The sequence below is a fragment of the Apus apus genome, chromosome 16 (genome assembly GCF_020740795.1).
Source record: "Apus apus isolate bApuApu2 chromosome 16, bApuApu2.pri.cur, whole genome shotgun sequence".
Lineage (NCBI taxonomy): Eukaryota > Metazoa > Chordata > Aves > Apodiformes > Apodidae > Apus > Apus apus.
Window position 1 is genome coordinate 8,359,557 of NC_067297.1, and position 243,793 is coordinate 8,603,349.

Below are 243,793 nucleotides of genomic sequence, written 5' to 3' on the forward strand. Positions count from 1 at the left end.
AGCACAATCTGGGTATGCTGGAACTCATGTCAGACTTCTGAAGTGCCACTGGTATAATGGCTCTGGCATTAAAACAAAATTACTCACATCTGTTTGTGGCTATCTGTGGTCTTTTCATTATCTGGCTAATATATTCTATGTGAAAGAGCTGGTCTGCCTGGAGCAAGGGTAAAAAATGCTCAGTGTTTTCTCTTGAAACAGCAGATCCTAAAAAGGAGAAAGAACATAAATGTACTGTTATGACCTTAGCTTCTCAGATCATATCCTGAATACATTGTATTTGCACTGGTAGTGCCCTGGTCTAACTCAGCATGCATTTAATTAAATGCCATATGAATTATTTAAGGTTGCTTTTAATTAAAGCCAGACCTCTGACAAGGCAAAGGTTGAATGTATTGTGTTAGCTAGGTGGAAGCTGCTTCTGGATTTTTGCTGGTTTTTTTGTGCAATACTTCTTCATCCAACTCAGCCCCAATATGCATCATCTTGGGAGGAGAAAATGTGATAAAGTTCATGTTAAATTTTCTCCTAAGCTCTGCTGTATTCTTTCCACAGACAACAGGAGCTCTGTCCCTGCTTTCAGCATCCAGGTGTTGGTAGCTTTCTGGCTTCCCTGTGCTGTAATGACTGCTGTTTGCTGGCTGGAGCAGGGCAGGCTTGTTGCTCTCCCTCTGCAATTCCTACTCCATGAATTTTTACTTGATCATTCTCCTTATTTCCCTAGTAATGTTTCTGTACTCCTCTGGATAGAAATCCTCAGTTTCTGTAAGAGCAGACAGACCTATTTCATTCTGAGTGGAAATGCTTGGAGGAAGGGTTACTTCTAGCTCACTGCTGATGGCATCTCTATTTGCAACAGCACTGATTGTGGATCAGGTTCTCTGCATATCAACACCTGTGTCTCCACCAGAGGATAATTTTGGAGTTTGTTTCTAAATACTTTGCTTTGGCACACTTCATTCAGAGGTCGGTGTTGGTTACCAGAAAATCAAGACTTTGTTAGTAGTGGTAACAGCTCTTGGTAGTACTTTACTCCCCAGTGAATTCAGAGATGTTTAACTCCTGGGACCTGGACAAAGTTTCCAAAGCAGCTAGAGGAATGGGAAGAGGACTGGGACAATGTCTGTTGCACTGCACTGGGATACAAGCATCTTGCCCCACTACCAACATTCACTGCATGGGTTGTCCCTTTTTCATCGCAGTAGGAATCTTATTCCTAGTGTCCTGACACAGTCACTGTGTTTGAAGGAGATATATATATATTTATATAGAAAAAAAGCATTTCATTTCAAAGCTGTGCATAAATAATACATCAGGTTTCCTGCCTAAGCTGTGGCTTACCATTGTGCTGAGACACAAATGTAAGAGGAGGGGAGGTAAAAACTCTTGTAAGAGCTCAGCAGGCTTCCATCTTCCATCTTGTTACTTATACATAAACTGAGGGTAGCTTGCACCTCTATGCACATTATGAGGTGATTAGCATGTTGTTTAGCATCAATTATGCATTATCCATGCATACAGACATGTTAAATTATGCAAGTTGTAGTCTTTAGGCTTTTTATTTAATTTGTTAAGAGGGGAAAAAACCTACAATAAACAAACCTTTTAGTTCTGTGGCCTTCCCTCCTTTTCCCATCTGTGCCCTCATTTTTACAGTCTGGGCAACGTAAGTAAATAAGATGCTCCCCCATTTCTTTCTGCTGACCCCACCTCTCCAGGATGTGGCCTGGCTGCCAGCCTGGCACAGGGGTTGGTGGCACCTGAGGTGGCGGGCTGTAGCAACAGCAGAATATGTCTTGAAAACATGTCATGTAGCAAAATAAAAGCACTTTGGCTGCAAGTTCTTTCTCTACTTCTGTTTACAGTAAGTGTTGACTTAAAAAAAAAATAAAAATGAAAAGGTGTGAGTGTAGGTGGATACATAAAGGCTTCCCTGAGAACACTTGCCTTGAGCACCAGGCACAAGCTGGACCTTGCCCTTGTAGGGCAAGTAAATTCAGTGTTTTGAAGCATGGAATACTTGATCTCAAGCACTTGAACACCATGCTGTATTTAACCACCCAGCCTCAGTACTGAAGGAGGCTTTTCTACAAGTACTTGTTGGAAAGTGTCAAGATGTAGTGTGTTTGCTGACACTTCAACCTTTCTGTGCTCAGATCTGGTGAAGTGGGAACCTGCCCCCCTCTCAAAGGTCATGGACTCTTTTGAGCTTCTATGTATGTTTCTCTGATTATTGATATTTGCTGGTGATTCCGTGCAGTGTTTCATCTTCAAGGAGATGAATGCTTTCTTCCTAGAAAAATGTCAGTTTGCAAATTCCCAGAAGGAGTATTTTTGCTTTTCAGCTGTTTATTCCAACCAAGAGTCTTACAATTTCTGGAAATTCAAGTCTGGAAAGAGACTGGGGTGGGGGTAAATGCAGTGTCTGGAAGAATCCATTCCATATGGTTTCAAGTGGTCATAAAGCACAAAATACTTCCCTGCACTAATTTAAGACTTGCAGTAAAAATCACAAGCTACAGCTATGCTGTGCTGTAAGAAAAGAGCAGGAGGGCCCAAAGCATGCTGAAGATCATGGGTTTCTCCAGTAGCTGGAGCTTAGGGAGGTGAAATTCTCAGCTGACAACCTAGGAAGAGGAAAGTATCCTCTGTTACGAAAAATCACCAAAGGGCAGAAAGAGACACAAAAGCTGGTGATGAGTTTTAACCCTTAGATTATATGAAAAATGAAGCAGCTGGGACTGCAGTGCATGCACCCTGCTTTGTGTTGCTGGGGTGACTGTGCTCACTGCTTCTGGGGGAGCATTATGTATGTTGTCTTTAGGCCTTAGCCAAAGCAGAGACAAGTGCAGTGCACAATGTGACAGGTTACTGCCAGACAGCAATGCCCGCTGGGACCAGTGCTTTGAAGAGATGATATCTTGCTGCTGCTCTTTTCATCTAGCAGGAGGACACAGCCATCCCAAGAACACTAAACTAAGCTGTGGTTTTGCATCCCGTGTTTATTGCACTGAAGCAATCTTTGAAACCAGGTCTTGCTCCTGAGGCTTTATACAACTGCTGAGCTGATGTCCCTGTCTGGACAGCAGGATGTAGTAGGGCTGGTTTCAGAGCCTGACAGCCAGGGCACAGTCAGCCACTGGGGCATGGCAGTCTGAGGCTCTTTGTTAGGTTTATGGGCAGTAACGACAATTTTTTTTGAGGCGTAAGAAGGTCCATTTTATTCAGGACCAAACCCACTTAGGATTCACCTTTATTTAACTGTGTAAAATGCATCTACCCCAATATTAAGCAGGAAGATTGGGCAGTGCAATAAGATTCCTCGCTCAGCACAACTTTGATGTTACATGTTATTGGCAAACAGATAAAGAGGAATGTGATGCTAACAATCTGCTTTACTATCAGCATAAAATCCAGAATACTAATGGGACAAAAATGGAATCTTAATGCACACAAAGAGCTGGTAATCCCAAAACAATCTCTGTAACATGAGACACGTTATGTTGCAGGCTATGATTCTGTAAGGAGAAACAGGATGTCCAACGTAATTCATCATGGTCACAGATATTAAACAAGGAGCAGGATCAGCAGTGAAGCAGATTCAGAATCTCATTCTACAGCATTGTCATGGAGGCTCCTGACAGGCTGTGTGTACACACTGTGCAGTGGGCAAAAATACACCTGTCTGGCTAATAGCTAGAGAGTGACACACAGAACATGCACACACATCTCACACAAACAGATGGGGAGGCTCATAAAGTAAGTTTATGGAAAGGCAAGATTAAGCTGGAGAGGAAAAAAATTGCTCCAGGAACTTAAACGAGAAATATAGGTTGGCACTGGGACAGTGCTTAGAAAGAACAGAAAAATCAATTATTGTTTAGCTGCAGTGGAGAATATGGATCATTTAGCAAGGGCTTTTAGAAAATATCCAAAGAATAGTAACATCACTCCAAAGGACCTAAAAAAAAAAAAAGCCAGCTATCTGTGAGTTACTGTTCCCAGTGCCACATCACTCCCTGCCATATTGTACAGGGTAAGGCTGTTGAACCAAACTGGAAATGGCTTGGGTATGTCAGAGGTTATTCTGTCAACAGTGAGGCATCTCTTAGCACCTGCAGATCCAGGACCTTGAAATTTGTACTGTATCCCCCATATCTTGCTAATTAGTTAAAATATGAAACAGCTTTTGGAGGGAAAATAAATATTTAAACTGTTTCAGAACCCTGTTTTCAGTTTGGTCCCCAAGAGCATTGTGCTACTGCCTAGTCCTTTTGATTCCTTACTTCTGCCCAAGATGGCAAGTCAGCTCTCCTTCTCCAGTCTCTTTTTCATTGTTTTTGAGCACTGCAGGACTATATCCAAGTCACTCTGTTCAGTGACTTGTGAATCCTTGTATGATGTTTTGCCATTACACTTTTATCAAATAATATGTAGATGCTAATTATGTGTCCTTACAGGGCTGGGCTATTTACAATGTGCACAGTAATGTTTTCCTAGCAACAAATTTCAACATCCACCTGGAGAAGGAGCAATTCCAGGCAAAGTTTTGTCTGATCCACGTTGCAACTTAAAAAAATGGACCTATTAAAGTAGGTCTCTTCTCTGCCTTTGGCACATATTGTACCCATGAATTATCGAGTTAGCTGAAGTTGGTGGTATATGAAGCTCTCTGGGAGCTGTGGTGTTTTGTGGTTGTTTTTTATAATGATGTGAAAGATGTGCACTTTTTTCCCCAGTCTCCAGCTGGTAATAAAACTAGAATCTTACATGTACAAGTGATCTATCTGCTCAAGAGAGTAAACAAAAAACCCCCAACAAAACCAAAACAAACAAAAACCACCAAGAAACCAAAATGCAGCTAGTGACAATGCCTTTTTTAGTTTGAAAAATATATAACTTGTTGTTTCTTAAAAGGCCATGGGAATTAAGTGATAATAAGTAGTGGAAATATAGGAAGTAAAAAGTGATTTACCAGAGCCATGGGCACACTTGTAGCTCTGACAGTAAGGTGAAATCAAGAAAATTTCAAATCAATGTCTGCTTGTTTTGAAATCTTAGGCTGGCTTTCGCTTTTCTGTTCAGAAAGACAAGAAAACTACCCTCTCTTTCTGTTTTCATTAATTACTTGTGTCCTTTGCCGTGAATAGCCTCTGAGAGTATTGAAAGGAATAACAGTTCTTTAAAAAAGTCAGCAAATCATATTCCTGCAAAATATTTAGTAGTCACTTGTGTGAAATGTTGATGGGAGTTCCCTGGTGTTCCATCTCAGGAGGGTGTCATACAGCATGTACACTTAGCGTTTATCATTGCCAGTCATTAGACTGATTCCATTCAAAATCATCCTGCAATATAGTAAAGAAAACTATGCAAACTTTTATGAGGTACCCAAGCCTCAGCATTAGGTGTAAATACTGCGGATTGTGGGACAGAAGTTTTTTGATCCGATACTTAAATTCAGAGTTGCAAAGATGCTTTAGCCATATTATTAATATAGTTATTAATTAAATTTAAATCCTTAAAATTCAGATTTCACTGGTGTACAAACTTTTTCAGGTATGTAAGTGTGATGCTTTGCTCAGGAAAGGGTTTGCAAGAAGAGTGTGTGATCACTACAGTGCACATCAGCCACAGAAAACAGCTGCTGGCTCCTGTTTACCCTTACCTAACTCGGTGTAAAATGCACTTGCTACTGCTGATCAGTCTTATTTAACCTTTCCCATATATATCACACGTTGTTTCAAATTGCAAACAGTGTAATAGACTACCAAGAAGTTCTCTAGGCTAAGGATGAGCAAAGTTCCCTCTGGGGACTCATCTCTACAATTGCTTTTTGTCTTTGGCTCGGAAGATGAAGTGCTCCTGCTTTCTAAGATCTTGTATAAATGGGACTCGGAGAGGCTATTTCTGCTTATGCCTCATGAGAAATTCTGTATGGATTGCATCTTCACTGGAGCTGAGAGAGAAGCAGCTGGTTTCTGAGCCTGTGCACATTTACTGTGCAGTTTTCAGAGGCTCATGGAGAAGAGACCCTTGCTTTTTTTGGTGGTGTTGTTCAATTTACGTTGGTCACAGTGACCCTGTTGTTACACCAGTGGGACATGGAAGCAGTTTCTACCATGGGTAGGATTCAGGAAAAGCAGATCCATTTCTGCACCCAGCCCTTGAGCACCTCTCTTGATAGGCCTGCTGTGCTGGTAAGGAGCAAGACTTGTGCCTTCACTTTTTAAATGTACCCCAAGACACAGATGACTCTTTTGTAAATAAAATAAATATATATATATAAAGGTAAGTGATACAATAACAAAACTAAGCAGTAGGCCAGGTCCCAACTGCTCTTGATAAAAACACAAGAAAGCTGATATGCAAATACTGCATTTCCAGGTTTCTCCTTGGTTCCTATTTTAGAGCTTTCTCCCATTTCCTTTGTTTTGTTTTTTTTCTTGGTAATTGCCGTCTGTAGCATACAGCAATGTACTTTGCCCCCCAGTGGATTCTCCTGAGGCAAGACAAACTTTAACAGTCTTAATTTTGAGTCACATACATTGTGGTCGTGCTCCCTGCTGTAAAATGACTCCTAGCTCAGCTTTGTATGTCAGTGTTTCCTCACTGTTCTCAAATGTCCTTGGGATCTGACTCCTGAAGACAGTGTAAAAAGGAACAGCATGCCTTGCATGTGGAGTCTGTTTTGCTCTTTTTTCTTTGTGCTGCTGACACTCTCTTTTATTCTTGACAACTGCCTTGAATCTTGTAGGCACTTGATAAGCTTGTGTGAAGTGTGTCTCTTGCGATCTGATCAGATCTGCTCAGGTTTCCTTCCACACCTGTAAGAGAATCTCTCACTGAGGCACCTGCATGTCTCACTGACAGACCAGTTTTATGATGATATACAATTGTGTGAATTATGCTAAAGTAAACCAAGTTATAGCCTGTTAGTGAATCTGACCTTTGTGGTTTGATGGCCTGAGGGAACAGCAACTGAACTCACGTAGGCATCTCCATAGTCATTGCAATTTTCCATTCCCTTTTTCTTTGGGGGATGGAAAGGGGAATCTGAGGATATTTGAAAAATGAAGCCTATAGAAGAAACAAACAAACTGCTTGCTTTAGTATTAGAGTCATCAATCTTGGTCAAGCATTATTGCCAAAGGAGAACTGGGCTGGAAAAATATACATGTCAGTGTTCAATCATTATGTCCATTAGATACTGTTTGGCATTGATACATATTAAATAAAGGAGTGTGAGTTGTAGCTGCTCCAGTTTTCTCTGCGTGTAACACCCAATATAGTGGTAACAGGCTGAAAATTGTTTCAGCAGGTCATTTATTTATGTGTATGTGGAAGGGAAGGTTAGCAGCTGGGCAGACTTTAACACTGTAAAGAAGAAATTTGGTCATGTGCCAGGAGATCTATAGTCACAAACAACAACTTTTAAAGGATTCAGGTCAGGAGGAGGGAAGGAGTGGAGCTAGGGCCAGTTGAAGCATTTGCAAAGTGACATGAGCTATATATATATGTTTTTTTTTTTATTAGGGCAAGAAATAGCAGTGACTCCTGTAGCCTGGAAATCAATTGGAGGCTTAGAAACTTGTAGAAGGAAGTTAACAGCTATTGATAAAGCTCCATAGGAATTACACCTGCAGATTTGAGCTTGAAAGGAGTGGTGCTGCAGGTGTGGTGGGAGCCAGGATCAGATTGGTATAAGTAAGAAAAAAATCCTGTTAATATGCTCAGTTCTTTTGCTTTAGAATTCATGCAGTAATAGATAGGAATGGTGACAGCAGTTGCTGTCAATTGGTGGTAAAGAACAGCATGCAGGGGCCAGTGGTGACAGAAGAAAGTCTTCAAGCTGAATTGCATACAGCTAGGGTGTGACTTGCTTTGCCATCAACAAAGCAGATTTTATAATATGGTGTCTGCTCCAAACAAATGTTCTGGCATCTGCGTTGTAGCATTTTTAGGAACAGATAGGCGCAGGAGTCTGCAATTGCCAGCAGAATTGCCTTCCTTCCAGGGAACATAGCTCTCACTGGTGATGGATATAGCAAAGGTGACCTGCCTCTTTCTCAGCATGTTGCAAGGCTTAGTACAGCACTACCTTTCAAAAACTTTCCATGGTTTCCTTGATACTGCAGTTTGAGGTCAAAGGCATCCTTGGCTAGAAAAAGGCAAAGGTCTGAGCACAGCTGTTTCTCTCCATAGAGAAGACTGAAAACAATTCAGTTTAAAAGCAATCTTTTCCTTTTGAAAATAAAAGAAAGTATTCTGAAGTCCTGATCACCCTGAACAGAAACACCTCATTCCTGCAGAGCCAGGTGGAAGCTGTGCTTTGGTCTTGTGTTTCTGTCCCCCTTACAGGCTGCAGTTTTCTCATTGTGCTGTGCCTCAGCCCAATCAAGGGCTGAAGAAATCAAAGTAGGGATGGGATCCAGCACAACAAAACCAGAACATCCCCAAGCAGAGCCAAGCAGTATATGTCTTCAGGTGCAGCTTTTGTATTGACACCAGCAATGTCCCTGTCTCAGCATGACATGGTGGAGGTTTACTGGGCAACAGTTTCATTATCTGTGTCCCTCTTTCACTGTGTGGAGCTCTTTAGACATCAAGATCCCAATCTGATTTCAGCAGATTCTCCATCTAGATTGGCGTGGTCACACCATACATGAAAATGTACTGGGTGCCAGTTTTGTCAGTGAATTTGCTGAGCAGCAGCTGCACTAGGCACACTCTGTTACTCCAAACTTCAATTTACCTTTAAAGGGCTGTTTTCTCTAGCCCAGTAATGCCTGTGCTTCTACCACACTCTTTGTTGCTGGACCTTAGTATAGCTCTTTTGTCATTTATTTTCATATCCTATGGAATATTAAGCTTCCTTTGTCAAGACTTAAAATGTACATACATGTATCAGGTGACAACACTGTTACCTAACAACTCCATTTTCCCTCTGCTGTTCCCACTGACCAGCAGGAGCATCAGCTCCTCCATTAATCATATATTCTATGTAAGATTAATGTAGCTTTTCCACCTAAAACTGTGTTTTACCATTAAAAAAAAAAAATCTTTCACAAAGCAGAGTTTTCCCTCTTTAATATGGTTTTATTGTATGGCTTTTATTTGTCTGCTCTCTCCTTTCCGTGCCACAGTGCTGAAGCTTTGCAAACACATACAGAACTGGTTTACTTCAACAAAGAGGAAGTTTGGAAACGCTTCTGGAGGCCGAACTGGGGACAATTTCATTCCACACAAATGTGCTTTCTGACAGCTGGCTATCAGAGAGGTCTGATTCAAAACTAGATAGTATGACTGTATTTCCCCACTGCAAATCCATCAGGAAGATACCAGATGTGTGAAATTTTATTGCTTACAACCCTCGTGTTGGGCCAGTAGCAGAGATAGAGCCACGTATGTTGCGAACATGCCGAAATGAGTTCAGGGATGGTGCTACTTTGTTCTCATTCTTGCCCTGAGGGCCCCCACAAAGCTGGGTATGATGTGGGCTTTGATCTCTAAAACATCTTGAGATCTCAAGATGAAAATTTCTCCAGTACACTTTACCGCTATCTCCCTTATTTTCCCCAGTTTAGAAAAGTCTTAATTATCTAAAATCCCCTAGCTTCAATGACTGAGAATAAGCAATGGATTTGAATATATTCTTGTGGTGGGTGGACCTTGGCTGGCTGCCAGCGGCCCACTCAGCCGTTCTCTTGCTCCTCCTCAGCAGGGAGGGACTTTTTCCCCTCAGTCTGTGCAGGTTTTGCCCTTTCTTACACCTGCTTCCACCGAGGCGCCTGAGCCTGCCCAAGGGGCTCGGCTGCGCCCTGTGGGGCAGCGGGAACCGGCTGGAACCGGTGGGAACTGGCAGGAACCGGCTGTGTCCGGAGCAGGGCAGCCCTGGCCTCTCCTCACAGAGGCGCCCAAGCCCCCTCGGCTGCCAGAGCCCGGGCATGGGCACCCAGAGCAGCTCTCTAAGGCTTATTTTGCATCGATATGATTAATTACGGTTGGAGTTGCATCCTCTGAACACACTAATGATGGCAACTCTGCAAAGGGAAGCTGGGGCTCGCTGTGCCTCTGCTGCTAGTGAGGGGAAGGTGTGGGGTCCGTGCTGGTTGTAAAGTGCCCAGAGCTGGACCTTCTCCCAGGCTGCTTCGCTACAATCCACCGCTGTGGCAGGGAGATGAGGAAACTGCCTTGTGAGCGCCCTTCAAGGAGTTAACTGGTGACAGGAGAAGTCCTTTCAGTGACAGACCCTGAAACGGCCCCGGAGAGCCTGGCACCCAGGTGCTGTGGAAGTGATGAAAAGTGCGGATGGCAGCTGGCTTTCAGGGAGAAGGCTTTGGATCAGGCTCTTTAACAGCAACCAGGGGGTCTTCGGATACTGAAGAAATGAGTTTTATCTGCACTCAACACCAGGAACTGTTTGGAAGTGGCAGCTGGAAAAAAGTGCTAAGTCTGAGTGCATAAACTACTCAGGCCCCTGGGAACCGTTTTCATATTTACTGTCAATTCTATTTCAGGATATACAGCTTACATTTCTTATGTCGTCCTCAGGAACAGAGAAAGAGTCAGTTCACTCTAATTTGAGACAGTCCAGGCTGATTTGTCAAAGTCTCTCCCCTGCAGCGCGGGGACGTGCGCGGTTGGTTGTTATTCTCCAGCCGTCAGACGCTGCAAACTCCGACCGATGCCTGCGCAAAGCCTCGGAAGTGTCAGGCACGGAGACTTCAGCTGCCAGTACTGCTCAGCACCCCATGGCGGGTCTTCGACATGCTTGAGTTGTGGTTCTACTTGAGGTAAATCCTATTCTGCCCATGGTAGGGGCTGTAATCTGTCAAGCTTCGATCACCAGGAAGGCGAATGGTCTTCCAGTAAACACTGGGTGTGCATGTGGGCTTCTGTCTTTTGTGTATGACGAGTTTCTTCCCCTGCACTAGAGTGAGAATGGGTATTAACAAGAAATACAGGATACATGTAATGTAATTTGTCCTGACAGACTTAGTAAAATCCAAATTTCCTCTCATCCAAAACGAAGTTGGACCAAATGTTGACCAGCAAAGAAATCCTCATGATTTCTCTACTGTGTGGAAAGGCTCTTGTGCCAAAATGCAGCTGGGTGAGCACAATTCCTGAGGTGCACTGGCTGTGGTTAAAGGAACAATGCTTCTCTTGACATTACAGTACTTAAAATTACCAGTATATGGAGCTGAGACTACCTAATTACCTCTGCTAGAGGTATTTAGTACTTCATCCAGATTTTAATTATTTTCAGTGAATGATGCCTCAAGCAGTCTTGGTTAGATTCAGGCCAAGAAGCAGTTTCAAATATATGGTCTATAGAATAGTATGTAGAGGGCAGAGCCTATGAAAAACTTTCCTTGGAATAAACAAGTTCATTCATCTTGGGTGAGTGACAGTTGAAGGCAGGCTTGGACACTGTCTCCTTTTTCCTTTTTTTTTTTTTTTTTTTTTAATATATGAGCAAGTTTTGACTCATGGGAAATAGGGTTAATTGTGTTAATTCTTGCTGCCTCCTGGTTTCTGCACCTGAGCAGCTGCACGAGGGAGAGTTGGAACTCCACATCCAGGCTTTAACTGGAGCTGCTTCCCAGGGGGATGCAGAGCTGGTGTTGGGCAGGTGGAAGCTGGTTGTCCACGCATGGCTGTCTTTCTTGGAGTGTTGCTTTGCTATTTGGTCATATTGTTTTAGAGTTCTTGTACATTAAAAATAGAGAATGGTGAGAGTGATCTATGGTTAATTATTAATTTTATAATCTAATCTTACCTTTTTTTTAATTCAAGCTCATGAGCTTTATTCAGTCATTCATGTACTAAGGCCAGGACTTTAAAATGGGTTCTAGCTTTAGCTGAAAGATGCAGCTGAATTCACCACATCCCTTTTCAATTATGTTCATTAATAATTTCCTTATGATATTTGAGGATGCTTGCAGGGTACAAGAAATTCACTTTTCTGTCTGATTTTCCTGAAGAATGTTCTCTGTTTCCTGAAATATATCAGCTTGTGCTGGATGTGCACTGCCTGTCTCCTTGTCATTATATCCCTGCTGAAACATTTCCGGTGGTGAAGCAGAAGCAGAAATGTGCTACAAAACTGCATATCTTGAATTTCATGCTGCTGAAATGGACATTTTAGTGAACTGCCCAAAGTCTGGAAATGATTCATGCTGAGTATTTGGGAAATACTTTCAGATAATAAACAAATTTGCAGGAATCAGAGACAGTTCATAAAAGATTAATGACAGTAGAGACAACTCCCCTCCTTGAGATCTTGTTTCAGCATCAGCTCTCTGGTTTATACTTTGCTTTTGAATTTACTGCAGCAATGCTGATTCATTCCAGAGGAGAATTAGGCTCAGATTAATTTTAGAGAGTATATTATATTTAAGGGTGTGGAATGACGGGCAAACTCTTATTTTCTGTAGGAAAATATTACCTAACTTCTCATTTCCAATTCTTGCTTTTGTTTCAATCTACCACTGTATTTTCTTTGAAGTGGTTAATTAAGGTCATGATATTACTAGAAGTTATTTCCTTCTCCTAATCAGAATGTGATGTCCATTTTATTAGCCTGTTTTATTATGATCTATAATAATTTCAATGCTTAATCATTTCTTCTGTCTGCTTGTAAATCTGCCACTTGCTTAGAAAGACTTGTTCTGGAACTGGAGTTAGTTGGTTTTCCCCCAGTGCACAATACAATCACCTTTCCTCTGGGTTATATTTTGGCCTATCAATGGATAAATCTGATTTTTTGAACAACAAATGCTCAACACTCCTAGCTAAATTAAACAGAAATCATATCTTCTTAACACTGGCACCTGTGGGAAATGTAGCTGTGGATAAATTATGCTATGTATGAAATAAAATGCTTTATGTTTAAGGTAGGTTGAGGTGAAGCAGGTTCTGTTAAGAGTCTTCTTGTAAAGTACTTCTAAAGGAATCACAGCCAGAAGAGCTTGATGATCCCTGGAGAGATGGGAAGTCTTAAATAAAATATGGGAAAGCTGGAACTGGGGCTGAGAATTGAGCTGCAGTGACAGGATCTGGGAATCCAGTAGAAAAATCTAAAGCAGAAGGACTCCGTTGAAGGTGCCCTGATAGAGCCAGGTGCCAGGGCAGGGGCTTGGGGTGGCAACGTTCAGGGGAAAGTGTTGGGTGAATCTGACTGTTAATAAAGATGATGCCAGGGGGTGAATCCTTTCTGCGTTTGAAATGTGCTGCCTGTGGCTGTATGGCTGCACAGTCAGTAAAGAGCCTGGTTGATCACATCATGGGATTTTTAAATCAGAGAGGTAAATGCTGCTCAGCATAGTTTGTTTCATTATCCATAGTGATAGGCTGGACTGCTGTGCATTTGCAGCTATTCTTTTTTTTTACCCTGAGCCGTGTTTGAAAGGATTGGTATAGTTTGGCTGATAACTCTGGAGCAGAAAGAAAATGGTTGTTTAAAAATAACTGAGCCTCCACTAGGGAGCTCATTATTTTTGCTGTACTGAAAGACACTTCATTCACCAAGACAGGCTTCCGTCAAAGAAGCCATCAATGCTGCCTGCCATCATCTGTCAGAATACCTTGTTCTCTTCTCCATAATTAAAATAGTGTGGCCTATTTGTTACCCCGTTGGCAGCATGTTCCTCACTGCTTGGCTTATGCAGTCTTGCTGAATACAGGGCCAAATGCTAAGAGAGAATTCTCAATAAACTGCCCTGAGATTGATATGTGAGGGGATTAGAATTTCACAGAGGGGGTAAAAGTGTCTGAGCTGTTACAGGGGAACTACAAATGCATCATTTCAATTCTTGCATCATAAACCACTCATTCCTATTTTACATTGCACTGCAGAGGATAAACTGAAATGGATGTAACCTACCATTTGTTGTGTTTCTGTGCTGTTTGAGGCAGCACAGCCTATTCACTGTTCGATTTCCTTGGCTTTACTAGTCACCAAGGGATGTGACATTCTGTGAAACCAGATGGAGTGTGTGTGAGCTGCCGGGCTACCCTCCCAAACAGGTTTAACGGATGACGAATATGAAGCAGGAGTGAAACATGCTGCTCCATTGTGGTAGACAAAACCTAAACAGATCTTAAACTCCTCTGTGATCTCCTAGCTTCTGCTATCTTACTGTACAACTTAGCTTTAAACATCCTAGAGATGGAATTGTCCGCAATGCAAATTAGAGGATACTCATTACATTAAATATTCAGCACATTGTGGATCATTTATACAACACTAGCAATCAGAAAGTCAGTACCAAATGATAAAAACTTTCCCCTCTTTTTGTTCCTAAGTAGTATTCATTGGTTTGTTCCTTTTATAAGCAGATAGAGGAGCTAATAAAGATAGAAATCAAGTTTTTCTAGAAGCAACTAACTGGGTTGACTATAATTTATTAGCAGTATAGCGGCACTCCAAAATTGTGATTGCTGCAAAGTTCTTATAATTAAACTTTCAAAAGGAAGAATACATGTTTAAATGACGAATGTCTGCAGGAAGGACTGACTGGGTGTGCACTGAGAGTAAGCTTAAATTATCAGAAGACTCTTTATAGTTTGTTAAGACACAAACAGAGAAGGGAAAAAACGGACAGGAAAGGATGAAGCATATGGTTTGTATTTTGGAAACATGAAGTTCTATAGAACTTATCTTTGAGCAGAGTAGAATTGGAGGAGGACACTGACAAAAGTTAGTTAAGTTCCTTAAAGTGAGAAAACTGGCACTGATAATGAATGTGGTAAAATTTAGCTTGTGTTGATTATCATGTGGCATGTTGATTAGCTGCTCTCTGCAAATGCCATCCAAATCCAATTAACCATTCTTTTTTTCAGTGTCACTTTTTGATCCCGCTTTCTTTACATGCACTGCAGCTATATTTACGTTTCTAAAGAACTGTATTGGTGGTGCAAGAGTTACACGTTGTACTAACCTGTGAAACTCCCTTTTCTGACACTCAAGAATAGCAAGAATTTTATATGAAAGAAAGGCCTATGGTTTTTCCATTAAAATTTTCCCCAGAGACTATTTTCTGAAATGGGAATCTGCAGTCCAGCTCTCATTTTTCAACTACCTATGTAGGTACACTTACCTTTTTTTAAGCTGCAGTTTTCCAGCAGGGTGGCTCTCCCTGTTTTCATGTTGGGTAAATGGCCCAGAGATTTGTCCCAGCGACTTGCACTGGTGCAGCTATATCAAGATTTGGCCATCAATGGAAGTAGTCCCAGAGGTGGTGATCCCTCGCTTCTATCAGGAAACCTACAAGGCCAAGTTGGCAGAGGCTGAGTAAGGGATGAATCTGGCCAGGTCTGCTTTTCAGACAGTGATACTGGGAAGCTGTTTCTGGGGACATCTGTTTGGTGAAAAAGGAGATGCAAGGGCATCATAAAATTGTGAGCCTTGGGAAAGATTGTTCACATCTGTTGCAGAAATAGGCTTCCAAATGCTTGCTTTCTTAAAATGCTAATCCGTTCTGCATACTCCATGGACTCTCTGCAAAACACTAATTAGCTTAGGTATGCATGAACCCCAGGTTAATGAGATGGGATCCCAGAAACATAGGGGAGGTGTGTGTGGTTGTGATAGCAAACGGCAGAACTGGACAGAAAGAGCTGGCTTTTTTTTCTCTTTCTCTGAGGTTGTCTTCCATATCCTTGGAGAGGGGTATGGATCTTAACATGAGACCTTTGTCTCATAATGCTTTCCTCCTAGAGGTGAGTGGAAAAAAACACATTCTTTTGTAGCATAGAAGACAAAAATGCATTCTTTTTCTTTGCAGATAGTTCGAGCAGCCTTGCTTGCACCTTCCCCTCACTCTGAGTTATTACAGAAAGTGGTATCTGGTAGTGTGAATAATGCTGTGTTCCTGCCAGCAGGCACAGAACACATTGGCTATAGATCTCATAAATGTCAGAGGCATATAAGGAAGGTAATTGGGGATAGTTCAAATCCGAAAAACAAAGGGGCTGAAGTGCAAAATTTGGCTTCACTTATGTTCATCTTGAACTTTTATAGACTTATGAGAAATGGGTGTTCTTGAAAAGCAAATTGCAATTACAGTTTAGCACTGATTTATCGTAAAGCAGCTTAACGAGGAAGTTTCACTGAATGCGTTGTGGGCTGTTACTGAAATGCAGCATTAAATCTTCCAGGGGCTGTTAACACCCCCCCACTGATGCAGGCCTCTTATCAGCAGTTACTCTCTTACCCAGGAGAAAGTGCAGGCAGAAAGGAACACTAGGTACTCCTGGTACTTGAGTTGAGAGAAGAATTTTGCACAGTTAAAAATGATAAAACATTTCTGCTTTTCTCCATGTTTATAAATTAATAATTGCAGCCTGGCATTTGAGGTCTGTGAAAGGGCACAGTGAATTTCTTGCAGAGTTGGCCAAGACACATTGCTCTTTAGTATAAAGTAATTGTGATAATCCAAACCCTTCTCAATGCACAGGTGCCTCTGTGTACTTCTGATTCTTCTCTGGAGGAAAGTCCAGAGAAGCCTCCACAGAGTCCCAATCCCATAGTGAAAAGAAAATTCTGGCTTTTATTTGCTCTCCTTCCTTGTTCTGCTTCTGAAGGTTTCACACCATCTGCCTCCTACTTAACCAGTTTTCCACCTCTGGCTCTCAAGACTTTGGTTTTCTGGTTTGCATTTATCATCTTTCAGGCTGCAGTTCTCCCTTTTTCACAGAATCACAGAATCATTCTGGTTGGAAAAGACCTTTAAGATCACCAAGACCAACCATTACCTGTAACCAGTAACTTGCTGCTGAAGTTCTTTCTCAGACTTGAAATCTGTGCTGCTTTTCCCAGCTTTCCCACATGGCTGACCTTAGGCATCTCAACAGCACAGACGTGATGTACCATATCTCCTGTTCCATCTTACGTGTATGAGAGGGGTGTAGTTGACAATGGGATTATGTTACTTTGTACTGTAGTCTCTGGTTAACTATTCACTCTGAATATAAACAGGGTTTATGCTACCAGGTGCTGCCCACTCCTCCCTTCACTGTGTCAGTGACAATATCTGCCTGTCACCTTTCAAGCTATTCTTCCTCACACTATGAAGTTTTTGAACCAGGCTCATCTTCATAGCCCAGTGAACACCTGTGAAACTGGGGCTTCCTCTTGGTGTTGTTGGAGCAGATATTAATGGCAGCAGCATAACTGCGGTCTCACCGCAATGCGTTAGAGCATTACAGCAAACTGCTCATTGTTTCTCACTTAGAATTTCTTCCAATGTGATAGCTTTGGTAGCTGCTAGAAATCATGCTCTGTTCCTAATTACAGAGTGACTCATGATAACTCTACCATCCTCCAGATCACTCTGCAATTAACTTCTGTCACTGCTATAATTTGTTAAGTATGATTTAATAAGAAGAGACTAATTTTTGCAGCTCTGTTAAAAGTACATTTGGTTATTCACTCAATAGACTCAGGAAAGACACACAATCTTTGTTTTATTTTAAGCTAAATGAAATGTAGAGATCTGATGAAATGTAATGTGCTCAGTTACTCTGAGAGGAATCCCTAAAGTGTTTTTTTTTTTTTTCATAGCCTTGTGTTCTACCAGAGAATGTACTTTACCAAAGGGACTGTTCATTGCTTGGTAAAAGATTCACCAAGGTTTTTAAAAGGATGAGTGAACTGAAAAGAAAACCAACATTTTCTTTCAGGATTGTATTTTCAGGGTTAATTCTCCTCTTGGTGTCAGCAGTCTGCTCATTCTGCCTGCTGAGTTAATGAGCAGAAGAGGGGAAAACTCTGAAAGCAGCTCCCACAGCTGGGGCACTGTCTTTACTTGATATAAAACTGTCCATACTTTTTGGATAGCTACAAAACCCCCACATTTTAATTCCTAGAGTTTAATTCCTACCAGTTTTAGTAATGGGCTGTAAACTACTCGCTTAAGAGGGAATGTGGATTTGAGTCTGTTTCAGCAGAGCTCTGTTCACCCCAATTTTCTCTTATACTGACTGGCATTTTACTGGTGGGGCAGAATTCAGTGACTGACTTGTCAAATGCACAAGTGCCAGGCAAAATTTGTGATATTTTCAGACAACTCAAAACTCAAGTTTTGAGATCAAACCTGCAACAGTAGGAAGAAAGGATGAAAAAAAATAAATTTAAAAAATCCAATGACTTAATGAAGATGAGGAAGAAAATGTTTTATGTTTCCTTTGTATTCTCTTTACTTGGTGGGTGCAAGATGTCTGGAAAATGTCTCAAAAAAGTTTCCGTGAACTGCGCTGTTTTTTGCCCATTAATGGTGACATTGCAGCAAGAGTTCACTGGGGTTTTGCTTGGGGCAGTTGTTTCAGGGCTGAATAACCCTTTAGACCACTCTACAGGTGGCATTCAGGACGTAAAGATGCTGATCCTTTTTGTCTTTAGATCAAAATGAGGAGGCTGACAGATGTGCTTTTAGAATGAAATACTCAACGCTGTCTCTCTAGGTCAGGATTGAAGCAGACTGGTAAAACCAGCAAAAGGAATTTGTTCTGCCCCAGCCTGTAAGGTGCCTGCCCTGTGAAAAAGTGCTGAAATTCCTTTAAACTCATTGAAGTGGGTATCAGATTTTTACTGTTTTGTTACCTGGATGAGAAGCAGCTGCAGTCAGTGCAGCATGAGCAGATGAGGAAGCAGACTGAATCACCTACAGATAAGCTGCTTCCATTTCACCACGGCTGCAGGATTGATATTTAGGCATCTACCAACACTGCAAGTGGGTGTCTGTGTGTGTCTGTCCTCACAGAGAGGAAATGGGGCTGCTATTAACATTTCTCTGTTCATTCCAGTAAATATCTTTCCACTTGCCAGAAAAGAGGCTTTTACCTTTAGCAGTTTGCTCTTATTGCAGAAAGCATATTGAAGAATTAGAAAAGGTACAGGAGAGAGTACCAAGTAGGACAAAAGGTCTCAATGGTTTAGAGCTGTGTGGAGAGGTTACAAAAATTAGGCTTGAATTCATTAAAAGGCAGGAGATTAAGAGAGAAAATGATTGAAATTTAAGATTCTGCTTGGGGATGGTGGATGGAGATGAAGCTGTGTGGGAGCAAGTTAGAAACAAGAGCGTTAAAGCGTGACAAACAGAAACTAAAAATAAGACGTGAAAGAAGATACAAAAACTAATGCATCAAGTGGATTTTTACAAGGAAATAAAAATAATAAGTTTTAGGCAAAAGAAGAATGAACTGGAAAACCTGAGGAATTGGGGAGACCAAGGGAGAAGCATTGGAAGGATGCCACTTTAGAACCTCAAAGCCAGCCTGATTTCAACATATGTCCAGCTGTTACCTGTCTGTCTCTGTCTTAAGTGAGTGCCAGTGGTTGTTATGGGAGTTAAAGCCCGTACGTGACTATAACTCCAACAGTGGAGGAAGTTCTGGGCTTTATTTACCTTAATAAACCTTGATGTCCTTTGCCTAGTTGACCAAAATAGCACTGAGCTTGCTAAGGCCTGGTGTGTCAGCACACCTCGAAATTGAGGTACCAGTGTAACCATACATCTGTAGGGCACAGGGAATATAGGGTAGCTCCAGAAGAGTCAATGATCAAGCAACACTTTGGTTAAGAATTTCTGCAAATGGGCCATGCCATTGCAGTGTGCTTGGGCCGCTGACGGTCGGCATAAATTGATGCAGGCATAGCACCCTCCTGATTAAAACAAACCTATGACAAAGTCCTCCCATAGTAATGGTGAGTTCATTCTTCTAGATAATGGGCTTGTCCTGATTGTCTTAAAAGGTCTATGGCAGTTGGGTTCCAGACTGTGAGTCCTTTTGGACTGTGTCTCATGTAGAAACAGAAATGTCTTGTTGTGAAGCCACTTCCCTGTCCTAGTATGCTGTGTTTGACTGTTGGATTTGGGCAAACCCAGCAGTTGTGCTCCCAGTGTTTCTGGTTTTGTTCCATCTGTGCTCAGCAAACCTGTTTCATTAATCAAAACCAAACGACTGCCTTTCACAGATGCTACCAACTCTCCATGAGAAACTGCCAGAAACTAAATGAACCTTTTTCTCACCTGTACATAAGTTAGTTTAGAACCCCCAGGTGATCCTGCAGCTCATGAGATTTAAATTGCAAGCAGACCAAAATGCAAACTCTCATATGTTTATGTAACACATCGAATTTTGTCCCAGTTGTAATGGAGTTCAAAAATGTGTATTTCCGGGGGTTGATGTTTCCTGATGCCAGGAGCTGGCATTAGAAGGAAGGTAGGGATGCAGCTGCTGAGCATGTGCTGCCTGCCAATGTGGGAAGGAATGAAAATGTAAAGCCTGGAAGCTCTGGACTATGATTTGCAGAAACACTTCAGAGGGAGCCTACAAAGACTTCATTTTGACTGTCAGATTTCCTAGCCTCTGTGCTGCTTGGAACGAGGGTTGGAAATGCAGCTCCTGAGGGGCCAATGGTATTTACACAGCTGACAAGTTTCATTTGGAAGCTACAAATGGACAGTTAACTGTACAAGTAAAATGTCCTCCTGAGGTGAAAGGGCTGCTGTAAAGACATGTTAATCAGTAGTCCTTCTTGCTGCAGTCCCATTGTCACAATGCATGCTAATTGTGCTTTAAAATGGCCATGCAACAAGGAAGAGCTCACTGCAGGCTCTTCTGCAATTGATGTTGATAGAGTGGCCAGAGTGTGGCCTGATCTTTAAAAGGTGGCTTCTCTTGCCTGTCCCCTTTATAGTCTTTGTAGGGTCCTGCTACAACTCTACCAGTTTGTCCAGAAAGGAAGCATTGGAACTGTCTTCCTTAAGTGCAGTTTGTTCTGCAGAGGTGCCATGAATCCAGCTGGTGTGTTTACAGGCCTTGTTGTTCACTATAAGGGAATTCTAAGGTGCCCTCCAACTACCTGCATCTCCTAATGCTTGCTCATACTGATTCCCTTGAGAATTAGTTCCTTGTGGATTCAAGATGGTCCCTTGAGGATAATGACAATCAGTGTAAGTTGAAGTGGTTCCTGGCACAAGTCACAGCATCCAACCCCATGCCTGAACATTTTGGGTCAGGTATGTGTGTGCAAATGTAGCTAAAAGATACCTTGGTATCCCTTCTTGCCCCTGCTGGTTTCCAACTGGATCAAAAGCTCAGAGGGGGTTCCTCATAAAGCAAATGCAAAAACCGGAGTCCTTTCTGTGCCCCTTTCTTGCTCCAGAGACAGATTAATACCCAGTTAGCTCAGGGCTTTTTACTGCCAGCCTTAACAAGTTATTAAATATAATGCAGGATTGCTCCTGGTTCTCAGTTGAATAAGAAAGAGTGGAGTTTGGAAAAGGTTGAGAATCATGGTGCTATCTTGTATTCCCACAGCATCATTCCTTGGCTTGTGTTGGCTCCTGCAGTGCTGAATTGCCATTCTTCAGAGCAAGACTGTGCTCTCTCTGGGAGGGAGATGTTCAGACACATAATTGTCCATGTATGCAAGCCTGGGGGGAAAGCTGCATCTTTCTATCATCTGCCTGATGCACAAGCTGGATAAATAAATGAGCCTGCAGCCTCTCATCATAAAACATACTTGTTACTCCAGCTCTTCTGCTGAGTTATAACTGAGGAAGTCAGCATAGCCTTTGCATCTCCTGTATGAAATCTATGCAACTGAGGTTTGTGACACAGAGCTGTATCTCACACAGGTGAAAGTCCTACTAAAAATTGTGCCACGTTAACTGCTGAGTTCTTTGTTTCTAGGGTCTGTTTAACATTTGGCAGTATTGGAAGGAACAGCAACTGAAGATGAGATTGGGAACACTGTATTTTCAGGTCAGCTAAAATAATTGTGCTGCATTTTCTTCCACTGCTTCAATTCTTAATGCTAGCATACTACAAATTTGAGTCTATCTGAAAGAGGAGATGTGGCCAACACCCTCGATTAATTAGTGCAAGTGTCTCTACCATTCTCTGAATGTCATCTTTTATTAGAGAGAAACCAGTCTGTAATTTTATGTGGTCCTGTACTGCTTTTATTCTATTAATTTCATGTACATTATTGTCTAGCTTCTTTAGATGTAATGAAGCTTCCACTCAATAAAATGGATGAGCTTTTTTACATGCTATCATTAGTATCAATGAAAATACTCCACTTAAGCCTAAGATCCCTGGCAGTATTAACTCTGTCTCTCCATATGAGAAGGCATTATGAGTATCAGACTAGGAGAACAAAGAGGACACTAACAGAGTCTCAGTAGCTTTTGGCTGTCTGTGTAACCTTGGTCACATCACTTAATCTGGCCACGCTTCACTAACAAATCTGTCATTTTCATGTGTTTGTGTCTTTTGCTTTTGGAGGCAGCCTGTGTGTGCTGCAGTTGGATTCCATCTCTGTTGCACTATATGGGTGCTCTTTATCACAAATACCACATACAGCTAGGAGGGTAGGAGAGTGAGATTTTCTTCACACATGTATGCAGACCTGAGTGCAGAGTGAGAGGGTTTGTGCTCTGCTTTGTCCCTCATTAGAAACAGTCCATTGTTTCTTGGCACTAATGTTCTCTAACTCTATCTCTGCTCAGTTATTTTCCGGAATTAAACGGTAGCTGTTAATTACTTTGCACATATGCTGGGTTTTCACTGCAACGAGGGGACTGCTTGGCTCAGCACAGCTATGCACTGTTGATGAAGAGAGTGCGTTTCCTCTGGCAGTGTGTCAACTTTTCCAGTTGACCTGTGTGATCACAGTGTCCTGTTTGACAGTGCTGGGTCTTCCAGGACTGCAGCCTGCTGGAGCCCATCTCGTCTGTGCAGCAGGCAGACACTCGAGTTCTCTCCAGAAACAGAAGCACAAGACACAACTGTTTTTCTACCACATCAGAAAAGATCATCCCATGCTAGCAAAAGCATTTTACAGGCCAGCAGGCAGGAAAAATGTTCTCATCTCCTCAGGCAGAAAGTCGTCAGTCGTGTGCTGGTGGTAATTAGCAAAATTCTGATTCAGTCATTGGAGCAGTGCCAGTTTGCACCAGATGAGGGGCTGGTCCATGTGGAGTCAGTTGATATGGCATGATACAGAGTGGGCTGAGGGTGCCCTGGGGATGTGGTAGCTGCGTGCTGAAACTGAGCCCTCAGTAGCAGCAATGTAGTCCCGGTTTATTCTGGGTTTACCTTTCTGGTAATTTATTTACATCATGTATATATATAGTTATATATCTCTATTTTAAAATATTATCTTTCCATGTGAACATGATACATGCATGTACCTACCTTTCCAGCATGTGATGAGGGGTTGCTAAAGCCTTCAAGAGCAGCAGCATGTGGTTAAGCTGTCAGCTGCACACAGACCTGATGGCTGCCTTGGGGGGATCCCCTCGGGGAGGAGGAGTGTGAGCACTGTAATTCAGTCCTAAGGAAGCTGGTTAGGAAATAAGTTTATTCCCCTTTCTGCTTACCAAGCTTTGCATTTATAGAAAAACCAATCAATTAGAGCCAAAACATAGTTCTTCAATTTTTTGAAGATTTTGAAACTCTTTTCAGCTCTGTTCATAAGTATATGTTCTTAATATAGTATTTTAATGTTTCAAATTATCCATCACTTTAGTTTTCCATTTACCCCATACCCACACAGATACAATATTCCACTTGAATGTCTGATAATGTTTCTAGATTTAATGAGTGAATCATTGTCTGTAGAAAGACATGACTTAACAGTGTTACAGGTTTTTTGCATGAAATGTTTTTATATCTCGCCATTTTTCTTTCTTGATCATTACTGGTTATCTACATTTGAGAATGGTAAGCTTAGAGGGAAGAGTTCATGGGGCAATGTATTTGTCCTTGCAAGTTGGTTATGGAGTTGAACAGCTCAACAATATTATTTAAAAAAAAAATTAAATGGGATGATATTCTTAAAGCATAGAATTTTGCCCTATTTATTTTCTTCCTCATCTAGATAAGCCTACACAGTTATACACTTGATGCTCATTCAGTGAAAACAGTCAACACATTATAGGTTTGAGCTTATTAAAAAAATTGAGACTAATGTATGTTCCTATATTGTCCTAACATACTGAAGGAATCTTGCTGTCTTCAGAGAAGATGAGCCTAATAGTGGACAGGCATAGGGAGAACTAATAATATTTCTGCAGCTGGTAGATAATCTTACTTGTTATGTACTATTCAGTTGCAAAGTACTATTTTTATTAGGTACTTGCCTATCAGGACTTCTGGTTTTATTGTTGAACTAGGCTGAGTTGGGAGGTAATATTCTTTAAGCTATGGACTAAAAAGCCTCCTATATAGCTACAGTGTCAATGAAGAGATTGGCCTTTCCCAAATAAACTGTATGTGTTCCCTCTTTCTGGGGTCAGATGCACAAGCAAGGAGATTGCCCTTGCTTGAAATGCAGGTTTCTGAAGCATCATGAGCTCTGGTCTGCATGGTACCCTCAGTCTCACGCTGGTTAACTGTACTGGGTAGAGCTGGCTAAACTGGGTAAGAATCCTTTTCCTTGTCATTGAAATTGTGGAGCCTCCCGGGTGAAATGCAGATGCTGTATTAAGACTGTATAACAGTGCTGCATGGTACTTGGCTGCAAAAAAAAAAATATATATAAAAAAAAATCAGTTCCCTGGAAAGACGAACTGTCAGAAGAGAACAAAAGCCTGATCATGTGGAGTGATGGACAAACTGTGAGAGTTTGTCATCACATCTCTGGAGATTGCTCTGTTTTTCCTTCTCAAGAAAATGAGCTCTTCAGCTTCATTTACAATCTTTTGCAATTTGTGACAAAGTCAAGAGGTGTCGTTCAGTGTCGTATTGTCATGCTGGAAGAATGTTGGTGGCTTTTAGCCTGCTGCAGTCTGAGATTTGTGGTTTTTCCATACTTCTTATGATGGAACGCAACCAATTCTTTGACCCCCTGAGCAAGGTGAAGGTCCAGCAGGTATGGAAATATTCCTGAGTTTTCATGAGCAGTTTAAGAGGATCTGCTGAAGTGAGAGGGAGAGAAATAAGTTGTGCACAACAGTTGTAGAGATTTTAGAGTGCTTGCCACCATCACAGCTCTGGAAAAAACAGATTCAGTCTGGATGCACATTTATCTAGGGTTATGGGACTGTCAGCTTAGGGTTGCAAGGCTAAAAGACATGACTGGCTAGAGAGATGTAGTGGAAAGTGCTCTGGGAATGGATTCAGCAACTAAAGAGCCTTTGAATGCACCGAAGCTAAAGGCGTAGAGAGACAAGTCAGTGACCCTTTAAGGAATTGCCTTTCCAATCATCTGTGAAATCATCAAAATGACAGTTCCCACCTCATAGTCAGCTTGTGCTTGAGCATTATGGAAAGCTTTAGACATGGATTCCTTTTTTTGGTCAGCTCAGGTATAAGGATAGCTGACTGAAGTTTGTGGTGTCTGTAACATTCAAAGACAGGCCTGATGCATCACCTAAAATGAAATCAAAGGCTTTGGGTTTCCGGTAAGCAATTCAGCAGAGCAGTGTTCCATTGTAGCCTATGATACCATCTCACTTTTTGTGTTAAGGAATGATTCTCTTTGTCAGCTAGCAACTGCTTGCTCAAATATACATAATTCAGCTTCTGAGCCTTAGAGCTGCACCTTTTCTCAATGGTGTGTTGCCTAGGGAAGGGAAAATCTTAGCAGTTCAGAGGGTAGTGAGAAATCCAGCTTGCAGATGTAAATACGAAGCATCACAAGGAATATACATGGCTACCAAATCTGCAGCCAAAGGACGTGGCTTGCTCCTTTTCCTTGGGAACCAACCACAATAGTTAAGGTTTTGCTGCAGTGTATTGACAAAGCAACAGACATTCTAGGTTGTTTTTTCCCTTTTTCTCCCCTGGAAATTGCATGAAATAATTTTCTTCCACCCACATTTTTTTTTTTTATTTTTTTCATAATGAATTGGAGTTTTGCTAGGAGGAGATGCCTTTCTTTTTTGTTCTGCTCTCTGTGATGAGTGTGGTGGGAGTGTTTGTCTCCCACAGCTGCTGCCTTTGTGGCCAGCTGCAGAACAATTGGTGAGACACCATATGGCTTTCCCTAATTTTCACCAGCTGTAGGTATAATCAGCAGGATGATTGCAAAGTCCCTCTTCCTTCCATACAAAAACTCTGGAAAACAAATGCAGTGATGCATGGATGTTTAATGGAAGATTGAAAACATGCCATGGTTTCTGGAGTGGTACGAGACCTGCATTATAATTATTCTTGTACATGTTTAACAGCACCTGGTTCAATACTCATCCAGTGAATAAACTGTTGATGTTCAACTGCTGCAGCTTATCTGGAGTGTTTCTCAGAGCTAGTGCATGTGTGGGGAAAGGCCAAGGGGAACATAAGCACAATGAGGTTTCCTTTTTGTACCTCCACACAAAGATGTCCAAAAGAGTTTCCTTTCTACAAGTTTTTGCATGTTTAGATGCACTTTGATTTCAGTCTCTTCAGTCACGGGAAGTTTTCTTAAGTGAACCAGTGAGTACTTACCATGTTACCCTGTGTACAAGCCAGCAAGATAAGGGTTAACTTTTACCTGCGGTCATTAAAAGTATCAGGATTAAGCTCTGCTTGTGCTAGTTGGCAGTTAGTTCTGCTCTCTCCACCATGCTTGTTACACTAGGTGTGATATTTCAGAGGTGCTGAGCACCTGTAGCTCCCATTGCTTTCAGCTGCTAAATCATTCAGTACACCAGATCTTCCAGAACAGCTGGAGTGGGAGGATTTCTTTTACTGCTTTTTACCTTGGAGTTTACTTGGATTGTAGCTGATCTGAATGGAATGTGCTTTTTAAAAACCAGACACTGACAGCCTGATCATCTGCTCTTTCGTAAAATCAGGTAAGGTACTACATTCCCTCCCATGTGACTAAAATTAATATTGTCCTGAGAGCAATTTGAGAATGTTCCATAGGAGATAAATCTTTCCACTTTTGTTTAATTGTTCTCATAGAGGTTCTGGGAGATGCAGAAGGCCATGCAGTATCCCTTGATTGTCTCTTGTTTACCATCACAGCAGACCAGGGCTTCAAATGTGCAGGGGGGAGAAAATGGTGACTGGGAAGCTGAATGTCCATTTAGAACATGTGGGAGGGAAAGGATTTTATATAAAGTATTAGCAGTGGTCTGGTGTCCAAACTGCTGAGAATCTGCACTTTGCTGTGAATATTTCAGACTCCTGGAAACGCTATCAGCACAGTGAAAGAAACATGCACAGCCCTGAAGAAATTCTAGTTGAGCTAAATTGGAGAATACAGTTGAGATTTATATTTAATGTGAGTTTGTGGGAAAGTTGAATTCAGTTCTGGCACTGGGGAAACTGCAGAAATCTCATTCTTTATATTTGTGGCAGGATGACTCCTTGGTTAGGCCCAAGCTTTTCATAGGCTAGAGATGGAAAGATGCATAGCAAGTAACAGTTAAGGTACCATTTGCTGGTATATGAAAATATGCTGCATTTTGAGAGCAAAATGCAAGGCAGAAGGAAGGGTATGTGCTTTAGTTTGGTAAGAGCAACTTTAGTTTAAAAAAAGTACAAAAAGACAAAAAGCTGTTTAATAGAAAGTGATCAGTGCTACTCCCAGCAAGGCTATTAGTCTTGCTACCAGTTTAAATCAAAAAAAACCCAACAACTTATCAAAAAGCCAAACCCAAAAGCAAAAAATTCCTCCATTGTGCCTAGCAGAAATAGCTGCATAAAAGCTCTTGAGTGGAATTTGAATTTCAGATCAATTAGACTGCAGTGTTAATTAGTGCTAGTAGTCCTGAGACAAATCTGTTAATTAGTGAGTTGCATATCCAGTGGGGAAGACCAGCAGAACACCTGTTTTAGTGTGGCTCCTGGATGTAAAAGAAAGATTTGCTGTATTGTGGCAATGCTGTTCATTTTTCTAGTTCTGTGCCTTGTCCTGCAACCATTTGTATGTGACTTTGAGTTTGTGAGCAGTTTCTCTAAAATCATAAAATATTATTTTCTGTTAGGCTGACAATGCTGGGCCAAGTATTATCTGGCAAATATGAAGATGGTGACTATGGATCTGGAATGTATTATCCTTGATTGTTTAGACTGGAGTAATTAACAGTCAATTGGGCTTTTGCAAATGGATTAAGTGCATCTCAGGCTCTCAAGACAAATGTGTATAAACCTCAGACCCCAAAGCGACTCTGATCCACAAAAGGTTTAAATCCAAAGATAGGCATGCAAATTCTTCTCTCTAAAGACATTGATGATCACATAAGGATCCTCCTGGTCTTCACCAATGTTACTGGGTGTTACTTGCTCAGAGCAGTTCCTGCTCAGCTCTGATGAGAATAGAGCAACCACAAACCTGTAGAAGGTAGGTCCTCTCATTCCTCAGCCTCTTTGTCTACTAGGAACTTCCTGTGTGGTTTTATGTGTTTATAGCAATACTGATAAATGAAGACTTGTTTTGTAATTAAATCCCTTTGTGTTTTGACCACTTCTTTTCCTTCTGAGAAGAAATTTAGCTTTTGCTCCTCTATGTTACAAAACAGACATTACAAATTTTAGGTGTATGGGAGCTTCAGCATGAAGCAACAGCTGAGGTCTGTGGCATTAGGGAAACATGTTTGATCATAGCTCTGAGCACTAATTAGTTGCCCTTGGAGCAGAGAAATACTGTCTTCATTCCTACCAAAGGCTTTGTTTTAAGCATGGAAACTTTTGTATCCTGACGAGTGACACTGTCTGCTCAGAGATAATTGTATTTTTTAAAAAAACAACAAAAACCAGACATGTTCAGGATTAAGATTTCACTTGGCCTTAATTAAGGATGTCATTGGTTGAATAACAGATATGATACTGAAATGTTCAGGTGCACTTTGGGGCATAGTTAATCCATATTAAATGCTGTAGGTTTTATTCTGAACATGAAGCTTTGGCAGCTTAAGGGCAGACTGTAAGAAAGATGAGGTTCAGAGCAATTTACTCCATTTGAATTAGACACTAGTGTTGACACAGCTCTGATCTGCTTAAGGTCAAGAGGCAGAATCTCTGTGTTAGCATGGAGTGGTACTGAAAACCAGAGTTTTAAAAGTGTGGGATAAAAAGGGATTGTTGCTAAGGAAATGTGCTTATTTAGTAGTCTGTAGTTTGTCTACCAGCCTGTTCCCCGTCAACTTAAATATGGTCTTTCTTAACTTGATACAAACAGAGTGGCAAAATGCATCCCTTGGCCAGAAGCCAAGCAGACTCAGCAGAATCTTGAAAGAAAAATAAAGCACCAATCAAGTACGCAAATAAAAGTGAAGATTTTGTCTTTACTCTGAGGATAGTTGATGGGTTTTAGAAACTCTTGTGACCAGAAACCTTAAAATCTTCCAGTGCAGGTTGATTGGCACAGGAAGAATGTTCCACAGCAATACTTTGGACTCTGTGACTTTTTATTAGGAAAATTCAATCTAGTTTTATAGTATTTTGTACAAGCAAAACAAACAAACAAACAAAAACAACCAACCATGTAAGACACAAGTTAAAATACTGTGAAAAGCAACCATGGTATAGGCTAGTGTTTTATCCTGTCAGTGCCTTAGTCTTTTGGGGATGGAGATGCACCTAAGTAACTATATGTGAGAAAATCTTGGCAATGTGTTAGGTGGGCCTTATGTCTCTTGCTGGAGCCATGGATCTCATGATAAAAGAGAGAGAAAAATAGAGTTTGGGGCATTCAAGCACAACCTTAGTCTTGAAATGTAAGTTCTGAACCTGTGGTCTTCAATGTGAAGCTCCCTTATCTTTGTGCATGTAGTCAAATGCTCCAACAAAGGCAAAATGATAAGCCATAGCTTACAGCAGACAGTACATGGAGATTTCTCACTGGGGTTCTGCTTTCAGCTGGACTGAATTGGGCAGCTCATTGCAGCTGTTAGCTAAATGCACCTATCACAAGGTGCAGCTGTAATCACAAAATCTATAGCTTTATGGAAATCAGAGCTGGAGTGCAAGAGACCTTGTAGACTTGCAGTCTGTCATAATAACCTCTTCAGGTCGATAAAGGCTGGGAACAGCAAGCCAAATCCATCCTTTCTAACCTGCCTCAGTTTTGAGAAAGGGTGAATAAGGTTAACTGTAAAAAAAACCTTCATGATGGGCATGATGCAACTGCCACGTGCAAGGGTTTGTAAATTAAAATGATTCAAAGCCATTTATCCTTGTTAACAGTGTTGCCCTGGAGCTGATAGATGAGAAAACAGATTTTTCTGAAGGTTTCTGGATTTGCTGGAGGCTCTCAGCCTTTTGGGTGTTACCTGAGCTCCAAAGGAAGATCAGGAAAATTGTTAATGTTGTGGAAGTAGTGCCAAAGTTTTTGTTGGTGTTCCCTGCCCAAAAATATAAGTGTTTCTAAATTTCTGTGCATATCATGGCAGGTGGGCTTCAGAAAGTAATTTCCAATACTTGACATCATCTTGTGCTGTAAGTAAAATTGTAACAGATTCTTTAGCAGAGACACAGGAATAGGCATTTTCCTTTGATGTTCTTTCCAAACAGAGTTTCCACAGTAATGAAACATGATACAGTCAATGACAGCTCAGCTGAAAAAAAAATTGGCCAGTTAACAAGAGGCTCAGCGTATGTGCCCCTTTGGTGCACCATCTTAAATCACTGTGTTAAAACCTGAATTGTCTCTCCCTGATAAATCTGTTCAACATTACTGGATTTGGACTGTGCAGAATTAATGTGTACTTTTGGGATACGTTCCAGCTTAATTCAGACTTGTGTAATTCACAGCATTAGAAGTGGCCAAAGTGATGCTTCCTGCTTTGCTAGTTTTGCTTTTCTTTTTTTTTTTTCTTTAAACAAAAGGGCAGTTGTCATGCAGAGTACCTTTGAGAGCCATCAACATTTAAAATATCTCACTGTAAATAAATTTGGAGCATTCATTGCCTGCCTGGAATCATATTTCAAGGTGATCCAAGTGGAGACTTCAAATTGTTTTCCTTTATACAGAATATGAGGTGCTGATGTGTGACTAGTTCCAAGAAGGTAACTAATGAAAAGACACCCTTAATTGATTTTAAAATGGATTCCTCCAACTGTCTTGTCCTTGCTGTCTCTTTCCAGAATCATGTGAGGCTTCCTGAGCAAGTTCAGGTGTGTACTTAAGTGAAAGGAAAGTAAGACAAACTAGAGGAAGTGAAACTTTCACAACCAGTTTGAGTTCAGAACTGCCTCCATAGGAAAACAGTTGGTGAATGTGCTCTGAAACATGGTTGATAGAAGTCATCAACTCTTAGGAGGAAAGGAATATTGCAAACATTTTCTAATTAGCTACGTGCTCTGTATGATATGATATATATATATTTCTATATAACCTTGCTTTTCATCAGGGGAGAAGTGAGGGTTAAAGAGTGTCAAGGAGACTGAGACTGTACCCTGGTAATTGTCTAAGGATGGGGGTTAAACATATGATAGTGTTCAAAAGAGAAAGGGATGAGAGAGTCAGGAACCATAACATTGTGGAGAACATCCCCTGCATAACTGCTGTGACTACAGATGGAAGCTCAGGGCTGGGTAAGGACCCAACTGTGACTTTTAGGGGCAGGGACAGAAGCATGGTGATTTCATTAGAGATTTCTGCAGAATGGGGTCAGTCCTGCTTTGAAGGCTTCTCTCCAACCCCTATCAAGTTCGTTTGGATTTCATTTTACCATCATGCAGACTTCTGAGAACTGGTGCCTGAAGTATATGGCTAGTGATAAATACTTCTGAAAACACTTGAATTACTCTGGTTTCTGGATAGGTCATTTTGAAGCAAAACTCTGGGCTGCTAGGGGACTCTGATGATGAAGCAAACTTTTAGCTTATTGCTTGCAGTTTAATAAGTGTAGAGGGCTGCATTTGCTTGACTGGAGGATGCTGGAAGTGATCCAGTGCTGTCAGTCCTGGACTCGTGTACTAATTGCCCTAACTCAGGAAATAAGTGGAGATGCTCTACTGGAGTTTGTCCGCCAGGAAAAAACTCTCCATTGGGAAAAGAGGAGCTTGATTCAAGAGGACAGAATTTTTTTTATAACTGTAGTTTTGCATTGTCCTTGAGGAAAGTGCATTCTTTCCACAGAGACACTTCAGCAGAGCTGAGCCAACCAGCCTAGTGTTGGCTACAGGTTGAGCCTTTGCTGAACCTGCTCTTGCTGTTGGGCTAGGAGGGTTCTGCTGCTGGGACACAGCCTTTTGGTACCTGGGGAAGGCAATGTTTTTTCTAGAAAAAAAAAATTGCTAGAAAAGGTGATTATTCCAGTTTGGCATTTGTGCTCACAAGTTTCTTTCAGCTTTTGGTCTGATGGTCTTTATTTAAGCAGAGGCATTTATTCCTTTTATTTTGGGAAATCTTCTTGTCACTTCATTAGACCACTTACAGCTGAGTGACAGGGAATTTAATTTTCTTCCTTTCTTTGCTACCATTGAAGAATCCTTCTGCATCTCCTGTCACCCTGTCACAATGGAGTGATGTTTGTGCTACAGAGATGCTGTAGCACAGCTTCTCAGCTCAGTACTAATAATCCTTCTCATACTCTGGTTCGGTGTCACCCAGTCTTGCTTTTTGTGTTGTAAAATCCTTTATTCATCTGTTGCTTAAACAGCTTAGTGGTTTGACACATCATTTTAAATTCTCCTGGTAGGATCAAGAACAGGAGCACAATACTGAAGATGATGGAGACCTTTAGGCATGTGACAGTGAGATTTTGTCACTCTTAGCTAATAATGACTGCTAATAAGATACTTGAATGGAACAGCCATGGAATAACGTGCTTGACATGAGTATGGAGGGCAGCACTTACCCTAACAATAGATTAGTCCCTTGTTTCTGAGGAGGAAAGAAGTATTTAATTTTACAAGTTTTAATGAAATGTCAGCACTTCGGGTCCTAGTTAGAATACCAGAAGTTAAATTTACATGGGTGGGAGGGTTGTCTGTGCTTATATCTGATTGCTTAGGAAATCAAGGGCATCAGTAAATCCTTTACTGTTTGATTCACAAATGGTTTCTTAAGGACTAACAGTATTTCATCCACATCCAAAGAAAGGAGAAGCAGGAGTATAAATAACCCTGCACCATAGCTACAACTACCAGGTACTCTGAATTTTCTTAGTATGGCCCTTCAGATGACAAGGCAAAAGTTGTCTATGCCCTTGTCATTGTCAGATGCAAGAGCAAACTGAATAGAAAGAAGCAAACCAGCAATCATTACTATTTAAAGTTGTTTAACTTGAGAAAATTCACCTGTCCTTGCATCAGTGTATTTGTGATTGTATGTATATGTGTGCACATATATGTGTATGCACACACATATCTAGAAAAGATAGTAATCCTTTTTATAGGTACATAAGTGTGTGTTTACCGTGCTTCATTTTAAATATTCCATGGCAGTAGAGCTGGATGTATTCTGAAGGGAAGGGGTTTGCTGTGTTAGAAAAAGTTTCAGTTCAATTTTTTTTTTTTTCATTCTTCACCCCTTTCTTCTCACCCTAGTGAACAATTCCCTTTATCTATGAAATGAATGAACTCCCATCAGAGACTTGTCTCTTGGTATCTGCCCTTGAAATCCCAGAAACAAAAAAAGATAGTATAGCAGTGCATCTGGAAAACTTATCTTCCACAACTTTGTATCACTGCTATATTGCAATTTGCTGCCTCTGTTCTCTAGCTGACCTATACATATAATAGAAAACTTTCTCCTATATTTCTCATAGTCAAAAGTTACCTTATCTTCAAGGAACAAGAAAATAGGTTCATTACTCAAAGAAAGACAAGGAGATGTCATCCCATGCTACAATTTTCTAAGTGTTTTGTTTGCGTTTTATAAGTGACCACTTACTGAACTGGAAATCGCACTGGGGGGGAAATAAAAGGCATAGTAGCTTTTCCCATTACTCTTTTGTTTTCTAATTAATCTTATCCATTCAATCTTTATCTGCCTCGCTCATATGGCATTTGCTTTTACTGCTTGAAAAAGAGTAGAGGTGTGAATACCCTCCTCTGCTAATGCATTTTGATTGCTTTCCCCCCACTGTTTGGAATGCATTTAGAAACACCAAGGCTCTTAATTTTTCATGTGACACTGGTTTCCCACTGGTCTGGGTTATTCAACTTGGTAAACATTTTGCCTCAAGGATTACATTTACTTTGATGCACAAGATGGCTGAGCTGAAATTCAAGCCTTTGTGATTGCAATTGATGAAGACATAATTAAGACAGGCTGATGTGTATGCGTGTATGTTTAATAACTTTTGAATGGGCATCTGAGATGTAAATAGTTCCTGCTGCTAATCACTGCAGAACAGTCATATGGTAGGCAAGTGCTTGGAGAAAAGGAATTCCCTGCGACAGAGGTTACATGGCAGTGCCCTTTAGCTCAGCTGGATGGCTGAAATTAAGCTTACCCCTGTGGCAGCTATGTTTATTGAAAATTAGCATGTTCCCTACATGGCTCAGGCTTTTTTCATGCTTGCTGATTCCTGAAGTCTGGCTGAATTTTCCATTTTTCTATTAATGCAGTTGAATAGTATCTAAATGTATTTTATTTGGAAAATGAGGCACTACCTGAGTACCTGTCCATGGTCCCCATCTCTCCTGCTGCAGCAGTTTCCTTTGGACCAGCACATCCCTCTTCTAGAAAAAGGAGCTTTGTCAGACTTCAACTTGGTGATATGTATCAATTAGATGAAACTAGATTTTGGAAGAAAAATGGAGTATAAATGATTGAAAAAGATCAGCTTTTAGAGCTGCAAAGTCAGGGAACGGACTTGATATTGACATCAATTATTTTAATGTTTTGTCATTTAAAAATGAAGCAAAGTGTGTTTAAAAATGCCTGTGAAATGAAAGTTTTAGAATTATTGTTGCAGTTTGGAACAGAATCTATACTCTGTGAGCACTTCTCCTGGAACAGAAATTCCAATTTTAGCCAATACTGGTGATGCTGAAGAATATTCTCTATCTCATGGCTCTCCTGTGCACTCATAAATGAGTGCCTATAACATCTCAGAGTTGAAAAGCTCCATGTAAGTGCTATTATTGTTTATTGCTAATTAGCATTAGTGGATTTAGGTCTCTGAGGAACCCGATTAAAGCAGAAATAGTAATATTCAGGCCTTCCCATTCCTATTTGTCTTTCAGTGGGTTTTATTTCATTACCTTTGAGACTATTTAAGGAATAATTTCTTGCCCTCCTTTGGTAATTCTGTAATCCATTAATGCTGAAATATCTTGGGGAGTTCAGGTCTTGGGTTATTTTTCACCCTGTAAATATTTCTTGGAGCTGTTTAAAAAGCCCTTGGAAAGTACAACAACAAATGCCAGACAGTGTAAGTATGCGTGACTTTAAATTATGTAGACACTAATTCTATGATAGACAAATCCCACTTTGTATGCAGTATCACTTCCCCATCTGCAGCCTTCCCTGGTTAAAATGGTCAGGGTAAAGCGCATTATAAAGCTAAAATGTCTTAGTGGCTGAGCAGTGCTTGCCTGTCGTTACTCTTCAATGTTTAATGTGGCATTTAGAGGTGAGATCGAAGATTATGCAGTATACCTGCCATTGGCTCTACTCAAACAGCTGTGATCTTGAGGACAGGTATGACAGCCCAGTCTCCAAGGTGCTGAAAAGTATCTGTGGCTCCAGGTGGTCTCCAGTGGCCCATCCTAAGTGCCTTGTTGAAACTTTGCAGCTCCCAGCCTGTGCCAGCCAGATTAAAGCTGGGACGTGTGTGTGCATCCCATAGCTGCATCTTCAGCAGCACTGCAGCCGTTCACTTAGGAGTTGTGTCATCAGTGTTTCATCAGTGTGCTGCTGGGGGAAAGCTAGGCTGAGCTACTTTTGCATTTGAATCTGAAAGCACTGCTGTTTCTGATCTGTTGGGGAAGAAATTTGTACAGTTTATTAGCCAGTTTTGGAGAAATTATGTTTTCAGGCTGTTCAAACTTCCCTTGAGGTGTCGATTGTATCACTGTTCGATGTCATCTAAATGATGTAGCTGTAGACACAATTTGGTTGATTTGAAAAGGGTGCATGCAAACCTGAAGTGTGGGAATGAAATTCATTAAATACTGCTGTACTCTAGAATAAAGTCTTCCACAAGATGGCTGGGGCTGGGAGATATGTCTCTGTGATGGTAAGACCTTTGCTGGAAAGCTTATATCTGTCAGGCCCAAAGACAGCATCTTGCCAAATGGACTCAGATTCCCCGTGCTCCAGATACAGTTGATGAAGCAGTGAGCAGAACAGCATGAAGGAGAGCAGGGAGCCTAGCTGAATGTCTTTCAGCAAAAATACATCTCTGTGTGTGAGTTCATCACACAAAGTTAAACACCACTCGTTACAAAATAGGTTTGGTAGTATTCTGTAGGCATTCCCTTTTAGTGGAATAATTTTTCTCCTCTATTATGGCTGGAGCTCCTGAGCTGGGTGACTGTTATACAAATGCTTTTGTCTGGTTCTGGTCCACAGAAGGAAGAGAAAACACAGAGCAGCCAAACTGCAGTTTCCATGGGCAAGGCAGCAGCACTTCCACACCGTAATTCTTTTGCTTTCATGTATGATACTTAAGCTTCCAAACTGGAATTAGAAGCAGAAATTTTTCCTTGAAAATAGACGTGCATATGGTTGTACTTGTTGTTTTCCAACACCTTTTACCACTGCCTTCTAACAGGTCTACCATTTAACTTAAACTCTGTTTTCTTTCTCTTTAATATCTCTGAAATTCTCTTTCTTCCTCTTTACAGCTTCTATTTCCCATTTCCTTTGCTCTGCTAAGTGTTAAGACAAAAAAAAAAAAAAGTGTGGTCTGCTTTGGTAGTGAGCAAGGAAATAAAAATTATTTAAATGATGGTCTTCCCCTTCCTTCTCCTTGCCATGAAAAGCCATCTTTCCTCCCACGTTTAGGGGTTACATACTTTTGAACTTGATGCAGTGGGACTGGTTACCTCAGCATTTCTCTTAAAATTGTTAGACTGTTTTTACAGGCATACAATGAATTTAGGCCATTTCTCAACTGAAAAAGGCTACAGACATGGTAGATTTGAATAAGAGGAAACCTATGGATAGCAGGAAGGGGGAAGAAGATGCTTGACTTACTCAAATCCGTATCTTCCTCTGTATCTTTTGTGATTACTATTTTAAGTCTCTCAGATGTTTGTGTTAAATAGTTTGATAGGTAGGACATTGGAAATCCACTCATAAAACTCCTAGAGAGGTATCATCCTTCTCTGCAGAAGAAAAGTAGTTCTGATGCTTTTCACAGTTTGAACTTCTCTTCCTGCAAGCTACTGTCATAGGTGATAAATGATCCTGCAAAACGTGAAGTTTTGTGTGAGCACATTATCTGCCACTGTGTCCTGGGGTCAGAGTTTCCCCCAACACATTTACCTCTTCTTTTATCTGCCAAACTTCAGCTAGAGTTTTAGTTTTTGGAATTACATGTTTTTTCAAACAGTGTCTTCTCATCCCTTTTACCTATGGATCAAGCATCCACATGTCAAATACAAGACTTTAACCTTGCACAGTGAAGAAAAAACCCATAGCTTCTGTTCAGAAGGAAACAGCTTCCTTGTGACTGCCTTTGCATCATGATCCTCACCCTTCTCCACTGTACAGTCTGTTAGCATCCTTGTGAAACAACCTCATACCATGTTTGATTACAAGAAGTTGAATATTATGAAAATTAATTAAATAACATTAGAGTGCTTGTAGTTCCAAACCACACAGCGGTTCAGTTGGTAAAGTGTAGAGGATGTGATGCTGTGATATGGTAAACTGGTTTAGTATAAATTCAGTATATATTTAGTAACAATAACACTTGAAAAGTGCTGCTTGTGAATGGGGGGCGTTTCACTAATGTTAGTCATTACTAAGGATAACTCAGAGTGTGCTGTGAAACAACGTGTTACATGGTGGTGATGGACAGCTTGGCTACTGGAGCAAGTGTGACTTAATTTTGTAAATCCAAAGTAATGCAAAGACTCGGCATCACAGAATGAAGCAGCTGGATCTGGTTTTAAGCAGGGCAGCCAGGTGACAGTGATGCATTAATCACCTCAGAGCTCATAGATGCAGGATGACTGAATGCTTTTCTGAAATTATTCAGCATATAATGCTAAGACATTAAGTTTTCCTGGAATGGGCTATCTTGCCAGGTATCTGTACCTTCATCCTTCCTACTGGTCTCGTGATACAATGCAAAGCCCAGATGCTTCTGTCAATAGGGATGATGAACTATCTCTTTAACTTGACCAGCTGGACACATGCTGAGTAAATCTTGCTGGTATTAACAAGGCTTTTAGAGGTGTTAGGCCAAGCTAGCTCTTAGAATCTGTCATTGCACTTTTAAGTCTTCATCAGAACTAGAGCACTGAGTCTTCCCAGAACTGTATTAATTACTTTTCATGCTACTGGGAAGGTGTGCCTTGTGTCTTGCATAGCAATTACAGGCACAGCCACTGAAGATTTTAGTGTTCCCTGTTTTACTTCCTCCAAAACTGCCATTCCTCTTGAAACTTTTAATAACCACCAGCTACACGCCTTTGTGAGTCAATAGTTTGAAGGAATAAACAAAACTGGACTAGCTTTTCAGCTAATGCAAATCAGCCAAGTTTTTGGCTGACTCTGCCAACGTATATTTCTTTCTTAACCTTTGGATGGCTTTCCTTCACAATGGAAAGTCTGATACCGTGGTGGCCTTAGGTCCATAAAACTAAGTAAGTATAACTTATGCATCTGAAAACTGTCATCTTTAATCTTGATTTCCAGAGTGCTTTGCTGACCAAAAAGCAATTTTAAAAGCTTTATTCCTCCTTTTTCTGTCAAAGAGGTCTAGTCAGAAAATACTGTAGAACAAAACCATTTTTCAGCCTAGATGAAGTGCATAAAAATTATAAATCGATTTTATAGTGCTTGTTGAACTCGCTTGTTCAATGATAAATTATTCCAGTTATAAAGTAACCAATGCATTCCTTGTAACTATCTACTCTCTGAACAGTGACAGCCTGCAACTTGTATTAATATAAACCATACTGAGCAATCAGTAGAGCATATGCAGTGTTTCAATGCAACATCAGCACAGAAATCATGACAAAATACTTCAGGGTGCCAAGCTAGTCTGTGGCAGGAAGCTGGTAATCTGGTCTGGTCTTCAGAAATGTTCTACAGGAGCCACAGTGGGGTTAAGAGGGGAAAAAAAAAGGTTGACTGCCAATAAAGGGCTGAGTGGCAGTTTATTTGTCCATTTAAATCAAGTATCAGATGCTAATTAAAAGGGTCTCCCGTAGTCGCTGAGAAGCACTGAGGGATTCATTAACCATTTACCAATGACCATCACTACAAATGCATTTGTTCTATTATCCCAGCATGTACTTCAGGGAATAGACTAGTTTCTATTCATTAATTTGAGCATGTTCATGTGATAAGCATGAGAGTCTGGCATTTAATTTGTTTTAATATATAAACCAGTACTTGTATTGTCTGGCCTATGTTTCTCAGTCATAGATAAAGCATATCTGTTGCTTCAGAAGAATTTGTCTATGTAAATGATCCTCCATAAGGTTTGTAGATATCTCATATAACAGGTAAGGGTCAAATTACTGTATGTTCCGCTAATATGTTACCAGCTGTCTCTGTTTCCTACTTTTATTTCTGGCCAATGACCCAGAAAGACTAAGATGCCACTGAGGAGCTGGGTAATGAAAAATATTGTTTTGAAAAGCCCAAGCTTAATGTATATTGTCCTTACATTCCATGATGCTTGTTCAGCATGCTACTATTTGTTGACTATTCCAGACTTTCTCCCAGTTTTAGTCCTATATGAAAGTCTACCCTGGTTCTGATTTAGTATTTGCAGAAATAACATTTGGAATGAGATACAGAAGGATGAAATATCTCTTCAAAATTTGATGGTTGAAAGAAATACCTTTAATCTCTCCTGTTATTAGTACTACAGGGGCTTTCAGAGAATGATAAAGCTATCACACTAAGCCCCTTAATTCCCTTTCTTTTAGTAATATCTTTTTTTGGTGTTTTGTTTTTTTTCCTTCTTCTTCTGATATTAATTTTCTGGCTCTAGGTATACAGCTAGCTAGTATTTTTGCTTATTTAACTAGTTGCACCGTTCTCCTTTTAGTTTGGGAGTAACTCAATGCAGTTACAGTTTACTACTGGCATTACTTTGTATGTTAAGTAGCTGCTGTAAGGGCAATTGTGGAAAAAGAGGTCGTCCAGATGGTTCATTAGAATCAGAAGCATGAGAGGAGGCAGTCAAAATGAGACTCATCTGATGATATGTATCTTAATCCTGCTCTCGCTACTAAACCAAAAGAAACTCAAGAAGAGAGCAATAATTTGTGTGATATTTGCAACAGAAATGGTTACTTGTATAAAGGAAGCTTTTAAAACTAAGTTGTTGCTAATCATCAGACAGTTCTTTTCATGGCATAACTATGCAACTACACCACCACTTATGTGCCTTGTGGCTCCTTGGGCTCTCTGTAGTAGATATGTGTGTGCGTTGAGACACTCTTGCTGTAGAGGTAGATGAGATGGGTGGTCTGATCTAACACCAGTCAAGGCTAATGAAAATCTTACTGTGGGTTTTGATTAATATTGAATGATGAATCAGACTGGGTGGGGAGGGTGCAGCAAAGACTTTCCAGCCTGTGCAAAAGCCTAATAAGAAACCTTAACCAGTAAGGTCTGGCTGTTGAGACAGTGAGAGAAAGAACTTATCTCATCAAGGTCAGATATAGTTGGTGGATATTAAGTGTTCTTGATAAGCAAAAATGAACTGAATATAGTGAATTACAAATAAAAGGTTTGGATTAAATTTAAAATGCAGTCCTGGTATTAGGATTTGGTGGCCCTTAATATGTATAATGTCTGAAATTATTCTTGTGATTGCAGTGCTTTTGATCACTTTGTCTAATCGGGTAAAATGTCATAACAAATGTTTTTTGATAGCTCTGGTCCTTTAAAGTCATGGAAACTTCACCTGTCTTTGCAAAAATGTGAAGAATAGCAATAATTCACAAAATTAGATAGGCTGTAATACTGCAGAGGTCAGCTAGAAAAAAAACACCAAACCATATGTTGTCTATGTGTCTCTGATGACAGAATCTGTTTTTAGGTACCATTTTTTTTCTATCTCACATAAAGCCCAGGAGCTGAGAAAATAGATGGTTTGCTTTTTTGTTGTTGTTGTTGTTGTTTGTTTGCCTTTTTCTTTTTTTTTTCTTTCTAGAGGAAAGTTTTGCATCTGTGGTAGAATGAAAGGGTAGTGTTATACAGTACATGACATTGCCTCATTTTGAAGTTTTGCTTAGAGAATTCAGGATTCCAATGAATCAGCGTAATTGTTTATAAAGATAAAAAATCTTTATGCAGATAAAATAGTAGGATATTGGCAGTGCTTTCTTCTTTAAAGAAGAAAAAAGAAACAACAAAAGCCCAGTTATTACTGAGGATGAAGTGCAATTAATCATATGCTAGGATAAGCCATTCATTCACTTGAGCCTTGAGATAGATGAGTTTTCATGCTGAAGAATATAATCTCATTTTCATATTGGTATTTTTTCATGGCACTAAATAAGGAAGTAGGGGCCATGCAGATCTGTCCTTGGCACCTGATGTACCAAATCAGTTTCTTCTAGATTTGGTCTATACAGGGTGTTATGACCAAGCATGAAGATACAAGCAACCCTGGTAATGGACATCAAGTAAAAGGATGCATGTCAGATAGGTCAAATGTTCATCATCTCACAAAGTGTACTGCCACCTCTGGGCTGGCATCACTTGGACAAGAAGGATCATACTTTTTCTGTTCTGTTTCCAAAAACAAAAGAAGATCTTATTAGAAATCTGCTGTACTTTGGAGGGGGGGAACAGAGCAAGAGAAGAGGCAAAAAAAAAAAAAAAAAAAAAAAAAAGATTAATTCCTTTGAACTTGTGAAGATAAGAACATGCCTTAATGAGAAATGAGAAACATGCTTCAGAAGGAAACCACAGCCCTGTAATTGCCATTGAGAAAGATACTATAATATCAGATAATATTATCAGGGACAGTATATCTAAAAAGGATCCAAAAAAGAACTAAGGTCATATATTTTGTAAAGAGGTTTTTGCATCCGTATATGCTGTGAGCTGGCACGTTCCAAAATACAGACAATGGTTTTATAATCTATATATGTGGATGCTTTCGTGCTAGTCTCTATCTGAAGAATAATCTGAATTGGATAAGTGACTCTGATATAATAAACAAGTAAGCAATGGACTATTTCTGTAACCTGGCATGACATATTTTTTTGTAAGACTGGACTGTCTTTTAAAATCCCTGATAGCCTTTTCCCCCCCAATTTAGTTTAAAAAAATATTTGTTTTATGCAGTTTTTGTTTGATTGTTGATCAATCCTTTAAAATCTACTTGGGGTTTTCTTAGGAAGGAAACTGTATAGAGAAAAATGTTTATGCAGCGAATCCATAATAGAGTATGTCTGAGTAAGCAAACTTTGTAACTTCTGCCTTTAAATATTAACAAATTAATTTTCATTAAATGTAACATAAATGTTGTTCAGTCTTGTCTTTTTTGTCTTCTACAGTTAAAATAAAGTTATCATGAACTAAAAGCTCAAATACTGAATGTGAAAAGGTTTTGTAAGCCTTAATGCCCCAAGGATGATCAGCTCTTGGGTGGTTTTGTAGAAACAGCATATAGGAGTGGGAAGAACAAAGGCTGTATCACTTGTGACTCACCTTGCTGCCTGCGCTGCCTGCCAATCAACACCGGTGGGCTTAGATCTCTCCCACCAGTATTTCCTTCACCAGAAGGCAGCTGTAATCGGAGAAGACAGCCCAGGCAAGAAACATGCATCTGACTGCATGCTTGTGTCCAAAATCTGAACCTACTTGTGTCTCCAGCTGCTGCCAAGTGCTGCTGGTGTTGTAGTGAGATAGGCAGAGGGAGGCAGGTAGCCTCAGTGTCCATGTGATGTTGAAACCTAGACTGGTCAGAACCTCAGCATTTGGTTCATCACTGTCCTGACTAAATGGTGTGACTGTCCTGAAGGCCTTTGTAATACAGTATTTTTGACATTCAAAGTGGCAGCTGCTGCTCACATGGGGGACAAATTCGCCTGAGCTGCAGTGCCTGTTAGAAAATTCAATTTGAAGTACCCAGGTATTCTGAACTGACCATCTGCTTTGGGGTAGGTGTGACTGTGACTCATCAAACCTAGTCAGTCCTGTGATCAGTAGTAAAGAGGATGGATTATTTCTCTTTGTACTCTTACTGGCAGTATTTTCTGAAATATAAATATCAGTCCCTCTTCAGATATCTGCTGGCTCCCATTTGTCAAAGTGACAGCCAGCCAGCCAGCAAGCAAACCTTTCAAAATGTATGATAAAATTAGCTGCAATTGATACTCCATTCAAAGTAATACGATTAAGCCTACAAGTTTAGATTTAATTTCATCTTGAAGACTGCAGATGACACTGTTTCAGGAGGACCTGATTTTTGTAATAGCCAGAAGAAGATAAACAAAGGTCAATTTACAGTTCTTGTTGGCCAACTACACCTAATAGGAAAAAAATTGTTAGGGAAAATATTGTTGGCATGTCAGTTGCAGGGAAACAATTGCAAGTTATCACAGACTTCAGATCAAAATAGCCAAAACTTTGTTACACAGTTTTTTTTGAAGACTCCAAATCATGTTGAGCCAAAAGTATTTCAGATTTATTTTATTAGTGGTGCACATAGAATTTAGTGAGGCAGAATGCAGTTTGGTATTTATAATTAGAACAATCGCTTACAGGTTAAGGGAGCATGCTGATAATCTTGCTGCCAGTTGAATGAAGAACGTGGACAAGCATCTGAATTTCAAGTATTTCAGGGTAGTATAAGGATGGTAGTGATCTAATTGGTTGGGAGTTACTCTGATTCTAAGTAAAAGAATTTTCCAGAGCTCGCGTCTACTGATACCTGTGTAATTTATCTGCTTTAATTTTATTTCCTTCTACCCACCCTCTGGTCACTGAGATGTCTGTACACTGTCGCTTATTCTTTGCAAAAAAAATACTATTTCAATTTAAGAACTTAGCATAGGGCATTATACCATTGATGTAAATTATTCATGGTTAAGGTGTGTTTGAACATGGTCTTGACTAAGAGAATGGGTTGCCACTAACAATGCTGATACACATTTTCAGTGTGTAAAATCCCATCCTGCTGCTTGTGTGCTCACTCACCATTGTGCACGTGAGCCATTCCCTCTTTAGCACTCAAGTGTGATTCATCCTGCCCTGAAGCAATCGAGCTCTGGTGCTGCCTTGTCATTGTTACCCACTGTGGTAATGCTGTAGTCCAATGCCAGTGAAGCCATAAATCAAGTCTGCTCTGAAACAGGTACTTCTAGGAAGGCAAACAGCGTATAAGTTTTGCACAGTGTAGAATCCAGACACTAGGCTGATCATCTCTTCCAACCTGATCACCTCTTCCAAGCTGATACAAGCAAGATGTTTCTTAATGTAAGTTGAGGGTGGCTGCTGGCAGAAAATTCTCTGTGAAGATCTGTTCTTTGTGGAATTAATTCTGCTTCTCTGTTTGATCTGTTAGACTGTTTGCAAAACCCTTTCCTTTTGGCTCTTTGTTAGAGGTCTTGCTGTGCATGTAGGGTGAGGTGTTCATGTCCTGTGTGGAAGAGGGATTGGCAGCAATTGTAAAAGGGAATAATGCAGAGGATTTGAGAATAAGGGTTTTGGCAGCTCCTGCAAGCAGCAAATCCTGAGTGTATGATGACACTTACAAAGGAAATGTCAGGACTCAGTGCCATATTAAAGAAAACCTGAACTAATCTTTCAATTTGGGCTGTGGGAGAGACTGTTACACAGTGGAGTGTGCACATGTGCACGCACACACTGGATGCATTTGTGTGGGTGTTTATAAATAAAACCTGGCCTCTGGTTCTTGTAATCCCTTTGAACTGGGGGGGAAAAAAAAAAATAAAAATCATGGCATTATATGGATTTTTGGTCAATTCAGGAGAAGAGCTGTGTTTAAGCACACTTCCAATCAATTGGTGCCAGACACAGCCTTTAGGTGGTATGTACAAAAAGGCAAAAGCCCCAGGAGCTTTAGCTCTACCTCTCAGAAAAGCAGTATCTGTGTTACGGACTATCTTGCACAGTCTGACATGTTTTTGTCTGAGAAGTGATTATGTTGTCATTATAGGTCACTTGGAAATGTTTTCTTCTGAACAAGTTTCTCCTATTCAAACTATGGTCTAATCCAGAGCCCACCAAAGCAGCTGCCTCTTGGGTACATCCTCTGAAGGCACAGCTCCTGTCAGACTCTTTCATGTGTCCAGCTAGGTTAAAATAATTAGATCTGTTGATGTGCCCAAGCCAATACAGTTGTCAATGGCAGGACACATCAGTGCAAAAAGTGGCTAATTAAAAAAATAAGCTGATGTCTGTTTGCCCTCAGCCAGGTTAAATTGTAAGTAAACTTGCAAGTAACAAGTGCTCTTGCTGGACTTCTCCTGATGCTCGAGAAGCAGATGCTGGGGACGACTGTCACATTTCTTATACAGTTGGAAATACAGTCATCTTAGAATGACAGTGCTGACACAGTTGGAATTACAGCCCTGTTTCCATTAAGCCTTGTAGAGATGTGCTATGGTTAAGGTTACTGTTAGCCTTGAAATTATATCTTGCTGTAGTTGATGCTTCAAAGCAATTATTTCTGTTGAAATGCACATCAGATTTGGGATGTTTATATCCCACACTTTAGAGTCAGTGCTTGTCAAGAACTGTTGTTCTCTGCTTGCTTCCTGGCCCTTTGCTGGTGTGTTTGTCAGGTATGAGTTTTCTGTGCAGAAAGACTTTTAAGCGTATTTAGCTTCACGCTCTGCAGCTTGACTTCAAAAGAATTGCCCATAGCTCAGAACTACAAACACCATCTTCAGTGTCAGGATGACCCGATTCCTTTGCTCTGCAAAGCATAATGAATGGTGCTTGCATATTGCTCTGACACCAGCCATTGTCTGTGCCTCAGCTGCCTCACTTGCAAGACAAGAGAATGTGTGCTCACCTAGTCTCTAACATGGGTAAACATCTGAAGGTTGAAGTGCAATGTCACGTTGCTTTAAGTGCCTCACAGATGGTGATTGTGAGACTTTTAAAGCTCAGTAAAAAAATGTTACGAAGATGGCTAGGTGTTACTTTTCTGGTAGTGGTCAAGAAAACAGAAGGTGGCCCAGCATTCATGTGTTCTCTGAGAACTTGTTTCTCCAGAACATGGCTTTCCAAATGCCACCAGAAAGTTGATGATGATGACTTCATCTGAAACATTGTAAGTGGCAAAGTATCCACAAATGAACTCATCATCTTAAAAATCAATATCATTTAAGATGTGTGTTCCAAAAAGTGACAGCACTAATCTGAAAGTGTTCCCTGATTCAGCAGCTGAATGGAAATAACCATTAGAGAACAGGATGCTTCCTACTGTTCCACCCACATCTTTCTTTTTTTCGGAAGTAATTCATGTTCCTTCACAGCTGGTAATGAACTCCTCTGTGCCGATGAATTCCTGAGGCAGGAGGAGAAATACTGAGATAAAAAATCAGCAGCAATGCGGCTGTGACACATTAAGTTAAGACAAGCAAACAGCTTAGCTTTGGTGTTGGGCAGGTAGGATTTTGTTGTTCTTGAGGAAAATACAGTTAAAGGTGGAGTCTGGGGCTTGCAGGCATTGATTTGAGCTAGATTTTGTTTCTGGAGTTAGACAATGTTTGGGTTTAGGACTGGGAAGGGTTATTGGATAGGAGTTATAATTGTGGTAGAGGACAGAGGGTGCCACAAACCCCCAAACACTCTTATAGGTGAAGGATGTAGTTACTGATAGTGTGCGGTGGCGGGGACTGACCGGTCTGTCTGGGCACATTTTGAACTGAGGCTACAAAAATGTTGCTGGAGTTTGGACTACCAGGGCAACGGGAACTGAAAGGTTAGGAGAAAACATGAGGACTTGATCTAGGACTGGGTTTAGACAGGGTGTTCAGGACACCATAGCAGATGGAAGATCAGTGGTCGTGGGGTAGGGACATATATAGGGTCTGATAATCTGTGTTTCTTGTTGAATTTTGAAGGAGCATTTAGGCTATTCTAGGTTAGTTGATGCCTGCTGGTGTTTTCTTCCTGTATTAAATAAGGGCCTGAAAATACCTGGGACTTAGTTAAAACTAGTCACTCACATAGAAATCGATGAAGAAAATTTTTGCAATGGGTACAGTGGTTCAACTCTTCAGAATGAAAGGGATGGCTCACTCACAGAAGAGCATCTCCATATCACCGGGAGCTTTGTTTAAACTGCATTACTTCCTTTTTACCATAAGCTGTGTTTGAGGGCATGGCTTCTGTTTCTTCCCTTCTGGACTGATGGGCACTGATCCTGGCCATAGGGTGAAATTCTGCTCCACCACATCAAGCTTTATGGCCCACTCATAAAAGTAGATTTAAAAGTAATAGGGGCCTAAATGCTACAGCATTATTGTAGAGCAATCCAGGCCCCAGAATCACTGCTTCAACAGCCCTCTTAAGAAGTTTGGCTAGACAGCAACCTGCAAGCCACCAGGGTAAACGTAGAATGCTCCAAATTTTGCTCAGTTTCAGAAGTAGTTTAACACTGATTTCAGCTGGGTGAAATTCTCTGCAGGGATATGCAGCATTCAGAACCTCAGTTCTGGCTTCCTAATGTTGCACCACCTTAACTCATCTGGAAAGAATTTGTGTGTTTGGTTGATTCTTTGTTGACCTTAGATGCTCCCCCATTACTCCCAGCAGTCAGTTTCAAAAACAAAAGGAAGTTTCATTATTGCAGTTCAGCTACAGCCAGAGAGAAGGATGAGGTACAGATACACATGTAAAATTCCTCCTTCCTTAAAACACAATAAAATAAAAAAGCTGAGAAGAAAGAAGAAAAAAAAAAATTTAGGCATAAGAAAAATCTTTAACCACTAGAAATTTCTGTTGTAATCTTCATCACAATTAATTTATTTCTAAATTCTGATGCCCTCTTCCATCTTCAGTTTTTAAAGCAGGCTGTCCTTGCAAAAATACTCTCTCACCTGCTCTGCCAAGAGGCTCCCAATGAAAAATGACCCATGAACCAAAACAGTATTAGAACAAAATAACCCAACAAATCCTGCAGGGAACAAAGGCTTCTATCTCTTGTGTACTCCCTCTTTTGTACTCCTGCCATGCAGGCCCATAGCTTTTTATCTCCTGGACACTGTAGTAGAGATAGAATATTCTTTAATTTCCAGGAAAAAAAAAAAGCCTCTATTCCACAATGCCAATTAAAGGGTAAGAATGTCTTTGTTTTATAAGAAAACCAATCATTTTACTACTGCTTGCAGTAGGACTAAAGCACTGCCAAGACTTTGATAAGCTATGGCTACAGAACTTCACTGCAGAGTTTTATTTCTTGATAGCCCTGTGCCATTTTGCTGCATCCCAGTTGTGCTTAGAGTATCTGTTTGTTCTTAGTGCGACTGCCCCAGGCATTATTTCCCAAATTATTCCAGCTCGGTCTCTGAAAATGTGTTGGAGGAAGGGCTTCAGATCCTGTCTCTGTGAGAGGTTTGATAGTAAAAGGGCTGGTAGGCATGCAGTGAATGTTTCTCCAAAATGCTTCCTTTTTTTCCTGGTAGGATCTGCCTCTGAGGCTGAATATGATCCTGAAAAGCTGTCCCCTGGTTTGGAGATGTTGAACTTCGAATGCAGATATCTGGTGACTCAGACCCAGAGGTGAGGGTCTAGCAGTTGTTAACCAACTCCTTGCCAGCTCAACAGTGCAGTGCTGTGAATTGTATTTGGATACAAAGAAAGATTAAACAAGGTTCACTAGCTGTTGTTACTTCACCTTGCAGGCTGGAATAGGCCTGTACAGAACCCAGTGCAGTGTTCCTTGACCTTAGCAGAGCTGCCAGTACTAGCAGCAGTATCTTCAGGTTAGTTAGGTGGCTATGTGCTGGAATCAAGCACTCCAGAAGCCAAGAACCTGTAGGATATTTTGGGACTCTGCTTTTCTAACTGCCAGTTAGTTTTTCTTTGTCACGTGCAGGAGCATCTCTTTGACACATGTAATTTCTTTAGACAGTTCTATCATTCAGAAGCACTGTGTGCACATGAATAAACTTTGCTTTTGATGCTGCTTTAACTGATACTGAAGTCTGCTCTAGCCCAGATCAGGTATTAGAGGTTGGATGGATACGAGAAAGTGAGTGTCCTTAATATAGCGATGGACTACCCTAATACACCATTACTTTCCTTACACATTGGACCAATACTTGTGTGCTAGTTGAGTGAACCTGAAAGCTTGGTGACTTATTTTTAGTACCTTAGTATTAAAAATGTGTTGAGTAGTTTGTCTTTTCCAAGAGCCAAAGGTATTTAGATGTTTTTTTGAACAAAATGTGCTACCCAGTCAGCAAACACCAGGGCAGTCTCTGTAGGAACAAAGCTGTTCTGAAGTTCAAAGCAAAGTATCTACATTTTACCCAGGGTGTATGAGTCAGCACAAAACCTAACTGAGATTTCTTTATGTTTACTTAAGTATTGCTATAAAAACATTGATACACTCATCTTGGTCTCCATACTACTCTAGTATTACATCTAAACCAGCTACAAGAGGAAAACTTCCTTAATTAATGGGCAAGCATAGGAAACAGACTGTAAGATTAAAGTGCATCTCTCTTCTATTTGCTTCCTCTGACTCTAGCCTAGCTTTGGAAGGTGTGAGCCATTTGCAGGCAAGGGCTTTTAGAAGCTAGCAAGGAGTCTCCCTACTAGACAGCCAGCTTCTCAAAACCATCTTGCATTTGGGAAACCCAAGGATTAAAGAACAGAAGTGAAAACTTTCAGAGTGGGTTAGGCAGCATCCTGCCTCGAGGTACTGGCTGAGGGAATCCCAGGGGCAACTGTTGATGGGATCTCACCCCGAGACTTCTCGAATTCAAGGGACTGGGGATAACCTGATTTTGCTTTGTGGAGGTTGCATGCAACTCTGTGCAGACCTCCTTTGGCAAAGTATCTTTAACTCCAGAGGCAGCTGTGCTTGAGGCTAAAAAGTGTTCTTTTCCTCTTAATTCTGGAAATTTACAGTGAAAATGAAGGCTGTGAACCTACTTTGCAGCCAGCCACATCTTCCTGGGAGTGTGGAGGCACAGAATTCAAGCTGCCTAAACCAAATGAGACAGCAGAAGCCCTGAGAGCAGGAAAAGCTATTTAAAACTCTTGTGCTTATATCTTTTAATGCTGAACTTGCTGTGGGGGTAGATCTTAATTTAATGAGTACTCATTAAGTGATCTTACAGTAGCTCAGATAGGTCCCGGCAGGTTCCTTTAACATAACACAGGATTTTGTTTTGTATTGTTTGGGCTTAATTAATTTTTCTGAGGGACAGTTATAGTCTGAACAGAAAAGGGTGTAAAAATAACATTTGACAAAACTTTTTGAAGAGAACGGATGCTTATTTTTAGTGTAATATTTAAAATATAGTTCAGCTTTCAATATTTTTCCCCAAAAATATTCTAACTACATTATTTTTGAAATGTCAAAACCAGCCACCTCGAAAACAGAAAAAGCAAAAGCAGTATGTATGAACTAAATTAATTTGAAGTTAACCAGGATTTGTTTGAGGGTTTTGCCTCAGAAAAGCCAAACACATTTGTCTTGGAATCCATCTGAAAGAGTTTTCTATCGTATTTTACAGATTTCCCACAGATGCAGAAGATCAGTTGTTCACACAACACTATTATTAGTGTGAGTTGGGAGAGATTAATTCCACTTGAGAAGTACAGTTGTAAATGAAGTATAACACCTCTAGCAGCAGCAATTAAACAAATACTAGGCTGTTGATCTGAAATTGAAGCAACGCAGGAAAGAGGAAAAAGTAGGAGATTTGAAACAAAGAAAGTGCCTGAGAGTGCTCTCAGATTGTTCTTCAAGGCTGTTCCTAGACACAAATAACAGACAGATTATTGGAGAAGCCACCTTGTGTTATCAGTAATGGAGGACTCATTAGCAGCAAGAATAGCAGCTTCTACCTCATTCAAGTCCTTTAGTGAACCAATCTTAGTAAATATGAATAATGAGCAATAAAATATGTACCATTTTCAGAGTTCAGAAGGCTGTCAGTGGACTCCAAAGGGAGGTCCCTCTGCAGGATGTGGCTGTGTGCTCCGGTACACCCAAGGTGGTGATGCTCCAGCACCCCTCTGGAGACTCCCATCACTCATGCCAGGACAATACATGTCCTCCAGTGGTCAGTTTTTGGTCCTGCTGTTTTCCATATCATTTACTGAGAAAGCTCAGATCAGGCACACAGGGAACGAGCAGGATGCTCAACAGCTAATTTTGTGTTTAAAATATATTTTTTTTCCCCTTATTTGGACTAACAGCTTATCAGTGCAAGTCAGGCCTGAAGAAATGAACCACCACATTACATGGGTTTACATATAAATTAGCTCACATTTTCTCTGAGGCAGTCTGGACGTTTTCCATTAGTTGAGCAGAATTTTCCAGTGATTGGGGTTTTGAAGGCCAACGCAGCCACGGCAATGAGAATACTTGCTGATGTTAGAATTCAGTCTTTATTGGAGATGAGGGGCGGTCTGGAGGTCTATTAATAGCTGAACTGATGTGCAGCTGGCAGGTCAAATCGAAGGCAACATTGTTTAAGCTAACTCAACACTCCACGGTACATTTATTTTAGGGAAAGATAGAAACAATTTCAGTTCCCTCTGGTAAATAACGTGTCAGGTTTGCAATTGATATTTTAAAAGAAACATTGGGTTAGTATTTCCATGGTTCTGCAGCAGTCAAGGCAAATCCACCCGAAGTATTTATAAAATGCCTAATCATGTAATATATAATAAAGTGATGACAGGGTTTAAGCTACCTACAAGGACCATTGCACAGTGCTTTGACCTTAGTGTGAATGTGAGCAGCTTATTCTACTCTGCTGTCAATCAGGGGCAGAGGTGAAGCTGCAGTGAGAGAGGGGAAATAGAGATCTTGTTGGGACTATTTGGTGAGTCCCAGGCTGAGAGGCATAATTGCTCATTGTTTCTTGGGTGGAAGAACAAGGCTATCTCCAGAAATGGGCAAGGACACCTGCAGAAATGAGAGCAAGAATATTTTTTATCACAGCTCTTATATATACATTCAAAATACGAATTGAGGGAGAGCTTACTTTCTCAGGAACATGTATGGTAACAAGTATTATCTTTAACATAATAAGCCTGTGGTTTCTGGACAATGTAATGATGCTGTAAAATGTTTATCATTAATTTCCTTGGTTCTGTCTTAATCCCCAAAATAATTTATGCCACATAATGTGGGGCTTATTTTTTTTTTCCTGTAAGAAAACCAGAAAATGGCTGCTCTTGATTTGGTATTTGAAAAGCTTCTGATGCCTGTTGTGATTTTTTTTTTTTTTTTTTTTTAGCTGAAACCTCAGTGTTTTTCCCAGTTGCAGAGAGTGTTTAGTTACTTTAATTTATCAAGCAATTGTATCCACATAAACAGTTGTTGTGAGTTATCTGCTTCCAGCACTTCCAGACTGGAGCTGAAATCTGCTAAAATACAGGCAGTTCTAGTGCAAGCAGACAAATGACAGTAGAAATTTAGTGCAGCAATGTTAAAATAAATGAATAAATCATTGGTAATCAGCTCTTGTCGAGACAGAACAGTTTTCTGATTTGCAGATGGTTTCATGTTTCAATACTTTCTCTATTATGCAGCAATTAACTCACTTCTATTGTCTTTTAAGAATAAAAGCATTTCTTTCAAATGTGGCATTGTCCTTCCTCCCAGATATCTTCTTGCAGTTTCTTAGTCTGCTGTTTTGGATGAATGATTCATGTTCTTCATAGTGTCCCAGGCACATGAATAGTTGATCTCAGGTTTCATATATTCAATTTCCTAGAGCAGAAGTATTGTTTTGGGACAAGTTCTTAATTTTTTCCACTAAAATTAATATTCATTTTATTCATAAGAAGCATCTGCAGAAAAATGGAAATGTCTGCATCCTCATGAGGTGGCACAGACTTTAGCAAATTTTATTATTTATCTGAAATTGTGATTTCCTCTAATCATAGTAAATCTAGTTAGATACTATGCCACATCTTCAGAATATCTGTTATATTTTGTAACTGAAATAATTCTTATTTCAGCATCTTTTACTTCCACTGCCTGCTCTTTGAACTAATCAACAGGAACCAAAAGGGGAGAGAAAACACAGTATGTGCAAAAGGAAACAAGGTGCTGTAATTCAGTCCAAGCTTAGAGAAATAAAAAATTGGCTAGTGCTTACTTTGATGGAAATGAAATATGATTTACACTTCTTAATGCAACAGCAATAACAACAGAAATCTAACCACAAAAGGGTCATGAATTTGTTTCTAAGATGAATTTGTATTGAATTGGAAACATGCCTCCAGTGTTGGGGGACAGGAAAAAACCTGATACCCAACTTCTTAAAATAGTACTTTTGTGTTTGTGCTCAGCCAATATGCTTTAGGAATGTTATTAGCCAGGGTGGGAGGCAGGGAATTTTAAAAGAAATCATAAATTCTTTTCCTTAGGGCTTCATGAAGTCCCTTCATATTCTTGGAATATTAAGGACATGATAGACACTTGATATTTAAGATTGGTAATTTTATAAAATGGAGTTTGGAGCACTAATTACTTGTAAAAGTGAAAGGCCTGTGTATTTTAGACTGCACGGGAGGTTAGATTGGCCCTAAAATCTAAAGGTGAATTTCTGGTCCAGCTGAATTAATGAACTATTCTGTCATTGGCTTAATAGGGGCAACAGTTCAACCACTGAGTTTTTACAACCAATATGCTTCTCTCTAAACTTGCAAATGTGCACAAGGTTGTACACAGTCCATGCTCGAATAATTTGTAATATTATACCAAAATGCATCAGACAATAGGGCTGTGCTTACCTTTTATTTGAACTTGGTTTTCAGTGACCATACACTCCTTAAGATTGCTTGCACTAGGATTTGAAGGTGCAAATCCCCTGCTAAGGTAAGAAAGGAAGAGGCAAAGACCATTACAATGTCTGAAAGGTGCAGCAAAATGTTTTCCTAAATGAAATCTGCAGGTTCATGTAAGGTTGTTTGACAATAAATGTTTCACAGCTAAATAATCAAGAAAAAAAAAAAAGTTATTAATATATCTAATGATGATAATTTGTGTAGTAACTTAAGCAGCATGTAAACATGTGAATAGCTTTGAATAGCTTCTGGTGGTCCTTGTACCAGACTCATATTTCAGAATTAGAGTTCCTTGGGCATTTTTATTTTCAGACCCTCTTTTCATCAGGTCACAAGCTAAATTGTGGTATTTAAGTACATTAATTAAAATCCACCTTTGCAGGATTCCATCATATTTTCAAATGTAGTCTCTTTCTTTTTTTTTTTTTTTTTTTTTTTTTTATAACTTGTAAGGCTGGAAAAGTTCATACTTTCTTACTCCATTCTTTAACTCTCTCATCCATGTGTAACTTTGGTTTTAAGAAGAGACAACTTCTTCAAGAAAATGTCATAGCTATCTTGACAAGGCAGAACAGTAATCTTTGAAAGGCTATTTCAAAGGATTTGTCAAAAGCACTTACAAGTGTGTGGTTTAACCACCAGGCCATGCTACTCTGTGCTTTATTTCCTTTTCTTTTTTTCTTTTGGGTTTTGTTTTTGTTGGAGTTGTACGTTTGAAGTGATTGTGGAATGTGACAACAGAGCTTAGGCTGCTTGTGGGAGATTTCTATTCCAAGTTTAATTTTGATTGATTCAGAAGCAGGATTTAAACTGATCTCTACCACTTCCCAGGTCAGTGGTTGCTGTTCTAGATTATCTAATTATTGACTCTATTTTTCTGGGTTTGTTGGTTGAGAGGTTTTTTTCCCCTCAAAATGAAGCTGAGGCAAGTGTAAATTTCAAAATTTTACAGGATGAAAAATTTTTTCTGCCCATGTCCTCTACATAATTCTCACTCTCAAATATACAACAGAAATTTTCTTACTGACAAACTGAACCTATGGTTTGTATATGGTAGAGCATGTTAGATTCTGTGTGTTAGATAGGTGACCTTATCTTAACACTCACCTTTTATTCTTTTGGTCAAAAACCCCCATCTATTGGCACAGAAGCTGTATGGGAGAGACAGAACTCCTACTATGCTTCCTGCTTTTTTTTTTTTTTAGCTCTGCTTTTTAGTGCCAAAAACCTTTGAAAAGACATTTGGAATCCATGGGGGAGAGACAAATTAGACTCCAGGTGACAGGTCTGAATTTTAAACTCCTGAATATTTTACAGTTAGATTAGATAGTGTTAAGTTGCAATAAGCATAACATCAGTCTTCTGGGAGGTTTTGTTTTCAGATGCCATTTGAAAATTGAAGCCAGCAGCCCACTGAATATCTTTAACTCAGTATGTGATTTGCCATCTTGCTAAAATATGGTGTAAGACTTCTGCAAAGTTTAGAGAAATTTGACTTCTCCCAGCATTCCTTGTAAGTGATCTCAATTTCATGCCCTGTTGATTAGGGTAGACCTTATTCCCCAGGAGTAACACAAAAATAGTGCAAAGAGCTTCCTTGGTCTGACTGCTTTCTGGCTCATATTGATAAGGTAGAGGTGCTGTCTCTGTCACTTCTGAAGGTGGCTGCAGGGGGTAAATCCTGCTTTTCTCCTCTCCCAAATGACATGGCAGCACTTCATCATCCTGCTTCCTCTGACCTCCTTTGCAGTTCTACTTGCCAGTCTTGGGCTGGGAATTCTGCTATTTTATTTCTTGTTCTTGTTAAGACAAAGGTGGGTACTACCATGCAAAGCTGGCTATCCACTGGAAATAGTGACATTTATCATATTCCCAAGAAGATGCATTTAATGAAGTAACTGAAGACAATATGTAATGATAGGACACGGGGTAAATATTTTAAGCTAGAGAAGGGTAGATTTAGGTTGGACATGAGGAAAAAGTTCTCTAATATGCGTGGTGGATCACTGGAACAGTTTACCTAGAGAGGTGGTAGAGGCCCCATCCCTGGAGACATTCAAGGTCAGGCTTGATGGGGCTCTGAGCAATCTGTTCTAGTGTGAGATGTCCCGGCTTATTGTAGGGGGCTTGGACTAGATGATCTTTAGAGGTCCCTTCCAACCCAAGGCATCCTGTGATTCTATGAGAACATCAGTCATTCATTTACCTTGGTTTTTAAAATATGGTCAGAAATGTTTCTGAGGCTCAAAACAGCTGCAAAGCCATATATTTTACAGTCAGACAACACAGGTTTAGTAGGATGAGATGCATATTAGAGAATTGTGCTGTGAATTCTTTTGGGCATAAAAAGGTGTGGGTGAACACCAGACATCAGCTGGTATGGATCAGTAAACTGGGGATAATTCTAATTTTTTTTTTTTCATTTATTCATTTAAAAATGGAAAAATAAAAGTTCATTTTGGATACCTTTTTTAACAGTGGTGAAACCTTACAAACTGGAGAGAGAAAGAGAGAGAGAGAGAGAGAGAGGTGTGCCCGGATCTTGCTAAGAAATGTTTCTTTGTGGATATGTTGTGGCTTTAGGGCAGCTTTGAGGTTCTGCTGTGAGATAAAACTGAGGGGATCTTTCCAGTGAAGTTTCACTGTTGCTCTGATGTTGCAAACAGGATCAGCTGTGTGTTGATAATCACTTCTCTACAAATGGTGATTCATTTGATCTGTCTGTGTGCTAGACAGGGATCTTCCTCCTCCTTTTGAGGAAAGGGAGTATCTTTTCCGCCTTGGGATTGTGGTAGGTGCAGAAGAGGCTGCTGAGTTGAAGGTCAAACTGCTTTTTTCCTTCTAGCTGCAACAGAAAGCACACAGTGCTTATTTCAGCATTTTAATATTGAGCTGCAACAAAGGTCTTGTGCCCTTTATGGGGTAACACCTTTAGAACGTGTGACATTGAAGCTATTGCTTAGTTACTGAAGCCAAAAATTGTTTGGCACAAATTTGTCTCTGCATGCGCACTTAGAAATAGCAACCTGGAAGTGTGTAAGAACATATTTGCTCCTTGACTGATCTCAAATTCTTCAATTTCATGATTGTTTTAAACTCTCTTGAATTATTACTTTTCATAGGCTGAATTACTGCTGCTATCAGGTGTTGGGTCCTTGGGTTTTTTCATGCTCCTCATGCATAGGAGAGCAGAGAGGAAGGTGTTATGTCCTGTTGCACACTCAAGGCTGTGGTTTCCAGATCCACACCCCCTTAGCCTGCCTGAAATGGGGGGATGTGCTGCCTGGAGGTTTGCATGGCTGACTCTAACACCGCTGGCACCATGCTCTACATGTTGAGCCTTCTGGGTTATTGGTACTGGGATGCTGTGTCAGCTCGGGCTGATTTTGGGGCACACTGTAGATGTGCCCCAATGGTATGGTACCATTTGCTTTGCAGAAGTGTTTTAGAGGGGCACGGTGCCAAGATTTTTGATGCCAGAGTCAGTCTTTCTCTTCTCATAACAGTCAGGTGAGAAGACTGGAATTCAAAAGGTTTGGTTTTGTTGCCAGAAACCAGTGTCTTTTATTCCGTCTTCTCCTTCAACAGTTACTCTATCAGTATTCTGCTCTTCTGTTACACAGCTGACTTTCCCAGCCTGCCTTGGCTGAAATGCCTGGATATGAGATCTGTGATCAATCCACAAAAATGATTTCACTGACCACTTTCTCCATTTTTCTTTTTCTTTCTAATTTATTTGGAACGGTTTTTGCTGGCCTAATCTTCTCCACACACCCGCCCTGTCATGTAGAGAGCCATTGCAGCATATATTTGGCAGCTCAGTTTTTGAGGAAGGAAGAGGTAAAGAGTGAGCCTAAACAAGGGTGAGGTGGTACTGCTGAATTTTCCTGAAAGCAAGGAAAGAGAATACAATTAAGGATCCTTGCACTTTAATTGTTTTCAAGGCACCTTTTCAAGTTGAGAGGGAAGCTTTATAAAATGACAAAATCTTATGCTAAGTATAATTGCAATTATCACCCATTCACGGGAAGACTTTTGCAAGTAAGAATCTGTAAAAATAGAAAAATGGAATAATTAATTTATGTTATTGCTTGGCATTAGACAAATGGGACATGCAGTTGTTCTCAAAGTGGACTTGAAGCATCTATATGAACTGAAAAAAAGGTGAAAGTGGTAAATTCTGCAGAGACAGCCCAAAGAAGGTGGCATTGCGCTCAGCGGAAATGGTTTCAATCCTTGTCAGGAAGGGAATTTCATCTTGCACTGGACCTGTGCCCAGTTTCTTGAATTGTATCTCTGCAGTAGTTCGCGTGGGCTACACCCTGTAGAAGTTGTAATGGGACCATTGACACCAACAGGCTGGGCTTCTGCAGTCCATCACAGAGGAGCTGCTGTCATGGGACACCATGGAGTTGGTGCTATTGACCAGCTCTGTGAGACGCATTTCACAGGTGAAAGGCCACAGTAGGCAGGATGTTCCTGCAAAGGGTTTTGGTGCAGTTCACAAAAACACTGAAGTACTGGAGAAAAGAGAGGCAGGTTTACAATTGTCCTGTATTTGGTACCAGATATTATTGAAACGTCCAACCAAAACTGCCTACCAGCTCCATCAGCAGTTTATATTTATGGAAATGTGCCTCACTCTGCTGCCAGGTTTTGTCACACATTGATGGTCATGGTGTACCAGCCTATTCAAGCATCCAGTCTGAGAAGCCTTATAAAGGCCTCCTGTGCTGGAAGTGCTGCCAAGCTGCTCGCCTCAGGGTGTTTCAGCTTTGGAGGCACCTCAAGCTACTAGACCTTTTTGAAATTCTTGGCTGTAAAGTCTGAAGCTGTGAATATATAATATGGGATGGCACTAGGCCCAGCTGGAGTACAAACACACACATACAAAAACACACGAGAATATGAAAAGTGCTAACAAGACATAGATACTGTGCTCCACTGCTGCTCTCATCCTAGTTCCATAAAATGGAATGTGAACATGAAGAATTTGCTCTCTGTCCATTTTTTGTAGCCTTAAGGTTAAATTCTGAACTTTGTAGGACTTTCTTTTTTCCTCTGTTTTCCATCTCCCTTTTCAACTCAACATTGCCTTTTAGTTTTATTATCTTGAAAGCTCAGAGAGAGTCTGAGTTTTATCTGCAGGGAAGCTCATTTGTTTTCAAATTATTTTCAGTCTGGCAGTTGGGAGATTACAGGCAGCTGTAAAACAAATTGCCTACGAATAAAAATAAGTTTCTTGGTTACCTGAAAACCCAAATGGGTTCAGAATAAGAGTTTAAAAGATTCTCTTCTTTTGGCAGGTTGCTCCAATGATTGTACACCTTAAGGCCTGTTAAATAATGAGGAGGACTTGGATTTATCCATCTCATACAGTTGGATTAGTCAAAGGCTGAGCTGTGGTATGACGTGAGCTCTGTTAGATAACAAGCACAGGGATGAGAGCACCGCTTACTCTCTAGCACTGTTTTGGGCAGCTTTGCTTCTAGAAATCATACAACATATGATAAGAGAAGTGGGTGTCCCTGTTCACAGGGACACACAGATCAGGCAAGAACAACTTCAAGGTTGACAAGCAGGCCAGGAAAGGGATCCCCAGCCCTGGCTGAGGTACCCGGCTGCAACAGCGCATTCATCATGGGCTCTGCTGCTTGCTACAGGCTGCTCAGCCTGTACAAATTATGAGAAAGAAAAAAACATAATGTGCTCTGGTGGAAATCTTAGTTCTACTATTACATTCCCATCATTTGCAAATTAAATTTCAAAGTTTGGTAGTAGGATGATCCAGATCCTCATTTATTTCCTTTATACAAATTTTATTGCATGAAGGAAGGTGGTGGGTGCATCAATCTGTCTGAGATTTTTCTGTTTTGGGAGACAGGTAATATTAAAATACGTTTTAATAGATGGTTAAACGTGATGAGATTAACAGAAGATAATTTTCCTGTTCTGTAGTTGCTTAGGAAGGTGATACATATGAAAAAGCATAAGAGAAACCCTAGGAAAGTAATCTTCTTCAAAGCTTTTTCTTATTTTTCTTCTGCCTTTTTTTTTTTTTTTTCTTTTCAGTCATTACTTTTAGGGAGAGATAATTGTGAAAAGAAAGAAGTTTAAAATTAAGTTGGTTCCAAGTTTGACTTCTCATATTTTCTAAGGAAACTCAGCTTGCCTGTGTTCTTCCATTTCAAGTTCTGTGCTGTCCCTGATAAGAGACTTCAGTGGTTTGAATGAACAGCAAAGTATCAGCCTAAAGCAATAAAACTGGCAAAAAAACAACTCCAGGCTGTCTTTTAATGGACATTGTTTGTTCTTTTCTGCTATGATTCCCCTGTGACTGTGATCAGGAATTCTAAGGACCGTGGTACCTGCCAGTAAACTGGTGCAGATGCACACACACACGTGCACAGTGGGAGGAAAAATGCTGTGTTTGATCCAAGGGATCAAACATTTCGGGAAATCATCTGATCTCGTGGATACCTGCTCCTGCCTTTTCCCACATTTTTTAAGAAATTTATTTTCAAAGATGCATTCCTAATGAGGTTTTGTCATCACACTGTTATCTTCAGATGTGTTTGCAGTGCTAAAAGATAGAGATTGACAAAGGAAGGAGAGGGAGGTTGCCTTTACATCAGTGTTTTAAGTATTTGTTCTAGTTATGTGCCAGGACACTTGCTTGTGATTTGGAAGAAAGGGACCCCAAACGCTAAGTGATAGGAAAACAGAGTAGTAGTATGCAGGTTTTAATCATTATTTATTGCATTCTATGGCAAAAAAAGCTGCTATCTTGGGTCATAGCCCTGGTTCTGTCTCATTCCTCTCTGGAAGTGGCTGGTGCCAGCCACTCTTGAGTAACCCTTTTTGCATAGGAGCAGTGAGACTCTTGGGGCAGCACTTCAATCCTGCAGGCTGAGCAGTAGCTTAAATGCTTGGCCAGAGCTGCCTGAATTTGAGCTGAGATAGTAATTCCTCTGCAATGCCTCCCTTGCCTTTGATTTCACCAGACATCTGTGTGTTTGGTGGGGATGGGCCTGGTGGTGAGGTTCCAAAACAAACTGGATCTTGATTTGGTCTTTGTTTTCCTGAAAATGTAATAATCATTTTAAATTTGAACAACATTGTGTTGTCTTTCAGATTTTTTTCTGAATTTCTCATGATGGAACAACTTTCTGGCCAGCTCTCCATAGTCACTGAGTGATGGGACTGGAGGATCTGGAAGGTGCAGGAAGGATCTGTCACAGGGATGACATGGATGCAGCTTTGCAGTGGGTGCTGCTGTTACTGTAACAGAGATTAGGCCAGGTAAGGCACCTCTTCAGCCACCTTTTGTGATGAGGAAATACCCACTGTTTGCTTGTCTTTGTGCTGTTGTCACTTTCTTCTATGTCACAGTAATTTAATGAGACCTCAAATTCCTAGAGCTGAGAGGAGGGACACACTCAATCACCAGGTTTCTGCTGTAACAGTTTGCCTAAATATTTTTTTCATAATGGTACTCAATTCTTATATTTATAGTCACCTATAGAAGACCTGGCCAGTGTCCTGCTTAAACGAAATGTTCAAAAAACTTGCTGAGAAGCTCAGCAATTATACTTGTGTACCTAACTCTGCTAAGTTTTATTACGATAGACCTACGAGTTGCCTTTACAAAAATCCGCTTTGCCTGCTGACAGGCTCATAAGAGGGATCTCTCAGGAAGGGCTTCTGCTTTGCCCTGGGCCTTAGCACCAGACCTGAGATGCTCAGGAGGCTGTGAATACAGCTGTGTTGTGTGCAGGGGAGATGACTGTTTTGACCTCATTTTGAAGGGAATTGGAAATATTTGTCCTAGTAAAATGTTTCTGAGAGCACTAAGCAAGACAGTACTATGCTGACTTGGGCTTTCTTGTGCTTTCCAGTCAGCTCATGGTCTGTGTACTTGTCTTTGAGTATCTCAGTGTACCAGAAAGTCTTTGCTAGTATGGCTATGCTTAAAATCTGGTACAAGATATAGGAGCCAAAGTGCCTCATTCACACAAAAGGCTTCTCTAAGAGGTTTTAAAATACACTGGTAAGCTTCTCGGTATTCACAAAGCTAAATTCAGTTCCTCCAGCAAAACAGAGGTCACTAATAAAAGCTTTTTTGCTGCTATAACTGCACCTATACTGAGGTTTTTGCTGGTGTAAATTGGCTGTATAAAATGCAGAGGAGGGTGGTGGGAGGGAGGAGCAGAGGAGATGGGTGGGTGGCTCATTCTGAGTAGTAGTGAGAGTGGAGAAAAGGAATTGCTGCTGTGTCACTGAGCTCCTAGTGAACCTGCTCCTCCAACAACTGGTCTCTGTTCATATAGAATCTAACCTAATGATATTTGACAAAGGTGGGTCAGTGCTGCCGTGGTACAAATGTGGTACAGAGAGGGAGCTGTTCTCTATGGCCTACCAAAAAGAAATCTCTCATTCTCAGCAACATGGCATGTATGTCCCATAAATGGAGAATAAGCATTTCATCTTAGGGGCATTGTTGCCCTATAGAAAGAAGGAAGGCCAGCCTCCCTTTCCATCCAGTCAAGAAGCATGTGCACCTTTTTGTCCTTTTAAGACATCTGAATTCATGTAGGCAGCTGCCTGCCTAAAGCTGTTACCAAAACTATGAAAACATTTCTGCTTTACCTCCATTAGAAACCCAACACAATCAAACCAGAGATTTTTTTAAGTCCTTCAAAGGCAGCTTCTGTCTTATCAATGTGTCAAGGTGCTCAGAACAGGTTTCACTATTTGTATATAACACTGTAATTCTTTCTAGCCTTGATTTGTACTTGGAAAGGAAAAAGTGTAATTCCCTCAGTCAGTACATAACAGCTTCACAAATTCTACATAGGATGAGTTATCACTGGCTAAAAAGCAGTGTTTTTCAACCTTTAACTCTATGGGTTTCCTGCATAAATCCACCAGGTAGTCACTGATGTGTCCAAGTTGCTGTAAAGAAGTCACACATAGAATTTCTTCTTTTTTATTGTGAGCATCAGAAGTTGACTTTCTGACTGCACAGCAGAAATACTTTATTTGCTACTTACATGAGCATAATTTTGTGACTAAATTACTTAAGTCAGCAACTAATTTTGCTGCTGCCTCAGACCTACTTTAAATGAACAGGTATATTCATCAATCACCTCTTTTCTTCTTTGAGTATTGGCCTAATCAATACATGAAAGAGCTATTTAAACACTTTTTAAAATTTAAAAATAACAGAAGAGGAAGAAGTGTGGATAGACAAAACAGCAGAATGAAAAGTAGAGGGAATGTCAGGGACAGACATTAAAGTTTGATGCTAATCCTGTATTAGGACTTTGTAAATCAGTAAGCAAGGAGGCTTATATAATACTGTGATATTATATATTTACATGTAAAGAAATTGGATTGTGCTGAACAGTGTGAGCACTTAAAGCACATACTAAATGGCAGAGGAAAAACAGTGGACCAGGCTCTGTGACAGCTGTCAAATGCTCACATGGCAGGTGTCTTGCTCAAGAATCTTGTGTACTGGGAAAAAAGCCAGAAAAGGAAGAAAGAGGGTCTGTGGAGTAGCTGCAGTGTGCTGGATCTTTTAGAGCATACCAAATCTCAATAAATGTGTTCTTAATGTAAATGCAGCATTGTAGACTTGTTGCAAGGAACTGTTTTTGTCTTTATGTATTGGTCACAGCTGAACTCTGCTGAAAGTTCCCAGTACAACCTACTGGCTGACAAAAAGTGAGACATTTTAAAATGCTGGTATTGAAAGAATTACTGTGCAGTGATGCCTAAGCCAAGACGAGTGAGAAAACCTTATTCCAGTACTGGACATGCTCAAAGATAACTCCTTTGCACTGAAGTTCTGATGTTAATGGCATCCTCTTCTTCCCTCTTTGTATTTAAACCTCACTACCTAGACATTTAACAAAATGAAGGCTTAATAAATTTATTTCCCCTAAGTGTACCAGTTAAGTCACATTAGCGTGCTCTCCACCTGCAAAGCTCCATATACATGCTTAATCACATGATCTTCTAAATCCACTATTACTTGCAGCATGTGCTTTTATAATCAGATGTTTTTCCTCTTTCAAAGTAAAAAGATGTTTGGCTATTCAGAAAGTGGAGGTCTCTCTTCTGGACATTGTGTAGTGCAGCTGTTGCATGTTAAAGGAACCTGAGATTTGCAGATCAGATTCCCTGTGGAGGAGACAACAGACAAACAGTATATTAAATGGATCTCTATTTACATACCTATGCCAGTGCTGGAACAGGGGCCACCACAAAACAAGTACTCTGATAATTCTTCGTTTCAGAAATACCACCCTGAAAGCTAATGTCACCTTCCTGGGAACCTTCCCTAGCTTAAAAATTGCTAGGGTGGGAAAAAATCTCCAGAAAGCAAACTCTGCTGACTGCCACTGGTTTTCTCCAAGAGTAACCGCTGAACAAAACTTAAAATTAACAGCTTTCCTCAGAAACTAAAGCCTAACTCACATGTTAGGAAAACAGTTTGAAATATTATGTGTGATAATAAAAAAATTTATCGACTCCTGCCTAAACACTACATTAATACAAACAAAACTTGCTCAGGTTTGAAGCTAGTAAGAATTGCAGCTCTTTTATGTTTGACAGGACAATAGTTGATCATAACATAGTGTTTGGCCTGGTATTCTTGGGTGTTTATGGCTGCATCTAGACTCCTGGTTTGGTTTGGATCAGGAACATACTTTCAAAGTAGATGTCCCAGTCATTCCTCACACTGTACTCTAATTCACATAGAACTGGATTGGAAGACATGCTCCAATTGCTATGAGGTGATCAATCTATAGCTTAATCTGAAGTAATCAGTGCTAAAGTGTAGACAGTAAAGCCAGGCAGCATTCAGTGGTTCAGATACACCTTAGCAACATGGCTTGTCGACTGAAAAGTTCCTTGTCTTGGGATAAAAGGCAGCTGGGTTCCCAGTGGTGGTGTAGATGATCCCCTTCAACCACTCATAATCCCTTTCTGCCTGTAAGTGATAGTAAACCGGCACTCAGTGATATGAGATGTAGGTTAGGAAAAGACTTCTCTTAGCAATAGTCATCCCTTGTACCACATCTAGATTCCTTTTGTTTCTTTCCTTTCAAAATGTCTGGGGCTGCTTTACTTCTATTTGTGCATACTTCTAATAGCTGCTTAAATCAATGCCTCTAAGGAAGAATTAATTTTCTTCAATTCAATAGGGTACAACTCTGCCATCCAAACTCTTGGCTTGGCAAAACAAAACCAAAGCTGAAATACTCCCTCCTACTGCTCCTCTAAATCCCTGTTGATCTGTAGGGGATAAGAGAAGAGAATTGCTCTCTTCAAAGACAGGCATATTCAGATGAAGAAATTTTAAAGCTGCACGTTTGTTTCAAATGGATCCTATTTAGCTTGACAGTAAAAGAGCCACAGGGCTGAATTTTATTACACATTTGTGCAACAGGCATTAAATGCTACATGTTAAGAATATATTAAATTGTTTTTAAAAAAGAAACACACAGCTAAATTCAGAAAGAACAGATACAGAAAATGACTAACATTACTCTGAGGTTTTTGTGCAGGTAGAACCTGAAGATTGGAAAAAGAAAGTGCTGAAGGTAATACAGAGAACTTAATCACCTTCCCTGTCCTACCTGCCTCTATGTGTAGTTTTTTGTTGTTGTTTGGTTGATATTTTTTGGTGGGTTTTTTGTCAGTTCAGAAAAGCACTGGCCTTACTTCAGAGATGTCTGTAATCCCATTGTTACTTCAGCTGTTGGTCATGGACTTGCTGGACCAAAGCCTTCATAAAAAGTCAGGCCCAAGCTAATGCTCTCAGTGGTGTGAAAATCAATTTGGTGCATCAAGCCTGAAGTGCCAAATCCTCTCGTCTTATTTTTGCAGCCTCTTTGATTTGAGTATCCTCATGTATTCTTGCTCAGTGAAGGTGAAGAATTCTGCCTGCTGATCTTCATAGGGCTATTTGCAGAGAGAGCAGCTATTGGGCAGAAGTGAAATGATGGAAATAGAGCTAATTGAGTAAAGATGTGAAAAAAGTGTGCAGTGTTACAACTCCTTGACCAGTTTGAATTAAAGGAATCTCTTCAGTGCAGGTGAGCATAACATTTGTGCTCCCTGAACTTTGAAAGGAAAAATATTTCTACTAAGTGTAGGTGTGGAACATTGCTGTGGTCTTTGCTGTAGTAACATCAACACTGTAGAGGGGTCCTCCTGTGTCTGCCACTAGTAGTTACATGTCTAAGGGGTTGAATTATTTGGAGGGCTTTTTGCTTTGTATCCCCTTGCAATAGCAGAGAAATGCTTTCTTTAACACTGCAGCAACAGGAAGGCGTTCTGACCTGGGGAGTCATAGTAAGGCAGATGCACAGATTGCTAATTGTGCTGCCTATAATCATCTCCACTTCACAGGAAACTTCTACCTTGCCTTCTTTTGTTTCCATCTGGCATTATGTACACGTTCTTTCGTTTCTATTTCTGCCTTTCAGCCACACAGCATTAACTATATTACAGGTGCCAGGGTGGAAAAACACTGCCCTTGGAAGCATGGCAGGGGTCACTGGCAAAGAGTAAATGACTGGCATTAATCATGCTACAATTAGATTTCCTTGTTGAGACTTTGATATGTCTTTAGGTGACTAGACTAACAAACTGTGAATTTCTTGTCATCAGGAGGCCCTGTGCTGATTAGTATACACTCCTCTCAGTAAGAGCTTCCTTTTTTAGCATGTTTGAGGAGTAATCCAGCTAAAAGGATACTATCTTGTCTGCTTTATATTGGTGTGATCTAACCTTCTTTAATTTATCTGTGATAATAGAATGACTCCTTTACTGGCAAAGTTGATGGAACTGGAGCAATGCAGAGAGAACATTATAGTCCCCTAGGATGATATACATGTCTGAGAGCATAGAGAAGAGCCCCAAGTGTGAAGTGGACAAAATAAAGTGTGGATTCATCTGTTTAATTACATAGTATATCCTGAGGCAGCATTACTCATGAAGTTCAACAAGGCCAAGTGCAGGGTCCTGCACCTGGGTCGGCAAAACACCAGGCACCAAGGTGATCAAAGGCCTGGAGCACCTCTGCTATGAAGACAGGCTGAAAGAGTTTGGACTGTTCAGCCTGGAGAAGAGAATGCTCCAGGGAGACCTTATAATGGCCTTCCAGTACTTGAAAGGGGTCTACAGGAAAGCTGGGGAGGGGCTTTCATCAGAGAAGATAGTGGTAGGACAAGGGGTAATGGTTTTAAACTGAGAGAGAGGAGAGTTTGGTTAGATATTAGGAAGAAATTCTTCACTCTAAGGGTGGTGAGGAACTGGCATGGGTTGCCCAAGGAGGTTGTTGATGCCCTATCCCTGGAAGTTTTTAAAGCCAGGTGGGATGAGGTTTTGTGCAACCTGATCTAGTGGTAGGGTTCCCTGCTCATGGCAGGGCAGTTGGAACTTTAAAGTCCCTTCCAACCTTAATGATTCTATGGTTCATGTCTCAATCATGTTTCTCCAATTCATTGCTCATTAAAACCTGTGCCTGAACATATGCACATTCTGGCTGTGTAATCCAGGGCCAATCTATAACTTGAGTGCTTTATTTATCTAAATGGGTAGAACATTCCAGCAGGCTACTTTCTTTTACATGTGCAATTCTGATGCAGAGCAAAACTGAATAAAAAAAACCCAGGATGGCAAGTAAATGTGCTGCTTGTGTTCATCAGCTGTGCACAGATGGCCTTAGGAGAGAGTAAGCACTTCAGGTTTCTTAATGAAAAATAAAGGAACATGCTGGTTACTGTGTGAGTGATTTATCTGTTCAGCTACACTTGTCTTTTACATGCACTTCTTATGCTTCTTCTTATTATGTGGTACTTAAGTATAAGCATCTATTGCCTATTCATCCTCTTAGTCATGGCAGAATGAAAAGCAAATCTGAGCTTCCTCCACCCTCTATCACCAAGTTCATTTTCTCTTGGCATTTAGTAGACCTTGAAGGAAAGAGCCAAGTGACTTGGTCGTGCTGGAGCAGTAACAAATCAGATGGTATCTCCATATGTGATAGATGAGGAGGTTTTGAAGCTGTACATCTGCTTTTAAGAATGAAGCTTAAAAACAAATTGACAGTCATGTCAGATGGGCAGCACAGATCTACTTGAGCAGATGATAAAACAGTTATGATGCAGAAGGCTCCTTTGAGCTTCCCGATCTACGATTTGTGTGCAGCCAGCTGAATCTGAATGTGAACTCAAAGATGCAAAGTGGTAGTGTCTGGCCAGGCTGCCATTCTCTGAGATATGCCCTAGAATTAAAGTAAAAAAATTGTTTAACTCTTGCAGAGATGCTTGGAATATACCTCCTTAGGAATTAGATGACCATTTGTACTTTTTCAGGTATCACTATAATGTTTTGTTAGCAGAATTCAGCTTAATACTGGATTCTTCTCCACCTCTGACTACAGGATGTTGCATATTTTACAAATAAAGAAGTTGGGACTCTGAAACATAAACACTGCTTTGTTAATAGCACTTTGTAGCATGGCCTGCTCTAGAAACAATCATACAGTTCTGAAGGTCCCCGATGGAAGCCAGGAAGGGCCATCCTGCTGCAGCAGTTGTGGCAGTGCTGCATCTTGTTCATCAGAAAAACACAACGGGTGTTTCTGCTGTTTGTAAGGATGGATTTGCTGTGTTTAGTGCAATGTCTCACTCTACCACTGCTCCCTCAGGCAGCTGTAAAAGATCCATGTTTTGTCCCCCCCCACTCCCCAGGGATGGAAAATACTTGAATATGACTTTTATTTCTACTGAAGTCCTACATGTCTTTGACCACAGTTAGAAGAAAAGACACAGGAGCCTGTATGTTGGTTTGAACTGTTTTCAGCATTCCTATAGCCACTCTAGGATAGCTATCCTGAAATTTGCTTTCAGTTTTGTCTATATAATTTCATTCAAAACAATATACCAAAAGCCAGATGCCATCCTGGAATATAACTTAAAATAATTAAAGGAGAAAGATTTTAAAGTTCAGGAATATGTGATTTAATTTGCCAGAGGAATTTGATAAGAAAGCCTAATTGCTCTGCAGGATCATCACTTTCATCTGTTATGTTGCATATTTAACAGGGGTCTTTTTGTGAAGAAAATACAAGAGAAAAATGTTATTGACAGTTGTAAAGAGCTAACAATGTATTTGCTACAGAATTGTTAATAATTTATGTTTAGACATTACTTTTTACTTTTGAAAGGTATACAACATACAGTCATGCTGCGAATTCAGTGTTACTTTTGCTGTTGTCTTGCATCAGTCTTCAAATTTTAACAGAAAAACAGCTGTACTACATGTCACAATGTTATTTGTTGCTGTGTGTGTTCTTTATTACAAATGCCTGCTACATGTGAAATGCTGTGAAAAGCAAGCAAAACACATGCAATGGTAGAAGAAACCATGCAAAATGTATTTTTCCAAATGAAGTGTACCATGTCATAACTTCTTCAGTATGGAAGCAGAAGAATGCAAAAAGACATAGAAATAGGATGTTCACTTCCTACTTGGGTATGAAATGTTAGCTGGGGGAGATGGAAGCAAAATGTGTTTGTATGACTTTGTGAGAGAGAGCTCTTTGCTTGTGGGGAGAAGCAAAGTTTCTATGTGGCTGCTGGTGCTGCAGAAAGATTTTTTAATTTTTTTTTTCTCCTTTCTCTCTTCTGGTTCAAAGAAAGCTTCCCTTCCCCTCACAACATGAAACGCTTCTCACAGGGTATGACTTGGGGATTCATGGCTGTGCAACAATGGATCAATACTTGTTTGCGAAAAGCTTTGGTTAAAGTAGGACAAGTGGAGATTAGCTGGATGATCTGCTGGTTGTCCATCACTATGGATTTCTCATTGTTAGCTGGAGAGGTTTATCTTGCCCTCCCTGTTGAGAGCTGAGAAGTGATATGAGACGAGCTATGTGGCTCACAGGAGTTAAAAATAAAAGCTGTAGGTGCCACAGATGCAGTTGGAAAGGACTTCTCTGAGGGAGCAATGTGGGCACCTTTGAACTTTGTTCTCTGGATAAACTGCCCTTGCTTTGCATAAAAGAAAGCATGAGCAGGCAGATGTTAGGATGCTGGAGTGAGCTTAGTCTTCACTTCCATGGTTGCTGTGCAGAGATGACCCAAAAATAGTGAAAAAGGCTCCAGTCTTGTAAGGGTGCTTTTTTTTTTTTTTTTGCTTTGCTTTTTTTTTTTTTTTTTTTTCTGACTGGACCCTTCTGCCCAAAACAGAGCTGAGTTTTATCTTGGCTAGTTTTGCCAAGATCCCAACTCTGGAGGTTTGACAAATTGACACTTGTCACAGATTGCTCGAAGATCCAATAAAATCAGGATGGCTCCAGGTAAACACAGAGGTTTAACCTCATGGCTCAGACTGTGGCTGATAAGGCAGTGTGTGATTTCCTCTGAGATTCAGAAATGTTCAGGTTGGGGAGAACCATACAGTATTTTTACTCTCAGTTTGTAAATTTCATTCAGTAAGATAATTTTTATACCAGTTAGATTTGTTCCAGTGTTTGTTTGTATTTCAATAGGGGATGGCAGGACTTTATGAGCTATTTTCAGTGACATAGACATATTAACCAGAAGTGTCTAATTATCTTTATTGATTAACCTTATCTTATAAAAAAGTAGTCACTCACTAGAGCAGTCCATGTTCTGTACACTGCAGAAAGAGAAAATGATTAATTTACTCCCTGGATTGTATTGCTCTGTATGCTACAAGAGTAAATGATGGATAAGGGACAGCCTGCACTGTCTTGGGTCAGAACAGTAGGTCAGACTCATTATTTACCTTTTGAATGCAGAGTGAGAATTTTATCTTTTTGCAAATCATTGCTCCAATTCACTCGTTTACTGGGAGAGGCAGAGTTGGACACAGCTTTTTTCTGCCTTATGTATGTATGGGTGCAGAGCGGTGGTTAGAGTAGGTCTGAAGTATCTGTAGAGGAAAGTAGAACCTGTGATTTCTGAGATAAATTACAGCTTTCTGTTACAAGCCTCAGCTTTATTGTTAGCTTCTTTAAAATTCTGCTTTTCAAACTGTCCTTTGCTGTGGTGGTGGAAACAATTGTCCACAATCAGCATATTTACTTAGACCACTTATTTTGTCAGGCTGTAATGTCTTGCTTTCTTCCAAGAAATCCACCATTTGTTTGGCTTCTGCTATGTTTGGACCTCTTGCTTTGGTTTGTGTTTGTAAGTCTCTAGATCAGTAAGATCCTGGTGTGTGGTAAAGGATCCTCAACACAGTTTAATGGCACAGTCTAACCTTTATCTGAGTTTTTGTGTGGGTGGGTATGGTATGTGGGTACATATGGTCTCTGCCCTCATCTGGAGATATCTGTGTCTTACAGAAGTCAGACAGGAATGCTCATCATGCATTGAAATTATTAGTTGATTGTTATGTATACTGCCATGGAAACACGATAGAAGCATTAATGCAGTAAAGGCTAAATCAAGAATGCTCTTTGCCAGTTCCATGTGGATTGAGAGAGCATTCCTTGGTACATTTTTCAGTCTCCCTTTGGTTTATTGACTTCCCATTCACTATGTTTCTGTTGTGGTTTCGTTCTCTGCACAACCAAGATTCTCCTCTAGGTCTTCCCTATTCTCATGTTTCATTCTGCCTTTTGTATTGTTGTTCTATGTCCTGGAGACAGTCTTCTCCATATTTGTGTCTTGAATGAAATTATCTTCTTATTTTGTTATTCTGAGTGCTTTCCACATTGAGGCTTCCTCTTCTCCAGTCCATTAAGCCCCTCCACTGTAATCATTGTATCCTTCTCCTGTTGCCTAGGTAATGCTTTCACCTGTGTGTGGTACAGCCCAAGCAACCCAAGCCTGTGCTGTGCTCTGGGTACTGGCTGTGGTCTGTACATGATCAGCACTACAGGTGGGCTCTCTCAGCAATTGCATGCAACCTGAGCAAGCTCTGCAGGCAAACCTGACATTTTAGTCTAGCAAATAATGATGTAACATGGTGGTGTTTTTTTGAGGATGATCCTCAATGGTGATTTTTCTGTCTTTTGGGACGTGATGCTTTCAGACATGATCAGGGAGTTACGTAGCACTCACGATATCTGCTTAGCAGCTTTTTTCTGTTATCCAGAGTACACTTTTTGTCCCTAAAGGACATGAATTCAGTACTCAAAAATAAATCTTCTCCTCCTTGATGCAGTCCTGATTTTTATGATTTCTGACACAGAGTCCAATTCATGCATTTCTTATTTCATTTTTGCATTACATTTATTTCAATAGAATGACACAAATATAAGATCATAAGATTGAATGATAAAGTTAATAACAGGCATTTATATTTATCACAGATCCTGCACATAAGAATTTTTCTGTAAGTCAAATCGTGTTTGCTACTTTAGTAGTAGCACTTGTGACCCAAGAATATTAGGATTTTTTCTTCTGTGGAGAGAAATGCTGACCTGACCAGTATTGCTAATAGCACATTCTGGTTTTTTTCAAGTTTTTTGATTATGAAGGGCACCTAGAGTTTGTTCTCCAGACATTACTAGAGAGGATTTTTTAGTTTTCATCTTCTGTTTTCCAAATTTAACCTACAACATTGTTCTAGATGGTTGTTTTACACAATATAAAGTAAACTTGTGCTAGATTAAAAGCCACTTTATAGAGTTTACACTTTGCTAGTTTTATAGATGAACATAAAATGTAAAGGTATCTTGGGATTTTTTGTTCCTCCATAAGAAATTGAAGCTGTTTTTCTATCTGCTTCAAAATAGAATGCCAGAATGTACATTAGCAGAACATAATCATTTTGATGATGTTAATGTTACTCTGTGGGGCAAATTCTGCCTCATGAGAGCAACCTTAAATTTTTGTATTTGTGGAATAATTATGCTCAATTATGATCTGTCATCCAGGGCTTCATTTAAACCATGGTGCTTTGTCTTCATCTTCACTACCCAGCTGTTAAATGGAACAAAAGGGAAACATTTATCTCTGAGAAAATTTGTGTTGGAAAAGTTTGTTACAGCTTTGACTTCATCAAATTCTGTAAAACAAAGATCTATATGCACAGAAGGCTTTACTGACTCTCTCTGCACTGTTATTCCAAAGACCAGGGCTCTCAAAGGCTTTCTGCTTTATCTGCAGGCTCTCATTCATACTCAGGCTGATCTGTTTCCACCACATTTGAAGCAGCTGATCCTGTTTCTGAGGCGGTTGGCCCTAGGAAGTGTACAGATGAGAGATGCCACATTGTGAGCTGCTAATGTGAAGAGATACAATTAGGAAAATACTTAATTGATCTTTGCAGGAAGCGTGGTGCAGGTTGTGTGACTGTGTTTCAGGGTAGCCAGTGAGTAGCATTTACTACGTGGAAATCTCTAAGTTGTCTCTAAAATAAGTGTGGTTCCAGAGCTATAAGGGCATATTTGGAAAAAGGCAACACTGTGTAGTGTCCTTGTTGTGTCCTAACAAAGATTAAGACTTGGGTGAGAATCTAGACTGTGATGCACAGACTGGTTTCAGTGCTTCCTGTGCCCAGATAGGAATTTTGCAGTTCAGCTTGATAAACTTCTGCAGCTTTTCCTATTATGCAGGACAAAGCATCACTATTGATTTTTACAGCTTGATGAATTTTATTTCTGTTTTCTTGCAAAATCAGCACAAAGCAGGGGGGGAAGAAATCACATCCATGCACAGAACTGGGGAAAATTTTCCAATTTTATTTGAAATTTACTTCTCTGAAATTTTAAAAAGCATCTACAATTGGACCATCCTATTGCTAATATTATTTTTCCTCTGGAAATGTGATTGTTGAAAATAAACTGATTGCTAGTTTGACCATTTGCTATGTGGAAAAACAAACTGCCACGAGCTATCACCTGTGCGTTTCATCTGATGAGGAAAACAAACACAAAGCAATGGCTCTGGCTTGGACCCTGGCAAAGCATGGCTAAAGCTGATTTTAGCTAGCATTTCACTGGGTAAGGGGAAGCCTTTTCACCACTACATACCTTGCTGACATGTAAATATATCAGGTATTCTTTCAGGGTGAACAGCTACAGCAAAAAGAATTTCCTCAATTCTCCTAGATTATAGACTTACCTTTTATGTGGATTTAAAGACAATTAAAGGAGGAGAAACCTTTCCAAACTGTAAATTAATGGATCAAATATTTCTAAATTAAATTGGAATGGCATCTGTGGTTTTATTATCTTTTGCCATACAGGGCTGTCTGAAAGGGGAAAAAGCTTAGTGAAAAAGTAATTTCAGAGACTTGACTGCTTTTTGATTACAATTGGGGATTACTATTTTAATCACTGCTTATCAAGTAATACCACAAACCTCAGAGCATGACCATCTTTCTCAGGGGAAGCCAGATTTAAAAGCCAATTTTCAGCAATCCCTCCTATTTCTCCTCAAACTCATCTAACATATATGAAGAGATAATAATCTGTGATATTACAAGAGACTTTAAGCAATGCCTGAAACTGTCTATGTTCTCAGATTCCTTCTGAGTTTTCCTTATTGTTGTAGAAGTATTATTGTTCAGTAGAAGTAGTGGCATATGTCTAAGCAAGCTCTTGCTTCAGTGCAGCCTCCATTTGAGTGCTAGATATTGAGCTTGTTCCCCCTGTCCCAAGCAAATCACAGATTTTATGCATGCAAACTTGTCTAGATGTAAGTGTGTGTGTGTGCTCAGGGGAGGGCTGAAATGTTTATCTGGTATTTATATGCAAATGGATGCTGCAGAGTGGCTTCACGCACAAGCTAAAGCAAGATGTTTATGAGCTAGCAGATATAGCCACAACAGATCCTGGAGTGAAAAGTTGGAATTTAACTTAATGGAAAAACTTTGGTTTTCCATTGCGAGAGATGGCTAGCAGCCCTATGTCTGAAGCAGAGTGAGAGAAGAGGTTTCTGCAGTGCATTGAGAAGTATAATTAGGTCTTTGCAAGGGGAAAGACCCTTCTTAAACAAAGTATAAATCATGATGCTTGGTAGGGAGGTAAAGTGGCCAAGATCAATCCTGGAAGCAGGGTTCAATGGATCAACTATTGGGTGTGCTCACAGAGGAGTACCATGAACCTCTGTTGTAGGATAGCTAGTGTGTGTTAGTGACTTCAGATATATATTGCTCCTCCTTTTGAAAGAGAAGACGAAGCCTTCACTCCAAAGAGCTTGCATCTAATGAAAGTCATCAGACTGATCCAGACCACAATTAACTTTTGTCTGAATTATTCAACGCCTACTCAATAATGCTGGGGATGGAAGAGGCCTATTAGATCATTACAGTTCTTCTCCATAAAAAAGCAGGATGTAATCTCATGGGAGATGATGTGTCTTTCATCAAAGTGATACTGTGAGTGATCTTAGGAAAAGGCTTAGAAGATGCTGTTACCTGCTAAGGGAGCCTCAGAGGTAGTTTTGTTCAAGAGCTAATTTACATATGGTACATAAGCCTGTAGACAGTGCTTGAAGTGCATGTACTACAGCTAGGGAAGGCAGTGTTCACTCCAAGGTTAGTGATCTGTGAAAAGGAGCTTATGCAGAAACACTTATAAACAAATCACTATTTTATTTTTAAATTGTATGAGAAGAGTTTTGAGTGAGACACTAAATAATGTTAATTAACTGATAAATGTCTGGAAGGGGACTAGGAGAACTGGTGTATAACCAGCCTCCCAGAGGAAGGCAGAGCTCCTTGCTACTGCAGCAAGTGTCCATATTTTACCTACAAGTGAAGAACTGCTTTAGATAGATTTAGTCTCAGTGAAGGCCAGGTGTAAAAACAGGCTTGCCAAGATCAATCCTATCTCTTAACTTTCCAGTTGGAGTCCATCATTGAGTGTTGAAACTAAGATGTTATCTGGTGGAAACATGGCATGATAAGATTATGACCGATAGGAGAGGTCTATCTGCTGAGCAGCTTTCCTTTCTCTTCAAATTTGTGTTTGGAAGTTCTCTACCAGCTGGGTGGGCAGAGGATGATAAATCCAGTATACAGCTGCTGCAGCAGAACCTCATCTGTCTGCATCGTGAATAGCTTTTCATATCTCTGGAGTAGGCAAAAACCCTCAAAAAAACCCAGATCAAAGCTATTTTTTAGGAAGCCTGGCAAGGGACATACAGCAGCACAGAAGACAGTCATATGGCACTTGACTTTTTGGTTTGGTTTTGCACAGTGCAGGATTACTGGGTGAGCTGAATCCTTTAGCAAAATAGGTGTGTTTGACCAACTAAAATTTGGATACCCAGTGACTTTGACTGTTGATAAGCTGGGCTATGCAGCCTCACAGTCCATTATGCAGGAGTGCGGATGCTTCTTCCCCTCTGGACATTCAGGATGCTGGTGCTCTTGTCTGGTGAGGAGTTTGGAGGGACTGGGTTGAATTCATAACCTTCTGCAGTGTCTGAATCCTGGGGGAGAAGAGAGTTTTAAGGGACATCATTTAAGTGATGCACATGCACGCATGGCATCGTTTGCCTTCTGTGTGCTGAAATGCATGGTCTCCATCTCTCTGTTCTTAGGGCAGTTGGGATACTAATCAAGTGATCATGTCTGGCTGGTCAAAATGGCAGTAACTGTAGTTCACTCCCTGATCTGATCTTGATACAGATAGTTATAAAGAGAGTGGCAAAACTGGCACCTTCAGATGGGCCACGTTGTTCATTAAGTAAATGAGTTTTGCAGTAGAATGGTCTGGAAATGGCAGAATGATCCAGGTTTCTTACACACATGTAGGGCAGTTGCCCTGTTAAGTAATGGTTTAACTTGTATCAGATTTTTTCCTTAATTGGTTTCTTTGGTGACTGCGTCAGAGATGGATAAGAGGAAGATGTTTGTACTGATTTGATTAAGTCTGGCAGCTGTATCTATTGCTGGAAGGGATGCTTACAGAATATTCCTCATCCTTCCTGTTTGAGGGATACCATAATGTCATTACAAGACCTTTCTCATTTTTCCTTGAGGATAAGTAAGTTATGTGATATTGTAGGGGTCAGTTTTCAGCAGCAAGTTGGAAGGAAGAGTGTGGGAATGCTTGTGAATGGAACTAGAGAAGAATGTTCTGCCTGCACAGGATCTCAAAATCTAAGTGTTCTGTGAGTCAGAGTAAAAACTATTTGAAAAAAAAAACAAAAACCACTAAATATACTTTGAAAAGGGAGTGAAACCTTTTACCTATGGGTCTTCAGTCACAGCACAGTCATCATAAGGCTAGCCTGGAATTTCAGAGTCTGGAAGTCCTGAGCTGGTCTGTGTGGTAGCCTGTGATGTCTCAGCTATGGGGAGCCCAGCAGTGCTTGTTTCTGCTGCAGAATTAACATCATCTTCATCTGCTCATCCTGCCAGCCTAAAGGAATGTGCTGGCCTGCTTTAAAAAAAAAAAAAAAAAGAAAAGAAAAAGAAAAAAAGGAAAAAACTCCCCACTCTGCTAACAAAATCCATCAATGCCAGCCGTCCCCACACATGAATGAACCTCAATAAGCAAACCACTGTGCATGGGTGGCAGAGGAGGAGAAAAACAAGAAATTGATAAAGAAATTTATTTCTCTTTCAGGCTTCTAAGACGTTGGCTTAAAAACAAGAGAGAGAGAAAATAAACCCAGTCATTTTTTTAAATGATGAAAAATATACTGACAGTGGCCTCTAAGCTTAAGCAGGATTGCTATTTTTTTCCTCCCCTATAGCAGTAGAGAGAAAGCCTGTGGCTGGGAACCATTTTCAGTTATTCTTCTGGAGGTCTATTAATGTTCCTCAAATATGGATTGATCTTAATCTGTCTCAAAGCATGATTCCTGAACCTCTTACTACTTGTAGGATTCTGCTGAGGTATTGGGTAGGTTGGGTTAAACTCCTTTATTAAAGATAGCTGCAGGAAATGGTCACTCACATGTGGTCATCTAAAGTGCCAAAGAACTGCTTGTAAATTTGAAAGGTCTGCTAGTAATTATTGAATCTTGAGTGTTGGCTTATTTTCAGTTAGAAAAGCTTGAGTAGAACCGCTTTTTTTCCCATGATTCTCTGTCCCAGAAGGATCTTGAGGGCTCCAGGCCCAAGACCCATTCACCTAACAGAGAGACTGGATGAGTCAGAACAGAGTAGTTCACTCTGGTGCACATACACATGTCCCTGTCATCTCTGAGCACTTCCCTAGCCTTTCACAATGTTCCTCAGAGGTCAGTCCTGTTTTTCCTGTAATGCAGGTGATATACTGAGGCAGAAAGTTCAAGGGCCAAACACTTAAAACAGTTAAATTGTCTCCAGATCCTGGACTGTTTGTTGGTTGATTTTGCAAGTGTCAAAATCCCAATTGCAGAAGCCCGTTTATATCTGTAGAGGTTTGAATACTGCTTTGTACCTATTCCTAGGTGATTTGTCTAGATGATAGCATGAGTTTATTGCCTGGGGGAGTCTCAAATGTGAGACTGGAAATGCCTGCCTTATTATACATGTCCAGGGATAAGGTATTGCCATATTGATGTGGCAAGGGAGGGAGAAAGGTACGTCAGGGGACTCATTCACATCTTTCTCCCATTTCTTGGTGAAGAATGGTGTCTGTGATATGCTAAGCTTTGAGGGCTGCCTTTCCCTGTACAGACAGAGGCTTTCAGGGTGTCCCTCAGTCATGATCATCCCTTGCAGTACTAGAACATTAGAACAATGGGGTTTTGCCGTGTCTATCTTACATATTGTTCACCAGCACCATGTTTGATTTATTGTGCTGTGTCGGTTTTTCCCCCTGCATCTGTAGAAAACATGGAATAAATGACATAGACTGAGTAAATCATATCTCCCAAGCCTCCTCTGAAATCTTAATTAAGCCCACAGGGTCTTGTTTGAGGGTAGAAAAACAACAGGATGTGAAGTACAGAAGACCAGTAAATAAATTATTGGTGCTCCTTGCTATTTCACCGTGCTGCTAGTAGTGACATGGAAAAAAATCCAAATGTATTCTTTCTGTCTGACCATTTTATTATTAGCAGCTTCTCTGTATTTTGTTGATGATTTCCTGTTGAAGGAAACTGCACTGAGGAAAAAGAGAGTTTTTAAAGGTTAGACTTAAGCTCATAAATATACAGGGAGCTTCTCCACTGAGCCTGAAATGTGTTGCTCCTATTTTTCATCCAGAATATCTCATCACACGAGTTGAGCTAGGGACTTGTGGCTCTGGCTTGGCACATAATGCAACTATATGCAAGATGCCTGCATACAGTGGTGGTTGCAAAGCCTATAGGGGACTGAGCATGTACGAGAACAGAATCTAGTGATCTCTGTAGAAAGCAGAGCATGCACAGCCAGTTAACTGTAAAATGTAGGGCTATCCTTAATCATTATCTCAGTGTTTGGTAACTTAGCTGTTCCAGTGAACTGTATTTTATCCAGTGCTCTATTGAAGAAAGAGCTTGTAGATGTTTCCCAAGTGAAGAACTGAGGAAAAAAGACCTTTTCAAGGTCACACAAGGAATTCTATATTGGATCAGGGATCTGAACTGGTTTTTTTCCATGTTTTTTTATTTCCATTGGGCTGGCAGTAATGAATGGGGCTGAATGGGAAGTATATGTTCTTGCAAGCACAATACAGGATCAGCATGTGCATAATGAGTAAGACAGTTGCTTGAGCTCCTGACAACCACAGAGAAGGCTAAAAATTTTATCCTGTGCCTGCCCTTCCTATTTCTTCAGCAGCAGAAAAGTCTGGAAAATAATGGTACCTGAAGCTGACTCAGTGATCTTTGCAGTTTTCACTTCTGTGAAACTTGTGCACATATGTGGATTAGCCTTAAAAACTAGTGGAAAAGGGGAAATGCCAATGACTCCATACCAGTGCCCATGCCTGGAGGCTGTGGCCATGTGAGATTGGCTAAAATCATTCATGAGGGAAGGGAAGACCTTCAGAAAGACATAGGTTAGCACAGGAGGGATGGAGGTAGGATTCTCTGTCACTTTGTTTCAGGGCACAAAGCCCTCTGGCTGATTACCTTTAATCTACCAGTATGAAGCAGAGGAGTGTGTAGGAGCAAGGGGCCCAACTTCTGCTTCTGTGTAGGAACAGCCAGATGGATTTAGAAAACATCAAACTTTCATTTAGGCTCATGTTGATTCACTTGCTCGATCTTGCCCTCACATAGGTAGACATGAATGGAAGGACACTCTGGCTTAGCCTTTTCAGAGACTGGTTATGAAATAAGATATCTAGATTCAGTCTAAGTAATTGCAGAGTTTTCTTCTGCTTAATGAAGCCAAAGAGGAGGAAACTCTCATAGTTTCTGTTTTATGTGTAAAAATTTCTCCCCACATTTCTCTTTAGGGCCTTTCCCTTTAATGCTGTAAAGTACAAGTGAAGACCATGCAGTTTGTGCTTTTGCCACATGGAAATGAATAATGATTTTGGGCAAAGACCAAACTCAGTTTCCAGAAGGCAGCTCCTTCCTGCCCGTTCATTTATGTGATGTATAGAATGAACTCAGTCTTTTTTTCCTGCCAGTGTATACTGGTTAGTATTCAGAGCTTCAAAGACATGTAACAACATTGTCTTCACCTAGACATCAAATTATTTCCTCAAGAACTGTACAGAGAACACTTGCTTTCAATTTACAGCATAGTCTGTCAGAACATACTGCAGTGGTGAGTAACCTGTGGCAGGATCACTGAACTTATGACAAGAAAGGCTCTGAATACCTTCTTGCAAATCTGCCTTGTCAGTCAGTGTTGGAGATTCAGATCAGGAGACATACTTTCTGATATTTTTTCTCAGCATTGTTACTGTGTTTGGAGGATGAAATTTCTACAGTAGAGATTAAGAGCTAGGAACCCTGTGATTTAAGCAGTAGATGCCCTTCAGACTATGTACATGAGTTTCATTGAGCAAATTGGTCAGTTTTTTCTTTTTAAATTGAGATAATCCCCTGTCCATCCTTCTCATAGACCTTTTCTCCAGTCTGAATAGCTTGCAAATTCTCAGTTCCATGAGCAGGAATGATGAGGCTTTAAAGTCTTTGAGTGAGGCCAAGGCTAGGACAAAACTTCATGTTTAACAGGATTCAACAAGTGGTGGGGTGTCCCCTGAAGTTCTCTTCCTTCCTTTGGACAGAGCAAAACATTTTATTTTCTTGTTTCTAATTTCATCTCTTTTATCTTTGGCCTTTTGCTAATATTGCTAATGATAACAGAACTGAATTGACCAACTCATTCCAAATTTGCCAGCTGTTCTCAAAGGTCTGTTTCTTGTTTGTTCTTTTTGATGGGTTCTTGTTTGCTTTGGCTCAGGTCTTAGGGAGAGCAAGAGCTTTGCACCATGTTCCCACTGGAACTCTCCATTACATTGTTTCTTAAAAAATCTGGCATCAACATTTTATGTTGTGTGGGATTCATGCTTTCATCTGTATTGCACAGCAGCAAGCAAACATCTCTGGCTCGTGGCTTGTCAAATGAGGGGGACATGCTCTTCTGTGACTGGGTTTTGAGCTGGAATGACAGGAACAAGACAGAGCTTAGAGGAGAAATGAGAGGAAAGGCCCAAATCTTCATGGGAATGTGTGCTTCTTGTATTATGCTGGTGCACTGATCTGCATAGTGCTGGGTACTGTTTCTTTAATGCCACTGGCTTCACTCATTCTTGGAGATACAAAGTATTTATTCATTCCAATTTATTAAAGAAAAATCATACCCAAAGGCTAGTTTCATCAAGACTTTTAGAAGCAGAAAATAGGTCTAGGAAGTTAGTCTCTTAAAAGTGAAAGAAGGGAATCATGCCAAATCTAATTAAATGTGGTGGTGGGTTTTTTGTTTGGGGTTGGGGTTTTTTGGTAGGGATTTTTGTAGGTGTTTTTTTTAAAAAAAATTGCTTAGCTTTTTTAATTTGGCCCCTGCTTAAATTCTGGAGCAATTTTGTTAATGCTACAGTAGCTGGCATGTGCCCATGCTGCCTCTCATCTGATTGAGTGAGATGTGCAGCGTGAGCATATGCAAAGAGAATATGCACAATCCACTGGGGACACAGAGGTTTCCACAGCAATTTTGTAGAAATCCATAACAAATGCTTTGTTAGGTTGGTTTATTCCTTCTCTTTCCTGCTGTGTAAAGTATTTGATATTCAAATTAAAATGGTTCTTGTTTAGGACAATTCAGTTATAGAATAAGCCTGGTAATTGGTGCCCATGGGACTGTTTACACTCTGCTTGGTGTAATCCACTTATGGAAAATTAATGAAAGGCGATTTCCTCCTCCATTGTAGCAGTTTTAATATGTACACTGTGTTGTTTCCTTTTCCAGCTGAAGCTTCAGATGGTTATTTGGGGACAAATGCTCCAGCAAATGAACATGCTCCTTGGAGAGCTCCTTAGCGTTATGGGTGGCTTTGGCAATGAGCCCCACAGCACCGTGACTTGGAAACACCTCTGAACTATAAGGTGTTCCTGCTCCTGGGGAGGACCAGGAGGTGTAGTTTGGTACCAATTTATGTCCCTCCATGACACTTCCCAGGGGCAGCTGAGCTGACCTGGCAGTTTGTCCAACTGACAGATGTGAGGTGTCTGGCTGTCCCCTCCAGAGCACAACACCCCTCTGCACCAGAATACTCAGAGCAAGCATTTCCTCCCTGTCCCAGCCCTGAGGGGGCAGCTTATGGACGAGAGACTGCATGTGGTCTGACTCTGAATCTCAGTTGAGCTAACTGTAGGGTTTGTTTTTTTTTCAGCTTCCTCAACTAAGAACACAAGCCCTTTTGGTAATATTGAGGAGAAGGCAGAGGGGGAAAGAGAGGGGATAATATGTGCCTATGCAGTCATTGACACTCAGTATGCAGCATTTGGTGTAAAGGGATGCCAGTGCCACTTCAAATGCCTGAGTCAAGCATGGGTTAATGCACTGCTGCCACTGTGCATGGATTTCCTATTTCCATTTTTGTCAGGTGGGGGGGGGAAAGAAAAGCCAGTACTGCTCCTTTCCTCAGGAATATCTTGTAGTTGTTTCACAGGGAGCTGACTGCAAGTGCAGGCTGTGTGTGAAAAATGAAAGATGTTGGAAAGTAACTGTTCAATTTTACAAAAGGTTCTAATGCACAGGTTTGAGTCAATGCAGCCAAAGCAAAGAGCTCCAGCTCCAGTGCAAATAGCAGCAGCAGAATTAGGAATACGAAGAGTAAAAGTAGCATTGTTTTGTTATTCACAGAGGCTACAGAAAGATTCACCGAGGAATTATCAAATGCAGAGAGCTGGAGGTCAAAGAGGAGAACAAAATCAAGATGATCCTAGAAAAATTACCAAGCTGCATTGCCTGAAAGAAAAATGAAATGAAATCATTGCCTCTTACCTCAGGAATAAAGCAGCTGGGGTAACATATAAGAAATATGCTCAGTTTGACCTAGGCCTATTACGTAGATATCATCTCTTCCCTGGTTTACCCTAAATTCCCCTCCCTCCTGCAGGCAGTGGACAGACTATATTTTTTCTTATCACTTTCAGAAATGCCTTTTCTCTTTCTGTGCTCAGTCAGGCTTCCTATCTAAACTGTCACTCCTTTGAATCAAAAATACTGTAGCCTTCTCTGTCTTAGTGTCTTTAAATTCTGTTTAATTCTCCCGACCAAGACAAAATTACAAATGTGATCATCTTTCTGAATCTCACTTAACTGGTTTGCCAGGTAGGGTCCTTGTCAGTGTGGGCCACAGCAGCAGTGCTCTGTGCAAGTTCAGAGCTCAGCATGCAGGCAGCAAATGCTTTGCTCAGCTGTTGTTTTACCCAGCTCAGCAACACCCCACACGTGTTCTACAAACCATGCAATAAACCTCACCTGCACAGTGATGTGTCTTGACTATTAAAAACTTGATGTATTACACAGAAGGTCCAACTCATAACGGTCTGTGTTGCACAGCTCATTTGGTATCGTTCTGAGGTGCATCTGTCTTACCTGCTGGCAGCACGGGCTTTGAAAACAAGCTTCATTTTGCATCTCTGTCCTTTGGGAGATGCTGAAGTTTTACAGCCTGCAGATAATGATGATAGGTGAACTTGTGTCCAAGGGAATGGGATCGAAGTAATGAACTTGAGAGATGAACAACTCTGGGGTCATTTGGGTGTTCTCACTGGCATTATCAAGTAGAGATGGATCAGATTCTGCCTCACCAACTCACCTGTGTTCCTGTGCAAGAGCTGAACCTCCTTGTAACATAGCATTTTCCAAACACTGGGCCATTTACAAGATGCCCTCAGAGATGGGCTGGAGGAGAGACAAAGAAGTTTTTTAAGTCTTTTATTAAGTTTTTCAGCATTCGAAGGGAGTTGGGAAGAAAAGTTGGATGTTTGGGGAAAAATTACTTTTTCTCAACTGTCACTTGAATGTCATGGAAAGGATAACTGTCTGTTATCTCCAGGGCATTGGCACATCCCACTCTGGATTGAAGGAGACTCTCTGTTTATATTAATGTATCTCTTATCCTTTTGTCACTTTTGAAGTCCCTGTGGACTTTAATTTTTGCTTTAGGCATGGTAAGCTTTATTATAATTTCATTTGAAGGAAATGATGAAAGGGGCTTGCTTGAGAAGTATCATGTTTCCTCAGGACACCCTAGGTTCAATGACCAAGACCTCTAGTTGTCTTTCAAGAAACCCATCTTATTTTTTTAATGTATTAAATTCTCTTTGTGGTTACTAGATGTAAATTATAAATTTTTGGAATATTTATATATACAAAATAGTTGGAAAGATGTGTTGCACTTCTTGCTATGTAACAACCTAGTTGTGGAAGGTGGAGTACAGTCTGTGGTCCACTGCTTGACCTGGGCAATGTTTTGTAAATGAGGAAGTGTTAAAACAGGGTGTGAATCTCAAATCCATCCTTGGTGAAGTTGGTGACAACCTTCCATTGAATGTGGTGGCAGATGGACCGTAACTTGCTGTATATTGGGTCTTATGATATGAATGCAAGGCCAGGAGCACAGAATGGTTTTGTTAAAATGGGCTTGGTTAGCTGTGATTCTGGGAACAACACAGATGAGCAGCTGTGTTGAAATAGTATTTTGCTCAAGGAGCTCTTCTAAAATTAAATGGAATCAGTATATGAGGAAGCAAAAAACTCCTCATAGTAGTCAGTCTCTGTTCCCTGATTGCTATCTGCAAGTTACTGGGAATAAAAGAGAGCAAAAAAACCAAGAGTACCTGAAAATCACTCCACAGTCTGTAAAACTTATGACAGATACTTTTCATTTAATTCATTCAGGAAATCAATATGTCTTACAGAATCATTCGACTGTGGTTGGCAGTGAAATGATAAATATACATGAAAAAAGAATTGGATTAATAATTTTTGACAGGTAATATAATGCAGCTGTTGCTGAATGATATTAACAAGAGAAGGCATGTTCAGTCCCAATGTCAGAGTAAGGCTAGGTGGCTTTAATGTCTGAATAAATTTCATGCTGTGACTGAAGACTTTTGATGACTGATGGAGATCGACGGTATAAGGTTCCATTAAAAAGTCCTTTGCTTTGCTAATTCTTGACTCTTTTTACTGGTCAGTAGTCCTCTCATTGATCTTGGCTGACTGAAATAGAATTTCCCCTTTCTGTCTGCCTGAGCCAATAGATTCCGTTTGCAATAGAGTGTGTGGTGAAAAAGTGGAGAACTTCACCCTCCTGGGATCAGCATGCCAAAGAAAGCTGTTGTCATCTGGGCTGGGTAGCATCCTCCTCTAGCTTGCTTCTTTCCCAAATGAGACTGAGATTCTTAGATTTGTTTGTTGGTTGTTTGTTGTGTTTTTTTTTTTAATTCAAGGTTTAAAAAATTATTGTAAATGCATGTGAAAGACAAAATGTTCTTTGTGAAGTACATCAGATTTGGTTTATTGTAGTTCTTCCAGTTTTTTTGTTCCACTCTTCTGTCATTTTCTCTTTTGTGCTACCCCCACAGTCCAGTTCTCTCTCAGCTCTCACTTGTGTGGGGGATGTTTGCCCCCAGGTCATGTGAAGCAACCAGAACCCACTTAATCTGCCTATGGATTCCACCTGAAAAAGTATATTACATGTGCCATTTCTTGCAAAAGAGAGGCTGAGATAATCTCATGTTCTCACTCTTTGTAGGATACTAAGTTCAATAAATATCAGTATGTGACTTCCATTGGGCCATGATCTCTTTCTAGGCTTGCCTGTTTGCCTCTCTCTCTTACTGAAATATTTTAAGTTCTAGCAGCAACTTGACCATTGAATCCCTCCAGAAAAATTCAAGCCTCACCAGTTGTTCAAAGGGACTAAACAACTTGGAGCTGCCATGTATTTCAAGACATATTGGCATTTACTCTGTTAGTTTAATCACTTATTTTCCCTAGCAAAAACTTTTTGTCTGAAGGCTCCATATCTCAGCCAGCCTCTGCTTCCTTGTTCAAGATGACAATGTTGTTAAGTGAGCAAATGGACAATATGTACAGAAACAAGGGGAAAATGCACTGACACAAAGTGGCCCAAACCTGGTGTGGTTTACCAGAGGTTTAACACCTCTGTTGTGGGAGGCCTGGAGGAACCACTAGACATTCTCATGTAGAAGGTCCTATCTACAACCCAGCAGAAAGATTGTGAAGAACCTCCTGTCTAAAACTGCCACCTCATGAGCATTTTTGTGTTAGTTATAGTTGTCTTCTAAAGGCTGAGAATTTCTGTAAGTGATGAAGTGACTCAGAAAAGGATCTGGTTCCATGCTTTTTGTAAAAGTAAGAAAATGATTAACACATGGAGAGATTGGAATTAAGTGAATTGTTCAGCCGTAGTTCATCTACTGCTCTGTCAAGAAATCATCAGGACTGCCATTTAGTACTCAGCCAGGACCTGGAAAAATATTTTAGTGAAACAGAGTAGATGAAAGTGGCAAGGGAAGTAATAGGTAGTACTGGAATTATATACCTCTTATTATAGCTTGTTTCAAAGATTATTTTAATTTAATTGATCAATTAAATAAAATTACATACTACCATGCTGCTGGCACAGACCTAGAAAAGTGCTAGCAGCATTTGTATTGCCCATCATATCAGCCACAGATGTCTTTAAAGTTATTTATTTGATGGAAAAAAATATTTTTAATTAGGGCATTCCTTGTTATCTTTACTGGATTATTTAAACTAGCAGTTGGAGTGGTGGCTTGATAATGTCCCAGTAAGAAATATTCTGCTCAGCATGCAACATAGATCTTGAGATAGACACATTTTGAATAGCTTTACTGCTTCACATACCAGCTTTTACAGTGATTAGAAATAAAACCACATCAGGAGACTAACTTCCGTACTCAGGTTTAATTTCCATCAGTTAGAAATTGATTTTTTTCCTAATACGTTTTATTGTTTATTCTCTCTTCTTGTCATACTTATTATTTCAACAAATATCAGCAATTTCAGCACAATTTGGTCATGGAAGGCTTTGAATAACACAGCATTTAAAAGTAATGAGACTTTTTGTTCACAGTTCTCTCTAATCTGGAGAGATAGGTTGTTTTAATAAGTCAGCAGCCTCTTCCTTTCACTGCCTTCCACTGCTCAGTGATCTTTCTTCTCTGGACTAGTAAGATATGGAACATTTTTTGATACCTCTCTTGTACAGAAATAGCATCTTTCGATGTGATTTCAAAGCTTTTCTTAATAAAGCTTCAGCAGTCCTTCAGCAAGCATCATCACCATAAAAACTAGTTATATTCAATTAAATGAAACATTTTAAGGAAGTATTTTATTTTGTCTAGCAAAATTTTGTCTTTTATTCACAGGAAATGGCCCACACTTTCTTTTTCTTCAGCTTTTATTGTCACCTTCTTTGGCTTTAGTGTCTAGTTAATGCTAGTGTTTTGCAAGTGGACATTTGACAAGAATGGAAAAGCTTTTGTTCAACTTCCCCACAAGAAAGAAAAAAACCAACCTGTTTGACTAAGCCTAATTCTGACAGTTGTGCTGAAGCAGAGGAGTAAGACACTTGCATTAAGTAGCATAAAATGTGTGATTAGAACAGATAAATATGGATCTCTGTGTGATGTCAGCCAAAGCCTAGCCAGGCTTTGCTTCTTGAGAGAGCAGCTGTAAGAGCAGGTTTTGTGCTAAGTGCTGGATGGCTGGAACACTTCTGCAAGGCTGAAATCTTCCCTGGCCTTTAACTGTACCTGCTGTGTTGGCATGTTCCCAGGAGTACAGAATATTAATATTTTCTGGTAACTATCAGGAAGCATTCTGCTGAGTAATAGGGTAGATATTCTACTCAGGAGAACTCATGTACTCTGCTTCTGTGTTTCTCGCTTATAGTATAAATGAGATGAGTTGTAGCCAGGCACTCAGGACAAATGATGTGCTGTTTGTTTGAACACCTGCCATGTGCTTCAGGTGTTTGTTTACACCTGTGTAGAGGGGATACAAAGTAGTGTAAAGGCACCTGCCACTTGTGTTGAAATATGCTGGGACTCTGGAAAAAGAAAACACACAACCCCCCCTCATATTCATCTCTAAAATGATAGGAGTAGTGTATCTGATTTATGAAAAATGTAAAAATGTGACTTGGGAACAGCTTGTGCTTTCACACTAAATAAAAAGAGAAGACAGAAGAGGGAACTCAAATGTCTGTGAGCATACTCATGTATACAAATGACTGTCATAAATCTTTTTGCATGATTGGTCTGCTTTGAGGCATCTCTTTGGGGAATTCTGCAGGGGAAAAAGCCCTACAGTTTGGGAAACTGAAAAAAAAAATTGCAAAAGAAAATTGATTTGGATTTGCTGATATAATTATGTGATTCATGTAGAACATATTTGGTGTGCTAATCAGAATGGAAGGAAAAAGCCTAGACAGTGCTTTTGGTTTAAGGGAATTGAATTAAAAGTCTAAATATCCTGGGTGAGACTGCTGCAGCTCTCAGAAGGCAGCACTCTGGAGGGAGTGGGAGACAGAGCTCTGCAAACCCTGCTAGTGTCCCATGACTAAGGAAAGAAAATGCTTTATTCTTGCAAGACAGGCTTGGGAGAAAACAAATGCCTCAGCTAGTACAAATCTGTCCTGATATTGGTGCTTATTCACATTACCTGCAAATTTGGTCCACAGCATTCTCAGTCTGGGTTTAAAGTGACTCCTGATTGTGGTCAAGCTCCATCAGCCAGGTGCTCAGAGTAAGATGCAGAGCTCTCCAGAAAAGCAAGATGAACCCTGGGGAGCTCATCTCCCATGAGGATTTAGTAATGCCATGACCAGACCTGGTCCTGTACCCAAATTAACTCTCCTCTGTGCCTGTGCAGTAGCTCTGCCCTGCTGATTTCCTCAAAGCATTGTTCCCCTTTAGATCTTCAGGTTGGATGGCAGGAGATTCTTAGTTATCCTTTTGATGTGTAAAAGAGGAGCAAGTGAATAAGATTAGAAATTAGTGGAAAGGCAATGGAAAAGGAACAGCTAAGCTTGTAACTGTTGCTTATTCCTGCTTCTGGGATTGTGTGGTCCTGATGTTGGTCTGAGCTGTACATCCCACTGTCACTTGCTGAGGCCCAGGGCATACCTGAGAGGTATTTCTGTACTTCCTAGTTTGCAGAGGAATTCCTGTTAATTAGCCAGGCTTCTCTAGCATGCTTTTGGAATAATTCAAGTCTATATAAATAATACTAATAGTTATAAATAGTATTAATAGTTAAACAACTATAAGAGCTACAATAATCTTTCTCCAAAAATTATATTTGGATAATAAGGAAGGATTTACTTTGATGGTATGGAGGACTTTTTGCAAACCATGGTGAATGTGAGTTCATTTTCTGAGCAAGGGTGTGCACATATGGTAGAACAGCTCAGAGCAACACTCATGATGGTGCTCTCATGCCTGTTCTAAAATGATCATAAGTGATACCAGTTCAATCAAGCTGATCTCTCTTGGTCTTCCTAACATGAGCCATCTGGCTCCACAGCCTTTGTGTTGTGCATGAGCAGCCAGCTGGCTATCTGCACATCTTAGCTTCCAGACCCTTAAGCCTCCCTTGGACATCAGCTGCCTTCAGGGTTTGAAGAGCTGCTCAGACTTCCATGAAGGTGTAACTCCAGAGAAACCTTTTCCATCATATTTAGTGAAAAGAACAGTAGCCACATGGAAAGGTCATCACCTTTTCTTTCTGTCATTGAACTGTGGTGCAAAAAGGAAGAAAAGCAAGTATTATAGTAAAGTTGCTGTTGGTATGGGGAAGCAAAGTCCTCAGCTGCTATATACTGCTCTGATTTTTTTTTCTTTTTTTTTTCTAAGGAGCTAAACTTTCCTTACTTATACTGAAAGCAAAATAATTGTCTTTGATAGAAATTTGTTCCTTTCAGTTGAAAGCCTCTGAATTTTGAAAGTCACTAGAGGCTCCTTTAGCTTTCTTTCTTTGAGTTTTTGAAGAAACCAAAGAGATTCATGCAAAAAAGGGAACCACTGAAGTCTGTTCTGTGGTCTTCTCATCCAATGCTCAGTTCTTCCATTCAAAGCTTTTGTTTAATCAGACAAGTCCCAGCAGAGCCAAGCCTTGTCTGACATCCAGTAGCATGGGTGAACAGGGGCTGCCTTAGCTCCTCTACCAAGACATTTGCCTGAGATTTTAAATTTTCTTGTAAGTCCCAAGTAGAGCTGTAGAAGGCTGTCTCCTTTTCACCTCCCTGGCAAAGGGAGCACAGCTTCAGGCTGAAGGACTTGACGAAGGTAGATTTGGGCTACCTGTAAGCAGCAGTTTCATCTGGGGTGCAACATTTTGGCCAAGAGGCTTGTGCTAAGGGGAAGTACCATCCCCCAGTGCTTTACAGAACAGAGTAACAGAGGGAGGATGGGACATATCTTGCTATAAAAGCCATTTCGTAGCTTTTGAAATAATCTTTGATAACCCAGAGAAAGGTGCAGCTGTGCCTTTCATCAAACAGCAATGAGGATGGTAAAAACTGCTTATCCCTACTTACGCAGGCTTTTCTTTTACATTAATAGCCATCCCTCTCCCTGGCTGGGCTGCCAGGGACTCACTTTTTGTGTGCTCAGCAGACTAGCAGGATGGAAACTGTGCCACAAGCAGTTCTTGCTGCTGTCATCCAGTTTTCCATGGGGTGTGTGACATTAGTAAGTAGATGCAGTGGGGTTTGGTGGGTTAGTTCCTGTGCTGGTAATCTGTCTAATCTGCCTTTTCCTCAGGCCTCTCTGCATTTTTATTGGAAGCCAGCTCTGCTGCAGTTTTCCAGGCACAGGTTAACAGGGTAGATTAGTATTGTATTACTATGATTATCTTATTGTTCTTTGTGTGATGCTGACCATGAGTTGGAAGTGCTGCACAAAACACAAAGGAGACACAAGCCCCACTCTTAAGAACAATCTTTAGATTATAACCAATCTGATCCTGCAGGCACCTGGGAGGCAGCCTGCTTGTTCCCATTCACCTTCACAGGCTGTTATCTGGAGCACGGGTGTTTGTACTAGCTTTCTATACCAAAATACCTTGTGTAGAGGCAGAATAATTAGGACGGGAATATGAGAGGTTTCAGCAGGCATTTTAGAAAGCTCCCGAGTTATTCAGGAGTGAGCACTAAAAAAATTCAGTGACTTTTGTGCTCTTGAGGCCAAGGCACGCTTCTGAAATCCTACTTGCTTCTGCTTGGGGCCGGATAAATTCTTGCTGTTGTCATCCAGTTTTCCATGGGGTGCATAACATAAGTAACTGGATGCATCAGGATTTAGTGGGTTTTTCTAGTGGGCAGGGATGAAAAACTTTGTAGACTCGATGTGACTACATGAGAGGTCACGTGCCAGAGCCATCATGAGTCACAGCTCTTGGCCCATTTGGGAACCTCAAGATGCTCTGCCTCCATTTCACACCTTGAGTACTATTTATTTATTTATTTATTTTTGACTTTTTAAAATGTGATCTAAAGCTGATTTCCCTTGTCTATATACATAAGATGCCATGGCCTACGGTTTCTCCCTCTGGCATTTCTCTCACCTCTTCCTAATATTACTAGCCAAGGAAATAGCTCAATGGCAGATATTAGTTTCTCAGCAGTTTGAAGTGCTAACTTAAAAATCTTAACTGTGGAGTTAAAAGCCTGTTTGTATCAGGCCTGGCTACACTTTGGTTTCTTAGCATAATGTCATAAACTAATTTTAGCTAGTGAGGGATGAGACATTATCACCTCATGAAGGATGAATTCTTAACCCTGCTGAAGCCCAGAACAGCATCTATATTGTTTCTCAGTTTGTGAATCTCCCTGTGATGATATTGGTGGCTCTGATGTAGGATAGAGCCTGCTCCAAACACTAGCTGGATGTCTGAAACTTTCATCTCCTGACCCTGCTGCCCTCTGCTCTTCTCAGAGGGAGCTGAAAGAGCAAACTAGGAAAATATTATTTTATTTTATTTTTAGTTGCTATTATTTGAAAACCATCCATGCTTTATTAGCGTGCTGAGTTCATTGACCATTTCCATTGCAAGCAATGATTTTCAGGCCTCTTTAGAGCTACGATGTCAGTCTGGTGACCTACCATGTGTAGAGCCATTGGATCTGTTTCCCATTGAATTTACTTCCATCTGAGCAAAAAAGTGCAGAATCCACCCAGAAAAAATAGCAGAGTTTTTCACAGGTTTAAAAGACTGCAGAGTGCCAGGGTGAAGAGTATGTGGCCCCATATTTCTCTGTGGAAGACAAGTAGTTCACAAAATAGGAATGTGATATGGTTCATGTTTTTGCTTTGCTAAGCCCAGAGGCCTTGTCATGTTGGTTTGGGAGATTGATACTTTCTTTAAATCTCTCTGCCTCTGGGAATATTGTGGGTTTGGGTGAAAAAAAAACCTGCCAGAGAAAGGACCACACTATGCAACAGATAATGGATAATACTGTGGCTGTCGATCACAGATGTATTCAAAGTGTTTGATTACTTTTTTATTAGGTAAAATAAGGGTTGTTTTCCTCTAATCAGAGAGATTCGTCTTTTCACTCAACCTCCAGCCTCCCAATCATGGTCTTTTCCTTTTTTTTTTTTGTTTTGGTTTTGTTTTTTTCTCTCCTCTCTTTTAAGTGCAATCAACAACAGACCAGGTCTACAGCAGTTTGATGTTTATAAAGTGGTCCAATCATAGCTTCACTTCTGGGCAGGAGTAAATAAATTCATCAAACAATTGATGCTTTTGTGCTGCTGTTATGATAAATGTTGCCATCAATTATACCAGTATGCTCAGCCTGCAAGAAGCAGAACCAACTGAACGTTGCTGCCTGATAGGAATGACAACAAGGCAGTGTGTGGCCTCTCTTTATGCTTTGTATTCATAAACACAGCTCTCCAATTATACTAATTTGTTTGTTTGGATTAGGCAATAGATTAAGAAATGTTTTTAGTTAACACTGGAGCATAACACTCATTAATATTTTGGCAAACACGACATAATTCTCTGCATTGGGCTGGAGTCAGCAGCACGGGGAGTGTAGTGTTACTGACTGAAGCTGCACCGGCTCTGTCTCTCAGAGTGTGCTGAACCAACCTTCTGGCTGCTACCTCTGCTCTCTGCAGCAGACTCAGATCCACATGCCACCTACTGAGTGCAGGACAAGGATGGTGTATGTAGCATTTGAGAATCACTTTCTTCCTCAGCTGGGGATTCCTCCAGAAAAAATGCTTCCAATCCTAATACTGAAAGTGTTTGTTCATTGTAGCATTTTGCAGAGGTGATAGGTGGTAGTTTTTAGGAGATTTTCTGTTGTTTCAGCTCAGGACTGGCAATAACAAAGTAGCAAGTGACTTTTGTTTGATTTCTACATTGGACTCAGTGCCCACATTCTTTTGTTCCTGCATGGTGTTTATCACAGTCCTTGTGTGATGTGATTACAAAACAAAAGATTGGCTAGAGAAAACCAAACTAGCAGCATGCTGTAAAACCTAAAACATATTTAAAATTATTTAAGACATCCTTTCTTTGATCACAAACTGTGAAGAAGGAGAAGAATTGCATGAATTGAAGGAAATTAATTAATTCAACAGAGAGAGTTCAATTTCCCCCTTTGAAATTAATAAACAGCTAGCAGCTTTTCAAAATTGGAGATTGTCACTAAAATACCTAGAAATTAGTGCACCTTGCAGCCTAAAGTAGAGGAAAACATTCATCTTTTGGTCCAGAGTTCACACAGTAGCACTGGACACATGGAATTTTTAAATTTTGCAAGCAGGTATGGACCCCGTAAAAATGGTTGATGTAGAATTAATCTAGTATTTATTTGTACTCTAGAGTTTTAGATTACTTGCAAGCAGCAACTAAACAGACAGAGTTCTGTCTGTGGTGCTATCACAAGAGCTTTATTTGCCTTGTCCCCCTTACCTCATTCATTGGTTTTTGGATGCTTTGGTGGAGTTTTTTTGTTAGGTGGGAATACAGAGGAGCCATGTCCAATCCTCCTTTAGCAGATACTGCTGACTTAAATTTCAGACTTGTCTGCAGGTAGGATTTGGGGATTTGGGTTGAGAAGGAGGTAATTCTTAGCCCAGGATCAAAATCAACTTTCCCTTTCTATCTGCCTCACTACCTCTGAGAGGAAACTGAACGTAAGTGGCAATCTTGTCTGTATAAACAGCTCTTGGGAGGGGAAAAAAGGAAAAAAAATACTGCATATTGAAAAGTTACACTAGAAGGTGTGAAGTCAGGGGTGGACGAAGCAGTGCAGCTGTGTCAAGACAGTACTGGATAGGGCCAGAAATCCCTGTGTGCAGGAGACTGGTGCAGACACAGGGAGTTGATGCAGCTGGTTCCCACTTTCCTGATCCATCCAGAATCGGTGGTGATTTGAAGGAAGCTCTATGAGAAAATAAGTGCAAGTTTTCAGACACAGGGTGTGATCCTGTGCATTTTACATATCACACATTCAGCAATTTACTGGAATTGGTAGAGGGTCTGGTTCATTATAGTGCAGCATGGGTTGTAGTCACTGAAGCACAGACTGAAAAAGTGCAATATGCAACATCCTTATTAAACACGGAGCATAGTCTGCAAGCTGAAAGAAGGAAGGCTGGGTCTTGTAATCTACTCAGCAGAGAACAATTGTTCAAAGGGTTTATAAATGACATTTACAAATGATCAGAGGAATGCTGTGCTAGTAGCACCCAGACGAAAAACTCACTGGAAGATAAAATAGGTTTCAGTCCTTGTAGCGCTTCATCGTCTGCAGGAAAAGGATTTATTCTTTTTAGCATTTCTTCCAAGTATTCATCTGCCTCCTTACCAAGAACTCAGGCTTTATTGTTGTGGAGTTTTGAGTTCCAAAGGAGGCGCTTCTGTGGGCATCGTTTACTCTGTTGTCCTGCTGACTCCTTATTTATCTGCTATAAAACACATAATGAATGCAATTATGTCAGGATAAAGCAAGTGTCTGATTTACAGGCTGTGCTAAAAAAAGCAGTACAAGTCTTGTCGTGCTGCCCCAGGCTGAAGGTTTATCCTCTGCATGGTGTAGGCATATTGCTTTCTTTAGGTGGGACTGATGGACAGCAAGCAAACAAAGGTCTTGACTGATTTTTCAGGTTAGAAAAGTGAGCCCACCTTGTACTTTCATGGGCTTCTCTATGAGCAGAAAGTGCTGGGATTTTGTAAATAACGCCAGTATGGAAAAGGAGTTTCTGATTCCTGGCAATCCCAGATGTTGCAATGATGGATTTTGGGGTTTAGAAATGAAACATGAATTATTAGAATTTTGCATCCTCCTTACTCCCCACCTTCTTCAAGCATGATCAAGGGAAATGCTTTCTTAACATTGAATGTTGAAATTAAGTTCAAAATTCCTGTTCTATTTTGTATAAAAGTAAGTTGTACTTCTCTAAAAGTGCAGAAGTACCTTTTAAATTATTTTTTTTAATTGAAAAGACATTGCACTGTCCCATAACTTGGGTTCCTATATATTTACCTCCTTCTTGGGACAGAGATTATATTCACAAGTCATTTGAACAATCTGTTACCCCACTTCTTACTCTGTGCAATGTTTGTAGAATGCTGCGGACTAACCAGTCTGATACTGATCTAATTGTAACTAGCCACAATGGTGACATATGAAAGAAAAATAATTTAGTCTGATTTTGAAGATAATGCCTTTTTCTTGGGTGAATTGTCTGTGGAGCAACAACTCACACTGGTGCTCCAGCAAGTTGCCTTGCCATGAACCTACCAGAGAGGTGTTGCTTCCAGACTGGTGCTTCAAATGACCCCAGCCCACACCCCCTTCCTTTTTTCTTTTTCTTTTTCTTTTTCTTTTTTCCCCTCCAAAACTAACTTCTCCAGAAACCCTCAAAATACTGCTGAGTACCAATGCTATTCAGCTGGAGAGGAAAACCTTACTGTAAATACAGGCATAAATAACAGAGGCACAGTGTAGCTTGCAGGAGGATGCTGTGAAGATTTCTTGGTGGAGACACCAGGGAATATCAGATTGCATTTCCAGGGAAGCTATTTTAAGTTATTCTGGAAGCAGCCAGTATGATTTGGTCCTTTCTTTCCCATCTTGCATGACTTCGTGTAAACAGGCACATCTTAAATACAGATAATTGGGTGAAAAGGGAAGAAAATTGTGTCTCTCTGTATATAAGTAATTGCTGTCACATCTAGGTACTTCTGAGACAGGTAACAAGCTGAGTTCTCAAATTGCTATGCAGCTGTGGTTTGCACTTGCTCTGAAGAGTAGTGTTTTACATTTCCCTTCCATAACTTTCAGGAGCAATACAAAGTAGGCTGCTTAGCTGAATCTCTGGGCTTGACCTCTGTATTTGGATGCCTCAGTTTTCACCTACTTATTGCAAGACAGCATGCCCTCAGTGCAGATGTGCCACCCACAAGAGTACCTAGTATTAGTAGCTTTGGTGAAAGGGGGCTTATTTGCCCCAGCCTCACATATAGTTGTGAGTATATTTGAGGTGTATTTTTCTTTTCAATTTGTAATGTAGATTGAAGCTTATAGTCCTGTGAATTATGGCAGTTCCACCAGTGAAGCAGATTTATTCTTCACCCAGCTCTGTGCTCTGGCCGTTGTTGGCAGTGCATTTAGGCAGCTTCATGTGGAGGAACCAAACAAAGGAAGCAAGCCTGTGAATGCAGGGAAACAAGGTACTATACCGTGGCTGGTTGTGAGCTGTTCTGCAAAGGGAGCCAGGCAGGTAAAGAAAAAGCTGTTTTGAATTTCAGACTGATTATAAATGACAAGTTATCAGGCAGCATAAAGAAGGAACTGCTGTACATTTCATAACACAGATACCCTTTGTTAGGCTACAGACAAAAGTAAGCTTTGACTTGAGACTACAGGAGAATACAAGATGAGAGTCTATAAAGATAGAATATATTGATCTTTCCTTTATTTTTTCAAAGCATTACTCTTTTTATCAAGGGTTCCTATTTTTGTATAGCATGATGTCCGTATCTTCTAATACTTTGTGCATTTCAGTGCATCTTTTTTAGGGAAATATTACAGTAATGTTTTCTTTAATTACATTTTTAACTAAATATTTTTGAGTCATGAAACATATATTTGCAAACAAAAACTTATCTCCAAAATGAGATAGTAAAAAATGGGTCAGTTTCTTGCCTGGTATGCAAGCATACAGCTCCATGTTCCTCACTGAAGGATATATTGATTTATATGAAATAAGTGTCTTTTTCTCTAAGCCCCAAATCAGAGTGGGTTATTTTGAATATGCTGTCTCCTATAAACTCTGAAAAAGGAAGACTTTAGTAGGGAGACAGGAGATTTGTTTATTGACTAAATCAAAACACTGATCAAGAGAAATATTCAGATTAAAAAATCATTATTTAAGCTTCTTCACTGAAATGAACACAAACCAAGAAAATCCAACAAAAATAACCACACCCAAAACAAACAAACAAAAAGAAACCCCAAACAAATCAGGAAAGTTTTCTAGGGTCAGGACTGGGTCCACTTTGTATCAGGGCATCACTCAGAAATGTGTAACTTAAAAGAATGGAAAGATGTGAAAATTTTGAAATAAAATAACAAGCTCAAAGTTTATATGAAAAATATCCTACTAACAATTGCAATACATGCTTTTGGCCCATTTTTGTGTGTCTAAATTCTACTTTTTAATGCATGAAATCATCTCCCAGGTTAGCCAGGCCCCTTGTCCTCTTGTGTCCTGAGCTCTAAGTGCTGCTGAGTCATTGCCATGTTCTGACAAGATATGAATGCACCACTGCTGAATTTCCAGGAAATAAGGGCAGACTGCTGCTTTCTAATAAAATATAGTGGTATAACACGATAAAAACCACACAACCATTATTCAAGGTGCAAACCTTAAGAAAACTCCTGGTCCGTTTTCAGTGAGGAAACAATTGAATCTGTCCTACATCAGGTTCTTAATCTACAGCTGCTATAAATCAAAGAAGAAAAGAATTAAGTTTCAATTGACTTTCCTGACTTCAAGTATCAAACAAAAAATCACTTGAAAGATTGAGGGAATTCTGCAATCTAAAATTCAAAGGCATTGCACTCAGTAACCACATCAGACTGCTTTTGAGGGGGCACACTGAGAGCCAGTTTGCAGAGGCAGGTAGCCCAGCTGGGAGACAACAACTGTGTTAACTGGGGTAGATTTTTTACAAGTTTTGCTTCCCAAAATGAGAAGTTATCAAGATTAAAAACATTCAGAGTGTCACAGATGGGACAATGGGCCATATTTATTCGTCTAAAGATTAAGGGAATTTACTAGAAATGCAAAATCACACTTTTGGAGAGCTTTTTTTCTCCTGTTTCTTCTTTTCTGATTTTAGCCATTTATTTCAACTCAGTACAGAAAGTTGCTTTCCACCTTTCTTTTCTAATCATGTAAGTTGTTTCATGAAAGCAAGAATGAAAAGAATGAAAGCTGCCACAAGCATTTGTCTGAAAATTTTCCAAAGGTTTTCCAAACCTAATAAATAATTGTATGTATTTCTTCTCTTCAACAAGGAAGAGTTGGGGCTTTGCAACTTTAAAACCCTTCATATTTCGAAGAGCAACAGAGAATTCTATTTGCTCTGCTTTTCGCTTTGATGGAAAATGAGAACTCACCCTTAAATCTGGCAAATCTCTGGGTTTTCTGTGTGGGTTTTCACAGCCAGTTCTACTCTTTGGTTTTTGGAGCTTCAGTGCTGGTTTAAACGAACAGGTATTTCTGTTGTGTGCCAACTCCATTTCCAACTTGTGCTATCAGAGGAATACAAAGAGAAAATTTCCTATTCTGTCTTGCCTCCAGCATGATCCTTCTTTCAACTTTTCTAACTTTGTGAAAGACATCTAGGTTCATTTTGGTGTACTTGCTTGAAAGCCTGGACCACCTTTTCATTCTGGTCTAATGATATGGAAAGTTGACTGTGATCAGAGATTGTCCTTCTCCCACTGAAGTCAGCAGGGAATGCTTGGGGCTGTACCCTGGGCTGTTGGAAACTGGCATAGTTCTGTTTACTGCTGTGGGATCAGACCATGGTATGAAAACAAATGCTAGAGGCATTTTTAAAAGACATCAACCTTGGGAATTATTTGTGAATATCAATATTAATATTAAATTCAATAAAAATGAAAAAGAGAAGAAATTAGTATGAAAGAGCAAAAGAACTGCAAGAAGCAAACCAAATATTGCTTTTTAATTGTGTTGTGTGTTTTCCAATTCCCTTTTCTAATCCAGTATGAGCAGCTGGCTTGTGACAATATATTCTCAAAAGAGTAAGCAATTTTCCTCTAACATACCAAATTGTGTCCATCATGATAGTGTTTAGCGCCTTGTTGCCTATCAGGTATAGATTTTAATTCCCTAAAGGGGTCTTGTCTTCCATCTTCTCTGCACCCCAAGACCCCCAGATTCCCATTAAAGATTCATAGAATCATTTAGATTGGGAAAGACCTTTAAGACCATCAGGTCCAACCATAAAACTGAATTATCTATTGTAGGATTAAATATGATTTAGAGGAGTGATAGAAAGGCATTCAGATACATCTCTAGCCATTTTAACCACTGTCAGATTTGCTGCCATGTACCAAAACTTGGAGAGAGAGATTTCTGTGGAAAACAAGTGGATAAAAGGTTTACTTTTGCCAGTTGTAACTTGCTCCATGTTCTTAAGGCTTTCTTATCCTAGAGCTATGGGACTTCAATCCTTCTTTTGTAAGGAGATTTCCTGAGGTGAAGTCCTGCCTTTTGCTGTTATTCAATAGCATTGCTAGATCTCAGACTGGGATTTAATGCCAATATTGCACTGCATCCCAGACATTGTTTTGTTGGTGCATGTTTTTCTAGTGCATTAGGATGCACTGGTAGCAACAGATGACATATTAACTTCTGCTTGTTCTTCTGCTATGAAGGTGATGTTCCAAAAGATGCACAGCAGTAAGGATTTATGGTTGTAGTTCATGGTCTTTACAGTTTTTTGGGGGCTTGCTTTCTTTTATTATGTGAATGCTGGAGTCAACCAAGAATAAGTCTCTCAAACAATTTGCCTGTGATAAGTGGGTAAACAAGATACTTTCTTGCAAAAATCACAAAAAACACCCCAAAATCCCAGGAAAATAAATATTTAGGAAACACACCACCACCCACCACTCCCACGCCCCCCCCCCAATTCTTGTTTCTGAGGCCTTACAGTAATAAAATCAACTGACAATGACACAAGTCAAATGTCATCCAGTGTTGTGTTGTTGTTGGGTTTTTTTTCTTCTCTGCAAGCCTTTCCTAGCTAAGCAAACACATGAAACTCTTGTGGATTGCATCTGTAGAATGTGACTTTCATCTTCAGCAGCCAGAGGCTATAGATGTAGCCCTGGATTTCTGAATCGAAAGCTCATTACACAACAGTCCAGTTGTGCCCACAGAAGTGTGAGTCTCTTACTGCTCCAAGTTAAGTAGTTTTATCCTGCCATAATCCCTTGAAGTCCATGGTTCGGTTACTCACATCAGCCCAGGAAACCCTCATGTGGGCATGCTCTGCACAGGTGCTCTCTTGTCAGCTGCATTTAAAGAACAATTTTCTTTCTGGTTGCCCTCTGTGCTGCAAGTTCAGGCAATTGTTCAATTGAGGAGCAAAGTCATGGCTTAGAACTGTTGTGCATGCCACAGAAATGGTATTTTGCTTGAGATGAAGCTGAGGTTTGTTTATCTTAGTGTTGTCCTTGTAGTTGTCTGCAGCATGCTTTGGAAAGCTAGGTGGGTGTAGAAGGCATACATTCACTGATTCTGATACAGATTTTCTTTTAAAATGAAGGTTTTACCTGGCAAAGGTCAGACTCAGTACAGCTTGTTCAGTTTTCATGTTTGAATTTACACTGATGCTGTGCACAGTTAGTGATAATTACATGAATCTACATTTTGAGGGCAGAGGATTTCGTCAGCACTAAGCCTGGTCTTTATATCCAGCTCTTCCAATTACTTTAGTATTACAGGGATATGTGGCAGTATTCACTTATTTCATTTTAGACTAGGTTATTTTAAGAGTAATCTGATGTATTCATTTATGTCATACATAGAGTGGATGTTATAAAGATGTGGTGTTCTTATCACTGCTGCCCATTATTATTTGTCTTGTCTATGTATTATGTGTCAGATGGAAGCATCTCACTTAGTCAAGATCAGGGTCCTGTTGTAGAAAAATGCTTCATTCAAGCGTTGAGAACAAAAAATTTGGGAAAGTGCCATGAGGGAAAATGGGGGTTTTAAAATACAGACCGAGGGATTCATCAACAGAATGAATCTGATAGTAATCAATAGTTGCATCTGTGACAGGTGGGTAACAATGACATAATGGCTGGATTGGGCTCTGGACCTTTAAGTCAATGTATTACTTGTGGGTCTGTTTTTATAGTGTCATGAATGTTGCCACCCCTAGACGTATATTATTCTTCCTATGCCATTCTATATTTTTTTGCTCACATGGGAAAACATCCCGTGCCTAATCCTCCAAGGCACTTTTTTGTGTAATGCAGGAGTTCCCTCTCTACGCAGTTACTGCAAAAATGAAGACAGGAGGAAACCAGCCTCAGTTATTTTAGCTACAGACACACCAGATGAATTTGAGATTTTTATTAACTTTCTTTTATTCTGTATTTTCTGTCCAGTCTCCCCGAGGTGCTATTGATAAGTCCATTAGATTCCTCTGTATTAACCCTCCTGCCTCTCATTTCCTTTTGCCCGAATCCAACTGATGTTACAGTTTCCCTTTTCCTGTGAAGAAGTTGGAGTATTTCATGTGGCAAACAATTACTGTTTCAGGAGAATTCCCCTAACCTTTTGTCAGAAGTTGAATAACCTCAGTCTATCACCTCAGCTATCCTTTAGTATTTACTCTAGCAGGGAAGGTACTAATTGTGTCGAACAAAGCATGCTAACAAGCAGCAGTGCTTGCTCAGTGCAACCTTGTTAAATAGCAATGGAACCACCTGTATTTTCCCTGCTAACCTTGGGAGAGGCACATCCTCTCAGGGGCCCGAGTGCCCAAGGGATGGAAGGAAATAACCAGCACCAACAATAGCTTGGCTTGGCACTGAGCAGCTTATTCACTGCTTGTTGCTGATCTTTGGTTTATGTAAATTAAAAGTAGCTCAATAGACATAAAAGATTTAATGTCAGAAAATTCTGTGAGCTGATACAATCGGACACATGTTGCTTATAATGTATAATAATAAATAGCAGAAAGAAAACTAAAGATCTCATCCTTTCCATTTCGTATTTCCTTTATATAGGTGGAATACGAGCTATCTTTTATGGCTGGTATTCATGTCTGTACTTGGAAAAATCAAGCCAGTGACATAAAATATCTCCCTGTATTTAGTATCAAATGCAGTTGGGCTTCTGTATTTATTGGTTTTCTATGTTTTTCTTGGTTTGCACTTTTAAGATGCATATAGTCTCTAAATCAATAGAGATTAAGATTAATAAAAACAAATTCTGCAACTTCCCTTATGGCAAGCTGTCCCCAATTTTCAGATGGAAAAATTGAGAACTAGAGAAGTTTTGTGGTCTGGAACAGGAAATAGCATAACATTTCTTGAAGCATTTGCATAGTCCAATATAGTTATAAGTTTTTATAGTTTTTTCCTACCAACTGGCTCATTCTCAAGTGCATTAAAAAAAAAAAAAAACAGCTTCCAAAACTGTAAATGGGACTTTGTCCTTTAGTGGGAATATTTGGAAATTCAATTCAACTAGATGAGTTCAGTTTTGCCATCCTACTTCCATCTGTTACAACTTCTCACTGGCACAACTTCTAGGATGGAAATTTACCATACATCAGCTTTTATTTTCTTCTTCTTTTTTTTTTTTTTTTTTAATTATATTTTTAAAAATACATTGAAATTAATGTTAGAAATTGTTTGGATTATATTTAAATATTCTGAACATCTCTGTTAAAAGCAGCTACAGACTGTACTAAATGTCCTTTTTTTACTCACAAATGCAGAGTCCCTGTGAACACACATCAGAGGCAGCAGAGATTTTTCAGATTTGCCCAGTGACAAGCCACTGTATAGCTAGTCTTTGCAAAAAAAAAAAAAAAAGTCAATGTCAACTTGGTTTGCCAAAACATGTTTTCTTTCAAGCTGCCAGTTGTTGTTTCAAAATAAATGAAATTTAAAAATCTCATTATTTTTATTGTTTAAAGCCAGCACTGGGTGCAGCTCTGGGGGTCAGAAGGTAACAATACTAATTTACCCCTGTGCTGCTGCACTTAGAATATTTAATCTCTTTCTGACTTTGACATTATGACTGTCTGTGTTTCTTAATTTTGTTGTGGAGGTTTTGCTGGAGGGCCATGCATCTCTTAATTATGTGCATCAAGACAGAGACAAGTAAATGATAAATATTGGATGAGGCTCTTTTCCTACAAGTGGATCAGGCTGGGCAAATACCTGCACAAGTCCACAAGCCTGTACTTCATGGCAGAATTGGGACTGTGACAATGATGGCCAGATATTAATGTACCCTACTGAATTCAGTGCAATTCTAGTAGAAAAATATGTTTAACTATTTGAAGCCAGTAATAATGTTCAGCTCTTTCATAGGCATTTGCCTGGATCAGACAGGGAGCAAAATCCTTTCAGCTGTCTTTGCTGCTTTGTTAGGGTCTACTGGCTATTTTACTGCCCGTGGACTACTGTTAACTTCAACATCTATCTGAGAAACCCAATTACTTTTGTGAGTCCTTTCAGTAAACAGACTTCTACCTAAAAGCACAACTATATTAGAAACATGCCTTAATATAAAACTTGATCCGAATAGTATTTTCTGTCTAAGATAATATCTGATTAAATACTAGTATGAGAGCTGACTGCCAATTCTGTTGCCATAAGGTTGGCTGTTTAAAAGTAAAGGTGGAAATGAGACACATGGATTCCAGGGAGGAACTTAGGATCATAGTCCATAGATATCATCTGACAGATAGAGCCAAAGATTAATTTGTTCCTGGGATGAGGAACATCATTCATGAACCATTTTTTTTAAAAAAAAACAGTACTGTCAACTAGCAGTCTCTGGCTATACAGAGTATGAGAGCAGAGACAGTGACTGCAGCTGAAGAGGGAACACAGGGAACCAGAAGACAATATTGACTGGCATGAAAAGCAGAAGCCTCAGCATACAAAACTGCCTGGCTATATTGTTTAAGTTTTTGTAAGTTTTCTGGCAGCAGAACAAGCAAAGATGGATCTCAAGGAATATAATGAGGTAATTTCTGTATCTGTAATAGCTAGATATTACATTACATTTATATATCTCTTGCACATTTATTTTCTTTACTAGAACTCTCATAAACATAGAAGCTGTCCTTGAAAACTTCCTAGATTTATTTCTAGTGTGCAAGCCTCTCTCTATCTCTGTCTTATCACAGTACCTCTGAAATTCCTTACAGTAATTTATGATGGTTATCAAAAACATCAATCTGCAACCTAGGATCCCCAGGCAGCAGCTGTCAGGCATGTTCCAACCACCTTCCCCTTTTGAGATACAGATGGACTGAGCCTCTCTGCCATTTGTAGGAGACAAAGTCCTCAAGTATTTTTTTTTCCATTGTTGCATGGAGTAAATCTAAGGCCATGTAAATTATATTTGATCTTGGTGAATGGTGATAAACCTCTCTTAGCAAACAAGGACCTGTTCTGAAACTACAGTAGGAGATAATAATAGAAAATAGACAGAGGACTATGCAGTAGGATTTTAAAAAGGTAGGAGCTCAGCTCATTCTTATTAAAATTGGCAAGAGCTGTAATGTTTATAAATTAGAACTTTGTAAAATGTAAGCATGTGGGTTGAATATTTTAGACTTGGCAGGTATTTATATTCTGTTTTTACAATGACAAGTTTATTCAGCTTTTTTAATGCATGTTTAGATAATTGTTGGGTTTTATCTGAATGCTATTTACTACAGTGTGGTCATCAGCACAATATCACATAAAAGCAGCAGATCTGCCTGCACTTGTGATGTGTATTATAAATCCTTTCTGGAGAGTCCACCTGTAGTTTTAATACAATACGAGGAACACACGGGTAGTGCATCTTCGTGTCACAGCTGCAGGTGCCAGAACTCAGTGCGGGCTGTACGTTTAAAGAACTGTCCTATGTGCAAGTGGGAATTGCTGCACTTGTAGAAGGAAGCATCCCAAAATTCCACTTAGACAACTTCTGTGTAACGTCAGTAAGTGAAATAGCAATGAGACTAAAACTGCCAAATTTAAAAGGATATATATATCTGTACAATTTCTGAAAGATTTGTTCAGATTTTAAGGTATCTTATTTGACTTAGAACCATCCTCAAGATGAAGTTAAAGCTCAGCACCTCCAGGCTTATCTTGTGAATACTTACTCCCTGTGTTGTGCATAATGCTTTCAGTGGGGTTTGTGATTATGAATGAGTCTTTGCACTCTGTAATTGTGACTGCACTAATGAATGCTTATGGCTTTGTGTCTGTAATAAGTATAGCAGAGAGGTCATCTTACTAAAATAAATGCATTCATCTTAGTTGGAACCACAGCACAGCTTTTAGTGTTGTCATTCTGCTCTGAGTGAAGCACCTGGCCACCCACTGCCACTGAGAGCAGTGACAGGCCAAATGGTCAAATGTGAACATACTACAAAGCTTCTACATCAACATGAGCAGGGTGGCAGCTAGAAGCCCTAAGGACCTGGCAGTGTCTTGTTGCAAGAGGAATTATTTGGCTATTGGCCTTCTAGTGCCACTATAATTCCAGCTTGTCATCTCCAAAGCTGCAGCAGAAAAGATAAGAGCCTGGTTGGAAACATCTCAAGTACGAGACAGTTAAGGTTTCCTTATTTACGTATCCCCTAACTTCCTAGCAAACTTTGAATAAAAACTTCCTGCAAACCTTGTGTTTATGTTTCCTGTAGAGTCTGCTGGAATTCTGGTGAGAAGGAGGCTGCACAAAGACTAAATTGCACCATTATTTGGTGGGCTGCAATACCTCTTTGCAACAGGATGAGGGCCTCCGTCCTGTATGTCTGGGAAATTTAACAGATCTTAGGCTTTGTTGTCTGTTTTTGTTGCTGTTTTCTTCTAAATAAGTACTGCTTAAAGTAGAGAAGTATTGTAGCAAAACTCTAAGCAATGGGCTAGCGAATGCTGCTGGGTTTTTGTTAGGAAAATGGTAGGTGATATGTGTGCAGAACTACAGCTGGAATCTCCAATTGCAGATCATCACTGGCATAATACTTTACTGGCGTGTTGTGTTGTTTTTTTCTTTAAAGCTGTTGTTCAAATACTTTCAACATCGAAGTCTTCCCTTCTACACATTATTCATTCTTGCAAATGTTTTACAGCATGCAGTAGAATGATCAGAAAGGTATGTCTTTTTAGATATGGTAAATCAATCTTGCATCCCTGTGGAAAAGTGTCTGGGAATGATTTTATGGTTATTAACTTGGATTCAGTTTTTTTGTTTTTTAACCCAAGGTTTTTAAAACTCAAAATCTTTCAGGCAACTTCTCAATCCCTGTGCTTGCCTGTCCCCATAAGTAAAATCTTACTTATTTTGTTTCAACAGCAAGCCAATTCCTTCATCTCCTTCTCAGGACATTAAAGTGAAATTCAACAGAAAACATCTTATAAAAAAATGGAAATTCATATTGATTACCTGAGTATGTACCCACCACATTTGGAACTGAGCAATAGAAGGCATGGTGATTCTAAGGATTCTGCTGTAGAGATTATACTTTGTAGGGCTGATGTAGTCTTTTTATAATTTCTTCTTCCCTTTTGCGGAATACTTGAACTTAGGAAATGTGCAGATGATGATGTCATGTTGCACAATGGGCTCTGCAGATAATGGCTCTAAGAGTAAAATTTATTTTCTAAGTCTTAGTTTGGTGTTGTTTGAAGTGAAATTTACTGTCTCTGACCCCAGTATCCAAGTGGAACAGGACTGTAAATGCAGAAGCAATTGAAGTTTTTCTCTGTATCAACACCTTTGTGCTAAGATGGAGTGTTCTGCAGTGACCAAGAGTCAACAGAAGCAAAGAGAACTGTTGCAAGATCAACATTATACAAGACCAAGCAGAGTTTCAAGGAGAGCCACAGATAATGGCAATGTTTAGTTTTTGATGCTGTGGTTATCATTGCAGCCTTAGCTTTTTGACAGTCCAGTAGTAACTCAGAAGTGCCCCAAGGCAATAAACCATCTTTACTACATGAGAGGAGATTCCTCTGACAGATGGCTATTTTAGAGTGCTCACTGTTTGTTGTTTGTTTGTTTGTTGTTAGAGTCTTTACCTCTAGCTACTTAACATCATCTTCATCTTCAGCCAGCTGTCTGTCCTTCAGGTGTTTATTCTGGCTGAGCACCATGATAGATGCAGAGAGTATGACCCACTATAGAGTGTCATTTGAATACACAGTGTCTTGGTGTTTCTTTGTAGCATCTTCCTAATCCATCTTGGATGATGAGTGAAAACATGGGCCCTATGGAGACAAGTAGGAGTAAAAATCAATAAAAGAGAGTGATAGTGACAGAGAGTAGTAGCATGGGAGAGAGAAACTGGATTTGTGATTTGGAATGGGATCCTGGTGTTGCTTTTGGCTTGTTTGATTGATTTGGAACAAGTTATCAATGCATTCCCATGTTGCCTATTTGTAAGATGGGTCAGCAATCAGAGCTGATTGGTGTGGTTTCAGCTAAAGCATTTTCACTGAAATCCAGATGTTGCATATATTGATTTTTATCTAGTTTTCTTTTGGCAATAGAAGCCTTTCTGAGAGAAGAAAAATTGGAACCTGACCCTTTTGGGCAGGAAACGGGGGCTTCAACTCAATGCTATTTATATGAAAATATTTCCAAGTTTTTTGGTTTGCTTCCAATGCAAAAAGAAAATACATTTTCTGACCTTGAAATTTTTCCAAAAACACTACTGTCATCTTTCATTCAGCTCTCATAGTGTATCTTTTGTAACTTGCTTTGGTATCTCTGAATGAATCATAATCTATAAGAGCCAGCTATTATTTGAGTGGTGTTTGGTAAGTTTCAGCTATACAAGCATATTCTTATGTTCTTCTCTGCACACTGTAGGCTATTTTAAGCCAATCACTTAAGAACATTTACTTAGCAAAAGGAAAGAACTATTTAACCTAAGTCAATCATGAATGAAATAATGTCCTTGAAAGACCCCATTTAAAACTGCAATGATGTGAGGGGGAAAAAACCAAAAACACCATCAAAAATTGGTAAACTCTCTGAGCAAGTCAAAGGGGGCTTTTAACTCTTGGGACAAACCACACACTCATGTCAGAATCCAAGCTAAATTTTTGTGGCCAGCTTGTGAATTTAGAGTTTATAACGGAAATAGTGATCTAACAGTTTCTTAACCATATCCAGACCAGCAGGTGTTGCTATAATATATTAAATGCTGTGGAGACATCTAATAAGCCACACTTGAGCATTAGTTGAATACATTTTCTTAAGCCAAATTGGGATTTTCTAGGAAAATGTAAAGCGATGACAGACTTGTAATATTAATACTACTGAAATAATCAAAACACTGAAAAATTGCAGGTTCTGAGCTGCTTCTGCTGAGCTGACTGAGAAAATTTTATTACTGCTTCAGTGAAAGAACATTTGACCCTGCATTCAGGGATTATTTGTGCTTAATACAGTAGTGTAGGAAGTTGTACACATTTCTGTAGAGACACACCTAGTTGCAAGAGATGACACTGCAGAAATCTGTGACATCTTTTGCCAGGGATAAGAGTAGATTGTGGTGAAATGCTAATCTAGGCTTGTTCTGCACTGCTGATCCTTCCAGCACAGATTTCATTGGTCATCCCCGAAAGACAAGGGGAGAAATCTTCTGAGACGGAAATAAGTGTCTTTTAAAACAAACTATAACCCTCAAAGGGCCTTACTGAAGGTGAAGAACAAGAGGATCAGAAGTAGAACAGCAGTGGAGAGTTAATACCTCAGGAAACCCTGACCAGACCTCGCCAAGTTACAGTGATTTAAGGGAGGTTGTCACTTTTGCTGCATTTTGAGCTGGGAGCTCTTGAGATCAAGAAGGAAGGATGACAGGAAAAAATTCCCACAACCAGGATTATTTTGTCATCTGCAACCCTCTCAGTGAGATGGTATAAGAGGACTACTGTGAACGTGAATGGAGAAGCTGCCAACTGAAAGGCTTTCTCTAATGTCCCTAGGTATCAGGCTTCAAGATCTTGGTAGTTCTTCGGCAGTCACTGGGTGGCTGTTTGAGGGTAAGGGGCTAGGCTGCTTTTCTCCACCTGTGTTGGCTTGGAAAGAATTTCTTTTGCACGTGGATGTGGTCCCAGCCATGTCACTTCCAGGTAGCATCGCTGGCCGAGGTTGTACTTTGGCTGCTGGGAAACCCACGGAGCTGAGTGCATTAGCAGCTCACCCTCCTGCTCGGTTCAGCTCACTTCCAGCGCTGGGGTGGCTGGAGCAGCACTTCCCCTCCAGGGGCTGCGCCCGTAGACAAGGACCATCTTCGTCCTGTCCGTTCTCAGGAGTCGCCTGTAGCCACGCTCGGGCAGCTCGAGGGCCCTCTAGGTGGGCAAGGAGGAGAAAATGGCCACTGGTGTCTTCCGTGGGAGGGAAGCTCGTTCCCCGATCCGTCGTGCCGAAATCTAGCGGCGAGGGCCGGGGCTGGCCCGCGGGGCCCGTGGGCGGCCGGAGGGCCGGGCTGCGGGGCCGGGCTGCGGGGCGGGGAGCCGCGGGCGGGGCGGCACGGCACGGCGCGGCACGGCAGCTCCGCCGTGTGCATGTAGATGAGATCCCCCGGAGCACGTCACTCCGCACCGGCGCTCTGCGTTTGGGGCGGCGGAGAGCGAGGGCGAGCGGGAGCCGCCGGAGGAGGAGGAGGAGAAGCGGCGGCTCCGCGGCCAGCAGCGGCCGGGCTCCGCGCCCCGCGCTCCCTGCGCGCTGCCCCGCAGCTCCGTGCCCATGCCCAGCCCTCCGCGCCGGGGCGGGCGCCGGGCGGGGAGCGGCGCGGTGGTGCTGAAGGACAGCTCCGCTCCGCGCCCCTCCGCGCCGCCCCGCGCCCCCGGCGCGCCCCGCTCCCGGGGGGCCGCCAGGCCGCCGGCCGCCGCGCCTTGATGTGCCCCCCGTCCCCGCACCGGCCGCTCCCATGGCGGTGGCACGGAAAATCAAAACTTTGTTGACGGTGAACATCTTGGTCTTCGTGGGCATCATCCTCTTCTCCGTCTACTGCAGGATCCAGGACCGCTCCCAGGAGCTGGTGCAGATCGTCCGGAGCGCGGACCGCCGGGCCAGGAGCCGCGGCGCCAAGGTGGGCAGCCTGGCCGACCGGGAGTCCATCCTGCAGCGCCTGGACCACCTGGAGGAAGTGGTCTACAACCAGCTAAATGGTACGGAGGGCTGGGAGGGGGCGCAGCGCCCGTCCTGGGGTGCCCCTGGTCCTGGGAGGGAGCTGAAGCTGGGGGAAGAGAGCCCGCCCGCGAGGGGGAAGCCCGAGCACCCACCAGCTGACCCCACTGCTGAAGTGCTGAAAACGAAGGGAAAGAGGTGGCTGCAGGGTTTTGCTTGAAGGGTTTGCTGAGCCTCGCCCCCTGCCAACTCTCAGTCCCAAGTCAGGACTTCCTCAATAGGTACGAAGTTAGGGAGGCTGCAGAGTCCTGGGTTTAAGGATTGGTGCGAGTCCCTACGCGCTGTTCCAGGTTTTACAGTTGGCCTGGATCTATTAACTCTGCACGGGTAGGTATTTGTATACTAAATACACTGTTAGGGTATAGCTGGAAGTCAAATACTTGGTCTCAGAACTACTTTTAAAAAATTCTAGTGAGTTCCTACGCTGTGTACTTTTAATGGTCTATTGAAACATATCACCCATATGTTCCCCCAATGATGTTGCCATTTAAATTTTGGATTATCTTTAATGAGGAGGGGAAGCATCCACCACTTCTTTGTATGGTAGACCATTCTGATTCATCAGCCTTGAAAAATCTTGGTAGGTAAGCAAAGAGCCCTTCTGTGGGGCTAAGCAATAAAAGTTGTTACAGGAGCAACTAATATTTCATATAGAAACTAATTCTTTTAAACCAGTAGGTTTGTATTTGCGTAGATTAATAAAGTTCTAAATGTAGAACATCAAAGCCATAAGCATGTGAATAAATACATCAGTGCTTTAGATGAAACGGGGCTGAAAGAGTGATTTTTTTAAAATGAGATTATAAATGTAACATTTAGTGTCTAGCACCAAATAGAACTTGCGGCGTAAATACGTTTAAGTGTAGCAAATGTGCTTCTAGGCTGCTTGTGAAAATCTTACTCATAATATTGATTTAACAAAGGCTACTGTAGTCTCAAAATACAGATAAATAGGAGGGTTGGAGTAAAGCATATTTCCTATTACTACTTTCTGAATGACTGTATAAATCAAAGTATGCTAGACTGCTATGATAATATACAGTCTATGCCAGCAAGTGTTGTAGAATAGTCATCCCCTTATGCACACATCTGTAGAAACAGAGAAGAGAAAAGGGGAGTGTGGAGTGTGGATGTTAGTCACAAAACTACACATTCATGAATTAGAGGGAAAGTGTCAACAGCTGTGTTTCCTAACCATATTTTGGAGAGGTTTTCAAGGATGTAGGATTTAAGAGGGAAATCCTGCTCTCAAATTCAAAAAAGCTGTAGTGTTCCCAAACTCAATGTAGATCAATCCCTAAGCTATATTCGCTGTGGCTCAAATGAATGGGTTGGGGTTTTTTTTTGGTCTGAATTGATTTTCTTCTTGGAGTTGTTCATAGGTGAGACTTTAGGAAGGATTTACCTGCTCTGGGTTCATCTCAGCATAACATCCCCTGGAGAGACACCAGGAGTCCTTAATTTGCTAGACAGGCCCCATGGCATGTAGTGGCTTTGGCTTCATGGTAAACAGGAAGTTCTCTGTAAAGTATGCCTCTGTTTTGGAGACTTTCTTCTTCTTCTTTAATTTGGTTTGTTGGATATGGAACTTGCACTTAAATGTTATGTTGCTTCCTCAGGTCAAAATAAACACTATAGGCAGTTTCATCTTGGAAGTTCTTAAACAGAAAATACAGAAAGATTTTTCAAGCCGTTATATGCACATTTCCTATTAATTTCCCTTAATTTTGTCTCTGATGCAGTCGGGCTTTTTATTATTTCACAGTGGTGCATTAACACAGGTTAATTATTTTGCCATCATTGTGAAAAAATATCTTGGCACTTTATTTTTTTTTTTTCTTTTCATTTTGTGGCAACAAAACTGAAGAGTCCTAAAAAATTAGGAGGTGCCCCACTGAAATCATCAGGGTTGCATCATTGTAGGGGAAATCAGCATCTAGCATCTGTGTTTGGGTTTAGCTCACTGGTATCTTGTTTTTAATATTATGACTCATTACTTATGCCATTAATGGGAATAATGCTGCTCTGGCAGCACTGAGATTCAAGGGAGCCTGTCTGTGACAGTGCTCTACTGTATCTCATGGAAAGACTGTTCTTACACAAGCACTCTGCTCTGGACCTGTGCAGTTTCATCCTAGTGTTGAGCAAGGTTTCTCAGACACTGTGGTGTGTCCTGCTTCATCACAAGGTTGAAGAGCCCTCTGAGGTCACCTTGGATGTTACTTTTTCGTAACTTGGGTCAAAGTCACTTTTATAGGGACAGATGTGGGTAGACAGATTTTATTCATAAGGAATGTGAATTCCTTGCAACCCCAGAACTCCTGCAAGCACCAGGAGTTTGAGTCCAGCTCAGTGTTATTATTACAGTAGGTCTGTCCAGAACAGTATTTCAGTTTTCTACTGTTGGTTCTTTCTGTTTTGAGATCAGGAAATTTAAACCACCTATTAAGTGTCTTATATTTTGGGTAATAAAGTATCTCAGCATTATTCTATTTAATTTTTCTCTTCTGTTTGAATTAGTCCTAAACTGGTAGGACCTTACCTGGATTTTCTAGGGACCCTGTTAAAGATTCAGTGCAATAGAAAGACACTTCTGAGGGAGAAGAGCCCTGCAGCTGCACCCATACAGAATTTTGTTTCTGTCACACTTGTTTGTTTTCCTGCAGTCCAGTAAATGTTATCTGAAAGGGGACCTTCTGCAAGGAAAAATAAACACAAGTATTATCGGTCCCAGTGTATCAAGAGGCAACCTAAGCCTGATCACTAGAGAACTCATCTTTTCCACCTGAATAAAAACTGTGCATACAATGCCTGGGGGGGTGGGTGTAGAACACAGAGGAGCATGCATGAAAGTCAGTAGAAAGCTGGTCCTTGCAGTTACCTTTGGCAGAACAAGAATTTTGAGAATAGACTGAATGAGAATTGCAATGATTCTCTGTGGAGTCGTGCAGACATACACCCAAACAATAGTTTCTTGTTGGCTCGTGCTTTGGTTTTCTGGCAACTTAAAAAGAGCATTTCTGAGAGCTTTATTTGTGCTCAGCTGCTGGTTTTGGTGGAAGTGAATGGAAGGAGCATGCAAAGGGAAAGGAAAGAAATGAAATGTCAGTGGAATTTCCTTGATGAACCTGTATATTACCACTTCATATTTGACCTTGCGTATAACTTTTACTTTGAAAACTGGAGCTATTCTGGATCTAGTTCATCAATGTATATTTTTTTTTTCATTTTCACTATGATATTTCTATTGATGAATATAATTTATTGTCAGTCAACATAGAAGTCTATTGCCAGATGGACTTAGCAGCAGTTCATGAAATGGCATCGTAACACTGTGGTATTTTCTTCCTTTGCCCCTATTTTTTGTAAAGTGGGAAAAATAAAAAATAATTAATTGACTGAATCTTTCCCCTAATGTTTTGCATCTAATTCTGTGGATTTACTATAGAGGATAAAGAATTTTGATGCCCCAATTGGAGCATAACCTCTCATGACAAAGGCAATTGAAGGGTCAGACTAAAAAGTTCACTGTAATTGCCTTTTTCCCTTTTCACTGTCTCTTTGCAGTAATACACAACAATCAATACAGCATTTAATGAGATTTTATTCAATCTGTAAAGATTAAGAGTTTTCATCTTCTCATTATGTATGCTCACATCATGTCTTCTTACCCATGTCTTTTGCATTAGACCTCTTTGACCTATTCTATTACAGACATGGAGGGATGAGTTTGGAGTATTCCCTTGAATTTAACAAATTATCATTCTTTACACATCATCATTTGATTTTGCTGTCTTTGGGAAGATTAAATACAGTAGCAATTTCCAGTATGATAAATGGGGTTTATATTGCACCTGCATTTCATGAAGGAAACTGGGGGAAAAAACTGGAAAATTCACAAAGTTGCAGCACGCAGGCTTAAAATGATGGAAATAGCAGGTCCTGGGTGTAGAGGACTGATTCATGCAGCCTGTGATCCTGATTTTTAAAGTGTACTGGAAGCAAAATGATTGCATTTAAAATTCAACCTGGCAATCTGCATACTTAAAAGGTGCAGTAGTATTTTTAAAAGGACAGCTGACTCTTCATGGACCGAGGGTTGGTTGAAAATGGTTTCAAATTTTCATACCAGAAGTAAGGGTTGGAAACAGGCTGCAAATGAATCATGTGAATGTCCACTCAGATTCGCCAACAGGAAGCTTTTACAGCTGGCAACGTTCAGTTGAAGAGTAATTCCTTTGCAGAGGAAGAGGTGAAGCCACATGTGAAGGTGAAGTGTGACTGCCAGCCTTATGTTAATGAAACTGCACCTTCTCATATCCAAGTACAGATTCTCATGGTTCAGCTTTTTCTATTTCATTTGTTTATGGTCTGATGCTAACATGCATCTGACAAAATTAGCACACAGCTCCAAAAGTATCAGCTTATTTGTGGGTACTACTCTCAGCTGTGTGCTTTCCTTGTACTGATGAGAGGCTTCTTCATATTATCTTTGTGTTAAGTAATTCAAGGCTGTGTGCATAGTGAAGACAAGAGTGGAAAAGAGCAACTACATTTCCTTTTTATTTTATTTTTAAGTTAGGCTGCAGTATATCTCTTTACCACACAGCTTATAACAAGTATTTTCAGTTGCTCTGGATCAGTTACTGAAGCTTAGGTACATAAACATTGTTACAGGCCTGACCTGTATTGCAAAGTGATGGTCAAGTCCAAAAGACTGATTTCCACTTTAGCTGTGTTAGTCTTGATATATGTATCTGAGGAAACTCATAATTAGTGATTTCAGAAAGGTCAAGATTTTTTTCCTCAAAATAAGGGCAGAAAACCTCATGAGCTGATATTTGGCTAGCCCCTATAAAAATATAACATAATATTCAAAATAACAGTACTCTATTTAAATAGACACATCAAGAATAAAAGCTCCAAAGGTTTCATAGATAAAAGTGGGTAAATATCTCTTCTAAAATGGGCAAAATTGCATTCAGCTCTTCAAAATATTGGCAAATACAAAAATATATCTCCATTCCAGCAGTGATTTTAAAGTCTCTCTCAGTACTCTGTGTTTCATATACTGGTAATATTTTAAATGTAATGTCTCTACTTTTTGCATTTGTAGATGGGAAGAAAGTTGGGCTTTCTACAAGAAAATAACGTGGTAATTTTGTAATTGAATAATTCTTTCATTGAGAACTTGAAACATTTGTACTATATAGGATTAAAAGCAACATTTACAGAGGTGGAAAGAAAATCTTTGATGCTGGTTTTGTTGCATTTTAGGAAGCATTCCAGTTCAGTTTCTTTGTAGATGTGGTTGAAATTGGAAAAGCAAAGATGGGTTTCTCATCTTTGTGGTGAAGAGCTGCAGTGTGGTTGATTCACATCTATAACCACCACACAGGTTTAGAGGATTAGAAAGTCTGGCTTTAAATGAATAACCTTGATAGCGGGAGGTGGGACTGGTTTTGACTTTAGGGGTTTTTTTTATATATATGTGATGTTTGTAAGTAAGTAAAGGCATGTGGTAGTTAAACCAAGAGCATCATTTACGAATGCAGTCCTAGCTACTGAGTACATGGCTGTTCTCCAAGGAAATAGTAAGATTTATGAAAGGAAGGAAAACGAATGAGTCATGTTTAACAAATCTTCCTTTTATTAATGCCCCTCTCTAACCTTACTGATGGGTACTCCCTCTATTTTACTCAGAATACTTGGCATGCTTTGATTTTTGTTATTGTTTGTGGGGTTTCACTTGATAGTCATTTCCATCACTTATTTTAAAATTAAAAAATGAAAGGGGGGAAGAGAATGAAAAGAGCCTGTGATGTTCTGGATAACAGGAAGGAAGGAAGCCAATGACAGCAAAGCAGCTTCCAACCTTGTTTTAGTCCTATTGATCAAAACTGTCCTCTGAAATAAGAGAACTTTACTTTCTGAGAGTAAAAACCAGATAGAGATCCTCCCACTGACCTGAAGTCGTCTTCTCCTGAGAGCACAGAGCTAAAGCAGCCAAGTGCTAATTGGATGTGCATATGACTTGTATCTGCCTTTCCTAAAACCCATTGCTATAGTGCCATGGAAATGGTTGTGAATATTTTAAATCCTCGTAGGTGAAGGCAAAACCTGTTTCAAGGACAGCACAGCAGGTGCCAAGAGATTAAAAATTGTCTTTCTGCCCTAAAGTTTTTATCCTTTCAGATTTTCTTGAAATCCAGGTTTCCCAGACAGTTTTGGAGACAAGCTAAAGTGCAACTGGCTGTTGCTGGTATTCAACAAGTCCTGCCAAACATAAAAAGAGCATAAAAATTATCTGTAGCAAGGTTATCTCCTTAACCAAGGTTTGCTTGACTTATGAAATGGAAGGGAGTAATCAGGGAGTAGCTTGACGCATCTTGATCTCTGGTCCTCTCATTGAGCTGGAGTTACTTTGAGTTTAAATGCATGGCAGTACTGCTGGGCTTGAGGGTGACAATCTTGCTTCTGTAATTTATTTCTCAGTATAATCTAGGCTGTGAATTTCTTATTTGTGGTGAGTATGGAATTTCACCTGCTGAAGATAGCTTCAAAGCTTGGTTGGCTTCATTCTTTCAGTGTTGGCTTACCTCTAATTTCTCTTCTGACCTTCCTTCCTTGTCCACAGTGTCTGCACTGGCAGTGTACAAAAGCGTGGCGTGGATCATCTGCTTGACTTCTCTGACCATGATTTTTTGAACTCTGAAGCACTGGGAAAAGGCCATCATTTGCATCCAAAAGAGGTCCTCTAAAACAGAGGGCACTGACGATGATGTTACTCTTTTTGGTAAAATAGTCCTTTATTCAAATTGAGCTTCACCAGCTGGCTTGCTGAAGTGATGTACACCTGTGATCAGGTGTAGATGTAAATGGAGTGGGCTGTGTGTGTATATGCAAGTCCGTAGATGTTCAGGGAACTGTTATTTTGGAGCTGAGTTCTGCTTTCAGGTCGCTCTGTTTGCCATTCTCATCCTTCAGTGAGGGTGTGGGCTTGAGCTTCTGTGGTTCTTTGAAGTAGCTTTTTATTTCACCTGGTTTAGCTGACTTTGTTGTGGGAAATTCAGTGGAAGATCCAGAGGAGCACTCACACCAGTTTTCTACTCCTCTTACTGCATTTTTCAGGCCCTTTTATTTCTGGATAATTGTGTGTGTTCATTTGTTTATGCCTTTTATGTCACCTTGCTGAAATGTCTGTTCAGAGGGCTCACTTCAATGACTATAGAGAAGTTTGTTGGTCTTGTAATAAGAGGAAGAACAGATATCCTCAGGATAAAGTGAACCCACTTGCTGTTTGCCATCAGGCTAAGCTCCTCTATGTGTGTTCTGCCCAGTCTTGCAAAGCAGCTGTAGCCACCTGCCTCTCCCTTTATTTTGCTTGGATGACGTATTCTGAGGGATCTGCTCTCAAGGCTGGGATGAACCTGGGACCATTAATAGTCTTGTATCCCTAGTGAGAGGAGTACTTAGTGAAAACATGCAGAAGAAAAGGGCCAGCTCTGGGAACCTGACCAATGGCAAAGGCCTAATAAATTTATTTAGTTTTTCTGAGTATGTCCTTGATTACTGGCTTTGGAGGAGAGTCTGAGGGCATCTGCAGGGTAGATAGCTGAAGAGACAATAGACCTGATTTTGCTTTGTCATCACAAGCAGCGTGGACGTTGTTTTCTCAGGGACTGAAGAGATGTCTGAGTAAATGAGCAAAATATTTTTAGAAAAGGTGACAATATCGATTTCTGAATATTTTAAGCCACGTACCACCTCCCATGGAGCTGCTCTCTGGAAGCCCTTTCACTTGCCACAACAGTCTGATTTATACTTTCAGTACTTGAGCTGTAATTTCCATGTCATCCTGTGAGAATGGGCAACAATTAAGAAAACTAAACCAGGGAAGAGGTTTTTGAAACAGACTCTCTGAGCACTGATGCTTAAAAACCTTTCTCTCAGACAGAGACATTTAGTGCCAGGATGCTACAGGAGAAGGTTAGCTATTTCACACCATAATTTGAAAATCACATCTAAATAACCTAAACTCAGGGGATGAAAATGCAAAGAAAAGTTTTGGCCCTCTGGAATTCTTTAGTGCATTTGCTTCAATCTGCTGGAATGCACGAGTCTCCTTTGGGCTGAATAACCACTGTAAAACAGCACTGGCAAAAGCCATGTTATCCCCCAGCAGATCCCTGATGCCTCCTTTCTCTCTGCAAGGCCAAGAAATGTCTGTGGAAATAAGGTGCTGATATAGAGATCTTTGATGTCTGTGTGCCACTGGACTCCTCTCCAGGAGGACAATTCCTTGGCTGTACAAACTGCTGCTTTCCCATCTTCAGGTGATTAGCTCCAGCAGGAGGGAGAGAAGAAAGTCTGAGCCTGTGTAGGTAAAAGTCAGCTGTGGAACTCAGTTATCTACCTTCTACTTAGATTTCAGAGCTATTTTTACAGGCAATGCAGTTGTCCTTACTGGAGTACTCATTAGAGTAAGTGCTCGCTAGTGAAAGGTCTCACACACTTTATAAGGCATGACTGAAACCAGGTTTGCTAGAGTTGCATTTGAATCACTGCTTAGCACAAGCAGCTTAAAAGGTCTCCCAGGTAGTCTTTATTGTCTGATAAACTGACTAGGGAAGAAAATGGATCCTGCCAGGTCTCTCCCCTCTGCAAAGTTCTTTAAATATTCAAATACTGTGAAACACAAGTACTACCTACAGAGGTCCACATAGGCCTGGCTGTGTTGGACTATGCAGAGACACCTGTGAAAGGTATCTCTGTCATAGACTTCCAAAGCTCAGGAAGCACAGACCTGGTCTCTGTAGGATTACCAATGTCTTACTAGTTTTTATTCCTGGGGTTAGCTGTTAAAAACCAAGTCTGTGATGCATGCAGCAGTTATCTTTAGTCAGGTACCTAAGTCAGGTACAAATCTGACACTGCTTTCTAAGCAGACAGCAGATGCTGCCAACCCCTGTTCTACTGTCAGCAGGGAGTTGTGTGGACAGTGACAGATAAGCTGGTTGGATGGGGTAACTTGCTTAAATAGGTTTTTATGCCTAGAGCAATGATCCAAATTCTCCTCGGCTCACCCATGCACTTCTGCTGAAGTCACTTGAGTAAATTCATCTGTGCTATTGATCCAGAGCATTGGCACAGCCAGTGATTACCAGCACAGTAACTCCAGTAGTAAATTTGGCAAATGAGGGTACTTCTGCCACAGGAGGAGCAGTATATTGCCTAACTATGATAATATATATGTAGTATAAACTATTAATTCATATTGTGTCTCTGTAGTACTTTAGGATGGTTAAGAACAGGATGCTTCCCCCTTGAAGGTTTTGGAGTGATTTCCTTTTCCAGTATAGATCTGGTGAGCTTTGTGTTTCTGCCTCTGGCCCCTTTGTTTGCTTCTGTGTTTGTGCTGTTTGGCTTCAGTTTGTGTTTTGCACAGAGAATACACAGACCAGGAGGTCAGATTAGCAGCCTTATCGGAGCTGTCTTGCTTCTGGTATCTGAGCAAGCTTTGTTCAGAGATTGATTTATCTGTTTCCACAACACTGCTCAGTACTATCTACCTACCGCAGAGCAAAACCAAATCCTCTCCTCACACCCTGTCTGTTACATATGCTGCTGGACAAACCTACTCACACCCCAGCTCCTGCCCGTGCTCCCATGTGCTCCTGCATCTCTCAGCCAGTGCCTGCATGGGAGAGGCCCTTCTCTTTGAACCTTTGAGATCTGCTTCTGTCTATGGGAATTTTTTTTGCCTTGGTTTGACAGCACTGGGAAAATCTGTGCCTAGCTGAGGCAGTGTAACTGGGATCAGAACTAGACTTTTCCTCAAGATTTGATTTAGCAGATATTTTAATTGCATCAAAAGCCCAGACTAGCCATCCTAGCCAAGGTACTGTCCTACCATTGGCAAAGCAAGAGGGGCTTTGTTGCACAGGAGCTCGTTTTTCTTGGAAGGTATCCACCATGACAGCTGGAAAGCCCTCTCCTGCAATACTGGAGAAGTTTGCTTCTTATTTTCTCTCTATGGCATTTTTGGTGGGGTGAGCAGGTTAATTGGTTGTTTTTCATTTGGATTCTTTACACTGGTTTTGTATTTTGTTTGGCAATAGGGCCTTACTGCCCTTTTAGAAATTGAATTTATTTTTCTTACAGCTCTCACATGCCTCTAGGATGTGAGGCTTTTGTAAATAAAAATGTATGTTTTTGTTATATTAACTCATTTTCACCCAAGCCTTGTGTTATAGAAAAGATTGGTGGTGTTCTTTCCTGTATATACTGAACTGAAGGCAGTGATAAGACTTAAAATATCCCCAACTGAAATAGCATTGTGTAACCCAAAGGTTAGTCTTCCTCAGGATTAAAATTTACAGTTGCTTTATAGGTTCCTTGTCAGGCAGGTTTTGAGTCATCCAGCCATATGTAAAATGAGGCTACTGGTAACTGCACAGTTTTGCATCTGCACAACCCAGTCCCGCTGGTGATTACCACAAGCACAAACCTGCTGATGGAAGATGCTGATACCTGTTGTGCTGGTGCCAGCTGGTCAGTGATGCTGACGTGTTCCTGTGGTGTTTGAATTACAAGTGCTCTACTGGAGGTGCTGGGCAGGGACTAGGTGCTGTTCACACCTCTAATAGGAAAAACAGATTTTGCTGCACAGAGTTGTTAATCCTAAAACACGATGGTAGATCACAGGTGGCTCCATGTAGCAGATGGGAGTGGAGTATGAGGTAAGACTGAGAGTGAGCTGATCATGTTTAAGTTATTAAACAACCTAATGCTAAGCTGCTTAGTACTGCTGAAATAGTTGGAGCCTGCAAATTACACAAGAAATGAGTGGGTTTGGCTTGGAAAAATGGGTGGTTGAGTGGCTGAGGTGTTAGTTTGTGTTAGCCTTGGGTTTGGAAACCATGTTTTTTTGTAGTTCTGTTACATAATTTCTGTATCACATGGACAATTCCCAGAATCCAGGTCTGCAGATTTAGGCTTCCAGCACCACCACAGGGCTGTGAACAGCCAAATGCTGTACTGGGTTCTGTTTGTGTACTTCTTTCTGGTGTCTAATCTTTTCCCCCAGTTTTAAATTATTGTTTTCATTTGCTAGAGGTTGCAGCTCTCTCAACACTTGAAGAATGTCTTTTGTTCGTTCAGTGAGAGTGCTGTAGGGAGCAGTGAGATTTGCAGGTATTAATTAGAAATTTCCCATCTCTCTTCAATTTAATATTTGGCAGACTTCCTCGACGTATCCTTCCTGGGATATTCGTTTAGGTGTAGACCTGAACATGTCACTACCCGCACTGAACACTTTGCTCTCAGATACTCCAGCTTTGAATACACAAAACCAATAGTCTTTGATTTTAGACCTGTGCCAACCTGATCCTCCATCTGAAATAGATCCACCTGGCTCAATGCATTATCTGCAACAGAAAATTAATTCTGGAATGGAAGTGGCTTTTATAAAGCTAGCATCCAGTGAGGTTGTATGTCAGTACAACAAAGTGAAATATTTTTAAAATTCTTTTAGTTCATGAAGGAAGCATGGGATTGGTGAACTGGAATCAGGGTCCATGCAGGAGCCATGCTAGGACTGCTCCAAACCTAAGGAGAGGTGCAGCCTGATGTCCAAGTGGTTATTCTGGTAAAGCCTGTACCACAGTCTGACAATTCGTGTTAGTGTAGATTGTCGATAACTACTCTGGAGCACAATTTCAAGTGCTGAAAGCTGTCTCTCACATAGCCTACTTGTGGCACTGTAGTAGCAAGATCAGAATTGAGCCCAAAGGGAGGAAGGTTAGTGCAGCTTCAACACCAATTAAACATGACTAGGTGATGCTCTGTGTGATGGCAGGCTGAGATATCCTCTGTACAATGAGCTATCAGAAGACAAAACTGGATGTTCCTGGGTAGAAAAATAAGTCATATTATTTTTTTCTTTGCCCCTGGACTGAAATAAGAGGCCTCTAATCTATTTGATGGGTGATATTGCATGCCTGTGGCTTCTCTATGCTAGACGCAAGTGTCTCAGCATATGGTTGTGAAACTAGAAGTTGATTATTTTCAAAAGTATTTTGACAGATACTGAACTGACAAATTTCCCTGTTAAAAAAAATAACAAACCAACCACAGCAAAAACCAAAAAGGTTTTGTTTGATACTCTGCTGATGAGGCCGTGTGGATCTAGGGTCATACCTTGCTTTATTTTTCTTTCAAAGAGGAAAAAACACCCCTATTATAAAAAATCAGAAGGATTAATTTAATAACCAATGCCAGGGGAAACAGGCAGAGTTGCCTGGAGTGGTGTTCTGCTGTCATGGTGCCTCACCTCTACATCCTGTCTCTGCCTTCCTAAGGGAAGAAGTGCTGATTTAGTGAGTTCAGGCCGTTTCCATATGAATTTTCTTGAACATGGTCTCTTTACAAGGAAAGTGGTTTTAAATGGGGTCACAGACATACCTCATTATTTAATTAGGAATCTCCTAATCTGTGACCAAAACCAAACCCTCTATCCCTTAACCTGGCTCTCATCACTGTTGCTAACACCTGACAAGAAGCGTGCGTGGGCTCACAGGAGCAAGATCTGGGGGCTAAAGGAGCAGCTGCAGTGCTTTTAAGAAAATATTTAGAGCTGCTAAAATACGAGGCCTGGGCTTAGGAAACCTGGGCTTCATTCCCAAGGGTGCCTTTCCTTTGCTCTTTAGCTGTGGTGCTAGCTCGTTCATCTCACTGCTCTTTGGCTTCCCCTCCTCTTATCCCTGTCCTCTATTTAGCTGAGGAGGTCTGAGTCCAGACTAGTCTGTGCAGCCTCTTACCTCATGATATTGTTAATCAATGGTACAAATAACAGTCAGACATCCAGCAGACCTAGACATATAATAATTACCACAATTAATCCTAAAAATAATCCCTTCAGCAGCAAAGCAAGCCAGCTGATGTTCTTGTGGCTTGTGTATCCTAAAGGTCAATTCTTGGGTGATCTCTAATAGCTCCAACAGGTCTCTTGGGTTTGATCTTTCAATGATCCTCTTCTCTCAGAAGGAACATTTTAATGCCACTTTCTTCCCAGCTGTTGACTTTTGTGACACTTGTAGAAATATATTTTTTTGAGACCTCTGACTGTCTGCGAAGCTTTGGCTGAAATTAGACACAGTCCTCGAAATCTGAGGAGCGGAGGTGAGAGGAGGTTATGAGAGGAGGTTATGAGAGAGGGAAGCTGACTGGTAGACAAATGCAGACAGCATGATCATCCAAACTCTTTTTTCTTAGCAAACCTGGCTAAAAATCGTATTGATGACAAATGGGATTTTTATTCATTTAAACACAAACATGATGATAAAGTTCTTAGCTTTTAAAGGAACCAGACTCAGATCTTCACACTGAATTCCTCTGCTTGCTCTGTTAATTGGCAATATGTTAACACAAGCATTTTAATCTGCTTTTCTGCTTACTTCAGTTAATAACCATAGCAGCATGAAATTTCCCTGATATTCCCCCAGTACAGCAGGAGAGCCTCCTTTATTTTCAGCCCCCTAAAATGGGTCCCACTAGCTTGTCTTTTTGCCTTTTGGTAGTGACTGAATGATTGAATTATGTGAAGAGCAGAGAAATGATCCTGTGCTGCTCTTTGCTAGCGAGCATGAAGCATGCTGTGCTGCTCCTCTCATCAGGTGCCCTTCATGGCCCAGCCTGTTCAGCATCAGCTTCCACTGGGACCATTTGGTGCTGAGAAGCTCCTTCTGCATATGGGAAATGTGGGTCTGACCTGAAGTTGAGCACGACTGAATAGCATGTCTGCTTTGTGTCCTTGAGCTGTGATGAGTCCAAGCTATAAGCTCAGATCTCAGTTTCTGAAATACAAATTCTGATTGTTACTTGTCTCTTCACTGAAGGATCTTCTCCTGTGTAAAGGCACCTTCTATCACTGTCTTCATTTATCTCTTTCCTGTGTAATCGAACACCTCAAAATGTAGTTTTAAGTACAAACCTGAGAGCACATCAGGGGACAGGAACATTCATTCTGTTACGGAATTTTTGCATAAAGTCAGAGAAAGCTTGAAGAAAAATTGAGTCTCTGAACACTTGAATTTCATTTTATATTGCCTTGGTGGAAACTAGATAAGTACTGTTGCAGTCAGTGGCATGAGGAAGATAAATTGGAGAAGTCTGATCCACAATTTCAAAATAGGTGGATCAAAGCAGTATGATGTTACCAAATGCACCCCTGCTTTGTCAGAGAAAGCCTATCTTTGTCCTGCAGTGAGTTTGTTAGGGACTGAACTAGCTGTATGTCACAGTCAATTTGCAAAAATACCAACACACAGTGAAGCCAATCTTGTTAATAATGAATCTGGTATAATAGCAGTGCTGTTTTTTAAAGTGCCTGTAACAGTGGATCGTATCTTTCCTGCTCCTGGAAGTCTGAGTCAATTTATCTTTATATCAACAATAAACTAGAAAGGGCAGAAATCAAATCAAGCAATGTTTTTATTACTGCTTTTAAATAAAACACTGTGCCAATATTTTTGCCCTAACATCATATCTTTGTCTTCTCAAATTTATTGACAATTGCTATTTATCCTCGTTTCTGCTTTCTTTTGCAAAACTATCTCATCCTTTGATTTTCTTCCTCCAGAGAACATGGTACCTAATTCTTTTTTATTTTTGCCTGATAAATCCCTGATTGATTGTATGTTATAAGCTATCCACGCAACATTGTGTCTTCATTTCTAAATAGGCTTTCTTTTCTGAATTTCAAGAGGGAACACTTTCCTCTCTCAAGTCAAAAGCAAATCCAGGCTGAACATTTCATTTAACAATGGCAAGGCACTTCAAAACCAAGTTCTCAGCGTTGTAGATTACTCCTACTCCTCTGTGAGCAGGAGAGAATCAGACCTTTAGTTGTGATGTATCCTCTAACAGATCTGCTATAATTGTGGCTACCAATTTATGCCATCAATTAGGGCTCTCTGCATAGCAGCTTTCTTAATTCACTGTAGCTTCAGAAGTGTCACAGATTGTTGATTTGTAAGTATTTTGGTTTAAGTGACGGATTCTAGGCTGTGATTTTGCTGCTTCAAATGTGTCTTGTGTTTGGTTTTGAACTGACTTGTCCTGCTGGTAGCAAATTAAATCATGTGCGTATTAGGAGGCTGATGGAAGGAGGCACTGCAGCCTTGACAAGCAGGGCACAGCTGTGGTGTGTGTTGACATGAGATATGAAAATAAAATGAAGGGCGGAAAGAGGAGAAAAAACAGAGACACAAGTTCTATCTCAAACTAAATTTCCAAGCCAAACTCCCTGAGAGGTGTCAGATGCACCTGGAAAAGCAGCACACAAACACAGTTTGAGAAAAATATACATATCTACAGATGTAAAATAGGCAGTCTGTCAGGAAAATGAGTATGTTTTGAAGCCAGCCATCAATATTGCTGTGTAATGATGCAAAAGAAAAGTATATCACCTTTAAAGAGCCTATAAGGCAATATCACACTGAAAGGAAAATGGAGGAACCAAGGTGCTCTCTGGCTCCTGTCAAAACCAATATCCACATTAACTGATTCTCAAGTGTGGGCCCTTGAAGAGAGCTGATGGACATATTTCAAATCTCACATCCTCAGTGGCAGCTGATCTACCATCTATTCCCAAGGAGAAATGCCTGACAATAAGATTGAGAGGCAGCAGGTAGAGAACCAGCACTGCTCTGACAAAACCAGGCGCCTTTTCAGATTACTTGGTTCTCTCATGGGCAACAAAGACACCAGATAGTGACTCTTGGAGCATGGAAGGGAGAAGGGTGGACACAGCCAGCAGGTCTGTAGGTGTCACATTGTCTCTTCGTCGTATTTTCATTGCCCAAGGTGGACTTGGTGACTAATTTCACAGCTGTGGAAAACTGAGATCCTACTTTAATGTATGATGGGATTTTTGAGGTCCAGCAGCTCCTACAGGTGGGTTTAGCACTGTTGTCCTCCAATGTGTAAAATGGGTTGAACAACCAGGAGCTTTTCAGTCATGCAAATGGCAAGTGTTGTATGTGACTTTGTTATTGGGAATGCTGCCTGTGTGATTATGTTAGTTTAATTTAATAGCAGGCTGTTTAGGTAAATGAGCAGGGAGGCATATGAGTGTCTGCAGATAATGTGGAGCATGATTACAAAGTGATGCTGCAGGAGATGGGCTTGTCTGGCCCTTGTCGAGAGCTCACCAAACACCCTTGAGCAAGGAGAGGAGTCTTGCCTGCCTTGGACACAATCCCTCTGAGACAGAATAGAGTCCTAAATGTGCCTGACTGAAACCTGGGCTGAAAGGAGATAATTTGACAGGCACGGCAATGTCAGATGTGTCACAGCCTTTGTTTGGATTTAGACTTTAATATCAGCACAATAGTCTAGAGTAGTACAAGCCTGGGTGGAACCTGGATTAGATAGATATGCTTTTTTTAGAATTCCTTTTATTTAAAGATAATGCCTTCCTTATGGAACCTAACCCTGTGGGATGGACTGTTGAACTGGTCTGAGAACAGGCCAGTCAGGGATTCCTCATGCAGAATTGCATCAGTGATCAAAGGGGTATTTTTAACAGTTAGACGTGTGTGGTCAGCTCTGTAGGTGCAAGAAAACGTCATTGCCTCCAGCAGCATCTTTTCAGCTCTGGGCTCTGTCTTGTCAGACCTTGGGTCAGAACTCCCTTCCTACAACAATCTGCCTCTTCCATTCTCTACCTCTGATTCACACAAGCAAAGTCTTTTACTCATTTATGAAATTAAAGCCCTTTAACTTGGCTTGGAGCAGCTCATTCCTAAATCTAATTAAACAGCCCCAAAGTTTTAGCTCTTGCACCTTGGACCTTTTCAAGGAGAAGCCCCGTTTTCTTTCTCTAAAATGGCTCTGTTATTGCTTTAATGATGACTTTTACCGGGAGTTCTCACCTCTGTTTTTCTGGAAAACTTAAAGAAAACCCAATATGTTGATACAGATGATCCATTTCATGTGAGTCCGTGACACTCTGACCGTGACAGTAGCAGAGAATTCATTGCTGCAGGAGGCCATTGAATCCAACATTAGTGCCTTGGATTCTGAAGGGCACTGGGAAGTTTTAAGCCCTAGTTCTACCTCTCTGAGTTAAGATAATGAGGGCAATCTAACATGATGCTTCAGGGCTTTAGTTACCTGCCTATGGGGTTCAGAAGGGAACTCTCCTTCCAGGGACTGTGCAGAGTTTAATTGGCCAAGTGCTTCATGATTTGTGTTTCTTTTCCTCTGAAAACTCAGGTATCAGCTGCTGCCAGAGGCCAGACACCAAACTGGTGACACTCAGGTTCTGTCTCCTTTTAATATCAGTGATCTACCAGGCAGCTGCACCAACATTTCAGCTCCCTTACTTTCCACTCCAGATTTATGCCATTACCAGAGGAGGAGTTTTCTGGCTTTCCTCCAAATCCTTGAAGAGAAAAATCCATTTTTTATGTTTCACCAGCACAAGCCACAAGTCAGCTGGGCTTTTAAAACTTCCAGAAGAATCTTGGCATCTGATATTTATTTAAAGAAAACAAACTGTTATTTCTCTGTGAATGATCTTTTTGATCATTAAAATGGAAATAAATAAAAAATCAGAATCACACATGTATAATTTAGAAATGTGTATATAGGGTTGGCTCTTTTTTGTGTTACTCAGAATTTCAGTTTAAAAATAAATTGCATGGATCCCTGTTGATTAAGAATCCTTATTCTTTAGGAAATTGATTTTACTTATATAAAGGCTCTGACAAAACTGACATCTCTCTTATTATCTATAGGCTTGGAATCAGAGTTCTACCTCACAAAGGGGCTTTTATCTTCTGTAGCTCCTATTTCTTGGTCCTTCCAGTCGTCAATCTGTTTATCTCCTCCTGAATTATCTCTTGTAATTAGAATACATTTTCTCATCTCAAGGGGAAACCAGCTCCAAATGAGTAATCTATAAAAGCAATTACTTTTGATATTAGATATCTGTACATAAAAACACAGTATTTCTTCCAATTAAAAAGCACTAATGAATTTTGTGTCTAGAAAAGGAGTAGCCTACACAGTGCTACTGTTTCTGCTAAGGCAATGAACAAAAAATTAGGCCTGTCAGAGGGCTGATGAAGCCAGCAATGGCAGGTAGGAAACACCTTTGACTAGTAGGCCAGGGAGAGAAAGTTGCTCCGCAAGGACATATGGTCCATTTTTTCCCCAACAGGCTTATTGTGTTCATTGATGGACTTGATCATTCCCCACATTGTGCCAAGATGACTAACACAGTTTTTCCTGCTACATTTTTCTCCTACTCCTGTCCCTCCATTACACATTTTTCTTTGTATTTCCTCAGATATTCCCCTCCTTTTCCTCATAATCTAAAGTAATGAACTAGGAGTCTTGCATTTGACATGGAGCATCTTTACCAGAGATCTTCAAGGACTCCTGTCCTCTACAGATGCAGGCAAGAGTTGTGCTGGGCTTTCTCAGCTGGAAACCTGTCTTAAATGTATCAGAACTGCTATCTTCCACCATCTCAGAATACCTTGAATAAGGAGGGAGCTTCTATCACAAGTTTTTCTATAAAATTTTAGAAACATCTTGATCATGGTATTTTGGAGAAGACTAAGGCGTTGGACTGGATATAAGTGCCCAGCATCCCTGGTACCACCTGGGCAGACTTCTGGTGAAAGAGGGCTGAGGTGTGGGAGCAGAGCCACAGGTGCTGATGGGGAGGTGACCTTGTCAGAAATGGTAGGAAGGCCAAAAAAAGGCTAAGAACAGACCTATGCTCTTGTCAATGTGGGTGTATAATTAATTTCAATTGCATATTTTTATTTTGAATTTTCAAAAGGTTAATTATGTCTGAGAACCTTGGCTGAACTTGATTTACAGCTGCCTGTAATTGTGTTGCAAATTTTATAAAAAAGACAGTAGAATAATCACAGATGTAGCTTGATCTTGTTTTTGCCACAGTTTCTCACATAAATCTCTTCAGTAATTTTCCCATTGTGACAGAGTTTATGGTGAAAAATAGAAAGTCTCTTTTCGTCCTAGAAAATTATGCATCCTGCAGAGTAATTAATCTGGTTAAGAAATGAAGACCGGTTCATTCTGCTCTCCATTCTCCCAGCAATTTCTGTCTTGCACAGAAATCTCTGCAGTGAGAGCAATAAATTTGAAATGAATGACAGACACTAATTATTTGTGACCTCATTGTCATCTGTAGCATTGAACTGGGTAAGACTGAGCCCAGCATATGGCCTGTAGATATTTTTATTCTAAAAATGTAAAGAAAAGACAGCTTTAAAAATAGCAGCTCACTGGCCATTGCTACTGTCATTTCCTCTCTGCCCATCACTATTTCAGAGCTGGCAGCATGATCTCAATCCCTTGCTCTGACACCAGTCACAGGGTTACACTGCTCTGTGCTGCTGTACCTTGCCCACAATGGCTGGAAGCCATGGGAAGATGGGTGCTAGTCAAAGCCTTAGGTAAGTAACTCAAAGGTAAGAGGAGGATCTGAAAGTCTGCAACAAGCTTTAAAAGAAGAAAACAGAAAAGCACTCTTATGTGATCTGCCTGGGTTAAAAACCAGATATATGCTGGAAGTTGAGCCAGTAGCACTTCACTGTCTTTAGGTTTTATACTGGAGATTTATACACTGTAGGACTTAAGCACACAGCATATAAAATCAACAGCAATTGTCTCTCTGCCAAGCAGCAGCATTTCCAGAAATGTGCCCCTTTCCTTGTTATTCCAGTAGGCAAGACTCCTTGGGGATGAATTTTCCCATGAGGTGTCTCTGAAGGCTGTCTGGGTTTTTGCTGAGCATAAAACTCCCAAGTCCCAGGGCACAAATAACTTGTTCTTTGCTGACTCCGTGCTCCCACCTCTGCATCCTGTGGGAGCACTCCTGTAAAGTATTCTGCTCCTCCATGTCCTCCCAAGTGTTGTTCCTAAGTTCACCATGCTGGAAGACCTCTCATAAGATGATTTTCTTGGTGGTTCCAGGCTTTTGGGCAGCTCTCCCATGAGGACCTGGAGGATGTTCTGGAAGGTGTGTCTTGTTCACCAGCAGCTTCTGGTCCAGGCAAACCTGCAGGGACACTGTCACTCATCTCTCAAGACCAACCTTTGTTTGAGAAGATGCTGCTGAACTGGCATCCCTTTTCTGATTTTCTTCCCAAAGGCTGACCAATGCAGATAACTGTGCATTTGGAGCTTAGCAAGTTATGATCTTGACTTAGGTAGTCATAGAGCAAAGCCCTCTGTGGAGGAGACATTTGCTGAAGCAACTGGTAATCCTTTGAGATGAAAAATGCTGTGCAAATGTTATCCTGTGTGAGACATAGTTATGTTGTGTCTTGTTAACCAACCATGCATTGATGAACATTGCCTGTAATTGTTGCATTTAACACACACACGTAAAATATACTATATTTATTGTTCCTAAGAACTTCTAGAGACACATCAGTGCTTTTCTTGAAAAATGGAGCAATGTGACATCATCTCTTTAATTGCTGCTGCATGTTGGTCAGCATTGCTGCATTGCTCTAATAACTGTCAGTCAGACTAGGCTACAATTTGGGTAATGAATGGGCAAAAAGCCTCACAGCAATGTTCTGAAAGTCAGACATATGATAACTCATCCCAGAACAAGATCAGATTAACAGCATGAAGAGCTAGAATATCAAATTTAGGAAAATGGTAGATGAAATAATTGTCATTAGGCATGGCTTGGAAGGCTGACTAATTTTGTCATAAGAAAAATAGCAAAGTGCTCGGTGCTTCCTGTGGCTTGAAAGTTTCATTCCCCTCTTCCTTGTGCCGTAAAGATGTGAGTGTTCTGTACTGTAAACTGCAAGAGCATAGACCATAAAGAAGAGAGTTTTCAACTATCAGAAGGAAATTGTTGCTTAAAGTCAAATGAGCGTGTCACATCTTAGAGACTCTTTCATCAAAGCAGGTCAGTTAACTTTAATGAAGTCATCTTTAAATTGCTTTGATGTAACATCAGAACGCAGCCCAGGTGACTCCAAATGATCAAGCAAATGAATTTCCACACTGCAGTCTTTCAAGGGCATAGGCTTTTTGAGTTCTCTCATTTTATGGATTCTCTACCTTCTAAAGTGCCTAGTTTGACTCCCTTCTCATAAGGCCTGCTTGTGCTTTTTTTTTTTTTTTCTGCTTTTTTATTTTTCTGCTGATGTTTCTCTGAAACCAAGCCCCCCTTTAGGATGCTGTGTATGGGCAAGTAAAGCAGAGGCAGCATCACAGCTTGCTCTTAGTGTCTTTTATGTCTAAGACTTTATCATGCAGGAATATTAGGCTGCTGCGTTTTGCTTTCTGGTTGGGAGAGATTTAGAGTCTCAGTCATGTAATTTCTGTAATGACTTGAGCAAGGACTATTTGTCAGGCCAGGAATGGCAACATTAGGCCCTGCTGTTCTAATTTTTCCTAAGGAAGTAATATTAAATACCAAAGCTAGTCAAAGTGCCAAATAGCCTCTCATCCTAAATTGGAATGAAGGGACAAATGTTACAAATTCCTTCAAAATGAAGCTCCCTAAAATATTTCCTTCACTCAGTAAGGTAAAGATTTCTTCTTGTTTGAAATCACTAACTGCAACATAACTCTTGAAAAGTTTTAGTTGTGTTCCAACAGAAACCATGCCTATCTCATTCTCTGTTTTTCTTACAAAAAATTGTTTCTTTAGAAAATTTAAATAGTCCTTTTTAAATACTCCAAATATCACAGTATCATATTTTTTGCCTGCATGTTTCTCCTTTGCATGACCCAGTTGGAGACATGATTATATCAATTCCTAATCATGAGCCTCCCTTGTGCATGTTTCTCCCTGCCCTGCAGAAGTATAGTACCAGCTGCAGGCTGATCACTCCATGCTAACCCTGTTGCTTTATGATGATTGCTGCAAGCAAGAATGGAAGGTTCTCAGGCAGTCTTGAACCAGTTTTAGTAGAAAAAAAAGATTCATTAGGTGCATTTCTACAATGAAATGTGAGGGATTAAAAAAAATGGTTTGTGATGCATAAAGCAAAGCTGTTCAGTTTCTAGGGGCAAGAATACTGGCTTTCAAAAGATCATTTTGGGCTAATGTCATTCAAAGAACTCCTGGTGTGTTTGTACATTAGTAACAAACTGTGGGCATCTTAACATTTGTAACATTGAAGATAGAACCAGTCAGGACTGCACTAGAGGATGACAACCAGTGTTGTACATCCTACCCAGACTCAGCACACTCAGTTAGATCTCTTAGTAAGCAGCAATTCAGCACAGTGCTAAGATTTGGGTTTGTGTCTGAGTGAATTGCTACCACTGGAAGTCAGCAGGAAATTTTGATTTATGAGCTGTCTCCTGTTGGTCAGAAGTTGGACAACAGAGACAAAACTCTTTTTTACCATTTACCTGAAAATGCAGCTGGGCAGAGGTTCATGTGGCCAACCTAAGACCACAAGAAGGAGTCTTACCCCCTCTGCTTCTGCACAGAGGAGGAGCATGGCTGACACAAGCTTGTAAAAACTGTTTAAATGCTTCTGCATGTACCTGGAGACAGTTCCCTGAATTCAATAATAGTATGAGGCATGAATGAAAACTATGCAGGTATTTGAAATAATTCTAATAATCTTCAGAAATATTTAGGTTGCTTTTTTTTTTTTTTTCTTCTCCAGTTGTTGCATTAGGTCCGAGTTCTCTAGGATTTATTGGCTTGTGCTGGTAACTATTTTATATATATATATATCTTTTATATATATCTTTAGCAGAAAGGCGGTAAGTAGGAATAGTCACTCTGTCATCCTGCTGGGGCTCAACTTAGTGCAGCTGAACTGATTTCTTACATTCTCCTTGTACAGTCTGAGACAGGACATGAGCACTTTATTTGTCTTCTGTGCTAGTTCCATACCTTACTGAAGGAAAACGTGTTTGGCAGAGGAAGACAATATACCTGGAGGAAGAGTAGTCACTAAAGAGTGGGAGAGCAATGTTTGTTGTTACCAGATGTTAGGGGATAAGTCATCAAAGGTGAGCCAACATCCTATTTGGGCACTGTGACTGACTGAGGAAGAGAGCTGTCTACTGATACCATGTTCCCTTGCCTTGAGTGTAGTTTTCATTTTCCCCGGCATTTTATTTCACTTAGAACTTTGAAGAAGTTCCTTATTGATTAAAAATCAGTATCAATCCCAGTAGCTTGGTGCTTTGGACTTTTCTCTGTGTCTCAGTAATGCAATGCCCTAGAACAAGATGCTGTTTTGAAGCTTTATATTTCTACTTTGCCCTCCTAGATGTGGGGCCTGTGGGGTTTCTGCTTGTGCCTCTGTTCCATCTCTTTTGGTAGTGAGATCTGGACTTCACCTCCCACACAAACCTATGACTGAGCCTCTTATTTACCCCTCTTTTCAACAACTCACAGGCTTGAATGCTTGAAGTTGTCTGAATTTTTCAAAAGCTTGACCATGCCAAGACTGTTTTTCTGTAGGGTGTCCTTTCTTCTTCTTCTGCCCTCCCCTCTCCTGCTAAGACTCGTGAATCACTCTGAGACAGTTGAACATTTCACTGCATGATGATTAGGAACATGAGGAAGACATCAAAGTCACAAGCACAAGCAAGGTCTGTCCTTACTTAGCATCACTGATTGCAGAATGAGATATGTATTTTTGTAGGCAATGTCTGAAATTCAGGACCAGAATTCCTAAATAACGCAGATACTCAGTCCTTTTATGTTCAAACAAACTATCTGTAGAGTTGCACTTAACCTCAGCATAGGATTTTCTCATAAGCTGTGCAGTAGAAAATGCTGACTTCACTCTTTCAGACACTAGCAAACCAATGTCTCTCTGTTCTCTCCTGTAATTAAGCAGAGAAGATGATGGAGCAATAACAAGTGAGGACAGTGTTAGCAATGAGGTGCAAGGGACATTTTTTCATGAGGAACTAAACTGTCTCAGACCTTATTATGACTTGGCAAAACTAGTCCCAGGTTTTTCTCTCTTGTGTGTCTGTTACTGGCAAATGTTGACAGTTCCTTTCTGTCTTTGTCTTTAATTGTTTAGTTGAAATAATGACATTTTCCTCTTGAAAAATTCTTAATTTGAAAAATGTCAAGCAGGTCAAACTAATTGTTTTACTCTATGTCATAAAAGATTTGGAGGATATTTGCACATTTCTGTATGGTAACCCCTAGACCACTGTAAATAACTTTTTTGCTTATAATGACTTGTTGATAATGAGCCTTTTGGAAACCTTTGACATTAAACACAGGATAAGAACTTAGCACCAAGTTAAATACCTGTTGCCATGGAAAGGGTTCTTGGTAGTGTGATCTTATGGACATTTTTTATGTTGGTTTAGTTTTGTTTTATGTTTCTTTTTGAGTTGACCAGTAATACACCCGTGGATGAAACCTATAAATGCTTTGCTGACTGGCTGATGTCTCAGCAGTAACCAAGTGGAGCTAATTGTTTTGGCTCAAGTGTGTCCAAACTTTCTGATCCTATAAGCCATACAGAGCTTAGAATCTTACATATTATACACATTTTGTTCATCAGAGATCTGAAGGACAGAGGAAATCTTCATTAATTCCCAGCAATTCCCATAATGTCAGCTTCCACATATTTTTAGCCCATCTTAGTGGGAACAGGCTGAGCAAGGTGTGCAGTGGAGTCCAAATGACCCATCTATCATATAGTGAACTTCATATAGTGAAATTAGGTTTACCCTGTATTTCTTACCCAGCAGCAGCTGGTGACCAGTTGCATAGCTATATTCCCAGCATGGAAGCCAAACCTTGACCATTCAAGAGCTGCAGAAGGTTTTAGAGCCACAGAGGAGATGCCTCAGCTTCAATAATTATTCCAGAACTGACATTAATAAGGAGTTAAACTGACAGACCTGTATGTGGTAGAAACCCAACATACCTCCCTTGAAATGAATGTACCTATAATGGGCTGTACTGGGAAAAGGCTTGGCCTCCAGCTCTTATGAGGAAAATTTATATTAATTATCTTAAGGATAATTGGGCATTTTAGAATATTTGGAAACAAGATTCCCATTTCCAGGGATTTATACAGGAAAAAGGAGCAATCGTGGAAGTTGCTAATTGATTTGTTATAGTTTGCTCATTAATAATTATGCACTGATACTACAAAATATGTAGATACAGACTGAGGATAATTTCCACAGAACCATGAGCATTTCAGAGCTGAGTTTAAAGGGATTTCAAATCTTGTTTTCTAAAACCATTCTGTGGTTACAGAAGAAATTAGATCCATTTCCTTTATATTAACAATTGGATTTTTTTAATTTTTTTTTGGTCTTTTTCATTTAGGTCTGGCAAAGCCCATGGGATTAGTTGAAGGTCCAGGAGGCTTGGGCCAGGGGGGAATGGCTGCTACCCTGAGAGATGATAGCCATGAATCGGAGACTAAGTATGAAGAATATGGTTACAATGCCCAACTCAGTGACAGGATATCACTGGACAGGTCCATCCCTGACTACAGACCTAAAAAGTAAGTTGAATTCCACATTATTATTAAGACTAAGTGATTGATTCTTGTTCTCTTCATCCATGGTGGCATTAATCTCTTCACATCACCTCCTGGTTAGAGTATTGCAGCAGTCAGACATACATATGCCCCTGAGTTTAGTGAAAATTAAAAAGAGCAACTGCCATCTCAAGCATGAAGTGCCACGTTAAATGCATGGCTAGCTCTGTAAAGCATTACTATGCACATTCAAAGCCTCAGATCCAAAACTGCATCTGGGTATTGGTGCTTCTTGGGTTTGGTTCACTTAGAAAAAGCCAGATAGGGCAGCTGAGCCCAGCAGCAGAGGTGGGAGCTGTAGTCTGTGCTTCTTGTAGTCATGTGCAATGGAAGGTGGGGCAGTGACAACAAGCACTGTGTACACACTAGTCATTAAAAAAAACTCACCATCAAATCTACTGCCTTTTCTTTAATGGCATTTGATGTTCTTAGAATTGTTTAGCTGGGGTTTACAATGTGCTGAAACACGGACTAAGTGTCATCCATCAGGGTCTTATCATTGCAATGGGAGATTTTTTTTTTGTCTTTGAAACGTGTGCTTATTTTTTTCTAGTGCTGTAGTCTTCACATGTCTGTGCTATGCCTGACACTGCAATTATATGTTTAATATTTGCACTGATTTATTATATTTTGCATTAAATGTCTTTCAAATCTTTCATATTTATGGAGTTATGTATCTTTGAGATGAGACATCCACACTGCCACCCTCCGAATGACAATCAGTAATGTCTTAATGCAGAAGAGATCAGCAGCAATGCCTAGTTACTCTCAGGAGACAGAATTGAAAAGAATACTTAATTAATTTCTAATAATAATTTTCAGTTTTAGAAGACCCACTGGGGCTCCTAGGCAGAACTGAAAGTTAAATAAAAAAGTAGCTTATTAGGTGGCAAGAAAAGTTTAGTCAAGCAAAACAGCTGTGCTCTGTGAGTAGATTGCAATTGAGTTAGGATTTTAGGCTGTTCAAGCTGCCAAAACCCAGCAAAACAAATCTGCAGCTTAACTACAATTTCCATTAGCTGTGTTACATATTAATCTAATCTCAGAAGTTTTGACTCAGCATTTGTTTTCTCAGACACATCCTATATAAAAAAAAAAAAAGCGAACAAACCCTTGATAAAAGAAGTAGCAAAGAGAAAAAAACATTTATTGCTTTGGTATCACACTTGATGCAAGTCTACTGACTGGCCCAATGGTCTTATCTCTCCATCTCTTAACGTATCACAAAAAGTGAGATTATTCTCGTGAAAAAGCAGTCTGTAGTTATGCAAATACTTGAGTTGTGTGTCAGATCTGGTCCAAAACTCTCTAAAATCAGTGTGAAGTTTTTCAAATGAAAGTGTCTTGTACCAGGAGAATTTATACTCAAGTCTGCATTGCATAGACATAATTTATGAAAGCAAACATGATTTCACTATGCAAATGTAGGACTTGTCATATTCCAGGCTTAGTCTTCTTTTAAAAGAAATTTGATCAGAAACATTATCTTTTAGTTCATTTTGTCTTTGAACTCTCTCCTTATTGTGGTCCAGTATCTTGCTCTGGTAAAATCTTTTGTTCCACCTACTAGCATAGCTTCAGTAAACATCCAGCAGCTTAATTGCTTTTCAGCAGGTATTTTCATCCCCACACAGCAAATTAAAAACATATTTTACACTGAAGAGGTGTGCACTCAGACAGCGTGACCGTGAAGGCTCTAAATTGGAGTCACCTCCATGTCCTTCCACTGCAGGACAGTCTGCAAGGCAAGGGGGGTAGTCCTGCTCTCGGGATGCTTTTCCCATGCACTCACGCTGTGTTCTGCTTTCCTGCCTGCTGAGACTAGTGCAAATATTCCTTTTAACTCACAAGCCTCTTATTTAAGTTAGGAATTGCTGAGTCAGTACAGGAGACAACAGCAGATTTTGTGCGTGTTTCGTTTGTGTGGCAAATCAAAGCAATGACAGTAAATAGCTTCCCTGCCATCACAATTCACATAATAATTACAAAATTATAGTTTGATCCTAACATGGTGTAATAAGCATGTCTCAGCTTTTTCCTCTCTGGTGTTGCACCTCCCACAGCTTGAACGCTTACCCTGTCTCTGTGTAGAAAGCAGACAGCCCCAGGGAAACAGTTCAAAAACATACTGTGAATTGATATTTCAAGCTAAATTTAATTTCAAGAAACATGTAATATAGAGAAGTTGCAATTTTCTTTTATAAAACAATGCGAAGCCTTCCCAACGGTTTGTAAGTTTATTCAGTGTGACCTTGAACACTAAGTTCATTTCTTGTTGGATTTCACCTAAATCAAACAGACTGATTTTAAACTTGTGCTGATGATCTTTCCATACTGTGTTGTATGTCTTCATGGTGATTTTTGCCTTGAAGCAGCTCTGAGTACAGTGCAGCTGAGTGTTCTGGCAGGATGCAAGGATGGAGTAGTGGAAATTAAATGTATTTGAGTTCATCATAGGGCAGAATATTCAAGATTTATTATGGTTGATTGATGAGTATTTAGAAACGTTCAGCTAATCATCTTAGTTTTGAACTGACCTGAGATTCTGCTTCATGTACTCCATGGAAAGTCCTTGATATCTTCTTGTCTGTTAAAATACATGAAAATAGTAGTCCAATTAGTACTGCCTCTTATTACCTATCTAAATTCTAGAGTAAATTTTTTAGTACATATGAAATCCACATGAATGCCAACAAACTTTTGCAGGATCCCTGCATAGTCATTTGTCTTCAAGTGGCATGATTGGTTAGGGGCACTGAGAGGAGAGACAGCAGGTTTAGCTGGGATGTGCTGTATTGCTACAGAAGGGTTCAGGAACAGCAGCAGCCATCCATCTGCCCCTCTGGGGAAGAACAGCCTTCACTGCTGCCAGCTGTAGCACAAAATACAAGTCTGTGCTCCAGTAACAACGGATCAGAGTCGATCCTTACCAATCATGCATGAAGACAGAGGTGCTACAGCCCCACATGACAGTGGGTTTTGACGTTATCAAAGATGAAGGATGCAGGAAAAGTCAGAACCCTAGGGAATTCAATTCAAAGATGGGGGAAAGGCTCTTGGGCTTAAAAAAGCTGTTTTACAGTGTGACATCCTGGAAAACTGGGAGTTGTCAGCTAACCAGATGCTTTCAAACATGAGCATCATGTCTCAGAACAACATCAATTCCCCTGTCCTTTCTGGTGCTCAGGCTGGTTCGCAAGGGCTTGAATTAAACAGGTGGGATACCTGTAAATCTGGCTTTTTCTAACTTTCTGTCACTTGACTCTGCAACTCAAATAACTTCTGGCATTTGTTTACATGCAGGACACGTCCACACATACACATACACGCACTTGTCAAAACCACTTGCTGTGATGCATTATATGCATACTTGTGAGAAAAGTTAATGTGATCCCAGAGCTTCCATAACGGCTAAATTGGCTTTTACAAGAAATTGACACCACTTGGTGAGGATCTTTAATTTAACTGATCTTTTTTTGTGCAACTTGATGCTGAGTGCTTTGTGGCAGTTCAGTGATAACAATAATACTAATATATGGATTCAGTCTGCTGGCTCTATCAGCCAAAGAAGATATTTTGTTGTGTAATGGTCATGGATGTTTGTATTGAGAAAATTCAGCCCTAAAGAACAAACTTAATAATGCTGAGGCAACTCAAGTTTTAGCCATAAAAAGCAGAGGAATCTAGGTCCTGAGGAAATTACTTTCATTTATTCAGTTCTTTTATAGAGGTGAGCATTTTCCTTGCTTGCTATAGACATTTCACAATAGCAAAGGAATTGCATCTCTAGAGCTCTGAAGTGCAACTAATGGTTCACCCCACTCTGTACGTAAGGAAAAGCTTTTTTAATTACCTATCAAAAAGGATTCTGGAATTGATCAAATAGTGCTATCAAGGGGGCAGAACTCTGTAAATAGACCTCTGATTTGTTCTATCAAAGGTTTAATAACAGTAACTACTATGAGGCCAGTTGCTAAAAAACAGCCTTTCTGTAAGAGCCTGTCCTTCAGTGGCCAGTGAGCTCAAGCCTTTTGAGAACTCAGGTTGCTCCCCTCTAATTTTGACCCTTTGGCAGTAGAGTTTTGAGGACTCACTATAATGTTTGAATGATCAGCTAGCAGTTCTCTGGAGCCACATCATCTCTGTGTTTGCAAGTTCTCTGTCATGAGAGGAGGATCAGTGGTCTGGTACAATGGGCCCTGCCAGAGACACGTGGAGAGGGCAGCTTCTCTGCCTGGGTTGGATGTCCCTGCAGGAGCAGGGCAGGAAGGCAGATGGCTTTCAAAGAGCATCAGCTCTTGGATCAGTGGATTGGAGAGGGCTAGACTTGGTATTATTTGATTTTTTCCAGCTCTGCAGTTTGCTCTGTCTCATGACCCACTTTTCAAATCCTCTGGGGACACTGGTTATTCTTTGTGCCATGAAAAAAAATGTTGAATAATAAAATAATGAATTTTCTGTCACTAGCTTCTAATACTTTCAGATTAATGTCAGGTCAGAGGGAAGTGAAACATGAGTTAAAATTAAGAATTTCCTTTTTTCAGTTGACAGTTGTTTCACAGTCACAGTACAGACAATTAGGCTTTATTTCAATTTTTAATAGGAGAATCTTTGACTTTTCTATTTTTGCAATAATTCAATAGATCTAAAAAAATGGTAAAATTCTGGAAAAACAAATAAAATGACCAAAAAACCCAAACCAAAACAAAAAAAGCAACCACCACCAACAAAAAAAAAAACACCAAAACATTTTGACCACTTTAATTGTACATACGACCTACGTTGAAGCAGAGAGATGGAAAAACAGAGACAGAAAATGGAGCTGACAAAACTACCTCTGGGCAACAGATTGGGATTTTTTATTGGAGGGAAATTGAGTAAGAAATGAAACTAACTGAAGTCTTTTAATTAGTTTCCAAATCAATGTCCAGATGTGGATTTTGAACAGTGAAGAGGGAGCATGTGTGTACACGTGCTCTGGGACTTTATTTAGATCTCAACCAGCTTTGCCAAGTTACACAGGCTGGATATTTTCCTCGGGCTGTGAACCCCCTACAAATAGTACAGGCACTTTGTGCACAGATTGTCTGTACACACAGTTGGTGCCACAGCTTCATCAGGATGCCCCATTGGAGCTGACTTTCTGTCTTGCCCAAGAGCAGAAGGATTTGGTGTGGACTGAATAAATCCCTGTGCTGCTTCCTCTGCAGAGAGCTGGGCTCTGACCAGCCACTGCATGGTGTTTAGTGTTGTCATCCTGACTCAGTTCATTTGCTCTATCAGTTGAAAACCTAAATTTGCTCATGCTGCTGCCTCTGGGCCAGCTGTGCTTATTTGTGCATCCCTGTGTATGCCAAAGGCTTAGCACTGCAGTTTGGGAAGCATTTCCTGTTTGCCTGTAAAGGTCTCAGACTTTAACTTTGTAAAGCCCTCAAAGGAGGGGAAAAATCACCTGCTCCTTTGGCTGGGAAAGGAAACTCCCTGTGAATCATAGGTACCACCAGCCAGCCCTGGCTTTACACTCAGTGCTTTTTATTTGTGCTGTACCTCTGCAGTTGTCACTGAGACCTGTAGTCATGACTTGAGACTGTTCATGAAGGTACTGTAGGTTTTCTTCCAACCTCTGCTGGAGATCTGCTCATTTTGCATAAATAATGATATATTAATTGGAACATGGGCTCAAACCTTTGTCTCCAGAATCCCAGGACATCAATAGGTCTTCGAGTATTTATTTAGTTATACAATGTTTAATTGCTCCCCTGAGAAGGCTAACTGAGGAACAGTTGACACTGTAACCATGTTTCCCAATAACAATTAAAAATACATTCCAACCACTTTTTTCAGGCGATCATCAGGAAGGTTCTCAAACTGCTTTTGCTTGACCAACAGCACTAGGGCATGACCACTTGGTAGGACCATAACATTGCCCAGGCTGGACTACAGTAATAATCTGCCTTCTGTTTTGTTGTGCATAGGAGTTGGTGACCCCAAAGGGTTTGGGCAGACAGTACCAAAGATTTTGCAGGACGTGGCTCCTAAGCACAGACTCCCCAGGAGCTGCACCCCACGCTGTCTCCACAAAAGCAGGGTTGGACAAGTGCCAATATCTCACAGTTATTTCTGATGCTTGATAGAATTTATAAAAGTTTTCTGGTTTTTCCCATTATATAAGCTATTGATTACCTTTTATTTAGTACTACCTAGGCTTTTCAATTAAGTAGTGACTTTAATTACACCACAAAGCACATAACATAGATCTTTATTAGTAACACTGGCCCATGGGATAATGAGAGGAGAACCAGCAAGGCTGAATTAAGAAGAATAATAAAAAATTAACAACCTTTTTCCAAAAACCCACCTGACATTCAAATGCAGTATTTTTTCTCTTGTTACATTTTTGCAATGTCTTTGTGTATATTAATTGTTGAAGACAAATTCTGCATGACTGTCAACACTAATAAATGTAGATTTAGTTGAGGCTGCATTTGATTATCTAGAGAGCATGAAAAGTAACTGATTGCAATGTTGAGTTTAAATGCACTAAGACTGGGAGCCATTTCCTGCAATTTGTCTGCACCAGAATGCATTCTTGAATATATGAATAGTTTATCTGAGGTAGGTAAAAATTAGACATCTAATTTAAAGTGATCAACTTGGCCACCTTTATAGTCAACAGAGAAGAAGACAACATAGTAGACATGCTTCAGGTGTAGTGAGGTGCAGGGGACATCTTTCCTTCTGGAACCTAGGACAGCCAGCTTAAATAGGATTTCAGATTAATTTAATCCAAATCAAGAGGGAATTTCTATATTAGCAACATGTGCTGAAAAGTGACCTGCTGGCACAGGTAACCTGAGTAAGGTCCCCACTCAGCAGCTGTGGAGGCAAAGCTGTGGAAACAGCACAGCTTTCAGCTGAGAGGAAAACAAAAGATTATCAAAAAGCTGGTTTGCATCCCTCAGTGTTTCTCACAGATCATAAGGCTGAATGTGTCTCATGTGACCTGCACGTTTCCAGGTGCTTTAAACACAACTGCACACACACACACACACACAAAAATTGTAGTAATTTTCTGAACTTGAAAACAGAGGGTCACAATGTGTTTTTAGCAGAAGGAGAATTTCCTCCTTAAGAAGAGCAATTGTGGGGTGTTGTCTTAAAATTGTATATGGTATTCTTTCACAGGTAAATATATACCTGTCATGCAGAAGCAGTGCTGAAATCCAGCCAGGACTTACAGCTGTCTGTAGCTCTCTATTGGCATCTTAATGTTGGTTTCATTTCCCTCCCCTGGACCCATTTCTGATTGCTGCCCATCATCAGGGAGAAAAGGGTATTCCTGTACTTTTTTGAACTGTCATGTTACGTTACATGCTCTGTGTTATCACAGGATGTTCTGCTGACAGAACAAGTCAGGCAATGAGTTCAGGGTGATATGTGTTTTCCTATTCTGTTTCCTCACATGTATCTCTGTTACACTACACCTGATACCCACCTTACAGCTTTGAAGGAGTTCTAATGGTGTGAGGTGAAGATGTTCCCCTTTTCTTAAAATGTGCATGCAAATTTAGTTCTGCTGACAACGTGATTTATGTGTTATCTCCAAATGTCTTCCTAGTGTGTTAATTGAAAAATTAGCTAGTTTTGGTTCCTATCTGTCTAGGTTTCATAGTATAAGGAAGTCAAGGATGTCAAATAACATCAAGGGTTTTTTATTGTTGTTGTTTTTCTTTGTGATAAAAACATGAACAGGCCAAAATGTCAGACAATTTACTCTTCTATCTGAAATAAAACTGAATTGTGAACTCCAGGTTGATGCAGTATTTCATTTTAATAGTGTCAGTTCTTGCTTGTTTTGCCTGTGTCTCCTGCTTTAAGTGAATTTACTGCTAATAAAAGTGAGACAATCTTAAAACTAGCCAGAGCCAGAAGTTCCTGACAGTTGCAGGCTAGCAAATGTAAGCTCCCTGTCTCAGTTAGCTTGATCTAGATGCTTTTCAAGGTTTTGTTTCTTTGAAACAGCACTTGCCAGTTCAGTTATTTGGTAGTTTTATGATGTTAATGTATGGGCCCTCTATTTTCTGTTCTTCCAGCTTTCTGAAAAAGTTTTGGTTTCTGTGTATTGCTTCTAAGCTGTGGTCTCAAAAACAAACCATAGTCAAACCAGGTCACTTTGCCAGATGCAAATCCAAAGGAGATTCAGGGACAGTGTCTTCCCATACAGTTTGTGCACTCTTTTCCTTAAATTTTTACCAAACCAACTGGCTGTCTTAATAACAAATCATTCAGGTCAATTTTGACCTGAATTCTTTTGGCCACAAGAAACTCAGCAGCTGAATGTTCCCACTTAGAGACTTCACTTGAAATATGGTGTGAGCCCTGAGGAGCAGGAGCTCCAGGTGTGTGCCTTGATGCCTCCTTTTGTACAGCCAGCACCAGGTTGATCACTTTTGTCTCTATTTCTTGGCTGTTCAGGCAAGTTTAAATAACCCCTCTCTCCATATAGCAGAAGGAGATCAGGGTGTAAAATCAGATTCCTGATCTCTGTGGTTCTTGACGATTCCGTGCATTGAGAGCAATAGTCCTGTGAACACTGGGGAAGATCAACTGGGAAATTTCAGTTTTCACACAAAACTTGTGATGGACTTTTAACTGGCTGAAGGAGGGTCTCTGGGGAAACACACAGCATGCTCTGTGTTTCTCGTTTATTTTTTTTTCCATTTGTTTGCAAATAAATGCTCTGTCTTAGAAAGATGACTAACCTAAATCTATAATTAATGAATATTTGAGGCAAAGTTACATTTTGCCAAGAAACCTGATATGGGCTGCACTTTCTTTAGTAAATAATCTTATTCTGACTACCCCTGGTGTCTAGATTAGCATATACATGAAAATAATGCATGGAAAATATCCAAATCAGTGTTTCTTATCTCTTTCTCCCCAGAAAGAAAGCTGGAAGGCCCTCGCTCAGCAGAAGGTTAACAGTAGTTACAGAAGGAGGCAACATTATTCTCTGTTTTCTGAGAGAATTAGAACATGGCTGATATATTGTGTAGGGATCACTTAAGCAATGACAAGAAACTGTTCAGCAGAGGAGAACAGGAGAGCTGGCTACCCAGCACAGATATGCATCTCTGCTTAGATGTCTGAATTAAACAGAGAAAATGAGGACAGTTGGCATGCAGGCATCAGGCAAAATCCAAATCCACTTGGTCTGAGAAGTGCACCTTCAATTTGTGGTGGTCGTGGCATGGCAGGATTTATCAGTGAGGCCTTAAGCACCTTTAAATGACAGAAGGTGTCATCTCTGTGTATTGCTTATGCACAAAGCTGGTTTCCCAGCTTCTAGAACGAAGCCCTCTGGAGTTGCCTTTTTACCTGTGTGAGATGCCTTCGGGTTGTCAAATAGTTCCTTAATTAGTTTATCTTCTGCTTTACTCCAAGGGATGAGTCTATTCTTTATTCTATGTTCCCAGGCTTTTGTTAGTCTGCATTTATGTATTTTGTCTTCAGAATGACCTAGCATCAGGGTAGCCCCTTGGGTGGCATGAAACACACCCCTCTGGCAGTGCCAGTAGTGCAGACTTGACTAACAGTAGAATATTAATAGCAGCAATAATAATTAAAACATTTCACTACAGCACCCTGGGGTGCTGTTGCTGAGTTAGACTGTACCCCTAAAATTCCAGAGGAAGGGCATAAATTTTAGTTATTTCCGTCCACAAAGTGAGTAGTTGTCTCATTCACCAGCTGCAGGAAGCTTTCATCCCCTCTGTGGCTCTTTCACTAGGACACGGTTCTCCCAGGGGGTCGTGCTGCAGTTTGAATTAAACTCAAGATAAAAATGACACTGAAGCTTTTCTCCTGTATTTTCTACACTGCCTGAAAACAAACGCACGACCTACAGCTAGTTCACTGGCTCATTGCCTTGGTGTTATTAACCCACGTGTACCCAGGAGACAGGGAATCTGTGGTCTGTTTGTTCACAGAGGAGCACGCATGTCCTTTGCCTGACACATCTGGGAATCTCTGGAAGTGCGGGGGGGGGAAGTTTCTCTTAATACAGATTTGAGCAAACAGTCTGGATGGGAACAGGTTGAATGTGTCTATCTATATATAGATGAGGGATGAGGAGCATGGCTGTGAACATAGCCTCAGTCTGCTGGCCAGGCAGTTAATGGAAATAACCTGTTCCCCCAGTGCACAGCACTCACTTTTAGGTTGCTTTCTGATGCCAAATTAATCTCAGTCTGCAAACACTGAGGATGTGACTTCCAAATGTCTATGGGCAAGTAGGAAAAAGCACCAGACAACACAGGATAAAGGAAATTGGTTCCCAGCAGGCAGATTTGGGCAGGAGCAGTAGTGCATGTTGATGTGCAGGAACGGCCACAGCTTCTCAGAGCAGGAAAAGACTAGTATGTGTCCTTGGCCCACTCAAATTCACAATCATACTTAAATATGTTGCCTAGTCTAGGATGTGTGCCTAATTTCTGTCAAGCTGGGTGAAGAGTAAGCATATGTTGACCTGTTTTTTTGATTTAGGATAAGAGCTCATAAATATAAAAAAACTCCCATACGTTGAAGTGTTTTGCTGCTGTGAAGTGTGTGCCCTAGATATTAGCTTTGTGCTAGACAGTAAATGTGGCTGGATATTTAAAAAATGTTTTTACCTCTAAATGTAACTAAAATTAAATTAAAATGCAAGAGTCTTCTGAAGTGCCCCAATAATTAGAAGGTAAGAAACTGTTGTTAACATTAAATGTCTAAATGCATGAAATCATTGAATAGTGTGCTGTTCACCTTTAGCTAGCCTTTAATTTAAACAAAAGCTATAAAAGTGCAATTAGGCTCCAGTCCAATGAAGTGCTTAAATATGTTCCTAGTTTTAATTGTATGAGTAACCCCAGTGAAGTTAAAACATGCTTAACTGCTTTATTTGAACAGGACATTTCATAAAGTAGCTATAATGTACAAAGAACAATCCTGCAAGTATCACTGGGAAAGATGTAAAGTGGAATAAAGCCCCATCTGCACTTTAGGATCTGACTGCTCTCAGGTTTTCACAAAGCTGGTTTTACCCAATGATTTATCCTGCAGGGTCCTGATCCAAAGTTCATTTTGATCTTTGGATGTGCTCCATCATCTGTGTTGCTAAAGAGGCTTGGTTTGTCAGGCAGTTTCCTACCCCTGCCTACTGAGGGAAATACATTTGGTACCTGCACCTTCATTTGTCCTCTCTGCTTGACTCAGACATGCCTTTTCATAAACATGCTGCTGCTACCACCAGGCTCTCAGCTCAATCCCATATAGAGCATCTAAACATCATGGATTTAATACTCCCATTTTCAGTTCTAAATCAATGTTCTTTATGCATTTGTTCTTGGAACAGTGCTCTATTTGAACCATAATTCTTCCCACGTACCATAAACTTGGTCTACTTTCACTCTGATAGAAACTGCTCATCTAAAGCAAGAAGGAAATCCCTGTGACTACTGTTCACACATTTCAAGACCATCCCTGGTTGGTCAAATCAGATTCTGCATCACTTGAGCACACCAAGTGCTGTGACTACCAGGCAAGCATTACCTTTCTGGGCTGCAACCAGCCTTGGAACTGCTGGGACAAGGCAAAATTAAGAGCTTCTCACTACAGTTTTGGCAGGAAGTGAGGGCTTGGGTTTCCTCAGCTCATGGCTCACCTCCCATTTGATGGTTTACTCCTCTGACCATTCTGTATTTGTACATAGGTAGAAAGAAACATTCTGCTGTGGAGCTGGATTTGACCAGAGATTAAAGCTGGTCTCCTGTGAGATACACTGGAGCCCATTAAAGAAAGGATTGTTTGCCAAATGTCGTTGTATGTCCTCCTGAGACCATGAAAAACATTGTTAGCTGGAGTAATAGTGGGAAATTGTTGCATTCCTCGATCCTCCTCCTCACCAACACACTGCAACGTGACAGCAAAGCTGTAATGAAATCTCTGCAGAGCTCTGCAGCAGTTACCTTGAAAACTTTTTTATTGCCCTACATTTCTAGATAACACTGTGATACTCAACCTCTGTTCAGCACCAACAGCATCAGCTGAGGGACTGTGATAGTCAAAATTAAACAAAAGTACCTTGAATTTTTTAATATTAAATACTTGTGGTACATTTTTTAATAGTCAGGGATAACTTTCTGTATTTCCATATTATTATCTAAATAACAAATAGCTTCAAGGGTACAGCAAACTGTTCTGTGCAAATGCAAAATTGAGAGTTTACTCTTATACATTATTTATTGAAAATGTTTCCTTTGATTTCATTCACTCCACCATTTTTTCCCTCACATCTAGCATGGACTTGGAGTGCAGTGGGAGGGACATTATACAGAAAGTGATGTCTTAAGATATGTAGTCCACTTGTGGATATCTGGGCTGTTACCTTGTCACTCCTTGTAGTCATGCTGAGATTAATTCTTCATTTGCCATGAAGATCCTTTTTAGGGATCTTGATGCATCACCTTGAGTTGAAGAGTACTTCCTAACGGGAAAGCTACTAGAAATCACTGTTGGAAATGCAACTAAGTAGCTGACTTCACATTGCTAGCTGGAGAGTAAGTTGGCAGAATTCACGTCACTTGGAATTTAGTTGGGCTCTTAAATTTAAGTGCAGCACCATTAAAAATAAAGCCACATGGGGGATACATTTTCTTTGGGGATTTTTGAAAAGAATTTGAAAGCAGATTTCAGCTTCTCCATTAATTTTCAATCAGGCTAATGCTTGGTGATGCAGCATGCATACAGCCACTGGCTGATCTGAAGGGGCACACTGGGGAATAGCATGGAAATTCCTTACAGATGGTATTTCAAAACATATTAGTGACTCAAGTTACCAAAAAAAGGCAACTAGTTTTTGCTACAGAAAGAACTGAGCATGAGCTTTTAGCCATTTTTCATGTTAATAAAGGGGTTTGTTTGAAAATGATTGAACTAATTTTACATTTTTAATATAGAAATGAAGATGAGTATTAGACATGGTGACATGTTTCTGGTGTTGTTTGCCTGAGGAAAGCCAGAAATAGTTCACTGAAATACAGGGCCTCATATTTTATATGTGTGGCAGCTACTTTTGAAGTGTCTAATAATCCAAAATTTAAGGGTATATATTCTTTACAAGTGGAGCCATATTCATGCTGCATATGTTATCTATGCATATATATTGTGCTGTCCAACACTGATTGACAGTTCTCAAGGCTTTCTACCATGCTTTCTTAGAAAGAATGGAAGAATTCAGCCAAATAAAACAGCAAGCATGTTAAAAAGCAAGATACAAATGTGTTTGGTTTGATGGTTTTTGTTTGGGTTTTTTGTGCAGAAAAATTAGACTTGGTTGTACTGGTCTGGAATTTAGAAAGAAAGGAAGAAGGACAAAAATGACTGATTCTCAGGAAACACTTGTCCCATGTGTACTATTGCAACTTCCTGGGGAGCTTTAACCTACCTGTGGGACTGCCAGTGTCCCAGCTCTGTCCTTCATGGAAGTCTTACAGGAAAGAAATTCCTGTAATTTTGGTCTTTTCTGTTGGAAAAAGGACAGAGAGGGTTCAAAGGTATAAAAGACATCTATTTTGAAAAGGCTGCTGCTGCTCTTCACTGAAAATACTACAGGGATGAAGTCCAGTTGTTCAGCCTGGGAATGTGGGGAATTCCCAGGAGCAGATGTGTGCTGGTAAACTCGTGGCGTATTGCTATGATTTGCTTCTGCTTGATATTAAAGGACATTTTTCTTGATACAGGAAGTGTTTGAGATTAGAACCGAAAAAAACATTTGGCCTGATTTCTTCCTGATGAATGTGGCTCTTTTATGTCTTAAACTTATGGATGAAAAATTAAGAAAATTGTTTCAAGGAGGCATGCAAAACTAAGCTGCTGGGAATTCCCACAGTACAGAGTAGACTTAAGATCTCAGTTTGTTAGAATCTTGAAAATGACCATCAACATCACTGAGTACCAGAAAAGCTGGAGGACATAATATTTTCCTTGACTTTCCCTGACTCCCCTTTAATATAAAGCACTGAAACACTGTGGGAGGAGGAACAGACACAGTTTGTACTCAGGAGCAGTTGAGGAGGTGTCTGTATTTTAATGAATTTCTTCTTCAGGGATAACTGCAGAGAACACAGCGTGTGGACTGTGGCCACAGGAGCAACTGAGGTCAGGCAGAAGTCAGCCAGGGAAGCTGACCATTTGCAGTGTGTAAGGTCCTGACAGAGAAGTGTTTTGAATAAGCATACTATGAAGATGATCTCTCAAGCAATAGAAAGAGCAGTTGTTTCTTCAGAGTTACATTTAGTTCTTGCTAGACTGTCATTCAGTTTGTTCTTTCAAGAAGAACCAGGCTGTAGAGCTCAAAACTGGCTTTTGTTGCTTTGGCAAATTCTTTCTTTTCTGAGAAATGGATGGATACAGGAAGTCAGGGTTCATGCTGAATGTCCAAATACCAACAGGAGTATCATAGAACTTGTAGCAGTGGATGGAAAACTATCCCCATTTATTTTGCTCTCACTCAGAGGAGGAAATTCACCCACCAGATGTTTGTTCCTCAGAGTAGATGGTTTTGGGGAGCTGTCCAGACTACCAAGCTTAGAGCACCAGCAAGAATTGCACTGGATCTTGTATCTGTGTTTCCCCAAATGAATCCAGAAAAGAGAAGATGGTGTTGATATTTCTTCTGTACGATAAATCAAGACTGGTGTTGTTCCAGAAAGAAAATACAGACTTGGAAGCAGTAGCCATGGTGGAACAGTATCACCTTACCAGATTTTCAAAGCTTTTTCTGAAAGCAGTTGTTGCTTCTCTTTTTACCTTTGTTGTAATTACAGTGGGCTGTTTCTCTCAACATATGTAGAGCACCAGTGTTCTTTAACATTGCTACCTTGCCCACAGTTTGAGTATTTATATTATGTGTTTCTTAGGGTATGCTGTCCTTGAGCTGCAAAACAGGAGGGAAAAGTAAGAGCAAGTCTTAAACTAAAAAATGTACTGGGTTGTTTGTTTTTTTTCTCCTTTTGGATAGGGAAGAAAAATCCATCTTTAAGGGAAAGAGAATGTTCTGGCATAATACAGTTAGCATCTTCTATTAAGGAAGAGAATTAATTAAAAAGGAGTTGGAGCCCTCTGTCTGACAGATTCATGATCCATGAAGCTAATCAGTTTGTAGCCTGTCATTGTTTTTGCTGCGGACTGGTCAGCACTAGAATCCCATGCTGGGGAAGGAGATGCTTGCAGCTTGTCACATTTTCACTGTTATGCCAATGTGGAACAAGAATGTAATGCAAGTTTATTTCTGCTTCTGAATAGTTGCTATTACATCTAGCACTAGCTGCAGAGCCTCAGTGGTTTGCTGGAGAAAGAAATCAGACGTGGAACTAGACACTAAATTCAGTCATTTAGCTGTTGTAAATCTTCTGTGCCTATGGAAGTCACAGCAGAATTTAGGTACTAAAATGTAACCATGTATGTAAGATTACTCTGAGCCTTTGGTTTAACTAGGTTCAAAATACACATTCAGCTGGTGATTAAAAGTCACATTTATTAGCACTAACGAGCAAGGATTCAATAATCTTTTTAATATTTATCTTTGGCCTTTCATTGATTATGAAGTGCTGTTCCACCTCTTCTCTCTGCTGTGGCTAGAAAGTATGAACACAGATCATTCTGCAGCTTTCAGAGAATGGAGCATGTTGGGCTTGGGTTTTTTGACAGAGCTGCAGAGGAGGTTTCTTCATGCCCAGCAATTTCATCAGGTTTGTGAAGGAGAGAAACCCACAGTCATCTCCATCCCAGTGGTTCATTGGAAAAACATATCTTGTATTAAATACCTTAAAGATTCATGAAGCAGCTTTAGTTTTGTTTGCTTTTCTTCCTGAAGGGTAAAGCTGTCAGAAATCTCTAAATGCATTGCCTAATCCCTCTCCAAACTCAGTATACTAAGGTCTGCAAGCAAAACTCTGTTTTGGAGTTCAGCAAGTATGCAGACCAGAGAGAAGGCAGGAGAAAGAGAGGAAAGATTTTTCTTTCCTTGTTAATGCACAGCTGTTGTGTCAGAACTTCACAAAAAATAATGCCACTCAAATGGACTGTAAGACCCGCTCCGATAAATAAGGGACTCCACAAGCTTCTGCTGGATCAGATACAAATAGAGTAAATGCACCTATCAAGGAACTGAAGGTTCAAACAAAAGAAGATTTCCTTCCCTTTATAGCTTTACAAGCTCACAGGGCTGTCATGAGCAGGCTCATGTGCAGCTGAGAACCTCTTGTTTTCTCATTGTCCCAGTTTCTAATCTATGACTTTTTTTTGTGTTAGTCCATGATCTTTTTTCCAAGGTTCTGGTCTGTGAACTGAAGAACCTTTCCTGTTTTCTTATGCCTGCACAGACAGTTCTCACAGTTGGGCTCAGATGGCTGGCGGGGAAATGTTCATTTAAGGAACCAGTTCAATGCAAGGGAAAGAATGAGTGAAAATCCTCTCCAGAGTAGAGAAAAACGATCTGACATCAAGCTCTCTGTCACATACAAAGGAAGAACCTCTGGGTTGCCAGCCAAGCTCTGCAGTAGCCAGTACAGAGCAAGAACAATCAAAGACTCTTCCCAAGACAACAGCAGGATGCCTCAGGTTTGATGTTTGTATGAAGGAGCCTGAAGGGCTGTTTCACATATCAGGTCTAATCTGTTCTCAGCTGGTCCATGGAAATGATTAAGCATGGCATTGCCACCCTTTGCTTGGAATTGCTAGTCATACACCATACCTGTCTGCCCTGGAGAGGGCATTCCTGCTCAAAGTCCTTGGTTGGTTGTACAGTGTGAGACCTGATGACAGTTCCTGATAGTAATTTAGAATCAGAGTAATCAGCTTTCCCTCTGTTTCCTGACTGCTGCTCCAAGTATTTTCTGAGAGGATGCCCTGTGCCTTCATGAAAGTCAACAGGCTTTGTTATAGCCCTATTTTCCTGGGCCTTCTCTGGAATTACGTCTTTCCTCTGCCGTGCTCTAGGGCCAAAATCAAGGGCTGCACCAAGGAGGACTTCATGTGTCCTCCTGACACTTTGACTTTCTCAGCCTCATGTACAGGCAGAAGAGACTGAACGTTCCATTGCAGTGCACTCGGTCTGGTGTCACCATCCTGCCAGGAATGGAGCTACAAGGGCATTGTAAGGTGACAGTGGGCACAGTTGTGCTTTGATGGTAGAGCATCTATGTGTGTGACTTGCTAATGTCACTATTTGGCTCAGAGTGTTAATTGCTGGTTGGAGTTTCTTGGAATGTCGGAAGTATTGACTGTAAATTGCTGTGGCTGGTATCTGATTGCAGAACACATTGGGAGGCACTTGGGCGACAATCCAACAAAGCACTTAAACACCCACTGATTTTTAAGGAAAGGCCCCTTGACTGGCATTGCTCGTGCTCTCAGACATCATCAGAAGTGTTTGTGAGTGGACAAGTACTTTCTCCTGACTACCTCAGTACATCCATCTCATTTTCTGAAGCAACTTAAGGAGCTGGGAGTTCAAGGTTGACTGGAAGTCAGGAGGAAATATACTCCTAAATCACTGCTATACTTTAGAAAGACTACTCAGCTGGACAGCTTCTTTTGCTGCTTTTCATCCTTGCTGTAATAAATAAAAATATGAGACCTATTAAACCACTGCTAAGTTCTGAGTTTTGCCTTTGGCCATCTAGATGTTCCTGTTGCAGCAGGGTTACCCATGGGATTCTAACAGGCAATGGTTGGAGCACTGTTTCCACATGCAGACATACTGCAGTTTTTCAGCTATGTCCTGCTAACAGAGAAAGGGGACAACTGACAGAAGGAAGGTTTCAGTGAGAAATGATAGGAATTGCTTAACCCAGGTGGGATAACAAATCCCAAACAGCCTTTTATCTAAAGCAGTCCATGGTGCCACACCGTGTAAGTAGTAATTGAGAACCAAGGCATGAAAAGTCTTGTGAAGCAGTGAGACTGCCGAGTCACACTTAGGATAAAACTTCATTGATTTACTATGATGAAAAGCAAATAAATCAAAAGTGGAGGCTCTGATTTAGGTGTACTGGTTGTAAAGCTTGAACTAGAAATACAGATTTTTTCAGAATTTAGGTGGGAGAATGGAGGAAAAGTGCTGGGGATTAGTCCTCCTCAGCCTTTCAGTCTGGACAGGAACATGTGGCTGGGTGCCCAGGTGTTTCAGTCCATTTACCAATAAAATAAATACCTTTTCCTTCAGAAAAGTTCAGCAAAATCCTAACTCACTGAGGTCTTGTACTATTTCAGTGGTTCCCTGTCCTCCCTCCTCTGCCTCACTGTCACCAGCAATGCACCTTGGGTACCAGTCTGATTTACTGCAATTTGCTTTGTCCTTCTAATACAAGTGAGGCTTTGAAGCAAATTGGTGTCAGATGAAAGACATCCCTCATCAAGAGAAATCTTACAAAGTCTGTTTTTTCAGCTGATGGCTCTTTCCTGTTAGTGAAGTATTTCTGGTGGGCTTCTTTGATATGTTGGTGTGGACAAGAGGAAAATCACGTTCAAAAAGGAAGCTGTGGCAAAGCTCTGGGCTTTGTCCAGGTTAAATTTTAGACTGTAAGAATGCTGCTTAACCAGAAATTTTGCAGAAAGGTCCTCTCTGTATGGTACAGGCCACCAGCAAGCTCCTAAGAAGTAGCTATGGTAACACTGTAATCAATGTCAAGTCCTCAGGTCTCTGAGCAAATAGTGCAGGGATGAGCAGGAATTACGAATATTTGCACTTTACTAGAATTCATAATTGATTCCCAGGGGTTACTCAACAGTCAAGTGTTTGTCGCCCTCTCCATCCCCATGACTGCTGATAGTAGGGGAAAAACAGTGATTGTTACAGCAAAGTAACAAGCAAAGAGGTCAGAAAGTTTGATAAGAGCAGGAAAAGTCATTTCCTGTGATATCATTAGCAGGTTCAGTAATTACCATGGCAATTCTGAATGGCTTTTGACTGTGAGAGCACATAGGTAATTTTTTGAAGTTACCATCTTTGCTAGGGGGAGAGAATTCCACTAAAATAAGGCAGTGTGGTGTTACAGAGGGGCATGGGCTAGGGGCTTGTGAAGCAGAGGCTCTGCCCTCTGTGACTTCTCCAGGCTTTGCTTTTTTCTTCTCAAAATGGTGAATGGCAACAAATATGCATCACTGAGCAAGCATAAAAGGAAATTTTGAATCTCAGGGTGTAACTGCTTATCAAGGTGATATCTCAGATGAAGCAGATCTGTTTTGCAAATATTTCAGCAAATACACACCTGCAGAGCAAAACTCATGCATTTGGTATCAATGCAGAAACTGCAAAATCAGAAAGGGTGGCTCTTGCTCTTTGTAAGGGCAAATGCAAAATTTACTTGTCTGCCTCCTGGTTTTAAATGTGTAAGATGTAGTTACAAGTTAACAGCAGAACTCCTGATGTTTCCCTTGGTAGCACAGACAAGCTATAGAACTGTGGGCCTTCTCCAGGTTGTGTTTGAGCAAAGCAATTGATATTATTTTGGTTTTCAAGAGACGCTTTTAGCCTTCAAGGGAATGAGAGCTGCTGCTAGTCTGTCTGCATGCAGATACACTCTGGTTTTCATTGAGTTGATGGAAAGTTTGCTGCTCCAAGCTGTTTGACTTCTTTTCAACTTTTACCACATTTCTGTGAGGAAGAACAAATACTTAAAGTCCCTTTATGCTACGGAGCAATAAAGACAGGAGAGTTTTCAGTGTATTTTACCTCCCCATGGCTACTTGAGTTTACCAATTCCCTTCTTCTCTTCTCTTCTCTTCTCTTCTCTTCTCTTCTCTTCTCTTCTCTTCTCTTCTCTTCTCTTCTCTTCTCTTCTCTTCTCTTCTCTTCTCTTCTCTTCTCTTCTCTTCTCTTCTCTTCTCTTCTCTTCTCTTCTCTTCTCTTCTCTTCTCTTCTCTTCTCTTCTCTTCTCTTCTCTTCTCTTCTCTTCTCTTCTCTTCTCTTCTCTTCTCTTCTCTCTTCTCTCCAGGTGCAAACAGATGACCTACTCAGATGACCTCCCCCAGATCTCTGTGGTCTTTATATTTGTAAACGAGGCTCTCTCTGTCATCCTGCGCTCTGTGCACAGCGTGGTCAATCACACCCCCTCGCACTTGCTCAAGGAGATCATTCTGGTGGATGACAACAGTGACAATGGTGAGCACCCCTAACCTTTCTTCTAAGTACTGTATCCTATGTGGGTAATGGGCATGAAACATAAATCCAAGGGAGCTGGGTCACTACTGGCTGAAATGCCTTTGTTTTTTTGACACAGAGATGAAACAGCATCGAGTCATTCTGCATTGAAGCAGCCAGGGGAGGAAGGTCATATATGCAACCACTGATACATGGCTAATTGGTTGGTGTAAAGTAAAGTAACTATTGAAATCAGTAGAAATTATGAGAGTTTGTTTCTGTTAATGAGAGGGTTGATTGAGCCACTAGCACAAAGCTGTGAGTAAATATTAACTATTTGTATAACTAGTAAGTGTTATGTGGATAAATTCTGCTGATTTCAATGAAACTGTGACAGGATGAATGACATTTATCTAGGCAATCTTCACATAGAAGTGACACTTTTCTCCAAAATTTCAGATCTAGAGGAATAGCAACATTAATGGACTAACAGTTTAACTTCTGCTTCAAAGGAAAAGTGGGTCTGCAGGTAGTTTCTGCTGTGTTTTATATGGTGGAACACTCTGCTGCTTCATGATTTAAATTGGAACAGGTGTTGATAATACCAGATTTTGAGTCTGCTTTTTGGGGTTATTTTGAGGTAGGAAATAAGTTAGACTATGAGAATGAACCAGAATTGGCACAAAGTGCATTCAACTTTGAGGTTCATTAATGTAAAAAAAAAAATAACACATCTGTTAGAGCAATCAAAGCACAAATATTGGTGAGCATCTAGGGTGCCATTGGTAGACAAGGTTCACAAGACAGCCAAATTTTAAGAACTTTTAAGATACAGGTGTCTAATGGTGTTGTTGTGGTTTAAGTAGTTGTACCTTAGACATTTAGAACTGTTGCATCTTTAAAAGTTGTGATGCCTCTTCAAGATCCCCAAAGCGAAAGGAGGGTGAGAGAACAAATCACTAAAACAGAAATAAATTCCAAACCCTGTAAATTTAAGAAACCTTTTGTCAAATTCTTCTTTCAATTATGACAGTGTGACCTGTGCAGTAATTAGGTGAGATTACAAAGTGTTTGAGTCAATGTACTACAGAGCAGAATTGGACTCTGTTTCTCCAAGAACTCCTATATAGCTTTTATCTGTAATTCTTTTAGATAACTGGATATTTATCAGGTCTTTGATTCTGATGATAATGATTCTATTGTGTAATATAGATCAAAAGAATGAGGCTTCTAATGTCCTGAAAGCCTCTACTAGTTTTCCTAATAAATGTATTTTAGTAAAAGCCTCATTATGAATAAGTTGCAGTGTAAATGAATTACTAAACTAGATTTATTTTTAAAAATATAGAGACCATTTTGGTAATTTGCCTGTTTATAAGCCTATTGAGATGAATCTGAATAAAGGAGTGAATGAGTTCTGCTCCATCTGTGGTTGAATGCCTGAAAATGAACAAAAGAGAAGAAGTCTATTTGAAATCTTCAATATCCATTTAGTTCAACAGGGAAGTAGCCTGTTATTGAGGAGTCTTCATTATGTTTAAAAGGAAAACCCTTAAAATTAAGAGAAATAAATTCTGATCTTAATTGGGTCTTGACCAAAAATCCATGGAGATTATTTTTCAAACTCTTTCTGAATAACATAAGTCAGAGAAAAAAAAAAATCACCAGTCACCCACATTACACTGCTGTAAGGTCAGCATTGCTCCTCCTGAGGCCAGCTGTGACCCAGTGCCAAATCATCAGAGAATCAGAATAGTGATTAAAAAAAAACAACAACCAAACATTTAGATAAACTTCCTCTTCAAAACAATACTCAGTCCATCAGGCCATATTAAACTTGGGCAAGTCTAACAGTAACTGCTCTGATGTGTAGAGAACTTCTCTGAGCTGATACCCCTGGAACTGGTCCATGCCCCAGCTGTGCAACTTGGTTTGTACCTGTGAGACGAGGATTTAGGAATATTTAAGGATTTCTTTCCCTTTCTGTGGCAAAATAAATCAAAGTAAAATGTAACTTTTGGGGGATTTTCTCATTCTGAATATTTGTGTGTTTTTTGTTTTTTTTTGTGTGTGTGTCATGCAGTTGAGCTAAAATTTAATCTGGACCAATATGTCAATAAAAGATACCCAGGTCTGGTGAAAATAGTGCGGAATAACAAACGAGAAGGACTGATTCGAGCCAGAATCCAAGGCTGGAAAGCAGCAACATCTCCTGTCGTTGGATTCTTTGATGCTCACGTTGAATTCAACATTGGCTGGTAAGTTTTTGTCTATTCCCACAGGGAAGCAGGACTGTTACACTGTGCTCTGTGTCAAAGGCTGTAAAAGAGATTTGCTTAGCAATAGAGAAGCTGAAAAACTGTAAGGGTGAGATGACTGTAGGCTGGTGGTATCACATTAGCAATTCCTTTTGAATAATATTCTTTATTATTGCAACATTGCCAACAATCTTCTGCAATGGCTGCAAGATCCATAAAAAAAGCTGTTGTGCCTGCTCCAGTACAGCTCAGTGGAGAGAGAAGTAATTTTAACCACAATGAATATGAAACCTTCAAAGCAGTCAAATGGGGAGACACCATTAAGGAGGCTCTGGGCTAGAAGCAGATGCATGGGTTTTTTTTGAGCAGTACTGACTATGGCAAGCACAGTTTTGGGCTTAATGGGCCAGATCTGCAATTGGAGTAAATCTTTGTAGCACCACTCATTGGCCAATATTTGGCATTACTGGATGTCAGGACTGAAGGAACTGTGATGTACAGACAGCTGAAAAAAGGGCTCCTGGGACCTTCAGTATGTAATATGTGTGTTTTCCAAAGCTTGTTGGGTATTTGATAATGATGATACAGGGTTATGGTGGAGCTGATTATGCTCTGCAGTTCTGGGAGATGTCCCCAAATTAAAACTAAAAATAGCTGTGCTTACAACCAGAGAGAAATCTAATTGCAAAAGAGTGGAGTGTTTATCATGAATATCTTTATAAAATGGAAGATGCAATAAAATAAGTCTTGAACCTGGTTTATGTTCATCCCATTTTTTCCCCAGGACTATAAAAGATTGTAAGAACAGTTGTAGTAATTTTCTAGACTGTTAAGAGCTGGTCCAATTTATTTATTTACTTTTGCAGCAACTAGATCTGTCAAATAATTGCAAACGTTCATGTAGGTGTAATATCAGTTACCGGACAGAATTGGGTACTGGGAAAAAGTGTCCCGGGTGCTGTTCCCAGTGCTTGTCCTGACCAAGCTGCAGCTTCCTGAGCCTTGAGGTGAATTGTAGTTACCACACTGAGATCTCACTGATGTAGTCGACCCAGGGAAGCTATGTGATGGTGTCAGCAAGCAGGAAAGGGGTTTGTTGTTGCTTTTGTGGTTTGCTTGGGTGGTGTTGTTTTTTTAACCTTATTGCTTTGCATCAGTGTCAGAAGGGGTGGAAATCAGCATAGCAAGAGCCTTGACTATTCAGTAAATGAGAGTGTGTGTATATCCAAGATAAAAAGTGTTTGCATTTACTGCATCCTCCCTGGTGTACTCTCCTTTCAACAAGTGCCCTTAAGTCTCAGTGACATTGCTGAGCCAGTCTGTGCAGCTGCTTTGAGACCACTTGGTTTCTGGAGTTGCAGCAGAGGATGAATGAGAATAGCAGACATGCACCAGAAGCATCACATATCCCTTTGTTTCTGAGCTGCACCTGGAGGCTCAGAGTGTTCCCTTCTGGAGCTTCTCCTGTTAATCCACTCGACCTTTGAGGCTTCTGACAGCCTGTTTCTACCTGTTCCCTCCTGGCTTTAATTCTGTCCATCTGTACACATGTGGTCTTCTCCATTTTCATCTCCTTTTACTAAGAGGGACTGGAAGTCCTTCCATCTGGACTGCTTTGTTTTTTTGCCACCAAGTTAACATTTCCCCTACTCCATAACCCTAGAAACTTGATAGTCATGTGCGAGTATCCTATTAAAGTACTGAGCTTTTATTCTCCTGCTAAGTCTTATCTTACATGAACATTTCCCCTCATTTTCAATGTATATTCATGTATTCAGAGACCACACGGATTGCTCCCACTCAAAACTGTCTAAGGATTATTTGTGAGGCAATTAAAAAGAAGCCAATTCCTTTACCACAGAAAAGAGCATTAGCTTTCTGTTTGGTTTGTGCTCCATCTAAAAGGCAAGTACCTACAGTGGAATTTTAGTCTTCCAATCTATGGCTGCTTTACCTGACTAATCCGTTGGCAGATTAATTAATAAAGAATCAGAGGAAGACTTCATTACTTTCTCATGAAATATGCAGGATTCTGACAACAAAAAACTTTGATTTAAATAATAGTTGTCCCATTTATGGGTGAGCTTTTGCCTTATATTGCATTACAGCACTTTATGGGCTCTCACAGTATTACTCTCCAGAGACACTTTGTCTAAACTAAAATACAATCTGGTAGCATATAAAAAAAATACTCTGCAACCTGGCAGGTCAAATTAACTATTGAATTATTTATTTTGTTGTGCTTAATTGCTACTTTTTTGCTTCTCAGGTGTTGAAATGTATTAGTGCAGAGCAGAGATTTTCTATTGACCTGTTCCCCTTAAGGCTTTTGATAGTGTGAACCAATGCTGCTGCTGTGAGAGCAGATGTGGAGAGGACTAGCTGAAGGGAAGGCCACTACTATTAGTTCTCAAATGGAATTTTAAATTAAAATTGCATAATGTATGTGTACAGATTATATGGAAAATTCTAGGTGACCTGCAGTAGAACCTTGTCTGTTTTTAATGGTTACTTAACGTCAATAGAAGTCAGCATCTTGAGTCAGCAACCCAGTAGAACTAATAGGTATAAAAAGTTCCTGTACATTCCTCTCTGAGTGTGTATTTTAGCTTGTACAGTTCAGTCCTCTGAAGGTTTCAGCATTCCTCTTCTGAGTCTTGTATCAGGTCCACTCACTGTCCATCAAGCAACACACAGTGACAGTGAGTACAGACCATTGCACCCTGGCTGCTAATTGTGGTGCAGAGCATTCTCTAGACTCCTGTCTTTGAGAGATGGGAAAGAATAACATGACAAAGAGCAGAGAACTTCACTACACTATAACTGGGAGCAGGGAAGAGAGATAGTAGAGAGGAGTGTTAATTCTCTGGGTGAGAAAAAGAACACATAGAGTGAAGGAGAGCAGAAATCATTAAGTGAAAGGCAGAGACCACAATATATTAGCAGCCATAAAGAGGGTGCTAGGAGACATAAAAGAAGACATAGAGTATTATACTTGTATTCTATCTTAGGAATTGCTTTTGCTCCTATCACAGAGGTAGTGTCAGAGCACTGAATGGAGTTATGCACTACTGTAGTAATTAAAATTTTGCCAGACAAAGGGGGAGTATCAACAAGGAAGCAGCAGAATAAGAAAATTTCATCAAAATATTTCAATATAGCAGAGAGACAGAGCCCAACATGAGAAAAAGTATGTGAAATACAAGCTGAGTATCCATCAGGCTGTGCCACACACAGCCCATTATTATGGATTATATCTGAAGTTGGCAGTGTTTTAAAAATATAGGAAACTGGCATTTTAATGAACTAAAAAGAAGAGCTAAAGAACGAGGTGCCCAAGGTCTATGGAAAATACTTTGCAGATGCTACTTTATACTGTAACATGTAGTGCAATTTGCTATGGTGGTCATACTTCAGTGGCAACGGATTCTGGAAAAAATGTGTAAAGGGAAAAGGAAGTGGAATTTCTTCTAATCTACTGGTTTTGGTTATCCCAAGTACTCTATAACATAGACCTGGTTAGAGTTTTGTAAGGCAAAGCCACAAGGTCTTTGCTCCCCTCAAAATTTCCTCATTAATATTTTCATGCAGTGTACTGGAATCCAAAATTTACCAGCAGATAAACTCCCAGTCCCTCCTGTTCACACTCAAGTGGTTATTCAGGGACCTGGCAAGGTCCAGGTGGTTCTTTCCTTCTAGTGAGAAAAGTGCTGAAGGTGAGGGTGAAATTAGCTTTGCAGCGCTCCTGTGCAGGCCCTGCCCTCTGGAGAGTTCATACCTGTAACTCCTGCTCAGGACATGGTTGGTTGCAGCAGCCCTGGTACCATGCTCAGTTTGACCTGGGAAGTTTTATTTATCCAAATGCAAAGGAAAGCACATGTGTTTGTTAAGGAAGTTTTTTTTCTCATCCAAAGCCTCTACCATCACTTAGGATCAATTTGGTAACTTAATGAAATATATGTTTCAGACAGGACAAGTGAGCTAATATTATCTGAGTGAAGAGGGAAGCACACAACATAAGCCAAGTGAGCCTTTCAGATCCAGGGGACAGTGCCAGCTTGCGGACAGAGGACATGCCAGAAAAACAACTTCAACTATTCATCTACCTAAACAACCTAGAGCGTTCACTGAAGCATCTTCATTGCTTTTCAGTGGTGCAGAAAAGAGCTATTCAGATTTGGCAGCCAAAGAGCTGATCTTTAACTCTCCAGCAGGCGTTCCTGCCACGTTCACTTCATTCTGGCTGGGGGCTGCAGGGCTGAAACCTCCCTGGGCACACAGGAATGCTGATAGAGATGTCAGGTAGAACAGATGGGGAATTTCTCTCTCCTCTTTGAGACCAAGGAAGGGACTATGAAACTTATTTATTTATTTTTAGTTCTCTGAACAGTTATTTACAGGAAAGAAGTTCTGCATGAAATATTCCTCAGCTGGCCTCAGTGAAGAATTATGTATGTCAGTAGATCTGCTTGTCTGCATCTGATAAATGTGTATTGTCAGGGAAATGTGAGGTAGCATAAAAAATCACATGCAAAATAAGCTTTCAGTTTACACAAATCTTTTTTCTTATATTCTGTGGTAAGTTTTCACTTCATGGTACCTGACAGTGGACCAGTCAGAGTAAAATACAGTGATAAACCCACTGAGCCATAAAATCTAGCAGATGAGACCATGCTGTCTTTCATTTATGTCTTATAAGGACTGTTCCTTAAGTCCTTGCAAGAAAGCAAAAAATCTGATTTGTGGAAGGAGGAAAAGAATAGATTGGATTTATTTTTTTTTTAATGTTTGTTTTATGGAGTAAAAATTAGAATAGTGATGGTGGAGAGGAAAAAATGACATGTTTGTCTCAAAAGAACCCAGAGATTAGGGTATCTGGATGCCCAGTAGGACAGGGCAGAATTTAAGAAAGACATTTCCCAGGGCAATTCCTGCCATTTAGGAAAGGATTTACTTTTAGATAAATAGAGGAAAAGTTACTGGGGGGGTTGAATTAGTCCAATCATTCTAATTAAGAACTGAGAAGTATTCTGGGTCTGCTCCTCAGATGATGCCTGTTAGCAAAGCATCCCTGAAGTTGTGAAGTCCCTTGAAGTAGAAGCAGAGGATCTGCCCTGAGGCATACGTGTGGTTTCCTTAGATCCCATGCATCTCTTCCAATGTTGTGCCTTTTAAATAGTCTGCTTGAAGTCAGCAGGTGTTTTTACATATTTAAAAAGGTGAATTATATAATCCTGTGTGCTGAGGAGCTCATTACTAACTGGTTTTTATCTGTTTTGTTGTGGTGGGTTTTTTTAATCTGGAAGAAGATGTTCTTTTTAACATTGAGAAAAATTCAGACTTCCCCATTGGTGTGACCTCTCCAGCAAGCTGATAAAGATAGAAAACAGCATAATATTTCTGTTTGCTGTGGTTTTCCTGTGGGGTTTGAGCTGCTCAGAACTGGCCCAATACGACATACAGAACGCATACATGTTCAGTGATAGAATTACAGTGGGATTAGAGAAGCCTGTGTGATCACAGCATGACCCCTGCCTTTGGTCTCACTCTTCTTACAGATTTATTCTATACTCTGAATGAAATTCTTCCTTCCAGCTCTTTTCTACTTCTAATGTATATCTTGGGGGGCTTATTCTTTGAGGGCCATAGTACTGGCACTGCTGGAGCTCCCACTGAAGTCATCATGGGTGCTCAATACCTTGGAAAATCCGGTGTTAATCCAGAAATTGGCCCACCGGTAGGCAAAAGCATGAAATGCATGTGCATGGTGACACACTCGACAGTCTTTGACAAATCAAAACAACCTTCTGTTAAGAATTTGCTTCTAATCAAATTTGCTTCTTCCACAAATTCCCCAAGAGAGTTTCTGTAAGGAGGAGTCACTTCCTGAGGCACCTGCTGTGGATGTTCCTCCCAGCACATCCTTGTCCCTGTGGGAAGCCCACATAAATCATGGAACACTGAAATGCTTTGTGGAGTGTCATCCAGGCACTGTTGATCTCAGGGCTGAGTCCTGGGACTGGGGCTGCAGCAGTGTGTTTTACTGTATTTCTGGAACAGCTTCAGAGAAATAAAACCCAAGTGAAAATACCCTTCAGCCTAGTGGAATTTATAAGAGAACTAAATTTACTGTCCTTTCTCTTCTGGCTTCAACCACTCATCAGCATTCTATTCAGAGTGAGAGGAGTATACTGACAGATATACATGTTATAGAGAGGATAGAAGAGAGGAACTTCTTATGTCACTCCAATTCCAGCCCAAATTGTCTGCTTGTTTTTTATTAGGTGGAAAAGAGAGCTGGGTGATGTGAAGCACTACCTTTAAATCTGAATCTTTTTATTATGCGTAGTTTACTGAAATCCATCATGTCTGTGAATATGCCTGGGTGAATTTTTCCTCTTGCTCTAGTAAATAACTTGTTAACAATATATGCTACTCTGTGTCCATAAAGCACCTTGACTCAGATACAAGCTGGGAACCTCTTATTTTTGCATTTGTGAAAAATGGAGATGAATCTCAAAATTCACATCTGGCTGATGTAGCTAATCAGGCAGGGCTGAATCCTGCCTCTCTGCCAGCAGTGGCCATGTGGAAGGGAAACACTCAAACATCATACTGCAGCTCATCAGCATAGCATGTTGGACATAGTTGGACTTCAGGAACCTCTTCCAGTCTTTCCTTTTAGTCCTGGGAGCTGCCAGAGGCACCTGGCTTCTGCAGATGTACCATGGAAAAAAACAAAATGAGAGAGAAAAAACAGGGAAAGAACACTGGTGTCTATAAAGAGGATGTGGAAATCTCCATATTAATGTAGCAGCTTCAAATTAAGGAAAAAAAACATTTAGAAATTACTAGGAAAGATTTCATCATAATCCTTTCAAAAACCTGAAGCAATTAAACAAAGCCAGAATTACCAGCAAAGTTGACAAAGGATTTGATGAATGTGCAGCTCAGCTTACAGAGACACAGACACACTGTAAGGCCATTGAGCCTAATACAGCTACTCAGTATTAGCCAGACTTTGCTAGCAATGAATAGCAATAAAACCATCTCATATGTCATGGATTACCTAAGTTAAGCAATGTAAACACAGTCCATTACCCCTCCTGTTCAAGCTCATAGTCCTTCTCCACTGGCCATTACCTGGGGATCTTGGCAGGCAGAAGAACAGAGCACACGCAGTGTCCGAGGGATTTGAACATCCCTGGAGCTCTCACTGAGATGAGGTAGAGCTTGGTGTCTGAATACCCCACTGCTACTTCTGCTGTCCCTGATTGGGCAGGACAAGCTGTGACATCTCAGAGGTGTACAATGTCTAATCAAAAGGCACCCTGTTATGAGTTTTGCTCAGTAAAGAGAACAACTCTGCACTGGATTTTCTCTAGCCATCTGTGTTTCAGAGCCTGCTTTCTTACTTGTGGGTGTGAACGTATTTTGGAAGTTAGATAAATGTACAGTCTGTTCAGATACTGAACCTTTCCTGTTCCTGATACCTGTGGGGATGTGGTATCCACATGTGTGGAAACAAAGGAAGAAAGTCACCTCCACTGAGGGGATGGGTGGTTGAGAAAATGAAGTTCCAGCAGTTTCTTTCATACCAATTTACTCCATAACCTCAGCACGGCATTCTAATTCCTCTGTAACCTGAGGGTAGAGATATCAACAATTGCTGAAGTAGTAATATCTACAACATTTACATTTCTTAGAGTGTATGGGACTGAGACAGAACTTCCATCACATGGACACCTTTCAGATGGCTCAGATTTTGTGGAAGTTCAAACTGTCAGATTTCAAATTAATAGATGGATAGATATTAATGACATTTCATTACGTATTTGATTTGACTGTTGTACTACACTGCAGAGATCACTCCTGGTGCCATTCAGATGCAAAGCACCAAGTCAAGCAGTAATAAATGTCAGCCATACAGCTGGAAAAACACAGGAATCTAGTCAACCATAGAGTAATGGGAGTAGTTTGGTGATGGCTGGTGTGACAGCAGTGCCAGAGCTGGGACTGGATTGTTGTCCTCGCTATGAAGAAAATGAGGACTCAGATCAGCATTTCCAAGAAGTGTCAGATGAACACAACCACAAATACGACTGAGGTCCGAAAATCAGAGTGACTGTTAAATATTTTCTTCACATTCTTTCTTTAACCATTATTGGGGATACAATTCAGCAGTCCAATTTTAAGCTGTCTTGCAAAGCAGCAGGCTAAATTCCATTTATAATCAAAATAGGCTCCTCTGGAACACTATTAATCTCACTTACTTTCAGTGTCTACATTATTATGAGAAGCATCTTACTATAGAAGTGCCAGCCTCAGCCTCTCTCTGCTGAGAATGAAAGTTTGAGGCAATTACCTTTGGATGTGGGGGTTCTATTGCAGACATCTGACACTAAGGGAGAAGAATTTCTTTTCTCTTTTAGCTTTTTCATTACAGGATCTCAGTCTACCCTTCAAAGTAAAATACTTGCAAAATGAGCACACAAGGAGCAACTGTAGAAGGAAAATGGAAACTTCAGGATAGTTTGCAGTATGATGGTAAAACAGTCTTGCTCTTTGTATCAACAGAAACATCCCAGTAATTGGGGACTTCAGGATTTGGTGACCAGAGAACTCTAACCAAGAGAGTCAAAAATAGTTTTAAAAACTCCTGGTCTTTCCTTGGTTGTCAAAGAACCGTTTCCAGAATCAGTGAATGGCAGTGAATAAAAATGACAGAATTTGATTCTTACAAAGGAATCCCATTTACAGATTTCTGCTTCAGAAGGCATGCAGTCAGCTCTTCTGCCTCACAGGACAATCTGGAAATCAGACCCAAACATAATAAATTTGTGCAAGCTACGGGAGTTCCTGGCTGCAGCTGAGTCCTGTGACGTGCACCAGATCCCAGTGGAGGATGTAATCCCTCTAGCCTGTGTCTTCCCTGCCACACAAAATTTGTTGAAGGAATCTGAATCCAGGAACTGGCCACCTCACAGTGTGTTATTTCTCTTACTAAGGAACTCAGAGTCAGTTTTGTAATGAGGCTTCTGCTGCAAGAGCTCCACAAGGAGAGTTACCTGCTCCAAGGTAATTTTTTCTTCTCCACAAGCAAGAAGAGGAGTCTTCTTCCAGGCAAACAATTAGTAGCTTCTCATTAGTGACATCTATACCTCTTGTTTGATATTTTGAAAACCTTTGTTTCAGAAGCCAGAAGGGAATGCTGTGGCAGTATGCCCAGAGGTTACCACAGCCTTGCATGGAGGGAGATACCTGATTTGTGAAGGGAGAGGGGTGTCTGGCTGAGATCTCCATTGTTGTGCTGTATTTCCTTCTCCTGCCTCCAGGTTGATAAGCAGAGATTAAATTATGAAAAGAACAAAGCAGATTAATCTATTCTGCATTCTTCCCTCCTTTAGTGGAGTTGCAAGAGTTTTTCTGTCATCCATCCAGTTGTTTTTTAAACAGTTATAGTATCATCTTGATAAAGGCAGTGGCTTATCCTGATTTGGTAGGTCACATGACCTCTTTTGGGGGTGCAAGAGTGTAGCCTAAAGAAAATGGCAAAAAAGGGGGGGAAAGAAGCAACCTAATATCCTGCTGACTAAGGAAATATTTTAATGACAAAAAGGTCCTTTACTACCTGAGCTGAAATGATTGTACTTCCTCTGAACTGATGCACTTTCATGCTTCTGTAAAAGTCTTTGGAACTGGGCTCAGGCAGTAGAAGGACTGCAACAAAAACTGCAGGTAACAGGCAATTGTAAGAGAGACCTCAGGGCACTCGTCATGAGGGATGATGTATAGATTTATTCCCAGAATAAATTGAGTAACAGAACAATACATGTTGCATATATGATGAACATCTCTTTCATAACTTTCCTGGATAGGGGGAATTTCTGTAGCTGGAGGTGTCATTTTTCTTTTCCTGCCATGCTTGTGATCATCCTTTTTATTAAAATTGTCATGCTCTAGGTTATTGACATCCAGCTGATAGAGTCAAATGCCATTTTTCTAGAGAAATCCAAATAAAACTAATTTAACTCTCTGAATTGTCTCCAAATGAAATTACGGGACACCTTTCTGTTAGTTATGTTCTCATTTTGCACTGTTTTGGGATAGTTTATTTGCAAGAAGTAGCTCGTCATCAGTCCTGAAGGGTTTTGTGCCCTCAAGTAAGCAGTATAGTCTGAATGCATTAAAGACAAATATTCAAGTACAGAGAAAATGCCATCTTCTTGCAGAAGATACCAGAATATTTTTGATAGTTCAGATTGAGGTAGTGATGATTGAAAATGGATGTTGAATTAGTTTCATAACTTGTCCATTTTTGTTGGCCTTCACAAGAAAATACATGGAAACAAGCATAACAAAAACAACTAAGGAAACAAACTTGAAACCACAAAGGAACAATTGCCTTTTAACAAACAACAAAAGAATAATGAGAAAAGAGCAGCTTTCAGATCCTACTACCCCTGTGAATTGCAGCAAACCAGTGTTCCTTTAAGGATCCATGTGAGATCTCTGCAAAATCTTCAAAGCATATTTCAAGGGCAAACACAGTCACAAAGGAGCGACCCAGGGGCAGTGTCACATGCTGCTCTGAGAAGGGCTTTCCACCCTTACATAAGCCTGCTACCTCTTTGGAGCACTTTCTCTGTAAATTCATAGCAACTTCAGACTGCCTTGGTCAGAAACGAATGTTTGCACTGAAGCTTTTTGCTTCACTGAAACACTTTGGGATGTAGCTTCTGTTGAGGGCACATTGATGTTTGAAAGCCTTTTGAAATGATGGCACATGTCCTGCAGTTCACTGCTCCTGCACCATCTGGCAATGGAGATCTTCTAATCACCAAAGAGGTTTTAGAAGGCATAATGCAGCCACACTTGTCATTCAAACCAGACCCGATGGGATCAGTCCTTAGGAATCAAGATTAAAACCTTTGAGTAACTTTCAAATTAACTCAGTCCCTGGTGTATGTTTTGTTCTTTAGGCCTTGTCGGCAAGAGCACCACCAGGCATCGTGGTGTAGCCATTAGGGAACAATTTAGTTACTCTTGGTGATAGTGTCTCTCAACACATGCCTGTTGCAAAATGGAATTACAGTCTCCAGGCATCAGAAAAAGTGTAAAATGTTGTGATGTTAAACGCTGCTGCAGCTTCATAAAGGCAATAATTCATGTGCTATTGCCAGTAAAGTATTCCCAGCCTCTCCAGTGCGTGTCAGTGACCTGCTGTGCTCCGTGCTGCCCTCTCCCTGGTCACTGCTGTCAGTGTCAGAGAACTTTGATCAGGCTGCAGAGTGGGACCTGGGATTACCGGATGGCTGAAAAACCTTTTACTGTTTGTCTTGTTGTCAGGGTGGAACCTGCACTAACCCGGATCAAAGAAGATCGGAAGCGGATCATCTTGCCAGCAATTGACAATATCAAGTACAACACGTTTGAGGTGCAGCAATACGCCAACGCCGCCCACGGCTACAACTGGGGCCTCTGGTGCATGTACATCATCCCACCACAGGACTGGCTCGATAAAGGGGATGAGTCAGCTCCCATCAGGTAAATCTCCCGTCTGCTGTCATTTTTGGTACTAGCAATGTTTCCACCTCAGCTGTCTGCCAGGGGAGAATTTAAGTGAAGCAAGGCTGTGGGCTTTGTACAGAGATAGCAAAATGAAAGAGGAAAACCCCAGGTGGCCCTACAGAGCTGTGGATGTGTGTGTCTCAGAGCTGCACCACAGTGTGCACACAAGTGCAGGTGCTCTAGTTGTGAACACGGGGTTCAAGTTCACATTGTGCCCCTTCGTAGCACAGCAGGATCTTTTTCATCTATGCCAGTGAAACATTGTGTGTAGGACAAATGAACCTGTTTTATATGTGATTAGAGAAAGACTGGCTTCACTTCTGGTCTGAAGGCAGCACTCTTGGCTATCAGCCCAAACCTAAGCTTCCCAGCAGCACTAGCAGGAGGTGGATTTTCCTTGCCTTGTTGGAGAGTTGCTCTTTTTTCGGAGAACTTTGCACATCTTCTGAGTTCTGCCACTGACTGAATTTTAAAATGACAGTGGACCACATGGCTGTCATTTTATTTTTTTTTCTCTAGAAAGGAACATTTTAGCTTAGAGAAACGGAATTTTCAAATAAAAATTGTTTCAGGGATTGAGATAGTGGTTTTGAGGAGAATTGTTACAGTGGGAAAACAGGAGCTGATTAGAAAGGGGCTTTCTTTCCCCTTCACTTGAAAATTTGTATCACCAAGTCCTTCATCTCCAGGGCACATGCTTGTCCAACAGCTCCTCTGAGATGTACTGTGCTGGGCGAAGCAACTAGTGAAATGAATATTTAAAACGTGAAGCTCAGGTATATGTTTTATGTTGCTCTGCCATATTTTTGAAATTTCTTAAGAAGGATTCAAATTACCACTATAGAGTCACCTTCATTTTGATATATTTCTGCTTCATCCTAAAGCAAAAAAAACCTCTTTCGTATGGTCCCAGTGTAGGCTCTGGCAGAAAAGCTGATGTACTTCCCTTCCAGCAGAGAGCTGGAGTTATAAGGTGCTGAGAAGTCCCTCCAAGCACTTCAAACAACACACCCAACTGAAAGGATCCAAGCAGTCTTTTGCCAGTGAAAGGAGAAAGATGGACAGTTCCCATTTCTAAATGATCACTTGGATGAGGCCATCTCACAGGATCCGTCCTGCACACATACAGAGAGTCACACTTCATATTTGAGCAGGTGTTGCAAGTTGCACTGACGTTCATTCTCATGCCCCGAGACTGCAAAAGAGAGCTCTGCAGTAGCATTAACCTCATTTACCACAGAACAGCACAGTCCTTCATCACTGACCCTTTGCTCAGCCTGAAACCTCAATAAGCAGAAAAGTAATTACTTAGGAAATCAGTTTTCCTGAATAACATGCCCTGCTCTCCTCACATTGTTTTAAAAGTGCAGGTGTTTTATATCTATTTCGCTCAGCCCTCTGAAATAGTTTATTGATGAAGGAAAATTAATCAGCCAAAGCTTTCATTCCTGAAATGACGGTTTCAGTCTTTTATTGCTGAAAGGTTTTGCACACTTCATTACTTTCAGTTTATATGTGAAATCAGTGTATTAATTTTCAGATGAGTCATTTAGTATTTGAGTATCTTCTGTTCTGAATACGACAATCACATATCAGATCAGACTGAAGTAAGATGTTAAACCTCAGCAGGTTTCTTAGACACAATTTACTGTGGTGGTAGCTCATGTGCTCTGGAATGTATGGAAGCTGCATCTGCAAAATGCTTCTGGAATTCAACTACAGATCTTTTTTACAGAGAATAAGGATAAGTGGGATAAGTGGGTGTTTTCAGCAACACAGGACTTGAATTACCATGGGCTTTCCTCACGTTTATGTTCAAGCCCTTCCTGGAGTTATACTGGCACTGAGTTGGACTGATATAGAAATAAATAAGATCCAAACTCAAGCACTAAGTACTGTTGAAATCTGATGCACATAAGTAGCTGGCTGCTGAGAGCAGTGGTTTTATTCTGAACTAAGTGAAGAAACTCTCCAATTCAACAGTGCATAAACTGTCTAGAGACAGATGAGACAGGCAGCACAAGGAGAAGAGCACCCAGCCTCACTGACAGATACCAGGAGCACTAATAAGTGCTGATTGCATAAGTGTCTCTCCTGCAAATCATGAATTACATGCTGTAAAATGCAGAGACATCAACATCCAACCATGAACATCTTCCTGTCTCCCTGGGAACATGTGCTTTGAAGGTAGTGATCTAGGAGAGCAGAGCACCCACTTTATAGCCACACTGCACTGATTTCTGATGGGCCTCCAAAGCAGTAGCACCTGGATGGATTTGCTAAAGTGTTTGGCAGTGCTACTTTGTGATGTCCTCCTATAGAAATACAATGTAATTTTTTGGCTTTTAAGTGACATAACAACATAATGGTGGTAATGGAAAGAGTGAAGTGTCAATGATGAAAAGGATCAGGAAGTCTGTCCTTAGAATTGAAATTTGAAAGCACCCATGATGGGAACTTGTTATCTGTAAAACATTTAAGATATATTTTTAAAAGGGAGGGGAAATCAGACTACTGAGCAAACTTTTTTGAAAACCTCTGTTGGTTTGGTACAGATTTTGGTTTTGTAACCAGTTTTCCTCAGCATGTACTGCAGCTGTGATTTCTATTTCAGTTCAGTTTGCCAGGCGTGTAAAGTGGTCTGCATTGATGGTTGGATCCATGTATATGTTCAGTGTATTAATAAGACTGCAAGACTCTTCATCAGCATCAAATCTGCGAGTTTATTTAGTCCTTGCTGACACTATCCCTCTTAAGGCTTTCTTTGACACTGTATTCAGCAAATCCTGAGTTTGTTTTGTGTCTCTGTGTGTGCTTTCTAAAAGAAAAGGCTAATCACTAATAACCCCATGACTGGTTTTGTGGCTGGTGTAGCTGAATTCTTCCTCCCAGATCTCCAAAGGGATTAAAGATTTTCAGTGTTACAGAAAATGCAGATCAGGGCTTTGGCATTTCCAGTGTTTGCATTGTATGAATAAATATTGACCTGCAGAACTGGGTGAGACATTTAGAAAGTAGAGTCCAATTCCTGTTTTCTTCTGGGATTGCATAACAGATGTGCCTACTTCTTTTCTCAAAAGTTTTCTGTTTGAAGCCTCATTCTCTATGTTCTTGAATACCAACAGTGGTGTGATCCTACTCAGAGCTTTGCTGGGAAGAAGCAGGAACTGTCCCTCAAGTCAGCGGGGCACCATATAGGCAGCCATGTCAAATGTACACCATAAAATGTGTAGATCAGCTGTTGTGGTTCATGTGACAAAGGGGGATGTGACCTTGAAGAGCAAACAAAGTCAATGAAATAGCAAGAACAAAGTGTCAGATTTTGTAAAGATTTCTGATACAGTTTAAAGTTGTTTGGTTTGGTTTTTTCCACATTAGTAGTCTGAAATTCAGAACAATTGATGTTTCCTGAATCGACTTCTACGGGCAATCCATTTTGCATGTTTGACATTTGAGATGTAAGATGCCTCTAATGTGAAGATTTAAATAAGAATTTTTATTTTGACATCCTATGTCCATCACATCATTTTTCCATTTGTGTTCCTGAGAACACACTGCCCAAGAACATCCTTATCAAACAAACCATGTAAAAGATCCTATTTCAGAGGGATTCCAAATTTGACTATCCATTGAAACAAGCTGGGGTTTTTTCTGCACGCAGAAGGTAGTACTGGTTTCTGGAACAGCAAAGAGGTGTCTGGTACCTGGCTTGTCCTCCCTCACCTGCCGTGATTATGATGGACTGCTCTGAGTCTGATTTCTTGATCAGCAGCCACTAACATTAGAGTCATTAGTCAGCCTCACTCAGCCAGGTACTGCACAGCTTTCCATTTTATCTTCCTTCAGCAGCAGTGGTGCATTTCATTGCTACATATGTTCTCCCTTACTGCCTTAATGTGCCATCCCTCAGTACCAGTAGGAATGTGTATGTACATGCGCTGAAACTGCCGCTCCGGAAAGCACCTGTGTCCCATTCTGTCTGTAGATCAGATCCCACATGCCCAGGGTGAGGTGGTTTGTGCTGCTGCTGCAGGCTGGGAACGTGTGCCCATCCCCTGTGAGAGTCAGGCCCCAAGCTGGGCTGTCACAGTCATGGTGCTGCAGCCTCCTTGGGTCTTCCTGCTCTGGGACGAAACCTGTGTGTGTGCCTGAGCTTAGGAAGGGCTTCATCTGTAAAGCCATTCAGGATAAACCATTCTGACATGTAATATTAAAACTGGTGACTTTTGGTTGATTGATTGATTGATTGATTATGGTAATCTTTTTAGTTGCTGATTCACAGGAGCCTGTAAGAGATCAGGTTTTTTTATTTGTCCAGGTTCTGACAGGTATCCTGCCTCTTCCAAAACATATACCTCCATGGGGCATCAGAGAGTTATTTCTGCTTCCCTATGGCACTGCCTCTCCTAGCTAAGCATTCTGGTTTGCTTTTTTCTACTTGCTGTAGCTCTTCAAATGGGTTAACAAACCTCCCCACCATTAAGCTTGTCTTTTTTTTTTTTTTCCCTGTACTTCCTGATCAGCAAATCTGTCCTTGCGTTTTGTTCTCACACCGTGGTGAAGAAGACATGAGTTGTAAGAAAAAAATAAATGTTTATGCAGGTACCAGGCAGGTTTCCCCAGTTATCTTTCAGGCCAGGGGTGGGGTGCTGCTTAGGAACCTGAATCACAGAAACTGCCAGAAAAGGTGGAAATCTGAAAGGTGTGGTGTGTGATGTGTCATTTCAATCTCTTTCTCTCTCTCCTTATCTTTGTGTGCATATGTTTATATTTATATATTAATTTATCATTATATTTGTGTTTGTATTTATGTATTTGTGTGTCAGTGTTTGTAGGTCGGTTGTCCTGGAAACTGGACTTCTTGTATGCTCTGAAAGTTGTTTCAAATGTGACCTGACTGCAGGTACACTGGCCTTAAGGCAGGGGAGAAAGACATGTAAGGGACAGGAGCACCTATATCATCACGTGCTGTATGTCAGCCTAGAGCTCATCCCTTTCTCCTTCCCTTGTTCTTGACGAAGCCCCCAGGCAGCATCCATCAGGTGTCTGAAAAGGGAAGGAGAGGGACACACCTGGCTGGAGAAATGGCTATTGGTGCCTTCTGGAGTTTTGCTCACAGAGCCTTGCTCCTGGAGATCTCGCTAAGGTGAAACAGTCGTGACTCAGGCCTAGAGCAAGTGACTTTCATTTCTGGCCAACGTGTCCTCTTTTCTGGCAGCCCATCCCATAGCTGGCCCTGCCCTCTCCCATCGAGTGCCCTGGGCCTGCAGCAGCAGCTGGGAGAGAGGCAGGGAGTATTTACTGTGAGTTGCTCTCTGCTTCCTCCCATTCCCCAGGGTATAACCCAGAGTAATGTCTCTCATATCTCCCCTGCCACAGCCTTGCCATCAGGTAATTTCCACCAATTGACTGTGCAGTATCTTTCTCCAGTGCTGAATCAATACTATTCTGTGCTGCATTTCAAGGTTTTAGCTGCAAAAGCCATTTTGTTGTGTTTCCCACATGATCCTTTGAGTGCTGCTGCTGGTTATAATTGATGCTTATAACATCCTCATTTGTATCAAAGAATATGCTGCAGATCAAATAAGTTTTCCAACACCTTCAAGGAGTCAGTAAAAAATAGTACACTTCTAATTGTTATTTTGTGATCTCTTTCTTCTAAAAATGTCAGTCTTTTGCTAGAAAGTCCATGACTTAAGGGAAAATGTCCCTTTACATAAAGCAGGTATGGTTTAGGTTACTATATTTTAGTCTGAAGCTGTGAAGTGCTAAGGGCACTTCTCCTTTGCTGCCCCTTGGCTAATGAGCAGTGTTTAGGACATGCTACCACAGTTTCTTTTGTTTGTGTATCAATTTCTGACTTCCAAGGAAGGTCTTTGCTGTGCTGCACTAAAAGTGGTTCATATACTGGAGCTTTTTAGGTACTGGAAAAACCCAGTGATGACAGCCAAGTGGGGGCTTGAGCTTTTTGGGGAGCCAGTGTAACACTGTCATCCAGTATAAAACTGTTCACCTATATGCTTAAAGCACTTTCAGAAGTGTGTGTTGGGCTTTCAAGTTGCTGGAGTCTGTCTCAGACTTTTACCCAGGATTACTATGGGTGCGTCACAGATGGAGAAACAGAGGCAGAGGGAAGTGACTCACTGGAATCCAGATGAATGACAGAGCTGGGGAGAGAGGCAGGGTCCCCAGGCTTATAGCACTGTTACCAGCTCACTGGGCTGTGCAATCACATTACACTTGGTTTGCAGTTGGGTCAGTCAAAGCTCAAGGAAGTTAAGGATCTGGGTTTGATGAGGACTGAACGCCCAAAACTCTGGTTGAAGTTGATGGAACTGTTGAACATGCAGCACGCAGAAAAGTCAACATTGTGTGTCATAGGCAAGTTCTTTCATCCTGGCAGGCTGTGGCCAGGGCAGAGCCACAGGCTTCTCAGTTCAGCTTCTGGGATTTCAGCCATGCTGCTGTGCAGAAGGGCAGGGGCTGTAGGCAGCCAGGTAAAGAAAAACACTGACAGTGGAATTTTTCACTGGCTTCTCTGAAACGCTGGATGTGGTTCCTTCTGCCATTGCACTGCTATTCTTGCTCGTTACTGAAAACATTATATTCTCTGAATAAGCCATGAAGGCTTGTGGAGACTGGATTTGAATATAACTAATGAGAAGAAATCAAAGCTGTAAGAGAGAGGGATTTGGGAAAGCAGTCCTCGGTAGCATTCGTCTGTGAGTGATGATTATGTAGTTGCATCTAAAATGCATTTCCCACCCCCATTCAATTAACAAGTCAGTGTCTTAATGGACAGAACCAACAGCTGCAAAAATCCATCCCCCAGAGACAAAGATTCCAGCACCTGAGAGCAGTCTGCAAAGCCTTCCTCATTAGGAAGGAAGGAAAAATGTCCTCATGGGAGCATCCTAGCACAGTAAGGAGTTGCCCCCAGAGGAATTTTTGGTGGGGCTGGAAATAGAATGACTCTAAACCCAAACCAGCAGCTCAGTTTTGCAAAGCAGTGATGCTCCAGCCCTCATCCAGTGAAGCCTGTGTTTAGCTTTAAATACAGAGAAAAGAAAATTGAGGAAGTGGCTTGTGTTTCCTCACCCCCACCTCCTTTCCCTTTTTGTCATGGTTAACATTCTAAGAAATACCTAAACATTCCCTCAAAGATTTATTTAATTTCAGAGCTACTGAATTCCCTTCCCTTGGTCACATCCTTTCATTTCAGTTTCTAGGCCAACTTTATTCTTTGCCTATTATATAGTTTTCATCTCCATGGGAGGTATGTAGCATGTCTGGTCCTTTGTACAACCTTTTTAAACAAGTCTGTCTTCAGGCTTGGCTCTAGGAGATACAAACAGCAAGATGCATTTTAGCAAATGCCATCCAACTTGCAAAGATCCTGATGATAGGTCGATGTATCAACAGAAAATGGATGTGTCCAGCCAGGACTTCCCAGTACTGTGCATGAGGTTCATAGAGCTCTGAGACCACTTCTAACTAGAGACTGGTTTAACAGAAAGTCTTCACAAATCACAGCACCAAACAGAGAAGTGCTGGAATTTCTTTCATATACAAAAGAAGGACTGTGGAGTGTGGGAGAGGTCCAAGGCACTGAGGGTGTTTATGGTGACCCTGTTGCAGTTTCTTTGTAGGGTTTGTGACATCTTGCCTCAGTTTCCTCCAGCCTTTTTGACTGAATGGGTGAAGGGATGTGGCTGAGAGCCTCAGTTCCATCCAAAGTCCTCTGTGAAAGCCAGATGTTTGCCTTTCTAAACACCATTGAATCTTGTCCCTTCAGCTCATGATCCAGGAAATGCACCTTGTGCTGTAAGAGTGGAATGTGAGAGTTAAGCTATTTCAACTTATTTGTCAGAAACAGTGCCAATCAAACGGGTTTCTATTAACAGCTGCCTTTTTCAATTATGCAGAGAAAATATGAGAGGGATAATGTCACTGCAGCCTGGGCTTGTAATGATCTGAGAGGTTGCAATGGCTTTCAAGCTGAGAAAAATGCAAGGGGGAGATGCTGAAGCTGTACCAGTAATTTGAGTGCTGCAACAGAGTCCATTACAGATAACTAATAGCAGCACATCAGCAAATGAACCTTTTCAAGGGTACCAAATAGTTCCTGCCATGGGCTGAATTCTGCAATGTTGGGATATGCATTAGGCCCAGGAGCAAAGAATTGTTTTATCTAACCATATCTTGGCCATTTGTTTGAAACCTTTTTAACCTCCTGCTGTAGAAATGGTGAACTGCTGATGAGAAAAAGGACCTCATGTGATAATGCTGTTCCAGCAGCCACCTGCTGCTACTGGTGGGATCCATCAATACATGGGTATAAAAATGAGTTCATTTTCCAGGTCGGGGCAGTTTTTCACATATGTATGGAACTGCTTCAGCAACCTGTTTCTCAGATGTCCTGGAAAAATACCTTGCGAATAGTTTTCTGTACAAATTGAAGCAACATGCAGGAATGTGGGACAAGAGCGAATTTCTAGTGACAATGTAATATTAGTGCATTACAAAAGAGAATTCTTAAAATTGGTTTTAGACCTCTTCCATCATCTTTGTTTCTACAGGGCACTTTCATGGTGCGTATATATATGAGCTTGTCCATAGACAGAGCATTGTCTATTCTATTAGAAAATAGAAAATTGGCATAAACATGAATTTTCCTTACGTCTTCTCACAGTAGCACTGTTAAGAATGATGTTATATCCTCCAGATGGTTGAAAATTGCTTCCCTTTTAATAGAAGAGGGAACACAGCTCATTCTTCTAGGTCAGCTCCAAAAGTGTTTGGTTTCTCAAACAGTTTCACAGTTTCCCTGATTCAGCAATCTGGTCTGTCAGAATCCCACTAAGCTGGGCTGGGGAGGATGTCTGTTCCCAGGGCCTGGGCACGTCTGTAGATCAGACTGCAAGACGACTACCCATGACCTTGCAGTAGGCACTTTGCAACCTGCAACCAAATTGTAGCTGAATTGCAACTGAAACATGGAGCTGCAGGCTCTTGTTGGTTTTCCACCTTGTAGTTGTAAAGTTTACATTTTTATATTGTGAGCTGCAGTAGCAAAACCTAGCTCCTACCTTGAATTTTAAAGATGGAGGTTCTATGATCAGTGCAGAGATATGGAGAAAGTGAGGACAAATGAAACTAGCCAATGTCACTAGCTTGTATAGCATTGAAATAATGCTTGTGTTTATATGTTATCTCAAAATCTGTGCTGCTCAGTGACAGGTTTCAGAATGGTTTGTAAAGGAGAGCAGAACCAATTTTACATGTAAAAAGACTGATGTTCAGAGGAGTTAAGTGTTTTATCTGAAATCACTCAGTTGGTCAGTGGCAGATCTGAGGGCAAAATCTCTTAATCTGTAAATGTTTTCTTTTCTAAAACTGCCCTCAGAAAGCATAGAAATGTTAATCCTGGGACAGGTTCACCATGGCTGAAATTTATCTGCTAGAGTTGACTCCAGGAAGTCCCTTGCCAAACTTGACACCATGACTGATCCATGACTCTTGACATGCCTTTACCTCTATGTGGGTAAAGGGATTCCTCATTTCTGACAAAGCTTATGGGTTGGGGTTTTTTGTGTACTAATCATCAAGTAAAGTATTGTCTAGTTCTTGTGCTACTCTGTATGGTGGTGAACTTCAGCTCCAGCACAGATGGTGTCTGTACAACAAAGGAGAACCAGCCTGATGCTTCACCTATATGCATGGGGTACTTGACTTTACATCTTAGGTCTGTCTCATGGACAGCTAGTCCAAGTGTTTCTGGCACTGTGCTAATTATTTGGATGGCTCTGGTTCCACAAGGTCCTCTGTCAATTGGGGGATGAAATGCAATGTGATTGCTTGCTAATGGAGAAATTTAAAATGTAAACTTGAAGAGTAAGAACTGTGCCTGTGTAAATTTTTTATGAGGTGGGTTTTATAGTAGCTAATAAATGACAATTTTTTTGCTTTAATCTCTCCATGCAGGACACCAGCTATGATTGGATGCTCATTTGTAGTGGACCGAGAGTATTTTGGTGAGATTGGCTTGCTTGATCCTGGTATGGAGGTCTATGGAGGAGAAAATATTGAATTAGGCATGAGGGTGAGTAAGAAAGAAGAGAATTTGTGCCATTGCCTTATTCATTTGCAAAGAAAACGGGGGAACCTGTGGCCCACCAGAACTGCTGTCTTGACTGATGGGTTATTGCACTGGAATAATTGCAATAACTGCAACACTGTCTGGAACTGACAGTCGCAATAAACAAATGGCTCCGAACTTACTGGACTTGAGAAAACTGGTAACAGTCAGAAATGTGGTTTATTGGTTCATTTTGTCAGTGTCTGCATCCAATGATACAGCTTTTCTCCTTTCCCACTAGCTCTGCTTGTAAAAACAGCTACACTGTCATCCTGTGCTCGTTGTGCCTAGATGATGTTGTAAGCTTGTGGCCTAGCAGATGCACTACCAACAGAAAACTCAGGCTGTGGTATTTTAAGACTTCAAGAGTCCTCTTTATAGAATAAGACCTACAAGGTAGAGGTATCTGATCCTGTCGGGTAGTTCAGTGCAAAGTGTGGACAGATGACTTGGGGACAGCATCAATCCACCTGTGCTTCTGGACCTGTACGAGGTTGATACTTGTGATCCTTTGCCCTTGTTCTCAAGGTGGTGCTTGCCAGCAAGTGCTTCTGAAGTCCACGGAACATGTCTTTGCTTAGCACTTGAAAATTAGGCCACTTAATGTTGCATGAACACAGTTTCCTCATTATAAAGCTGCCTGTTTAATTATTTTCCCTTTACTCTGTATTCCTGGCTTCACAGTAACACGTCCCTGGTGCATGTAATGTGCTCATTAAAGCATCTATTCTGCTCATGGTGAAACACTAAACATCAAATTAGTCCATTTTTTATCGGACTTGTTTTTTCTAAAATGGCTACAAACTCCTTCACACCAGTGGGCTGAGGAAGAAGGTCATTGCAGCAAGTTTATTTTTGCATCTGGGTGTGTATTTATTATTCCAGCATTGCAAGAGGGATAGGGTTTGTAATGGGACTGTGTGAATACACTGCTTATACTTTAAGGCTCAGAATTCACATAGGGAACAGAAAAACTGCTACCACAAATCATCCAATTTTCCTTAAGAGGGTCAGGCTATTACCAGGATTGTGTGAGCTTTCCTTTATCATTGTGCAAGGGTTGGAGCTGTTTGAAACTTTTTCCACATGACTGCTCCCAGAATAGATTGAATGCTCTGGCAAAACTCTGGCATAGCTGATGAATAATCCCCCTAAGAAATCTGAAAGCTGTTACTCTTCCTTAGAGGAGAAGAACTTGCTGAGTACTATTAGGGCTCCTGGTAAACAGAGGCAAAGGTTTTAACAGGATTATGAAATGGCACTTGCTTGAGGAGAGGAGGATTTAAAGTGAACAAGGACAGGTTTTCCGGGGTAAGGAATCTGTTAAATTCTGCAGAAACCTAGGATCTAGAAACCAGCTCTCATTCTTGGCAGTTTTTACTTTGGAGGGTTTTTTGGTGGAGTTGTTTGTTTGTTTTTGTGGTTTTGCTTGTTTGTGATTTTTTGACCTAAAAAGAATAATTAACCCTACTGTTTGATAAAGATTTTATGAAAGTACAGATGTATGAATACTTTCTTTAAAATAGCTGGTTGTTTGTAGCATGGATTTGTTCCCTTGTGTTTTCAGCCTGGATCTATCATGGTAAGTAACATCCAGTGTCTGCCTCCTCATTTGCAAGACTGAGGTGTGATCCCCTCCTGTGTGTCTTTCAGAGCTGTCAGAAACCAGCAGCATAAAAACGCCCAGGAGCCTTCTCCCTTCCCTCTAGAATATTCATAAAATCACTGTGAATTTACAAAGGTGGTGTTGTTGTTGTTGGGTTTAAAGTCCAGAACCTCAAAGTTGCAAAAAATCATTCCTTTCCCAAGGCTTGGTGCACTGACCCACGTGGGGATATTGGGCACATCCCCTACACCTGCACAAAGGGCTGCATTTGCCCATGTGTGGCTCTGTTGGTGTGGAGCAATGGGAGACAGAAAAGGGAAGGAATAAATGAGCAAAGAGCAAGAAATAATATTATAAGAAATAACAAAACGGTGGGGAAATGGCAGCACATGTTTGACTGAAAACAGTCCCTGTTTTAAACAGCTGTAACAATGATCCTTTACACTTTTTTGCAAACTATTACTGCTAAAAGAAACAGGATTAGGCTTGGAGTGTCTGAATTAGAGTGCATTGCATCTAATGAACCCTTATTTAAATTGTTTTAATAAAGTGAAATAGGGAAAGTCAGTGAAACTAATGAGCTGATTTGAGAGGATAGTGTTTGATAACCCAGCTAATCCCCTTAAATCTACTGTTTATTAAAAATCATCATCTTGGGTATTCTGCTGTTGGCTTTTCCCTTTTCTAAATCCCATAGGTGAAAATGTTTCAATAATTAACCTAAGTGATTTTTTCTATTGAGTAAGCAGTGTACAGACTGACTGGGGCTACCACATCTGTTGAAAATATTTAGGGCTCTCCAGCTCTTTTTTTAACTTGTATTATTTTTTGTGTAGACTTCATCTTCGTTAGAGCTGCAACATTCTCCTAATGGAGCAGCTTTGCAGGCAAGCCAGTGAGTGTCTACCAAGCTAGGGAAGGTCTCATTTGGTGGAGAAAACACACCAGCTGTTCTTGGAAATAAAAGGGAGGTGGACATGATTGCAGGCTTGTGATAGTAAGGAAATAGGTGGACACTTATATAATGTCGTCTGGTACTGTGTTTTTCAAAGATGACTGTTTAGTCACAAGATGGATAAATACAGGACTGAATTCTTTACTGGACAAATGGTACTGTTTTCTTAGATTCACCAACCAGCTGCTGAAGCTGATGGGAATTGTCTGTGAGCACCAAGAAGCTGGTTTTGGCCAGGAATTTACAAAGTCAAATTGTGTCTGACTCCTGTGTGGATGAGGTGCCTTTCACAGGCTCGGGCAGCTTGGCTGGTTAGCTGCATTCAAGCCAGCACCACCCCCTCAGCATCTTTGTATCCCCTTGGATCCAGTGAGTGGAAGATAGCCCTGTTGTACTTTCAGTTGTGGCTCAGCTGTCCTCTTCCCAACCTGGAGGCAGAGAGAAAGAAAAATAATGGTACTTTCTCCTGCAGCAAAGCCGTGGATGTGTCTGGGCCTGAAGAAGACAACCTAAACTCAGGTTAGACCATGTTCATCTTTGCTGCTCCTGGACATCAAATGGTCTTTCTGACCTGTAGTACAGAGACACATCCCAATAAAAAGAGAAATTCAAGCAGTGTTTGAATGTAAAGGAAAACAGGGATCCCTTCAAGTGAGGGTCCCAAATTATGACCCTGTAAGAAACTGCATGATTTGCAAGCATCATGTGATTTCCCTTCCTAGTGTGAGCTACAGGCACACAATTATTTAGAAAGGGATCATATAAACATTAAAAGCCTAGTTTATTATTTGACCTAATACAAGCAGTTTATGATGCATCTTTTTATAGCAAGTCATTAATCATTGCACTAAGGATCTCTCTCTTCCTCTGGTGCTCCAGTGATAAGGTAAATGAATTGCTCTTCATTTTATTTTGTACCCATCAACTGTAATGGTAAGTGGGAAGAGATCAAGCATTTATTTTAAAGGATGCTCTATTACAAATTAAATTCTGCTTCCACCATTAAGAATCTAAACAAATTAAATAAAAAATATGTTGCCACATTGACAACTGAAAGCAAAACTTTTTCCTTTTTCTACTGCAGCTGGCCATACTGCTCCATTCTCAATAGCACAGTGATATACCTCACAGGAGAGAATCTCCATCAGCTGATGAAAAAAACCAACCCAAAAAATACAACCACCCCCAAACTAATGATTTACCCAGTTTGAGATAGCATAAAGAAGCATACTGTTTAGGAGGTCCTGGCCAGATAAATCAATTAGGGGTGTCCCTGGGTACCAGTGTGACAAACTAACTCTGTGGTGGATTCAAGTGGTGGCTTAGTGGTGGCTGTGATTCTGTGATTCTTAGTTCTGTAGCAGAGCTTAGCTGGATGCCTAAGGTTGGTTGTGACCTCTGCTCATGCAGATGTGTCACAAGTGACTGGCCAGTTTTGGCAAGTGGCAATGGCATGGACCTGAGAACACACGGTTCATCAAGACTGGAAAGAATTGCCTGAAAAGAGGTTAAAGGATCATTTGCTCTCTCCTGGTGTGGTTACATTGCTACTGGTGACCAAGCTGCCTACATGAAATTGAGCACAGGTTATGTCTATAGAAGTGCAGTCCCACCTCTGAGTCTTTCATACACAAGCAAATCATTATACTTTCCAAACTTATGGCCTGGCTTTACTTTCTTTACAAACAGATGAAGTACATTTTTTCTGAAGAGAAAGGCTAATGGTAGCTTGTTGTGAATAGTGAATTCTTGACCTGATTTTATTACCTTCAGCTAGGGAGATTTAGATTCCTTTGAGTAGTCAGTGTTTAAAATGCAGATTCTAGGCTGGTGTGCTGTAATAAAAAACACCTCAAGGTTTTATGTGTGGTGAACTTTAATTTTGAGTTGTGGGCAGTGCTTTATAACCTGAGTGATTCGTAAGGCCAGGCCCCCGGTCTTAGAGCTAAGAGATAAGTAGGAACCCTGTTCTTGAGAGTTTCTCAAATTTTCAGGTTTTTTCCCCACAGGCTGTGGTAAAATACAGGTGAAAATCGTACAAAAAATACAGGTTAATCAAAATGTCTTATTTCAGCGAATAAAAAAAAATACTTCCTTTTTATTTTGACCTTTTCCAAGCTGTAATTTTAAGTATAAATTGATTCAGTTTAAAGTTTGGGGTTTTTTAAATAGCCCTTCAGTTTTGAAGATGTTCCATCACTTAAACAATGTTAACAAAAATGCACAATTGCTGCCATCTGAAAAAGTGATGGACTCTGCCCTTAGACATGCCTGTTCACACTGGAGTGCAGTAAAGCAGCATTTTCAGCATGAAGTTGAATGCTATTGAAATGCTTCTGACCAGTCCTACACTGAACTCTGCACTGCCTGAGCAAAAACCCTGATAAGGATGTACTGTTATTGGAAGTTACTGCTGCGTAGGTTGCAAAGATCTCTGGTAAATTTCCTAGGTCTCACCCTCCAGATAAGCATGTAAGTAAAGATGTCCTCTTGTCCATCTCCAGTTTAATTTAGTATTTTCATAGGCATTTGCTAAGGTTAAGCTTGTAAAGTCAAGCATTAAGAAATGAAAGGATTGTATTCATGGTGCCTGGATTACATTAATTTGCAAATCCTTTCCCTCATCAAAATTTGAACAGTCTATTCTGTGGTGATGTGCATGTATGATGAGCCAGGTCCTCTGCCTGTCTAAATGTTCAGTATCTCTTAATTCCAGCAGAGTTTCATTGATTCAAGCAGGATGAGATTAAGCTTGACATTTGTATAAAGCAATAACACATTCTGTCTGGGAAAAGAGACAGACTTAGTTGTAAGTGGGGCTGCTCGTGCAGCCATTAAATCCCAGGCTGCTGAACCCCAGGGTGCCCAAAGTCACCACGAGTATCTGCTGCCTCTGTTGCCAAAGTGGGCAACTGCCAGTCCTAGGGGGCTCCGAGGGGTGAGAAGTGCATGAAGAGCTCACAGAAAGCTGTCAGCAGCCCTGGTTACTCTGATCCTGGCTCTGTGGTTGTATCACTGGTGCCTCGTGCAGTGAACCGATGAGTTGCAGAGCTGTCAGCAAACAAGTAAACCATGAAAAGGCAGATGAAGAGGACAGGCCGAAGTCCAGTGTGACAACACAGAGCCTGGTGCCAGGTTGCAAGTGTCTGACATCAACCACGCTTCAAAACAGATTTTCCATGTAGAAGGTCTTCCCACAGAAGAAAGAGAGGAGTGTGGAAACAGTATAAAGCAAAGGCAGACAGCTAAGAGATGGCCCTTGGCCCCTTCTCACTGAGAGTGCTTGGGATTTTCTCCTACCAGATCACGTACACAGTCTTAATGGTACTCTGAATAGGAGGTATGATCTTGTTTCTACAGAGAGAATCCAACTCCCTGCCTGTCTGCAATTTCTCTGAACCACAGTGTGGGGTTTATTATTTTTCTTTTTAATTTATTAAATGGAAGACAACTGTAACCTGGAATGGAAAACAGTGTTTTCATCAGAAGATAGCGCAGTGGTGCTCTAGCATGAAATTGCCAGCAGAGCTTGCGAATACTGTTCAAAAACACTCTCTGAAATGGGAGCATTGGAAATAGCTCAGAAAAGAGCATCTGGCCATTTGGCTTCACTATCACATCACGCTTCATCGAGTGTAACATTATATGTTACAAACTCTTTCATGTACTAGGACATTATAGAAACACTAGGCTGGAAATTTCAGAAATATCAACAGCAAAAATACTGTGGGGGGAGGAAAAAATGCTTCCTTAGTCTTTGCTGCTTTCTTCTCAGCCACTTGCCTGCAAGTTGAATTTCAATCTAACACAGGTTCCTCTGCAGGGCCAAGTGTGAGCTGCATGAGAGAGGAGAAATGCAAAGAAGCTGAGTGTGCTAATTGTGTTGAGACCGAAATAGGTTTCTCTTGCCTAATGAGACTGAATCAAAAGCCTGGAGATGAGTTACTGCTAGTCAGAAACTTTCTAAAACAACACATTTCGTGTTGCAAAATAACAACTTATCCAGAACTCCAAATGTTTTGTAGCACTCTAAATTTTGATGCTGATGCCTGGCTTGGGCTGTTGTGAACCGACAGGTGCTCAGCTGTCAGCCCTTAGCTGCATGCCCAGTACACGTGGGAGAAGATTTTTTGAACCATTTTGAATCTCTTTCAGAAGTCTTAAAAATAATAATATATATATGTATATATGTCGGTGCTGTGGAAAGTATCTTTCCACTCAAAAAATGAAATGTAAAAGTGTTTCAGGATAACATCTTCCTTTCAGGATACCTGCTCTCTGCTTCCCATTGACCTTTTGATTAGGTCCCCAGGTGGTTCTTGTTTGTTTGGGGATGAGAGGTTTAATCTGACCCCTTAGGAAACACAGAGGACCCTGAGGATGGCAGGAGTCCTTTCAGCCTGAGCTTCTGCAGTCTGAGCAAAGCCTTGGTTTGGGCTCAGGATGTGGTGTGAAGGTGCCTGATCAGCAGTCCAGGTAAGTCCTGGAGGAGCAGCCATGGGGTGTGAGACCCACAGCCCAAACTGCTCTCCTTGGCTGTGGCTCCCGTGTGTGGTTGTGTTGCTGGAAAGGTTTTCCCAGGTACCATTCTCCAGGCAAACCATATAAATTGGGAAAGTGTATTTCAGCTTTAGAGGTGAGCTGTTAGATTTATAGGACCCTCCAGTCTTGAGTGCAGTGTCTGGAGGGGGGATTGTAGGCACTGAAATGTGTAACTTGTCATCTGTTGCTGAGCTGTTACCCTTGTAGGAAAATTCAAGCCACCTTTATTTATGTTGTTAAACAGAGACATATAAATCCTTAGCACTGGTGAGAGGAATTGTTGTTGTCACATGAGCAAGAGAAAAATGGAACTGATTTTTGATGAGTTGTGGGTTTGGAGGGAGGAAGTGTTCTGGGATTTAGGTTTGTTTGGTTTTGGTTTAATTTTGCCTGAAAAACTCTGGGAAGTAATGTGGCATTATTTTATTGTATTTTTGCAGTCTGCTAAAGAAATGTCTGACTAACAAGTATCCTTGCAATAGTGTTGCCTGAATAGCACAAATCCTGTTGAGCTGACCTGTCTAACAGACACCTCCAAGCTGAGGAGCAGGGAAGGAATAATGCCTGTACCTGTGTTGCTGAATAAAGGTTCACTGCTCGGTGCCTAAAATAAAATATTATCTGCATTGTGTGTAATGCACAGGAAAAACAAGCAACTTAACACTGTGCATGAAAGAGACAAAGTGTTTCCTGTTGAAGGCAGCAGCAGGGTAGCCACCAGTGAGAAGCTTTTAATGCAAGTCTTCTGTAAATTTGGGGTTAATGGGAGCATTGACAACAAAGGATCCCCTGGCCAGGGCAGCTGTTGTTAGAGCAGGTCAAGCACCGACTGGGGAATACTCACTAGCTGCATGATCCTGAGGAGTTGGTTTCCTGCCCTTCCTTCTCAATTTGCCCAGCTGCAAATGGCATTAATGTACAGGGGGCAATACAGTACAGGGAATGATAGTTATCATATCCAGGGGGCAGAAAGGAGTGCAGTTGAGCTCTTATTGTTTCCTAGTTCACACTCCAGAAAGGCACTATCAGCCAGGCACATGGCAGGAGGGTGGGAAGCAGGGATGGTATGGTTCCTGCCCTGGAGATCTCACAGAGCAATGAGACGTGGCACAGAGGGGCTGGGAAAGGGAACAGAACAGGGAAACAGATCCCTTTTCAGCTGAGCACAGGCAAAAAATGCACAGGTGTGAGTGTTGTGGGCAGGATGGCAGTCCTTGGCACAGAGTCAAAGCAGTGAGCAGATGAGAAGTTAATCTCTTGCAACCTTATGTTCCTCCTGTGAGTAAACCCTAAAGTATTTTCCCAAACTTGCCTCAATTTGTTTGGTCTCTTCCTTTTTGGTTCTGGTGGCAGTGAACATTTGCTTGTAGCTTGTAGTGAGCATTTGTTGTAGAAGGGCACCAGTCATCAATTGTCTAAAGAGGAAAAAAAATTACTCTTTCTGCAGAGGTACATCATTTCCTTCAATTTAGTGCTCTTTAATAGCTTGGGGGGAATGTTTCATGACAATATTTTGGGACATGATGTGTGCAGTAATGGACCTGTAGATCATATTGGCTGTCAGGAGTTGGGAACCTGATGACACCTATTTGCCACTTCTGTTCTGTACTTTTTTTTCATCATTATTGTGGAGCTGAATTCCTGCTTTGTTCCTGCACAAATAAGTTAGGTTATTTCAGTATGAAAGGAAGGAAATTGAAAAAAAAAAAAAATCCAATAAAATATCTGTAGTTTCCCTTAAAGAGTTCTAAGATTCTCTCTCTCAGATTTAGTTTCCTACATAGGAAAACAGGGAAACAAGTTGGCTGAAATGCTGTATTACCATGTTTGTTGTCACTTCTGTAGCTCCAGATCTTCTAGTTTCACTGCTTGCATACTGCAGCTAGTCTAGATCCAAACAGATTCCCTTTGCATCCTCATATGTCATTGTTTCCCTTCCCTGAGCATCAGACTAGGTTGCATGGCAATGTTACACACACACACATATATATATATATATAATGCACAAATGCATTGGTCAAAATGCCAATTGCTTCCTGTTGGTAACTTTCTTCCAACACAATGGAAAAGTGTCAGCTGTTTAAAAGAAAGGAAAAACAAACATGAAATGGCATCTCTGTAATTTCCGTTTGTCTTCTAGGCTTAGAAAAGGCAGATCTCACTGAAAATCATATTTAATAGGACACACAGAATTTATAGTGTGAGAAATGCTGTCAAGGAGAACCCAGAGAAGCATCAAAATATGTCTGCAAAGTCTGTGTTAGGTGCAACTGCCTATTACATATTCAAGTGTTTTGACTGCAATAAAATAATGTATTTGCATGTTTCAGTAAAACCATAGCTTCATATTTCTACCTAAAATGCCACTTAGATTTCCTCTGCATCTCTGATAGTATGTCATTTACACAAATATCTTCCTATCAGCAGAAAAACAAACAATTCAATAACTTCAAGGCATGTCACACCCATAATTCCTGGCACACTCCTGGGGAGCGAGTTTATAACTGTGCCTCCATTTAACCAAGGGGAAACTGAGGCAGAAGGCTCTCACAACATACTCACAGGACATGTGAGAGTCATTTCATGGCTGAGCCCAGGTTGAAACTAATTCAAATTAATCTTATAGTGTTTTTCTATCAATCGTTCTGAATTCAAAAGTCTGAAGCAACTACTGGAGGTTACACACATGTGTTAGAAAAATTGCACTTAAAATTCCTGTGTTCCTCTAGGGTGTGGTTGACTGAGGAGAGGACAAGGGTGATGGACTTCAAGAGAAATAGGCAAGTTCTAAAGGCTGTTCCTGAGTAGAAGTGTGAGAGAACGTTCAAAGCAACTCAACATGTTAAGATCTGGTTTTTCTGTTCATTTCCAGCCCGTCTGCCATGTTGTGCTGGCAGGTACCTGGTGGGCTCCAGGGTTTCTGATAGGTTATCTTCATCACCCTTTGTGGGGCAGTGGTCTGCTGTGAGCTGCTGCAGGCAGACGTGTCATGTTCCTTCTTTGCTCCTTTTCCTCACCCTTTTTACCCTTCAGCAAGAAATCCATTGACTCCTGAACAGCTGTACAGTGGGAACATGCAGCTGGAAGCTGCACTGGTGCACGTGCTGAATCGACTGGTGGGTCTGTGTCATTGAGGTGCCATTTTCCCTGGTCCCATAGCCCTACATCTGTGGTTCAGCCTCTTGTGCCCATGGCTCAGGTGTTTGTTGCCCTGACATTGTGCCTTTAGCCTAGAGGTGCTGCTCTGCTAGACCTAGAGAACTGCTGACAAGTTCAGCTCCAGTTAGCTGCAGTTCAAGGTCAAATGGGACTTTAAAATATGAATAAATGTCAGGGTTGGCTGGCACATCGATCTTAGTCTTTCTGATTACTGCCAGATCACATGAATGAATTAGCTTTGATGGGTGTGATAAATTGTAGAGACTCCTGATCTCTAACAGTAAATGTTAAAGAAGGACGGGGGAGGCATGGGGGGGAAAATACCCTCAGCAGATGCTTGTATTAAATGAGGTGAGTTCTGATACAGTGCCCTATGGGTGATATTCAGGCAGGAGGAGCCTTTTTGTTCACTTGAGATTCTCTGTCAAGCTGGGCCACATCTCATAGTGAAGTATTTATTTCCTTTGTCAGAAGGAGTTTGGGTTCCTGTGTGTTATGAAGTCAGAGAGCTTCAGCTGCCTTTCCCACCAGCTGCCATACCTATCCAGGATGGCTTTTCAATGCTGTGGTCTCAGGCCTGCTGGTTCCCAAGAGTGGACATAGACAAACAAGTCTCTAACTAAAACAAAACAGAAGTAGAAGGCAATGGAAGTAGCTCTTCATATGCTGTAATAATGCACTGAACACTGCCAAGGCATGATTTCTTTGCATATCAGATCTTTGCTTTGCAGGGACTTTTACTTGGAAAGCAGAGAAACTCACATGATTTATAGTTTACACTTTCTTCTCTGTGATTTTCTGTATAACACAACTGAGATTCTTCTTGTCCTTTCTGAGAATAGTTTCAATATTTGTAATATCAATCACTGCTATTTTTTTTTAAATAAGGAATTATCTTCTGTTGATTGCTAAATGAGTACATTAAAAGAATTTGAGAATAGGGTGGGTTTTTTCTGATACCACTTGATTTATGAGTCTCTAAGAGCTTACAGTTTTCCTAAATCTAAAGTAAAATATTACAATGTAAGACATCAGAAAGCCAGACTATTTGTCAGGAACACGTAGGCCTGTTCAGTTCTGTGTACTGTTATCCCCTTAATTAAGCGTGGCCTCTTTCTGCAACATCACCCACACATTCTGTCTCTGCATCTTGATATCTTGGTAACTCGTCTGTGTGTTTGTGTATCTAAGTCTGTGTATACATATTTATATGTATGTGGGGTTCATGAACTAGTGCTCATTTTGGGCAATTTCTCCTCTCAGGGCTTCTGAGAAATAGTTGGGTTTATGCTGACACACTAAGCTTTGATTAATCAAGAATGCCCGGTTTCAAATACAGCAGCATTTTTTTTCCTCCAGAAGCAGGAAAGCAGTGCTGTCCAAGTGTTGTATTTTGTAGCAGGAGAATTCAAGGGCAAAGCTTTGTTTTGGCTTCAATTAATTTTTGCAAAATTTATGTTCAGTGGATTTAAATTTTTCATTGCGAACGTACTGCAGGACTCCAAGTGCCTTAACCATAAATATACCATCATCACTTTGGCACATAAATTGTCCCATTAATCTACATAATCAACAGCATGTGTACAATTAAAAGGGACTATTATAAATCTGTTGTTTATATGGCAAACTGTTTGGGTGTTGTAATGAACTGACATACCCTCAATATATATTAGAATGGAAGGGGCTGCAAAAAAGGATTTTTATTTAAGTAGAAATAAGGTAACATAGACATTGAGTGAAGGCTGGGAAAGAGAAAGGGTCTCTTCTGTTACAGAGCTTCACCAGAGGGGTGGTATCCATCATGGACGGTGTGTGTGGTGGGGCTGTCATCTCAGTGATGAGGAAAAGAAAGTAAAATGAGCTGTGCTGATGGGAAGAAGGGTCAGGCACAGTGCTGAGTGGTCAGAAGCAAATTGCCTAACGAGAAGGATTCTGAGAATGGTATAGAAGCTCTTGAAAGGTAAGCCAATGTAGGCAGGTGGCTCCAAGCCTCAGTATGGGTTCTTTTCTGATTACAGGGAAAAAGTAGTTTACAAAGTGGTTGGGAAAAGGATGAAGATTGTATTCTGAGGACCAGTGAAGTATTGTGCTAGATTTGGGAACCAGGCGAAGCAGCTGCTAATTGAAATAGATAAAAGCATTAGTATTTCTGGAGTTGGGGCAGCTCAAACACATGCTAGATGAAATGAGGAGGGATTTGCTTGTAAGGGTCAAAGCATCTTCAATCTAAAAGGTGGCACAGATGATTAAGGATATTTTTGTATGCCTACAGAAGCATTTCTCAGTATTTCCACTCACAAGAGCTGTTGTTTTCAGATTTGTAAACATTAGTTCTCAAATGCTAAACCTTTAAAGCCCCAGAATGAGCCAGAAGATAAACCCTTAGATACTCTATTTTGTGTCATACAATATTCCATTGTGAGAATGGATTCACAGGATAAATTACAGCTGTGTGATTTGCATACATTGTGCTGCTGTGCTCCCTCCTCAGTAATCCACCTGTCCACCCAAAATGCCACTTTCTTGGTAAATTTAAATTTCACTTATATTTAATGTACTCTTTCTAATATATCTTGCCAGTGATTGTTTTGTTAACTCTGTCAAATGAACAACCAGACCAAGAAAGACAACTGAATTTTTCTCTCAGCTTGCATATTATTTGCCTTGTAGAGAAACTTGGTCACTGAAACATTGTCTTCCCATGCAACAGAGACATTAGCAATTCATGCATATCTGTGAGGTATGTGATGATCCTCTATGGATTTTTACTAAAATATCACCTTCAGTAACTAATTCCTCTAAAGGCCTGAATCTAATTGTATCAGCTATTAAATATATTTTGTGCAGTCAGGTGTCAGCTCTTTAATAGAAACATGCAAAACCTCTGTCAGCCGTTCAGTCTTAAAGATACAGTTTGACCTATCAATTAGAAATGGGTTGGTATGTCTTGAAATTTTATTTAAAATTAGACTCCACATTCCCAAGGCAAAATTCCCTTAAGTAGGGACAACACCCCCAGAAAGCAACACATGGAATGGAAATTCAGAAAGGAAATCAGCTTGTTCTAAACTCAACTACTTGATGAAGACACCACTGCTCTAAGTTTTAGCATGAATCCATGTTTGTTTGCAGAGATGTGCAGTCACTTTAAAGTCTCCTGCATGTAGAACTGGATACAGCACCCACCTCCAAAGTCATCCCTTTGAGACTAGGCTACAGACCTTGAACAGCTTTCTTTGTCAGACTGAAACCTTACCTGGTGCCTGGAGTTCTGTCTTCGGGGCCCTGTGTGTCCAGCAACTTGTCAATAATGCATTTGTTTTCTCAGTCAACTTTCGTAAACTGTTGTGTATTGAACTGATGGTTCAATAGTATTGGAACTGCCTCCATCACCTTAGACATGTTGTTAGCTGATTATTCAGTTCACTGCACGTGCTGCTTTCACATGTGTCAGCTCCCAAGAAAAGACAACGGCTGATAAAGATCTTCAGAAAAAGCTCTGGATGAGAAACTGCACAAGAAGTGAGATAAGGCAAGCAAGCCTTATCAAGCAAGGTAGTGGTCAGCACAGGCAGCTGTGGGCTGAGAGCAACTGAAAGGTGGGCATTTTGCAGAGGGACAGAAGGCAACTTAATTATGTCCAGGGCACTTTAATTAATATTTTTTGGCAGCGGGGGTGGAGAATGGGATGTGTTGTACTAAACTCTAATAACCATCTCCTGAAAGAAGAGGACAGGTTTTGGTAGAGTCAATTTTGACAACAAGCTGTGGGTGTGCTAGCTGCTTCAGATGAACCTGACCTGCCCCTGGAGGGGGAGGAGACCTGAGTAATGAATCCCAGAGCCAAGCCCTGAGTGTTCAGCACTCAGCACCCAAAATATTGAGCCAGACCTGGTGTAAACTAAATCAGTGCATTAACTTCCCTACCTTGCCATGCAAGCAACACAGGCATTCTTCTGTCTCCTCATTCCTAGCTCCTTCCTTGGATGTTTTTAACTTGAGGGTCAATGTGTTTTGCTTCTAGAATCATGCTGAGGCATTGTCCTCTGTGCTGCAGCAGAAGTAGGAAGTTCTAGAAAGCAGTTTGGACCCAGGCTTGTGGCACCCTGTGCTCAGCAGCAGCTCTTTGCACTGTGCGCACTCGTTTGCACAGGTCACTCATGGCTGTCTTCAGCAGCAAGCAAAGCACAAATAATTGCTAAGGAAATGTGGTTCATTTTTCTTGTTCCTCCTTAACCTGTATTCAGTACCTCTTGAGGAGGACAGAGTGATGTGCAGCTGTGGTGTAAGTTACTTTCTCTCCCTTTCCATTCCCTCTGCTTGTTTTAATTAAGCCTAGCCCGTTGTCCATCTTACTGAAGCAATATTTCCTGTCATGTCAAATGTCAAAGGCAGTTTCTACATGAAAAAATAGCAAACTCGAGCACTTAGTAAGGTGATTCTTGATCTTCATGTGAAACTTTTCCATCTGCATTCCTTGTGAGGGGCTGATCTCTTTTTTTTTCCTAGTTTTTTTCTTTTGTTTTTCCCTAGCAAAGGAAGCAGATAGGGAAGGATAGTGCAATCTAGCATTTTAAATTTAAAATTTAGAGTGTGTCAAGACACAGATCAAGTAAGAAATTGATGTGAATGTGACAGCAAGAGAAAGGAGGAGTCATGATATGGTGGCCTGGATGAATGGCATCTCAAAAGGTAGTTTGAAGAGGCCATAACATTTTCCTTAGCCTTTTGATAAGCCAAGACAGGGAAAAACTCTCCTTCAGTGGCATCAGCTGAATGCCCACACCCTCCTGGATATCCATATATCTATTCTATGGTTTAGCAAAACAGTAAACTCTTAAATATCAAACTGGGATTCATGAGCCTGCTAGAGATTGCATGGTAAATCTTTCAACCTGCTGCACACTGACCTCCTTAAATTGTGATATACAGCAAGATGGAGCACCCAAGCAGTCTGAAAGATGTTTATGCCTTCCCCATATGTGGGGTGATTTCTGCTCTAAGCGCAGAGGCACAGCAGCAACTGTTTTAATTTATCATATATCTAAATGGCTTTTGTTTTCAAAACAACTCTGGTAAATCCAGTGCTGTTTTGTAAAGATCTGATACACAACAAGGAACAGTTTTAGTATATGAACAATTGCAGACTGTAGAAGTGGAAGAGAAGACAATATTTAGAATTCTTACGTTGCCCTTATATTTATCCATAAATCCTGGATGTTGTCAGAGATGGGCTGGATGGGTCCCTTTTCGTACCAGTTACAGCCAAATTGTTTAGGGGCTGGTCTTAATGCTAATAACTGCTTGCTATTATAGACAGGTTGATTTGATGGATTCATATAGATGTTTCAGTTTAGGTGCATGAGTACTCCCAAAATAGTCAGCTTTTTTTGCAACAACTTGGCTGTGGTGGCATAAAGCAGTGGCTGACACTAACTGTGCCAACTTGTGTCAGTTTTTTGATCCAATCAGCTTTTACTCTGACCTTGCACTGAAACATCAAAGTATCATTTTTGTTTGGTTTGCACCTATCCTTTTGTTTCATGTGTATTTGAAAGGTGAGTCTTTTGGGTGTCTGTGTTAATGGATCTTGGTTTCCACAGAACATAAGCCCTACATTTCAGGTGGAGTGGGACTCTGCCAGCTGGGCTTCCGGCAGCAGGAGCACTCTGGCATTGGTGTCTCTGAGTGATTGACAGTCAACAAGAAACAGCACGAGTGACAACTTAGTGTTTTTGTTCATATCCTTTAGCTAGGTTTGAGTGACATCCAGGTATTGGCTTTTGATGGCAAACACTCCAGAAAGTCATTTGTAAGACTCCATCTCAGTCTAGTGCAAGATGAAGCGTTCGATGTCATTAGCCATGACAACAGAGCATCTGGATTTCCAGCCACATTTCAGACATATACAGTGTACATGCTGCTGTATGTGGGCATTGGGAATCAAGCAGCCTGATGAATTGCTGTTGGGGCTCATTTTCAGAGTGGTGTCTAGCAATGTAGCTGGGCAATTCCCATTAATATGAATAGGAATTTAGCAGATAAATCTCCTTGAGTAACTTTTAGAAAATTTACCCTTAATGTGCTTTACATTTCAATAGGCTGAGCTGTGTTTTGAAATTCCATTTGAGAAGGGTAATGTGATAGATATAATAATGAGGGATGTGTAAAAACCAGTAGGATGCATATTTCTGCATGACACTGGAGGCTTACAGTGCTTTAAAATGAGAGCATCCCAGAATGCTATTAATGAAATCCCCTTTAACCTTAAAGGGTAATTTTTTTCTAAGTGATCCACAGGGTATTTGGCTGTTAAATTTCCATTAGAGGTAATGGGATTCACAATAGTACAAAGCAAGTTCCCCACTAGCCATGCTGAAATTCTACCCCCTGCAGCAATTAATCATGTCTGTTGGGCTCGTTAATGGAAATATGAAGCAAATTATCTGGCTAATCATGAGATGTGATCGATTTGCTCTCCTGCAGTAATTGATTGCTGGCTAGCTAAAGCCAACTCGCAGATTTAAGATTTTATAGCTGAATGGCAAAAGAGAGGGTGTCCCTGTTGTGGTTGTAAATGCCAAGGCACCTGCAGCTCAAAGATAGAATGTACCAAGGTTTGCAAGTATCAGGTCATCCTTGTCTTCCATCTCCCAGGGTAACATTTGATTTTTTTTTTTTTTAGTTTCCCTCTGACTCACATCCCTCATAGCAAGTCCTGCAGGAGGGACCATTCTTCTCCCCATTGCCTTTACCAGGGTGTCACTGGTGTCCTGCTTGTGTTCTGCATTTTCTCATCTTGCCCAAGCCAGGGGCTCTGTGTCTGCTTCTACTGTCTGGGAATCTGCATGTTCAAGCTGTGCTATGAAAATGGATTAGCTAGTCTGAATGGTATGGTTGTGCTGGGATGTGTTCACAGAAGGTTTGGTTCTGCCCTCTACAATTCTGCTGCCTGATAGCACAAACTCATTTACCACATTTGGCTTGACCTGTTTTGCAAGGAGCAATCTCTGAGGTTGTGGGCTGGTTGGATGTAGCATGCTAAGGTCATCCCTGAAATTGCTGGAAAGAGAAGCATCACTTTAGCATTTCAGCTAAAGATTTCACTCCTCACTGTTGGATACTTAAACATTAAAGACAGGAAGCTACACATTTTCCTTCTCTTTCTTTTTTTTTTTCTTTTTTTTTTTTTTTTCCCCCCCTTAGTTAAGTCTAAGGTATTTAATTGATTGGTTTGGGGTCTTTTTCTCTCACCAGCATTCTGTGAAGGATTAACATACTGCCAAAATGCAGCCCTCGTTAGGCTGCCCTCAGCTCTTGAGGATATATTCTTTGATGTACGTGGTAGTATTATGGCTAAGCTGACTGGTAAACATGTAAATCCAGGAGTGCCATGCAGAATCAATAGCATTTCTTTAGGCAGAACACTAATTTATAGCCACACCACATGACTGTGTCACTTTCCTAATGAATTCTCCAGTGTGCAGAGGTGCACTAAACAACAGAGATAGATGCTGGTGTGCAGAGGAGCATAATACAGATTTATAGCCTTAACAGAATACAGAGTACAGATGTTTTGCATATAACCAAGATTGGTTTATGAGCTTTTGCAAGCAGGGGTATCCGTATTCTAACTAAAGACTGTTTTTCAATGGATCTCTAAATGAATAAAGCAACATGAAACTTTTAAAAATCCATTTTGACACTGTCTAGATGGCAGTGCCTCCTGTGTACCCCACCAGGTGTTTCAGCTCTTGTTGAGAGCTCTCTGATGGCAGAGGCTGGGTGTTGAAAAGGGAGAATCCTCAAGATCACCTGGACAACTTTGAAGCAGAGATGTCATTGAAAGTAAGACACAAGAGCACATAGGCAATTTTTAAAATCCCTCCCCCCAGAATGTATATTAAATTAGTCAGACATCAACATATTGAATAGCTTTTCTTTGCCCTCATCTGTTGTTTGGCTTGGAAACATTTACTGACTTTTTATTAATTTCCCTGCATTTAGAAGCTTATTTCTGCAGAAATCTTGATTTTATTTTTTTCTTTTTTACTGGAGAAAATAAACTGCTTCTATTATGCTGTTTTTCCATGGGGAACCTTACTAATGTACATAATATACAACAGCTGATGGCAAGTGATGATAAGTTGCTTATACCACTGGGACCTCTGGAGTGAGTGGTTTACAAAGCTGGGTAAGTAACGAAAGTTCATAAACAAGACACTCCACAGAGCAGCAGAGTGACAGAATTTTGGCTCCAAGATGAGGCTGTTTGGCTGGTATTGGAAATCCATAGAACATCCTTCCCTCCTGGCATCTGGTACTTTGAGAAGGTTCAGTTAATTACAATAACAAATTTCACCTAAGCGTGATTGCAGTCTGTGGCCTGTTCCACGGACGACCTTCCTGGAGCTTCTTGTGACTTGGTCTCACACTACTGGGTGCTAGATGATGAGGCCTCCATGGTTGTTTGTCACTCAGTGACTCTAAGCAGGGTGCATGTACTGATTTGTAGTTAGTGCAGGTGATCTTTGTAGCCTTTCTGATCAATCCAACCTAATTAAAGGAGTAATTCTCTGACTTTAGGGCCAATTTACCTTCCCATGATGGTATGAATGTCTGCAGCTCAACTAATAATGAGGTAATGTCTTAGAGCCAATTAAGTGAAAATGAATTGGTGAAGCCCATTAGATGTGATAAAGTTCAATAAGAGTTGGAGCAGGTGAATTTTTCCTTGTTAGAAACTGGTGCTTTATGAAAAGTTAGAAAACTCACAAAAGCTTCTCACACAAAAATGTCAAGCTCTCTGTTCCTGAAAGCAGCTCATCTCCTTTAGCCAGCATACTGATGGGTTCCCAAAACAAAGCTCTTCTTCTTTCAGGTTATGGAGTCAGAACAGCCTGTAAGTAATATTTTTCTGGATGTTATTTTAGCAGATCTTCTTGCAGATCAGCCCTCATCCATGAAAGGATTCTATTAATAAATCCAGCTGTGGAATAGGAAGAGAGAATGGTGTTATTAGTAACTGCAAAACCCTTTCAAAGCTCTATTCATCATCCACATAATTTACTAAGTGGTTTCTGAGAAGAACTATTAATTAACTGGCAAGAATGAGCCACATTAACATTTGTTTATTGCACTGTGTCTGTCATCCTTGTGGGCTTGGACCAGAAATGGATTTTTTAAAAATCAGAGGGGCAGAATTGAGCTGTCCCCTCCATGGGCAGAACAGCAGTTATTCACTCTGTTAAAGCAGGTTTGGATGAAGGCCAGACAGGGAGGTGCAGTGCAGGAGGTGTTTGACATCAGTGCTGTCCAGGTCTGCAGAAGAGTTAGAGCACAAGCTTCCCATCTTGGTTGTACAGCCACAGATCTTCCAGTTGTGGCTCAAATTTGGAGGTTATGTCATGTTTTCCTTCCCCCCTAAATTTTTAGCATTCACTGTTTTTACCTGTTTAGCTTTTGCATTATCTCTAATCTGTTGTTTTAAATGTATCTGACAATATTTTTTTGCATCCTAGAAGGAAATTGTTCTTGTAAATCTTGAACTGTGGGGGCGTCTGCTACCTTCCTTCTTCTAGTAAGGGCTCAGGCCTTTAGTGCTATTCTTGCAGATTGAAGTTGCACCAAGGCTTGTTATTTATGGCTAAATTCTCTGGTACTAGAATGTAACATAAAATCTGGAATTGCTTTATAATGGGATATGTAAGGACACTGAGCAGTGTTGTGTGGTTATGGATGATCTTTTCCTTGCAGTAGCTTTGGGAAGCTACTCTTGATGAACTCGTGTGATATCTTTCTGCTGCATTCCTTCCCCTCCTGACATTTAAACTAACAGAAATGTATTTGATAGCCCAGTGTTAGTAGCTCAACATCAGAAATGAGCAGAAATTCTCTTGCTCTCCAGGCCTGAGTCACAACACACCTTTCCCTTTAGATTGGTGAGAAGTTTTCTTTTCCACAGTGCAGAGAGGTCCAGTAAGAAACAGTTTAGTGGTAAAATTTGAATTAGATATTCAATACTGTGTAAATCAATTTGATGAGAAGAAAACATTGTCAGCGTAATTTAAAATGTGTTTGTGTTTTCTTCTGAAATGTGACAGATTGGAAGCATTGATTCTTTCTATAATTTGTGTTTTCTCTACTGAAAAGTGCATTTCAATAATCACTATGATACAGCAGAAAAAACCCAACACACTTTTTTGGCCAACCCTTCCCTCCTCTCTGCTTCATTCATGTATATCTGTGTCCCACTACATATTGGCTTGTGTGTGCAAATCATTAGGGTTTGTTTGCTCAAAGAGAGTGTGACATGTGCTGGTATCAGATGAAAGACATTGATGTTGTAGACAAAGTGTCATGTGAGACAAAAGCCCCTATCAAAAGCTTTCTATAAACCAGAGTAACTAATAGCAGCCATCAGCATTCCCTGTATGCACTGGCTGACCCTAGAGCACCAGGGTTTTGCTCCCACTAGTAGGAGACAGGCAGGAAGGATTTTACTGGGTGCATTTATATGCCTTGTCCAGAGCAAGCAAACCTGAAGCTGTGTCAGTAGATGGGCTGGATGCAGTTAAAGGCTGAAGTGAAAGGTTCTGTTATGATTGACCAGAGAAGAATGACATGACAATCCATCCCCAAGCATTTACAAAATAATGCCCCTGCAATGCAGCAAATATCTCGAGCTTGAAACCAGGGGAAGCCAAGGCAGGATCCTTGTCGTGCCTGCACAGTCCCTCCTGTACTTTCCCAGCTCTCTTTCCTCGCTGGCAGAAGCAAAATATTCCTCCTGTGCCAATAGTCTGTTTCAACTGATGACAGCAGGGTTGCAGAAACCTATCTGAGGACAGTATTTGGCACAAAGCACTGTGAATTTACTTTGTTCTACTGTGTATGTAAAGCCTTGGTTTGTTCTTGCATCCAGGTCATCACTGGAAGAAGATGAACAACAAGCGTTTCAGTTTCCCATTTGAAGTGAGGGGATGAAGAAGGAGAACTATGTTGTTTACCTGAATACTAAAAACAACTGACCACACAGTGGCAGCCTTTGTTACCATAACTCAACCAGTTCAGAGAGGGTTAGTAAGGCTATATGTGGGTTTAGAATGGCCATTCAGATGATTGATGTTAGCATCTAACTTCAACCTAGGGCTCAGTCTACTGGATCTTTTATTGTGCAATATCCATTAAGTCACTCAGTGGGTTTTCTCAGCACATGCCAAGTGATCTGCACTGTTCTTTTTTCACAACAGGAAAAAGCCTAATTTAGTAATTCAGGTATGTGAACAGAGCTGGTAATCCTGAGTGTCTTATCCTTCCTTGTCACATGCCAATGGGAGAAGACAGCTATAAAGGTGATGACCTCATTAAGGAGATCTATTACATTAGTTTTGATGTTGAGATCTAAATCAGAAACCTAACAGTGTGTTGGTTTGCGGGTCAATTTTTCATTTCCAGGATGTGTGTAACGAGTTAAGTGTCGTGGACAACAATTCCAGCCCAGTTGGTCTGGTCAGGTGCATGAGCTGCTCGCGGGACAGCTGGGCAGCAATGATCAGTGTTGCAGTTATTTTGCAGAGTTGTGGGGGTTTTTATTTTTTTAACAAATCCTGGGTGTGGGGTGCAGTAGGTTGGCAAAGTGCAAGGGAGTTTATATGCACTTGTTCCAAGTGAAGGTGTTTTCCTTCCTGTCTCTTATCTTGATATGTTTACCAACTTCAGCTTTACATTGCTTCTCCAACCAACATAAATGCATTTCACTGCTCAGTGTTTCACTTCAATGTTTCAAAAAGGTAGCAGTAAACTGTTTACTCATGTCAACGCTAAAGACGAAATCACTCCTCTCAGCTACAAGCCTGTGACAAATTTCAAAGTGTTTCCAGAATTTGACACATCCTTTCAGTGATGTTAAAGCAACTGATGTCTTGCTGATTTGATTCAGAAAGAGTGAATCAATTTGAAGTGTGAAGTTAGCATGTGTGTGCAAAGTGGCATTAGATTGCTAAACCAAGATCTTCCGTGTCAAGCCACTTCTACCTGAAACAGAGTATTCCAATACTTTTATTTCATTGCATACATTCACTTTGATATTTTTAATTAACCAGTCTTAATTATCTTTCTTTTGACAAACCTTAACATTTCTGGATCAAAAGGAAAAGTGCTAGATTGTGTCCTGTGCCAATAAAACCCTTACATGGATTTTCTGTTGGGCTAGGGCCATGTGCTGGGAGTAGACTGGGCTCAGTGCCATTTGTCCAGGGATAAATGTATATACCAGAACTTCACAAGGACACCTGAGGGCTCTAGAGTATCGCTCTGGTAGCAAAGAACAAGACAGCTTATAAAGAATTTACGTATCAAAGGCTTAAAGACATACGAATCAATCTATTTTTTTTATTTATTTTATTTTATCTTTCTCCCCCATGTCCTTGGCTATTTCTTCTCATTTTGCTTCCAAGCATCTGTGGAAGTGACAAATACCTTAGCCTAACCTCTGGAGACAGGCTTCCATCTAGCATGAGAATCTACTTGAGGTTCTGGACTATCAGTTTTACTCTTAGCATGAGAGCTGAGAACCCTCAGCTAAAGATGGACCAAGAAAGAATAACATTCAGACTTTTGAAAAATTACCTCTGATTTGCAGTGGTGACACAAAACTAAGCATTGAGTTATCAGCACATCCATCACTAGATTTAGTGCAGTATCTCAAGCTAACTTTTTTTTCTTGAATGGTGTTACTGTCTGATTTTTTCTGAAGCAATCTAATGTTTTTCTCATGCACCTCAGCTCTGCCTTTGTGCAAGTTACTACCCATCATTCCCATTAGGCTTTTATTTATATGCCCTGTGTAAACCTGCTGATACTGCAATTTTTTTATTTCCTAAAACTCAGTTATGGGGAGTGACATAAAGTCTGATTCTCAGCTGAGAAATGAGTGTGGTTTCCTTGAAACTGGTACCGAGATGTCAGTCCACACCAGTTCAAGCTACAGAACAGGAAGCTGTACTGGATCCAGATTCATGTTTCACTTTAATTTTCTTTATTTTTCAAAGGTGTTGAAAAGCCTTTTGTGAAATGTTTCTGCCTTAGAAAGCTGAAAGCTGTTGATGTTTTTCCAGACATAGTCCTTGAAAAACTGTAATCCTGAAGAAAGCTGAAAGGTGCCAGACTAGCCATATCTGTATTCATGTACCAGTGAATCTGAACAGCTTGAATTTAGTGCTGGGTTTTTGGACAGCTTGCAAATGTCTCATGCCATTGGAACTCATGCTTCATGCATGTGCTTTGTTTCTTCACCTCCTCAGAGGACAAACCTGTCTAGCTCATACCCAGTGCTCACAGAGGTGAGAAATAGGGCCTTGTGATAGTATTTTTTTCCCCCATCTGCCTGTTCTGTCTCATACTTTTACCTGGAGATTACCTTAATGGCATCTTCTGTGTTGCTGATTTTTGGCTTTTATTTTCAAATGAAGCCTCCTGCCCAGACTCACTTCTCCTTCCTTCTTTGAACAGCAGGTTTGTGAAGGGCTGTATGCTCAAGTGTAGTGGTTGGACCTGGGCTACTTGTCTCCCCGGTGCTGGGTCAGTTCCCAGACCTATGGCTTGAGGAGAAAATTATCTGTTCTGGACTAAATAAATCCATCAAGATGCCAAGAGGCTTTCTGTTTTCCAAGGCCAGCTTTGCCAGAGGGGGCCAGGCTTCTTGGTCCTGCTTTATTTTGCAGGATCTAGTAATCATAGTATGGGACCATGTGAGCACAAGTAAAGCCACAACAGTTAAATACTTATATTAAAGTAGATATCAAGGAGTAATCAAGAGAGGGCAAGGAAAGCTGAGTTGGTATTTGGGGACCAAGGAGCCTCTTCAAGGGAAAGTTACTTCAGGAAAGAGAATCTGAAGCCATAACATCACATTTTTTCAGTGTCCCTGTGTTACGCCTCTGCCTTTTGGAACATCCTCAAGTATTGCAGCAGCTGAAACTGCTGGAGGGGAACTGCCCGAAAAATAATAGAAAAATAATCCCTTTATATGGAGCAGGGGCTAATACCCCGAGGTGTCTTGAGAACAAACAAGTAACAAATCCCTTACACAAAGGAGAGGTGCTCAAACAAGGCAGTATGCAGTCCTCTGAGGTGCCAACTTAGATGTTGTTGGGTTATCTGGGGTTTAAAAATAAAAAGCAAGTAGGTATTACTGTGTTCAGGAAGGCAAATGAGATTATAAAAACAACTGAAAGTGTAATTTGAAACTTCTCACACCAAAGTCTTCAGTCTAAATCCAGTCTCTGATTCAGCAAAGTCTTGGAGTACCTGCTCAGTGTGAAGCACTGGTGCAAGTCCCCTTGATGTCAAGGTTGCTGGGCACCTGCTTAAAATTAAGCACATGCTTAAGTGGACTTTGCTGCCTGGTGGTGGAGGCAGGTGTGCTGTGAGGCAGCCTGTCCTAGCTTGCAAGAGGAATGCCTGAAAACAAATGGTAAGGGACATATTTGGAAAAAGTTGCAGCTTTGTTCTTCACAAAGAAGATTGTATAAAAGCAGCAGGGAAGTGTTCAAACCAACATGGTCCTTCATTGAAAATGAGGATACAGCGACCAGGAAGGGGGGATGCAAGTAAGGAAGAGGATGTTTATTGGGAGAGAGGAAGAAATACCAAATTGTTTCTTCAAATTAGGAAGTGGTACTAAATAGGAACAAGGAACACCAGCTCCCCTGCTGTCTCTTTCCTTAGATAAAAACTGAGGTTTCAGGGAAGCTCCTGGATTAATTTATTTTTTCCATTTGTCTGGGAGGACAGCAAGTACTTCAAGGTAGGAGCTGGTTTTCTTTCAGTGTGTTTACAGTGCAATGATGCCCTCATGTGATGCTGTGCTGCCAGGAGTGATGGTGTGAACAGCCCTGCACCTTTTGAGAAGTAGAACAATTAGAGCTTATGTTCTTTCCAGGTGTATTCTTCAAATCACCAAATGCTGCCTCTGGCTTGTTCCTTCTGAATGACTGGAAGAAGATGCATGAGCCCTGTCCAGACACCTATGGGCTATGTTAAACTGGGTAGGTCATGCTGCCTGTTCTCTGAATTAGTGGTGCTGACTTTCTTAAGAGTTCACCTGAGAAAAGAGAGGTAACTTTAAGGAATTCATTCATTTTAAGGAGCAGGTTCATGAGAGGTATCTCCTTACACTACTATTGCTATTGGAACTGCCAAACAATAAAGAGTCGGTCAGATTTGTCCTCTGAAGAATTTCACAAGTTGTTTGTTTTTGTTGTGGTTTTTTTTTCCCCTAATGTAAAGTTACCTTTCAGTAGCTGGGCTGAGCACTGCAGTGTTGTGTTTTCTGTCAGGCAAAACTCTTGTCACTTGGTGACACCCAACTCCAAGTAGCATTTTCTTGCTCTCTTTTCTTTAAAAGACAAAGTTGTTGTTTGAGGTATTGAAGTACTTCCCCCACGTTGCCACAGCCAGTCCTTGGGGAGTTTGAAGCATTCTGCAGGTTATAACAGAACATGAAGAAACTCGGGTAGTTCCTGGGTTTTTCAGGCACAATTTTTGTTTTAAATTCCTGCGTGTTGTCTTCATTGTGCACTAGGCAGAGCTGGGAGACTGGCTTCCCATCCACGCTATTTATGTCTACTTTTGCATTGTATGTCACGGTGTAATGATAAGATATGTGATGGGATGACATGAGATGGTATCTGCTGGGATCTTTGTAAGTGCCAGGTGTGAACGTGTGTGAGTTCAGGACTGGATTTCCTAAGTACCACAATAGAAGAAGGAAACAGCAGTAGTAAAATAGGGAATCATGTACTTGATAATGGAAACCGCAGAAAGAGTATGTGTTGTTAATTGACAGACATACATAGAAAAAGTAGGAAGTTTTTGAGGTTTATTATCCCTAAGCCATCATGGTTACAACATCACTGTGGCACAGGTTTATAGCAGGGGTAGAATTTAGTTTATAACATTCAGCTAAACAAAATGAAAAAGATGTTTTCTATGAAATTCTCCAGCCTAGGGCTGCTGTTAAAGAGTGTAAATAGAAATATCAGATCTTGTCTTCCTGAATCCATTGCATATTTATTTGAATTGTGAAGAACAGCTTGCAGGAACACCAGTACCATGGTGTGGCATGACTGAAGTACAGAATGTGGTCACCAGAGGAGAAGGCACTTGGTAAGAGATTGTCAGTGTCCCCATGACAGTGGGTTTGAGCGGGCTGGATTGTCTCTCAGCAGTGACATGTGGTCTGATGTCCAATGTTGCCATCCCTGCAACTGCTAATTCCACTCAGCAGGCTTGATAACCACCACCTGCCAGTGCTGAAAAGTTGCTTGGCAGAAACAGGATTGCCACATTGATGTTTTCTTGTGTTAAAAGCCCTGTAAGTTTTTCAGAAAAAGAAAAATAGAGCAGTGTCATGTAAGCACTCCCTCTTCAGTACCCTTTGATCCTCACTTCAAAATGTCATACCTGACAAATGGTGCTGCACACATTTTCAGCAAACACAGTGCAATTGTTCTTAGAAGGGCTTTTATCCCTTTAAAGCCGTGATGTTTCTCTCATTTTTCTCCTTTTATTTCACTTTCACAAAGATGATGCTTTATGTTTATAGATTCGGTTTCTGTATTTCAACTGATGAAAATGTATTTTGTTTCTTTCAGTCTGAGGGCAACAGTTGCCAGAACATGTGTCAGGGCTACCAATCACCTCACTGACAGGTAGCCAAGCACTTCCAGTGTTACTGTGTTTGTAGGTACATTTTCCCCCACCAGCAGGTGGGCCAGGGTAATATAACTTGGAGCAAACTGTGAGTGCTCAAACCTGCCCGAGGTGCTAATATCAGCCAGGGGACCATCTAGCAGCTGGGGAGTTAAATGCTTTGGTTCTCTCTCCAGGGCTGCAAAGAGGCAAGGGAAGGTGACAATTCAATCATTTCTCCTCCAAACTTTAGGGGTTTTCCTCTTTTGTACCTACTTGAGAGTCAAATCTTGCTCTCTCAGACCTTGGTGCCACTTTCATTTTGCTATAGGCAAACACTGAGAAAGCAGTGCTGTGGAACAACATTAGCCAAGGGCAAGTTCAAGGAGCATCACCCCAGTGCTGACCTGGTGTGCACAAGGGCTGTTCTGTGGCTCAGCATGGCTGAGAATGATGAAAGCCACACACCCTGTAATGTTCACTGTACAGAAACGGTTTAAATTGCAGTCCTTGAAGACCTGAGACATAAAGAAATACAAGCTACTTCATTCTTGGTGTCGATATCATCCATTGCTGACATAAAATACTAGTTTGCCCTAATAGGTATTTTGTTCAAATTGCTAGGAGTGGAACCCATTTCATGGAATGGCACTGCAGAGAAGGCAGACTTGCATTTTATGGCATGTGCCCTTATACTTGTGAGGCTCTGCCCAACAAAAGGCAGTGGTTACAGCATGACGTGCTGTATAGCAGGGTGAGGCAATGCGTAACAAAAAGGGGGCATCCTGCTCAGCCGTCATCTTCTTGCTCTAACTAAACTGGGAAATAACTTCAGGTGTCTACAAGGAGATGCATTCTTTGGCCTCTCTTTAAGGAGTCCCAAATTGGCCATCTGCAAAGCTGAGGCATCCCAATAATCAGTCATGTCTGAAGGACCCTTAGTCTAAATCAACACCAAATTCTTCCTACTAACCTGGAAGCAGTTTGTCAGTATTTTAAAACACCTGCACTGTTGTATTAAAAACAGAAATAAGCAAGGTATTTAATTTCTGTATATTTTTTCAGCTGTGTGTCTACCAAGGCAATTTTCTTATCTGCCCTTTACATCAAAGTACTCAAAAGTGTGAAGTGTCTTATTAAAATTTTCAGCTTTTGGCAGAACCAAGGATTCAAGCCAGCCTTCCTTCTCAGACTTACAAAAATGCCCTACCCACAAGGTTATGCTGTCTTAATACATATGTATATTATGTATGGTTAATACCCGTGAAATCAGTACCTGAATTTTCTACAGTCCTTTTATCATCCCAAGACATGCTTTTTTCCAGACTCTTGCTTTAGCAAACACATTTTGAGTTCTCTCATAGTTTCTACTAGAAGTAGTCATGGTTTGATATCAATGTTTGCAGTGCTTTTGACACAGGCTAAGGCACAAATATCTGAAACCAGCTCTGTTTTGCATAGTTTGTCAGCAGTTTTATGTCATTTCTCTTGCTGAGCAAGTGAATTTGTTCCAAATACAAATGCTTTTAAAACCTGCCTCGTGTAGCAACTTGTAAATATTGTGAAATATCAGAGAAGTGAAACAAGCCAGGGTTGGAGTTTATTTCCATTTGTTGATTAGTGTAGTTTTTGCTAACTTAGCCTACTTTTGCTGCACTCAACACTTAGAACAAAATTGTAGAAACCGTATCACATTTATCAAATATTGTTGCTTTGATAATTTTTGTTGTTGGGCTTTTTTTTTCTGGTCAGATTCAGGGTGTCCTTACCTGATTAAATGCCATTCTGAATAACAAATTAACCATGTTATCTATATAGAGAACTCAGCTTTCATCAAAACAAAAGATGAAGTCTGTTACTTGTCATTTGAAAACGTGTAATCACAGCTGTGCTGAGTTGTGTTCTTGATTAAGTAGATGATTACAGAGATCCATCATGCAAAGATGCAAGAACATCCAGGGCAAGCACAGATTTAATTCCATCCCAGTATAACAAAGGATTTCAAGCACAGTCTTTAAGTGTCAGGGGAAATGCTTGAAACTGTATGTACTTAAGGATGTTACAGATCATTGCTTGAAGGAGCACTCGCAGCTCCTCTGCCACTGGAAGGATCAAGCAGGTAGGCTGATACTTTGTGTTGAGGCAGACTTCCCATTTCAATCATAGGGCCACAGGCATATGGTTTATTCATCTAACCTGTTGTACCACGGTCATAATTAGCATGATTTTCCCCACTGATAATATGACAGTAGTGCTGAAATGGGCAGAAGTAACAAAAGTCATCTGTAACACACCCAGTTCTGCATGGGTACCATGGCTGTACAAAGATTCACCCATCTCTTTCTTCGTTGTTCTTTTGCAAATGGAGAAATGGATGAGGGAGCAAGATACGGGCAGGAAGGGAAATGTGCAGGTTTTGTTACCATATAAAACACAAACTCCTCCTACAAATTGGTTTCTTCCAGTTGTGTTATCCAGAGCCACTTTGTTTTAGCTAGCACATCTCATGGACTGCTCTTTCATTTGTCTTTTGAAGCTGGTCAGAGGTTAGAGTTGAAGCAGTTTTCTGCTTCAGAATGAGGTCACTTGGAGGTCCCTACTTTTATATAGTGATTATGCCAATTAGGGCTATACCTTCAAAGCCTGAAGGTGTCAGTTAAGTGGAGAAACTGTGAAATGGAGTTAAAGTCTATTATCTGGACCGTTTCTCTGTCAGTCCAGGGTCATCCACTACAATGCAATTTCTCTGTGTGAAAAGAATAGTGTAAAATTTCACTTTCAAGCTTATTTTATTTCAGATAAGTTTAGAATTGTGAAGCCTCTCTACTAAGAAGCCAAGGACATAATCTAAACTACTCTAAGAGCATAAGACAAACTGCAGAAATATACTGCTAGTTTTGTTAGCCATGGGATTTTATTTTTTTTCCTGAATATGCTAAACACAGAGAATCAGTGGGTTCAGTTGTGATAACAAATCAGGTGAGAGGAGCACAAAAGCTGTTCTTGTGGCCACCTGCTGCCTTCAGACTGGTACAGTTTCAGACTAACTTCACTCTAGTCAATGACTTTATTGTGAATTTACAGCAGCCAAGCTGAAACAACAATGTAGTCTTGTACGATAAAGACCCTATGCCAAGGATCCATGGCAGGACACATTTCCTGCAAAGCATCAGGAGAGGAGTGTTAAGCACTTAGGCAGCTTTAAATGCAGAGCAGCTTTGATGATTGAAGCCTGGGCATTTTCACAGGCAAGGTGTTAGCACATGCCCAAGCCTGCTGCTCACAGGCATGGAGCTCTTCTCCCTCGAGCATCTTTGGCTTGATTTCATCACCAAGAGGGGCTCCTTAGAAATGTGGCACTTTCTTCATAAAGTTTATTAAATGTTAAATTGTTTAATTGGGTATAAAATTGGTTTAGAGTGTTACGTTCCAGGCAACTGTAGCTATAAAGTTCTCAGTGGCAATTCATGAGATTCACTGGAAATCAGAGACAGCAAGACTTCCTAGGCAATCAGAAAAAACCCTACCCACCCACAATGTATGTGCTGCCTGAGGTGATGACTGCTAATGAGGTAAGTGTGATGTACAGCTCTGCTAGAAAAATTGCATAAGTAGGGAAGACAGCATGTTCTTCAGTAGGTCTTCTCATGGGTGTTTTCAGAAACACATTTACTTGTTCAACCTGGAGTTAAAAGGAGTTTTTAAACTCTAGTTAACACAGGAGAACCGCTACAAATAAGACAGAGTGGCAGTCTAAGTAGGTTGAGGTATTGGTGGTGAATTGTTAACAAGCCAAAAACCTACAAGGCACTTAAGTAGGCATTTAATTTTAGCTGTGTGAGTGGTCCTGCTATAGTCAATGGAATAACACAGAGCTGTACAGTTAAGCAAGCAGTCAGGTGCTTGGCTGGCTCTGGAACTACAAGCAATTGCAAATTGCATTTCTGCCCTCAGCAATGCCATTCTGCATCAGCACCAAAGGCATGAGGTGATTCCCTAATGATCTCAGAGAATATAAAATAAACTGATAGTAGTGGAGTTTTCTGTATATCAGCAGACAAAGGCAAAATGCAATCCAATAGTAAAAATGGAAAGTGGTTTGGAAGTAAGGTCCAAGTTGAGATAATCAACCCAGGGACACAAGGGAATTCTGTAGGTCTGCCCCTCTGGCAGCTGGGGAACTGCCTGTGTACAGTGACTGCTGAGGCTTGCAGATCCACCAGGATGCTGTGTCCCAGAGGCTGCAGTGCAGCTACACCAGAAACTGCATTTGGAGCTCAGGGGAGCACATGAAGCAAGTGTGCCTGGAGGCTGCCTCAGGGCTGCCCTCCAGAGACACCACTGAGTTCCTGGGAGTCCTGTGTGGTCACCCTCGTGGGGGTGGCTTTGCTCTGCTGTTTAGAGAGTGCAGCTGGGAGCAACTCACTTCCCCCAACCTCTTCCCAGTAACTCAGCTGCTTGCTTGCTTTTCTTTAACTTAGCATCATATGATGACTGTCCCCAAGGGCTAGCTTAAAAGAAAAGTTTCCACTTTCTATTTGAGGAAGACATTTGCAGAACATTTGCTTTTGGCGTTGTCACACAGTGTGCTCAGTTCTGGCCATGGTGCCTACTTAGTAGCTGTTGCTTGCTGCCTACTCTTGAGTTTATTAATACAAAAGCATGACTGTACCACTCTCAAGTGCATTACATCTCTTCTGCTTGATAACTCCTGGTTTACTGCACATCCTTAGTGATTACAAGCACAGCAAGGTGTTGCTCTATTGTGTCTTGGATTACCAGCAAGTGATGCACAAGGCATTCAGTGTTTTTTGCCTTGTGAAGGAGTTATTAATCCCCAGCTGAATCTCTTTCCATGCAGTTGTGGTATCATAGCTTGAGAAATTTATGGGTAGAAATACTGTTTGAATTCAGCATCAAAGGGTCACTAGGCTGGATTGAGTGCTGCCTAGGAAGCTTGGCTGATTAATATTTAATACATAAAAATTATATATAATTTATAAAAATTGGAAAAGTCTGGAGTTTTCTGTTTGTCAGACTTTCTTTTGAGGCATGGTATTCCCTCACTCCACAACACTTTGCAAATCTGATATGCAGGGTGAAATCCCCAAACTCCTGGCAGGCTTCTTCAGTTAAACTGGCTAATGAAGAGCTAAGATCCTGGCCCAGCAGCTTATACAGATAGCTCTACAATTTTAGTTTGAGTTTTTTGGTAGGTTTTAGAAGATGCCTACCCTCACTACTAAAAAACCAACAAAACTAAACTACTAAAAAAATAAAAATCAACAACCAAACCAACAAAAAACAAAACAAAAACAAGACAACCACAACAAATAACAACAAAAAAAGCACCACCAAAATTTTACGTAGTCGAGAATTTGCCACGGTAAGCTGTTATCTTGTTAAAATAATGATGATAATACTAATAATAATAATTCTGAAGTAACAAGTTCTCTAGCATTAGCTACCAATTATTAGGTTTCATTATGTCTTTTTTTCTACATTAAAGAGCTAGGATTTTCTTCCCATGCAGCTAGTTATCAAACTGCCTCTCAGAGTTCCCTCAGAAAATAGCTTGGGCTTCTGAAGTCTCAAGCATGGCATAGTTTTGAGATTTAAAAACACACTCATGCTATTTAGAAGGAACGTTAGTGAAATGCAGTTAATTTGTCAAAGAAAGAGAAATACTTTTTATTGCTCCATTTGCGCAAACTGTGCTACCTGAAGTTTGAGCACTTTGACAGTGCAGATATGGGACAGTTTTACCTTCAGGACTTTCTAGTGATCTCTGGCTGCCACCTTTAGATGTTCCACTCTGTTGGGCCACCTGTCTGTGTGCATGAATGCAGGTAGATGCTGAATGTAGGTGACACATTCTCTCAAGAGAGCAGATGGTGCTACTGAGCCCTCCCCAAGGCATTTTGACATGAATTGTTGCAGATAATGGGAGACAGTATTTAGACATCTTGAAGAGCAGTGTATTTATGTTCTCACAATTTGCTATCTGTCAGCATGTGAATTTATTATCCTGTTTTCTGGGGGCCATCAGTAACCACTGCTTCTAATCAGGAAGGAGGATCCCAGTTATACTACACTGGGGGGAAAAATTAAGAGAGTATTTCTTAATTGGAAGGCAAGAATTCATTACATTCATCATTCCACACAAGCTATTTATTTGACTTGGCTTCCCTGGATTTGCCTAGTCTCTCACTAGATCCTGTTGCTCCAGGACTGCCACAAACACCTCTGGGAAAAGATCTTCACCTGGCCCAGCCAAAACAAACCATCTAACCTGCAATTTAGTCTCAGCAGTGGGACACAAGCAGCCACAAAGCCCTTTCTCCTGCAGTGTTAGAGGGTACTTGAATCATTTTTTAAACACAGCATCCTTCATATAATAATGGAATTGCTCAGCATAGTTCAGTTACAGAGCAGAGGCTGTGACCAGAGCTGGTTGGCAGAAGGTGGCAGTGACAGGAGAAATGGAGAAAGGAAATAGTTGTTGCCATTACCTGACAAAGCAGGTGATAAGGCTGGAATTCCTCTGAAAATGTGAGTACTAGAAGCAGCAGAGCATGTAAACACTGACACAGGGCAACAAGGCAGGATTTTGATGCAGTGGACACTGTAGTTAGAGCTAGTGAAGAAATCCCTGGGGGCCTTGACTGTGGTTATTGCTTTTGTCTTATTTCATCTCTGCAGAGGTATTACACTGCTTGTGACAGCCTGGCTCTGAAGGAAGATGGAAAGAGATTGTTTAGAGGTAACAGGACAGACAAGTGGATTGTATTCCATGTTATTCACAGCAAAGATGCTCCAGGACAAAATTAAACGAACTGAAAGTCCAGGAAAGTGCCTTCATAAAAATGATATAAAGCCATAGTTTCTCAAATTTTCTTACAGATGATAGGCAAAGTGATGCAGCCCCTGTAATTGTTTTCTTATCATCCATCCCATTTTACCAGAAGAGGTTTTTTAACAGACATATGTATTTAGGTTGAAAAAGAGAAGTAGGAAAGACTCTTGATTGTTTCTTTGGCAGCCCAAAATGTTTACAAGAAAAGCTCCACAAATAAATGGTGAGATGAAATCTGTAAATGAAGAGCACTTGTGACCCAGCAAGGATAAAACACACCAGCCACGTGACAAAAGAATTACTTAATCCCATGGCACTGGCCCTTTCAGTTCTTGGAAATTCAGACTTTAACGAGTCTATAATGGCACAGTAGTTTTCCAAATATTAGGTTTTTTTTAAAAAAAGAATACAGATTTGGCAAAAAAACCAACGTAATCTAAATTAATCTGTTAAAAAAGGAGAATCCACTAAAACTTTTTAAACAGTGCATTCTCAAAGAAGGTTATTTTCAGATGTTGTTGCAACAAAATATTTTGCTTGATCTGAAATGGACTTCCCATATTTTGAGTTGTCAAACACTTTGAAATGTCAGAACCATTATTAGTTCAATTTGAAACCATATCTGTGTGTGTGTGTATACATATATTTAACTTCCAGAATTCTCTTGCAAACAAAGAACATCCCATATTTGCTCAGCGCTTTAATACAGGACACTATCTTCCCAGTAAGCTGAAGCTAATATTTACAGTTTTCAATTGTGAGGACACTTTTAGCTCTTGGGAAAAACACTGCCAAATGTGTGTTTTCACATTCTTATGCTAGATGGAATGTGTCCCATCTAGTTTAAGGAATAAAAACATGCCTAGCAAACTCTTTTATGTGTCACCATCAATACGTTTCTGTTGGTTTCATTACACAACAGAACAAACAAACCCTCCAAACAAAAGAATTTGTCAACTGAAGCCAGCCTCAGTCTAAATCTTTATAACTGGGAATAGCTTGTCCTGAAGAAATGAAATGCAAAGAGCCAGAAGAAGGCTGGGTCTGGTGATACACCTCACTTCCAGCTCCTCTGGAGAGGCAACAAATCTACACATGACAGCCTGCTCTGCAGACCTAGGATGAGGATATTCTTTAGGGAGTTGTCCATCAAAATCACAAACAGTCTTTTTCTGTTGTGTTTTAACCCCAATCACATCCCTTTACCAGCTCCGTAGGCATGTGCTAAGCTGTCTGATCATATCAAATAGCTTAGTTTGTCAGTCGCTTCGCAGCCTATGATTACTGGTATTATCTGTCCATTAATAGTAGCAACAAAGCATTTAAGCAGAGTAAATGACTAGAACATAATAGCATTTTCTTCTGCTAAAGTTCCTCATCTCTGCCTTTGTACCTTTCCTATAAGGTATCCCAAAATTGATCCAGGTGTGTACTGCCCTTTAATCAGAAAGATGAAGTCAAAGTGTGTTGTCACAGACACACTGGGCTTTTGTTTGCATTTTTTTGAGTTCTTCTTGCAATCAGGCAGCTGCCAAGGGTAGCTGTCCCTGGGCAAAAGGGCACTGTAAGTCAGAGGTGTGTTTTTCAGACTTCAGAGACATGTTTCAGTATCAGGCTTTGTCTGCATCAGTTCTGACTTTCTCCTTACCAGGCAGGTGACTCCAGTTGTTTATGGGCAACCCTTCTCCACTGGCACCTTCCTATAATACTGGTTATATTTTCCCCAGGAGGAGGATCTTTATCATGGGTTTGTCATCTGATGTAAATAAGTATTCCTGGTGGACTTCTTGCACACACATCTGCATCTTATGCTTATTAAACATTTGGCACTTCCTGCATAAAACAAGATATCATCTGAATTTAATAATAATGTTTGTTTGTTGAGCAGGTATTTATTGCCACCAGATGAACTCGTCCAGTATAAGCAGGTGATGATTTGGGTTTGGTTTTTTTTACTATAAATTGTTTAGTTTGCTGATGTTTTTAGAACAGGTGTGTGGGAAAGGGTGTTTGGAGTTACTGTAGTATTTGTTAGTACTTCTGCTGGGGAACTGTTTATTTTCTCTTATTTCTTACCTCTGATTTTTTATTAATTATCCTCCTCGAGATCAGTTTTCAGTGTAAATTCTACCTCCATCTTGAGCTCTGCTAATCAGAGTACAAGGGACACTGCTTTAAAATCATGTCCCTAGACGGGCTGGTTTCTGTACAGATGAGAGATGGGTTCCCACTGCTCCTCCCAGCAGTGTTATCTCTGCTGTGCGCTTAAAGCACTAAGACTTAGTGAGATTTATGGAACTATTAAGAATGAGCTATCAGGGATATCTCCTGGATGATAATATTCATTGTTCTGTCTCCATACAACCGCTCTCTTGGGAAGGTCATAGAGGAGAAACAAGATGGAATTAATGCTTTGAAAAAGCCGAGTGCACCTTGCACCATCCACCCCGCAGCAGGTCACAGCTGCCAAATGGGAATTTAAAGGTGTGCTCCCGAGAGATGGAAACTATCACAGCTCCCCAGGTGCTGAACATCCAGCACCAGAGCTCAGTGTGTTGTTTCTGCTCAGTTTTTCCATCTTCCCCCGGTTATTTCTCTGGCTTTCTCTCCTGTTTTTGCTGGCACTGCCCATGTGATGGTTACATAGCAGGGCTGTGGAGAACTCGCACATCTCGCTTAGAGTCCTTCAGAAGTCCTGCTAAACAGACATCTCTGTTGGTGATTCTTCTGCACTGCCTAAATGCTTGAACAAGAAAGTCTCTTTATGCTGGCCACCAAGAAGACAAAACTGACATATGTGCCTCATCTATGATGGCTTTGTAATGTGACCTCTGAGCTCTGTGGCTGCCCGTGGCATTGCTTGGTACCTGTAACAGAGTCCTCATGACTTCTTGTTACCATGTTCAATGCTGAATTCAAGCTGAGACACCAGATGTCTTCATAGTCTAAAATACTGGTAATTAATCTGAGTTTGTAGTGTTTTTGCATTAGAAGAAGCTTTTACTTTAACAGCCTTTTTTGGAAAGTGTTATTCTAAGTAGATCAGCATGCTAAAATTTGCGTTGTAAAAGATTGTTTTGGAACAAAGCAGGATCTAATGAGCATACAGTACATCCCTGGGCTCTGCAGCAGAGTCACAATAAGCATAATAGCTCTACTGAATGAATCCCTTGCAGCCTAAAAGCTTTTTTCTTTAAAATAAAACAGCAACCCTGCAGGATTTAGTGCAGACAATATGCAAAGATCATTTCAGGCTCTGTTGTAGAAAGAGGAAACAAATGAAGACAACTCCACTTAGGGTCCTTTGAAAAGACCCTTTGTGGTCACTTCATTAGACAATCTGTTTCAATATTTTCTTATTCAAGAATGACTTTATTCTAATGGAATAATCACTAAATTCTGCACTTCATTCTTCTTCTCTGTGGTGTCAGCTAAAATGCCAGGAAGCATTTCATCATTTTCAGCCTTGTCACTGCAGGTTGAACATGCAGCAAGTATCATTCCTTTAGCAAAAGACTGAAAGTGTGAACTAATGGTGTTACACAAGAAAGCTGAGAACTCACTTCAGGGAAAAGAAAAAGTAGTTGAACAACTTTTGCCTTTTACTTTCATCCTGGCTTAGCTTAGGTAACAATTGAAGGCAGATCCTGTTAGAGGTTCTGCCTAGTTTTAGGCTCATGTGTTTACTCTTTGACCTGCAGTTAGAGATGAACTTCCCTAATGGCAAATAAGAACTGCTGAACCACCTTGCTTTGGAGCAATATTTTACTTTTTGCCATCTCAGTGACTGTGCATTTGAAATCTGTGCCCAAAGCAGGGTGTGCAGTGCTGCATGTGCAGCTGGCCTGTGTGGTAGCACTCTGCTCTTGGTCCTCTGAAGGCTTTTTCCCTAGATGTGCCTTTTTATAAAGGTGCAATATTATTTGTAAAAATTGGGCCAAAATGGGTTTATGGAGATGGGATTGGTGGTTGGAGTATGCGGGATATTTTTAATGCTATTTAAATCCTCTCTTCTCCCTCCCATAGCAGCTAGTCTGTTAATTGATCAGACTTAGTTCTCCACACACAGTTGAGATTTGCAGCAAGATAGTAGTTGCTGACTGTGGGTTTCTCTAGAACATGTTTCAGTTTCTTCATGCTTATCTATTTTCTTCTGTAAGAAGGTTAGCAGAAAGGTGTTATCTTCTCACTGTTGTCACATCTGAGATCTTAGCCGGCTTGAGGTTCTGTGTAACCTCTAAGAAATATGTGAAGGACAACCTCTACATTTGCTACTGAAGAGCCACCAGAGAAACATAGAAAACAAGCATCATTTGAGCGTCTCATTGCAAGAACATTAGGGTCCCATTGCTTTTTTGTCTGAAAGCAATTTATCTCTAAATATTGGAAAATCCTGAGGGAACAAAGCTAAGAGGTCAAGCCCTTCTAAATCCTAACAAAGTTTAGAGATTAATCCAGTATCATCTTTGAAAGGAAGTTTTTATTTTCCTACAAATAAAAAGGGCCCTTTTCAATCTACCACAAAACCTCACAAGAGGAGCTAACACAGTCTTGAAATCTCTCAATGATTTTGGGAAAAGCATCTAGCTTCCATGGATTGATCATTGTGCCAACTGAAATAATGGTAATAATCATAAGGAGAGGTAATACTAGTGCCAAACATATACTAAAGACTTGTGTGACTGCATCTGCTCTACCCTCTCTATCTGTGCTTCTGTTTCCAAATTAAGTTCATGTTGCATGAGAGAGGAAAAATCCATGAGCCCCAAGTGGAATTCAACTCTCCTAAATCAATAGTCCACAAACACTGCTACATGTTCCTGGCCTTACAGAGCAGCAGGAGCAGTGGCAGCTGGGTATTTACACATCTACATTAATAAGACTATCCTAGGGACAGAATTAGCTTTTATGTGTGAGACTGTGTCACAATCCCTATATGTCTGCTATTAGCAGATTATCTATAAGCTGCTATTGCAGGACTTGAAACCAAAAAGGCAGAGATTGTCTCTATTGCAATGTCACGAGCTGTTGAGCAAGGACCCTTTTGGGTCCTGTTATTTGCAAGCATTGGTCAGAAGTTTATCCTAAAATATTTGACAAAATACACCATCTGTGGATCTTGAGATGCAATTTCTCCCTTTTTTTCAATTCCTTTTTTGGCAGCTGAAAGTCTCTCTGATATAAGCTGTTTTGTCCCTGTGTGGAAAGATTTTTGCTCTGTAAGTGCACCATTAAATAGCACAGACTATTTTGAGAAGCGAGAGTTGGGACTTTTTTAAACCATAATTATGGCTGCCTTTAATGATGATGATAAAAATGTAGCTGATGAACAAAATGAGACCATGTGATTCCTTTTGCCATATGACGTGTTTGATTATGACAGCCTCCTGGTTTCTAACAGCTTCCTATGTGAAATGAAAAACAGAAAGAGAGCACTTTATCTGGCACATCTGATTAAATATGACTCTCTAGTCAGCACTGACAATATGTGGAGGAAGGAATATCCATAAAACTACACTAGGAAAAAAAGAAAATGTCAGGCTAAAAATTACTTTGAAAAAATCAGTTTTCAGCAACCTACGTAAATTGCCAATATCAGAGCTGCAAGAACCCTAAGTGTGCTGTATTCAGCCTAATTTTTTGTTTCTAGAGTGGGCACTAGTATAGTTGCCACATCCATTAAGGACTGGAGGATAACTAGAGAGCTTCTGGGTTTCAGATGGAAAGAAATCTTATTGTCATGGTTTTAATTTACTCTGAATAATCCCTTTTGATTTAGACCTTGTTGGTCTGTGGCTGACTGGAAAGTGAGGTCGAAACTGCAGCACTGTCTTCCCATCCTTCTCTTTGGCTTCACCAGGGTAGGAATTTTCCTGTGACTTTTGCTGTACATGTGGATTTTGGTTTTTTTTGCACAGAGGTGTTAAAGGAGCTGAGAAGGGCCCAGTGGTACCTGCTGCTGTGAATTTGCTACCTGGGTTGCATGTCCTCCTGCCCTTCAGGTGCTGCAACTTTTGCCACAAAGTACTTAAGACTTTTTTTCACCTTGAGAACCCACAGTTTAATCACTCCATCAGATGCCCTCATTTGGATGATCTGTCATAGTAATTTGAGGCATTTTTATCCCCAGGCCACACACACTGGGAGAAGGGCTGTGAGCCCCTGGCCTCTTTTAGGTTTGTTGGGCAGGGTTTTGAGGCTTTTCCAGCTCATAAATTAAAAGAAATTACTTCTGTGGAAAAAGCTGTGCTTTGGCAAAATTTTGAAATGGGAACCAATGCCTTGTATAAAATGTTGTCAAAAGATTGTGTTTTGCTCTTTTTGCAACAAAGGTTTGGGATTTTTAGTTTAAACTGACCTGTCAGATTGAAATATGCTTGAAATATTTAAAGCTTTTAACACCAAGCAGATCATCTGAAAATCATCAATGGGCTCAGTTAAAGAAAAACATTTTGGGGAGGTTTTTTTGTGGGGAGGAAGATGGAGGTGACAAAGAGCCTGTGTTTCAAACACTGAAAAGAATTAAGTTTTATGTTATTCTTGACAAACTGGGTCAGCAACATTTCTAAAACGTGGAAATTCTTTCATGATAGAGAAATCTTTTCCAGTCCTGCCGTAGGTGTGTGTGGGTAGTCTAGAAGACATCTGTCTTTGGTAGGCTTTGCTTTGAAAATTGAAGAAAACCTGAGATCCCTGACTTTTAAGAATTTCCATGCTGAGATATCATAAAAACAGAGATATCTGAGATGCTTTGAAAACTCCTCCATCTCTTCTGTTGGCTTCATGCAGAAAAGAAAGTCTGCAATCTGAAAGGCTACTTCTGTGAAGTGCTGCTTAGGTGGAGTTCAGAACTGATTTTATGAAACATCAGAGTCTCTTTCTAGCTTAAAGGTTTTGTTTCAGGATGTGCTGAACACCCAGCTCTGAAGTGCTGCTGCCTCTGGCAGAAGCCACTGCAGAACTGCTGGGTAATGTGCTCTGCTGGGCACATTAGAAATGGGGGGACCCTGCTGCCACGTGCATGTTTTGAACCTGATTCTTTCCATTTTCTTACTGCTGGAAGATGCAGACTGTGATTATTCCATTCAGCAAAGGACCACTGAAGTGTCCACAAGTTCTTAGAAACAGATAAAGCACAAAGCTGCTATGACACAATTGCAAGTTGCACAGTAACAGGTTGTTTTCTGGCACCAACTCCAGAGAGCTTTGCTAGCTATGAAAAACAGGCTCAAAGTCACAGATTATTGCAGATTTCATTAACTGCTTGATTTTCTATATTATTAGGGAGCAGGACTAATCCCAGCTCTCTTTTGGAAAAATGAGCCAGTGTTTACTCAGCAAGTTCTAAAGGAGACACAGACCAACATGTTGCAAATGCCTGGTTCATCCTGTCTGTGCTGGAGTTGCTTTTGGCATCTGTAAACCTGCAGTATTTAGGCTGATGGACAGAACCAGTGTGTTCATTAAAAGAGGATGTGAAATTGTTAGCAAAGGGTGATTCACTGAAAGCAAATCCCCCCTTACTGAAGTTTCCTTTCTGCTATTACATGTTCTTGGACGCCTCATCCCTCCAACTGCTTGAATCAAAGGTGATTTGATGGAAAAAATAGTTGTAACAGAGCCTGAAGCTTTTATTTTTCCCTCTCAGTGAGCCCCAAGGTGTTTAAGCTGCAATATTCACAGCCGGGTACAAAGTTCTTACTCTTCTTTCCAGCCTAGGTTTTCTAAGCTGAGAGTTACGTGTCTCCTCAGTTGTGCCTTCATACCAACACCATTTTTATTTTTACCTACTAATTTTGCTTTTACTGAGATTTGTATCCAAATAAATAACGATGTAATGTTGGCTTAGTGTGCAAAATAATGTCCTACATAGACTTGTGAAGCCAGATGTTTGTGGGTTTTGATGGAAACAATGAATAATGCCTAGTATTAGTTACTTGTAGACTGCAGAAAACCCCTTCTCCTGACACTCCTAAAAGCATGCCTGCAAATGGCCACAAAATGCTGAAAATTCATTGCCTTTTTTTGGCATGAATCATGTCACTCATGAGTCAGTAAACATGTATTTTCCAAACCCAGGACAGATGAAGGTAAGGTGGGATGCCTTTCAATTTACAGAGCACGAAGCCCACGGAGAGTGAGGAGCCCTCCCTGTGAGCGCCTTGGGAGCTGCAGCTCCCCTGCTGCAAACAGCTCATCTGAATAGTTCATCTGCTACATCCCAGGATGTTGTTCAGCTCCAACATTCACTCAGCAGAGTGGGATGCTCTTGGAAATAGGTCTTGCCTCCAGAGCTGGAGGCTATATCAGCAATGTGTTGTCTCTATCTATATTGCCATGACTTAGGAATTGGTTAGTCCAGCAGTCCAGTCAGCTCTACATCCTGCTTCAACTATGAGCAGACTTCTTGTGGGCCTTTTTTTTGGTCTTTTTTTCCTTAAGATAAGAAACTGGGTTTTTGTTTTTTTTTTCATCAAAGGGGCCACTTGGTTTGATGGAATTTTATATTTCATTTTGCTTTGCCTCCTTTCTTCATTCCCAATATAGCTGTATTTTGGTTGAAAGTTGAAACAGTACTTTGTAACATCTTCATCTAAAGAAAAGACAGTTGACTTTAAGATCTTTCCTTAATCTTTTTGGGAAACTAGTATTTTTTTAAAATCCTATTTAAAAAAAAAAAAAAAATGGTAGTTTGAGCCTTCACCAACAAGTAATTCTGGGAAAATATGTTTTCTTAGAAAATTTCTTCTTGTTTGGCACGAGTTAAAGCAGAACCATTTATTAGCCTTTTTAAATCATGTTCCTGACCTGAATTCAGTGAATTTAGGTGCTGCACTGCTTAGACCATGGTAAACAAGACACTGTCTCACCTCAGTTTGTCTTTGAATATAATGTCCAACTGACTATTGCCTAACAACTGGTAAATAATTTTCTGTAGGACAGCCCAATCTCAGGTGTACAGGAACACTTAATAATTAGTGCCAGTAAATCATTGTAGCACAAACCATGAACATTATCATTCAGTTTGCAATTTACCCCTGATGTGGGTACTTGTTCTTCTTAATACTCAACATGTCTGTTTATAGAAAAGTTGATTGAGATAATTAGCAGTAAAAATGCTAAGGTAACTCAGCTATGGTAACATTTATATTGCTATCAATTTTGTTTATAGCAGCCTAAAGAGCAATACTGAAATTAGAAATTAACTACAATTAGCAAATAAATTGAGTGTCTCTTGGAATTACTTGATCATGTATTAAAACACTGCAGAGCGTGATGCTTGTGGAGGCAAAGTCGAGTCCCTGGGCTGTAGCAGCTTGTGTCAAGTCAAGGAGCACACAAAGCAGAAGCTTCTCTGCTTTGGCTGGAGCTACTTCTGTGCCCAGCCCAGGGCATCTTTCAAGCATATGCTGTGATGCCAGAAACCAAGTTTACTAATGGGGATTTGCCTCTTCGTGGGGGAAGAAGGTTGAGTGTTTTTTTCAGTGATGAGCAGCCTAGAAAGACCATTCAACTCCTACACTCTCAGCAAATGAATCATTTCTTTATGCCCACAGGTAGAAATAGTTTTCTGCCCGTAGTAAGGAACTAAGAGCTCTGCTTGAGCAATGTTATATAGATGCATGTCATTACTTTTTTGATGTAATTTCATAGTTAGATGAGGACGGAAGTGGGTTGTTTACTACTGTTAAAATGACTAATTAAACACAGTTTTGAGGATGAAAAGAGGAGGAGAATCAACCAGTCTGAGGGGCAGCCACCGACTTGCCTCTCATCTGTTTCATGCAGTAAAACTTTCCTTGTTCTTTCATCCTTCCTTGAATTTCAGAGACTTGTTGTTAGAGGCAGTGGGCAGCTGAATCATGTGCCGTTCAATTCTGTGTCCAGCAGGGAGAAGGTGCTACTAAATCTCCCCATGCTCTTGATTCAGACACTAAATCTCGCATGACTATTCTTTTATCTACTGGAATCTTGTCTGCCTTCAAGTGCACATAATTGGTTGTACTACTGAAATTCTTTAATTTTGTGTAAGTTTGTTATCACTGGCATGGAAAGGGAGAAGACAGGAGCTTCACTCTGTACTGAGCAATGCACTGAAAGGGTGTGGGGATAGAGTCATGTTCATGCTCTACTGAACAGCAACTAATCCTTATGAAGTGAAACAAGGAGACCTTGTCGGGCCTGGAAAGAAATGACCCATAGTTGAGTAGCTGTGGCATTTATCTGAGACTTGGAGAAATGTGGTGTAATGATCTGCTGCTGGTGATACCTGGCATCTAACTGCCTCCTCACCCCATACAGTGCACATCCAGTTCTCCTTCTCTGGGATTGGACATCCCATCTGTATCCTGGGAAGCATCCTTAACTGGTGTTAAGAGTTACCTATTCCCAGAAAAAAAAGAAAAAGTTATCTGGGGTAAATTACTATCTTCACAGGAAGCAAAATTTCCTTGATTATTTTCTGGCTGTTTCCTTCCTTCCTACTCTTCAGCAGATTTGGACTCTTTTAAAGAGCAAAATGGAGCTGAGGGGCAGGGAAAGAAGTGACTGCATGGAAATGCAAAGCACTCCAGAGGAGTGCAGATGGGATGGTCACACCACAGTGCAAAGTGACTGACTGCTGAGCACCGAGGACCCAGGGTCAGCATCATCTGGCCTAAGGCTGCTGCCGCCTTTTCTTGTGTTTTTTGTAAAGTCAGGTGTCTGAGTTCCCTGTAGATTTCATCTGGGGAGAATTCATCACTGATAAATAACACTTTGTGTTGAATTTACAGATGAGCTGAATGGTTTCCTTTAATGTCACAGTTTAGTACCTTTTTCTTTTCAGGTTTACATGAGCACTGGCATTTGAAGGCAATAAATCTGTCACTCAGATAATGTATTTGCCCTTGGTACTAAAATATAGAAATAAAAACTACAAGGTCATTAGCCATATCAAGAGTAAGAAAAATGTGCTGTGCATTAAATAGCTGACTTCCAGGATGGGTTGAGCAAACAGCAGTGCACTATAAAGTGGACTGCTCATTTCCCCTTCTGATTGTGAAAATCAATTAATTTATTTCTTTTTTTGCAGCACTTTCCCTTTGCATTGGAAACCCTCAGCACAAGTTAGCCCAAATTTATGAGCAGTGTGTTTTTCAATGTATTTCATTCATCAAATGCAAATTCCAGTGGCTAGCGGTTTACAAAAGAACTGTTTGGAAAACAGCGAATAAACATTTCCTAACAAAGTATTAAAAAAGCAGGTGAGAAGATTCTGTCTGCCACTGCCCAAGCAACTTCTCTTTGTCCCTGAGAAGGCAGGTCAGCTGGAGAACTGCCCCAGTATTGTCCTGCAACACATCTGCTCTGGAAATGAGCCCTTACGCTCTATAAAAGACAGCCTTGAAAAGCAATGGATTATTGATTATGTTTTAATATCCTTAGTTTTGCTAGACTGTAGTACTAGGTGCAGACCTGAGGGAATTGAAACATAAGCTTCAGTCACTCTGCATCACTCTGGATCTCACTGATGCAGAGAGACAGCTCCTCTTTGTTTCCCACCTCAGGGTTCAGACAGTAAATAATCAACAGGAAAAAATGGTTCAGCACAGGTGTGCTGGTGTCTGGGAAGGCTGGGGGATAGAGTCTCCACTCAGCCCCTTCTGTCCATCTTCATCAGCTCGGGGGCAGGGAGATAAGTGGTCATTTATTGCTTCTTATGTGACCAGGCTGCAGACAAAGGCACAGAGAGGAGTTGCACCAGAGGTTTCTCTTTTCCTCGCTGCCGAGCAGACAAGCAGCTGTGTCCTTTGCTTCCCCTGCTCGGGCAGGAGGGCCGGGCTGGTCCCACCTCGCCTGCTGCTCTGCAAACCCAGGGAAGCTGCTGTTCCTGTGAGGCTGGGTAGGAAACGGGTGCTGTGCTCACATCCACTGCCAAGCGTGGCAGTAACTTTGCTACTGAACAAATACACACCCTGGTTAATGGCAAGTTTTACAAAGGCATCCTGTACTAGATTTGTGTCTGTATTCTTGGGTAAAACACCCATGGGATGTCCTGTCCCAGCCAGGTAAGTCAGTGCTGGCTTCTTGCTGACAAAGGCAGGACAAAGCCTGTTTGTTAAGGGAGAATTGCTGTGCTGAAAATTAGTGAAGCCTGCAAGGGCTAGATTAGAAAAAGGACAGAATAATTGAACCCACAATCAAAATCTAGGTTTCCATAATGAGAAAATAAGTCTATTTCCATGCTTGCTTTTTTTTTTTTTTCTGTTGGTATTGTGCACCTGGGTAATTTGTTCCCTTCTCTTTCCCCAAAGGAATGTTCAAATCCCCACATAAAAGGCCCTGGTGTGGAGGAGGTCATCTGAGATGCTTTTGTATGCAAATTTTTCTGGTAGCCACACTGAAGCTATTCAAAGTTTGTTAGTTGATTTGGAAATCTGACAAATTAACCTCCCTGGCACAGACCACCAAACACAGCTGGTTGACACGACTGATTTGTGTTGAAGTTGCAGTAACAAGTACTAGGTTAAATTAGTCCCTATGACAGAGGTTACCGCCTTGTAAGTTGTGTTCTGCTTAATGGTTCCAAGAACAGTGACATTACGGGCAAGGATCTGTATACTTATGGCACTTGAACTTCTGCACCCAGCACAACCAGCTGCATTCACCTGGGACTCATCTACAGTCCATGTGCAGGGGGAGGTTTCACCCCCAGAGCGGGTAAACTTGGCGATCGGTGCCATTCAGCAGCGCCCATCTCCACCAGGGAACACTCACTGCTCAGCTTCCGGGAAGAAGCAGCTGTATTGCGTTAAAAAGGAAAGAAAAATAATCCTGTCATTGTTTTCCCTGCAACTTTCCCAGGTCTGGCAGTGTGGGGGAAGCATGGAGGTGTTGCCCTGCTCCCGCGTGGCGCACATCGAGCGCACCAAGAAGCCCTACAACAACGACATTGACTACTATGCAAAGCGCAACGCCCTGCGGGCTGCCGAGGTCTGGATGGATGACTTCAAGTCGCATGTTTACATGGCCTGGAACATCCCCATGGCAGTAAGTACAGCCCACACCCTCTCCTGGGCAGAGGCAGAAACCGGGATGGCTGCTCCTAGTTACCTCTCAGAGGTGAGGGGTATTACTCTAGTTGTACTCAGTGGGCTAAGCTCAGAGGCAAGAGGGCTTCCCTGCTGGTGGGTGCTTAACAGGGAGAGCTGTGCCGTGTCAACTTGCTTCCTGGGTGTGAGTTCTGTTACACGTTCAGGAGCAGTGACACAGATTGATAATTTAACTAGAGCACGATGTTTCAGGTTTATGTGCTTCCTCAGAAGTCATTAATTTGGGATGCCATTAAACTTTGAGGTGTTCATATGCCACAGTGGGGAGGACTACAGAAATGTCTATAAATAAATATAATCGCTCATCATGAGGCTCAGTAGACCTCACCAACATAAAAAACAAAGTGTGTGATAAAAGAATGACACGTTAACTAGCTTTATTGGCTACAGGCTGAGTTGAAATGTGGACATGTTCTGTTCCTTACTGTGCATACAAATTGTAGGTAGCATGTGGGGACCTCTAGGAATCCATGTAATATAAATATTAGATAAACTGTAGGTTCCATTTATCAATTTATTTTGTAAGTATATCACAGGCTACATCTCCACTGAGCGTAATTCTTGGCAAGAAGAGGTGTATGTTATAACCCAGTCAGGAGGACACTGGCTGCTACTGGATCATTCAGTGGTATTTGCATCCAAATTACTCATGTGAAGGGGCACGGGGAAAGCAGCTGAGGGGAAGCCCACTCAGATCTGTAGGTAACAATGGTTTTGTTAACCTATAGATGAGGGATTTGTCCAGAGCTGCTCAAAGTAAATAGAAACAGGAGTGTTCCTATATGAACAGGAATATATGCTGACCCAGCAGAGTCTTTGTGTATACTGAATTATGACCTAGACTTTATCAAATTCAAAGACTTCATTGGATTTAGTCCTAAATACCTACTTGCACTTTGGTACATAGGTAATCTACAAACCCCAGTTTTGTTTGACTGTTGTGGTTTTGAGAATACATTCACCTAAAGAATACAACACTTAAAGGTGTTCATTCTTCTCTAGCAGACATCTGAATATTCAAATGTTTGCACATGTCCTAATTTGACAAACTGCTGTTCAGTATGAGACACTGTGCAATGTTGGAAGTTAGGTCTCTATGAGGATGTGTTTTGGTGACTTCTTTTAGCATGAGAGGTAATTGCAGATAATTATTTTGCCCTAATAATGCAATACCATGTACCTTCTTTCTCACTTAAGATTCCCATGATAGTAGGAGGAAGACAATGCAGCATCCATCTAAGTTTTTAGGGGCATTTTGGCCCTGCCTGCATCCATTTGATAAAATGACAAGTTTCAAATGGGAGATGAAAAAGTAGTAACCTTGGTAAATTTGTTTGCTTTATGCCTTCTGCAAATGAGTTCTGAGAAAAGACAAGACATTTAAATAAGCATTTACACCAAAACATGATTTCCTTTAATCTCTCAGAGATAACTTTATTGATGTAGTTTTCTGCACTGAGCTATACAGCAGGGCTTAAAAAAAAAAAAAAAAGGGGGGGGGGGGGGCGCACATCTACATTAAGAGACATAACATCAGCAGAAATACTGAACATTAAAATTTTCTTTCCATAAAATAAATTGATTGATAAAATGTGCATCATAAAAACAACCCCATTAGCTCTCAGGAAAAGGGAAGCTAGTGTTAGTGTTGACAGTTACTCCACTGTAGGGATTCAACTGAGAGGACTAAGAAGTACTGTACTCTTAGAAGCCTTGAGTAAACCTTCTGCAGGAGAACTAGAAACCTTACTACCTGGTTAAAAAGAACATGTCCACAGAATTTAGGATGTGAACACCTCATTCTTGTTTTCTCCCATACCAAAACCCATCCAAATTAACCCTTTCATAACTCTCACCACCTTCTTCGCAACTTGTTTCCTCCCAAGTTATTGAGGTATCTGTGCATAATGTGTCTCTTGATTAGCAGATGATCTTTGAATGCAAGATAATCTTATTATAACCTTCAGCAGCAGGTCAGTGCAGTTTTGTTTTAGTTAACCAAATATTTTATATGCCCCAGCTTATGATCTATTCCCTGACAATTCTGGTGATAAAGGAATCTTATATTGAATGACTTTTGTTCTGAGTGCCTCCAAGAATTACTTTCCTTCCATGTAGCCTGAAGTAATATGTAAATTAGCATTCCTTTGGATGGATGCTGCCTGGAGAGCTCATGACAAAGCCTGCATCAGCAAGCAGCAGTGAGCACAGCAAACTCTTTAGGTGGCAAATAGAAAAAACCTGTTCAGTATTACTCCTGTATTCTCTTCTGAAAACTAGGCATCTGTTTGGGATTCAAATAAACCCTGAGCTGAGATTTGGTGCTGTCTTGTAACCCTGCACTAGACAGAATCTGTAAAAAGTGCAGAAATCTTTCTGGAGGAAAAGTAGAAGGCACTTAAGAGAGGTCCATGCAAGACTCCCCATTTTCAGTCCATTTGATATATACAGTGTCAGAAAAGATTTTTAGATGAGGTAACTCTTTCTGTCGTAATGTTGAACTGTGGTGATTTATAATGGTTTAAATTAACAGACACTAACTCAGGACCTGGCATGTCATATTGATTTGACTCTTCCAGCTTGTTTTTTTCACAGGATTTGTATTCAAAATTCTGAAGTAGAATTATGACAAAGGTTTTGAGTTTAACTGCATTTTATGGCTCAAGTCTGCAAACAAGTTCCAGTTCCAGTAAAAACTGAATCCTGGTCTATATGATGGTTTAATGGGGCTTAATGACTTTTTGAGCAGCTCTGCTATGAAGTTTTAAAAGGCCTATTCTGATCTCATTTAATTAATGAATATCCAAGACTGTTACTAAAGTAAACCATGATCAAGCTGCCATGTCTTAGATCAGAATTACTGCCCAAGTTCCTAACGAATCTGAAAGCAAAGGAGTTCAGCTTTGATTGCAAACATTTAGAATTGCTGTAAGTAAGGATGTTCTTATTGTATTCTTATTATTTTGATTTATGTTTGTTTTTTCTTGTTCATTATCCTTCTTTTTCTACTGACTTGCATTAATATTTATTGTCTACTCTCGACAGCAGCTGTTTGATGAGCTGTTCACAAAAGAGAAAGAAGAGAGGGAAGTACAGCTTGATATACAAAATTAACTCCAGTTTGGTTTCTGTAAAGTAATAACTATAAAGTCAAGGCAGTGAGATTTGTTTATTCTTTTTCTGCTTTGTAGAACCCTGGAGTTGACTTTGGAGACGTCTCAGAACGAATAGCTCTACGGCAGCGACTGCAGTGCCGGAGTTTTAAGTGGTACTTGGAGAACGTCTATCCTGAAATGAGGGTTTATAATAACACAGTCACTTATGGAGAGGTAGTGTATGTCTTTGAAAATGCAGCACAGCTGCATTAGAGCCCTCTTTCATCTCCATGGGGGGCATCAGGGTGTACAGAGCAATTTCAAGTCAGTATGGCAGTAGCAACAGAATGCCCTCCCCTACTTATAATCAACACTGAGAAGTGTGGCTTTGAGAAGCACCGTCCCTCTCGTTGGAATGGAGCAGATGAAGTCATTCCCACAAACAATGATATGCAGCCTCCTTGACTTTCCTTTCAAATTAGAGCAGGTCTGAGAACATAAATCTGAGGTAATCCTATTCCCCAATAGGGACACCATAGATGTCATCAGTGAAACAGGGGCAATCAGGAGAGCTAAAATAGTTACAGTCAATGAGAGCAGCTGACTTGGCTGAATTGTTTTTAGGTAAAGAACCACCCCTTTTTTGGGTTTTGCCAAACTATTTGAAGGATTACTTTCACATTGTTCATGCACTTTTGCAGTCTTCCTTGTTCAGGATAAAAAGCCACATATCCTTGTTCAGATGATAAGATGAGGCCACCATTTAGCATGTTCTTATCTCAAAATGCAGAAGTCATTAGAGGAAAAACAATTTTGCTGCTTTGTCCTCAGATTCAGTATTTTCATTTGTGTACCAGTATTGAATTAAATTGGAGTTATATTGGAGCTATTGGAACACCTACTTGGAGACAGCTGAGGGGTCAGGTTACTTAACCCTAAGAAAATGCTGGATCCAAGTGTGATAGAAATGTGTAGATGCTTGGCCACATATGCCTGACCCCAATATGAAAGAAGTCAGACATGCCAACCCTCCAAGCCTGTATCTCCTGCCTGTGATACAGGGACTGCAGTCACTTATGATGGTGAACTGAGGTGAAGTTCTACGAGCTCTCCTGCTGCAAAATGTTTTTAAGATTCTGTTCTAATTGTCTGCCTGAACTACAACTAAATCCAAAGGCAATATATTTTCACACAAGACAACTAAATGGACATTCTTCCTTTCTGTTCCATTTGATTGACTTCATATAAAAAGAAGTCAGGCACTTCAAATATTGATACAAAGTCAAGTTTTATTGCATAATATCACTTTGCATCCTAATATAACTATCCCTGGCAGTAACTGAGGGAAGACATTTAGTCAATTCAACAGGAGCTATTAGTAACTGTCAGCTCTGAGAAGGCTGTTAACTGCAAAGAACATTGGCAGTCCTGCCAATCTTGTGTCAATTGCACCAGATGGTTAACAAGCTGGGCTCTAAAAAGAAGTTTGTTTCTGTTGAGTGGTCACATTGAAGGGTCTTGAGTCAAACAGGAAGTTTAGTGATGCAAGTATCTCATTCATTAAGATTTATAATAAAATGGAGCCACAAAAGCTATTTAGCTAGGATAAACTGGTATAACTTCCTTTCAGTCTTACATGCCCATAATGAAAAAAACAGAGCCTTCACCCTAAATGACATCAAGTTTGTTATTAAATACTTTCTTTTCTGGTTATTCTCCTGGAGGAAAAGATGTCTGGGTTTAAGGGAGTTTAAAGGAAAAAAAATGTATTGAGTAGATGTGAAACAGATTGAAACAGTAGTAAAAATACATTTCCTAGTGACTCAATTCACAGGTTTTTAAAGCCATGTCATAAAGCTGTCTTCATCTTCCTTAGCCTTTATAGTACCTGAGTCATAAAATCATCTTCCTGAAATTTAACTGTTGGTGAGCACCCTTATCTGATTAGATTCCCTGTGATGCCCATAAACTATAATATAAAGGATTATTTACTAATTTTTCCAGCATGTCCTGCAGAAGCTATTTCTATAGTGTGGGGTGGCCAGACAAATACTTCACAGTTTAAACCAAAACTGAACTGTTGACTGTTTCAAAATATCAGTCTAAATAACTTTCTGTTTGAGGTGCCTGTAAAATGTTTTCCATGTTCAAAATATCTGTGCAATACTTCTAGCCTGAAGAGACAAAAAGACCTGAAATTTCACAAGAGCTCCAGCCCAGTTTTACAGACTTGTAAATTCTGCTTGTCTAGGGAGGCAGATGAATTTTTTTACTTGATTGGATCTCTGCACCCACACTTTGAATATATTCAGAGCCTTCCAACACTGCTGATCATTGCTGTATCTTTGCACAACGATGTGCTTTACATCTCTTCTTTACATAACCATAGACTATATTCTCAATTCCAATCTATCTTTTTTTTCTTTTTGTTTGTTTTTATACAAGCAACAGGAGCAAATGAAAGGGTGTCACATCCAACAGCAGTCCTGGGTAGTTCCTGTGCTCTTTGGTGAAGTCACATTCTCAATGGATCAGGTCAAAAAGTATATTTACAGAAGGGTAATTTGGTGCAAAATTTGGCCTGGGTTTCTAAGAATGAGTTTTATGGGCTTTTGATCCTTGAGAAACTGCTGAAAATGTAAGTCTGACCCAAGGTCTGTAAGACAGCAGGTTGTCCAACTAATGTCTTTTCCTGAAGCAAACTCTCTACTGGCACCTGGTCATATCTGGAGAAGAATCATGTGTTGCTCAGAGAGCAGTTTTACATACTAGTTTCAACATCTGCAGTGCAGCTAACATTTAGCTAGATGGGACTTCATTTCTAATTAATGCATTTCTAATACAGCTGGTTTTGGTGGTGGTGGGTTTTTTTTTTTCTGATCTGGTTACAGGTGCGTAACAGCAAAGCCAGCGGCTACTGCTTAGACCAGGGAGCTGAAGAGGATGACAAAGCAATCCTTTATCCATGCCATGGAATGTCCTCTCAGGTAAATGCTTAAAATCCCATATTTAGTGAGAATTGTAACAGAATTTTCAGAAGCCACAAAATGGTGATTTGGTGCATTTGAGTTGAGTTTAGCAGTATATTTCTGAGTTGCAAAGGAAAACATCTGGCTTTACTCCAGTCTTCCTGGGTGCCCTTTTCAAGGTTGTTTAGCATGTGAATCTATACATTGAAGAGGCCAGTTAGGAAAACAAAAGAATAATGATAATTTGTTTTCATAACAGAGAGATCCTCCAATGAGTTGAGACAGTTTGTGTGAGTGAGAAGGTGTTCTCATCCTGACTTGAATTATTCCAGGAATAGCACCTCTTTAAAGTGGCTGATCAGTGGTCTGAAAGGCTCCTGTGCAGAAATGATTTAGGAAGCTGCTGTTGTGATTCCCTGAGCAGGCAAGAAGTTAACCACATATTTAACATCAACTTCAAAAGGAATTAAGAATGTCTTTTAAGTTAATACTTTTCTAAAAGAGAAGATTTGGGTTTTGTCAGTCCCTGGGTGTATTATTATTTTCTTCTTTCAGATGTCTGAAGATTTCAAAATTAACATTTCTTTTTTTCCATGGTTATAGTGATGTTACTTGTTTTTTGAATACAAGTTGGATATTATTTAAAGACAGGCCTTGACCTTCCCCCAAAATATAATTCTAGTTTCTTTTGAAGTACCATCTGAATCAAAACTACATTAATTGAACATTCTCATGCATAAATAAACTCTGACCTTATCACAGAATTAACTATTATCTGATGTTCAGTCATACATATATGGATTTGGAGTCCTGGCTCGTACATCACTGGAGGCATAAAAGAGCTGCAAGATATAAATATTGCCTATTGTGTTTAATTGCAAGCTGATGAAGTGAGGGAGACAGTAATTCCTGCTGACAAAATGTCCACCTTTGGCAGAATCATTAGGGACCATTTGACTGACACTTTCCTAGTAGGGGTGGAAGGAACAGCATTTGAGTAAGGTAACAAAACTGTGTTGCTTAATTAGATGTAAATGAGCTTTTCAAGAAGAGTCTAGTTAGAGATGTCAAGGCACTCAGAGAGAGTTCAGTCTCTTGCTCCATTCTAATTCTGACCAGAAAGTTGCACATTTAAGTCCTTCCAGAAAGTCCCTTGCAATATCTAATCTCCTATCATCATTCCAGCATTGAGAAGAATAATGAAATAAATGGTCCTGGTTGTAATTTATTTTGCAATTTAAGTCCTCAACCTACTTTTTTGCCTCTGTGACTCCTGTTTCATAGAATGTGCTTTGACTTCCAACACAAGAAAACAGATGAGGGTGTAAGTCACTGTGATTTTATTTGAAAGCAAATGATGTACCCAGCTTCTCCTGACTAACTTGGGTAAATTTAAGGGCATAAAGTAGCTCAACTCTCAGCATCCAGCTCTGACCAATTTTTTTCCATTAAGGAACAGGTCATTTTCCTTTAAGTAAGATGTAAATATGTTGTCTAGTAGCTGATGCCTTTTGAATTGTGACTAGACACTGGGCAGCTCTTCTCAGGTGCAAATAACAATACCAAAGTATTTACTACCCAAAAAGTTGAAGTTGGGCAGTGACCAGTTAAATCTTTTCTGGCTCATTTCAGCTACAGGCTTTCAGTATCCCATCTTTGTGAATTTTCTGGAAAAGCCTCAAAAGTTGTTTTTAGACCTCACATTATAGTCACAAGCTAGAGCCCTTTTGTTACTAACCCTGTATAAATACACAGAAAGTCTCTCATTCCAAACTGTTAAAATCAAAGCATCCCCCTGTGTGAGAATTATAAAAGTATAGGAAAGGCAAAAAGTTAATCTACCAAATCATCCTGCAGCACCTTTTATTTTTCTTTTTTTTCTTATTAAAAAAAAAAAAGGAAAAGGAAAACAAATAATTCTGTAAGAAGCACCAAGCAGAAGGTAGAGGTGATGTTTTATCTAAGTAGAGTTTTTCACAGACAAGCAGGGGTCAGAGCCACTCAGATGCAGCCAAGTTAATTAATGATTACACAGCTGGAAAACTTGTCATCTCACCACAATTTACAAAATTAATTCTGTATGAGAACCACAGCTGCACAAACCCTAATCAAGGATATTCAAGCACATAGCATGAAAGGTGTTGACAGCATTTTAATATATTAAATAAACATTTTTAAAGCCCATCTTCTAATCAGCCTGGGTAAGCACAGTCACCTGTTATGTTTAGCTTTCAGTTTCTGACATTTTTCTTTTCAAGCACAGAGCATAAAATACCTCTACTGAGTTCAGATCTGGGTTAGTTGCATATGCCCACTGAATATTAAAGAACATAAACATGGAATCCGTTTTCACCAGGTAATGGCTGGTGCTTGATGTGTTCTACTGGTGTGAAAGCCTCTTGCTGTTCAGCTATCATCTTGTTGGGTTTTCATACTCTTAAATTCTGACAAGCAAATTACCACTGATTTTAGTATACACATGGTTCCACTGAAACCCCCAGAAATCAGGCAAGGGTTTAAAGAAAGCTAAGTTAGGAAGAGGATTACTGTTCATCTGTGATAAAATGTTCTTTTAGACTTCTCACGCTCCTGTTTCCCTTGCATTATTGCACACCCCTGCGTGGTCGTGTCCTCCACTGCCACTGAACAGTAAAACCACAGTTACTGCTCCATGAACAAAATGCCTTTCCCTACGTGTATTCTCAACACCAGTTTTCACCATGATAGATCATATCTTTCCAGTAACATCAGCTTTTAAATTTCTTTATTCAAAGGGACAAGCTCTTTTATCATAGAGTCATGGACTGGTTTGGGTTGGAAGGGACCTTAAAGATCATCTAGTTCCAACCCCCCTGCATGGGCAGGGACACCTCCCACCAGACCAGGTTGCTCAGAGCCTCATCCAACCTGCCTTTCAATACTTCCAGGGACGGGGCTTCCACAGCTTCCTCGGGGAACACGTCCTAGTGTCTCACCACCCTCACACTAGAGAATTTCCTCCTAATGTTTAACCTAAATCTCCCCTCCTCCAGTTTAAAGCCATAACACCTTGTCCTATCTCTACAAGCCCTGATAAAAAGTCCCTCCCCAGCTTTCTTGTAGCCCTTTCGAGTGCTGGAAGGCTGCTATAAGGTGTCCCTGGAGCCTTCAGTTCTCCAAGTTGAACAAACCCAACACAGATGCTCTGAAATGTGTTTAGCCTGAGTTGGAGTCAATTTAGCTTAAGGAATTTGACTTGAGCCAGGTCAGGGTAAGCAAATGGCTAGGAACACCCAGACAAGGTTCTGCATCAGTCTAAGTTGATTTCAAAACACACTTTACAGAAAAGTAAATGTTAAAAAAAGTTTGTGTTCATTGGATACGCCCTTTCAGGAAAAAAGAATTGCAAATACTGCTGAGAGAAACAGCCCCAGGCTAAAGAACTTCCAGGAAAAAAGGAATATTCTGGGGGTCTTGAACTGCTTTTTGCCTCTGCATGTGGCCTGTCTTGTACAATCTCTTGTAAAGTCCATTAATTCTATAGCACTACATAATTCCCTTTTGCTGTAAGACAAATTTTAAAAAGATGGAGGAAGGGGGGATGGATACAAGCCCCCAAAAGTGGAGAGTGTTGTTCTGGAAGCTTCTTAGAACAGTTATAGGACACACAGGTTTTGAACCATCTGAGAGCACTTATATAGCCCCAGTGGAACTATTCCCAGTCTCAGAGTCTCTCTTGAATGCTGTGATGTGAAGCCGATTACATGGTATGTGAAAGAAGTGAATAAAATGGCATCCTGTGATAGAAAGGCCCTGCTGAACAGCCTCTTTCTCCACCTTCCTCTCTTCCCTGTGGAAAGGAGAACTCCCTCAGCATTGAGATCAAGCAGAAAGAAGGGAGATCTCAATGTTTGGACTCCTGGAGCTTGCAGCTATGCAGACGGATGGAATAAGAGGAGATGAAAGGCTTTACTTAAACTGTCGCTATAGGGCAGATATTTAACATTTTGCTTGGTAGAGCTGTGGCTTTCTGGAGTTGCAGGCAGGGTAGCAGGTCTGATTACCTAGAGCACGGTGGTTGAAAAGGTAGTTTCTCAACTTGCAGGAAGCAGAATGTGAGATTCTGTAATGAACCTGGGAGTTTGGTAACTTATGTTTGTCTTGTGGCAATAAGTATTCTGGGGACTTCAGGTACTTTAGGTTCCTGTACAGCTCGCTGTGTCTATGTCAGCTCACAGCTTCCCTGAGCCTGTAGGGCTGAAGGTTCACTGAAATTTTCATTTTGTTTGGAGAAATAAATTAAGAGAGGGGTTAAACATAGTGTGGAAAGCTATCAGACCCACCCATGTAACCCTTTTGTACAATTGCCTGTTGTTGTTTTGGGGTTTTTGGGGTTTTTTTCACTTGACTGGAAATTAACAGGAATGGATTTTCTGAAGTCAAATCCTTCAGTGAAAAGCTGGTATTTACTTATCACATTGATGCTCCTGGAGAATCACCTTCCATAGGCAGCACCACTATTTTTCAATCAGATACGGTGGCTCTGATAAACAACCTTTGTCATCTTTCCCATTCTGCTGAGATCTCTGAATGTCAAAGGGAAAACTATCTCATGTTATCATAGGTACAGCAGATAGCAGCAGGATTAGATCCAGGAGTATTTACTAGAGCACTCAGCTTCAGAGTAGTTTACATGGATCCTTCAGCACTTCTGAAGTAAGAGAAAACTGAGTGCAGATCCACCCTGATGTGGTGTCTAAAGCTGTGTCTCTGTTCTGCAGCTTGCAGTGGGCATGTGTGGATACCTAAGGCTCTCAGCCCACCAAGACTTGCTTAGACTTTTTTTTTTTTTTCATTAATGGGATTCAATATTCTGTAATGAAGGGGGCTTTGTCATTTGATTCTGACTGGCTGGCACTGGGAATGGATTTGCTGTGTCATATCATGCCCACAGTTCTAATGCAAATTCAGAGGTTACTTCTTTTCCAGCATGGTACTGGCACTTAAGAGCAAATTTAAATACAGCAGGTGTAATTTTCCCTGTTTTATTGACTCTGTACCCCAGTTCCTGCTTTTTAGTCTACATATTTTAATGTTAAGTTTAATTTCACAGTTTATGTTGTCTCTAGGAAGTTGGGATATGAAGTCTTCGAAGGGAGATGTTATTAATCATGTGATTTCTTGACCCTTGATTTCTGGCCTGGTTTTGCAGAAGCAGGTACAAAAGCTTTACCGTATTATAAGGTCTGAACTGAGATAATTGTGGGTGTTTTTTTAGAATTTTGTTTTATTGTAGCATATGCCTAAGTTTCTGTGACTGCTGGAACTCTTGGCAAAAAGTACAGATTCAGGAAAATGAAGCCCCTGATATTCCATTTGTCTCTTCACTGTATAAACAGCAGTTTGCTGCCCTGAGCTGCCCCTGGCTCTGTGGGGCTGTCCCACAGCTGCCACGCTCAGTGCTGGAGACAAGAGGGAATTTCACCAACTCTATTACAAACTAAAGCCTAAACAGAAATGGTACTTTCTGCTTTGACAGGCTTCTGTGTAACATTGTCTTTCCCAGGTGCATGGGAGTATCCATTAGATATGGGAAGGGTGAAATGCACAGACAGGTTTTACTTTAAAAAAAAAAAATAAAAAAAATAAAATTTGTGGGTGGTTCCCCCCCCCCCTTTAAAAGGGATAAAAGAAAGTTAATTTGCCTGAACCTGCAGTCTGTTTGTATTTTGAATCACTTTCCTTCCTTCTTTTATGTAAGTTCCCCATATCCTTCTGGAGAAAGGCAAAAAAGAAGTGCTCAACTGAGTGTGTGTAGACAGTGCCTGGAGAATGAGAAGGAGCATCCTCCTGGGGTTATCCCTCTGCTTCCTCTGGTGGAGCCACTGCTCTAGCTGTGCTGCAGGTGGTTGCTCTGAACAGAAGTGGCAGGTGGGAAAATGAACACACATTTTTGTCAAAGGGGATCTGGTCTAGGAGTGACCACCAGCAAGATATCATTATTCACAGCATGACTCCTCTGAGGTTAATCAGGCCGGTGGGAAAAAGCTATACACTAATTTGAGGTTCTTTGATTGACTCTTAATGATATCTCATGCACTGATCAATAGCATCCAATAAATGGCAGGCACTTCTGACCTTCCTTCCCTTTCTTGTTCAGTCATTTCAGCCATACAGTAACAGCCTCATGGCCAGCCAGGCAGCCAATGTCCTGGGTGATAATTGCATCTCTTTGGTGGCTCAGATCTTCACCCTGCAGACCCACAGCATGTAAGCCAGGCAGCTGACTCTTTTGCAGTCTTCTGGCACCTGGGGGCTGCACTTGACTATTCTAGGGTAAGAAGGGCAAAATACTATGCTGGTGTAATGACTCTGGATTTAAGCAGAAGTGAGAAGCAGCTACATCTGATCTGCCATGCTGGCCTGCTGCCAAATTAACATCATGCATTTTCACTTCAATGTGCTTCAATATCTGCCTCAATAGGCCCACTCTCAACCATCTAGAAAGCAGCAGCAATTAAGGGGATTACTTACTAATTTTTGCAACTTATAAATGAGGACTCGATCGCTACCCTAGTTACCTCAGTGCAGTCTGACACTGAGCTGACACAGCCCCTTCTCCCTCTACATCAGCAGCTTAAAACCACCTTCAAGCCTCAAGGCTTTCTCAGAATACAAATTGAAACAAACAGAGAAAAATCAGATTTGGAAGAGGCAGAATCAAGGGTTTGAAATCAACCTTCCTTCATCAAGACTGTGTTCTTCAGCCTTGCTGTCATCCAGCAGTTCTGTGATTTCTTGTGTTGCAAGAAACTTTTCAGGGTCCCCGGTGTGTCCCTGGGGGTTATCCTTTTCTGGTTTTGTTTTTTTTTTTCCCCTCTGGTGCCTCAAAATGTGTGTTTATGGCTCCGTGCTGGCTGTGTCCCTTCCCACACAGGCTGCAGGAGGTTCTGGCATCCCAGTGACCTCAAAGTTCTCAGAGAAGGAGCAGTGTCTGACCCAAAACGTGGCAGTGTGAGAAGGCCAAGGGGAAGCTGCTGTGAGCAGAGCAGCTCTCGTCCATCACACCTTCGTGTGGTGAGAGTTCTTCCTGATCCACAAAAGCCATCTACAGATATTCTTAGTTTTTAAATACTTCCCCTTGGTCCAATATTAATGTAAAAAAATATATTCTGCCATGCTGAGATTACAAGAGACCACCTGTTTGTTTTTTTAACCTCACTTCCTACGTAGGCATTTTTTTTTCTTTAGGGCCATTTTACTGTGAATGACTTGAGACAAGTGAAATCATCACTTAAATTAGAAGGAAGGTTAAAAAAACTACACTCTTGGAAAAAATGAACGTGAGCAACTGTGCCTGAGTTGTTTGTTTGTTTATTTTTATTAAAAAATCCTTCTAAAATAATAGCTGGCCCTCACCTGAAGCCTCTACTTGCAGGCAGAAGCATTTACCACATCACTAAATGGCAGAAGAGTTAAAAAAAACCATAAAATTGCAGTATCAGAGTGTCATTCTTGATCATGTAGGCCCGAAGCATATGTTAGCAAATTTGCTGTTATTTCCCTAATGATTTCTGTTTTGTTTTTTTTTCCTTCTTGTATTTTTGGATACTGGCTGCATGGTTGGAATTTTTCAGTAACATTTATTTACAAAAACTAATTAACTTGTTGCTATCAATAGCCTCTAACAGAGCTCTTTGGAACAAGCTGCATGGCAAATTGACATGGTGTCCTTGTTAAATCAGCTCCTGCTGAGTGGGTATGATTTACATATTGATTTCTTCACTCTCTCGATTGCCCTTTTGCGGAGAAATAGTGGGTGGGGACTGGTGGGGAGCAGAGGGGTGCAAGAAGGGGGGATGTTGTGTCCTACAAGACACCCCGTGTTGGTAGAACAAGTTTCCCACGTGTCTGCCAGGTCGGGAAGGTCCCAACAGGCCGCAGGACAAAGGACTCCTCACCGGTGCTGGGGGCAGAAGCTGGTAGGGCAGGCAGCTGCAGGTTGGCTCAGTGTCCCATCGTTGGGATCCCTGGGGCTGTGGTTACAGAATTCCCTTTCCTTCCTTCCCAGCTTGTCCGCTACAGCTCGGAGGGCGTCCTGCAGCTGGGGCCGCTGGGCTCCACCGCCTTCCTGCCCGACTCCAAATGCCTGGTTGACGACGGGAAGGGCAGGACACCCACGCTGAGGAAGTGTGAGGATGTCCTGAGGCCAGCACAGAGGTTCTGGGATTTCACACAGGTATGGAAGAGCTCAGGGAGCCTCGCAGGGATACCCTGGAGGAAAATGCTGCTCCAGAGGATATTTCAGGAAAAACAAGGAGGTCTTTAGAGGACTATCCTAGGAATCTCCCCTTATGCCTTCTAGAAACAGTCAGACATGTTTTCCAGAGCTCATGTGCTACCCAGGGATTTTCTTATCCCTAGAAAGTCTGGGGTGTGCTTCCCAGGAACTTTTAGTTATTCTTGGAATATTCCCAGTTTCTGTAGTGATTGTCAGGAACATGTAATTTTTTATTTTTGTGTGTGTGTGTAGGAATTTTTGTTTCTAGGAATTTTTCTAGGAATTTTTAGATCTAGAGCTTTCAAATATTTTTTAGGACTTTGAAGACGTTCTTACAGTTTCTGGGATTTCCTATATCTTGGGGTCTGTAGGAAATCTCTAGTGCTTTGTCAAGACTTTCTAGTGATTTCTGATGAATTTTCTAGCAATTACTAAATCTAGCTTTATCAAGGAATTGTTTTGGCACTCTGGATTATCTAGCTTCTCCTAGGAATTTCTAGCCCTTTCTAGAGACTTTTATCACTTGATAGATACAAAACTTTCCAGGCATTTTATAGTATTTCCCAGGGCTTTACAGATCCAGCACTGTTCTTCTAGTCTTTCCACTTTTTCTGTTGCTCCTTCTAACATTTTTTATTTCATTTTTTTATTTTTTTCTTAGAATGGCCCAATCATCAGCAGAGACACTGGCCGTTGTCTAGAAGTGGAAATGTCAAAGGATGCAAATTTTGGGCTCAGATTAGTTGTACAAAGGTGCTCGGGGCAAAAATGGATGATTAGAAACTGGATAAAGCACGGTCGACATTGACTGCTGGGGCTGAGGAGCTGCTCTGCTGCCCTTGCCCATTGCTCAGCGTGCCATATCTTGCAAGGCATTTGTCTGAAAGCAAGTTAGTTTCAACAGGACTTGGCCCTCATGAGTCCTCCAGAGTTGGACATTCAAGGAAAAAAAAAAGGAGAAAAAGAAAAGCAGACACAAACATGCCCTATTTGACTCTTCCTTGCTCCAGTAGATGACCTGAGAAGCCTAACAGGACTTTTCTGTTGATTTGGGAATCTTGTGAAGATCAGAACACAACAGAAAAGTGGGTTCCTTCAGCTCTCCTAGAGGAATTAATGGACAGATGATTCTATGATGAGTTCAAAGGAGATCCCAATACTGCCTCATGAAGAGAGCTCTCTGATGGGAAGCTTTTTAGCTTTAAGTTATTGACTGGTGCACAACTCCTACGGTGAATAATTATGTGCCTTTTTTATTGTACTTCATATAAAGGGGACTGGAAAACTCAGCTTTTCAGCATGTCTGGTTCATTGTACTAAACAAGAAGATCTGTAAATAACACTGGAAATACATTATATGATCAATTTCGAGGTTGATTGTTTAGGAGTCTCAATTTCTAGAAAGAGACTGTTCCGCAAATGTTTACAGGTGGTTCTCAACCTTCAAGCTGCTCAAATGCAGCATTTTGGAGACCTCTTCTAGTTAGACACAGGTAAATGTTGAATAGTTAAAATAGCCACATGCTCCATCATATTGCCACCTTTTTATTTCTTGGCTGTAAAGGCATCAGACTATAGCACTTGCATATTTAACTCTTTCCAGGCAGTAAATGCAGCAAATGTCCCAGCAGATTAATTTCTAGAGGCCTCAGTTGGCCCAGAAGCCCTAAGTGCAAGGTTCCCATCCTGTGGTGCTGTGTGTGCAGGTGCATTGCTGCCCTGCCTCAGAAGCTGCTGGGAAGCTGGATACTCATTACTTCTGAAAATAAGTTGACTGACTTAGGTGCCATCTGTGGAATTCACCATCTTCCCTTTTGTTACCCACCCCGTGCAAATGTCCAATGTGAGCAAATAAGCTTTGTGATCACCATCAAGACAAATTTCCTGAATAAACCAACAAAGTATTTTCAGCATTTGAAAAACAAACAAAAACCTAGGGATAAGAAGGCAAATCAG

General features: G+C 40.7%; 1 protein-coding gene across 2 annotated transcripts; it reads left to right on the forward strand.

The window, feature by feature from the left end:
• The first annotated feature begins 110,626 nt into the window (after positions 1 to 110,626).
• GALNT9 (polypeptide N-acetylgalactosaminyltransferase 9) lies at positions 110,627 to 243,126 on the forward strand. 2 transcript variants are annotated; one of them, XM_051633783.1, is made up of 11 exons: positions 110,627 to 110,867; positions 136,241 to 136,421; positions 156,494 to 156,660; positions 158,723 to 158,897; positions 170,247 to 170,444; positions 180,453 to 180,570; positions 227,266 to 227,451; positions 230,705 to 230,842; positions 233,500 to 233,595; positions 241,628 to 241,795; positions 242,499 to 243,126. In XM_051633783.1, the coding sequence occupies exons 1-11, from the start codon at positions 110,627 to 110,629 to the stop codon at positions 242,643 to 242,645; spliced, it is 1,815 nt and encodes a 604-aa protein (XP_051489743.1). In that variant the 3' UTR covers positions 242,646 to 243,126. The 2 variants fall into 2 exon arrangements, with proteins under 2 accessions (XP_051489743.1, XP_051489744.1); XM_051633784.1 differs by lacking the exons at positions 110,627 to 110,867; positions 170,247 to 170,444 and having other exon boundaries at positions 136,246 to 136,421.
• The last annotated feature ends 667 nt before the right edge of the window (positions 243,127 to 243,793 follow it).

Excerpts from the sequence above, each read along its gene's own strand:
- GALNT9 (XM_051633783.1), top strand. The coding sequence starts at position 110,627 with ATGGCGGTGGCACGGAAAATCAAAACTTTGTTGACGGTGAACATCTTG. Across the intron at positions 156,661-158,722 it reads GGATGACAACAGTGACAATG|TTGAGCTAAAATTTAATCTG; the intron begins GTGAGCACCCCT and ends TGTGTCATGCAG. Across the intron at positions 227,452-230,704 it reads CCTGGAACATCCCCATGGCA|AACCCTGGAGTTGACTTTGG; the intron begins GTAAGTACAGCC and ends TCTGCTTTGTAG.